At 34.8% G+C, this 222,196-nt stretch overlaps 9 protein-coding genes and 1 long non-coding RNA gene across 21 annotated transcripts; 4 read left to right on the top strand and 6 right to left on the bottom strand.

Annotated features, from left to right (window-relative positions):
- Window positions 1-1,489: 1,489 nt before the first annotated feature.
- LOC129804079 (glycerol-3-phosphate dehydrogenase, mitochondrial) lies at window positions 1,490-24,451 on the bottom strand. Of its 2 annotated transcripts, none has more exons than XM_055851110.1 (10): window positions 24,251-24,451; window positions 23,250-23,392; window positions 18,876-19,142; window positions 18,568-18,680; window positions 18,195-18,507; window positions 17,585-18,131; window positions 10,953-11,365; window positions 10,699-10,887; window positions 10,448-10,546; window positions 1,490-1,831 (listed from the first exon to the last, which is right to left on the bottom strand). In XM_055851110.1, the coding sequence occupies exons 2-10, from the start codon at window positions 23,352-23,354 to the stop codon at window positions 1,697-1,699; spliced, it is 2,181 nt and encodes a 726-aa protein (XP_055707085.1). In that variant the 5' UTR covers window positions 23,355-23,392; window positions 24,251-24,451; the 3' UTR covers window positions 1,490-1,696. The 2 variants fall into 2 exon arrangements, with proteins under 2 accessions (XP_055707085.1, XP_055707084.1); XM_055851109.1 differs by lacking the exon at window positions 10,448-10,546 and adding an exon at window positions 9,896-9,997 and having other exon boundaries at window positions 24,251-24,449.
- Window positions 24,452-34,446: 9,995 nt separating this feature from the next.
- On the bottom strand, window positions 34,447-35,951 carry LOC129804077 (translationally-controlled tumor protein homolog). Its single transcript, XM_055851108.1, has 3 exons — window positions 35,822-35,951; window positions 35,182-35,437; window positions 34,447-34,902 (listed from the first exon to the last, which is right to left on the bottom strand). Exons 1-3 carry the CDS (start codon window positions 35,847-35,849, stop codon window positions 34,671-34,673), a joined length of 516 nt encoding a protein of 171 aa, XP_055707083.1. The 5' UTR covers window positions 35,850-35,951; the 3' UTR covers window positions 34,447-34,670.
- Window positions 35,952-36,000: 49 nt separating this feature from the next.
- On the top strand, window positions 36,001-43,270 carry LOC129804076 (dolichyldiphosphatase 1-like). Its single transcript, XM_055851106.1, has 4 exons — window positions 36,001-36,280; window positions 36,349-36,527; window positions 36,624-36,851; window positions 42,449-43,270. Exons 1-4 carry the CDS (start codon window positions 36,092-36,094, stop codon window positions 42,576-42,578), a joined length of 726 nt encoding a protein of 241 aa, XP_055707081.1. The 5' UTR covers window positions 36,001-36,091; the 3' UTR covers window positions 42,579-43,270.
- Window positions 43,271-45,014: 1,744 nt separating this feature from the next.
- On the bottom strand, window positions 45,015-45,817 carry LOC129804078 (uncharacterized). The gene is made up of 2 exons (XR_008751935.1): window positions 45,694-45,817; window positions 45,015-45,635 (listed from the first exon to the last, which is right to left on the bottom strand). It is a non-coding gene; the product is annotated as an uncharacterized LOC129804078 (long non-coding RNA).
- Window positions 45,818-49,594: 3,777 nt separating this feature from the next.
- Window positions 49,595-62,678, bottom strand: LOC129804075 (vacuolar protein sorting-associated protein 11 homolog). The gene is made up of 7 exons (XM_055851105.1): window positions 62,489-62,678; window positions 61,722-62,417; window positions 56,480-56,613; window positions 54,793-56,406; window positions 50,569-50,794; window positions 50,340-50,484; window positions 49,595-50,258 (listed from the first exon to the last, which is right to left on the bottom strand). The coding sequence occupies exons 1-7, from the start codon at window positions 62,501-62,503 to the stop codon at window positions 49,915-49,917; spliced, it is 3,174 nt and encodes a 1,057-aa protein (XP_055707080.1). The 5' UTR covers window positions 62,504-62,678; the 3' UTR covers window positions 49,595-49,914.
- A 58-nt stretch (window positions 62,679-62,736) lies between these two features.
- On the top strand, window positions 62,737-83,464 carry LOC129804074 (uncharacterized). The gene is made up of 6 exons (XM_055851104.1): window positions 62,737-63,054; window positions 63,469-63,610; window positions 68,319-68,523; window positions 68,603-68,798; window positions 72,324-73,278; window positions 78,128-83,464. The coding sequence occupies exons 2-6, from the start codon at window positions 63,481-63,483 to the stop codon at window positions 79,915-79,917; spliced, it is 3,276 nt and encodes a 1,091-aa protein (XP_055707079.1). The 5' UTR covers window positions 62,737-63,054; window positions 63,469-63,480; the 3' UTR covers window positions 79,918-83,464.
- An 11,260-nt stretch (window positions 83,465-94,724) lies between these two features.
- Window positions 94,725-102,313, top strand: LOC129804073 (choline transporter-like protein 1). The gene is made up of 8 exons (XM_055851103.1): window positions 94,725-94,841; window positions 94,926-94,956; window positions 95,024-95,067; window positions 95,138-95,289; window positions 95,353-95,507; window positions 95,589-95,697; window positions 96,591-97,306; window positions 100,594-102,313. Exons 4-8 carry the CDS (start codon window positions 95,156-95,158, stop codon window positions 101,022-101,024), a joined length of 1,545 nt encoding a protein of 514 aa, XP_055707078.1. The 5' UTR covers window positions 94,725-94,841; window positions 94,926-94,956; window positions 95,024-95,067; window positions 95,138-95,155; the 3' UTR covers window positions 101,025-102,313.
- Window positions 102,314-110,612: 8,299 nt separating this feature from the next.
- On the bottom strand, window positions 110,613-141,439 carry LOC129804071 (SNF-related serine/threonine-protein kinase). The gene is made up of 9 exons (XM_055851101.1): window positions 140,852-141,439; window positions 129,440-129,672; window positions 128,878-129,272; window positions 125,663-125,804; window positions 125,354-125,563; window positions 125,118-125,255; window positions 121,372-121,513; window positions 119,827-121,302; window positions 110,613-111,280 (listed from the first exon to the last, which is right to left on the bottom strand). Exons 2-9 carry the CDS (start codon window positions 129,643-129,645, stop codon window positions 110,894-110,896), a joined length of 3,096 nt encoding a protein of 1,031 aa, XP_055707076.1. The 5' UTR covers window positions 129,646-129,672; window positions 140,852-141,439; the 3' UTR covers window positions 110,613-110,893.
- Window positions 141,440-141,541: 102 nt separating this feature from the next.
- On the bottom strand, window positions 141,542-142,331 carry LOC129804072 (ATPase inhibitor mai-2, mitochondrial). The gene is made up of 4 exons (XM_055851102.1): window positions 142,173-142,331; window positions 141,945-142,031; window positions 141,801-141,852; window positions 141,542-141,740 (listed from the first exon to the last, which is right to left on the bottom strand). Exons 1-4 carry the CDS (start codon window positions 142,220-142,222, stop codon window positions 141,612-141,614), a joined length of 318 nt encoding a protein of 105 aa, XP_055707077.1. The 5' UTR covers window positions 142,223-142,331; the 3' UTR covers window positions 141,542-141,611.
- Window positions 142,332-145,695: 3,364 nt separating this feature from the next.
- Window positions 145,696-221,774, top strand: LOC129804070 (histone-lysine N-methyltransferase 2C). 11 transcript variants are annotated; one of them, XM_055851095.1, is made up of 25 exons: window positions 145,696-146,169; window positions 146,287-146,539; window positions 159,444-160,414; window positions 160,507-160,796; window positions 164,169-164,359; window positions 164,432-164,696; window positions 164,763-166,922; window positions 170,898-171,259; window positions 176,168-176,355; window positions 176,435-176,637; window positions 181,715-181,987; window positions 187,066-187,201; window positions 187,262-187,632; window positions 189,735-191,540; window positions 191,619-191,749; window positions 191,824-192,097; window positions 195,703-195,801; window positions 200,549-200,677; window positions 200,767-201,216; window positions 201,288-201,446; window positions 201,519-201,659; window positions 204,260-207,860; window positions 212,108-216,663; window positions 220,434-220,616; window positions 220,685-221,774. In XM_055851095.1, exons 1-25 carry the CDS (start codon window positions 146,058-146,060, stop codon window positions 220,775-220,777), a joined length of 17,397 nt encoding a protein of 5,798 aa, XP_055707070.1. In that variant the 5' UTR covers window positions 145,696-146,057; the 3' UTR covers window positions 220,778-221,774. The 11 variants fall into 11 exon arrangements, with proteins under 11 accessions (XP_055707070.1, XP_055707069.1, XP_055707067.1 ...); XM_055851094.1 differs by having other exon boundaries at window positions 159,438-160,414; XM_055851093.1 differs by having other exon boundaries at window positions 145,713-146,169; window positions 159,438-160,414; window positions 164,748-166,922.
- The last annotated feature ends 422 nt before the right edge of the window (window positions 221,775-222,196 follow it).

The following is a 222,196-nucleotide window of genomic DNA, read 5'->3' as shown; positions in this document are numbered from 1 at the left end:
TTCTCCTATAAAGTGTATCGGTCACGGTTTTCACAGTTAACTAACTTAATTTCCTACCTACAAACCGAGATAGTTCATTTAAGAATCTCACTTTCCATAAGCTTCGTTGCTTACCTCTTGCTTTATATTGAATATACCACGCACCCATCTCTTTCCCACATCTTTACCAATCTATCTTTCTGTCTCAGTTGAAAGGCATTTCGTGGCGAGAGTAAGCGTCCCAAATGCCAGGAAACAAAAGTGTATGCTTGTTCACTACCCGCCTCACTTTTCGAAGGGGGAACCAAACGCTACGCATCTGCCAAGCCTGCTCTACCTCAGTTCACATCCCATGCTGCTATTTTCTCCCCCAGAATATTGCCGTATTGTACATGTGTGCGTGTCGTGTGACATAGTTTCGCAGGCCAAATACATTGCGGCCCTCTTTCTTGGAAGACAAGCTTCGCCTACTGTTGTAACAAACACACCCCAAGTCAATGCAATGTAACGGCTCGATGCTGCCGAGTTCAATAGCAGGCGGAAGAGGAGGCTACCACAAGCAGGACCATTTCTAGAATCTTGCCTCCTTCTGATATCGGACTCATTCGCTCAATGTATATGTGGCGTTGAATTTGTGACCGGTTTGGCTAGTTACTGGGAGGGTAGGTTGCTTCCCATCGGCGGTACATCAATGAAACTCCTACTACGCCTATTCGAATCGTGGAAATTCCCTCGCGGGGTGGTTTTTCAGCAACACGTGATTATCCACCCCCCTATAAAATCTATGCAAAATTTGTCCACTTCCACAATTTTAATACCTTTAACGTTGCTTTCTTATAAAACATTGGTATGTTCATGCAACTCTCTATTTCGTTGATAGTACGAAAAAAAAATTCAATAAGTATCCCTGAACAACTACTTGGTGTCATATATCCTCAAAATCGTTTTTCCCAGAGAGACCTCGTGAAAAATTTTCCAGGAATTAGGGGCGTGGCAGTCACTTGTCAGCTTATAGAACCTAAATAAATTGATTTATCTCAGCGTATACTGAGTGCAATATACAAAAGGATATTACTATATTTGACAATTTAGTAAAGTTCCCAGACATTGGGAGATGTCTGAGGAAAAATCGACTGATTGGATAAAGATTAGCTGATATCATGGTACAAATGGTAGTGTTTGTGGAAAATGTTCAGCCAGCCCACTTTGATGAGAAGCCCACGAAGGCTAGATACTCCATATAGTCGCGTGGCTCCCAATTGGGAGGCGGTGTGGTCTGTGATGACTGATGGGTGGAAAGTCAACCATCTACCCCAGTTCCAGGGTCGCCACCCAAAAAGAGGTGGATGGGCGTATTACGCAACTCCCCCTCTAAAGCCTCACTGGCAACGTTTGCCGACCGACCCCCTTGAAAATTGCACAAACCTCCTCATTTTCCTTTCCCCGTCACATCTTCCTCAAGTTCCACCTCCCTTAGGGGCTTTTCCGCAAAAGGTACCAAACACTCATCTTTTATAATAACCAAGAAAAACATTTTATTTTTCATCTGTTTCGAAATAAATATAATATTATTCTGCATTACCATATATTTGTCATAAAATACTAAAGAAAATAGTATTTATAAAAAATTGTCAATAAATAAATTTTACACAAAAATACAATCATCAAAACTTTTTTTTTATGATTCGATGTAGTATCTCAGGCAGATTTTCTCTGTTTAGAGACCACCTCCTGACCTCTCAACACTGATCTTCTTTTTGAGTTTCTCCTTTTCATGTTGTTCCTCCTCAAGTTCTGCCATTCTCGCAAATCTGGAGTAGGCTACATTTCCGGACTTGATTGCTGACATCATCTGGATATTTACATCATTTTATTTTAATTCACTTCAATATTGTTCAAAATATATCAAATTTACCAAATTTCCACAAATTAATTTTTTTTAAGCACACACAAGCAAAAAGCACAAGACAATGCAAATTAAGAGAGATACGATTGTTATTGAGGAGAATTATAAAGACAGTCACCCAGATGAATTAGTCCAATTAGTCACAGTTTTCTAATGATAGATTAGAAGAGAGATACATGCTCAACCGTATCCTTTGAACGTATTTACTAAATTTAAAAGGAAAAACAAAATAACCTCAAGCTGGAAAATTTTCACATTTCATAACACTGTGATTTTGTCCAGGAATCCTCATGGTATTCTTTCAATTTCTTAGATTTAATGATTTACGAAAATACGTATCATTTTGTTTTCATTTGGTAATTAAGATAGTGTCTATTTCCGATTCTGCTAAACCCGATAAACCGACTAAATTCTCTTGAACTAATGAAGTTCGTCAAACCAATAAAAGAGGAGCTGTATCCTCTTTACATTCTGATCAAGCAGATAAAGCACGCCAGAAATTTTAAATTTTTCGCTACTTTCACCAAACATTTCTCGAAAACCAAACCTATTCTTAAGAATCAAATTTGTGGGTTTGATAGAGAATATTATCAGCAACATTTCGTTAATATACAACTTTTTTGTCAAATTGTTTTTTAACCCTGAGATTAAGATTCAAACGAAAATCAAGCACTCAGCCAAATAGAAAAAAACCTTTACAATTTTTTATAAGGTAAAGTGCCCTCGAGTCGACCGGTTTCTCGACTCGAACGGTGGTCAATATTTGAATGTTTTAATGGTGAATTTATATAAAATTGTCACTGATTCGTATTAGTTATGGAATAATTGACCTATTAATGTTAGATCATACGCCAAATATTAGTGCAAATATAAATAAATTGAATAAATAACTCTACCGGTCGAATTGAGGAACCGGTCGACTTGAGGGCACTTTACCTTATTTGGGTCTTTTCTTTTTCTATTCAGACAAATTGTGTTTTTCATCTTTTATTGTTCAAATTCTGTGAGTGTAATAATTTTTATTGTTATTTAAAATGTTTAGAAATATTTAATAAAGTTAATGGTAGTTAATGAAATAAAACAAATTAGTAGGGTAAGATGGGATAATCTGGAATCATGTCTAATTTGGAACTTTGAGATTTCCTGACAATTTTAGATGGCAAAAGGAAAAAGCAACGCAGAAGTAGGGGAAAGTGCCCATGCTTTGCAAGATCCCAAGCTTTACAATGACATAATTTTTCCTATGTTTCTAAATAAATACGACTCCACAATATATTTTAAAAAGAAGAGACTTTCCCCTAGTTTTTAAAATATAGAAAAGATGATTCAGATTTATTGAAAAACATACGAAAAATTTAGTCATTGTAATGGTTGGGACTGTGTAAAGCATGAGCACTTTCCCCTACTTTTCAAATGTAAAGTCTTGTACTTCTTCGTGGTTTCATTTTTCTCTTTGACTATCTGAAACAATGAAAAATCTCAAAATCCCAAAATAAGTATGATTCCCATTTACCCCATCTTACCTTATAACTATATTTCAGTCTTGAAAGAGTTTCTCTACCTCTAAAAACCTATTATTAAACATAAAAATATCCTTTTACCATTAAACCAGTTAACTTTAAAAAACTTATGGAATATTTTTTTAAATTGGTTTTTCAGTCTATCCATGATACGGTTTATTGTTTTGAAGATTTTTGCTATTTTTTTTTTGTTTTTACGTCGTTACCCTGATTTTCGGTTTAATAACCTTTTAAGGACGATTGCGTCACCGGTGACACAAAAATAAAATTTTCCTACGCCCATCTAAAGTTAATATCTTGTTCTAAAAACTCAGAAAGAATGATTTTTTCTGACCCCTAATTCTGGACCATTTCGTCCCTAAAGGGTGAAATTTAAACAAATCTTTTAAATAAAACTAAAAGGAAATCGAAGACAATTTTTAAAGAGTCGAAAAAGTTCAATATTGTCACACAGTGTAATGCTAAAAAGTAATAAAGTGATAAATTTATTTCTTGAAAAATTAGAAATTTTTTGTGTTGAAGAAATTCACATTAGATTTTTGGTTTTCTCAGTCCATTAAACCTCTCTAAACAATCTTATCTACCGAAGCCACTTTCACGTAACGGTTATAGGAAATTTTAGACACTTAATATTAAGTTTAATCAAAACTTTAAAAAAATGTGAAATCAGTGAAATCACAATAATGACGATATAAATATAAGATAGTTTCGTTTAAATTTAAAGTTTAAAGAGTCTTCAGACCCATACCATCCAGAATAAGCTTAATCTGGTTTTAAGCAGATATAAATTGATATTTCAATTTAATATTTCCCAATTTAAGAATATTAAAATTTAATTTAATACTTTAACGTTATTATTGTAAATTTTCTAGGTTTTCTAAAAGGGATTTAAAAACCGGTTCAAATCGATTCATGAAGCCGTAAACATAGAAAAGTTCACTAAAAAAATACTAAATACTCAAATTCACACAAGGCTTTTGTGTTGACCGTGTTGAATCATTAAACAACTTAATTATTCTCAAAAAATAATGTGAAAGTATTTTTGGGATATTAAAACAAAATTTGAAAAAGTAATACTTGAGTGAAACCAAGTATTACTTTCATTATTTAACTCTTGGGGGAAAGTGGGCCATCTATGAAATTGGGATGTTTTCCCCTTTTAAATTGGAACTAGATATAATTAATATTAATCAAGATATAATTTAGATTCACAACAAACCTGTTGTGAAGCTAAATTAGAATAAGGCAGAGCTCAGTTCCGTTAAAAAAAGAATAGAGAAGAAAATCACAATTTCAAAGGTACCCCAATTCAAAGGTATCTCTCCGAATCTCCCAGAACTATCCAAAATTTTTGAAAGCTAATTAGGAGGAAGTTGAGTAGCTTTGAATTAAGACATCTTTAAAATAAAACTCTTTTCTCCTATTTTTAAATATAGGACTAAACGGACTAAACCTTTTCATAACTTAAAAAACTTCGCAAAAGCTTTTGAGGCTAAATTATAAATTTAATTGCAAATTTGCAAATTTGAGGCTAAATTACATCGCGATAAGGTCCAGTTCCATTAGAAAATAAGAAATAAAAATATCCTATTTCAAAGGTTCCCCAATTAAAAGATATCAAAGACCCTTTGAATCAAAATAAAAATTTGTTCACCAGAAATTTCTAATTGAGGACTTAAACATTTTGAAATAAAATAAAATAAAATTGTCTTGTTGGATATCTTACAAACTAACTCAGAAACCTTTTTTTTGTTTTTTTTTTTAATATTAAGGTGGAGTTATACCACTTTTGAATTGGGGTACCTTTGAAATATGTTTTTTTTCTCCTATTTTTAAATGAAGCCGAACTTTATCATGGTATAATTTAGCTCGACACACCAATTGTGAAACTAAATTACATTATGATGGGCCTCAATTTCTTTTAAAAATATGCTAAAAAGACTAATTTCAAAGATGCCCCAATTCAAAGGTGTCCCAATTTCCCCCACGCAAATTCTAACTCACTTATAGTTCACAACAATCAAGCAGACTTAATCTTTAACCGTAATAGGGTCTTCAGATCTAAGGCTTAGCCATAAGGCTTAATTTCTCTAATTTCTTATCAGTCGAAAAGTTTTGGAGAATTTTGACTTAGAAATGCATTATTAAGGAGAATTAATCTATTTGAATCAGAAGAACAAATTAAATTTGTTGCTATTTAAGATTTTGAGACCTTTGGAAACTAGGCTAAACCTCTAGTCTGAAGACGGTCTAAAAAGTCTTCACTTAACTCTTTCGTCTCCTTTGGGACTCTGGGTACCCATGGAAAAAATAATTTTTTTAGACTATTTAGAATCGATAAAATTCCGATTCTTGTGGATGATTACAAACTATAAGGATGTCCAAATCTAGGATATTTTTTGCAGGATCCCAATTAACTCCTGAGCTAAGATATTCTTGGTCAAAAATCGTGAATTTACGATTTTCCGCTTCCTTGCACATATTGTGACTTTTTTCATATTTCTAGACCCGAATAAGGAAAAACCTCTCGGGGCCAATAAGTATGATAACTATCAATTACAGATTACATAAATTCGAAAAACAATTTTTTCATAAATTTTCAAAAAACTTGTTCAAAGTTGATGGGTACTCTCGTCCCCAAAAATCTAGAGGTCAAATGTAAGGTTATCCCGCCAATGTCCGCCATTTGCTTTTTGACACCAACCTTGTAAGAAAATTCAAGCGGGAGCGAAATTTTTGCCAATATGGCCGATAATTTTGACATTTGACAGCGAAAAAGATTACTTTCGGGGAAGTTTTTCCTATTCTTCCAGATTTTGGTGAATTCTGATTGTCCAGGGAGTGTTTTTTTGGCTCTTGAGAAAGCTTAATGTGTCTGCAATAACATCCTGTTGAGAGAAATGTGTGTTAAAGTGTTATTCTGTGAAATATTTTGAGGAATCTGTTGGCAAGCAGGAGCTGGGTGTCCTTTTCAGCACTTCCTGGACATCCCACAAGATACTGGTCAATAATTCTTCTTGTTTTAGTGATCAACATTGTAAAGGAGTCATTTGACACGCAAAAATAATTCACAAAATTGATATTATTGGCTTTTGGAAAATTGAAGTTTGTCCGAGTTTCTATCTTTTGCGTTCGTTAGGGGACGAGAGTTCCCATGAGTTTTCCAATTTCCCAGAGGCGGAGAAAATTCTTTCTCTACAAAAGTATCATATTTGACCACTAAGACTTACAATAAAGTGAGTTTTACTGAAATTCGTTCGCTGGATATGTTGTGGTCCGGAAAGAGTTAATCCCAAATTAAAATAAATCTTTTTTAAATCATTCTCATGAAAAAAACGTGCAATTTTGTTGCCCATCTAAGGTATTCAATAGGTAAGTTATGGCTTTAAGATTCCCTACAAAAATAGAACGTAAAAGGAATCTTAATTAACACGAAACATTTGAAACTGTAATTAAAAAAATAATTATTTTTAATTAACTTTAACTTTACTTTTTTTAATTAAAACATTATACCTATCTATTTAGAATCCAAAGTACCAGAATTTAAATGAAATTATGCTATTCCAATGAAAAATGATCAAAAATGAATCTTTCTCCTGAACAATTTTTTAGTACACGACTATTCCCAAGTAATTTTGCATTATCGGCTGGTTCCTATCTCGACTGTTTTCCCCAATTCTTGTTGCGTTCCAAAACCACTAACTAAAGGGACAGATAATCCTAACCGGCTTATGTAGGTGAGATTCTTAACGTGAGCTAACTCGGAGTGCATGCAAATTCGATTTGGAGCTGAAATTGTGAGTCGCCATTCAGTTATCTTGAATCAAATTCGTGAAATTATACAAATTTTGTATTTAAACCAAAATATCAAGGATTTGGATGAACTGACAGAAAAGTGTTATATGGGTGAAATGTAGACCAGAATGTTCTCTATAATTTTGCCGTAGAACTTGAACTCATCGATTACTCAGAAGCCAAGATAAGCGAGGTTTTTTGTTTCTTAACTCGTTTTTTCATCCAGAGTGCCCTAAGTAGTCATTTGTTGAACTTCAACTATATCAAAGAATTGTTGTATTTTGTGGGACTTTCAATTTAAAACCCTATTTTAAGTGTCTTGGTGGAGTAGAGGCAGTCAAATTGGCATCTGAGTGATTTCAAAGCGTTATTATGGGAAAAATCAATTTTTTCACACTTAAACGGCAAAATCGGAGTGATAGCGTAGTCTGAGCGGAAAATGACGTATGGACGAAATATAGAGACAGATGTGCTCTACAATTATGTTGAAGTAATCATCAAAATCGGTTCAGCGACAGTCGAGATAATTGAGGTTATGTGATATTGAAATTGGTTTTTCGACTGTGGCGCCCCTGGTGTTGGTCCCACGAAGTTCAAATATTCTAGAAAGTTGTAGCATTTGGTGAGATCTTTCGTTTAAGCCCTCATTCATCAAAATCGGTCACATAGAACCGGAGATATGATTTTTTGAATTTTGTGAACTTTGACCCCTCATATCTCCGGTTCTATTGAAACCACAGCGCACATACGCACTATTTTGGAAAAGTCCTAGACTGGACTACAACATACTAAAATTTCATTAACTTGCACAATGCCGTTTTTGAGAAAAGTGACTTTGAATTTCGATGAATTTTGATGCTATCACAGCGCCACCTGTGGTGACTTTTTGAACTTCCATCTGAAAGTGCTCATCGAGACGAAACCAAAAAGGTAAAATTTAGGTCGCTATGTTAGTTAGAACCGGAGATAGAGGCCGGTCAATGTTCGAACTTTGACCCCTTATAGCTCGGGTCAGGGGTTATGGATCGACTTAAGGTTTTTTTTGTTTGATAGGTATAATCAACGGCTACAACATACTAAATTTTCAGCCCGATGCACAATGGAATTTTTGAGTTATTTAACTTTTAATATTTAAAAATTTTCTTTTTAATAATAGCGCCCCTAGCGGTAGTTTTATGAACTTGCGATGTTAGAAGGGGAAGTGGCATTTCACGAGAGCTTTCCAAAAAGCCCTCACTTTTTAAATTCTGACAATTAGAACCGGAGTTATGGCCATTTTAAGAAATTTTTTTTGGACCCTTATAGCTCGGGTCAGGGGGGTCGGGGGACCTTAAGTTTGGTATTGATGGAAAGCTCTAAGGCCCAGCTATAACATACTAAAATTTGAGCCCGCTCGATGCCATAGGGGCGGAGCTATTGAGAAAACAAAAAAGGGGGGTCTTCAAAATGGCGGAAGGAGAGGTGGGGGGTGGGGGGTCAATTCACCAAGTTGCAATTTTCACCCGATATATAACCTTTGCCGAAAACCGCAAGTCGATATCTTTTTTAGTTTAGGAGCTATTAAGCTCCAAAGAGCGGCCGTAAAATAGCCACATATATATTCGTGATCAGGAAGTGGCGAAACACATTTTGGCCAAGTTTGAGGTCGATCGGACGACATGAAATTTTGTTAGGATTATAGTAGGTGAGATTGTTAAGAATCTCACCTAATACTTGTAATTTTTCTCTTGTCTCTCTGAAACAGTGAGAAAATCTCAAAGTTTTTAGCTTCTGTTCAAAATTACCCCTATTCCATTCTATTTTAAAATATTTTTTGGAATTTTTATACTTTCAATTATAAACTACGACTAAGGGCAGAATCACATTGACAACAAAATGCTCGCCGTAGCCTCACCGTATTTCATTAATTTACGCATTTTCATTGCAATTGTTACGCAAATTGTACATTATCGTATTACCTTATCTCATACCCGGTGGCACTAGGTATAAATAATAAAGAAAATTTAAGAAATAAAACAAAAATTCGATAAACGGTGAGCAAAAAAAACTGTAAGACAAATTAATCGTAGTTTTTTTTGGATCACCGTTTATCGAATTTTCGTTTTATTTCTTCAATTTTCTTATATTATTTTCACCTAGTGCCACCGAGTATGAGATAAGGTAATACGGTAATTAAAAAATTGCGTAATAATTGCATTGAAAATGCGTAAATTAACGAAATACGGTGAGCATTTTACTGTCAATGTGATTCTACCCTAAGTTTTAAATCCAATCGTATTTCTCAGTTTGCAAATAGTTTATATTGTTATGCACTCCACAAAATCGAAAATCAAGCATGATATGTGCAAAATGTGTAATTATTATACGAGCAAAGCATAAAAAAAATTGTGTTTTTGTATGTATCAACTAAGTGCATGCAATTGTTATTTACAATTAAATGAAGGAATAAGATGTGAAAATGGTTCTTAAAAAGAATATTCGTGAGTTGCTTTGAATGAAAGGAATTTTAGAAATGAGTTTTAGCATATTTTTGTCTCGACGTAATTTCTGGACAATTTTTTTCATACCAGAGTGTTGTTTATATACAAATTTTTGAAATATAAAAAATAAAACATTGGAAAATGTTTAGAAAGTAACAACAAAAAAGGAAGATAGTGTTTTTGGGTTTTAAAAAAGGGTCTTGAAACATTCGAACCTGTAAGTATTCGTCCAGTTCCACTTGACCATTCATATTTGTATCAATTTCACGCAGAATTTCATGCAATTCTTCACCAGAAATATCAGCTTCCCCAAAGTGCTGTCCATATGTACGAAATTCGAGGAAAATAAATGCATTTGAGGAGAAATTAAATAGAAGAAAATTTTAGGTTTATAGTTAGGTCTTTTAGGTCAGTTGATTTATGCGCAGTGATTTCCTGAAAGAAGTCCTGCTTCCACAAAATCTTTCAGGACTTTTCTGAAGTTGATTTTTCCGAAGGAGGGAAGTAACCGAATTTTTATTTCACATCGAATTTAGTAGCATGTCACAAAGAACTACAGCCCTATAATGTGATTTCTAGATAAAATTAATTATATTACTGGTAGAGTTGATGCACCTTCAGGCAGTTTTGTTAATACTTTTTTTTTTTGCTTAAATACTGCAAATTGGCAACATAGAAATTGATCTAAACATGACGCAGTTTGCAGATGATTCAAAATGCCGATGATTTGCTCTTTGCACAAATAATAATTTTTATCTTTAAATTACCTGAAGGTAATCCGATAATTCCAATCGTCCATTGTATGCCAGATCAAGTTCACCTAATATATTGTGCATATCATCGGAGCTCAACTTGGTACCTGCTTTCTATTAATTCAATACAATTCTTTTTCAGTAAATAGATCAAACGCAAAAAAAATACTTCTCCTCCAACAGATTTTTTTCTTGCTAACATTTTTACCATCCAACTGATGATGAATTTCCGTATGGGCTGAAAAATTAACAAATGAATTACTTACCTTGAGTCCTCTTCTTATATCATTAATTGACACGTATCCCTTATTTTCCTTGTCAATAATTTGGAATCGTTTGATGTACATCTGAATTTCTTCTTTAGTCAAGTTAATTGGAATCTTATCCCTTGATGCCCTATTGACCAACATTCCCATCTCATTAGACAAGAAATCTGTAGCCATTTTCAGTTGTTTCTGTTTGATAGAAAAAAATTAATAAATAAATTCTGAAATAATAAGCTTTTAACAGAGCAGCATACTTCTTTTTCGTCTTTGGACCACTTGAGTTCTTCTGCCATAATATCCACAATTGCAGGAAGAGCCTCCTGGGCTGCCTGTACATTAAGGAAGGCCAAGCGCAAACGCCTAGCAATCATATCAATTGTTGTGCAAGCATACTCTCGAACACCATAACGAATTTCCGCATCAATGTAAGGAAATTCAGGATGAATTTTTTTCCCAATAATCGGCCATCGTTTACCAGTGAGTGTAGCCAATTTGGCCACAGCAAATGCACGATCCCCATATGATTTAGCCAAATGTTGGGCCACTTCACAGTCCAATCCGAAATCCTGCACCAGACGAATATACATTGTTGGGGTCCAACCATGAGCACCCTCAATAAGTAATCCATCTGTCTGACATTCTACACTTTCAGGCTTTAAGCCACAAGCTAGAAAAATAGTGTATTTTAGGATTTATACAAATTGATAACTTGATATTTTGTCAGAAACAGGCATGTTAAACTCCTCTTTGCGATTCTATGTTTCAAATTTTCCACAAATTTCTGTAATTGGTATTTTGTATCTTCGGTAGATTACTGACGGCAATTCGTATAAGAAGGTCAAGGAGATGAACTCCCTCAGGATGCGTCAGGGGGTGCAATCCTATCAGGACAGGAAAACACAAAATTCTTTGCCAAAGCTTTCGACGCTTCAACGCGTCTTCCTCAGTAGTGGTCAAATCTGTGATTTGTCTCTGAAATTTTGTCCGCACTGTCTGTCTACAACTCCAAATGAGGATTTACAGGGAAAATCGGGAATTCGTCGCGGGTACTCCTTCTTCGACATTGATCTGAGGCCAACTCTGTATTTTGTATCATTTTATGTATACCTAAAAAGCCCAAAAATGTATAGCAGTCGCTCATATAGAAGAACTGTGCTAAATTTCGGACAGCTTGCAATATCGGACACTTCTCAAATTTCCATAAATTCTAAGTTTCTTTTTCAATTTCCAAAAATTGTAAAATGCTTTAAAAAATGCTGAAAAACTTGTTCCGCCTCTACGAACGAGATACTGTAAAAAATTTTTGGAAGAATTCCATGAGGGCAAATTCTTCAAGAAACTTGATGTCCGATTATTATTATTAATCGTATCGAGATATTGTATTACAAGGTAATAATTTTTTTACAATGTCAATTCTAGTAGTGGAAGAATCTGCTAAGTCCATTGTAGACCGCCCAGGAGCGCCTTCCCCTGATGTGAATACTTCTGCTATACTCCCAAAATTGTTGGGCGATTGCAGTACATTATATTACGTCTATTACATTATTATTACATGTGTGAAAATTGTCTAAATCAGACATTCAGATCTTTGCACCGGGCGGAACTCTGAGAGTCGAGTCAGAGATCTCATCCGCCTAAGAGCCAACGGTCTTGCCTATTACGCCACTGAGATCTCCAAGTCCGATATTGATGTCCGATATTGCACACAGAACAATATTTATATTTTTATTCAATTTTAAATGTATTGAGAATAATTTTAGAACAATTAACGAACTATTTTTAAAGGGTTTCTATTTTTAAATCTGTTTTGAAGAATTAATAACAAAAACTTTCATTTTTTTATTAAAAATATTGCAACTTTGGGGCATTATATATAACATGTCTGAAAGTTAGAATAGTTCTCCTAATGATATTTTAAAAAAAAATATTGTTGGCTCAAATTAAAGACTACAGAGAGAGCACTCGAACAAAAAAATCTAAAGCTTTTCACATAAAGATAATTTTATTCAAATAGAATAAAATATGTGTGCATGATACCAAGTTTTTCGAGCGTTGCAAGCAGTTCTCTTAAAGGTTGTAATACATTTAGCAGTATTTGAGTAAAAATGGTCAGTAAATACAAAAATTGAAAAAAAATGTAACCGTGTAAACAGACGGAATTCCCACGGGAATTCCCATGAGATTTTCCATTCCGGATGGGAATTCCGGATGGAAATTCCCATATTGAACTGTCAAATTTTTACCATCTGCTCTATGCGCCTCTGGTGGACTTCAAGCGCAACACAAAAATGCTCCGAAGATTTGAATTTCAAATTTTGTTTTTTCCGAATATAAATAACGGAATGTGTATTTAGAAGATATTTTACGTACTTTATTTTATTAAAGTGGCTTTATTATACCACAAGGATATTAGTAATATTATCTATTTATACATTTCATGGAAAATCTTTTAAAATTTCTCGAGAAATGATTAGAAACGTTGTTATAGCGTAAATATCTTGTCAAAAACCCCCAATTAAAGTGGATAAATCAACGACAGGCTTTGGATATCTTTGCTGATAGGACCTATTGATTAATTTTCGTTTAATTGTAGTGCTGATAATTTAAAATTTTATAAAGTGTTGGAAGAAAATGTATAAAATATCCCTGGGTGACCAAGCAGTCAATTCATTCGGAACAGAGATGTTTACAAAAATTAGTTAATTGTATAATAATTGAATACAAATTGTTTTAAAAAACAAGAAGACTGTAAAATATTTTAAAATTTTATTTCCAAAAAAAAGTAAACAATAAAAAATATTGAAGTAATATTTTATATCCGAAAAGGCAGTTTATTTGGTTTCTGGCTATAATTTTCATCAGTGAACTTCGATAGTTCTTACTATTCTTTGTATTTCCTTATCTACATTATTATATTCTTTACATTTTTAATAATGAGATTTATTGAAAAAGATAAATTTTGAATCTGCCTTTCCAATCATTTAAACCTCTTCTGAAATGTTATTGATGAATATTTAATTTAATCCAGAAACACTAATCCTTTCAAAATTATTATAGTATTATTATTCGATTTCAAATTTGCTTTTAAAATCAATGTTTTGATCACTACAGGAGATTTTACATGTTTTTTCATATATTATTTGCTTAAAAACACTCCAAATTAAATTTTCGGAATTCTCCGGAAGCAAAAAGCTATCTCGAGCGAGATAGCTTTTTTCCATATTAGAAAATTGAATATTTCACCCTCCAACGGAAAATTTCCATTTGAAATTCAAAATATTTCAAGACATTCGGGCAGTTTCGTGCACTTTTGCAGAGGGCGCTTGTATAGCAAATTTACCATTTGCTCGTGGGAATTCCCGTGGAAATTCCGTCTGTTTACACGGAAAAAGTCGGGATATACACATAACAGTTAGTGACGCACCACACGTTTACATTGGTCACCGAAAACAAGGCAACTCACAAACAAAAAAACCTCCCTCTCATGCACCGACATTGGAGGTGACCTCGTGATCAATTTTCCCGAGGCCATGATCGCCCATCGCAGTTCATGAATTGGTGATAGATTTCTATGGATCTACGAAGGGCTATTATTGAGACAGTGGTTTCGAGCCTTTTAGTGTATATTTTTAGGCGCCTGAGGCTCTCCACTGTCTCTTTGGGGATCTCTCTACGAGTGCCAACTACGATTGGCAGCACTGCACTCGAGGTAGCTGTGCTGTACAGCTCCCGGACAGTGTCTAGGAGGGGCGTATATTTGGAGACTTTGTCCCTGTTCCCGGTGGTTAGGCCATCTCTGTCCTCGTGGCGGACTGTTATGTCGACCACGAAGACCCCTTACTGGTTCATCACTACCAAGTCAGATTTGGGATTTCCGCCACCAGGAAGAGACATTGTCTGCTCCTTTAGGAGCTCCGCCCCATGATCGCGACTAGCGATTTCATCCACGACAAAGTCGCGGATTTCATCATGTCGTCGCATCCTTCTGCCTTTGGTATGTATGCAGATGCCCACAATGTGCCCCAGTGTTTCTGGCATGGCGCCGCACTTTCGACAATTAATGTCATTACATTATGCTGGATAAACTGGTTGGTCGCCACCTTGTTCCATAACGTGTTAGTACTTTGAGTTAGTATTAGTATTTAGTTAGTATTAAGGTACTTAATAAATACACAATGTGTAAGCAGCCTGGCTATCTCGATTATGTATCTATAGCACTGAATATTACATGTATGAATACATGAGTGACTATTATAGTCTATTACCTAATCCTTTCTAAAGTTTTTGAGGCTTTACTTCTTGAACAGATCACTGCTTATTTAGACTCTCCGCGTCTTCTTGTCTTGTTAGTCAGGATTTCGCACTGGGCACAGTACTACTTCTGCGCTACTGCGTGTCCAACATGATATTGCCCAATCTCTGTATAATCGTGAAGTTGTCGTTCTACTTATTCTAGATTTTTCCAAGGCTTTCGATAGCATCTCTTATGACCTCCTCTGCTTCAAACTGTGCGGTAAATTCAATTTCTCTTCTTCCGTCGTGTCTATAATTGGGTCCTACCTTGGTGGACGCACTCAGAGAGTCAGAGCGAGTGGCCGCCCGTCTGAGTTTGCAAGTTTGCTTTGTGGCGTAGCTCAGGGGTCGCTATTGGGTCCACTTCTCTTGTCCTTGGTTATCAGTGACAGTGACCTTCCATCGTTCTTACTCGGTTGCTTTTACCACCTATATGAAAATGACCTGGAAGTGTTTTCTGATGGTGATCCAGGTAATCCAACAGAGACCCTTGATCACATAAACATGGTTTTAGTTCGCATTGAGTCTTAGGCAAATTTGGAATGACCTTCATTTAATAAACCCTAAAAAGACACTTATAATATCTAAAAGACCGTTGAATAGTCCGTTTATCCGTCTCACACGGAGAATCCATTCCGTTTGTTGAGAAAGCACGCAGTCTCGGCCGCATCTTCAATTCGTTCTTCTCCTGGTTAGACTACATTTCACATATTAACGAAAGAGTTTACTATACTCTGCGAACGCTTCGTAGGTATCGTGAGCTAAGCTCATGCCAAAAAATACTTGACTACTCTTGGTTAAGGCGTTGCTCATACCCATAATAATCTATGGGACTGAACTGTTCTTTGCAGCAAATTGTGAGACGCTGCCGAAGCATTCCGTGACTCCCCGCGGCTGTGTCAGGTATGTTTGTGGCCTCGGCTCCCGTGATCACATCTCTGAGCATCGTAAGATCTCAGTGGGTTGTGATCTCCTATCATTTCTCCGTCTGAGAGCGGTGTCATTCCCTTTCCTTTTGAAAATCTCTGGGAGGCCGCATACTTAGCCTCACTCCTGATTCCTGGAGCCTCTGCCAGGGTCCGTGGACTCTTGGTTTCTAGAGCTAGCTCGAATCAGTTGTCTCATATAATTCTATTCTCCTGTAAGCCAGACTATCCGTTGATGGAATAATAGGCTACTTCCTTAATTACTTACTTAGGTGCCGCTACGTCCCATTGAGGGACATGGCCTCTTGCACCATCCCTCGTCATTCTCCGCGATTCAAAGCGATAACCCTCCAGCGCTTTAGCACACCCAGTCGTTTAAGGACCTCATCCACTACATCCTGCCATCTCCTTCGGGGGCATCCTCTAGATCGAACTACTTCCGGCTTCGCATTCAGTAGCTTCTTGGGAATTCTATCATCTGGCATCCGGTGCACATGACCGAGCCAGTTCAGTTGTTTCGCCCGAATGGAGGCAGCAATGTCGGGCTGTCCATAGAGTTGCTCTAGTTCGTGGTTCATTCTAGTACGAAATTCCCCGGTCGAAACATCCCAGAGAGCTCCAAAAAATATCCGTCGGAGAATTCGTCTCTCAAAGATCAGTAGCGTACTTTCTTCGACGCGTGTCAGTGCTTCTTCTTCTTCTTCTATTTTATGTAAGGCTGTCGGACTCACTCGGGTCTATTCCAGCAACGATAAAGTTCCCTGTTCGACATGCCGCGACTGTGGCGGCCTCCCAAATGTTCAGAAAGTCGTGGTCATCAAAGAAAACTATTGCTTCAACCGCGTTCGCTTTTTCCCAGCCCGTAAGGATTTACATTGGACCGAACCCTGTTCCGAACGCGTTTGCTGAACGATGTTTAAACAGGGAACTTTCGTTGCTGGGATATAGCCAGTGTCAGTGCTACTACCTCCAAACCATAGGTAAGGATGGGCTTAACCATGGTGGTGTATATTTTGATCTTTGAAGACCTTGAGACGTTCCTCGCTCGGAAAATTGATGATAGAGCATAGAAGCGTCTACTTCCCGCCGCGAGCCTCTCATTAACCTCCATTCTGACGTCATTGTCCGTTATCAATACCGACCCGAGGTACCTGAAGTTCCTTACAACCTCAAAATTCCACTGGTCAATAGTGACATAGTAGGCTACTTCCAGTCTTAATCATCTACTTTTATTTTTTTCTCATTTACCTTTGAATTATATCCACTTACTTTTAATTCTAGTTTTTTTCGTTATTCTTTTACCAAACCTTGTAAGAGGGGCGAACCCTATTTGCTTAAGAAATAAATAAATAATATTATATCGGTTGAGAAGATATAGAAGATATAAAGCCTTTTTTGTATACTAGTTTCATTAATACACTGAACGAATTTAAGCCTGTTATAACACCAGAACTGAAATTAATTGGCCTTGAACCCGAGACCTCAAGTCATAGATAGAGTGTTCTATCTATTAATTCATTGAGGACCCTAATAGTTTTTTTTATTAAACCATGATGTCTCTTCTGAGCATTTTTGCGATACTTAGAATCGCTACTGGCCATCAAATGAAAGTCGCAAGTCCTAGGTTTGACATGCCTGTTCTTGAACCAATTACCAACAATACTAACCTGCAATAGCGGCGTCCATGGTATGACACGCCATAGCACGATACGTTGTCCACTTGCCACCTGCAATTGTGACTAAATTGGACGGACTAACGTGTACAATGTGATTACGTGCAAGTGATTGTGTGTCTTCTTTGTTTGGGTCTGAGACAAGTGGACGAATACCGCTCCAGGCGCTCAGTACATCACCACGACGAACCTCAACGTCCTTATTCAGATAATTTTTAATCTCAGTGAGAATGAATTGAATCTCATCTTCAGTTGGTTTTGGATTGTGCGTAACATCGCATGGCAAATCCGTTGTACCAGCAATTGTTTGCCTTTGCCATGGCAGGAAAAAGATTACACGCCCATCAGATGTTGATGGATCAAGTAAACCCATTTGTTCAGGACTATAATATCCAGGCAGTACAATATGAACACCAGAACTGGGACAGCAAATACTTTTTACATTGGGATCATCCATCTTTCGGATGTGATCTGTGAAGGGCCCAGTAGCATTGATTATGCATTTGGCTTTAATGGTCCATTCTTTGTTCGAAATACAATCCTGTTGAAATCAAAAATTACGAAATAGAAAAAACCTAAAGTTGACTAGGAATCCTTAGTTTACCTTAACATTGGCACCGCAGAGGACTTCCTTTCCGGATGAATCTTTTTTCTTAATAAGTCCGGTAACTTGAACATGATTGCAGACAGCAGCTCCATGTCTAGCTGCTGTCAATGCAATGGCTAAATTCATACGGGCATCGTCTTGTTGGCCATCATAGTAAACAATGGCACCACATAATTTTTCACCCTTTAACATAGGGAAAAGTTCCAGGGCATCTTTCTTCGACAAATAATACGAAGATTTAACATTTCGATCACCAGCTACAAAATCATACGCCTTAATGCCCACCCAATAGTATGGCACTTGCCACCATCTACGCCAAGTAAAAGCAATTTTAGGCATTTTGTATTTGCAATCATAAAATATTACTCACTTATAAACTGGAAGCATAATAGGCAACGGGTGAGTCAAATGAGGCGCTGATTGTAGCATTGATGCCCGCTCATGCAAAGCCTCTTTAACCATTCTATATTGCTCAAAATCCAGCTGAAAAATTAATGCAAACATAAGATCAATAATCATATTCAGTAAACTTAAATGTAACGCAAAAAATTCCAAGACAAACATTTACTAAAGCTGCACGTTGAGCAACTACTACAAAAACATTAAAAATAAATTATTCTTATGTGAATAGAAGACAACAATGAACACAAATTAAAGAAATTTTCAAAAGATCATTACCCCCAAAATAGCCTTTTGCAGATATCTCACGCCACCATGAATAAGTTTGGTGGATCGGGATGATGTTCCACTGGCAAAATCATCTGCTTCGACAAGAGCTGTCTTTAACCCTCGTGTAACAGCATCAAGAGCACATCCGGCTCCCGTAGCTCCTCCACCAATAATCAATACATCGAATTCTTCACCACTTTGTAACTTTGTGACTTGCTCATTCCTCAACGGAAGCGGTCTCTTTGCCCTCTTCATTGGCTTTGCGGCCATTTGAACCTTCAAAGAATTGAAAGATCTTGTGAAAATCCTAGTAAAACTATAAAATAAAAGTAATTGCTAACGAAAATATAGCAATAAATGCTCTGCTAATAAAACCCGAACTATTCGATACGCAATATCTCCTTTCGAGGCCAACACCTTTGGGGATGGTGAAGGCGACTGTTCTGCATTATTGGTTTAGTCGATCGTATAGTATCAGAGAGTACGGACGGGAGTCCGTATTGAGCCGTACAAGTAGTAGGACGTAGTGCAGAGAGCTCGCAACAGTCTGGAGCCCACGCCAGGCGATTGCACAAGCAGGTCACCTCCTTAATATGGTGATGCAAATTAATTAATTTCAGGTGGCATTTACAATTAGGAAAGAATAATACAACCAATTGTCGGTCTTGGCCTGAACTTAGTTTGCTGTTTTATTACCAAAAAGTTCGCTTCTGGAGACTTTTCACGTTGCATGGATCCTTATACGTTTCCACTGCACGTAGCTAATACATCAGAGGCGTACTATGTATTATAATCATTTTAATTTGTCTCAGCATAAAAGGTGTAGAATATATATAACAAGAACAATTCAGTATGCTGTAACTGTTTATGAATTTCAGGAAATCTTGTACTTAAATGGCTAAATCGTTAAATCATTAAATATTTCGTAGATGGAGGTACCAAGCTATGGGGATACTTTTATAATAACCTCGTCGCCAAGTGTGTAGGTCTCGGTACTGATCTGGGTAATGCTTATCGTTAATATTGTCGCTAAGTTCTCCTCTAGGATCAAATGCATTCGTAAGCCTGGAATTCTTCATTGCTAAATGTATTCCTTTATTCTACTTTCGCCTCATGGTTTATCCTAGTTTCGCTAATTTCGCTGATATGAATAATCCGTGCTGTACAAACGTTGTATATGCCAATTTAATGACAACGTTGGGCAGTATCCCAGAAGGTGCTTTACTGTTTCGTAAGCAACTTTGCACCATCTGCATGCCGGGCTGTCACCAAGTCGCAACCCAAATTAAATAGTTGGGCATTTAGCCAATGTTCAGTGTGCAACCACATGAGAATTCTTGTAGAGTTACTAGGGAAGTCTGGTGATACTTTGGTGAATATGTTCATAGGAAGTCCTTGTAGACCCACTGACGCAGTAATGCTTTCCTTTTTTGTATTACTTATTTACTTAATTGGTGTCAATATCTCTTCAAGGAATTGGGTCTCACGCTATCATGCTACAGTCATGACAACATTCCGCCGACAACCTATAATAACTTAGCATTCCCAGCTGGTTTAAGACTCTTGCTCGGAAAACATATTGGTAAATGACTTCCCGCTCATAGTTCGTCTGGATGCGATATACAATACTCCCCGTTAGTTGGTTCTCTTACAGGGTCATAGGTTCATTTTAAAGTTTATCTCCCGAAGATCAGTAGCGATTATTATTCAGCTTCGGTTATTTGCAGTACTTCTAAACTATTAGTGACAATAAGCTTCACTGGTTTTGTATTACAGCGATCTCAGTGGCGCAATAGGCAAGACCGTTGGTTTTTGGGCGGATAGATTTCCGGCTTGATTCACAGTTGTGAGTTCGAGTTCGAGTCCCAAAGAAGAAAAAAGACATTCTCGCTGTGATATTACGTAATAAAACGCACCGCCTCTACCCAAAAACTGCGAGAGCATAGAAAAAGCATCCACATTGCGAAGAAGGTGCTCCTGATCGATCTATGATCAGTAAATTCTTTCAACACGGGATACACGACAACATGATTGAATTGTAACAAATATATCCCAACCCGATACGATTAATAATACCTGGTTTTATATATCATCATCATCGATGACCAAAAGATGTTGTGGAGACTCCAAATGGGGTCGTCCTGTGACTCTGGTTTCAGATCACTTTTTTTTCAATTACAATACTGACTTTTTGGTTGCTTTGCTTTAATTTCGGAAGCTAGTACCGGTGGCCTTGCTTAAAGTTTCCATCGTGACTGAACTATCTTATTTAATTTAGCTCCCTTTCTAATTCCAGGAATTCCTCATTAGGAATTCAGGATGAATATCAAGATAACGATCTTCTGGAGACAATCGTTTAAATCTACTAATAAATTTCACCATTATTATATCCTTGTTATAATGTTGAAATTTGAGAGTAGAATTAAACGATTGTCTCCAGAAGATCGTTATATTGAAATTTATCTTGAATTCCTAATGAGTAATTCCTGGAATTAGAAGGGGAGTTAAATTAAAGAAGATAGTTCAGTCACAGTGGAAACTTTTTTCTTGGGTACCTGAAGATAATACACGCGTATCTCTTTGATCTAGGGAATCCAGACTTTTTTATTTCTAGACGTGTATCCTAATTTTGTAGTCTTCCCAAGAGGTAGTTAACTTTTCGGACTTATCAACATAGATCACTAGTTTATGAGTGTCTCTGGAGATAAAGGGGCGCTTTTGTTTATAGGCTTTTAGAAAATACACACCCTACGTGTGTTTGGGTCACCGGTGCTCTCGCCTATCTTATTTTCATGATCTTTAGGAATCATTTGCTACTAATCGAATGTTACCCTTAATGGGTAACACAGTTATTGAAGCCTTACATCCACCTTCTAAATCAAGGGGAGATGAATAGTTCCACTTGATCTTGAAAGTTGCGTCCTCTATGAGTTTGCACCATCGGCATTCCCTCAACAAAAGACCACAATAAACATGCATGTGAGCAAGTATCAAGTAGTAGTAAGATCATTAATATTTGAAAACCAAGTTGTAATGCACAAAATTCGTCACAACAATATTTCTTTAGCGCCACACCGCTCTACAAACTTTTTTTTTATTTTTTTTGGAAACACTTAGACATCTCTTGGAATTAAATCCAAAGTTATTAAGCAGTCATCAATTTTTTAATTTTTTTTTTTTGGAAACACTTAGATATCTCTTGCAATTAAATCCAAAGTTATTAAGCAGGCATAATTTTTTTTTTAATTTTTTTTGGAAACACTTAGATATCTCTTGGAATTAAATCCAAAGTTATTAAGTAGGCATCAATTTTTTAATTTTTTTTTGAAACACTTAGATATCTCTTGGAATTAAATCCAAAGTTATTAAGTAGGCATCAATTTTTTAATTTTTTTGGAAACACTTAGATATCTCTTGGAATTAAATCCAAAGTTATTAAGCAGGCATCATTTTTTTAATTTTTTTTGGAAACACTTAGATATCTCTTGGAATTAAATCCAAAGTTATTAAGCAGTCATCAATTTTTTAATTTTTTGGAAACACTTAGATATCTCTTGGAATTAAATCCAAAGTTATTAAGCAGGCATCATTTTTTTAATTTTTTTTGGAAACACTTAGATATCTCTTGGAATTAAATCCAAAGTTATTAAGCAGTCATCAATTTCTTAATTTTTTTGGAAACACTTAGGTATCTCTTGGAATTAAATCCAAAGTTATTAAGTAGGCATCAATTTTTTTTAATTTTTTTTTTGGAAACACTTAGATATCTCTTGGAATTAAATCCAAAGTTATTAATCTGGCATCATTTTTTTTAAATTTTTTTTGGAAACACTTAGATATCTCTTGGAATTAAATTCAAAGTTATTAAGCAGGCATCAATTTTTTAAAATTTTTTTTTGGAAACACTTAGATATCTCTTGGAATTAAATTCAAAGTTATTAAGCAGGCATCATTTTTTTTAAAATTTTTTTGGAAACATTTAGATATCTCTTGGAATTAAATCCAAAGTTATTAAGCAGGCATCAATTTCTACAAGCTTATCTAAGCTTATCACTGATTTTTAACAACTTCAATCTTGAATATCCACTTTTAACAACTATCTTCAAGACTTAAGAAAACTTTCACTATCATAGAACACTCACATAAAAATACTACTCTTCACTAAAATCAGTCCAAATTGATCACTATATTACTAATTTTCACTATATTATCACCATTATCACTAACCATGTGAACATTCTATGTATTCCTTTCCGGATTTTTGGAATAATAGTATGTTAACACGATGTAAACAAATATTCTCGAATGCGAGACACAACAACTTTAGTAGATTGCGTCACACAATTTCGTCAGTTCCAAATATCCAAAAGTCCATCATCTCACCTTGTAGGGTGAATCATTTTGATTGTTGAATGCCCAGGCAGCTAAAGCAGTACCAGCGCACAATCCTACAGTTGTTATACCAAATTTACGAAATCGCGATGCCATTTTCTTCCTTATTCACAAGAACCCCAGATAATGATGGTCTGCAAAAAAAATTGAGGAAACATAAAAAAATCAGTGGTGAGTTTAATCACACGAGAAAATTTAAAATTAAACATCAACACTTGTATGATAAAATAGCGTGGGAGAAGAAGTCACTGCACGAGATTCTTGAATCAGCGAAACAATACGTGTTCAGCATTTTTTTTCCTGAATACCCAAATGAATTGAAGAAGTGAAAAAGCAAGAGAGACAGCTCTACTAATTATAGACCTTCAGCAGCAGACAGATACTCTTGACCCATCAAGGTGAATGGATTTTCTCCTAATCAAAAGTAGGAACTACACATTCTGTTATCGCGACTTACGATAACTCAGCTGAATATTAGATCGGAACACGCATGTACAACATGTTTATGTATTTATTGTATACACGACAAATGTGTGTGATTGAAAGTGGGGGAATTTATTTAAAGAAAATTTGGCACAGAACAACCCGAAAGTGCATCCCAAATCAACGAGTATACTATCATGAAGAACTGATTCAGAATAATACCCTTGTCTTATCGGCTGAAATTCTTTCCCAATCTTAACTTAATTGTATGATGATGTCATTTTTCTATTCATGAGGCGCTTATTAATCATATGTTTCCGCGAAATATTCTGCTGATCACTGATTTATCACTTGAGTGGTCTTTTTGATAAAACTGCAGAAACTTTGCTATGCCAATCAATTGAGAAATCACTTGCATTATGTAATTGAATGCAGCAGGTGAGATTGAGAGAAGGTCACATATTTTTTTTTAAAGAATTTAGAGCAAAATTGTATCTTTAAAACAATTTAGCTTGTATCTAAATCCATAAAATCACTCCTATTCCAGTAATTTTACATATAATCTATACCTGAGACAGTAATTTTCTTATTTTTCACTATCGAAGAAATCTATAATCACTACTCGATCGAGAGATTCAATTGAAGTTCGATTGCACAATTAATACATTTGCTAATTGTCACTACAATTTTCAGCCAACACCAGACTGAAAATCGTCTTGATCGAGCGAAATACTCTCGTACAACTGCCAAAGATTTTCCCGCAACAACTCGCGAGAGATCGTGCGGCCGCTCAATATAAACGTCGATAGTTTTCGCAAAATACTCGGGCACGCGATTTGAAAAAAGTTGTATTGACAGAGAAATACTAAACGAATCTAATCTTATTGATAAAGATTTGATACAACTATTTGATCAGTAATCCAAACATAACAATGCTTATCTTATCAAAAATCAGCATTCAACTCTATAACACAATAATTTTGGATATCGATTTTTATTTAGTGTTGATTTAATTATTTAATGTCTCAATCTTAAGTTTTTTATCAAAATTTTAGTAATGGTACTTTACTGTGAAATAAAGAGTGGTGAAAAGGACCCCTAAGTTAGTTATAAGTTAGGGATTTGTTTAGTAACGAATTTTATTGAGCAGTTTGTTCATTTTTACACACTGTTATCCAACGATATTATGCACAAGTGAGAATTATCATCTAGTGAGCACCTGTCATATTTTTTTTATTCGATCCTTTAAGCTTGTTATCGGATTAGAGGCCAAACTGTAAGAGATATCAACTACGGGTCTTCAGGGACCCCCCGCAAGTCAGTATTATATGTCTAGAGGTGTTTTTCTCTTTCCCTTCCCTTCCAAAATCATGTCTAATAATTAAGATGAACATTTCACCCACCTGACAAAAAAAAACTCCATTTAGAATTTCTCAAGATCAAAGTTCGACTATTCTTGAGGGCTTATTTCTCAACCGATTTTATCAAATTTCAATTTTATGGAAAGGTCTTGAAATTTCCAATCAGCCTGATTTGGTTTCAATCAGTAATAAATCGGTGTAAAGTACCTCTAAATAATCTATCTCTGTTGAATGTTTCTTTTTCATTTGTATGTAACCTTATTCTAATCTAATGTAAAACAATTTAAAACACGCATTGTTTAACCTATTTTCGATTTTGGAATAGTTTCCTGATTTGTGAATCGAATTTATTGCTAGTACATTGTTACACACTCAAAAATCATGGGGAAAGATAATTCAGAGAAAGATATCGAGCAGTTTGCAAAACTGGCACACTTTCGATCTTTCATTCCTTTTATTCATTAGAATCAAATATAAAACGTTTTACTGCTCATTTGTAAAATGACTCTGGGATTTATTTTAAAATGTCGATATTTCTAAAAATGTATAAACAGGATAATGAATCGAGAAAGAAAATTTATCTAAGATTTTCTTTTATTAAAAGGATTGAATATAAAAAAAGGGACAGATAATCCTAACCGGCTTATGTAGGTGAGATTCTTAACGTGAGCTAACTCGGAGTGCATGCAAATTCGATTTAGAGCTGAAATTGTGAGTCGCCATTCAGTTATCTTGAATCAAATTCGTGAAATTATACAAATTTTGTATTTAAACCAAAATATCAAGGATTTGGATGAACTGGCACAAAAGTGATATATGGGTGAAATGTAGACCAGAATGTACTCTATAATTTTGCCGTAGAACTTGATCTCATCGATTAATTAGAAGCCGAGATAATCGAGGTTGTTTGTTTCTGAGCTCGTTTTTTTGACCAGAGCGCCCCAAGTGTTCATTTGATGAACTTCAACTATATCAAAGAATTGTTGTATTTTGTGGGACTTTCCATTTAAAACCATATTTTAAGTGTCTTGGTGGAGTAGAGGCAATCAAATTGGCATCTGAGTGATTTCAAAGCGTTATTATGGGAAAAATCAATTTTTTCACACTTAAACGGCTAAATCGGAGTGATAGCGTAGTCTGAGCGGAAAATGATGTATGCACGAAATGTAGAGACAAATGTGCTCTACAATTATGTCGAAGTAATCATCAAAATCGGTTCAGCGACAGTCGAGATAATTGAGGTTATGTGATATTGAAAATGGTTTTTCGACTGTGGCGCCCCTGGTGTTGGTCCCACGAAGTTCAAATATTCTAGAAAGTTGTAGCATTTGGTGAGATCTTTCGTTTAAGCCCTTATTCATCAAAATCGGTCACATAGAACCGGAGATATGATTTTTTGAATTTTGTGAACTTTGACCCCTCATATCTCCGGTTCTATTGAAACCACAGCGCACATACGCACCATTTTGGAAACGTCCTAGACTGGACTACAACATACTAAAATTTCATTAACTTGCACAATGCCGTTTTTTAGAAAAGTGACTTTGAATTTCGATGAATTTTGACGCTATCACAGCGCCACCTGTGGTGACTTTTTGAACTTCCATCTGAAAGTGCTCATCGAGACGAAACCAAAAAGGTAAAATTTATGTCGCTATGTTAGTTAGAACCGGAGATAGTGGCCGGTCAATGTTCGAACTTTGACCCCTTATAGCTCGGGTCAGGGGTTTTAGATCGACTTAAGGTTTTTTTTGTTTGATAGGTATAATCAACGGCTACAACATACTAAAATTTCAGCCCGATGCACAATGGAATTTTTGAGTTATTTAACTTATAAGATTTAAAAATTTTCTTTTTAAAAAAAGCGCCCCTAGCGGTGGTTTTATGAACTTGCGATGTTAGAAGGGAAAGTGGCATTTCACGAGAGCTTTCCAAAAAGCCCTCACTTTTTAAATTCTTACAATTAGAACCGGAGTTATGGCCATTTTAAGAAATTTTTTTTGGACCCTTATAGCTCGGGTCAGGGGTTTTAGATCGACTTAAGGTTTTTTTTGTTTGATAGGTATAATCAACGGCTACAACATACTAAAATTTCAGCCCGATGCACAATGGAATTTTTGAGTTATTTAACTTATAAGATTTAAAAATTTTCTTTTTAAAAAAAGCGCCCCTAGCGGTGGTTTTATAAACTTCCGATGTTAGAAGGGGAAGTGGCATTTCACGAGAGCTTTCCAAAAAGCCCTCACTTTTTAAATTATGACAATTAGAACCGGAGTTATGGCCATTTTAAGAAGTTTTTTTTGGACCCTTATGGCTCGGGTCAGGGGGGTCGGGGGACCTTAAGTTTAGTATTGATGGAAAGCTCTAAGGCCCAGCTATAACATACTAAAATTTGAGCCCGCTCGATGCCATAGGGGCGGAGCTATTGAGAAAACAAAAAAGGGGGGTCTTCAAAATGGCGGAAGGAGGGGTGGGGGGTGGGGGGTCAATGCACCAAGTTGCAATTTTCACCCGATATATAACCTTTGCCGAAAACCGCAAGTCGATATCTTTTTTAGTTTAGGAGCTATTAAGCTCCAAAGAGCGGCCGGCCGGCCGGCCGGCCGGCCGGGAACGTAAATTAGCCACATATATATTCGTGATCAGGAAGTGCTGAAACACGTTTTGGCCAAGTTTGAGCTCGATCGGACGACATGAAATTTTGTTAGGATTATAGTAGGTGAGATTGTTAAGAATCTAACCTAATATGGGTGCGCTCGAAATTTATCAATTTGCACAGTCCGCTAATTTCCAACATAAACTGTAGCCGACAAATCATAGATAAGAAAAATTGTAAAATACATATTAAAAGACAACGTGGAATGGAAAAGAGGTGCTTATGACTGTGAAGTAAAATGTTTTATCAAGGTATTAGCTGTTTCAGTATTAATTTTGCGATAAACTACAATGTAGAAAGGAGAATGGTCAAAACTATATGGGCGCTGGTCCCGGAATCGCCACAAACGAGAGTAGGCGCATTTTGTAGGTACTAATATAAGATTGAAAAATTGCCGGGACCCAGGACCATAAACGCTGGGAGTCCTTGTAAAAATGCCTTTATCCTTTCGATAAATCGCTGTTTTGACAACGAATTACGCAAGAACGGCTAAATTGATCTTGATGAAATTCGGTATAGGGTCATTGTATGACTTAAAGTTTTTATCCATGCATACCACCCCCTCCCCCCACCCTCCATTCTGATAGCCCCCATACAAAATGGGGGCACTTTACCTTATAACTCCTTTCTAAGAGGAGGTAGAAAGCTGAAATTCGACAAGGGAACAAAGCTTAGGGAAGACTTTTAAACCATGTATAATATCTCCCTCCTCTGTCCCCCTTTCTGGTAGCCCTCATATAAAATGAGAGCATTTTACCTTATAACTCCTTTCTGAGAAAAGATAGAAAGTTGAAATACAGCATGGTAACAAGGCTTAAAGAAGACTTTTTAACCATACTGCCCAAACTCTTCGTCCATTACCCCTTCTGGTAGCCCCCATACAAAATAAGACTATTTTACCTTATAACTCCTTTCTAAGAGGAGGCAGAAAGCTGTAATTCGACTAGATGTCTATAAATGCATATATAATCTAGAAAATTATTGTTAACGTTATTAGTTATTCATTTTTTTCATTCTTTTACAAACAAACTACTTCTTCTCAGAAAAGAGGTCAAAATGTTCTCATTTTGTATAGGATTACTAGAAGGGGTGGTGGAAGAGGGGATTAACATGCATAGTTGAAGTGTCTTCCATAAGCTTTGTTCCCTTGTCGAATTTCAGCTTTTTACATCCTCTTAGAAAGGAGTTATAAGGTAAAGTGCCCCCATTTTGTATGAGGGCTACCAGAACGGAGGGTGGAGGGAGGGGGTGGTATGAATAAATAAAAAGTTTAAAACATACACTGACCCTATACCGAATTTCATCAAGATCATTTTAGCGGTTCTTGTATAATTCGTAGTCAAAACAACAATTTTTCGGAAGGATAAAGGCCTTTTTACAAGGACTCCCAGAATTTATCGTCCTGGGTCCCGGCATTTTTCTCAACCTTATATCAATATCTTCAAAATGCGTCTACTCTAATCTTTGTATGAAGATGAACCAGCGCCCATATACTTTTCATCATTCTGCATCATTCTAAAAAATAGTTTTTATGCTCTAGAACTGTTCCTCCATAGTTTAGAACATTGATCCCAGAACAAAAGTTGTTACCTATACTAATGTCTATCCAATGACATAGGTCCCGTTCGTGGCGATTCCGGGACCGGATTTGACCATTCTCCTTTGAGTTAGAGATCAATTTTTTTTAATTTTATTTCCGGAACTCAAGAGAGAAAGAAACTCACACCTGCTATTTCTTTTCTATCGAACGAGTATCGCAAAAAATTAGAAGAGATGAAGCATTAGGAGACAAGTCCAGTGTCCATCAAGGGGCCTAAAAGTCCGCAAAAATTTCCATCGCATTTTTACTGTTGCACTTGGGGTTGGGGCATAAAATCATGTGAGTAAAATTTATAGAGATAATGAGATAATTTAGAATTTCTGTGTAAGGACGGTAAGGACGCTGTAAGTGAAGTGTTTGGACTTTGGACGTATTTTGAATAGATCAGTGAGACTTTGTTAAAATCATAAATATAATAATAACGCATTTTCAGAGCTATTCCAACCATTCTAACATTTTTTTCGAATATATAATATATCATCCTAAAATATTTTTTCCCAATTTGGTGAATCATTAACTTTCCCTTTTGAATCATTCACAATTGTTAAAGAATCCCATGATCAATCTTTCTGATTGGCAATGAAAAAAAGGAAGACTATGGTTAAGTCTTAGGTCTGAAGCCCGTATAATATGAACTTGAGAAGAAGACTTAAGTAGGGGAGACCGGGGAGGTTTGGGACACTTTTTCATGTTTTGACTTTGAGACAGTATTCCATAAAATCACGATAGTGTATTCAAGGGGTCTCGGTAGCTCAATAGGCAAAGTGTTGGCTTTGTGACGCAGAGGCCCTCGGTTCGATCCTTGATCGAAGCGCGTCCGGTGAATAATTGGAAAACAATTTTTCACCGTCCTTAAAAGCTCCAAATTGAACGCAAAAATATCAAGAAGGAAGTATGATAAAAGATAAGGGAGCAAAAAATAGGATTTGTGATGGAGCAAAAAGAAAAATGATAAGGAGAGATGAGTAAATAAAATAAGAGTGAGCGAAATGGCTAATATGGACCTGATTGAGTCTGACAGCCAAAAACATAAAAAGAAGAGAGAGAGAGAGATAGTGTATTAGAATTTTATGCGGTCTATAGGATACTTATGGGTATTGACTTTATAAAAAGTACTCGATAGAACTTGGAAAACAACTGAGTTTTCTTGGAGAAGATAAAACATTTTACTTGACGCTTTGTCCCAAACCTCCCCGATGTGGGGCAGTATGGGACGCAAAAGGGGATATTTGGGACGCGTTTTTTCTCGCATAATTTGTATTACTGGAACACGTTAATTAATTTTAAATACCAGATTAAAAATATTTCTGATAGAAATAAAAATGTTTCATCTTTTATTTACACTTGGAAATTAATATCAATTTTATTTGTACAGTAGAGTCATTTATTGTCAATCAATTATTTAAAGTATTTTCTTCTTATTTACCATCTACCTTTCTTTGCTTTTTTTTTGTTCTAAATATTGCAATCATGATTATCAAATTTCTCAGCCGAGTAGATTTTCTTGCAACTCTTAGTTTTGAACTCATTGATGGATTCCTGTTTGATTTTACGACAACTGCATTGTACCTGTTTTCTCATTATTTCTCTGAATTAGCTCTCGCTTTCCTTTTCTGGAGAACTTGTTCGAGAAATTTTCGAAAAAATAGTTTTTAACTAAAATGGGCAAAGATCGAATATCCTCTGAGAAGTAATTATTGATTCCCAAGACTTTGATGGTTTAATTGTCATTGTACTTAGAGAAATCTGTTCCACTGATAAACTTTGCACAAGAGGGAGATTTCCAGTAGAAACTAGGAATTACTCTTCATTTCGACAATAAACAATTGCATACCACCTACAATCTTGTCGAAAATCAACGTCCCATTCATCCCCTTTCAGGTGTCCCAAACATCCCTACGTGTACATTTGGTATTTAAAACCTATATGTAAAAAACAAGAGCGTATAATCTCTGAAACTTTTATAAAAATATGTTCCCAGATTACACTGCTACATAAAGATATAAAAAAGTTTTGATTATTTATTGCTGATATAAAATACAAGGAGGAAAACTGAGACGTCAAAATATACGATTTTTATTAATTTTTAAAAAAATGTTCATAGAATTTAAACAATAAAACTGAGGATATCCATTCTTTTAGTCAAGATACATCTTAATATTGCCTACGATACAGTAATGGTTAAATCCCATTTATTTCAAAAATTAATTGAAAAAATCGCCTTGTCCCACACTACCCCTGTCCCAAACCTCCCCGGTCTCCCCTATTGGCATACGGGCTTCAAAGCGAAGGTCTATCCATAGGGCTTAAGTTCTCAAATTTTTAATTAGTCAAGACTCTGGGAAACTGTGATTTAAAACTGAATATTGAGGGTAACGATCCATTATTATGGCTTTTAGACATAAGGCTTAACTCGCTTAACTTCTCTAGATTTTTATCAATCGAAAATTTTTGGAAAAATTTGACTTAGTAATGGACTTAAGGGGAATTAATCTATTCGAATTAGAAGAACAAATTAAATTGGTTGCTGTTTAGGATTTTGAGACCTTCGAAAACTAGGTTAAACCTCTAGTCTGAAGCCGGTCTTAGACTCTAAATACAGTAGACTCTCACTCAATCGGCTCTTTTTCATTCGGGTGAAAAATTTTGTTCATTTTCACGTTTAATTATGAAGCTAATTCGCTCAAATTCAAAGGCTTTGACGCCCAAATCTATTGATAAACCGGATGAAATTTTTCCCCAAATGCCCAATTGAGAGAGTCTACTGTAAGAACTAAGAACAGTGAAAATTCTTGTTATTTAGGATTTCAAGATTTTCAGGAACTGGATTAAGCCGGCTAAACCTGAAGACCGCTATGTGGCTTAACTTCTTTAATTACCTTTCAATCGAGATTTTTTGCAAAATTTTGACTCAAAATTAGATTATGGACAGATGATCCAATTAAAATATGAAAATTAAACAAAATATTGCAGGATTTTGATACCTTCTCAGGAACTGAACTACACCTCTAGTAGGGAAAACTACTCTCCCTTCGAACGTTCATGCCTTCGAATAATGTAAATTTTCTTAGAGACTTACACATTTCTATTAGAGATTAGGTAGCTTATCATCAATTATTTATAATTACGTGGTAATTATGTGTAAAGTCTCTTATGGCCTCTACACAATACTTTCCCCTAATATTGCTATAAAAATATGTTACCAATTTGTTCCTGACAGTGGGAACAAAACTGCCGAGTGCAATAAATTCTATCCCAACTTTCAGGAACAAATTTGTATAAAACGTAATCAACTCAAATTAGTAGACATTCCACCATATCAAAACGGTTCCAAAAGAAAACTCTAACAGAATTGTTACTACATTTCGTAACAAAACTGTAAAGAAAAAAAAACTTTTTTGAACAAACAAATATCATCTCTACACTGAGTGAGAGAAATCCGAAAAAGTTAAAATAACATTCCGGAAATGTTAATTTTACCCTACAGTATTGATTCAAAATCAGTGTAAATATGACCCTTTTAGGTGTATTAGGGGTTAAAATTAACCTTTTTCATGTTAATTTTACCGTTAAAAAGGTGTAAAATTAACATTAAAAAATGTTGATATATTTTTACACCTAAAAAGTGTAAAAGTTATGAGAAAAAAAAGTTAATCGCACCCTCTTTTTTTCTCAGTGTAGGTACAAATTGATTCCAAAAAAAATTGTTCCAAGGAAAACTTTTCCAATATTTTGGTCAGTGTCCAAATTTTTTACCATAGAGTCTAGTGTGAAAGCTTCTCTTCTCAAGTCAAACTGCATGGGGTTATTAATGATGAACTCACTAGAAGTCTTTGGGTAATAAAAGAAACCGGGGAAGTTAAAGAATTTGAGGAACCCTCAAGGACTCCTCTGGGAAGTCGCGAAATCCACCGGGAGCCCTATAGGAGGAACTCGTGAGAAACCCTCTGAGACCTATATTTTTGGGGAGCCGGGGGCTCAGACCATATTCAGGATTCATAAGGTGATCCCCGATCCCAAAGTCTAGGTTTTTTTTTTTAACTCTTTCGTCTCTTTTGGGACTCTGAGTACCCAAAGCAGCATATGAATGTTCTGTGAAAAATAATGTATTTTAATTATTCAGAACTGATAAAAATCCTATTCTTGTGGATGATTACAAACTACAAACTATAAGGATATTCAAATGTGAGATATTTTTTGTAAGATCTCAATTAATTCCTGAGCTTAGATATTTTTGATTAAAAAATTGTGAAATTGGTTTGCAGCATATGCTGCGGTCCGGAAAGAGTTAAAATTAATTTTAAAAGACAATCATGAGAACCGCTCTCAAGAAGGAAAGATCTTCAGATCCTGCGGACTTAAACTCTGAAGTCGCCTTCATTGCATTTCTATAGCTTTCCCTGTCTTACTAAAAGGTTGCAGATTAGGATTTGGGTGGAGTGTAGACCACGTGAGGCTTCCACTGAAGTTTGCACTTCCTGAGGCGACTCATTAGAATCCCTCTCATACTAATCCTGTATCAAAACGACCAAAACCAATTATATTATGGAAGGTCACTCTGAACCTGGTGCAATAGTGAAATCTTTGGTTCTTATATTCCCTATCTCAAGAGAGAATGTACTTTTTCTTTCTATTACTTGACTAAAATCTTCCTGAACTTTATGAATTAACCAGAAAATTGAAATTTGCGTAGGAAGCCATGAGAAAAATGATAACAAAGTTCATACCAATCTATGAAGAGGCTTCTCTCGTCTCCAGAGTTGATTATGTTATCACTCTCAAGTTCATGGATGTTTAGAGACAGCAGCTTTAAAACTTGCAATCACTTTTCACGGGCAAAATGTGCTTTTACTGCGAGAGAAAACTCCCATTCGACCTTGGTGCACGAACATTTTTTTGACGTGTGAAGTCAGCGCGCCTGCGATTGCGTGGGCGAAAACAGGACCAAAAAGAAAATCAAAATAACGCATTTTCTCCACCTTCCAAATGATTAACGAAAGGATGCAAAAATGTGTATTTCCGGAGAAAAAATTATTTACATTCTGAGATAATTTTTCGCAACTTTAGCTTTTTTTCATTCTCTAAAAAATATATAATTTACAAATTAGCCTATAAAAAAAAGTGTATGATTTTTTTTTTCTAAAGAAAAGTGTTTTGATAATTTTTGTTTCTCTTTTTAAATTATTGTAGATTGTTTAAAAATAAAGCATATTTTATGTATTTATAGTTTAGATGTCTCTCGGCGCTTTTTTGCTTATTTTTTTTTCTTTTGTCAATTATATTGGTTCTTGCGTGTAATCTCAAAACGGTCAAAAAAACAAATCTCCGAGGAATGGAGGCTGTATGAATTTTTCTGCTGTAAATTTTTTCTTTTAGAATTTCTCCTCTTCCAGTCCATGTTTGAAAAACATCAAAATTGGAACTGATTGACCATCAATTTCACGGTATTCCATAAGTGCCACCATTCCGTCGCAGTCCATTGATTCTCCTGTGAAAAATTGCAACTCCTTAAATCGCCCAATAATATCCTTCATGGCTTTGTTGATGTTATTTTTGAAGACATCCACCTGATCCGGATTCTTCTCTTGCAATTTTTCAATCAATCTAGAAACGGTGAAAAAATTAATTTAATTAATTAGATAATTAGGTGATCGAAAATGAGATATTTTAAGTGAATTGGAAAAGAAATTGTCTGAATTTCAGGTAATGAGGGAAGCATGGCAAGAGCTTCAATCATCGTTTTACAAAACATTTTACTTTAGCACGCTTATTTGGTTACTCGAACACTTAGCCAGGACTTTTTCCCTTGTATCAGTGTTGGAGGCGTAGGTCGTGCTATAAAATCAAGAGGGAAATGGTGAGGATTACCCCGAAGCTACTTACTTCTTCATGTAATCCTTGAGGTAGGCTGTGTAGGATTTCTTGTCACTGAAGCCAGTTTCGCACAAGCGATGATTCAGCACCACGTCGACGCCACTCTCAACAGCTTCATCTGTACCCTCATCAGCCTCCTCGGCGGAAGGATTGGCTCCGTCGAGTTGGATATCTCCTGCTTTTCTCTGGATGAGGGTACCAGTCACCTCATAAATCACCTCATCCACCAGTTTCATTCTGTATGTGTCCGAGAACATCTCGTCACCTGCAACAGACGCATTATTCTCAATACAATCACCCCTGGAAATCATCCCAAAAATGCCACATATGTGATTCATCAAGTGACGTTGCTCCCGGACAAACATAACCTCACTTTCGCACTGAAATCCCCAAAATCACCAATAAATCACATTTATTCCCATTGCTAACCATCCCATGAGCTCACTTTCACTGAAAACACACCGCAATTGTGAGAAATCTCCCGGGAAATTGAGAAAAAGAGGTAGACTTGAAAAATATGCAACCCAAACGTCAGACCTCAAACTTGACCCACTAAAATTTTCCATCGATTTCTCACACTATTCCCCACAATTTATCACCACAAATTCTATTTTAATCAAATCACTGGATATATAAGCAAAGATTTTACCTGTAATGATATCCTTATAAATCCTCATTTTGGAAGATGGAGCTAAAATCTAATCCACGCGTTCAGCCTGCACGGAGTGTGAAATGAAAAGAACGACAATGGCCGCCGGAAGTTACACTGACATTTCTCTGACACGCCAAAGATAATCCCACCAGCGCCACCTACCAGAAATTTTAGGCAAATTCTCAAAGAGTGTTCAGTAGGAATTTAGAGTCTGCTCGAGGTGGATAGAGAGACAATTTTTAGGCAGAATTTCTGTGTTGTGAAACAATGTCCCGATCATCTCCTCACAATTATGGGGAATATAGTAAGTTGGATTGGGTACCAATCACCATGACCCTGGTGGAATACCCAAAAGGTGATATAATAGGTGAATTGCTTGCGTGGTTGAGTTTAGCACCGATGGCAATTCTGGCTGGTTTTGTAACGTTAATCCTCTTCCGGAGGGATTTGCACACAGTTAGTATACCACCCTCTAGTCATCATCCCAAAACACTGCAATATTTACCCGTCTTCCTCTATTTCAGATATCGTTCTTCCTGGGAATTGTGCAAAATGAATTTCTCAACAAGGTCCTAAAACACACAATCCAAGAACCTCGTCCACTCCTAAGACCACATCCGTACACAGAATACGGAATGCCATCGAGTCACTCCCAGTTTATGTGCTTCTTCTCAACCTATATACTATTATTTGTTTTAATAAGGTAAGCACTAGCGGGGAAGATTCGACGAGCACAACATAACCTCACATTTTCTAGCCGGATCGAAATTTGAGATTTCCCTTTTTTTGTAAATTGCAGACTGCATCACATGAACAACAATTCTCCAATGGAGAGAGCAATGCGAATACTTGTTCTTGCCGTCTGTTGGTTAGCAACAGTTCTAGTCTGCTTCGGTCGCATTTACTTGCAATACCATTCGGCAGCACAAGTGTACGTGGGTGCCGCTGTTGGCATTTGCACAGGAGCCCTCTGGTTCACACTGATACATTTCTTCCTGTCACCCTACTTCCCACGCATTGTATCATGGTAAGTACGACTAGTGAAAGTGAAATAACTTTATGGAATGCTTGAACTTGTAAAATCAGTGGTATCTATGCCCTGAAAAATGGTTTTGGTATAAAGAAAAGGGTCACGGTCCAAATCCCGGAAAGGCTAAAATCCTGAAAGAACCCTAAAATCCAAAACAAAAGGTCAAAATTCCGAAAAATCATAATCCGGAATGGGTTCTTGAAATCCCGAGCGCCAAAATTAAGAAAAACCAAAATCCGGAATATTCAAAATCACGGAAAGTCGATATCATGAAAAATCAAAATTAAGAATGAGTCAAAATTCTGAAAAGTTCAAATCGAGGTTCATCCTGAACATACCAAAATCCCAAAAGCCAAAATTCTGAAAAGAAAAAAATCCTGAATGGGTCATAATCCGTACGCCAAAATCCCAAATGGGTTGAAATCCCGAATAGCCAAAATTTCAAATGCCTCAATATTCCGAAAAGATCAAATCGTGGAAATACCAAATTGAAAAATCCCGAATGGGTCTTAATTACGAAAGCCAAAGTCCTTAAAGCCGAAATCCGAGCGTCAAAATTAAGGAAAACCAAAATCCCGAATGTTCAAAATCACGGAAAGTCGAAATCACGAAAAATCAAAAATTTCGATTCGGTCAAAATCCCGAAAAGTTCAAATCGAAGTTCAAATCCTGAAAATACCAAAGTCCTGAACGCCAAAATTAAGGAAAACCAAAATCCGGAATGTTCAAAATCACGGAAAGTCAATATCATGAAAAATCAAAATTAAGAATGGGTCACAATCCGGAAAAGTTCAAATCGAGGTTCATTCTGAAAATACCAAAGTCCCGAACGTCAAAATTCCGAGAAGAAAAAAATCCCGAGTGGGTCATAATCCCAACGCCAAAAACCCAAAATGGGTTGAAATCCCGAATAGCCAAATTTTCAAATGCGTCAATATTCCGAAAAGATCAAATCGTGGAAATACCAAATTGAAAAATCCCGAATGGGTCTTAATTACGAAAGCCAAAGTCCTTAAAGCCGAAATCCGAGCGTCAAAATTAAGGAAAACCAAAATCCCGAATGTTCAAAATCACGGAAACTCGAAATCACGAAAAATCAAAAATTTCGATTCGGTCAAAATCCCGAAAAGTTCAAATCGAAGTTCAAATCCTGAAAATACCAAAGTCCTGAACGCCAAAATTCCGAAAAGAAAAAATCATGAATGGGTCATAATTCCGAAAGCCAGAGTCCTCAAAACCAAAATTCCGAACACCAAAGTCCCAAATGGGTCGAAATCCTAAATCCTGAAAAGGTCAAAATTTTGAACGCCAAATTTTCGAAAAGTCCAAATCCCGAATAGGTCGAAATATTGAAAAGTCAAAATTCCGAAAGGCCAAAATCCCGAAAGCCAAGTAGGTCGGAATCTTCGAGATTTTGGCCGGTACCAGAAGAAGGTTATCAGCCATACAACCAGTTTTTCCGATAATCGGAATCTTTTGTGACCGATAAGGCAAGATTGAACGGACAGTTGTGGTATACCTACGGACGAAAGGTCCAGTAAGACACCTTCTGTGCCTTATCCGGAAAGGGAAAATATCTTATAATTGCAGTATTTAATTGAGAGTCTCACTTATGAAATTGTAAGACCCCTGTATTCGTGTTTGATCTATGCAAATTCAAAAGTTCAGGATTTTTTTTAAAAACGAATACTTATAGCTCTGGCACACCTTTTAGATCACGAAAATTTCACGCAGTCGAAATTCGAATCCCAGTCTTTCTCACATGCTTTGCATATGTCTATCTCATTCTTTCACTTTCTTCTCCTTCTTTTAAACATCCAAACTAATTCAATTTAACTCAGTCGAATTTGGAGCGCGAAAGAATAAAATAGACACATGCAAACATGCAGAGCGTATTAGAAAGAGAAGGATGCGAATTTTGATTTCGTGAAATTTTCCTGACCTAAAAGGTGTGTCGGAGTCATTAGGGCTCCGGCACACCTTTTAAACCAAGAAAATTTCATGAAATCAAAATTCACATCACTTTTTTTCTCACAGGTTTTGCATACTATCTCATTCTTTCGAACTCAAATTTAGATTGAACTAAATTTAAATTGGTCTGATGTTTAAATGAAGAAGAAGAATCCGCAAGAGCGGGATAGACATTATGCAAAACGTTTGAGAAAGAAAGATGTGTGAATTTCGATTACATGAAATTTTCCTGATCTAAAAGTTGTGCCGGAATCATTAGTTCCAGTTCCAATTGAGGGGTTAGTGTTTTTATGAACTCTAACTAATAGCTTCCGAGAACGATTGTGTTTGAGAATGCATCCTGGAGATGCTTGGGATACTGGCTGAGGTATTCTAGAAAAGTCGTAAAGATTTTTTGAGGATCGCTAATTCATCATTTTGATTTCCTTTTGATTTATTTAAAGTTTTCTTTTTTATCATCGTCCAATGTTTATTAAAGAAATGCAACAAATTGAGCACTATTTTGATTAAAATGATTAGTAAAAATGAAATTTGGTAAGTATAATGCCTATTTAAAACGGAAATCATAAATCGTAAATGCCTAGAAATAATGAAATATTCTTGGTTAAAGAAAAATTTAAAAAAGTCATTTTAACAAAACTTCGGTTTTGTTTAATTGTTTTAATGAAATCAAAATTCACATCCTTTTCTTTCTCAAACATTTTACATACAGTTTATCTCATTCTTTTGCTCTCTAAATTCGATTGAGCTAAATTGAATTTGTCTTGACGTTTAAAAGAAGAAGATCAGTACCAAAGCGTGAGATAAACATACGCAAACCGTGTGAGAAAGGTATTCGAATTTCGACTTCATGAAATTTTCCTGATCTAAAAAGGTGTACCGAAGCCATTACAGACCATTTTGAATTATTTATGAGTCTATCAGTTTAGATTTGAAAAATTTCATACAGTCGAAATTCACATCTATTTCTTTCTCAAACGTTTTGTATATTTCTGTTTAATTCTTTCTAACTCTTCTTCTGCTTTTGAATATTGCAAAAAAATTGATTTAGTTCAATCGAATTTCAAGTGCAAAAGATGCATATAAAAACATTTGAGAAAGTGATGCGCATTTTGATTTTATGACATTTTCTTGATCTGAAAGTCGTGTCAGAGGCTGTACAGTACAGACCAATTTGATTTTTTACTGGCCAATTTAATAAATTACTGACCAAAAAACTTTATACCGTTTTTTTTTGTTTTTTTTTTAATTTCTAAAAGGTGTCATATTTTTTTAATCTAGGTTTAGCGTCTATAAGTGTAATATTTTCTGAATCGTTTAATCTACTTCTACAAATTTTCGTGACATCCGAATCAGAAATTACTGAGTGGACCAAAATTTACACATATTCAGCGAGAATGAGGTACTTTGACCAGAGACATTGGTATTGTCTGTCATCCTAGAATTTCTTCCAGATTTAAGAAAATAAAATAAAATGATACAAAAGTATTTTGCTAAGAGCATTTTTTCTTTTTTTTATCTACATGCAATTAAATATTTTTTGCCATGAAATATTTTAGTGCTATCGCTTTTTCTGATTCGTTAAAACCCTTTAATGCTTTCAAGGTCTAGCCAATCAGAGAAGACCATGGGCCCTAAATATTTAATGGGATTTAACATTATTTGATTACATGTAATTAAAGATAACGTTAAAGATTTTTCTCAATGTAATAAACAAACATTTCCGTTATAAATCGGAGTTTTTTTTCGATTTTTATTACTCATTATGTTTTTAATGCTATATATTTTCTATAAATAATTGGTATTTGATTTTTTATTTACCCTTGCCAAGGTTTTATTTAGACGTGGCTTATTAATGACACAAGCAAGAATACTTATTTTTATATCCTGTATTAATTTTTTGCTAATGCGTTTTTTTTTTTAAATTTCTCTGAATATACGTGAATCTTAAGTACACTGAGAAAAAAGAGGGTGCGATTAACTTTTTTTCCTCATAACTTTAACACTTTTTAGGTGTAAAAATATATCAACTTTTTTAATGTTAATTTTTCACCTTTTTAAGGGTAAAATTAACATGAAAAAGGGTAACCAAAACCCCCAATACACCTAAAAAGGGTAATATTTACACCAATTTTGAATCAATACTGTAGGGTAAAATTAATATTTCCGGAATGTTATTTTAACTTTTTCGGATTTCTCTCAGTATTAAATTGCAATTGGTTATATTTTGCTCGTTTTTTTTTTAATTTTTAGATATTTATTAATTAATAAAAAAAAGAAAATATTCTCTATAAACATAATTGTATGAAACTGCTCAACCAAGCCTCTCCTCCGATCTTACGTATTTCCAGTAATTTGGTCAGTAATTCGGTCTAGGCTCCAGATATAGGTATATAACTATTAATCTAAAACTGGTCAGAAAATAATTCAAAATATTCAATATTGCCTCCGGCACATCTTTTAGATCGGTAAAGATTAATAAAATCAAAATTCGCGTCCCTGTCTCAAAAGATTCTCGCTTAAGTCTATAACACTCTTATCAAAGAGAAGAAGAAGAGTGCGAAAAACTAGAATAGACGTATTCAGAACCTTTGAGAAAGAAAGGGATGTAAATTTTGACTTTATGAAATTTTCCTGATCTAAAAGGTATGCCGGAGCCATACAAAATTAAATATTGATAATGACAAGATTTATAACTTCCACATTTTTATTTTGCCAATAATATTCGCTACAGATCGGAAGTCGATATTTCTTACCAATTGGGTTCTACTACTTAGTTCAATATTGATTTTTTTTAATTCCTTATATTTTAAGTATTTACTTGAGTTTAGGTATAATTGAAATAAGGATTTATGATCAATATTATAAATTTTTAGTAATTTTTACTAAACATTTTGACTGACTTGACTTGAGAAACAATAATGAGAACAGTTTCCAGCGCCACTCGTGGGAGAAAAGCATGCCCTCTTGCGGAGAAAAGATTGTTCGTGTTTTTGAAATATATCGATATTTGTTTGTTTTCAGTTGACAATGAAAATATTTGTGTGTAAAAAAAGCCAATAAAATAAAAAATTACAGTGTAAACATTAAAAATTTATCAATCAATATCTCATTCATTGCAAACGACTACGCAGCCATGCGGCGTGTGCAACAAATGCAGATAGTCTACTTGTTGACCTAACAGATGAAATATCAGCAAAATATATAATATTTAAACTTAATTTTAAAATAAACTTTGCGAGTTATTGGGGGTCACCTAGGGGAAGGCTTTCAAGCTACGTACACTTCATATTTTTCTCCACTGAGAGAAAAAAGGGGGTGCGATTAACTTTTTTCCTTCGTAACTTTAACACTTTTTAGGTGTAAAAATATATCAACATTTTTTAATGTTATTTTACACCTTTTCAAGTGTAAAATTAACATGAAAGAAGGGTAACTTTAACCCCTAATACACATAAAAAGCATAATATTTACACCGATTTCAGATCAATAATGCAGGGTAAAATTAACATTTCCGGAATGTTATTTTAACTTTTTCGCATTTCTCTCAGTGTCGGAATTGCATCTAGATCCTGAATATCAGAAATCCTTGATTATTTTTTTTATTGTGTTTTCTGTTGCAGGAAACTCTCTGAATTCCTTCTGCTGAGAGACACAACACTCATACCCAATGTACTCTGGTTTGAGTACACAGTCACAAGGCAAGAAGCACGTGCGAGGTCTCGAAAGTTAATCAGCATGAAATCACAGTGACATCGTTGGCTCTATCGATAATGGAGAGTGAGTAGCAATTTCTTTCCCTAAATATTCTGGCTGTTTTTTTTTTGTTTTGGGATTAAGCAACACAAATAACTGATATGACACAGTAATAAATAAAAAAGAATAAGTTAGATAAGGTTTTATCAGGTTAGGAAAAAAACAATACTAATGTACTCAACATCGCAATTGTTTTCATAATTTTCTTTTTTTATATAATGAAATAGTAAGAAATAATAATAATGTAATAAGAATTTTTCTTAAGGAATATTTAACACTTGTCAGTTTTTTTTTAATGTAAATTTTAGCTATTTATTGAGATAGAAAAAAAATTAGAAGAAGGAACAAAAGGCATATATAGTAAGTTAAAAATTAACATTTGTGCACAAAGCGTTCACACCGAAAGAGTCTGACTTTTAAATACATCGCGAAATAGTTTATCTTCAAAATAAAAAGAATATATTTCGTAATTTATTTCTTTAAATATAAAAAGAGGAAAAAATTAGCTTTTTACAATTAAACGGAAACACAATAAAATTAAATAGATTGAAATGAGGTCTAGTAATTATATATTCAAATTAAATCTTAAATATTTCGCAATTTGCAGGCATGTTTAACTATTAGGATCTTATTTTATAAACAAAAAAAATGTGATGGAGTTTCAGATATTATTTAATAAATTAACAAAATACTTAGATGATTAATTGTTTAATGCTTTGTAAATTGTTTAATTTACACCGGGGCTAAAACACTATTGAATTTGAAAAAAAAAGAAAATTTTTAGCCAAGACACACACCAATCACTCCAAGAATTGTAGCAAATTTTTAATTTCTTTCAATGCATTTTTTATTTAGTTTTTAATGTTTTGGTTGGTGTAGGGTAAATGTCCTAATTCAAAACCATTTCCAAACGCTTTAACTTTGACAGAAGATTCAACACATTAAGTTCATATTTTTTCTGAAGAGAATTACATAAATTTGCTCCTTGACTCTTCTAGAATGTTACTGTTTAGTGAAAATTCTTTAGATATCATTTGAAAACTTCTTAAATACAAGAAAAATACACGAGTGTAAAATGCTTCTATTGGAAACAAATTAATTCAAATGGGGACAAGGGCAAGTTTCTAATTGGAGACAAACAGTGTAAGTGAAACCGCAACGAAAGGCTTCCAAAACCTTGTTGAGTTGCTTTTGAGTGCAGTCTTTTCTCATTTACCATCCAAAACAATAAGAAAATCTCTCCAAAAAATCATATTCAAACTTCAGAAAAAAAACCCTTTTCGTTCACGAAATAGGTAATTATTTCATTTGAAAACTTCACGTACCGTTAACAATAAAGATTAGCACAAAATTTAACTAAAATTAGCCAGAAATAAGACATAAATGTTAAACAAAACGAATAAGCAAAGTCACCTCATTGTATTGAAAAACATGGTCGATCGATGAAAAATTCGATGGTGAAAAGGTACACTTTTAATTTTTCTGAGAAATTAACAAATTAAAATTTGTGAATATGAATGGATTTTTGTTTTATTTGGAGCAAAATTAACTAAATAATGAAACTGAGGTATAGAAAATATATAAATATAATAATTTAGTCCTGTATTTATCGTGAAAACAATGACGTTTCCATTTGGAGTAGCGAAAAATTTCCATTTGGAGCAGGTTTTGAATTAGCTTAATTTACCCTAGTCCTGTATGTAAAGCGTATATTTTTTCTATTGAATCGTATTAGATTTGCTTTTGTGTCTTTGCTAATTGTAAAAAAAAAATAAAAAAAAATAAAAAAAAATACAAATCCTTTTTTTGACGCCATACTGTTTTAGAATATCAAAAATATTTTGAGAATTAATGTGTTTTAAATCTTACATTAGTTTTTTTGCTATTTTTCCACGGTGTGTGTATTGGCTTAATAGGTTTAGGGGGTTTAGGTACTCAGTTCGACTTTTAGTTAATAAATTAGAAGAAATTTTAAAGGTTGTTCTGGTCACTTTTTAATTGTTAGTGACCAATTTTAAATTTTTGCTAGCCGTTTTAATTTATTTACTGAGATATTTGCTTTTTACTCAAAAATCTGAATTTACGTACTTTACCATGAAAAATATTTGTTCCCAAATGTAAGCAAACGTGGGGTAATTTGTGACATATTGGTTAATTTTAAATTTTTAATTCCTATGAAAGATAAATGTCCGGTTATGAAAAATTTTTATATAAAATTTATTCCCCTATAACTTTATTCTGGATTACTTTACTCCACTTTAAAGAAAAACCTGCTCTTCAAGTCATTTTTCAAAAGCTATTTTTCGCAAAAAAAATTTCTTGCTTTGTTTATAATAAACCAAATAAGATGAACCGATGAACTAAGTGGGCGGACCGAATAAACGTCATTTTTACGCAGATTTAATAGCCAAAAAAAGAAGAATAGACAAAAAAACTTCAATTATTTATTAAAAACAGTAAAGATAATTACGATATTTTTAAAAATATTTTATGTGTTGTCTTTGGCGGAAGTTCCTTCTTTTTTGGTCTTTCTTTAGATGCTTTTATTTCAGACTTTTTGATCGTTTTAAGAGTTCTCTGCTCAGATACCAAAGAGTTTTTGTTCTTTTTGGAAACTCTTTGCTCAGCTGCTAAAAAGTCTGGATGTCGTTTCCGGAAACCATAAAACCATTCAATTCCAGCCATTTTTCTGTCATTCCAAGACGGCGTGGATACTCCTAATTCTTGCGCAAAGTCAAATGCCATTGTTCTGATATCTTTTACAGTAAAATCAATGTTGCAATCTATGCAACTCAACAAATACTTTTTTAAAGCTTCTTCCTGTTCTTCACTGAACACGGTCGGACGACCAGATTTTGCGGGATCTGTGGGTTTTGCTTCTTCTATATTTCCTTTTCTTGCCTTCCAATATCGTCGGAGGGTTTCATGATTGATTCCGTAGAATTTGGCAACTGTTCTTACCGGTGAACCACTCTTTACCATATTCAGGGCCACCCAGAGATTTTTGGGGTCGAGAGCCTCATTTTTTCTTTGATATTGTCGAACCATGCTTCTCTGCAGCAATTAAAATAACAAATTTATTTATGCACCAAAAATATTTAGTTATGCTAACATTTAAGTTTCCTCATGTGCAGAATGAATATAACCTGGAACTTCTTGACTTGGAAAAACGGGAAAAGTTGATAAAATTGAAAAACAAACTCAAAAAATGCTCTTGGAAATTACGCTATGCTTCTTCTTCTATTTAGTGTTTTGTTGGACGTCACTTGATTGACATCCACACAACTACACAGAAATTATAGGGTAGAGTGAGTACCTTTTGGCAAGTAAACAGTTTTGGCCTCCTTAAATTCACATACACTACGGGAGACTGGGGCAAAAAGTCACAAATTGAAGATTTCATAATTCAATATCTTCCAAGATAAAAAAGATAGCGGTATAAATTCTTACCTACTTACTTTCAAAATTGATACACTGCACTGGTGAATATTTCCTAAATTATCTGGAGTCTTTGAATATGAATCCGCTATCTATTTTAGAATTTTACAAAGATTCTTTTCTCCAGAAATCCTTTTATCAAAAACGACCACTTGGGGTAAAAAGTAACAAAAGATATGGAGCAGAAAGTAACAAAAACCGATGGTCACAATATTACCGTTTAGAAAACGGCTCGATTTCCTGACAAAATAGAAGAAAATGACTTTCACAGAGTTGTAGAGCGATAAATTTCCTATAAAACTGCACTAATTAGAAATTTCTGAGGTGCTCGGGTAGCTTGTAAAAATAAAATATCCGTTTTGTGACTTTTTACCCCAGTCTCTCCTACTGCCAGTTTTGAGTGATTCCTTTTAACTTTAAAGAATTGAAACTTCGAAAAATCCTAAAACGAATTCGCACTTTACTACAGATTCAGGTGATTCCGAAAACAGAGTGAACGTTAAGAGATATCAACTTGCGAACTTCGGTGATTGCTATCTAGAACGATCTTTTTCCGTTTTTCCTCTTACTGGCTCCCCTTTTCAAAGTCATGTTTCTCATGCCTTTGATTCATGAAAATGGTTAATTAAAGTACTTTGGAAAAGATCAGTTCTCAAGCACCAATTTGGTTAAATTTAGATTTAATTGAAAGGTCTTGAAATTTCCAAACCGATTGTGTCAGTTCCAAACCAGTTTTCAATTCCACCAATTCCAGTTTTCACAGTATTGAGCGAAACGGTTAAAATCGGCTGTTAGCGCTTGAGATATTTTATTTGGATTTTTAGAGGACACGAAGATGCAGGCACGACGCCCTTATATTCAAAATGGTTAAACTCAAGTTTCCCTTTTATATTATTAAGACCGTTAAATCTTTTCTCTCCAATAGAAAATTTTACGTGAAATTTAAAAAGTCCAATATTTTAATATTTTCACCTACGATGTCAAGAATTCCTTCTCCAAATGCTCACTGGCGATATATACCGATGATTAATTTCTTTTACAGTTTTTTTCTGTTCACCGCTTATCGCATTTTCTTTTTATTTCTTCAATTTTCTTATATTATTTTCACCTAGTGCCATCGAGTATGAGATAAGGTAATACGGTAATGGAAAATTTGCGTAAGAATTGCTATGAAAATGCGCAAATTAACGAAATACGGTGAGGCTACGGCGAGCATTTCATTGTTAATGTGATTCTGCCTTTACTTCCTAAAGAGTTTTATTTTGGTAGAATTTTGGAATCTGAAGTTTCGATTATTTTCACGACACGCCAAACGGTTAGAGACAGACTTGGGAGCTTCGGGTAACCCTCTATAAATCGAGTTAACCCTGGGACCATTAATATGCCCCTCATTTTCCCAGCTTAAAATATTTTGTGGGATATTTTGAGTGATTCAATCAGTTCAATAAATCGGTTGTGAACTGGTAAACGGTAAACATTGCGAAAGTGCTTTTGAGGTACACACAGAAAATGGAAAATTCTTAAACAGAAACACTCAGGAATTTGCAATTTGCAAATCTCAAGATATTTTTCATTTTTCAGCTAATGCTGAACTTAAACTTCCGATATCTTAGCGTCAAAAGGATAGGAATTGTATTTAAACGTCTCGGTGATTCACGTCCAATTTAAGTTCCCGGAGTCTTATATATTCTTAAATTTAGAGTCAAAATTTTTCTGTGTGTAGCATCTAAGAAGTCATGAGTTCGAGCACTTGGCAAAGCCTGCGACTCTTGACCACTCCTTTTTGACTTATTTTGATTAATGATTATTTTTTATTGGGGTCGCGGACCCATGACATCCAGTTTATCAACCCACGCCTGTCGATCCTCCGCCACTTCAGGAAGATGTTCGGGTTCTATCCCAAGGCGCTAAAAAGCAAAATCCTGAAATTGATTCAGCCACGTTGTTCTAGGTCTACCTCGTGGTCGGCGCCTCTTCGCAATGACTTGCATAGCTTTTCTGGGGATTTTTTTTCTATTCATGCGCTAAACATGTCCATACCATCGAAGTTGTGATCTCTCAACACGAAGAAGCAACTCCTAGACTCTTTCTTATGCCCTAGACACACTTACGACTAAAGTCCAGAGACGACTAAGCTCGTTCATAGCCAAGTCAGTTCCTGACACACTACAAACGAAGCTTAACATTCACTGGTATCCACAAGGGGTTTTATTCAGATATTTTTATTGTAATGTACAGTACATGTACTAGATTTAAAATGAGACTATTTGTAAAGTTGTATATCTGAGTTCACTACAATAATTCTTGTTGTTATGCGCGAATTGTGCAGTAAATTTACAAGTAATTTCATTTTCAAAGGAGATTAGTGCATTTAAGTAGAAATATCTGCATAAAAACCCCCAAAAGTTATGTTTTGTGAGTCGCAGTGAATGTTAAGTCTCGTTTGTAGTGTGTCAGAAACTGAATTGGCTATGAACGAGCTTAATCGTCTCTGAACTTTAGTCGCAAGTGTGTCTAGGGCATTAGTTCCTCACAAAAGGCTACGTTCCCCATTCGATCTCGGCGAGTGATTTCCTAAGCGCCCGGAGGTTACCTCATCTCGGCAGCTTCCACTCGCGATCTTATATTTTCGCTCATTACCCAAACCTCATTACCATATGTGAGAATAGGAGTAAACATAGCTTTGAAAACCGATAATTTGTGTGAACGGTGAAATGCTTGTCTCCTTTAAAATTATTTCACAACCAACACGGATTAAGGTTACTCCAAAGTAAAAAGTTAAAACTTTTGAAAACGCCCACTTTAGAATTTTCAATTTTGGGATGATTTTATGGTAATTTGTGAACCAAATGAATTAGTAAACCGGTATTGATGGACCCTAAAACCCACCCAATAGGATAGTTCAGTGAAAGTTCTGCCTCGTGAGTTCGAACACACTGGCAAAGCCAGGACGCTTTGCCATCTCTTTCTTATTTTGGGGAATAGTGATTTTTTTCAATTTCCGCTCGACATTTAAAAAAATAAGACAAATTATCTAAAACCTAAAGCGGTCTTCAGACTAGAGACTAGAGGCTCAGCCCAGTTTCTCAAGATCTTAATATCCCAAATAGTAAAAAAATTTATTGGTTTTTAAGAATCTAATTCTAATAGATTTGCCCGAAATAATCCAATTCTAAATTAATATATATTTTTTAAATTGACTAATAAGCAATTAGACCAGTTAAGCCATATGGCTAAGCCGTAAGTCTGAAGCCCGTATAATTTTAGCCCTTTTTCGTTACCTTTCAAGTACAACATTGATTTTCCAAACCTGCTTTAAGCTTTCTTTAGGTTTTATCAAAATAAATAAAATAAGATAATAAAAGTTAAACATGCTTGTTATTTTATTTAATTAAGTATGGAAAGCAAAAAAAAGGAAATGAAATAGCAGAATCTCAAGTGGAAAAATTACGATATTTCGGAGATCAATTAAAAAAAACTGGTAAAAAGTTGGCAAAAGGAACATTTTAAAAATTTTCCTCTATTTTCCTTTTCAAAAAAAAATGGCGCATTTTTTACAAAAGAAAAATACGTGATTAGAAATTTATCTGGATGTAGTTTTTACTGACAACATTTCTAAATTAACATTGAATGTGGGAATATATTTATTATACAAACTTTTCACAATAGTCTGAAGTATTTGAGTAAATATTTCAATAATTACATTAATAATAGTTTTTAAATCTGTATAATTGTGAGAGGATTATAGTATTTAAAAAAAAGGATATATATATGTCGATAATTTTTTTTGTATATACCATAGTTTAAAAGCGATTCTTTTTTTAACTGAATAATATTAAATACCTTTCAAACTAAACAATGCTATTTTTTTTTAATTTATTCGGAATTTGCAATCCTATTCAAATGGATTCAAATTACTGTCATAGTCATCGAAAGGATTTGTTGATGCTTCCTTAGCCACAGCTGGCACCTCATCTTCATCCTCAGCAAATGGATTCTTACTCTCATCATATTCAATTTCATCCTCAAAGGGATTCTTTGATTTTGTTGGAGCTAGATTTTTCGAAATGGCATTTGTAGCAGGAGGTCTTCTAGGACTTCCAACTGGTGGTGTTTTTGTTTTTGTCTCATTTCGCCACGTCATATTTGCCTCTAAACTCGATGAATACACATTATCACGATGCTTCTGGCGTTCTTGGGTTCTCATACGACCCTCAGCTATTGGAATGTCCACTTTGCCTATTTTTCCAATACACAGAAAAATCACAAAAAAAAGATTGATAAGAAAACATGCTTTATCAATTATGAATGAACACTCACTCGATTGAACTTCATTCAGTCTCATACGAGCTTCAGCACCAGTCCCATATGAATTGTAAGCTGAAGGGGATGGTTGAGTTACTTTCACTCTCATATCGCTCAATTTGGCGCTTCCACTATTATTACCAATTGTTTTTCTATTGGTCTGCAATACAAAGTACATTGAGCAAAAAAAAAACCAATGCGATAAGAAATTGATTTGTCAATAACATTGCCGCGTATGAATTACCTCAGAATTGGTATTTTCTTCTACAATAACAATTTTATTGAACAATCCACGGCCAAAATATTCCGCAACAACTGAAAATGGCTCAGGAGATCGATCCAGAAGATTATGGAAGGCCTCATGTTGCCCACGTGATTCACTTTGAGCTTTGAGAGCATCCAAAATTTGCATATTCTTAGTGTGACACGCTGGACAATCCTTATCATTCTCCGAATAGCCCTTAACACAGCTAAAATAAAATATTTCTTTCATGTGTACAATGCTTATTATTTGATATAAAAATTGCGAAAAGAAAATCTGGCAAAAAGTTTTACTAAAACGTTTGAGCTCCTGATCTCCCGATGCCCGAACTCGTAACTTAAATTACGATAAAAAATAGCTTAGTGGTCTAACTTTTAAAATAAAGCCTCATCATGAATTTGAACTTTTCATAATGTTTTTCTTCCACTAACGCCTTGCCCCTATTTTAAAGCTGATCGGTTTACAATCGATCTAAACTGTAATAGAATTTCGGATAAAAAATAGTTATCGGTTTATAACTCATGGAAACCGGTTCAGACTTGTCCGGGATCCCAAGACCTTATTATTATTATTATGGAAGGGAAAGCAAAATGCAAGTAATGTATATGAAGCAGTGAATTTACAAGAAAGGAGGTTTTTAAAAACTCCAAATCGCTATTTTAGTAGCCGTTTGGCTACTAGAACTAGTACAGTCCGGATAGACGACGCATGGGCAGGAGAACCAAAGTTATCTGAGTTAGAAATTCTATGTTGGAAATTGTGTTCGGCCAATACAGCTTTGTATCAGTAAGAAGAAAGGCAGATCAAGCAACATAGCTTAAAAAAATAGTGACAAACTGTATAAGTAAGGTCTCTGTAGCATTGAAGGTAACAGATATGAAGAGAAATCTCTCTGGGGATCTCAGTGGCGTAATAGGCAAGACCGTTGAGTCTTGGGCAGATGAGATCTCTGACGCGACTATCAAAGTTGTGAGTTCGCGTCTCGGCCGGTACAAACAACAAAAGCAACAAAAATGTTGGAAGAACTCTCAAGGCTATAGGGGAAGGTTTTTTGAAGGTTAGTCCAAAATTTAAGATTTTTTACTGAATGCCACACACCGAAACAATTATATCACTATATCAAAAAAATCTTTTACTTATTAGGTTTATAATTCTGCCTTACAAAATCCCTGGAAGTCCTTGGATTTTCCTCTACAAGAAAATGAAAATGTAGCGGCACTTTTTACGAAGGTGCCCTGGTTAATTCAGCTTCGTACCACTTTTTCGCACCTTTGTAGGCCTCATTTTCCCCGAAAACATTACACCGGACACAAAAATTTGGGCATCACTACTTAGATGGAACTTTCATCTACTTGTTTTTACCATTTGTAGGAGGTCTCATGCATTAAAAATCAATTTTAAGCTATTTTCCTAAGACTGCATTCTGACAGTCAGTTAAGAGCTTGGTTAAGTATGATTCTCTCATAATCACACCTATTGTAATCCTCTGATTATCTCCAACATCTCCAATCTGTCTTACAGAACACATTTCGGACATAACTGAGTTCAAAAATGGCCAGCTACCAATTTAAAGTAAAATGTGAGAAATTCCACTTTAAAACAAGGAAAATTGAATTAGAAATACTCAAAATACATCGAAGTGGCAATTAAAGAATAACATCTACAATAAGCAGTCTAGTTTCATCACTGCACAAATCAGAAAGTAGTAATCACACCTATTGTAATCCTCGTATTTCCTCTAATACTTCGAATCTGTCTTACAGACCATTTTTTGAACATCAGTGATTCTTAGAATTACCAGTGATTAATTTAAAGTAAAATGTGAACAATTCCGCTTGAAAACCAAGCAAATTGGATGAAAAATTCTCAAAACGCACCGCTTGGGCAAAGAAAGAATCACGCCTACCATAAGCAGACTCAGGCTTAATGTTTAATTTGACAGAAGTGAAATAAAAACATCTGATGAAGTCTCATTTTGATGGGGAAGTGCGTGTTTTCCTTCAAGATTTTAGTGAAAATTGTTTAATATCCCGAATTTCTTGTGAATTTATTCAGTGTAATCTCTGATGAGTCAAATATCCCGAGCGGCGTGCACAGTGTGATCCAAAACAGTGAGGAATTCTCAAATTCGGTGGTCAATAATTTTGACAAATGTTTTTACGAAGCTGCAAAATTCAATTTTCCTGAGCTGCAAGGGTGGCAATTTTTATGAATTTTCCTCCACCCACAAAAACGACGCCCTTCGAGCAAAAGATTTTCACGGTAAATATTAACCCTAATAAACCCTCTATATCTTGGAGTAGTTAATTTTTCGAAAAGACACTTGCAGTGTGCAAAAATGCATAAAATATTACACATCAGAATTACGATTTTAGGCACATTTTTTATTTTTGCCTTTTGGAACTAGGAAAAAGGCCTAGGCTTCCAAGTTTGTCAGGAAATGTGAGATGTAGGACTAGCTTTTAGATTATAATGTCCATGGATGAAATTCATTTAGTAACTTTGAAAAAAATCAACTTTTACGAAGCTGCAACATTACGAAGGTGCAAAACCTTACCCTAGACAAACAAAGTTTCTAGTTTGTGATCCTTTATCGATTTATAAGCAAGTTTCTTTTGGAATTGAATATTGACTTGTGATGGTTATCGCTACATGGCACTCTCTGAACTTGTATATTACTTAGGGGATGCGTTACGGTATTCTGTACAGCGAGGAGTTTCGTTTCTTAAGGAATTTCCATTTACCCGTATACTTCATGCGAGCAACACAACCAAGTCGTTGTGTATACTCTCACCAAGCGCAGTTCTGAACTTGGATATAGGGCTATGGCGGTCTTCCAACAAGAGGTTTAGTGCAGCTTTCAAAGGTCCCAAAATCCTTAATTTATGCTTAATATCCAATCCTAAATCAAAAATTTCAACAAAAAAAATCCTGATTGAGAAGAATTTAAAGAAGTTAAGCCCTACGGCTAAGCCTTAGATCTGAAGCCCGTTTATGTACTGCGAACAATTCCTCTGTACGCTTTTATAGCTAGCTCTAAATTCTAAAAACATCTCGTTTTCTAGTGAAAAAAATCGATTGACGAGAAACACTTTGTGCCTGATTTTGTTGCAAAATCTCCAGCTCGTTTTATCACTTTAACAGAAATGCACATATTTTTTCGGTGTGGAAAAGGCATTTTTACAATTGATAACTTGGTTAAATTCACAAACTTTATAATAGAACACGAGGAATTTTAGTACGTTTTTAGATGATCCACTGAGAGAAATCCGAAAAAGTTAAAATAAAATTCCGGAAATGTTTATTTTACCCTGCAGTATTGATCGGAAATCGGTGTAAATATTTCCCTTTTTAGGTGTATTAGGGGTTAATGTTACCCTTTTTGATGTTAATTTTACCCTTAAAAAGGTGTCAAATTAACATTAAAAAATGTTGATATATTTTTACACCTAAAAAGTGTTAAAGTTACGAGGAAAAAAAGTTAATCGCACCCTCTTTTTTTCTCAGTGTCATGAGATCTTTTGATCAAAAAATCAAAATCATTATGGCTTTTTAGATGTTGTATTTCCCAACCGATTTTGATCACAAGAAGCGTTAAGGAAAGGTCTTGGAAAACACTCCAACTTTTAGAACGTCTCAAGTTCTTAAGATTAACACTAGTTAAGATTAACGGTGAAAGATATCGACTCCTGCCTAATCACTGAGGAAAAAACGGGGGTGCGATTAACTTTTTTTTCCTCAGAACTTTAACACTTTTTAGGTGTAAAAATATATCAACATTTTTTAGTGTTAATTTTACACTTTTTTAAGGGTAAAATTAACATAAAAAGGGTAACATTAACCCCTAATACACCTAAAAAGTGTAATATTTACACCGATTTAGGATCAATACTGCAACACTGAGAAAAAAAGAGGGTGCGATTAACTTTTTTTTCTCAGAACTTTAACACTTTTTAGGTGCAAAGATATATCAACATTTTTTAATGTTAATTTTACACCTTTTGAAGGGTAAAATTAACATGAAAAAAGGTAACTTTAACCCCTAATACACCTAAAAAGGGCAATATTTACACCGATTTTGGATCAATACTGCAGGGCAAAATTAATATTTCCGGAATGTTATTTTAACTTTTCCGGATTTCTCTCACTCAGTGCTGTAATATCACTTCTAATTAAAGAAAAAAGTTATAAGAAACAAGTACTCACTCTAGATGATAAGAATGTTGACAGAGGAAATAGATGGCAGGAATACTGAGTGGTTGATGACAATTGTTGCAGATTGTTCCACGAAATTCAATTGGATCTTCTTGCAAACTCTTAATGTGTTTCTTAAGTGCCACTGAATCCCTTCTGTACTTCTCCACAAGTTGATCCTCCTGGCGAAAACTATCATTCTCCTTCTGGAACACCTGCAAAAAGTACTCCCGGACAGACGATAAACTCGGTCCATTTTCCACAGCCAAACAATTGAGTATTTGCAGAGGAGACTGCAACTTCTCCTGCGCAATCACATGGAGGATTTGCGAGAGAAGATTGGACGGTGCTGTTTTGTCACTCCTCAGACCCGCCAAGGCCTGTAGCCATAGCGATGGCTGCAGTGTCCCGAGACGCTTACACGTATCCAAAAGACGATTGTAATCCCGATTTTTCAGATGATGCCTCACAATTAGATGATACAGTTGCTCCTCTTCGTAGATAAACATGACACCTGGCCAGAATTCATAAGTCCTGCAGAGGATTACAATGTGATTTCTATCGTACGATCCTTGGAATTTCTGCAGAATCTCCATTAGTCGACTTTCTGCTGCCGAATCTTTGGTCCACATTGTTAGATAGCTCTCAATGAGAGTATTGAACACCAGGCAACTGCAATTGGAAACATTGCTAGCCAGATGTTCAAGAAATTCCACCAGGTGAACTGTATCCTGGCCAAAGAGATGTATAAAGTCCTCCGGACTTCCTCGATCAATGTGCCAATTGGTATCAATTAAATCATGACCATAGAAAGAATCTTTCTTCTCCTGGGCACTGTAATCTGTGCAGAGTTTCTTCAACAGAGCCGTCGTCTCGACTGGACACTGTTCCATCAGCAAATGCCCATACTTCTTCAAACTCTTGTCTGCATCGTCAAATGACAGATGCGAAATATATTCCAAAGCTTCTGTAAAAGCTTCCTTATCCTCCGTGAGGATACTAATGGCAAAATCATGCTTTCTATTCCTCTTCGCCAGTGACAGAGCCTGATCAACCGAAGCTGTTCTGCATACCTTAATAGCCACATCCAGATCAAACATCAAATCCGGATTGGCATCATTACTGAGGAATTCCCTCAAATTGTCCGTCTGATCTAATCTCGTGAAACAATTGAGTAAGAGGGTAGTATGATCAGCCGTAGCATGACCAAGTTTATGCAATTGCTGCAAATAATCCGTAAGGCAATGGATATGGCGTGAATCGAGAAATTTTCTAATAACATAGGACGGTTCTAGAAAACCAATTGTCCTCGTATATTGATCCACAGATCCCGGAAAATCACCCTTACTGTACAAATGATCACCATATTGACGAAAAATTTCGGCTAAACCCTCAGAATCATATTGACTACTTTTGGCTATTCTCACAGCAATATCATAAAGATTCTTCTTGAAGAGTAAATTCAATTTACTCTGCAAATCCTTTTCATCCAAGTGAAATACCTCTTTGGCTTTTGTCACAATATAACATGTTCCAAATTCAACAACAATTGCTGCAACTGGGTCAATTGGTGTTGAAAAGACAATAAACTTATTTTGTATATCAATTACAGTCAACACTGAATCCCTGAAAATTTTAATTATGTTTTTTTTATGAAGAAAAACTATTATTTAATTTAATTATTATCGAGTTGACTTACTTCTGTGATGCCATTGAATTCTTCGTGGGTTTCGATACAGTCAACAAATTGGAACGGAACCACTGCAAGATGGACTTTTGCCCATCGAGAGCATAGCAAGATGCACGATCTTCAGATGTATAGCAATAAACGGCCTAAAAATTACATTATTCATCAATCTTTTGCAAAAGTCGCATTTTTTGATTAAATATATTTCTTTTTTAGTAAAATTCCTAACGCGGTATGAGTTATAATGTCCAGCGTACAATAACTTTTGTTTGTAAACATGTTTTCAAAATTTCCTATGAGTATGAGCGAGATGATTAGATCTAAATCTAGATCTCACTCACTCTCATTAAAATGTCAAAAACATGTTTATAAAATAAAAGTTAATGTACTTTATGTCTAACGCACAATAAAATTTGTTTTGTAAACATATTTTTGATATTTTACTAATGCCCAACGCACAATAACTTTTATTTAGTAAATGTTTTTAACATTTCGATGAGAGTGAGTGAGATCTAGATCTAGTCATCTCGCTCATTCTCATGGGAAATTTTGAAAACATGTTTACAAACAAAAATTATTGTGCGCTGGACATTATGCCTGACACACAATAACCTTTGTTTTATAAATATGTTTTCTAAACTGCCCTTTAGAGTGAGCGAGATGACTAGATTTAGATCTCTTTCACTTTCACAGAAAAATCAAAAGCATGTTTACAAAACAAAAGTTATTGTGCGTTGGGCATTATGACCAGCGCACAATAACTTTTGTTTTGTAAACATGCTTTTGACATTTCAATAAGGGTGAATGGAACAGAGATCTAGTCATCTCCCTCTCTCATAGAAAATGTTGAAAACATATTTACAAACAAAAGTTATTGTGCGTTGGGCATTATGACCAGCGCATAATAACTTTTGTTTGTAAACATGTTTTCAAAATTTGGCATGAGAATGAGCGAGATGACTAGATCTAGTCATCTCACTCACTCTCATTGAAATGTCAAAAACATGTTTACAAAACAGAAGTCATTGTGCGTTGGGCATTATGACCAGCGCATAATAACTTTTGTTTTTAAACATGTTTTCAAAATTTCCTATGAGAGTGAACGAGATGACTATATCTAGGTTTCACTCACTCACTCTCATTGAAATGTCAAAAACATGTCAAAAACGCACAATAATTTTTGTTTTAGTAAACATGTTTTTGACATTTCAATGAGAGTGAATGAGATGTATATATAGTCATCTCGCTCACTCTTATAGAAAATTTTGAAAATATGTTTACATATGAAAGTTATTGCGCGCTGGAGATAACGGCCAACGCACAACTTTTGTTTGTAAACATGTTTTTGACATTTCAATGAGAGTGAATGAAATGTAGATCTAGTCATATCACTCACTCTCATACGAAATTTTGAAAACAGGTTTACAAACAAAAGTTATTGTGCGCTGGGCATCACTCACTCTAATAAGCAGTTTCGAAAACATTTTTACTAAACAAAAATTATTGTATTCTAGGCATGAGACATAATCTCATATCTAGGCATTAGACATCTTAGTGAGAGTAAATGAAAGCTAGCTATAGTCATTTCGCTCACTCTCATAGACAGTTTAGAAAACATGTTTACAAAACAAATGTTATTGCGTGCTGGGCATTTTGCCTAGCACACAATAACTTTTGTTTTGTAAATATGTTTTTGACATTTCAATAAGTGCAAGTGAGATCTAAATCTAGTCTTCTCACTTACTCTTATAAAAGATTTTGAAAACATGTTTACAAATAAAAGTTATTGCGCGCTGAAGATACAGTAGAGCCCCGCTATAGGCCATCGCTCTATAGTCCATAATAATTTATCGACCGTTGATTTCAAAACACTGATTTTCAGTTAGGTTATGTTTTTTAGTAAGCGACATGAAATGTTGTCATAATTGTTTTAATATTTTGGCAAACTTTACTGAGTAAAATAATTGTGATAATTGTGATCTATAATGAAGAGAGCGAGGACAAGTACTACAGTCGCAGAGAAAGTGGAAGCCGACGAGCAATTTCAATACTAAAATTCGTTGATAATTTTAAAAAATGACATGGACTATAGTCCATGTGTCAAATCTGGAACCAAATATGGACTATAGCGAGACTCTACTGTAATGCTCAGCGCACATTAATTTTTGTTTGCAAACATGTTTTCAAAATTTTCTATGAGAGTGAGCGAGATGACTAGATTTAGTTCTCTTTCACTCTCACTGAAATGTCAAAAACATATTTACAAAACAAAAGTTATTGTGCGCTGGTCATAATGGTCAACGCACAACTTTTGTTTGTAAATATGATTTTAACATTTTCAATGAAAAAAGTGAGATGACTAGATCTACTTTTCATTCACTCTCAATGAGATTTCTAAAACATATTTACAAAACAAAAGTAATTGTGTAATTGTTTTGCACTTGAAGTTAAATAAAAAAGCTAAGACGGCGATGGACTCTATGGACACAATAAGCAAACCATTGCTAAATTTGTAAAATATTTCGCTTGTGATGCATTTTTCGATAAATAAACTATCCGTCTAAACTATTTTTTGGTACTATGCCCTCTATGCCCTACTCATTGAAGCAAGGACCGTGTTTATAAATTCAAACATTTCGCCAATTATTTCAATAATTATTTCATCACTTTTTATGCTTACCGCTTTATGCTTACTTAGTGTGTTTAATTAACCCATTCCTTACCATGATATTATACATCATACGCAAATTGAGTGATTTTAGATGATTTATCCCTGGGCAACTGATATTCGAATTGCTATCGGGAATAGAATTTTAGTTACCTTGTCCTTCGATTACTTGGGAAAAATAGTCTGACAGAGATGGAAATACATTTTGTTGCTCTTTTCTTGGTTCGCGGAAATTCATGCAAAATTTTTGCTCAAAATAACGGACGGAAAACGACATCCCGTCGAATTTGTTAAAATTGGCCTTAATTCTTTTTACTGATTTGAATTCTGATTGCCAATATGTTTTCTCGGATAGTTACTTTGTTTTAATCAATAGTGTTTGGAATGAATTTTAAGTTTAGTGGCCATTAAGATGTGTGTTTGATAGCGGCTCCCCGCGCACCCATTATATAGATATTTTTTTCTTTTCAAAAAAAAAAAAAATTATAGTTTAATATGAACATTCTACCTCAAGTATTTCAAGTACATTCACTGAATGGGTTAATTTATAGTAATAACCTCAAAAACTGTTCAAAATTTCATATGCGGCATAAGAGTCTTTTTATTTTGAAAAAAATCCTTTAAGATTTGAGGTTATGCATAACTTAACCTAAAAAATAATGAAGGAAATAAATAGTGTGAAGGGAATATATTACAGAAAAGATTGGAAGTAAACGAACGCTCCAGGAACATAATTTCTAAGGACTCTTTATGTTTTTAAGGTTAGAACGGAAAATAATTATAAAATTGAAGGAACTTGGATTAGTTTTTTTGTTGTTGAAATTTATTAATGATCGAAAATTTCTGTCAATGGCAAATTAGAAGATTTTTCAATTTTTTTTAAAATTCTTTGAGGTTATTCTAAACATAACCTGAAATTTTTCTAATTAACGTATTGCTTTAAATAAGAAAAACGGATTTCAAAATGACAAAAACTACAGTAGAGTCTCGCTATAGGCCATCGCTCTATAGTCCACAATTTATCGACCGTTGATTTCAAAACACTGATTTTAAGTTAGGTTATGTTGTTTAGTATGCGAAATTCATAATTATTTTAATATTTTTGGCAAACTTTATTAAGTAGTTGTGATAATTGTGATCCACAATGAAGAGAGCAAGGACAAGTACCACAATCGTAAAGAAAGTGGAAGCCGTCGAGCAATTTCAATACTAAAAATCGTTGATAATTTTAAAAAATTACATGGACTATAGTGCGACCCAAGTGTCAAATTTGAAACCAAATATGGACTATAGCGAGACTCTACTGTACTAAAATTTTTGTCTGTCTAATAAATAATTTTTGTCTGTCTCTAAAAAAAAAATAAAAAATAAAAATAACTAAATAAATAAAATGAGAAATTGGGATTTCTAATTTTACTAGTTTTATTTAGCTATATATTTGAAAGACAAATCAATGTTAATATAGAAATAATTTCTACCTCAAATGATTCCGCAATCTAACCTCAATTTTTTTTTTTAAATAAATCTCATCGTTTTTTCTTAAATAAAGTATAGTTTATGTTTCTAGTGATTTTCGCTTAAGTTGGTGTCAATGTTTTTTTTTACTTTTTTGTAATTAATAAGTATCCTGTAGGGCAGTTTTTTTTTAATTCTAAAAAACCTAAATAAGAAATATTTTTAGGTTATGTCCTATTCTGAAAAAAATGTTTTGTCAAATTAACAAGACAAGTTTGTAAAAAGGATGTTCTTCCATACAGAATATCGAAAATTTTTGTCAAATCGGCGGCCAACTAGATCTTGTTAAAAGTGTGTCAAAAGGATGTTTTTCCATATAAAATGCAAAAAAAAAGTTTTGTCAAATTATTAAATAATATCCTTTTGACAAAATTTCAACAAAATCCATTTGTTCGTTTATCAAAACATTTTTTTTCAGAGTATGTAATAGAATCACTAGAGCAAATAGTCGCTGTGTGGGACGAAATTCATAGAATATTAAAATTTTTAAAAAAGAAAGCTTCTATTATTTACTCTTGTGATTAATCGCGAAAAAACGCCAAATAAACAATTAAAAAGTTTCGAAATATTTTTGAAAATCTGATAAATTTTGTAATTAGAAATCTTTTTGATAAATTAGATTGCGATGAAATGGGCAAATGGGGTAAGCCCTTAGTTCTATTTAAAATATTTAATAAAAGGTTCACAAACAGAAAAGAGATTGTAAAGAATCCGGCTTAAATGAAATTTCCAATTTACTAAATGTCCCCTGCGAAATTGAAACAAAAAATTACACTTTTTTTCTTAAAGAGGATTAGATATTGTACTTTCTCTTCCTTATCATGTTTATATCGTTCGTCATATTTCCAAATTTGTTAAATATTTTGGCTATTTAGGTTTCAAAACGCAATATTTGATTGACTATTTTAGCCGAGACACACTTGGGGGATTATAACTTGGCACAGTGGAGTTTTATTTCAAAATGTCTTGATTTGAACCTGCCTTTATTTTCAATTTTCAACCTTATCTTAAAAACTAAGAAAGCGGCGAGTTTTAGATTAATTGAAAACAAAATTCAAAGATTCAACTCACATCATCCTTTCCAACCATGAAATGTCCATCGCCGACATTCTGCCCAGTTTGCAGGACGCAGCATCTTATGGGAGCTGGCATGGAGTCCAGCACAACTTTAATCTCCTTGTCTCGACTATGGAGATTGTACAGAATCACTCCAGAGTCCGAACAGACGTACATTTGGGCAATTTTTGAGACCATCTTGAAAGCAATTCCTGCAATGGCTGATGTGCCCCCGGAAAGGGTTTTCATCGTCTTGCTGCGATCTCGGGCAATGTCACCCCGGTACAGCGAGATGCTGCCCCTGTCGAAGCCAATAGCCATGTACTGACCTCCATCAGACACTCCCAGAGCTGTTGGCTTCTGCAGGGCAATCTTCATTGTCCGGACGCATGTCGGAAGGCCCTCTTTGGACACTTTCCCCGTTAAACTCCAGACTTTCAAGTCTGGCACTGGGCTATTGTCATCTGTGCCTACTGTGACGAGCAGATTGCTCTGTCGAGACCATTTGCACAGCAAAACTGCCCCTTCGTGCGCCTTGAATGTCATGGCGCTCCATGTTCGCCCGAAGATGTGCACATTTCCAGCTGAATCACACAGAAATACCTGATTATTGCCATTTGTGGTGGATGTTATTTCAGCATCTTGGACAGCCTTTGACACATTTCCACCATCTACGTTGGCTTTGAGGTCGAAAAAATTGAATTTACGCCACTGAAAGTGCAAAGGAAATGTTTGTTTTGCTTTTGGCATGACAATGAGAGTGAATATTTTGGGTGTTTTACCTCGAAAATTGCCATTTCAACTGTATTAAATTCAATTTAGCACATTAGAAAATCATTTCACTATAAGTAAAATTAGCTGCAAGGTGTTTTTTAGGAGGAAAATATAAAATTTTCCGATTTTTTCTGGTGTTTAGGATTTTTGATAATTTTCACTGTCAATTTAGTTGCCTGGATTTCCGGTAGGTGGACTGACGGGGTTTTGCTAGCGGCAGCCGCAAGGAGCGCTGTTGGCAGCAAAGATTAATCGAAAAGGAGGGCGATTAATTTCTCGATTAATCGTCGTGTAAGTTGGATGGATTGCAGCTAAAAAGTTTTTAGCTAAATCCATTTTGTCAGCAATTTTCTGGAATTTACATCATAATTCTGTGTGAAAATCTTTCAGTATAGTTTTATGCATGTAGTCTGTGATACATTGCATAGGAATTGCTGGGTGAGGCAGTGAAAAGTGCTCGTGTGAAAAGTGATGGCTGAAGGGAATTGCGTTGTATAATTTTTCTTTGGTGATTTTGCTACTTGAAAATTCGCCAATTTTCTGAAAAAATCATAGTGTGCATTGAGAAACAGAGGTAAATTTTCCTTCGTAATGCATTGGAATATGCATGGGGCTTGGATTGTGGGGTATTTGGGGGATTTTTGTGTTTTGGACGCTTAGGGTTTGTCCGCCTATCGCGGGGGCAAGAGACTCTCTCAAAGCAAAATCGGCCTGAAGGAAAATTTTTGTAAAACGTCACCTTCAAGCCACACGCCAGAGAGCTGCAATATAAGTGCCTAAAATGGGTGTCGCAATTTTCTAATAATAATATTTTTAACATAACGCGGATTCACGGGATGGGCAGAGCGGTGAAAGGGGTTGGTGATATTGCGAAGAGAATATAATAAGCATTTTATCAGTGACGTTGATAAAATGGGGAACAATAAAAAATTTCCACGACAGTCTCAGTTTTATTGGATGCCTAATTTTCCATTGAAATCGTTCCCAGGGTAAAAAAAAAATGTTGACACCACAGTCTACGCCTCAATACGACATCATTGTGGAGACTCTGACGGGGTCAGAGTTGAAAGTGACCGTAACTGAGAAGGATACCATCGGCTACATCAAGTCCCGGATACAGAAGTATGAAGGTAAGCAAAGTACAAAATCATCCGGCAATATTACACCGTCTCCTGGACACGGTTATTGTTGAACCCACATCCCAGGATTTCCAAGTAATATTAACCTTCGTGTTGTCATCGTAACGAAGAGATCCTCAACCGTATCTACGCCAGAAAACCAGAGCTAAAAGATTTTTCTTTGCAAAGAAGAAGAAAAAACAGTCTAATTTTAGAAATATGTCATAGCACTTGATACGTGCAAAATTTCATTTTTTCTCTCTCCTCCTGAGAGTCTAGACGTAGCAAAAAAATTGCCATACCCTCTCAGAATGTCAGTGATAAAGCAGGTCATAAACCCAGATAAGCTTGTGGTAGGTGAGATTCTGAATGAGCAAATTCAATTGGGAGTATCGTATTTGACAGTTCCAAATTTTGGAAGAGTTAGGGTAAGTGTGCCAAATTCCGGCCAGCTTCCAATTCCGGCCACATTTTTTGTTCTTCGTATTACCATGAATTTTTAGTATTTGCATACTCTAGAGATTATACAATGAAAAAGAATAACAAAAAATGTAGCTTCGACAAACGAGATGACGTGAAAAAGATATTGGAAGAATTCCCAAAGGGCAAGGAACTATGAGAATGAAGATGGCCGAAATAGGGCACCAAAGCTATGTCTATATTTTTATTCATTTTAAAATGTATTAAGAATTATTTTAAAGTAAATTAAGACGGTAAACTCTTTACAAGTTTCCAAGCAACACTCTTACAAAAGAAAGAATAAAAAAAAAACCATTTTGAATTTAAAATATTACATTTCAAACTTGAGACTTTAACGCTTGCATGCAACTATGCCGAAATTTGGCACACTTACCCTATGTCCTAAACACACTTACGGCTTAAGCCAAGAGACGGCTTAACCTAATTAAAATCAAAATATTGATCAGACTACATTTCCATCAGTTTATGATTAATTCGTCTCTTGGCATAAGCCGAGAAATGGCTTAGTAAGTGAGAAAGTGAAGGAAATTTAGTCAAAGCATTATTTGATTATCTCTAAACACTAGAAGTGCTAGGAGTAATTAAAAAAAATACTTTTTAAAGAAAATTTCCTCTGTAATTCCGGGTAGAAACGTCAAAATTTTTTAAAAGAAGAAGGCCATTTTTGACGAAAATTCCTTCGAGTGGGTGGACGCCTTTAGGAATAAAATCAATCCTCACATTAATGTTCCCATTAATACCTTCCTATAACACATATTCAGTTGGAATTTAAAGTAAGATTTTTACTTTAAATTTAGTAAAGAGAAAGGTAATTTTAGTCAAAAATTGCCTTTAAAAAAAAATCTGACGTTTCTGCCTACAAGGATAGGGGAAACATTCTTTAAAAAGGCATTTTTAAAGAAATTTCTCATAGTGTGTAGAGGCCAGGCAGAAAGTCAGAATTTAAAAAAAAGGGTGGCAAAGCTTCCCAGGCTTTGCAAAATGCTCGAACTCGTCACTTAAGATGCTATACCGCAAAAGTATTTTCGCATAATTTATCGTTTATTGGTTCTCAACCGATTTGAACCGATTCATCACTCAAAAGATCCCCCAAACTAGTTTTAAAAGTAATAGGATTGATTTTCAGATAAAATTTTTTTATCGGTTATGAACCGGTTCATTACCGATGCAAAACTGATTGGAACCGGTTCATTTTTGTCGGAAATTCCAAGACCTTTCCAACGACCCCAAACATGACCCCATTTGCTTGATAAGTACGCTCTCTATTAACTTTTTAACTTTTGACCTTGAAAAACCGTTATTAGGAATGATTCAACCGTATTTTCGAATATTACGAAATGTTCGCCTGGGTAATTTCTAAAACATATCTAAAAATGAAAGAATCCCACGACACGTTTTCGAGCAATCCCAAAAAAACATAGTTCTGGTGGGAAAAGGGGAGTGGCGGGGGGAAAATGAAGGGCATGTCAACGATCATTGGGTCGACTTATGGGGGGTCCCCCGAAAGTCCGAAGTCTCTATCTCTAACCGTTTGGGCTCTAGAGCTGATGACGGCCGGACGGACAAACGAACAAACAGCGTGACGACATTTCTCAGAAATCGTCTAAAACGTGAAGATTTGTTGAGAAAAGTGATCTCCGGGGGATGGGAGGTGGAAATTTTGGGGGTGAAAAAATCTAGGAATTATACATAACTGCTCTCTCCGTGGAGTTCGAGCAGTAAAAGGCAATTTTTGACGAAAACAGCTTCTAGTGTGTAGACACCATTAAGGAAAAGAACGCTTTCCAAAATATGTTTATGCGTTTCCGGTACAACGAAAACCGGTCGAAAAAAATTCTGTCAGATTATCAGATTTGGCAAAGTATTCTCAAAAACTCAGGCATAGAGGCATAATGTAAAATGTGATTAAAGGGACGCAAATTAAAAATATATCGTAATACAATTATTAAAAACGACCTTCGTGTAAAATCAGAAAATGTGAAAATTAATTCATTCTGGAAACCTCAAATCATCAGAGGGATAATGATTGAAATCCCAGTTGCATCCGTCAGCTGGCTGAAACAAATCCACTGGCGTACCCCGCAGATTCTTGAGCACGTGCAAAGATTATTTTAAGTTATAAAGGATTCGTTACAAAAGGTTCTGAATTTGCGGGGTGAGGAAGTGGATTTCTCTCTGCCACTAAAGAACTCACAAGTGCGACTGCGATTTCAATAATTTATCCTCAGATTACTAAGATTTTTTCACGTAAATCCAAGACAAAACCAGTTCAAAGGTACCTCATTTTCAAAGGTGCCCCACATCCTCCTATTTGAAAAAGGCGAATTCCTATGATGTCATGAAACTTAGTCCTTTTTATTTCATTTCTAACGGAAAATACCTGTTCTCTTAAATCAAAATAAAATCGTATAAATGTGAAAAAATCTTACTCCAACGCCTCGCACTTTCAAATCAAGAACGATTTTCGAGGAAAGAAAAAAATTATTGAAAAACAAAAAAAAGCAACATCGGATTTAGAACTGTCTCAATGGCTTGGAAAGAAGAAAGAGATTTTATGCGACGAAAGATTAGCAAAATCTCACTGGACTAAAATTCTGGGGAGGGAGGGGACTTTAATTGGAGGTTTCTAATCAAAATCTCCCCATTTACGTGCTTTCTAATGACCTCTACACATTAGAGAAATTTATGTCCATATTGAAGAGTTTCTCATGCACAAGCTTAGCTAATTTGCTTCAATATGGACATAATTTTTTCTAGTTTGTAGATGTCATAGGGGTCCGGTGTGGTTTTGTCTAATGAAATATTTTAAAAAGGGATTTTACGCACCGTGTGTTTCAATTCGAAACGTTTCGATATGATATAGAAAATCCGTCATACTTTCTGTTTTAGCCGAGGCGCACTTGGGAATATTATGACAGTTATAACAGAACGTGGAGAAAAGTTATGACAGGCACGAACCACTAAGAGAAATTTCGTAAGACTCATCGGTGTATAGAGTAGTCCACTGGGGTGCACTTCGAAACAAACCCATTTAGAAGCAGTCTAAGAGCCCCAAATAGATTCATTCTGATCCTCGGAATTATTTAGCCAGTAAAATTAGGCGATAAAGGATCAAATAGAAAAAAATTGTATAAAGGGCCTCTTTCCGTGATACTATACTGAGAAAAAAACGGCGGTGCCTATCTTTTTTTCCTCATAACTTTAACACTTTTTAGGTGTAAAAATATATCAACATTTTTTAATGTTAATTTTACACCTTTTTAAGGGTAAAATTAACATGAAAAAGGGTCACTTTAACCCCTAATACACCAAAAAAGGGTAATATTTACACCGATTTCGGTTCAATATTGCAGGGTAAAATAATCATTTCCGGAATGTTATTTTAACTTTTTCGGATTTCCCTTAGTGCAAGATTTCAGTGTATAATAGTTTGGGCTAAACCATTGCTGCCATTACAGGTTAAATATTCCCAAGGATTAGCCTAAGTCTATTTAGGGCTTAAGGAACTAAACCTAAAATATGAATATTCTATCACCAGTATTTCCAATATTAATATGTTTAAAAATAATGACCAAAGCGGTAGTTACATTTCATCACTGAGAGAAATCCGAATATATTATTGATCCGAAATCGGTGTAAATATGACTCTTTTTAGGTGTATTATGGGTTAAAGTTACCCTTCTTTCATGTTGATTTTACCCTTAAAAGGTGTAAAATTAACATGAAAAAATGGTGATATATTTTTACACCGAAAAAGTGTTAGTTATGACGAAAAAATGTTAATCGCAGGCTCTTTTTTTTCTCAGTGATGATATTAGTTAGTTACATTTTTCGTGATCAGAGAGGTGTGAATAATACTTTGATAAGGTTTCAGTTCGATCCAACGACATGAAATTTCATGACAATAATAAGACGTGCTATTATTAATAAATATTTCACGCTGTATTATCAGTAAAATCCGCACATTCTCTTTGCTTTCCCAATAAGCACCCGGAGATATATTTTAGAATAATTATGTGGATGAATAAAATGAGAGAGCGTCAGTTGGAGAAATTGAATTAGGAATGTCTTCAGTCAGTGGTAGAAATTAACGCGTAGATTTGGAATTATGCAATAAATTAAAACTTGGAACATTCTGAGCTGAATGAATGAGCAAAGCGGGAGAAGCCACGGTCTTTATTATAAAACTTAACTAGCATTTGCATACAATTTCATTGTTAAATGCTGTTGTCACTTGTAGGTATTCCAGTTGGGCATCAGCACTTGCTCTACAATCACAATGAATTGAGCGACACGACGGAAATGAAGGATATACCGTTGGTAAAGGGGTCTCGGTTAAAATTGGTTCTTGGCCTCAAAGGTGGACCTGTTTCTGCACGTCGTGTCGTCACTCTTCCTGACTATGAGAATTGGTTTGATTTAAGTGACGTCCTCAATACATCTAGGCAAGTGTCTACTTGTTCATTTACAATTTCTTATCAATTTTATAATTAACTTTGCAATAAATAATATATTTTTCTGCAGGCAAGAACCTCTCACAATTTCAACGCCTGGTGTTAAGGTTCTGGTTTATAAGGATTGCAAGAAGAATATTCATCGTTTGATGAAATTTCGCACAGGAAAGAATTTACTAACAAAAGGTTCGGAAGAACATACAGAAGCTGCTACAAATGAGTCACAAAATGACCAATGGCTGAATGATAATATTAATACTCTGGAGGTAAGTGAATTATTAATTACAAATTTCTGATAAGATTATTTAGGCTTTCCTTGGGATTAAAGTAAGGGGGGTTTATTGAACTGGGAAAAGGTTCTATAGGTTAAATTTATTGATTAAGCACTGATAAATTTGTGGTAGCTGTGATCTAGTCTCTTGCTTTATTCGATTGAATATTAAATTGAAAGATTTGGTGGCCATAAGTTGTAGAATGTTGATAAGATTCGTTAAAAAAATCGACGCCCAATTTGTGCAAAATCTTAGAAAATAAATGCAAGAAAGTAAGTTTAGTAAAAAGAAAAGAAAAAATATTAAATATTAAATCATTGTAGTGTAGAACTCAAATATTCAACATCATAATAGAAGTTTTACAAAGGGAAAAATAAAGATGATTAATTTTTTCCACTACTAAGATTTTTAATTAACAAAAATAATTTACTGTCAAATTCGTATTTATTAACTTTTAAGCACAAATAATTATTTAATATTATAAAATATTTTAATATTTCATCGTATTCTGTGATTTGATTAAACCTTGAAAAAATTTAATAATATTTAAAGAGCTCTAACCAATTGAAGAACGCCATAACACTAAAATATATTGTGAAAATTAAAAATAACATGTTATTTTTTAAATATTTTCCACGCGGAATTAATATATTTCATTAAATTTTATTGGTTCTATCGCTTACACTGCTTGACTAGAGCTTTGAAAACTTTAAATACTTCGAAAGCTTTTAAGTTCAAGCAAGTCAATTAGGAAACGCAATGGGACTAACCGTATTATAAGGCCCTGTAGGGGGAATTCTGTAATTTTCGTGGCACTGTCAGGCGTGAGTTCGATACCTGACAATGCCATTCGAGCTTTTCTTGTCATATCATATGAGTTCGAAAATGCAATTCATTGATTTTTTAATGAAATACATTTACTTGATAATTTTATGAAAATACAGTACGTCTTTGTTGATTTGTTTAACTAAATTTATTGTCATTTGAATTGCCAGAAATCTCAAATATGTAACTTCTGACAATGCCACGTGATCTGAAATGGCAATTTCACGGCTACAGAATCGCATTTTCGAAAAAGCTCTCCTAAGATTCGAACCCAATTTGTCAAATGGCATTGCTAGAGCGTTACAGAATTGCCTTTCTGGAGGGGAATTCTGTAACGCTCTGTATGGTTTGTCTGTATTTGTCATATGGCAATGCCATATGACAAATTGGGTTTGAATCTCAGGAGAGCTTTTTCGAAAATGCGATTCTGTAGCCATGGCATTGCCATTTCAGCTTACGTAACATTATCAGAAGTCACATATTTGAGATTTCTGGCAATTCAAATGACAATAAATGTTGTTCAACAAATCAACTTCATCAAATTTTTAATGAAAGGCATTTCATTAAAAAATCAGTGAATTGCATTTTCGAACTCATATGATATGACAAAAAAAGCTCGATTGGCATTGTCAGATTTCGAACTCACGCGTGACAATGCCACGAAAATTACAGAATTCCCTTTCTGGACACACTTATTATTTAAGCTGAGAGACGGCTTAACCTAATTAATCAAAATAATCATTAGATTACATTTCCATCAGTTTCTTGATTAAGCCGTCTCTCGGTTCATGATCAGAACCTATCGGACTACCTTTAAAACATATTCCAAAAAAAAATTTTAAAAAAAATCTAGGAGCCGTTTTACATCAATTACGAGTACTCAATTGATGTCAGTCAATTGATGTAATAGGGTGAAGGCTCATAATTTGGTCCAGTCTGCTTATAAGCATCGATGTTCCAAGTTTGAAGTGCGATATTTTCGATACTAATTGACTTTTTTGTTAGTCTCTTTTCAGAAGGATTGTTTAGAAACTTAGCAAGCTATTTATCGTCTTATTTTTGCTAAAATTAGTTTTAATACGTTTAAAAATTAATTGATATGTAGAGGTGAATTTGACTCTTATTTTGGACAACTTGGCTGTAAATATGGACAGCTAATCCGCCTCAAAAGGATGCCCATTATTCTTCATTTCATGAACCAATCTTACCAAGTCCTCTTCCTGTTCATGTAAGGGAAACGTAGAATGTCACAAGAAGTCCGGAAACTTTCCATATCATTCATTAAAGTGAATTGACTTCGGTACTCCAAGTACGTGCGGATTCGCTCATTCCCTGGCCTTTCCGGGAGCCTTTCAAGGCATTTCTCGCTATATCTCTTTCGTAGAGATGATGCTCCTATGTTTCTCCAGGCATTTGTCCAACCTAGTCATCACAAAAGCTAAAACTTCACGCAATTTCGAGAGAAAAACACCTGTCCAAAATAAGGAATATCACCTCACTGGTAAATGTCTTAAAAAATTTCCCATTTTTCACACGGGGAATCAGTGGCGCAATAGGCAAGACCGTTGGCTCTTGGGCGGATCGATTCCCTGGCTCGATTCACTGTTGTGAGTTCGAGTCCCGCCCGGTGCAAAGATCTGAATGTTAAGAAAAAGACATTTTCACTGTGATATAACGTAATAAAAATGCACCGCCTCGCCCAACAACTCCGGGAGCATGGAAGAAGCATTCACCACACTACGGGAAGGCGCTCCTGGGCGGTCTACAATGGACTTCGCAAATTCTTCCAACACGGGATATGACATTGTAAAAATGATTACCTTGTAATAAATATCTCGATACGATTAATAATAATACACGAAAAATCTAATTCACAAGGCAAATCTCACTTCAGGTCAAATTTACAAATCACCACTAACGTGAATCAACACAATATTCAATGGATATTTAATAATATCACTCAAAAAAAAACGAAGAAACATTGTTAGTATAGTAGACTCTCTCAAATTCGGGCATTTGGGACCGAAATGTCACCCGAATTAGAGAGAAATTCGGGCGTCAAACTATTTGAAATGCAACGATTTTTTGTTCATTTGCATAGTCACATTAAGTTTACGTACTCGAATTTATTGTAAATATCATGAAAACCCCTTAATAATGCAAAAACACATCAGAACTAAGACAAACCATGGCAAATTTGAGCATATTTGCTTCTTTAGATAATCTTAATCAAACTCGAAAAATGTCAACAAACCTTTTTCAAATTTAACTGCTGGCCGAATTAAAAAGTAGCCCGATCTTAAAAGAGCCGAATTAGCGAGAGTCTACCGTACTTCACCACAACTAAATAAGACTGAAGTAAACACAAAGTTGTCATATTTCTCGTAAGCAATTGCTCACACTGAATTTTCAACAAAGCAATTTCAACTCAAATCATATTCAAAATTTAACGTATTTAGTGTTAAAATCATCCAAAAAGAACAAATATTTAGATAGAATTCATTATTCATTATTTTAATCAATTAATTTTTAGTGTCCAATTTTATCCTCAAAGTGTCCAAAATAAGAAACTGGACAAAATTATGAGCCTATCTCCTAGGTCTTAAATTTAGCTTTAAGGGGAAACAACCATATCAAAAGAGAGTGATATTTTAAGGTATTTCCATAGTAAAAAAAAATGTAAATACTTTGCAGAAAATGCATCAATTGCGTACGAAGTTGGAATGGAAGAAGCGCAATAAAACACCAAAATCCTCTGGCACAAATCATAGTAAAAGCACTGAGAGTCGGTCGATGGAGATGATTTCATGTTCGCATTCAAAATGCAACATTGAGACGGAAATTGGTAGGAAACTCCGTCGTTTGGGATTTATGTCAAAGGCAAGAGCACCAGTTGTCACTGATATTGTTACCACAATGGAAAACTCTCTAAAGGCTGATAGTAGTGGCGGTAGTAGTCGCATGGGAAATAAAATGGATGGCGATGGAGGAAAGAATTGGTGTCAAAGTAATGAAAAGATAAACAACAATAATTCTTATTTTTTCAATCATCGACACTCACAAGGGTCACTAAAAGTGGCTCAGCCACTGGTGAATGTCAATTATTTCAATGTTGGTGGCAGAAGCAAAAGTGCCAAACCACCTACAACAGCCATTGGGGAATTTAGTAAGATGAAAATTCGTGAGAATATTCGGAGAAATCGATCATTCAAAACTATTAATACGGAAAGTGACATGGTAATTGAGGAAAATCAAGTTCATGGCAGTTCTAAGTGCTTGGATAGTGTACTACGACGACCGAGTAATGCGAGGAGTCGAGAGGAGCAGCAAATAGCTGAACAGACAAAGGTGCAGGAATTTGAAAAATTTATTGAGCAATTTAGCAAATCACGCATAACATCGCTGTCGGATCCGTGTGGAGAGCGTGGTGTTGGGAAGTGTGAGAAGGAGAAGAAGCTCAATAAGAGGAGTATATTATCAAAACATTTATCAACAGCTAGTTTCGAAAATAAGCTTTTTGTTGAGCATCAACATACATTTGCCATAAATAATCATGGTGAATCCAGAGCTTCATGTTCAAGTGACTTTCAACTTGACACAACCAATGCAGATACAGCATATCGAGTTTTTAAGCTACCCTCGGAAAATGGTAAGTTTCAATGATTTTCTTTTTTTGTATCTAAAGTTTTTCTTTAAGTAGATTGTTCGTTCAATCTAGTTCAGAGCCATTAAGAATTGAAAATTCTTTCAAAGAAATGTAATAATAGATGGAACTTTTTTTTTAATTGAAACACTTCAAATTTGAGAAAGAATTGCACAAAAGTAGGACACCCTGGAATCGAAAGCAAAATAAATCCAGGGATTTTTCTTTACATATGCTTTACAAAGTGCTCAAACCCATTACATTCATTTTACGTTCTAAGAATGAGTTACACGACTATTGTTTTCATTACCGGTTCACGACCGATTTGTGTAAAAGTAGTATCGATTTACGTCAAAAAAATCGAAATGATACATTTGAATTTCGCATAAAAAATACCGATAATATACAGGTTCATTAACGGTTTATAACAAAGTTTTATCGATTCTGGCTTCCAGGTATTCCAATACCTTTCAAAAAAAAATCCATAATTACTTTAATCGGCTGAGAAATAGGCTAACTAGGGCTAATTAGTCTTTACGTTTAAAAATCCACCAAAAGAAATTATTCAAGGTTATTTTCGTATTTGACTTTGGCAACTTTTAAAACGTATCCAGATTTTCGGATAAAAATGAGTTATTGGTTTATAATCGATTCATTTCCAGTTGAAGAAAAAAAATTGAATACCGATCCTGATTTATCAGGGTTTCCTGGACCCTTCCAACGAATGAACCCAAAATTTCCTAAATCGATTGAAAAGTAAGTCAATACAATTGATTTTTGGATTAAAAATCAATTTATCGGCCAATTGCCAAAATTCAAGACTTTTTTAAATCAATGCTATTTTTTTGAAAATTACTTTTCATTTAATTTTAATGAATTTAATTTAATTTAATTAGAATATTGAATCTGAAATCAAAATTTTGCCAAAAATATTGCCTGATAAGAAAGAAATTATAGAAAAATTACCCCATCTGACTAAGCTTTAGATCTCGGGTTCAAAATCCTGAAAGCCAAAATCATGAAAAGGACAAAATCATGACAGCAAAACTTCCGAAAGTTAAAATTCTGAAAAGATCAAACTCCAGAAATGCCAAAATTCCGAGACCAAAATCCGGATAACTAAAATCCCAAAAACGAATTTTCGAAACGGTCAAAATCCTAAAACGCCAAGAATCCCGAACGCAAAAATCCGGAAAAGGCCCAAAATCATTTTAAAAAAATCCCGAAAGCTAAATTTCCGAAAGGTCAAAACCCCGAACGCAAATATTCGATAAACCAAAATCCCTAATGGGCCAACATCCGGAATGGGTCAAAATCTTGAAAAGTCAAAATCCCACAAGTGAAAATCCCAGAAAGCTGAATTTTGCATGTTACAGCTGGGGCTAAGAGGTTTCGATAAAAAAAATTAAGCCAGTCTAACTCTCCTAAGCTTGACCTAAGGTAGAAATGGTCAAAAAATGGATTTTTAAAATGACTGCCTCGTATTCTAATTCTTAAAATATAATTTCACTTTGTGTTTAGTAAAGTTCTCGTTAAATGCTACAACTCTTCTGAATACTCCAACTTTATTTGATTTAATCAAATATTTCGAAACCTAAATGGTGCTTTTCCACCAAAGTGTCCAAATTAACAACCAAGTTGTCCAAAATTCGAGTTAAATTCACCTCTTTATATCAATTAATTGTTCAACGTATTAAGTCTAATTTTAGTAAAAACAAAGACAATAAACCCTTGCCAAGATTCTAAACAATCCTTCTGAAGAGAGAGTAACAAAAAAAGTCAATTATTATTGAAAATATCGCATTTCAAAGTTGGAACATTGATGCTTATATGCACCCTGCCTAGATCAGCTTATAGAGGTGCGATTCCTTCATTGCAAATTTGGATTGTGGCAAACTCAAACGATATTTATACATAAATAATGAAAATTTCATTATATAATTCTTAAAGGAATGAAAAAAAAATTGAATGAGAAATCTCAATATTTCATCGTGATAGAATCTCCATATTATCCCTGAACATGGAGGATAGTTCATACACAAGATACTTGCAAATAACAAAAACATTCTCTGAAACCATTCCTTAATCCCTAGTTTTTCCCCAAACGTACGACTTATTTCGGAACGGAGGGAGTAATTAATTTTATTTCATATCAAAAATAATGGTTTTCCAAAAGTTGGTCATTTTTGAAAAATCAAAGTTTGTTGCCTCATTTAAAAAACTAATTCAAAATAGTCAAAACATGCAACCAACTTTATGTAAACCGGTTACATTTTGAGTTTATGTCATTTGAGAGGTAAATGGTGGATTTGTACATTTTTAAAGTTAACTCTTTCGTCTCTTTTGGGACTGTAGTACCCAAAGAAGCATATGAATATTCTATGAAAACAATGTTTTTTAATTATTCAGAACTGATAAAAATCCGATTCTTGTGGATGATTACAAACTATAAGGATGTCCAAATGTAAGATATTTTTTATAAGACCTCAATTAATTCCTGAAAAATTGTGAAATTGGCTTGCAGCATATGCTGCGGTCCGGAAAGAGTTAAGCGACGCCGATTCATTCCAACAGTATCTCTGGACAATTTCCCACCTTTTACCTTTTTGTAATTTGCCATTTGTAATCTAAATTATAATTATCAAAATTAGATTATTTCTTATTATTTATCATCATTTTTATATACATATATTTACCATTCTCAACTTTAGAAATGTACAAATCCACCATTTGACTCTCAAATGACATAAACTCAAAATGTAACCGGTTTACATAAAGTTGGTTGTAAGTTTTGACCATTTTGAATTACTTTTTAAAAGAGGCAACAAACTTTTGATTTTTCAAAAATGACCAACTTTTGGAAAACAATTATTTTTGATATGAAATAAAACTATTTAATTTTTTTGGAAAATATAAATAATATCTACGGATTACAGGGAACTCATCTGCAAAAAGAAAAATTTGAAAAAGTATTTTTTTTTCTATCAGTTTTTTCACTTGTTTACTCAAACATGCATTGGGCAACAAACTATTGACACCCACTGTATATATTTCGACTCCTTACCCTCCAACGAGTCGTATTTTGGAAATCTGAAGTTTCGAATTTTTTGGCATCACGCTGTTTGTCCGCGTGTCCGTCCAACTGTCATCATCTCTAGAGGCCAAACGGTTAGAGATAGCGACTTGGGACCTTCGGGGGACCCCTCTATAAGTCGATTATTCCCCTACCCCTCCCCTTCCCCACCAAAACCATATTTTATGGGATTGCTCGAAAACGCGTCGTGCGAATTTTTTTTATTTTTGGATATGTTTTATAGACTACCCAGGCGAATATGTCGTCCTTAGACGAAAATACCGTTGAATCATTCCTAATAACGGGTTTTCAAGGTCAAAGGTTAAAAAGTCCCTAGAGAGCGCATTTATCAAGCAAATGGGGTCATGTTTGGGGTCGTTTGAAAGGTCTTGGAATTTCCGACAAAACTGAACCTGTTCCAATCGGTTTTGAATCGGTAATGAGCTAGTTCATAACCGATAAATAATTTTTATACGAAATTCATTTTAATTACTTCTGAGGTGTATTTTGGGAAATATTTTGAGTGGTTTATGAATCGATTCAAATCGGTTGTGAACCGGTAATGAACCGGTTATTTTACCGATAAGTAATTTTTGTTAGAATATAATTTTTATTGTCCTTTAAACTATTTTGTGGAATTGAGTGATTTATGAATCGATTCAAATCGGTTGAGTACCTGTAAATGGTAAATGATGCAAAAGTACTTTTGAGGTATAGCATCTAAGTCACGAGTTTGAGCATTTCGCAAAGCCTGGGACGCCTGGGACGATTTGCCACCCCTTTTATATACATATGGCAATTTGCCGCTGCATTATTAATAATAATTATTATTTATTAGGGTAAGTGTGCCAAATTTCGGCATAGCTCAAATTTGAAATGTAATATCTTTAATAGAAATTGATTTTATTCATTCCTTCTACTTTAGGAGTGTTGCCTATAACCTTGTAGACAGTTTATCGTGCTTATTTACTCTAAAATCATTTTTAATACATTTTAAAATGAATAAAATTGTAGACATAGCTTTGGTGCCTTATTTCGGCCACCTTCATTCTCATAGTTCCTTGCCCTTCGGGAATTCTTCCAATGTCTTTTTCACGTCAATTTGTTTGTCGAAGCTACATTTTTTGTTATTCTTTTGCATTGTATAATCTCTAGAGTATGTAAAAACTAAAAAATCATAGAAATTCGAGGAACAAAAAAGGTTGTCGGAATTGCAAGCTGGCCGGAATTTGGCACACTTACAGCGTTATCACACTTGCACATTAAAATTTTAATGTGATTCACATTAATTGTCGCTTGTGAGCGTCCAAATATGTTATTTGTGTCTTTGAGTCACTTTATATTTGGAGTTTTTCTATTTATTGATAAAGAAGTAGACTTGGCCTGCAAAAATAAGTCTAAATTTACCTAAATCATAAATATTTTTCACATTAAAAAATTAATGAGAAAATCGCATTAATTTTTCGCATTAATGCTATAAATCAATTTATATCAAATTTTGCGGGCCAAGTCTTCCTTTTTATCAACAAATAGATTAAATTTTGAATATAAAATGATTCAAACACACAAATTACACATTTGGACTCTCACCAGCGACAATTAATGTGAATCATATTAAAATTTTAATGTGCAAGTGTGATAGCACAGTTACCCTATCCCTAAAATTCAACTCAATTGAATTTGCCTGCATACATTCAAATGTCGTCTAAAAAGAATCTTAGCAAAAGATAAGCAGGAAATACCTCATACTTCTTTCTTTTTTTTTTGTGTGTGTCCCACCAGGAAATAATTATGAACTACCTAAATTGCTTATACGTGAGGATTCCCCGGTGGAATCATTTCACTCATCTGATTCCCAATTGGAGACTCTGGCTCTGCGTGGTGAATCCCCCAAGACTGTTTTGGATTCTTTTGCAAAGATTGAGAGTGACGATGGCAGTGGGGCTGATCCCAAGGTGTCATCATCAACTGAATCAATACTGCAATTGTATGATTCACCATCAAGTACGAAGAATTCACGACAGGAATTACTGAATGTGTTGGATAGTGGTGGCGGTGGCGGAGGTGGTGGCGGTGGTGGTGGTGATGTAGGTGGTAAAGGTGCCGTTTGCAAAAAGTCATCGAGTGATATAGGACTGAGTAATTTAGAATTGAATTTTTTGAATGATGATCCAGCCGATGGAGCTGAATGTGATGGTGCTGCTGGTGCGTGTTTGCAAATTGGGAGGAAGGATTTGGATGATGATGATGGGTTGATGAAGATGGGGGGAGGAGGAGGAGGAGGAGATTGCTGGAAGACAGGATCACCATTGGATTTTGACAAACAATCTCCACAGTCGAGTACATCGTTTAATTTTATGAGTAGTGGTGATATATCACCAAATGACGATGATGATGATGTTTTCAATAGTTGCGAAATGTTGCATCATGGTGGAACGGGTGGGAAGTCAAAGTCTGTGGAGATGAATGAGTTCAGGATGATGTTTGGGAGTAGTCCGACATTGCTCAATAATTACAGTGGCGGCGGCGGCGGCGGCGGGGGTATTGGTGGGGTGACGTCAAGTGGGACGGCTGGTTCGCGTTTGAATGGGATATCGGCAGCGTCACCCTTTATGTACCGTCGACATCCAGCTGATACTTGCCTGTCGAGCAGTACGTCGGATTTGGAATGTCTGCCGGGCAGGGTGAAGGGAGAAAGTGTAACGGGTGGTGCTAAGGGTGGAAGGGAATTGCCGTCTCTGCTGAGGCATCGAAATAATGAACATTTGGATTATATGAGGAGCTATGAGAACCTCGATCGAACAAAGATTGTACGATTGAGGAATGACAAAGTGACAGCTGTCAATGGTGGCGGGGGTGGTGAGAGGGATTGGAGGGTGTTTGATGGTAGCAATAGTGATCATATGTCCCATGAACATCTCCCTGGGCAAGATCCAACGGATGATTTTTCTGCCTTTGCCCGATTAAACTACCATCATCATCATCATCATCATGATCATCATCATCATCATCATGGTATTGGTGGTAGTGGTAGTAGTAGTAATGGTGATTTCCCAGTTTCCTTTCCGTCCAATGAAAGTCTTTTCAATATCAATTTTGACACATTTGAGGATGATGTGATAGAAATTGATACACTTGGGATGTTTGATGGTGCACAAGGCAATAATAATGGACTGATTTTGCCAGAAATTAATGATGCTCAAGTGAAATTTGCCACATCAACGGCAACAGCATCATCATCATCAACAACAACAATTTCCGGTAAAAAGTGCCACAGTAATAATGTTGATTGTATTGTGGGGACCATGGCAAAGACCACGGAAATTGATGATGTTGATGATGCTGCCATAGTAGGAGGTGTTGTGAAGAAGGGCAAAAAATTGCGTTGTGCTGAGTGTAAGAAGAAATTGGGACTGATAATGGTGATGAGGTGTCACTGTGAAAAGGTATTTTGTCCGCAGCATCGCTATGCTGAAGCTCACAATTGTTCGTACAATTTTAAGCAGGAAGGACGAAAGATTCTTGCACGAGAAAATCCACTTGTTGTGGCACAAAAGTTACCTAAAATTTAAAAAAAAAATACAAGAAAGCAAAAAAAATATTGCCTATTGTTGATTTCTCGCTTTTTTTCTTATTTACTCTTTTATTTTTTTTTTATCATGTACATTATATAAAACTATTATTTTTTATTGCCTTTTAGAGCATTGAATTTTTTTTTGGTGATTATTCTTACAAAAAAAAAACAAACATTTAGGATTGAAAATCCTTTTACATAATATTTTATTAATGTTCTTTTTCTCGTTTTTTTTACAATATTCACTACAATGATTATAAAAAGAAAAGTATACAGGGGAAAGTAATCTCTCTTCGAACATTCATGCCTTCGAATAATGTGATTTTTTTTTTTATTTTTCTTAACCCTTTAAGGACTAGAAGCTTTCCGCTCAGCGAAATTCAACGAAATCAAGTTTCCCTCGATATTTTAGCCTAAATAAGAGATTTACGGTTCAAAAGAAATTTTCCCATCCCTAGGAGTCCTGGAAAACTATGGGTCATATATGACCCAATCGTCCTTAAAGGTAAAAAAACAGAAAATTTTCCAGACGACTAGTTTACTCGTTTGCTCTGTTATTTTTGAAAGATAAATAACTTGAATATATTTGTAATAATAAAAGCAATATTTAGAGTACAAGTAAAAATTAAAACGATCAAAAATTTATTTTAAAAAATCTCATTCAATTTTTGGTCTCAAAGACTCTTGAAGACTTGTACGCAAAAACAATAATTTTTATGAAAAAATGTATTATTGTTTACTTCATTTTTAATTTTTTGATATTCATCGAAACAATTGCGAGTACTGGTAACACGGAGATAAATGTCGCATGCCTCACAAATACAATTGGTCTTATAATCCTTTTTTCTGATAGCACCATGTGCACCTCAGTTTTCTTTGAAACATGTTTGATGGTAATGGGTAGGTGCAATGTTGCTTGTCTCTGGGAATTTCAGACGTACAGTTGCACATTGCTGTGGATCTGGGAGTTCTTCCGGAGTTGATGCTTTTTCGATGAAGACTTTAAAGTCCACTTCATCCACGTCTTGTTCCAAATATATTATGTCGCTTTCGTTCAAGACAAGATTGTCGGGATCATCGCTATCTTCCGGGCATAATATGTGGATGATTTCGGGTTTATTGATCATGAAATTTTTTTTCTCCATTTTTGAAATCATCTACAAGAGTAAAAAGTTATGAATTTACAACATATACGCAGAATTATCTTATAAATTATCAAAATATTACCTTTTTTTGTCAGTATTGCACTGGGAAATTTCAGCTAATTGATATATCACACAATATTACACGAATAATTAACTATTTTGCGCACCCTTACACAAAAACATGAAACATTCTAACCTCAAATCTTGGAAAATCCACTAGTGACAGATTCAGTGTTTTTTTACCTTTATGGACGATTGGGTCATATATGACCCATGAAAATTATGAAGCTTTCCTGAAAATATTAATAAACTATAATTTTTACTTTGTTGAGAAATATTATCTATAGTTATTATAGTTTCTAGTCCTAAGAGTTCTGACGGAGTTCCTAGTGCCGGGTCCTTCTGTTAGGTCTTCGTGCCTCGCCGTGCTGAGATCGGGGAGCCGCATTCTTCACAATTCCCTCTTTGTTGAGGGAGTTATTCTCTGGAATGAACTTCCTAGAGAAGAGAAACGGCAGCTTATCCAAACCTTTTTGGCGCCGTAGTCTTGCTTTCTTAATTTGATTTTTTTCTCGTTTTCTGGTCAGGAAGAATTTTTTCTCTTTAATGATGCAGATCGCTTATACAACCTGAGAATTAGTTTTCCACCGTTTTACTCTGGAGTAGGTTGGTCACCAACACTTAGACGCCGGTGGGCGCAAAAGAATACTTCCTGACCACATTTATTTATTTGTTTATTATTTATATGTATCTCTGGAATTTTTTTTGTGTATTAAGCTTTCAAGAGTGCAAGCTCAAAAGCTTTGAATAAATTGAAATTGAAAAAATTGAATTAAGAGGTTTTTGCTTAAAAAAATTAGAAATATTAAAAATATTAAAATTCAAGCATCAACGTAAAAAATTGAAAATTCGTTATTTTTGAGCTCAAATATTTTTTATATAGCAAATAGCTGGAGATTTGCAAAAAATATCCTAGATTCCTACATCTTTCTACTTTGTGATTATGTACAAACATTAGAAAGAAATAACTTTAGGTAGTCAGGAAAAATTATTTTCTTTATGGGTCACAGGTGACCCAATCGTCCTTAAAGGGTTAAAAGAGTTATGCCCCAGACACACTTACGACTTAAGTCGAGAGACGACTTAGTAGAAAATCATGGAAATGATGTCTAACCGTTATTTCGAATATAATTACGCTAAGCTGTCTCTCGGCTAATCCTCAGGTATGTCAAGGCCCTTACTGTGTTATCACACTTGCACATTAAAATTTTAATATGATTCACATTAATTGTCTCTGGTGAGAGTCTAAATGTGTAATTTGTGTGTTTGAATCATTTTATATTCAAAAATTGATCTATTTGTTGATAAAAAGGTAGACTTGGCCCGCAAAATTTGATATAAATTGATTTATAGCATTAATGCGAAAAATTAATGGAATTTTCTCATTAATTTTTCAATGTGAAAAATATTTATGCTTTATGTAAATTTAAACTTATTTTTGCAGGCCAAGTCCACTTCTTTATCAATAAATAGAAAAACCCCAAATATTAAGTGACTCAAAGACACAAATAACATATTTGGACGCTCACAAGCGACAATTAATGTGAATTACATTAAAATTTTAATGTGCAAAGGTGATAACGCCGTACACATTTCTATTAACTATTAGCTTATCATTAATTATTGATAACTACCTGATGATTATGTGTAAATCTCTTACAAAAAATAAAAGAAATTCACATTATTCGAAGGCATGAACGTTCGAAAGGAAAGCACTTTCCCCTTATATATTTTTAATGAAGAAGAAAAAAATGCTCTTGTAGTCAAAATGAGAGATTTACTGAAGAAAAACAAATATATATATAATTATGGGATAGAAAGGTGAAGAAAAAAAAATTGATATCCTATTAACACTGAATAGAGCAAGATAAAAAAAAGAAGAATTATGTAGAGAATATTGCAATATACCTATATATTTATAGTTAGTTGAAAACTATCAAATTATTAAATAACAAAAAAAGAATGGTGTATTTTTTAAAGAGACAAGTGGGTGGATAAAAAAAAAGAAATATGGATATTTTTTTCTCTAGAATTTTGGAGAAATGGTTGAAATTAGCAAAGAGGAAAATAAAGAATAAAAAAAGATTGTAATTTCCGTTTTAATTCGCATCAAATACAATTTGCATATGCTTCTTTCAAGATAATATTTAATACTTCTTTTTTTGTGTTACATATATTTTATTTTTACATTTCAAAGGAAAAAAAAAGGAAATGTCTTCAGCTAATGTAATATGATCTTTGTGTGTAACTAAAAACAAAAGTATCTTCTGCATATTGGTGAAAAGTATGTACTACAAGGAAATTATTGAAAAAAATACATTAAAAAAATAATTTTGAAACTAATCAGTCTTTTAATTTGTCCTCGAAAATTTTAGGTTTTTTTATGGATGCTTTGACGAAGATTTTGGTAGACTTATAGCATCTACACACTAGAGAAATTTAGGTCCATATTGAAGTAAATTCCCTACACTTGTGTAGGAAAAACTCTTCAATATGGACATAAATTTCTCAAGTGTGTAGAGGCCATTAGTCATGGAAAGTCCGAATTGGTAAGTGATGATTGAAAAGAAAATAAAAAATTTTCAATTAAAAAAAAATAGTGAAATATTAACGAAAAAGAAAAAATCAAGAGGGAGATGATACGGGAAATGCTCATAATTTTGTCCAGTTTCTTATTTTGGACACTTTGAGGATAACATTGGACACTAAAAATAAATTGATTAAAATGATGGATTTTTATTCCAATATTTGATGAACAATGAATTCTATCTAAATATTTGTTCTTTTTGGAAGATTTTAACACTAAATACGTTAAAATTTGAATATGATTTGAGTTGAAATTGCTTTGTTGAAAATTCAGTGTGAGCGATTGCTTACGAGAAATATGACAGAACTTCGTGGCTTACTTCAGTCTTATTTAGTTTTGGTGAAGTACTAACAAAGTTTGTTCGCTGTTTTTGAGTGATATTATTGAATATTCATTGAATATTGTGTTGATTCACGTTACTGATGATTTGTACATTTGACCTGAAGTGAGATTTGCCTTGTGAATTATATTTTTCGTGTGAAAAATGGGAAATTTTTTAAGACATTCACCAGTGAGGTGATGATTCTTATTTTGGACAGGTGTTTTTCTCACGAAATTTCGTGAAGTTTTAGCTTTTGTGATGACTAGGTTGTATAAATGCCTGGAGAAACAAAGGAGCATCATCTCTACGAAAGAGATGTAGCGAGAAATGCCTTGAAAGTTCCCGGAAAGGCCAAGGAATGAGCGAATCCGCGCGTACTTGGAGTACCGAAGTCAACTCACTTTAATGAATGATATGGAAAGTTTCCGGGCTTCTTGTGACATTCTACGTTTCCCTTACATGAACAGGAAGAGGACTTGGTAAGATTGGTTCATCAAATGAAGAACAATGGGCATCCTATTGAGGCGGATTATCTGTCCAAATTTACAGACAAGTTGTAAAAATTAATAACCAAGTTGTCCAAAATAAGAGTCAAATTCACCTCTACATATCAATTCATTTTTAAACGTATTAAAACTAATTTTAGTAAAAATTAGATGATAAATAGCTTGCCAAGTTTCTAAACAATCCTTCTGAAAAGAGAGTAACAAAAAGAGTTAATTAGTATTGAAAATATCGCACTTCAAACTTAGGATATCGATGCTTATATGCAGACTGTCCAAAATTATGAGCACTTCCCCTAATGGTTTGAAGTGGTAAGTTTATAGGTCCCGGCAGATACAAAGGAATTGTCCTTGTTTTGAAGTAAGAGCTTCGTCCAAATGCATAAAATAAGTAATTATTAAGTCCTTAATTAAGCGAAAATAGTGACATCTGGCGGCAAAAAGTGGAACTTGAATAAAAAAGGTGATGGACAGTTCGTCAGTTAACCCATTCCTTACCATGGTATTATACATCATACGCAAATTAAGTGATTTTAGATGATTTATTCCTGGCCAATTTTATCCGAATTGGTGTCGGGAATGTATTTTTAGTAACTTTAGTTTTTACTTGAGAAAAGTAATCCGACAGAGATGATAATACATTTTGTTATTGTTTTATTGCTTCGCGGAAGGTCATGCAAAATTTTTGCTCAAAATGGCGGACGAAAAATACGACATCTCGTCGAATTTGTTAAAATTGGCCTCTTTTCTCTTTCCTGCTTTGAATTCTAGTTGCCAGTTTGTTGTTTTGGACAGTTACTCTATCTAATGGCGTTATCACACTTGCACATTAAAATTTTAATGTGATTCAAATTTATTGTCGCTTGTGAGCGTCCAAATATGTTATTTGTGTCTTTGAGTCACTTAATATTTGGGGTTTTTCTATTTATTGATAAAGAAGTGGACTTGGCCTGCAGATATAAGTTTAAATTTACCTAAAGCATAAATATTTTTCACATTAAAAAATTAAAGAAAAAATCGCATTAATTTTTCCCATTAATGCTATAAATCAATTTATATCAAATTTTGCAGGCCAAGTCTACCTTTTTATCAAAAAATAGAACAAATTTTGAATATAAAATGATTCAAACACACAAATTACACATTTGGACTCTCACCAGCGACAATTAATGTGAATCATATTAAAATTTTAATGTGTAAGTGTGATAACACAATAAGTAAAACTGAAAGCTTTTTGTTAAATTCAAGTCTGAACTTATCGCTTTAAGAATTTGCCCTTAATAATAAAATTATCCATTTTATAATACGACAATAGTATTATTATTAGATTGTTATTTCTAACAGTTTAACTAAATTTACAATCTGTTGGCAAATCGTACACTTCAATATTTTATAAAATATATTACTTGTCAATTTTGAAAATAAACTTTAAAACAATCTTTAAAATTCAATTTATCAATTAGTTTTCCGCAATAACGATATACATTAAATTTTCATTTCTTTAAGCATTTAAATTAATCATCCAAAAACCTCACCAATTGTATCAAAATAGAAGTGATTAACGTAAAATTTTCATTTTCAATTTAAATAAAGAACTTTTTAATTTTTAATTGAAAAAAATTAAGGAAATGTGAGGACCTTTTAAACCTTTAGCGGCGAGACAGTTTTCGCTGACCAAAAATCAGTAATAAAAATGATTAACTGTTAAACAAAATTAGTGAAACGTCTTATATCTAACCTTCGAAAAGCCAGCAGAGTATGATTTGGTGTATTTTTTGCCTCTATGAACGATAGGGACAAAAGCCCAAAAATTTAAATCATTTTTCTGACGATACAAATGACTCATAATTTTCACTCTAATAAAAAATATTATGTCTGAGTATTATGCCCAGCGCACAATAACTTGTATTTTGTATAAACATGTTTTTGACTTTCCTATGAGAGTGAATGAAACCTAAATCTAGTTATCTCGCTCACTCTCATAAGAAATTTTGAAAACCAATTTACAAACAAAAGTTATTGTGCGCTGGGCATTATAGTTTTTTTCCTAAACGGTTTTGCTTAAAACAAAATAGAAGTATAAAAAATAATTAAAATCAATTTTCAATATGAAAATTTAAAAATTCGTCATTTTTTAGCTTAAACATTTACTATATAGCAAATTGCTAGAGACTTGCAAAAAATATCCTAGATTCCTTTAACCTTTTATTTTGCAATTACGTATAAACATAAGAAAAAAATAACTTTAGGTAGTCAGGAAAAATTATTTTCTTTATGGGACACCGGTGTTCCAATCGTCCTTAAAGGGTTAAATCTTAGAAAAAATAATGAAAACTAAGGTAGGATTTGTAAAACATGCAATGTCTGCATTCTTTAAATTTTAATCATAATTTTTAAATTTGAAACTAAATATTTAAGCTATTCCATATGAAATCTTGAGCGAATATTTTATGAATACCAAACTACAAATTCTGAATCACACAAAGTTCTCAAATGAAAATAGATTTTTATTAGGCGCGACCATTTGTTTGAGGCTATCAATTAATAGGTACTGTCCCTCAATTTATGTTTATTTGTGGTACAGGAGGTGCTACCTGCAAAGCTATGTACTTTCAACATTACACTGTATAAAAGACGTAAAGCACGAAAATAGACAATTTATTGGAAAACATAATTTACTTAACACATGTATGGATTTATATAGTGTTTACTTCATATAAACATCCGTTAATGCACATATATGTTATCATTTTCATCAATATATTGTCACGTACATAAATATTAGAAAAAACTCATTATATTGTATAGTAAAACAAAAGCAAAAGGACTTTTCAGGAAGCACGACTAAGGTCTTAAATATTAAAAATCTTTGTTTTAATAATTTTCACAAAAGAATTTATAATTTTTTGTAGAATTAAAAAAAATGGTCAATTTAATAAATTCTTCCTGGCGATATTAATTATTTAAATTTAAATTTTAATTAATAACTTTCAAGAAATAAAATTATTGAAATTAACTTGTAACACCAATACTATCTACGCGATATTGAAGTTATTAATTAAAAAATAAATATATGGAAAGAAAGTATTTTCCTAATAATTGTACAAAGAAATTAAATATTTAACTACAGTGCCCATACATGATAGTGAAAGCGAGATTAAACAATATTATGCCCTATGTAGCACCCATTCGGAAAAGGACTCTACAACTTTCGAATTAGTTGCATTCTTTCACGTGCACGTCCCTCATGACTTTAGCTATTTGCTCCTTTTTTTTAACTCAAATATGCACAGAGTCAGTGAAAAATGGGATTCAGTTTGAGTTGTTGCGATAATTTGACCAAAGTTGAGCCCACTGAGGATAACGAGGATGCAACAACGGTAAGTTATTTCACAAAAATGAGCCCAAAAAATAGCAATATACATAGTGGAATCAATATACGGTTTATTTGAATATATGTGTTCCATATGAATCACAGACATTTATTTTGTTGCTAAAGGCGAATCAGGTTTAGCCAGAAATAAAGGATATTGATTTTCATTCCCTCTTTCGATAAAAGCTTATGGAGAAATTATTGAGCTCATGTCAGTATTTATCTGTATCATTGTGCCTTATTAACTTTACATGTCTGTAATTGAGTTAATGCATAACTTACAAAAAACAAATTTGAAATTCTAATAGTTTTCTGTAATTCATGAACTAAATAAGTCGTATTAATTTAAAGACACATTAATACTGCCATTTATTAAGGAATCATCACTTACATCAGTAATTTATTCTCTCTGAAAAGTGTTTTAATCGCCTTCAATTAAGTGTGATGTTTAAGAGTTAATTGGCACTAAAAAAATACATTTTAAAGTTTTATCTTTCAAAAAGAAATACAAGTCTTAAAACCGTTAAAACACTCAAACGTTGATAGGGGGAAGTAGGGCACCTTTGAAAGCAGGGAACCTTTGAAATTGGGATTTTTCTCCTATTTTTAAATAAAATTGAGCCTTATCGTGATATAATTTAGGTGCGCAAATAGATTGAGAAGATAAAGATATGGCTCAGTTACACATAGGAGAAAAATCCGAATTTCAAAGGTGCCCGACTTCCCCCTAGCTCTGGTGAAGTTTGCGACTGAATATGTAAATGATCTTATAGGGGAAAGGCTCATAATTCTGTCCAGTTTCTTATTTTGGACACTTTGAGGATAAAATTGGACACTAAAAATAAATTGATTGAAATCATGGATTTTTATTCCAATATTTGATGAATAATGAATTCTATCTAAATATTTGTTCTTTTTGGAAGATTTTAACACTAAATACGTTAAATTTTGAATATGATTTGAGTTAAAATTGCTTTGTTGAAAATTCAGTGTGAGCAAGTGCTTACGAGAAATATGACAGAACTTTGTGTTTACTTCAGTCTTATTTAGCTGTGGTGAAGTACTAACAATGTTTCTTCGATTTTTTTTAGTGATATTATTGAATATTCCTTGAATATTATGTTGATTCACATTAATGGTGATTTGTACATTTGACCTGAAGTGAGATTTACCTTGTGAATTATATTTTTCGTGTGAAAAATGGGAAATTTTTTAAGACATTCACCAGTGAGGTGATACTCCTTATTTTGGACAGGTGTTTTTCTCACGAAATTTCGTGAAGTTTTAGCTTTTGTGATGACTAGGTTGGACAAATGCCTGGGGAAAGAAAGGAGCATCATCTCTACGAAAGATATGATGCGAGAAATGCCTTGAAATGCTCCCGGAAAGGCCAGGGAATGAGCGAATCCGCATGTACTTGGAGTACCGAAGTCAACTCACTTTAATGAATGATATGGAAAGTTTCCGGGCTTCTTCTACGTTTACCTTACATGAACAGGAAGAGGACTTGGTTAGATTGGTTCTTGAAATGAAGAACAATGGGCATCCTGTTGAGGCGGATTAGCTATCCATATTTACAGCCAAGTTGTCCAAATTAATAACTAAGTTGTCTAAAATAAGAGTCAAATTCACCTCTACATATCAATTCATTTTTAAACGTATTAAAACTAATTTTAGTAAAAATAAGACGATAAATAGATTGCTAAATTTCTAAACAACCTTTCTGAAAAAAGAGTAACAAAAAAAGTCAATTAGTATCGAAAATATCGCACTTCAAACTTGGAACATCGATGCTTATAAGCAGACTGGGCAAAAATATGAGCCCTTACCCTAATGCATTTAAAGAACACATTTTTTTCAAAAAAAAAAGAATTAAAAGAACATGTTCTTTAATCTAAATCGTAGATCTTTTTACATTTACAAAACTTACAAAGAATATTATGCACATTTTTTAAGGTTCAAATAATTTAAAAATTGGTAATATTAAAAACGGATATAAAACATTTTTGGATTTTGGAAAACATATTAATAATACTTTAGGGTAAATTAAGCTAATTCAAAACCTGCTCCAAATGGAAACGTCACTGTCTTCATGATAAATACAGTACTAAATTACTATATTTATATATTATCTTTATCACAGTTTCATTATATAGTTAATTTTGCTCCAAATAAAGCGAAAGTCCATTCATATTCACAAATTTTAATTTGTTAATTTCTCAGAAAAATTAAAAGTGTACCTTTTCACCATCGAATTTTTCATCGATCGACCGTGTTTTCCAATGAAAAACACAATAAAGTGACTGTTGTTTATTCGTTTTGTTTAACATTTATGTCATATTTCTGGATAATTTTAGTTAAATTGAGTGTTAATCTTTATTGTTAACGGTACGTGAAGTTTTCAAATGAAATAATTACATATTTCGTGAACAAAAAGGGTTTTTCTGAAGTGTCTGCAAATGCTTCAATAGGAAACCCCGGAAATATGATTTTTTGGAGAGATTTTCTTATTGTTTTAGATGGGAAAGGTGAAAAGACCAGGAATAAGAACAAATCCTGCACTCAGGAGCAACTCAACAAGGTTTTGGAAGCCTTTCGTCGCGGTTTCACTTATATATAGTGTTTATCTCCAATTAGAAACTTTCCCTTGTCTCCATTTGGATTAATTTGTTTCCAATAGAAGGATTTTACACTCGCATATTTCTCTTGTATTTAAGAAGTTTTCAAGTTATATCTAAAGAATTTTCACTAAACAGTAGGGGAGACTGAGGCAAAAAATCACAAGTCGAAAAATTTAAAATTCAATATCTTCCAAGGTAAAAAAGATAGCGGCTCAAATTTTTATTCAATTGATAGCCTCCATAGACCTTCTTCAATGTCGTAAGTTTCTTACACACAGAAAAATGGAAAATTCTTAACCGTGTAAACAGACGGAATTCCCACGGGAATTCCCATGTGATTTTCCATTCCGGATGGGAATTCCGGATGGAAATTCCCATATTGAACTGTCAAATTTTTACCATCCGCTCTATGCGCCTCTGGTGGACTTCAAGCGCAACACAAAAATCCCGTCTGACACAGGGTAAGGGAGCCCAGCGTTGAGCCATTAAATTAACACCCATCTATAGGAACTATTTTAGCCCTCATCGGCAAGATCCGAGTGGTAGGCACAAATTAAGGACTGAATCTTGCCACGGATATCAATGGCGGTGGAATGAAACTGTCAATTTCACATCCTGATTTCACCTTCAAATTTTATATAAATGATAGAAGCTACAAATATAGGGATATGTTTTATTTAACCAGGATGAACGATTTAACACTTTAGAAAAGCAAAAACTATTCTGAAAAAAATTGTCTTCTAAAAAATACTCCCGAAAGGAAATAAAAACACGTATTTCAACATTGGAAATTTGTTTATATTTACCACGACACTTTTCTCTAGACGAAACGCACCCACGCACATTTATTATTATAAAAAAACACTAAAATCACTGAGAATCTTTGCGAGAATTTTAAAAACAAATAAAATGATTGGAAAATATTCCATCTTGTCACTGACAGCTGAGCAACAAGGCCGGCAACATAATTTTCGTAGTTGCGCTGCTCACCACCATGAACGCAAAACAGTGTCCTTCACATATATTTAGTAAGGGGTATTTTGTATGGAAGCTTCTTAAAAGTAAGGTATGAAAGATAGGGGTTAATTGAGGCTATAATCTACGCTTACCTGGTCAGACGGGATGCTCCGAAGATTTGAATTTCAAATTTTGTTTTTTCCGAATATAAATAACGGAATGTGTATTTAGAAGATATTTTACGTACTTTATTTTATTAAAGTGGCTTTATTATACCACAAGGATATTAGTAATATTATCTATTAATACATTTCATGGAAAATCTTTTAAAATTTCTCGAGAAATGATTAGAAACGTTGTTATAGCGTAAATATCTTGTCAAAAACCCCCAATTAAAGTGGATAAATCAACGACAGGCTTTGGATATCTTTGCTGATAGGACCTATTGATTAATTTTCGTTTAATTGTAGTGCTGATAATTTAAAATTTTATAAAGTGTTGGAAGAAAATGTATAAAATATCCTTGGGTGACCAAGCAGTCAATTCATTCGGAACAGAGATGTTTACAAAAATTAGTTAATTGTATAATAATTGAATACAAATTGTTTTAAAAAACAAGAAGACTGTAAAATATTTTAAAATTTTATTTCCAAAAAAAAGTAAACAATAAAAAATATTGAAGTAATATTTTATATCCGAAAAGGCAGTTTATATGGTTTCTGGCTATAATTTTCATCAGTGAACTTCGATAGTTCTTACTATTCTTTGTATTTCCTTATCTACATTATTATATTCTTTACATTTTTTAATAACGGGACTTATTGAAAAAGTTAAATTTTGAATCTGCCTTTCCAATCATTTAAACCTCTTCTGAAATGTTATTGCTGAATATTTAATTTAATCCAGAAACACTAATCCTTTCAAAATTATTATAAGTATTATTATTCGATTTCAAATTTGCTTTTAAAATCAATGTTTTGATCACTACAGGAGATTTTACATGTTTTTCATATATTATTTGCTTAAAAACACTCCAAATTAAATTTTCGGAATTCTCCGGAAGCAAAAAGCTATCTCGAGCGAGATAGCTTTTTTCCATTTTAGAAAATTGAATATTTCACCCTCCAACGGAAAATGTCCATTTGAAATTCAAAATATTTCAAGACATTCGGGCAGTTTCGTGCACTTTTGCAGAGGGCGCTTGTATAGCAAATTTACCATTTGCTCGTGGGAATTCCCGTGGAAATTCCGTCTGTTTACACGGTAAACAGAAACACTTAGGAATTTAATTTCAAATCCCATCCAATGAATGCCAATGCCCTAATTCTAAATCCTCGATCATTTAGTTTTAGTTGCAATTTGCAAATCTGTAGACATATTTCATTTTCCAGCTAATGCAGAACTTAAGTTCCCGATCTCTTAACTTGAAAGAGATAGGGATTCTAGCCCATTTCTTTCGCTCAGAGCTTCTAAACTTAAACGCCCCGGGGATTCACATCCAATTTAAGTTCCTACGATCTTATATATTCTTAAATTTAGAGTCAAAATTTTTCTGTGTGTAGAATTCGAAAAAGGAATTTAGAAAATAAAAAATATCGAAATTTTTAGCCCTATTTTCGAAGAAGAAATAGAAGATTTCAGATAGACTTGCAGAAGATAACAATTATTACCTACTTATTTTCCAAAATTGATGCACTGGTGAATATTTTCTAAATAATTTGAATTATTTGAATACGAATCCGCTATCTGTTTTAGAATTTCACAAAGGTTCTTTTCTCCAGAAATCCTTTTATTAAAAATGGCCACTTGGGGTAAAAAGTAACAAAAAAGCGAAGCAATTTCTGATGTCTCACGGCGAAAAGAAACGTCATTATCATGTCTCGCCGCTTGTTTTTTGCATTGGTCAAACGATTTGCAGTCTTTTGTGTGTTTATTTCTAAAATAGCTTGAAAAGCGCTTTTCTCGTTTCCTCACTTTCCTCGTAGAGAAAACGGTGTTTTACAAAGGTGTAGATGAATAAATTTTCTATGAAAATATATCCTCTAGGTATTTTTTCAAATTGCAATAGGATGAAGATGGTAAGAGAATGCTGTAGATTCTAAAGAAATTTCTGGCGACCAAGGATCCTATTCGTATGCAATTAGCTCGATCGGATCTAACCGTTTCAGATTAATTCAATCTTGACCAAATCCCCCGAAAGTAAAAATTAATAACTTTGTAAGAGAGACCTATGCAAGGGAATATTTGAGGCGCTCAGAGCAAAAAAAAACTCTAAAAGTCGTATTCATTTCCCTATTAAAATAGCGTTTTTCTTGCTCCGAGCTCCTCATTTCATCTCGTAAACTAATTTTATTCTTATTGAATTTTATGATTGGCTAAAGCCTAAAAGCATTTAAAGCTCTAGCCACAACCAATCAGATAAAAATAAATTTTAGGGGAATAAATATTTAATGAAGTGTGAATAACTCTTTACCAGAGTACAAGTGATTTTAGGATTAGTTATTTAGAAAAACACATTGCGCAGGGCGGTATTAATGGCGTTCTGAGAATTTGAGTATATTGAGATAGAAGATCTCAAACATTAAATTATAGCTTTCCTTATGTTTATGAAATAATCGAGGAAATCTTAAATGGATTACTAATAACGCCGCTATGGGACATTAGGTCAATTACCTTGGTATGACACTTGCTCATTAAAATGTGTATGAGACTTATACATTAATTCTCGCTAATGTGCGTTTAAATGCACTATTATTTGCCTCCTTGAATCAACTAATATTGTATTTAGAAAGCAAACTAAATTTTATTTAGAGCAATTAACTCCCTCTCTATTTATTGGAATATATACCGTGTATAATTTCAATCATGTTTTTTACAAAATATAGGCATCGAAAAACTCCATTTGCTGGCTAAATCTGTCCCGGTCTCCCCTAGCTATAAAAAAATTCTTTAACCTTTTCTGTTATCCTTAATAATACAGAGTAGAAATGTGCCATTTTAATACGGAAAGGAATTTATAAAAGACTCCTCTTGCTATTAACCCTAAGGACGATTGGGTCACCCGTGACCCAAAAATGAAATTTTACGTACGGCCTTCTAAAGCTGTATTTTGCTCTAAAAAGTTAGAAAAAAAGATTTTTTCTGACCCTCGATTTTTGACCTTCTCGTCCTTAAAGGGTTAAAGCCACTTGAGTATACTCAAAAGTGGCAGTTAAAAGTCGTTATTACAGTTTTGCTGATCATTCTTAACAGGAAAATTTAGAAGATGACCAGGAAACTTCTGTTATTAATGAACATCGAACATGCACAGATGTCTTCTTCCTTGGGCTCTTAATTGCTTTTATTGTAGTTCTGGTGAGTCAGCTTTATAAATTGATAGTAGTCAATTTGTATTTAGTGAGTAAAATATCATAGTGATTTTTTTTCTATTTTTTTTAGATTGGTCTTCTCGGTTACTGCATTGAAAAAGGTCTGACATATAAATACAGAGATTTTTAACAATTTAATTGACTATCAATAAATTCGTCTTCTTACAGGAGATATCGACAGGATTATATACGGATATGACAATTGTCTCAATGTAAGACCATTAAATTAATTTAATAAAGTACTTACTTAGAAATGCTTATTTTTAAATATTTTACTAAAAGATTTGTGGCAAAGAAAATATGGTAGATTATAAATTGGCTTGCAAAGGAGAAGATATGACATCTCTTAAGTATTTAGTCTTGGAATCAGCAACTGATTCTTCGTCATCAATTATTAACAGAAAATGTGTCGCATCTTGTGAAGAATTGGACATGTAAGTTTAAAAAAACCTGTTAATATTTAGTTAATAATTCTTTTATTTCCCTGTTTCCAACAGGAAATCTTTACTGAATCGATGTGTTCCACAAAATTTCTCAAATTATACCAAGAAGTTCTTATCCAAAGCTGGGATTAGAAATTTTTTTCAAGAAGTTTCAGAAGATTTACATATATGCTGGAAGGAAATTCTTTGTCTCTTTGTTATGGCTTTTGGTAAGAACAATAATTAAATTTTAATAATACGAGAAAATAATTAACTTAAATCCATTTTTTTCTTTTTAATCTTTTTAATAGTATTCTCGTTTATAATGGTATTTTTGCTGCAATATCTTGTGAAAATTTTAGTATGGCTTGTACTAATTGGTGTAGTTACCGCCAGTATCGTTGGAACTATTTGGTTGTGGTAAGTTTAATTAAAACCCTTTCAGGATGATAAGTATAATCTAACGAGTGCAAACACTCATACAAATTTTCGTCAGTTGGATTAGCAATTGTCGTTACTTCCCAGCGAACACAGTTAGCTAAAAAAGGCAGCGTTTTCAGGATATTTTTGCTAACCGTGCTCGCTGGGTTCCTTATCACCTCGTCAGCAGTTCTTGTATAGTATGTGTATTTCCATATTGTTAAGAAGCGTTGATGATGAAGAAGTTATACGACAATTGCTTATGTCACTGACGAATTCTGCAACAAAATTAAATTAGGTGCGTAACGGCGTTATCACACTTGCACATTAAAATTTTAATGTGATTCACATTAATTGCTGCTTGTGAGCGTCCAAATATGTTATTTGTGTTGAGTCACTTAATATTTGGGGTTTTTCTATTTATTGATAAAGAAGTGGACTTGGCCTGCAAAAATAAGTTTAAATTTACATAAAGCATAAATATTTTTCACATTGAAAAATTAATGAGAAAATTCCATTAATTTTTCGCATTAATGCTATAAATCAATTTATATCAAATTTTGCGGGCCAAGTCTACCTTTTTATCAACAAATAGATCAATTTTTGAATATAAAATGATTCAAACACACAAATTACACATTTAGACTCTCACCAGAGACAATTAATGTGAATCATATTAAAATTTTAATGTCCAAGTGTGATAACACAGTAAATTTACTAATTTTTAGTCCCTTTAATATTAGTAAAATTGGTAAAATTACTATTTACAATTTGATTTTCTTACAAAAATTTTTTAGATGATCTTATGACTTATTCATCGTGAAAGGGTTCAAATAGATATACTTTTTGCAAAAAAATTTTTTTGTTATTTGCTTTTAATAAAATAATTGCAGGGTAAAGTACGACTTAATAAGAAGAAACACTCCTGAAGATTCAGAAGTAGGGCTCCAAAGGAAACATTCCTGGTTAGCATATGCAATCGTCGCAACAGTAATTACAATCTGTATCTGCTTGGTTATCTTTGTGATGCGAAAAAGGGTTCAATTAGTAATTCAGTTATTTCGAGAAGCTGGAAAGGCAATTTCAAACATCCCACTCCTACTATTCGAGCCATTTTTAACATTCCTAGCACTCTCTGGAATAGTTGCCCTTTGGTTCTACTTTGCACTGTGGATTGAGAGTTCTGGACATTTCACGGTGGAGACAAATGAGAGTGCTAGAATTGTTAAGGATTCAACAATTCGCGTCTCCCGATGGTACAATTTACTAGCTTTATTCTGGTTCACACAATTCATCATGGGATGCCAGCACTGCATAATAGCCGGAGCAGTCGCCACGTGGTTCTTCACAAGGGACAAGAATCATCTCAACGGACCAATTTTGCAGAGCTTCAAGAGACTTACTTGCTATCATCTAGGAACAGTTGCTTGTGGATCTCTGATCATATCCCTTGTGCAAATTCTCCGAGTTATTCTCAAGGCAGTGGAATATTGGCTCAGAGATCCACAGAATAAGGCATTGGTCTTCATAGCAACGTGCTGCCACTGTTGCCTTGGACTCTTCGAGAATGTCCTCCAATATTTGTCAAGGAATGCATATATTGAAACGGGTAAGTGTCGAAGGTTTATTTTTTAGTCATTAGGGTAAAGTGGTACAAGTTGGACAGTAGTGGTACAAGTTGAACAATCAATGGTACAATTTGGACAGGGTTTTTTGTCCTGATAAATTTGGTACTTAATTTTTATTTATATATTTTTAATGCTTTAGTTTTATAATTTGGTTCTTTGTGCTTAAAAACAAATTTTGTACTGTATTTATCAAGAAAAAAGCCATGTCCAACTTGTACCGGCGAATTGTCCAACTTGTAACACTAATTCCAAATTATATCACTTTACCCTATTTCTTATTGCTCAAACTCAAAGATAGAGCAGTTATGGTAAGTGTGCCAAATTCCGGCCAGCTTGCAATTCCGGCCACCTTTTTTTGTTCCTCGAATTTCCATGAATTTTTAGGTTTTACATACTCTAAAGATTATACAATGCAAAAGAATAACAAAAAATGTAGCTTCAACAAACGAGATGACGTGAAAAATACATTGGAGGAATTTTCGAAGGGCAAGGAACTATGAGAATGAAGGTGGCCGAAATAGGGCACTAAAGCTCTGCCTATATTTTTATTCATTTTAAAATGTATTAAAAATGATTTTAGAGTAAATAAAGACGGTAAACTCTTTACAAGGTTCCAAGCAACACTCTTACAAAAGAAAGAATAAAAAAAACAATTTGTATTTAAAATATTACATTTTGAACTTGAGACTTTGACGCTTGCATGCAACTATGCCGAAATTTGGCACACTTACCCTATAAATAATCGACTTTTTTTTAACTTGTCACGTTCTTTGAGCTTAAACGGTGAAAGATATCAAGTTCTGGTCTTCGGTGACCTCCAATAAAAAAAAACAATATCTCCAAACGTTTTTTTTTCTTTTTCTCCCCCTCCCCCTCCTCCCTCCAAATCCATATTTTTGTGTTTTTCAAAAACGGTTTCTACGATTTTTTCTATTTTTGGATCTACCTAAGAGGGTCTATTTTTCAACCGATTTAGTTAAATTTGGATTTTTTGGAAAGGTCTTGAAATTTTCAATTATTTTTTTCCTTGTGAAAAAGCCTCGCTTTGGTGCTCGATCGTAACTTTTAATAATTGTATTCGTGTCATATTTTCACTTTGTCCTTACGATCATGTCTCTGAATACTATAATGTAGTATTGGGGCAACCTCTCCCACTCTTCAGCCTAGTTATCTGGCTGAGCTGCTGCAGCCGGGCTCGTCAACCAGGTCTTCCTGTCTCGTCGTCCCCAGGTCGGCAAGCCGCATTCTTGATTGCTCACTCTTAGTCATGGGGGTGACTCTCTGGAATGAGCTACCCAGAGAGAAGAAGCAGCGGCTTATTCGATCCTTCCTGTCGTCTTGACTACTTGTCTTTTGCTTTTTCTCTTTCTTTTGTATTTACTTTCAATATTGTACAGTCTATACTTCCGGGTTTTTGGTTGGCTCAGACGGCATATACGCGAAGGAGCATTTCCATTGTTTGGCTCTGGAGGTTGGTCACCAAGGCTAAGACGGCGGTGGACGCTAACACTATCTTAAACCACTTATAACTTATTTGTGCTTTCAAGAGTTTCTCAATAGTACTCATTTTATTAATAATAAAGAAAGAAAGAATAATAGAGATTGCATCGGTCGCAATCGGTAATTAATCGGTTAAGTATCCGTAAATGATCAATCCTTTTTAAATGTTCTTTTTTTCTATCCGGAAACTTGTTACCCATCTAGAGGCGATACGAACTTAGGATCTTCGGAGACTCCTCCCCCCATAAGTTGACCCAAGGAACATTAATTATGATTTTTATTTTCTCCACCTTGAATTTACGAAAGTCATAGTTTAACTATGGTCTTGAAATCAGTGAATATCCGAGAGTAACTTAGGATAGGTGTGCCAAATTTCGGCATAGTTGCATATAAGCACCGAAATCCTAAGTTTGAAATGCAATAGTTTTAATTCATATTGATATTTTTTGTTACTTCCTTTTCGGGAGGGTTGTGTGGAACCTTCATGACTAATTTATCATTTTTGTTTTCTTTAAATCACTTTCTAAAATATTGAAAAATTAATAATAATATGGACATTGCTTTGGGTAGTATTCCGGCCACTTTGAGTGAAATTCCGGCCACCTTTTTTCTGACCACCTTTTGTGGCGCAAAGGATAGAAAATTTGAAAACGCCAAACGCAACGAGTTTAATATTTAGTTTAATACGTTTATATGACGCACAAGCCCTGAGATCTTCCGTGTAATTTGTCCTGAAAACCTGAAGAGTAGCATCTCAAATTTACCCGCAGATTCCCGTAGTAATTTGCCCTTCCTGAACTCTTCCAAGGCCTTTTCCACATCATCTTTTTCATCGATCTGTCACATTTTGTGTAAAGACTCTTTCCACACTGAGTTTTTACAACGCAATTTAAATTCAAATTATACCTTCAAATTATATATATTCAAATTAAGCAAAATGAATTCATTGACTATTCGAAGATTGCATACATAATTTTAACTAATTTATTTCCATGGCCGAAATTACACTCAAAGTGGCCGAAATTAGAAGCTGGCCGAAATTTGGCACACTTCCCCTATATTTCTCGTGTTTACGCACAATAACTTTTGTTTGTAAACATGTTTTCAAAATTACCCATGAGAATGAGCGAGATGACTAGATCCACATCTTGCTCAGTCTCATTGAAACATCAAAAGCATGTTTATAAAACAAAAGTTATTATGCGTTGGGCATAACTCGTGCCAAAACATTTTAAAATGATCATTTCTTTACCAATATTTGATTTTAAAATGGTTTTGTGATTTATGCAGCAATTGAATCTCTAGTAAGCATCAAAAGATCATGCGAAAATCTAATTCACAGTGATCTCTATCTCGTGAGTTCGAGTATTCGGCAAAGCTGGGATGCTTTGCCAACTCTTCCATTAATCATAGTGTTCTTTTTATAAACATTTGTTCGTAAAATTTTGTTTGTTAAAATTTTAAGAACAAATGATAAAATTTTACGAACATCTTTCTGTGTTTACAAACATTTACGAAGAAAAAAATCGTAAAAGAATAAAGTTTGCGAAAAAGTACAAACTTTTACGAACTTTCAGTGGGTTTTATGATTTACGAGCATATAGTTCTCAGTAAAAAATCACCAACATTTGCGAACAATTTTACGAAATATTCTTTTCTGTGTAGAATTGTGGAGCCATATTATCGGTCCTGTAAACTTTAATCAGTCTAATGTAGAGCTTCATCTATGCTTTGTGTTCGATTTAATTAATTTTCTAAATAATTTCAGCAATATTTGGGCATCCATTCTGCGTGGCCGGAAGGAAGGCATTCAACCTGTTATCGAGCAACGCTCTCCGAGTATTTATGATAAATTCTGTTGGAGATTTTGTACTATTCCTGGGCAAGGCTTTTGTGGTTCTCTGCACAGTTCTCGTGGGAATGGAAATCATTCAGCAGAAGAACGGTGTTCAACACAATTGGGTGTTACTTATTCTAGTAGGATTATTTGCTTACCTTGTGTCCCACTGCTTTATCACGGTATACGAAATGACCATTGATACCATTTTCATCTGTTTCTGCGAAGATTGTGAACGCAATGATGGAATTTCCAAGCCCTACTACATGTCCCGTGGTCTCATGGAATTTGTGCAGAATTCCAAAAAAGCACTAGAAATAGAGAGTAATTCTGGAAATGCATGGTCAAATAGAGAAAAATAGTGTTGCAAACAAATGGGTACAATTTTTTTCTTCAATATTTATTAGTAATTCTCATTTACATTACCAATGAAAATTTCACAAAATTCTTATTTATATTTTAGTGTTTGATGTGATTATAAATTTTGTCATTAAACAAAATTAATCTGGGTGATTCTTTTTTTTTTTAATTTAAATTACGCTAGCAAAATTAATATACATTTATTCTTCTTCTTTTTTATTACTCTTCAAAAAACAAGACCAGCTTGTTGAAAAAAAATAAATATTATTCGATCATTTTAATACCATCCACAATATAAGTTTATAAATAATTTATTTGGTTCATATACTTATTATATTTGTTGTATAATTTAACTATAAGTATTTTTTTTAAATTAAAAGAATCGGCGAGAGAGCAAATTTTTTATACATTAAAAAACGTCCACTACATTTTTTTTCTTCAAAATATTTTCTATACCTCAAAATAATTTTATTTCTAAACTTAAAAGTTGCAACACAAAATAGTTTGGAATAAAAATTCGGAATTTATATTGAACTATAAGTGATTGATTTTTATTTCTTCAATCTACTGTGTCTATTAGTTTATGATGAGTTATTATTAGATTATGATGATGTTTTGCTCAATTCTAAGATAGAAGGACATTTACATATAAAACTTAAAGAAAGATAATATTTATTTTCAAAAGAAAACCTTAGATAAATACAAAAAACAAACATAATAAGCTACAATTTTTACTTATGTTCACATTTAACCAAATATTTAAGTTCAAAAAATATTTTAAACTCATTGCGCCTTCTGATTGGTTAATGTTTTGAATCCTGTCAAATTCCATCCAATGAGCGCAATGGAACTGTAATATTTTATGGTATTAAATACTCATTTAAATAAAATCATGACCATGACTTTACATTTTATTCGCAAGAAAACTGTTTATTTTTTTTTTACAGAAAATGATTCCTATAAATTTTAAGGATCGTCTTCAAACAAAGGCTCGGAATTTAGTAATAGTCTATATTTGTTGCTTGTTTAAGTGATTGACATAAACATTTGTAAAAGGTATACAATATATCAGCCCAAAAGCTTGTGATAAAGTCTTAAACACCTGAAAAAATTATTGAATTTACTAAATATTCTAATAATATTTATTTCAAAAATCAATTAAAAAATGTTTAAATAACTAAAGTCCTTCTATTTTATCTATTTTACACTTCCAAGCAGGGTAAAACAAATTGCTTTTGAAAATAACCATTTTTGTTTAAACAAATAAAACTATATTTAAGATGGATTCACCTTAATGTTATTCACATTAATGTATACAATATAAAATTTATTATTCTACTCAAACTGACGGTAAATGATCTACTGAACTTTTGTTTATAAACAAGTTTTCAAAAATCTCTATGAGAGAGAGCGAGATGACTAGGATTTACATTTCATTCACTCTCATAGGAAATACTGAAAATCTGTTTACAAACAAAAGTTATTGTGCAATGGGTATAATGCCTAGCGCACAATAACTTTTGTTAAGTAAACATGTTTTTGACGTATGAATGACAGTGACATCTGGATCTAGTCATCTCGCTCACTCTTATAGGAAATTTTGAAAACATGTTTATAAATAAAAGTTATTGTGCGCTGAACATAATACCCAACGCACAATAACTTTTATTTTGTAAACATGTTTTTAACATTTCAATGAGAATGAGTGAGATCTAGATCTAGTCATCTCGCTCACTCTCATAGGAAATTTCGAAAACATATTTACAAACAAAAGTTATTGTGCGCTGAGCATAATGCCCAAGCGCACAATAGCTTTTGTTTGTAAACATGTTTTTGACATTTCAATGAGAGTGAATGAAATCTCGATCTAATCATCTCGCTCACTCACATAGGCAACTTTAAAAACATGTTTACAAAACAAAATTTATTGTGCGTTGGGCATAATGCCCAACGCACAATAACTTTAGTTTGTAAACATGTTTTCGGAACTGCCTACGAGTGAGCGAGATGACTAGATTTAGATATCTCACTCACTCTCACTGAATTGTCAAAAACATGTTCACAAAATAAATATTACTGTGTTTTCTATATAAAGCCGGACGCATAATGACTTTTGTTTGATAACACGTTTCTAACATTTCAATGAGAGCGAGTGAGACCTAGTTCTAGCCATCTCTCTCACTCTCATGGACAATTTCGAAGACATTTTAATAAACAAAATTTATTGTGCGCTAGACATAAAGATCTTTGTGGCAAATATAAACAATAAACAACTGACAGTTGCGGAAACAGTTTATTTAGCAATTATAAATTCATCAAATTGAAATTGTTTGTTTCCAATATTATTGACAAAAATATTGCAGCCTTGGAAAAAATTAGTGAATCCATCTCGTACCTGAATTTAAACAATTTAAATTATAATGCCGCATTTATTACAAAAATAACAATGATGAGAAAAAAAACCTCTGGATGAATTTGATATTGGATATTTCATGAAAACATTTACCCAACAATGTTCTACATAGTTTTATGGGCTCTTTTGATGGTTTCCTGCACGAGATAGCATTTCCTTTTTTTTAAATGAAAAAAAAAACAACTCGTTCAGTTCTCAAACTTAATCGTCATATTTAATTACAAAAAAATTCATAAAAAGTATTTTTTTCCAAAATTTACTCACTTATCGAAAGAACCTGACACATTAAACGCATAAACACTATTTTAGTGTGTTTCAATATTTTTCTCTGCTCGTATTTCGAAGCTACAATATATCATATTCAACCATTAATTTATTTGTGACACATTTATTGTAACATTTCGTTCAACGATTTTAGATTTTTTTTCTTTTAAAGTCTTGTTCTTAGATTTTGTTCTAATGCATGAGTTTTTTTTTTGTTTTTTTGGATTAGCTTATTTCTCAAATGTTACGATACTATCTATTATTTCTGCAGATTCATTTTAACTTTTGGGTCGCAAGTTCTGGCATTATTAGTAAATAAATTTTTACGACTTTAGGACGTTAGTTCAAAATTTCCAAATGGAATTTACTATTTTTCTTCTTCTGTATTTATTCTTGATAAATTTGTTTACCATTATCTTTAACATTCTACACAGCTAAACTGTAAGTTATTTCAGAGAAATTAACAGGATAGGATGAATGGATAAACGAATATCAAAAAGCAAAATTCTATAGTCACGGTTTTTATTTGTAAGAATACAATCAAAGAAAAACTTTGGAAATTGAGAATCTCAACAGCTCCACACAAAACTATTTTATGTAAAAATAAATGTTGTGGACGCGAATTTAAGAGCTATTATTTTTTCTAAATATTTTACAGGATGATACGTTGAATAAACTCCGCTCAAAAGTAAGCCACGCCCATTTTAGGAATCACGACCAACTAAAGTTATTTTTTTTTACTTTTCAATGTTCAATAAGAGAATATTAAGGTAACCCTAGCACTATCCATTGCTACAAAAATAATTTTGAGCGTAGAAGTAAATTGTAACTTTATAAAATAAGCCACGCCCCCTTTAAAACTTGTATTGAAAAATTGAATGAAAATTTTAGGAATTGTAGGATAAGGAAATTCCTGGTTATTGGTAGTGAAAGTGTTGCTCCCACAACTCCTTGGAATACACGCCCATTTGAGTGATCTAAAGAGACTGATCAATTGAAGTGCTCAAAGCAATTCGTCAAGGTCGGTGACATAGTCAGGAAAAGCGTGAAGCCCATATACTTCAAGTGATAGAAAACTCTTCTAATAGCAGAAGGCTTCCTATCAAATCCTGGATAGAGACGGAATTATTTTTTTGTCGCATAATAAAAATAATTTTATTCACTACATTTTTACACAAAATAGCTGAGTGTGTTGTCGCTTATTGAAATACTCATGAAAATTGCGCAGTTTAGGCAATTGAAGACATTTTAGCTAAACAAACATAAACGTCAATTTACAATGAAAAAACACAAAATTTTTAGTAAAGGGTGATTATGTGTGCAAAATCGCTTTATAGTACGATTTCTATGTAAAAATCGCACGATTTTTGAGCAAGAATCGCGCGATCTTACGATTCTCGTGTAAAATCGCGCAGACAATTGCGATTACAATGTGCAAATCGTACGATATTGCAATTTATGTGCAAGGCATTACGTGATTTCTGTTGTAAAATTGCTCAATTTTGCCACTTCTGTACAAATATCACGCTATTTGACGATTTGTATGCAAAAATTGTGCGATTTCCTAATTTTTTACCATGATTTCGCGATTTTTGAGTGAGAAGCGCACGATATTACGATTTCTGTCCAAATATCGCACTAAATGTCGCTTTTAATATGAAATTTCTTACGATTTCTGTGTAAGTAAATACACAATTTTAAGATTTCCGTTAAAAATCGCGCAATTTTGCTATTTCTGTGCAAAGATTGTGTGATTTTGCAATTTATGTTTAAAAAAATGTTTTAGTTATTTCCGTGCAATAGTCTCACCATTTCTTAATTTACGATTCAATATCGCATGTTTTCACAATTTCTGAGTAAGAATCGCACGATATTGAGATTTCTGTATGATAATCGCCGTATCTGACGATTACAACGGGCAAAACATGTGATCTTGCGACTTCATTGCCATAAATTTCTCAATTGTGAATTTTTCTGTCAAAAAATCGTGCGATTTGGCTATTGTAATGCGAAAAAAAATGTCTTTATCTTGCGATCTCTGCGCAATAAATCGCGCGTTTTGTCGATTTTAGCAAATAATCTCCTTAATCACCCCTTATTATTCAATTTAAAACATTTAAATATTGTGCTAACAGTAATGCAATTTATTAGTTCATTACGTGACAACAACTTCGAAAACTAATATGATTACAAAGAACTTTGCATTTGTTTTTCTGTGCACGGCACATACAAAAATAAACAATTATACTGCACTTCTATAAATTATTAACTCTTTACAATTTTCTTATAGTCGTCTATAAGATATTCGCACAATTTCTTTTTTCCAACTAACTCTTTAATATTTTTATGTTAAATTTAGTTTTTATTCTGAATTTTGCATTGTTTCTGATATTATAAGTTTTTTTCTCTTTTAGTTCTACGCCATAAAGTCAAACAAGAATTTCTTTCATCACTAAGTGATTGATGTATACAGTATGATTAAATTTCATGGAAATATGGTAAAAAGTGGAGTAAAAAGACCTTTTTTCCTTAAAAAAATTATTGAATTCACGTTGATGTTGCTTAGAATAATATAAAAGAAACAAACATTATGAAAATAAGACTCTGATTTCATTCCTTAACAGATTCCCTGTCCGTATTACATTAAAAAAAAAATAATAATAAAAAGAAAATTATAAGAAATAGATCCATAAATTTCGTATAAACGAATAAAAGAGGAGTTGCCAAATCCAAATTTGTAGGAAATTTAGTATAGTCATGTGTATCCCTAATTCCAAACCAAAATAGAACAAAACCAAAGGCTCTGTGCAACGTTTACACAAACACAAATTCCAAATTTAACTAATGATACTTTGGACATGTATATTTCGAAAAGCGACTTTGAGACTCTTTCGCTTTACTGGAACTTTTTCCTATTTTTTGTATTTAAATGAGAGCTTAGTTTAACCTTCTGAGGCAGCTCAGCATATAAATAAATTTGGACCACGCCCATTTTAGGATCTATATAGTGCATTCAATATTATAGCAAAAATATACCGCAAGAAAATCCCTCCCATGATTACAATCTTTAAGGGTACTAAATATAAAAAACTGTTAAAAAAAACAGGCCACGCCTCTTTTAAAAATTCTACTTGAAAAAAAAACCAAAAAAAACTAAGTTCAGTTTCCAAAAATGCTCTACAGAAAGATTAGATTAAAAAAAAAAGTTTTGCAAAAGCGTAGCTCCCACCCAAATTTTAATTTTATCCATTGAACCGAAGAAAAGAATTGAAGAAAAAAGGATAATGTTGTGATAAGGGGAATCTGGGGTAAAACGTGACAAGTAGAAATTTTAAAACTCGATATTTTCCAACACGAAAGAATTATTTTTTTTTATTAATAATGGATCATTATAATAATGGTGGTACAACGTGTTCCATACAGGACCCTGATCTTCTCGCATACGAGATTTTCGGGACTTCCATTGTTATTGCTCCTTATACAACAACAGAACAACAAAATTTCCCTTTGCTCCAAAGGACGAAACCAAAAACTTCCCAAAACACAGAAAATTTCCCCTTTTCTTAAAGGACGAAACTAAAAACTTCAAAAAACATCGATGTATTTTCATTATTTTATTTAATAAAATATACTTGTTTAAAATATGAAAGACAAGATTTCCAAAAAACAAAAATAAACGAAGACAAAGATTCCAAAGATAAACTGGGAAAAACGAAATGGAAAAAACAAAGATTCCGCAAACCGTCAATCCCATGCTCCGTGGAATCAATTGCAATTCCTGATCACCTAAATGGGATTTGGTCTCGAGACACTTGCATCATAGAGCGAGTACTCTACCACTTGTCCCATTGAGTGCTTCTTTTCAGAATGTTTTAGGTTACCTGTAGGGGAATTCTGTAACAATATGACAATGTCATATGACAAATTTTCTTGGTAAATTCGAGCGCAGAATAACATTAAAACCAAGTGTTCACTGAATGACCATTAGTAAGGGCTCTATGAAGCTCTTAGTAACTCATACGGAACGGATATTCGATTACTTCTTCGAAATTTACTATTTGAAAAGTTTTAAATTTTCCATGTGACATTGTCATACTGTTACAGAATTTCCCTACTGGGCCGACTTTAGCTCTGTTCACTAATAACTTTTTGAAGACACGAAGCCACTGCAAAACCAAGTCAAATGTATTCAAAAATTGACCGGAAGTCTAAAGTCCTACTTCACATATTCGCCGCTATAGCGTTGGATGTTCTTTCATTTTGAATTTTCGATGTTCCTGACCTCCCTAATCGGGAAGGTTATTAGTGAACGTAAGGATTTCGTCTATGTACGAATATATCCTTGAATCATTCCTAATAACAGTTTTTCAAGGTCAAAGGTTTAAAAAGCTCCAGAGAGCGTATTTCTCAACCAAATAAGGTCATGTTTGGGCTTGTTGGAAAGGTCTTGAAATTTCTGACAAGATTGAATCGGTTCTGAATCTGTAATAAACCAATAAGCAATTTTTGTCCGAAAATTAATTGTATTACTAAGGTATTTTGGACTATCTTTTTGGATGATTTATAAATCTATTCAAATTTTTTGTGAACAGGTAAACGGTAAATGACGCGAAAGTAATTTTGATGTACACCATTGAAGTCACGAATTCCCGCATTTCGTGAAGCAGGAGGAACTCTTTGATATCCCTTTTAATAATTATTTAAAACAGGGAGGTAGCCAGTTTAATAAAAAGTGAAGCTATTTTTATTTTACCCTGTTAATATTTTGCAGATTTTGCACCTCTATTCAAACAATTTGCTCGTAATTGTTGTTGCGGATTATAAATCATGTATTTTTGAACAACTTCTAAAGGCGTCTACACATTTGGAGCAATTTTCATCAAAAATTGTGTTTTTGACAGAAATTTGACGTTTCCCCCTACAACGCTGCAGGGAATTTCCTTCAAAAAAGCAATTTTTGACAAAAATTGCTCCCAATGTGTAGAGGCCATAATGCATAATTTCGAAATATATCAAAGTGATAAGTCAATTCTCTTTGGGGAAAAACTTGTCATTAGGTTCATTTTATTTCTGTAAAAATGTATGGAAAAATGAATGTGGTTACCCCCCCTGATTTAAAATGAGGCCTGCGTAATGCCCGGCGCACAATAACTTGTGTTTTGTAAACATGTTTTTGACATTTCAATGAGAGTGAGTGAGATCTAGATCTAGATATCTCGCTCATTCTTATAGGAAATTTTAAAAAACATGTTTACAAACAAAAGTTATTGTGCGTTGGGCATAATGACTAGCGCACAATAACTTTTGTTTGTAAACATGTTTTCAAAATTTCCCATGAGAATGAGCGAGATGACTAGATCTACATCTCATTCACTCGCATTGAAATGTCAAAAACATATTTACTAAACAAATGTTATTGTTCGTTAGGCATAATGCCCAACGCACAATAACTTTTGTTTGGAAACGTGTTTTCAAAATTTCCTATGAGAGAGAGAGAGCGAGTTGACTAGATCTAGATCTCACTCACTCTCATTGAAATGTCAAAAACATGTTTACAAACAAAAGTTATTGTGCGTTGGGCATAAGTCCCAATGGGGTTCATCTAAATAAAATTACAAAATTAAAATGAGAATTGAAGAACTGAAGCTGCCACCCTTATTTCAACTTCCTGAGTGAACTGTCCATGGTGACTGATGCTCACTCACTGAAGCATTAGTGTTAATTGCCATGAGCAACAAGAGCACCATATAACAATCTGCAGCACTCTTAAGGATGGCAGGGATTGTGCGTGTCAAAAGAATAAAGGAATTCGCAGGAGGGGTGACATTAGCTCTGAAAAATGCAACCGGTTTTAGTGTAATTTTTTTCATGTTTTCGTGCACATTTCACGAGATATCTCCAAAACTACGTAACTTGCCAATTTAGGGTTTTTGGTTGCCTCTTCGTTATTAAATTGGCTTTTATTTTGTATTAGTAGTTTTTGCTAATTCATTCTACAATGACAAAAAACAGTTAATAAACTCAAAAGTTTTTTCGGCTCGCTAGAAACATATGGGAAACATAGGAAATATCATGTCTCTGGGATTAGGTTTGGTAGGATACGGCCGTCAACCGGGTTAACATGTGTCGAATAGGCCGTACGCTTTACATCTGGATTATTTTCTATAAGTAAACTGGAATAGTTCACTCTGGGAATATTAGTAAATTTCTTTATTAAATACGTATTAAAATTTTAAAAATATCTATATTAGTAAGCTTTAGAACTTAAAGAAGGCGTGGCCTAAATTTATTTAAGGGCGAGGCTTAAAAATCAAAAATTACTTTGCAAAAAGTAAGAGCTTTAAGAAAAAGTCCAATAAAGTGAACTATTGTCTCATTTCTTTAAACCATTAAAAATATACCTTGTAAACTATGTGAATCAACTGTATTGAAGAGATAAGTTTCACTCAAAGTAAAGTATTGCAACACTTAGTCACTTATGAATTAAGGAAAAATATATTCTAATAATACTTAGATTAGTTACATCTGAGATTTTTTATTTTTTTAAGAATTCGGTTCCAGTTTTCATGTCAATTTGGAATTGCACTTTTACTTGAGCTTGCAAAAAAAATTAAGTTTTGCTGTGAAGTCAACTAAAAAAATATAAATGTAACTGAATAAAACATTTAAAAAAAAGCATTTTTTTCATTTTTGTATGCGCTGCATTTTCCAAATTGTTACCATAATTTTTAGTTAGGTATTTCTTTTGGATAACATTTTCAAAATCTTTGGTAAAAAGATGTATTGTATACATGGACATCCACTTTTTCTGTGTATTCATACTAAGAATTTGATTTTTTTGTTTTTCAAATAAATTACTAACGTAGTATATTTTATAATCTAGTTAATGTGTAAATTGACATAAAAATATATATACGTATTTTCATTTAATTTAATAAAAATACCCAAAAAAGATTTCATTTTACATAGAATCAGTGAAAAAAAAAGGATAATAGGACGTTTACCTTACAATAATAAGGGATAATATACATTTTCTATAGTTCATCAAAATGAGATTTAAGATGTTCATTGACTTACGTGTTTGTGTCCTCTTTCATGAAGAATTATTTTTCCATATTTTATGTGATTTTCTTTTCTTATGTTTTTTTTCTTTGTGGTTTACAAAGTCATCTGCAGAACGAATATTTATCCCTATCAACATTGACTACTGCACAATGAAGCATCCGTTACAAGATGAATTTGTTGATGAGAAATTGGATTTGGAGATGTACTAGTTTCTGTCTTTGTTGTTGGTAGGGAAAATACTACAGGATTTGTGGGTGTTTTAGCATTTTGATTAATGTCACCATCACTGCCCAAAAGTCTCGATGCTCCTAAACAATTTCGCAATATTCTGCCTCTATCAGAAAAAAGGGCCGAATGTCTGACATTGCTCTCACTACCTCGTGCACTTCTAGAGCTACATCCACCATTTGGAGCTTGATTCACCTTGTCACGCACGAGGGATCCGCACGATTGTGCTTTGTATAAACGTCCCCGTTGAAACAGATTTGGCAATGGAATGCACAATTTCTTGTGCACCTACAACAGAAGATATTGGACTTTAAGTATCTTCTTACCCATTTATAAAAAAAAACCCTAAACAATTATATACATATTTGATAAAGTAAATAAAGTGAATATTTGTGCAGGAAAATATTCATATGATTTTATATCGACGAATGATTTAAGTACGTTTATAATACGTTTAATGAGAAGTATGATACCGGGGTATTTCATTGAAACATAGAAATTATAATTTCTATTTTGGGAATGAGACTTGTAGCAGTTGAACTAAAAGATAAAATCTCTTACTAAATAATCCATCGACGAAAAATTACTTAAAAAATATTAAACCAAAAAAAAAAAGGAATATGACTTCTAACTTTGAAATTACCATTTTTTCATCGTGAAATATTTTAATAGTTTTGCAGAAAATAAAACTTTTATCTCAAGCATCTTCACTAAGGGTGCGAAATGAGAATTTCATGAATTATTTAAACAATTCTAACAAACTTTTAAACACTTGAAATAATTTAAATAAATACACTGCTAGTACTGGATAACATTTAACATCTGGCTCTTTTAACTACACATGAATAAATAATTTATAAACAGTCACTAAGGTGGTTCGCACTGAGTTTCTTTGCGTAAGAATAAAAAACTTTTATGAATGGTGGAATTCAACTAAGAAACTGAAAACCATAAAATTATGTAGTACAAGTTGAGACCTTTCGTTTAAGCTTAAATCGATCAAGATCGGTTGATAAATGCCGGAAATATGAGGTTTTTAAAATATTAAATTTCCGGTATTATCTAGAATCTACACAATTCTTAAGCAAAAAAGTATTAAGTAAAACTGGGGAAATTGTAAACATGAAAGCAGCATGAACTCATGTTGACCATTTATTCAATTTACAAAGATTCCCATAGTATCTATTTATATAAGTGGAGATCTCAGTGGCGCAATAGGCAAGATCATGGGGTCTTGGGAGGATGACATCTCTGACTCGACTCTCAAAGTTGTGAATTCGAGTCCCGCCCGGTGCAATCAACTGAATGTCTCGAGAAAAAGACATTTTTCACTGTGATAAAACGTAATAATATCCACGGCCTCTGCCCACAAACCTTCAGGAGCACGTAAGAAGCATTCACTACGGGAAAGGTGTTCCTGGGCGATCTACAATCAGCAGATTCTTCCAATACGAGGCACCTTATAATGATTACATTTGTAATATAGTCTAGTCATTCGAGGAGAGATGGAACACCTTTTTTATATTCAATATTGCGGATGCGTTTTGAATGCGAGACAAAAACGAATTTCACTGGTTTATGATTTGAAGACTCTAAATTTAAGATACAGTAGACTCTCTCAAATTCGGGCATATGGGACCGAAATGTCAGCCGAATTAGACAGAAATTCGGGCGACATGTACATTATAGATATTGAGTTTACACACTGATATATATCGTAAATTGCATGCAAATCCCTCAATAATGCAAAATTACATCAAAACTAAGACAAACCATGACAAATTTGAGCATATTTTGGTTCATTTGATAATCATAATCAAACTTGAAAAATGACAACAAACTTTTTTCAAATGTCACCGCTGCCCGAATTAAAAAGTAGCCCGATCTTAAAAGAGCCGAATTTGCGAGAGTCTATTGTATCAATATTAGAAATGCCTAGATGAAAATACCCACTTCGAAAAATAGGATTTAAAAAAAGTTGTATTTTGAGGCACTCAAAAAAGTGCGGGTGAGATGGAACACCCCTAATTTTAGTAAAATATTAGGTGAGATTCTTAACAATCTCACCTACTATAATCCTAACAAAATTTCATGTCGTCCGATCGACCTCAAACTTGGCCAAAATGTGTTTCAGCACTTCCTGATCACGAATATATATGTGGCTAATTTACGTTCCCGGCCGGCCGGCCGGCCGCTCTTTGGAGCTTAATAGCTCCTAAACTAAAAGAGATATCGACTTGCGGTTTTCGGCAAAGGTTATATATCGGGTGAAAATTGCAACTTGGTGCATTGACCCCCCACCCCCCACCCCTCCTTCCGCCATTTTGAAGACCCCCCTTTTTTGTTTTCTCAATAGTTCCGCCCCTATGGCATCGAGCGGGCCCAAATTTTAGTATGTTATAGCTAGGCCTTAGAGCTTTCCATCAATACCAAACTTAAGGTCCCCCGACCCCCCTGACCCGAGCTATAAGGGTCCAAAAAAAATTTCTTAAAATGGCCATAACTCCGGTTCTAATTGTCAGAATTTAAAAAGTGAGGGCTTTTTGGAAAGCTCTCGTGAAATGCCACTTCCCCTTCTAACATCGCAAGTTCATAAAACCACCGCTAGGGGCGCTATTATTAAAAAGAAAATTTTTAAATCTTAAAAGTTAAATAGCTCAAAAATTCCTTATGCAATCGGGCTGAAATTTTAGTATGTTGTAGCCGTTGATTATACCTATCAAACAAAAAAAAACCTTAAGTCGATCCATAACCCCTGACCCAAGCTATAAGGGGTCAAAGTTCGAACATTGACCGGCCTCTATCTCCGGTTCTAACTAACATAGCGACCTAAATTTTACCTTTTTGGTTTCGTCTCGATGAGAACTTTCAGATGGAAGTTCAAAAAGTCACCACAGGTGGCGCTGTGATAGCGTCAAAATTCATCGAAATTCAAAGTCACTTTTCTCAAAAACGGCATTGTGCAAGTTAATGAAATTTTAGTATGTTGTAGTCCAGTCTAGGACGTTTCCAAAATGGTGCGTATGCGCGCTGTGGTTTCAATAGAACCGGAGATATGAGGGGTCAAAGTTCACGAAATTCAAAATATCATATCTCCGGTTCTATGTGACCGATTTTGATGAATGAGGGCTTAAACAAAAGATCTCACCAAATGCTACAACTTTCTAGAATATTTGAACTTCGTGGGACCAACACCAGGGGCGCCACAGTCGAAAAACCAATTTCAATATCACATAACCTCAATTATCTCGACTGTCGCTAAACCGATTTTGATGATTACTTCGACATAATTGTAGAGCACATTTGTCTCTACATTTCGTCCATACATCATTTTCCACTCAGACTACGCTATCACTCCGATTTTGCCGTTTAAGTGTGAAAAAATTGATTTTTCCAATAATAACGCTTTGAAATCACTCAGATGCCAATTTGACTGCCTCTACTCCACCAAGACACTTAAAATAGGGTTTTAAATGGAAAGTCCCGCAAAATACAACAATTCTTTGATATAGTTGAAGTTCAACAAATGACTACTTTGGGAACTCTGGATGAAAAAACGAGTTAAGAAACAAAAAACCTCGCTTATCTTGGCTTCTGAGTAATCGATGAGTTCAAGTTCTACGGCAAAATTATAGAGAACATTCTGGTCTACATTTCACCCATATAACACTTTTGTGCCAGTTCATCCAAATCCTTGATATTTTGGTTTAAATACAAAACTTGTATAATTTCACGAATTTGATTCAAAATAACTGAATGGCGTCTCCCAACTTCAGCTCCAAATCGAATTTGCATGCACTCCGAGTTAGCTCACGTTAAGAATCTCACCTACATAAGCCGGTTAGGATTATCTGTCCCTTTGTAGTTTATTTTATTAATTTAGAATAGTTAGGAGGGAAGTGATTTTAGGCATGAACACTTTCAATGAATAAATGATTTATTTTGTGGAATATGTGGCTCATATACTTCGATGGCAATTTCGCTGAGTGTATCAAGTCAGTCTTACCAGAAATTTAGGGAAAATAATTTCTAAGATTTACTTGAAAAGATTTTGAAAAACATTGACCAAAATTCACACCGGAAGTGTTGCCAAAACCATTAAGTTCCATCTCTCCTCAACCCCCAAATACACGTATTCTTATGACGAAATAAAAATTTTTGGCATTTTTCAGATATCCAAAAAATTCAATTTCAATTTTCTCGTACAATTTTAAAAGTAGAAAGCTGTAACTTGGGGGTTTTCATTAGAATGTTGAAGGGCACAAATAGACCAAATGAGGTGGAGATCGTGCATAGGGTGTAGGCAGGAGGCGAAGTGGTCCATCTCTCCCACTGTTCCAACTCTCCCCGAATGACTATACCAAATGAAGTGTCTCGATACGATTAATAATAATATATTTTTTCGATCTAGAAGCTAAATGGTAAGAGATATTGACTTCTGGTCTTCAATGACCCCCCCTCTCTCATAAGTTTTTATTGTCTAGGGGAATCTTTGCTCCTTTTTACCTGCACCCCCCAACAAATCCTCCAAAACAATGATTAATTGATTTTTCTCGAACACGGCTTCAACGATAATTTTTATTTTCGGATACATTCCAAAGGAAATAATGCGAACATCGAACTGGAAAAATTTTCTACAGCGAATTTTCGAAGGTCAAAGTTTAACCATTTTCGAGGGCCTATTTCTCAACCGATTTGCTTAAATTTGGAAAATAAACGAAAAGTAAAACTGAAGTAAATTTTTATAAACAAAAAGAAACGCGAGAAAGGATCATACACGAAGAGCACTATCTTGTGAGTTCGAGTACTCCGTAAAGCTGGGAAACTTTGCTATCTCTATGTAAGAGGGAGAAGCAGGTAACAAAATTTACATGAAACTTTCTAGACAAATACAGTAGACTCTCTCAAATTCGGGCATATGGGACCGAAATGTCAGCCGAATTAGACAGAAATTCGGGCGACAAACTTTTTGAAATGCAACGATTTTTGTTCATTTGCATACATTTATATTAAATTTACTTGCATATATTTATTGTAAATTTCATGAAAACCCCTCAATAATGCAAAAACACATCAAAACTAAGACAAACCATGTTAAATTTGAGCATATTTGATTCATTTGATAATCATAATCAAACTTGAAAAATGACAACAAACTTTTTTCAAATGTAACCGCTGCCCGAATTAAAAAGTAGCCCGATCTTAAAAGAGCCGAATTTGCGAGAGTCTACTGTATTGTCAGAACTTGCCTGCTGTTTAGACATCGGCGCCGATTCCCCCATTCCCCCTAAGAGCGTTCTCAGTGTTCGACAAGTGTTAGATTGTCTACGATCGTCTTCTTAAAGAGTTGGTAATGTTAGTCTAATTCACATTTGATCGCGATAGGACGTAATTATGTCAGGAGGAACGCTGAAGGTTCTAGTGGAATCTCTCGTAAGTGTGTCCAGCGCATTAGATTCTTTATCATCGTCTTCTTAAGGAGTTAGAAATGTTAATTTACTTTCATTTGAACGCGATGGGACGTAAATGTGGGAGGAAGAACGTTGATGGTTCTGAGGGAATCCGTGTCAGCAAAGATGCTCATTTTTAAGTGAGTGTTTTTTGAACAGAATTCTGCTCGCTTGGTACGTAAGCCCAAGAGTATTTGTATTTTTGCACAGAGAGGCGACCATCATAACCGGTTATTCCCAACTTAACCAATTACACCCGATAGAAACAGGAAAAAAATCCTATCTCCACCCAAGCTTGAACTGGGGCCTTTCGCGTCGGTCGAGGCGAATACTCTGCCAACTGAGCTATGGGGCACAGGCTCTGATTGTCTTTGCAACTGGATCTCAACCAATTGACATGTGCACATCAACTCGTTCTGACTCATATCGAACTTAAGAAACGGTATCATGCGTATGCGTACAAGTTTGCGGAATCTTTGTTTTTTTTTTCATTTTGTTTTTTACACTTTTGTTTTTCCCAGGTTGTCTTTGGTATCTTTGTCTTCGGTAATCTTTGTTTTTTTAGAAACTTTGTCTTTGGAAATTTTGTCTTTCATATATTTTAAACAAGTATATTTTATTAAATAATGAAATTACAACAGTGTTTTGGGAAGTTTTTGGTTTTGTCCTTTGGGGCATAGGGAAATTTTCTGTGTTTTGGGAAGTTTTTAGTTTCGTCCTTTGGGGCAAAGGGAAATTTTCTGTATGATAGACAAAATTTCCGATACTTGTACAAAATGTATGAAAGACAAGATTTCCAAAGACAAAGTTTCCGAAAAACAAAAATTACCGAAGATAAAGATTCCAAAGACAAACTGGGAAAAACAAAACAAAGATTCCCGATCCCATGCGTACAATCTTCTTAAGGACTAGTCCTCATATTGCCCGGTTAAGATTCCAATAATATTAAAATTTTTATGACAATAACTTGATTATCTCGTTCAATTACCTCAATGATTGAGTTTCAGTAAATAAAATGGATTTAGTGCTCCCGCGTCCAGTGAACACAAAAAAAACATAATCTGTCATTAAAAATTGTGCAAAATCAAAGAAAGTTTGTAAAGAGATCACGGAAATGAGAAAAAAAGAAATACACAAAATCTGGTTATGAATAATAATTCGTAATGATAATATTCTGCAAAATTTTTACGCTAAAAATCTCAGTGCGAAATTATTTATAAATGATATTTTATTGTTATTACCGTATGAAGTGCGTGATTTGGATTTATAAAATAGCGTAAATAATGTTTATTGCCCATTTAACTAACAGTGAAAAAATATATTTAAAGCACATACAAATGCAAAAATTATGATTTTAATATGAAATTTATATTGTATGTGAAATATGAAATGACCAACAAAAAATCATCTTAGGGGAAGGCTTTTAGGCTGCGCACATACTCTGGCTTCGCAAATTTTATATTTTTCGGTAGGCACGTTTCATTAACTCTTTAGTCTCCTTTGGGACACTGGGTACCCATGGAAAAAAGAATTTTTTTAGACTATTTAGAATAGATAAAAATTCGATTCTTGTGGATGATTACAAACTATAAGGGTGTCCAAATCTAGGATATTTTTTGCAGGATCCCAATTAACTCCTGAGCTTAGATATTTTTGGTCAAAAATCGTGAATTTTCGATTTTCTGCTTTCTTGCAGATATTGTGACTTTTTTGATATTTCTAGACCAGAATAAGGAAAAACCTCTCGGGGCCAATAAGTATGATAACTAACAATTACAGATTACATAAATTCGAAAAACATTTTTTTCTTAAATTTTCAAAAAACTTGTTCAAACTTTATGGGTACTCTCGTCCCCAAAAATCTAGAGGTCAAATGTAAGGTTATCCCGCCAATGCCCGCCATTTGCTTTTTAACATCAACCTTGTAAGAAAATTCCAAGCGGGAGCGACATTTTTGCCAATATGGCCGATAATTTTGTCATTTGGCAGCGAGGGGGATTGCTTTCGGGGAAGTTTTTCCTATTCTTCCAGATTTTGGTGAATTCTGATTGTCCAGGAAGTGTTTTTTTGGCTCTTGAGAAAGCTTAATGTGTCTGCAATAACATCGTGTTGAGATAAATGTGTTTTAAAGTGTTTTTGTGTGAAATATTTTAAGGAATCTGTTGGCAAGCAGGAATTTGGTGTCTTCTTGACCACTTCCTGGACATCCCACAAGATACTGGTCAATAATTCTTCTTGTTTTAGTGATCAACATTGTAAAGGAGTCATTTGACATGCAAAAATAATTCACAAAATTGATATTATTGGCTTTTGGAAAATTGAAGTTTGTCTCCTTTTCGTTCTTTTGGAAAACTCATGAGTTTTCCAATTTCCCAGAGGCGGAAAAAATTCTTTCTCTACAAAAGTATCATATTTGACCACTAAAACTTACAATAAAGTGAGTTTTACTGAAATTCGTTCGCTGGATATGTTGTGGTCCGGAAAGAGTTAAAGGAATCTGCGAAAAGTATAAAGTGTTCGAAGCCACAATATGTGCGAAGCTTGAAACCCTTCCCCTATGTATGCAACTATTTGTGATTCTAGTGACTTTTCTTTGAAATACAAAAGAAAAAAGAAATAATAAAAATAAAATTTGTTATCTTTCAATTACCTGTATGTAGAACAAAGAATTTGCTTTAGAGTCACATTCTCATAAATTAACGTAAATATTCTCATTACACCACAAAAAGCCACGCAAAAGACCCTAAATTGCTTTGTTTTTTTTTTCTTAAATTCTATTGTGGACTGCACAAATCACCTAAACACAAAAGTTAATAACTTTGATTAAAAAAATTTTTGCTTTTTCTTTTGTTATTTAAAAATATATAAATGCATTTTGTTCTGAACCAAAAAAAATTTAAAAAAAAGAAGAAATTATTCGATTTAGGACAGAATCACATTGACAATAAAATGCTCGCCACAGCTTCACCGTATTTCGTTAATTTGCGCATTTTTATTGCAATTCTTAGTCAAATTTTCCATTACCGTATTACCTTATCTCATACTTGGTGACACTATGTGAAAATAATATAAGAAAATTAAAGAAATAAAACGAAAATTCGATAAACGGTGAGCCGGGTGAGCAATGAATACTGTAAGAGAAATTAATCGTACAGCTTTTTTTGCTCATCGTTTATCGAATTTTCGTTGTATTTTTTTTAATTTTCTTATATTATTTTCACCTAGTGCTATCGAGTATGAGATATGGTAATACGGTAATGGAAAATTTGCATAAGAATTGCAATGGTAATGCGTAGATTAACGAAATACGATGAGAATTTTACTGTCAATGTGACTCTGCCCTTAAAGAGAAAGGAGAAATGTTTATAGCAATTTTGCACGCACCTGAAAATATTTTCCTAACATTTTGAGTTTTTTTGTGGTTGATGATGGTTTTGTATCTGTACTATTTGACACTTTGAGTGCTTTCACCAATTCCACTCCCAACACCATCTCCACGTCATTATCATTGGGATCCTGTTGGGTACTGCTGCTGCTACTGGACATTGGTGCAGTTGCTTCTGATTTGCGAAAATTCTGCAGGAATCTTGCACTGAATCCCTTTGGTTTTTGCCCACTCGTGGGCGTTGTAGCCGGTGGTTGAGTTGCTGTTGCTAGCAGAATTGGTGGTACATGATGAATTGGTGGTTCAGATTCCTGCACTTCTGTTATCCTATTGAGACTCTGACTTTCCCTCAAACGTGTCTCACTGGCTCTTCGACGGCCAGCTCGATGACGCCTAAAACCAACAGATTGACCATTTCCTGCCTTTTGCTGTCCCCCACTTGGGGCCGTTGATGATGATGATCCACCACCTCCCGTGGAATTTTGCCCATTTGCCGCTGTATTTGTCGGAGCTGTCACTTTGACCATCGGATGGGTACCATTGTGAGCACTTCCACCCGATGCTGGTGTATTTCCCGGATCTTGCGAATCACTGGAATCATCATGAGAATCACGCCGTTGCTGTGTTGACTTTGTCACACTATCGACAATTTTATGGGCACGTTTTTTGCGATTCTCCGAATCATCATCGGATGCATCTGAACTACTACACGATGCCGTTCGTGTTTTATTGAATTTCGATCGACGTTGCGTAGCACTACTACCACCCTGACTCTGAGTCCGGACATTGGTAAATTGATTGTGACGCTGTATTGGTCTTGGTGTTGTTGTACCACTTGTATCTGATCCAACATCCGTAGCCTCTTCAAAAATCTCATTGAGACCCCCAGCCCCAGCCCCACCACGTGTCGGTGATGGCATTGTCTTGTACTTTGGCACATTGGTGAGTTCAACATGTTGCCCAGACCCCTGACTAGATATTGGAATAGTGATTGTTGATGAATCTGTAATGACTTTCATTGCAGGTATCTCCTGATCAGTCCTATTGTAATTCTGTTGGTCCACGGAATTTGATCTGGCATCCTTAATTCCACTGCCACTTTTGGCTGTATGTGGCCTATTACTACTACTACTACTACTACTGCTACTACAACTAAAATCAGTTGGACGTCTCTGACGATCAACGGCAGACACTCCCAATCTAGCCATTGGATTGCTACTGTCACTCGTAACAACCTTCACCCCAGCAATTCCATCAATCTTCTTCACTTGCTGCACCCCAGTCGCACCCATATCCTTCTTCAAACGCTCACTCTCAGCCGCAATACGATCCTGAATTGCAATATTAATACGACCTTCTGACCGTGAACCACGTCTATTTAGTGGCACAGACAATTCTTCACGGCCCGAACATGCAGATATCTCATCTTCCTCATCATCCTCCTGAACAATACTACACTTTCTGGCACGACCAGTCTGAAATTACGTATCAGGTTTGACCCATACGACAATAAAAACACAAAATTTTTCCCTTTTTTTCCTCACCTGACTACCTTCAACTCCCGGTGTTCTTGGTATACTCAAATGTGTAGCATTAACTGAAGGCACTAGCAAATGCTGATGAGAATTATCATTGTCTTCCTGTGATTCTCTCTTTACACCTTGACCCCTTGATCTTGGAGAAAGTCTGTTGAAGTTGTGAAGGGGATTTTTTTTGTTTGTTTAATTTCCAATAATTTCTTCCAACAGGGATTTTTTTAATTTCTTTTTCTTCACTCAATTAAAAAAAAATAAAGAAGAAAAAAAGAACAACCCAACAATATTTCCTACAACACCACATTAATATACATTGTCTAAAATATCGTTTAGAGAAAAAAAATTAACACTTTATAAATTTACAAGATTAGATCATTCGCATTTGATGAGGAAAACACCAAATGTATTTTATGTACACACAAAAAAATACATCATTTTATCTTGCATGAATAACTTGTATATAGTGAAAGGTTGTTGCAAAAGTTCGTTCTGCTTCTCCAGAAAAAAAATTTGACTATACATTACAGGGGGCGCTGGAATTACACATATAGGGATAATGCGGGACAGTTTCACACATTTAAACCTTTTTCAGGACTCATTTTCTAAACGAATATGATATGTACCATACACAAATTACACTATTATGCAACAAATTCACAACTTTTTTTGCTAACGGAGATCTCACATGGTACGTTTGATAGAGTCAAGTCCCCTGATTCAGAATCTGACCTTGGTTTTGCTCCATCACGTGACAATGTTTTTTTATTAATACTTTTATATTTTCTCTGTTTTGCCTTACATTATCCGTTATATCTCAGGTTCTAGTGAACAGAACTTAAAAAGTGTGGGTCCGTTAGAAAGCTCATTAGCTATGCTTCAATTTTGATAATTACAAAAAAACTTTGTAAAACCACTCCTTCAGGGTGTAAAATTGAAGTTTCTCCAAGAATTACAAAAAAAGTGGTCTTAAAATGAGGTTTTAAAAATTTATATAAAATAAACTAAATAAAATATTAAAAATTCATTGACACCGGACGATAGGCACCACTTAGGAGTACAATTTTGCTCATCAAACGCTCCGATCACTCTAAATGCCTCATTTTTTGGTTTTTGTCATTTCCCAAAAATATGAAGTAGGGGAGACCGGGGTACTTTTAGCCAGCAAATGAAGCTTTTTTTCGCGCATGATTTGTGCTGGTCCAAAAACTCTAACATCAAAATTACAATTTTATACACATTTTATAAAAATGCTTCTAAATTGTAGGTTAACTGGATCAGACTTATAAATATTTCTGGCAATATGGGGATGTGTTCCTACTTTCATTAAAAAATACTTTGCTCGATGTACATTTAAAGAAAAACGAGAAAAATCCACTGACTAATTCTACCCCTGGCTATAGGTACCCCGGTCTCCTCTACCTATTTTAGAGCAAATTTCCTAAATATTTCTAAGAAAATAGCTTTAAAAACTTGTGTGAAACATACATAACTGTTGAGATTCTTCTTTAAATCGATCGGGGGACCATCAACATAATTTTCATTTACATTCCAAATCAATATTCAACCGCGAGAAGAAACCCCTCCGTTAGCAAAACCGTGTTGCATAGTGTTATCAAACAATTGACTAATCTAAAAATATACAGGACAATTTATTAATAAATTATTTTTCGCCGTAAAGATCTTCATTATCGAAAGTAATGCATACACTGAGAAATCCGAAAAAGTTAAAACAACATTCCGGAAATGTTAATTTTACCCTGCATTATTGATTTGAAATCGGTGTAAATATTACCCTTTTTAGGTGTATTAGGGGTTAAATGAACCCTTTTACATGTTAATTTTACCCTTAAAAAGGTGTAAAATTAACATTAAAAAATGTTGATATATTTTTACAGTTAAAAAGTGTTAAAGTTACGAGGAGAAAAAGATAATCGCACCCCCGTTTTTTTCTCAGTGTACGTAAAACTACCCCACCTTTCCTTAATGGGATTACGCAAATTTATTTATGCATCTTTGCCTACCATTGAGAGCTAACTAGGTAGCAAGGTGCACCATGCTTTGCGAAATGTTTGAACTTGTGATTTAGATAAGTAAAATTTAACGTTTTCGTATCAATTCCCGTTTACTGGTTCAAAACCAATTGAAACTGATTCATAAATAACTCAAAAGATTGCCCAAAATATCCAAGAAATAATACAATTAATTTTCGGATAGAAATTGCTTATCGGTTCATAACCCATTTTATACGATGTTTCATGTAAATAGGAATGCGATGTAATTACTTTTTCGGGACATCAGTGTATTTTGCATGACCATTTCCGGGATTAATCACTTTTAGAACCTAAATGAAAATATTTTTAGACCAAAACCCACTTATATACAAACAATGAGCCCGATCACAAGTAGATTTTGATTCTCCAATAGTGTCTTAGATGAAAAGTAAATGGAACTCTATTTGCACAAAAAGTCGTTGAAGTTCGAAGAATTCAAATCCAATTTCGAATTTCCATACTAAATTTTCGAACAAGTTGGGGAAAATTCTGAAAAGCCAAAATTCCCAAAGGATCGAAACCCTGAAAAGCCAAAGCTGAACATATTGACGTCGATATGCGTTGATACCTATCACCAGAAAGATCGCCATCTTGGATTATTCAAAGTTAAAGTTCAATCACTTTTTAATATCATCTCGTAGTCAGTTGAGAAGATCAAATTATCCAATTAAGCCCCAAGCTCCTATACTGTTTTAAGGCTTTTCAAATAAATACTATATAAAAGAGTATCACTAAAAACTGAGACGAACTTTTGCGACAACCCATCATATAAAAAATATTCCGGTATAATTTTTGAACAAACAGTTTAGAAGAAATAATTAATGCAAAATGAGCATAACAAGTGCTTTTCTTTTAATATAAATAATTCATCATATTTAATGTATAATGACTTTATAATTTTATTTAACGGTGAAGTGAGTGTACAAAAAATTTTCAGCACTATTAAGCAGAATATTTTTCGTTAAATTGATGGCACTAAAAACAGCATTTAAAAGACAATGATAATCTAATCTAGAGGTCATACATAAATTAAGATTCTTTTTGTCCTTTTTCATAAAAGAACTTTCTCTTTTAATATTTATCCTTAGAATTAAATTTTAATTATATATTAAAGTGCATTGTTATTAGTCATTTTTCTAAATCCTCTACTACAACTTTATACCATTTAATAAATTATTCAGTTGAAAGAATAAATTTAAAATTATTTCACATTATTTCATTAATGCTATTGTACAAACATGCTTTAACCATGCAGCAACATAAATATGTTGCAGTTATTTATTTTAATACATTAATTTATTGTTTAAAATCTAAGATATTTGTAAGATCTCTACCCTAACTTAAGCACCCTAAAATTAACTAAGTGCATGCAAAATTGCCATATTTTTTTATTTTTTTTTTGTTTAATATTTTCTTTTTATCATTATTTCACCACAGTGTTTCTCTCTTTCTCACTTTTATCCACTACTTAAAATGTGTGTGTTCCATTTACGACCATCCAATGTTATATAAAGCTTGCAGAACCAATATAGTCCAATAAATAGTAAATAAACCTCATCATTCATAAGCACGCCAAAAAGATACATGCATTAAACTAAAAATATGCCACAGAAAAGTTGTTCATTTTGGTGAAAAATCCATTTTGAGAAAAATAAATTTAAAGAAAAATATTTGGATAAATGAACAGGAAAAAAGTGAACTCACCGTCCAGCTCCTGAAACAGGGAGCGTAAGTTCCGGTTTACGCTTTTGAGCTTGCTCTTGTCGATGAGCTCTTAGTTTTCGTTCCGCCAAGAGAAAGTATGTTGCCGTAATGTGATTATATTCATTTTTGTCAAGTGCTCTGCAATGCAAAATAAAAATAAATAAATAAATAAAAATAAAAGTAATTTCAAAATATATTTCACATGTCGCAAAGTCATAAACTTAAATAGAACTCACTCAAGTATTTCATCCTTGGTTGCAATCTTGCCATTGACAATTTTTTGTATTATCAAAGTGTGATCATCCTCGCTCACTTGCTCTCGACTGACGAGCGGTAGATATTCTGGTCCATGATCCGGCCCACCTTCCATTAACCACGTATCCAATGATATCTCATGGAGAGTGGCTCTCTTATCTGGCTCTCTCACCAACATCTTTGATATCAGGCTGAAATATTTTCAACAAACAACAAGAAATTTATTAATTTAAAAAAATATTCACCTAATTAAAGACTTTTTCTTTTATCAACAATTTCTTTTTTTTTACCTTCTGCAACCCATTGACACATGATTTGGCATTGTGTATTTGCAATCCATTATCATTGTGAGAGTTTCTGAATCATTTGCCTCTTGGAATGGTGGTTGGCCACACACCAACATGTACAGGATGACACCCAAGGACCAAATATCTAGAAAAATGTATACAAATCGAATTTTCAGATGTCGTCAGTTTTTTTTAATCAAGAAATATCCCAGAAGTCCTTTGCATACACCTTATGAATCTTTACGATCTTGAGAGAATTATTCAACTTGCGATTTTGTACAAGAAGGAGCCTTCCGACGAATATACGAACAAGTGGGAGAAAAAGCGTTCTAATGTTTTACGAAATGTTCGCTAAGGATCTCAAAAGATCGCCCAAAATAGCTTAGGATTAAAAAAAAAATTCAGAAAAAATTAGTTATTGGTTTATAACCGGTTCATTACCGGTTCCTAACCAATTAGAACTAGTTCAGACTTATCATAAATTCCAAGACCTTTCCAACGAACCCAAACTTAACCCCATTTGGTTGTGAAATATGGTCTCTAGAGGTTTTTTAACTTGTGACCTTGAAAATCCCTTATTACGAATGATTTAACTGTATTTTCGTATCGGGACGAAATGTCGCCCTCGGCAACCTCTAAAACATATCCAAAATGAAAAAATCCGCAACATGGTTCGAAGGCCCCAAGTCTCTATCTCTAATTCCGAAAATAGACACAGGCTGATCCTCAGCTCGAAAAATTTGGCGGTAAAGGATCAGCCCAAACTATCATACACTGACGATTTAAGATCAAGGATTAGCATTTTCAGCGTAAATTTCTATTAAATCTCCACACTTTGAGTTCTGAAAGACTTTAAGTGCAATATCAAAGAATTTTTCGTACAGATAGGAGCACTCTGACCTTCCCATTACTCCAATCTTAATGCATTTTAAGATTTTGCGACATTGCGTACCATTACTCTCCATGTTTTTCACCCAATTTACATTTCGAAAAGCACCCGAAAACCCCCAAAGTGAAACTTTTTATTTTTAGCACTGGCGCTGATGTCGTCTAATCCTCGTAATATCACTAAACCTCATGAATCTAGAAGATCAGCCTGATATTTTCCTTCTGGATTTCACAAAGAAAAACAATGTCCCAACTGTCCCAACTACATTGTTGGCACGAAAATCTGTCATAAACCTTTACCCTTGCCGACAATAGGGTCATATATGACCCGGAAAATTCTACGCGCTTTTCTAGAAAATTGAGAGTAGTTTATTATATCAAAATATGCAATATACAATCTTTGGATATTCTATTTTGTGTTTCTAAAAAACTTTTTACTGAAAAAATAAATGAATAGGGTAAAGGCTCATAATTTGGTCCAGTCTGCTTATAAGTATTGATGTTCCAAGTTTGAAGTGCGATATTTCCAATACTAATTGACTTTTTTGTTACTCTCTTTTCAGAAGGGTTGTTTAGAAACTTGGCAAGCTATTTATCATCTTATTTTAACTAAAATTAGTCTTAATACGTTTAACAATGAATTGGTATGTATAGGTGAATTTGACTCTAATCTTCAAATTCTTTTTGTATGAAACCTTATTATTCAATTAAAATATTCTTAACACTTTTCAGACCGTATCCAACAAGCCATTTTTGTTTAACTTTACTGTGCTCTAAGGGCTTGGGTCGTCAATAAGCAATTTATGATGGAAAAGAATTATTCCAATCCAAAATATTTAAATAATGAGCCTTCAAAACTTTTGAACGGTTTCTAAGGAATCAAAAAACGTATATCTAGATTTTGATTCCAAGTATGTTATATACCCAATATATTTCGTATAGATTTGTGGAATGCGGTGCCAGTCAAAATCCGGAGAGCCGAAATCCCTAAAACCAAAATTCCGAAAGGCAAAATTCCAAAAGTCAAAATTCCAAATGTGTCGAAATCCCTAAAAGCGAAAATCTTGAATAGTTAAACTCGTCAAAGGGACAGCTTTACACGGAATATTATGTGTAAAATAATTTCCCAAAATAAGGATTCGGAGTTTATTATCCCTTTCGGGATTATGCCGTTCGGGATCAAGGCGTTTGGGATTTTGGTTTTCGAAATTAATTTCGGCTTTTCGAGATTTTGGCCCATTTAAGATTATGGCGTTCGGGATTTTGGTTTTTAGAATTTCAGATATTCGGAATATTGGCCCATTCGGGATATCGACCAATTCGAGATTTTATCTATCCGGAATTTAAGCTTTTTGGACTTTTGACTTTTCGGGATTTTGACTATTATGGCTCCTCCACACCTTTTAGATCGGGAAAATTTCATAAAGTCGAAATTCGAATCTCTTTCTTTCTCAAAAGATTTGCATAAGTCTGTTTCACTATTTTGGTCTCAAAATTAGACTGAACTAAATTAAATTTGGTTTGATGTTCAAAAGAAGAAGAAGAAGAAGACGAAAGAATAGGATAGACTTATGCAAACAATTTGAGATGGAAAAGGATGCGAATTTCGATTTCATGCAATTTTCCTGATCGAAAAGGTGTGCCGGAGCCATTAGGATTTTAACCGGGACCCATGAAAAAATATATATATACTTGAACGGTTTGAAAAATTTACTTATAAAATATAGATTAAAAGCATTTGAAAATTTTAATCAGATAGAACTATAGGACTCTTTTAAAATTAAAAAAATATGTTTCTCCGAAAAAAAAAAGTTTTTGAAAAGGTTTAGCTAGATATTTCCAAAAAAATTTCTTGGATTTGGATGTCCTTCTACTTGAAAATTACTGATACGAACTATTTTTTTTTCAAAATATTTTAAATCACGGAGAAAAAAAGAGGGTGCGATTAACATTTTTTCCTCATAACTTTAACACTTTTTAGGTGTAAAAATATATCAACATTTTTTAATCTTAATTTTACACCTTTTTAATGGTAAAATTAACATGAAAAAGGGTAACTTTATCCCCAAATACACATAAAAAGGGTAATATTTACACCGATTTTGGATCAATACTGCAAGGTAAAATTAACATTTTCGGAATGTTATTTTAACTTTTTCGGATTTCTCTATAAATGTAAGTGTAAGTAAGTGTACTCTATAAATTGTTTTCTTTGATATACAGAGTCATGAAAGCGGCGAGAGTGTTAAAGAGTTGAATAATAATAAGATCATAAAGTTACATAATACCCTTGAACATTTTCATTCTAGTGATAATTAAATTGTACTAACCTACAGCTGGAGCATCGTAGGAATCTCCAAGTAGTATTTCTGGTGCTGAATACGCCAAACTTCCACAAGATGTTTCCAACTTTTGTCCTGGACAGAATTTATTGCTAAATCCAAAATCAGTCAATTTCACTACACCAAGCTTCTCAAAGAACACCACATTCTCGGGCTTAAGATCTCGGTGTACTACATGAAGCTGATGGCAATAGCTAATGGCTCTTACAATTTGGCGAAAATAGTCACGAGCAAGTGATTCTGACAAACCACCCTCATGTTTCATGATATAGTCATAGAGATCACCTCCATCTCCCAATTCAAGTATTAAATACAATTTAGTCTGTGTATCAATTACTTCATACAGTCGTACAACATTTGGATGCTGAACGAGTTTCATGCATCTGAAATTTTAAAATTGCACACAAATAACTTAATTGATGATAATTGTTAATAATATCGTCAGCTAGATCAGCAAATGCATTTAGCACAATTGCTGATTCAACCGACGACATGACGATATAATAAGCACTATTGACATTATTTTGTCAGGAGGTGTTAATTTCCTTACCGCACTTCTTGAAATAGATGAGCACGAGAAACTTCATCTAATTTAGTCTTATCAATTACTTTTACAGCCACCTTCTCTCCTGTAAAAACATGCCTTGCCAGTTTTACAACAGCAAAGTGGCCGGATCCAAGTGTCTCCTCCAAGTCGTACAAACCAGCAATTTTACCATCATAAACACCCACACGATTGGTCGCCATTCCATGCATTCTCAAGTTATGTGATATTCGCGCTATCTACGAGTAAAAAACAAATAAAAGAAATGTTCTCTATAATATCAGAAATAGCCGCTTAAAATTTTTCCCATCCCAATTTAATTATGGAATATTACTCATTTATAATTTTATTTTTGTCTGATAACTAATATAGGATTCGGTTTTCCTCAAATTTGATTAAAAACATTATAATATATTTTTAGAATTCCCCCTTACAAAAACATAATGTAAATGTTGATATTCCATCAATAAAGATAGCAAAAGATATTGAATGGAAATTGTCAACTTTTGGTTGCCACTGTATAAAAAAACACAAGAATGAGTGACTTTATTTCATTCAGATTTATAATTTTAGATTTATAACGTTTTAGTGACGTCGTTTTTTTCTAACACGATGAGTGTCAAATTATAAATATGTGCGAAGGTGGATAATTCATTGCGTGTTATGCTTTTCTTCGCTTTCGTTTCTTTCCTTGAGAGTTCTCTCTTTTTTTTCTTTCTTTATATATACTAATATTCACAAAAATTGTCTCCTCATGCAAATCTAATAATATTATAAATAATACAATTTAGGATTATATTTAGCAAGACCTTGTCAAAGAAAATCATTCAAGAGCTCATATGCCTAAAGTTTTACATTTCTCATAGAAATTTCTATACTTATTACTTATTTCACTTAATTTAAGTATCGTATATTCTTTATTTCTCTGTTAGAAATTAATGAGATATAAAATACATTCTTCAAGGATAAAAGTAAAAATTATTTTTTACCTAACTTTTAGTTGCATAAAAAAATTAAAGAGAATTCGTTTTATTGATCTATTTTAAATAACTTTAACAATGAATAATGACTGGCATAATTCCAAGCAAAAGAGATAAAATTATTCCATGTTAATCCCCAAATGAACTCAATTACGTTTTTCCAACTGCCAATTATCTGATTCTGGTTTTGGAAACTAACATCCTTCTCTCTATATAGCGATGAGAAAACTCTATTGTGGGTGTATTGATTAAGAAATTGGGGACAAGAGGAACTGTGAGTAGAATAAAAATTATTCATTTTATCAAAAACTCTTTTTTTATTAATCGTGTCAAGGTTCATTCTATCATGAGATTTCTTTTTCTCGTATTGTAAGAATTATCTAGTTTATTAGCCCAAGAGTGCCACAATCATAATAGAAATGCGTCTTCCGTGTTCCCTTTTCTAACATCGTTCTAGCTATTTTGAACATTAAGATAGAGAAAATATTTCGCTTAAAGTAATAGGGGAGACCGGGGAGGTTTGGGACAGGGGTAGTGTGGGACAAGGTGGTTTTTTCATTAATTTTTTTTTTTAAATAAATGGGTTTTAACCACTATTCAATCGTAAACAATATTAAGATGTATCTCGACTAAAAGCATGGATATCCTCAGTTTTATTGTTTTAATTCTATGAACACTTTCTTAAAAATTGATAAAAATCGTATTTTTTTGATTTCTCAGTTTTGTTCTTTGTATTTTATATCAGCGATATATAATCAAAACTTTTTATCTCATTAGCTAGCAGTATAATCTGGGAACATATTTTTATAAAAGTTTCAGAGATTACACGCTCTTGTTTTTTACTTAACGGTTTTAAATACCAAAATTACCTGCGGGGATGTTTGGGACACCTGAAAGGGATGAATGGGACTTTGATTTTCGACAAGATTGTAGGTGGCGTGCAGTTTTTTATTGTCAAAATGGAGAGTAATGCCCAGTTTCTACTGGAAATCTACCTCTTGTGCAAACTTTACCAGTTGAGCAGTTATTTACAGGGACAATTAAACCATCAATGTCTTGGGAAACAATAATTTACTCTCCAGTGTATATTCGACCTTTGCTCAATCTCGTTAAAAACTATTTTCTCGAAAATTTCTCGAGCAATATCCTCTACAATTCTCACAAATTCTCCAGAAAGGGCAAGACGAGAGCTTTTTCAGAGAAATAAGGAAAAAACAGGTAACATGCAATTGTCGTAAAATCAAACAGGAATCCGTCAATGAGTTCAAAACTTACAGTTGCAAAAAAATCTACTCGCGTGAGGAATTTGATAATCATTCCATAAAACGCAAAAAAGGTAGATGGAAAATAAGCAGAAAATACTTTAAATAATTGATTGACCATAAATAACTCTACTGTACAAATTAAATTGATATTAATTTCTAAGTATGAAAAAAAAAGATTAAACATTTTTATATCTATTAGAAATATTTTTTATCTAGTACTTAAAATAATTAACGTACTCCAATAATGTAAATTATGCTAGAAAAAACGCGTCCCAAACATCCCCTTTTGCGTCCCATACTGCCCCACATCGGGGAGGTTTGGGACAAAGCGTCAAGTTAAATGTTTTATCTTCTCCAAGAAAACACAGTTGTTGTCCAAGTTCTATCGAGTACGTTTTATAAAGTAAATACTCATAAGTATCCGATAGACTGCATAAAGACTATAGACTGTAAAGTCAAAACATGAAAGTGTCCCAAAATTCCCCAGTCTCCCCTACACAAATAATTGTATGGGGCAAAAAGTCACAAATCGAAAAATTCAAAATTCAATATCTTCCAAGGTAAAAAAGATAGCGGCTCAAATTTTTTTTCTATAGATAGCCTCCATAGACCTTCTTCAATGTCGTAAGTTTCTCAGAATTCGATCAAGGAATTTAGAAAATAAAAAATATCGAAATTTTTAGCCCTATTTTTGAAATATTTTCCTTGCAGAAGATAACAATTATTACCTACTTATTTTCCAAAATTGATGCATTGGTGAATATTTCCTAAATAATTTGGATTTTTTGAATACGAATCCGCTATCTATTTTAGAATTTCACAAAATTTCTTTTCTCCAGAAATCCTTTTATTAAAAATGGCCACTTGGGGTAAAAAGTAACAAAAGATATAGAGCAAAAAGTAACAAAAAAGCGAAGCAATTTCTGATGCCTCACTGCGAAAAGAAACGTCATTATCATGTCTCGCTGCTTGTTGTTGCATTGGTCAAACGATTTGCAGTCTTTTGTGTGTGTTTTTTTTCTAAAATAGCTTGAAAAGCACTTTTCTCGTTTTCTCATTTTTCTCGCAGAGAAAACGGTGTTTTACAAAGGTGTAGATGAATAAACTTTCTATGAAAATATGTTCTCTAGGTACTTTTTCAAATTTACGAAAGCCCGTAATGAAGCGAATCAAAATATGATAATACCCAATGTCTGGTAATATTTGCCCCAGCATTTTTGAGAATAGTCATAAAATTACCTTTTAGAAATCGGCTCGATAAACGTTTTTCCTTACAAAATAGAGGAAAATTACTCTCACAAAGTTGTAGAGCGGTAAATTTCCTATAAAACTGCGCTAATTAGAAATTTTTGAAGTGCTCGAGTAGCTTGTAAAAAAAATAAATATCCATTTTGTGACTTTTTGCCCCAGTGTTCCCTAACACTAAATTTACTTCGACTTTTCAATTAGCTCAGGTCTGATGTATAACCTCATAATGTATTATTTATGTACAAGGACATGAATTAAATAAATAAATAACAGTTTAAATTTGTTGAAAATTCCAAAACCTTTCCAATGAGCGCAAATGTAATGTAATACCATTTGGTTGAGAAATACGTTCTCTAGAGATTTTTAAACCTTTGAGCTTAAAAAAAATCGTAATTAGAAATTATTCAACTGGATTTTCGTTTATCTACCTATGTTATTCGATTAAGAATACGTATCTAAAGCCTTTTTTAACTTTCGGTCTTAAAAATCCGTATTGAGAATGATTCAAAGGTATATTCGAATGTAAGTTTAGGTAATATCTAAAACGGGACCCGGTCAAAATCCCGAAAGCTAAAATCCCGAAAGCCAAAACCTCGAAAGCCAAAAACCCGGATGGGCCAAAATCCCAAATTCTTTAAAAGTGCCATATAGCTACTCCCACGATTCCACCCGCGTTTGCTGGAGGCAAAGGGAAATTTTCTGTGCCTTGGGAAATTATTCTATACATAATTCTCCATATACAGTGCCCGCTCTGTAATCCGAATGATTGGGAGACAATCTGACAGATGTCCGCTTCGTATTCCGGATAGATTTTTTGAACTTGTTCAACGTCTCGAAAATATAATACAAGATTTTTTTGTAGAATTAGAATAAAAGTTTTAAAGAAGATTAAAAAGACATAATTAGAGAATTCTATGCTATTATACTTCATTTATTAAACAAAATCATCACAGGATAATTCATTTTCATTGCTGAACACACATGCATACATGATCTCAAAATTATTTAAAATGTAACCTTCGATAACTCGACCGGATTACGCCGATCCGGATTAGAGAGCGGGCACTGTAATTTCATCCCCTTCCGGATTTTGAACATTCGGGATATTGGCTTTCGGGATTTTGACTGCCTCCGATCGAAAACATATGCAAAAGCGAAAATAAAAATCGAACGACGCGTTCGATTACTGGAGTCTCACTGTATCATAAGCTATAACGTGATCATTCATACACATTTACTAAATAAACTTGAATCTTTCTTTCTAAAGATGGTCAAAAATTAAGGAGTTCTGGCCAAAGTGCCTATCAAGCAGACCTTCTCAAATTTATAAGGAATAGTACTTCTTTGATCTTAGATTACTAAAACAAATTTACTTAAGAAATTGTACTATTCATTTAATTTCAATTCCTTTAATGGAAATAAAACTACATTTTTTGTGTATTTCTCATAAGATCATTTTATGGAAAACCGAAAAGGTTTTCGAACTTTAAACTAAAATCATTAGAGGGCTGTTAAGTGTACAAATTAACTACAATACTAACAGATGGAATAGGCATATCTTCGTACTCTGTGAAGAAATAATTGTTTATTTTACAATCGCTTAATTGCAATTTCCCAAAGAAATTACTTTTACCAACACTAATTAATTGATAAGCTCAAGTGCCAGACAAGTTGGCTACAAACAAATATTGCTTTTGAGTATATACGTAGAAAGCGATTTTTACTGATTATACTTTCAGATAAATAATGTCGGTATTTGGTTTTCATATTTTGACATCACATTTGTTTCACAATTCATAGGATAAGATATCTCTTCTTTATACATTTCATCATGAAGATATCAACTATGGATCAACTGTATTAAATTCAACAACAAAGGTTTAGTGACGGAGTTAGTGACGTACTTAAGTGGTTTTATTCTCTGGTATCTTTTGAGTTATTGTAAGGCGATATGAATCTCTCTATCTCGAACAGTGGTGATTACATACTAAAACGTCTACAGATGCCCTCAGTACAAATTGAAGTGCAATTTCTGCATTGATAATTCAATTCTGCGGTATATAGATACTACCACTATAGTATCAAGTAATATTTCACTTACGTAAAAGACATTATTAGTAAGGCGACATTCGATGAGAGAATAATTAATGAACAAGAACACAACAACATCTCGTTGATAATAATTGAATGACAAAAAGCTCATTTTAAAACAAATACATTTTCTTTTAGGAAATTGATTTTCTATATTTGCAATTGGCAATTTGAACCAACATTATCTCAAAATTGACGACAAATTACGAACAAGAGCAATTATTTGGTTAATCGATTAAAATTATTAAATTTTCAATTGAGGTCACAAAGAGGTAAAGAAAGGTGCCAAATTGTTTCAGAACAACACAATACGGAAGAAATTTAAGTCTAAATTGACTGGGAGGGTATGCCAAAGCACATATTTGCTCTACCTTTGTACATTAGATGCTTGTATTATTAGTTTATACATTTTTAGGCTAGCAATTCATTTGCAAAAATAAAGTGGCACTGTACTTTTGTCAATGAGCCAAGGAAGACTTCACAGCTTTTGTGAATGAGCTAGAAAGTTCAAGCAGGTGCTTTGACCCAGTATAATACGCAAATGATCTGACGTCTATCCTTTAATCATACTAATCAAATTTACAGTGGACTACTTAAACCAATCGGAAACGAGTATTTGGAGTACTGGGGAGGGGGGGTATGGATCGATCAATTAAAAAAAAACCGACAGTAAGCATCAGAAGTGAAGAACTCGAACACCCCGGATGCGCAAAGGCTACTAGACGCTTATGCCCTAGATGTCTAGGGTAAGTCGTAAGTGTGCACACTTACGACTTAAGCCGAGAGACGACTTAGTGGAAAATGATGACAATCATGTCTAACCATTATTTCGAATATAATTACGCTAAGCCGTCTCTCGGTTAATCCTTAGGTCTGTCAAGGCCCTTACCGCTTCTTTCATTTCAGTTATTAAGCTCTTTCTATTCTATTTTCTGTAACTTTAACTCTAAATGCATAATTTTGGAAATCAAAATCTTAAAATTTGATATTTCACAATTGATTATATTCTTTTTGTGTAAAATAATTTTTAACAGTAAAAAAAAGTTTTATTTTTGGCAATAAAATTATTAAAATAGACTGAATATTTTTTTACCGTTTAAGCATGAGAAAAATTACCGATTTTACGTTAAAGAAAGTGTCTATAAGATTTTAAAAGGTTTAAGTTTGGGATATTGAAAATTTTCTTATTTTCTAGCAATTATAACAAATTATTATCAAGAATTAACCTTTCTCCAAAGAAGTGCTAAAGTCCTAACTATCATTCCATTTATAAACTTTTAATGTTTTTTTTTCTAATTTTTATGATTTTCGGTCGTTCAGGTGGTTTTTAAAATTTTGCTTGGACTTTTTTCTTATGGCATTTTTTCTTTAATTCTTAATATTTCACTCTGAAAGAAAAGTTTTTTTTATATCGTGTTCATATATTCTAGTGATTCTTGTTGAGAAATTTATTAAAAGGATTAAAATTCTCAATTCGACAAATTTTTTTTTCATATTTTGTATGACAGAATATCTTTTGATAAACTTAAAGGCGTCTACACATTGGAAGCAATTTTTGAAGGAAATTATCTGCAGAATAAGGTCAATTGGGTTGAACTTTTTCATTGGGTTGAAAATGTCCCTCTATTGCGGATACGTCAGTTATTTTTCTTGCTAGAAGTTAGTATTTGGCTTTATGAGTAAAATCTCCTCATAGAAATTTAGGCCACGCCTTTTAAATAGTCTTTACGTCAATGAAAAGAGAACTATAACACTTTCCAAGTAACCTTTACTGATCATCAATTTAGGGAATGGGGCACTCAATGGGTCAAATGGTAGAGCACTCGCTCTATGATGTAAGTGTCCTGAGTTCGAAACCCCTTTAAGTCATCAGGAATTTTTCTGGCGTTAAAGGGTTTCGAACTGCATCCAGTGAGCTTCACTGCACTTGATTCCACGGGGCATTAGACTGACAACCCTATGCCTGTATAAGAAAAAATAATAATGGATGTCCCGAACTCCCCTTGTGGGAAGGCCTAGTTTCTCTACGGAACGTTGTACCAGAATTATTATTATTATTACTATTGCGGATACGACATGCCCAGAACTCTGATTTACGGTAAAGGTTGGGCAAAGTGTTAGAAGTGTGTCAGAAAACAGTAATGTTGCTGTTTTAAAGTGGTAATGGTTTCAATTACCCCTTATTATCTCTTTTCCTGCATCAATTTGCATACCAAACGATAAAGGATATCCTTAAAAAGTGATTTTATGAATTTTTCGGTTGTTTTTTTATCTAGAAGCTAAATCAAAACTAGCAAATGTCAACGAGATTGGCCGAAATATGGCATTGGATAAATGAGCAGTAACAAAAAATTGAAACAGTGATATTATCGTTCAAGTTTTGGCAAAGGGAAAATAAAGAGCTTTTCATTCCATCTGCAACAATTTTGAATGTTAAATATATACATTAGACCCATTTTTGTAAAGATTTAAGTTTTTTACTGACTATAAATTTATATTTTACTGCTCATTTTTAATTTTTTACTGCTCGTTTGTTTTTTTTTGCCGCCGAAATATTGACGAAGGGAAAGGTGCGGCTACCTTCAGACGACTCAAGCTTCAAATAACTCATTTTTTCTATGTTCTTAAGATATTTTACCCATGAGCCTTTTTGAGAAATTTGAGGAATTGGACGTTATTAAAATAAATTATTTATAACACAGTGCAACAAAATGAAACTTTTTTCCTTGGGATGGAAAATAATGAGTAGTTTCTTGTTCCTTGATGTATCCTGAACATTTCTCCCGAAGAAACTTGTGGTCCATCACGTCAAGTTTCTGAGATATCTTAAGAAAAAGATCTTTAAGAAATTTTTCGAAATATTTGAAAAAAATTGTTTATAATCAATTACGGTACATCCTAGGATGCTGGTATCAAAGGATATCTCAAGGATGTGTAGAGGAGGATTCAAGGACAATCTTCCTTGAATCCTCCTCTACACATCCTTGAGATATCCTTTGATACCAACATCTTAGGATGTACCGTTATTGATTATAATATAAACAACTTTATTTCAAATATTCACATCCACTTTTTTAAATGCTGAAAAAAAGATTCTTAAAGAATTGCATTTTTCTTAAAATATCACAGATGTCAACTTGAGGTGATGGACCACAAGTTTCTTTTACAATTCCCAATTTTATGTGGAGAAATGTTCAGGACATACCAAAGAACAAGAAAATGTTATCGATCGACTTAAGCTTTTTTTTTGTTTGATAGGGATAATCTGCAGCTATAACATACTAACCATACTAAAATTTCCGCCCGCTGCACAAAGGTATTTTTGAGTTATTTTATTTAGTGAATTGAAAAACCTTCATTTTGATAATACCGCCACTAGCGGTAGTTTTATGATCTTGGGACGTTAGAATGGGAAGTGGCATTTCCAAAACGCCTTCATTTTTTAAATTCTGACAATTAGGACCGGAGTTATGGCCATTTTAAGAATTTTTTGGACCCTTATAGTTCGGGTCAGGGGGGTCGGGGGACCTTAAGTTTGGAAATGATCGAAAGCCCTAAGGTCCAGCTATAACATACTAAAATTTGAGAGTGATCGATGCCATATCGAAGTCTTATTGGTTTATAGTGCATGTTGTTAATATATGAAATAAAATAATGAATTTTTGAGAGAAAATTCTGTGGTTCATAAGTCATTCAAATACGTAATTTCTGGATAACGGTATATTTTACGTCCCTATGATATTTAGGAGACAATTTTTGTTTCAAGTCGTCCCACACATCCTTTTCATGGATTTGGAGGATATTTAGGAGTTTATGAAACCAAAAAATGAAGGGATAGGGATATGCGATGTTCAAGGAAGATTGTCCTTGAATCCTCCTCTACACATCCTTGAGATATCCTTTGATACCAACATCTTAGGATGTACCGTTATTGATTATAATATAAACAACTTTATTTCAAATTTTTCTTAAAGGCTGTTGCACAGTGTAATGGGTCAAAGGTGTAAAAGTTATTAAAATCATATTGAAAATATGACTTGCTTAACCCATGCAATAAATGTACTAGAAATACTTGAGATAGAATGTTCATATTTTGGAATTAGTTTCTTACAGATTAATTTAGATGATTTTTTTTGAAAAGAATTTTTTTTATCTATTTATGGGAAGCCCCTGTCAAACACACGTCTTAACGATCACTGAATTTAAATTATGCGCATTAATTTATTACAAACTCCTTGTAGGGCTATCTTTTCCAAGTAATTGAAGGCCTAAAGTTACTAAAAATCCATTCGCGACAAAAATTAAAATGTCAATTGCCCAGGAATAAATTATCTAAAATCAGTCAATTTGCGTATGATGTATAATACCATTGTAAGGAATGGGTTAACCCTTTAAGGACGATTGGAACACCGCTGTCCCATAAAGAAAATAATTTTTCCTGACTATCTAAAGTTATGTTTTTCTTATGTTTGTACATAATTGTAAAGTAGAAGGCTGAAGGAATCTAGGATATTTTTTGCAAGTCTCCACCTATTTGCTATATGATAAATATTTAAGTTAAAAAATGACGAATATTAAAATTTTCATATAAAATTTTTTTTATTTATTTTTTAAACTTCCAGTTTTTTTTTTTCAAGCAAAACCGTTTTGGAAAAAGAAACTACTATACTCAAACATAATATTTTTCATTAGAGTGAAAATTATCAGTCATTGGTATCATCAGAAAAATTACTTAAATTTTTGGGCTATTTTTGTCCCTATCGTTCATAGAGACAAATAATACACCAAATCATTTGCTTAACGAAGGTTAAATAAGGTTAAAAGAAGGTTAAAATTTTATAAGTTTTGTTTATCGATTTCATTTTTACTGCTGATTGTCGGTCAGCGAAAACGTCGTTAAAGGGTTAAAGCTTGAGTTGTCAGAAGACAGCGCACTTTCCCCTATAGTGTATAAAGAGACATCTAGCGACCAAAGCAACTAAATTTAAAGATTTTCATCTGAATTATTTCAACAATTTGGGTAAGAATACAAAACTTAAAAAATAATTAGCTTCTCATGGTGATGCCATTATTTTGGCCGTCACTGTATATACAAATTTTGCCAATTTGCTTTTTTTAATTCAGATTTTAATAGTCAATTAATGAATTAGTTTATCATTAGTGATTTGGATTATTTTTCTTTGCCTTCTTTATTTGAAAAATATCATATTAGGAGAGTTTAATAAAAGACAAGGAATTTTTTCGTAGATAATTTAACAATATATGACAGAGCGCTGTATGACGATTGTATTGAAGCAATAACAACATTGTATCATACGGCAATGATTAAAATGATTCTATGCCAATTTTGAGTTATTGGCTGACTAATACAAGATTTATTGATTTTTAATGATTCAACTTCAAATGGTAATGTACTATTCAAAAATTCTTGTGGTTCGTTTTACCTTCTGATCTCTTTCTTTATTATTGTGAATATATTATTTATAAATAGTAATTGGATTTAAAAATAACCAGATGGTTGTCAAAAGAATCACAGTTTCTCTAAGTCCGTTGTGATCCACGCTAATACTGTTATTTATCTGAAACATTCGATTATCACATCAATATCTCAAAATACTCAATACGGCAAATGCATTAGATATTGGGATTAGAATTAAGGCGAGAAATATAACTCGCCATATCTAATCGGAAATTCCAATAAGCCGCCCCCTGACTTTGTTTTTTGTGCTGAAATATTGCAGTAGGTCTTGTCTTGGTGGCAAAGATTTCTGCCCAGAAACAAAACCAGGGCATTCTTCCAGCACAGATTGGACAATTATGTGGTTGCGACTTACATTCTAACAATGAGGTTCAGCTAATATTCCGTGGAGATTATTCACTGGAGATCCATGAAGAGAGAAAAGGTGCCTGGGGGATGCGTGAGACTCCTTGGTCGCGGACTTGTTGTTTTTTGACCCGATGTGGCGATTGTTCCGCAACACAGGAAGTTACCACTGGCTATTTCTTTTCTTTCAAACACTACACCCACTGCGTATCACTGTTATGTAACAATAATTGACGAAATGTGTCACGAAATACATGTTTTTTTGAGCACAAATTATTGCTGAGATTTTGTGACGAACAATTTTTTCACACAGTAATCCAAAAGCTTTAAAATCGCAACTTCACCCGGATACTCCCTTTTCTTTACCTCTCTACATCAAAATCCACAAACACTTTCATCCTTTTGTCTATGCAGATACTTGGGGCACACTCTGGAGAGATTTATACCATTGAGAAAATGCACTACAAGATCTAATTTTGCCTGAAAATTGAGTAAAATTTTCAGGAGCTTGCACGAAAAACCAAAATGCCTGTCAAGTGAATTTCGCGAAGGTGCACCGAATGCCGATGTTTATACTCGGAATCGGGTATTTTCCGAAAAGTCGATAAGGTATCCGAAACTGATCGACATGTTGACAGCTAATCTTCGAAAATTATCTATTCAATTTTTAACTGAAAAAATAATCAAAATAAACACAAAATAAAGCGCAGAAAACAATTTATTTTCTCTTAAGTATGCTGCAGAGTGTACATAATTCACCGCAGTTTGTTCTATTTCTTAAGATTCTTCAAATACTCTTTGTGACGCTGGAGAGCTTCCTCATGTTCTTTGATTTGTTCTTCGTGAAACTTGACCTGATCAATCTGATTTTCCTTCAGTTTTTGCAGCTGCGCTTGTTGCTAAAAATAACAAAAAAAAAGTCATAATATGATTTACAGATACGCAGTAAATAAACAAACCTTCTTGTAAAAGAATTCCTCCTCACGAGCTGCTTCCATTTTCCCAAAAGATCTGCAGAAGATAACAAAACATTTCAGAATGGAAATCACCTTGTATAGAGGTGAAAGATAAACTCCCGGGCCCGGTTTTTTCTCGATATTTACCCTCCAGCCTCTCTGATGCTGCCACCACCGCCACCGCCTTTACCAGCACCACTGCCTAAATCCCCCAGTTGGCTCATCTTGGCCACTCTGTAAGGGAAAACAGCACAAAAGGAAAATAAGAATTTACAAGAAAAATTACGTAATAAACCAAAAAAATTTGAGGAATTCACAAAATTTTCTGCTTTTGGGAAACTACGCAATTTGCCACAAAACAGGATTTTCACACACCTCATGCAACTTGGATACAATCTATTGGTGACACGATTGAGGGAAAACATATCTGTACACAAATATCACTGGAAAAGTGATGAAAATTATCCAAAATAAACTTTCTGCGGTCCGGAAGGAATTTCTCGATTTGTGACAGATTCACATCAGAGTGTTGCCAGATGATGTTCGAATTCGATAATTCCCTGTAGCTTTTTTCACTTTGTTTCCTAGGATATTATTTTTGGATACGTCCTACTTTATTCTGAGGAAGTAACTATAACGCAGTGATACCTTTTCCGCGTAATTTAAGAACATTTTAAAATTTAAAAAAATATTTAATTACATAACATAATTTTATCTAAAAAAAATTAAAATTTAGTAGATAAAAGAAACAGAAACCATGAACAATAATAGGTGATAGGTGGCCTCAGAAATAAAATCATTAATGTTAATCAAATTATCGAAAATATAAGCAAGTGAAAATGGATATTTTAGAGCCCACATCATAAGGTAAAGTATCCTCGAGTCGACCGCCTCTCGAGTCGACCACCCTGGGTTCCTCAAGTCGACCGGTGGAAATATTTATTCAATTTATTTACATTTACAATAATATTTATTGAATAGTTTAACATCATAGGGTCAATTATTTCATAATTAATTCAAATCAGTGAAAATATCATAGAAATTGACCACAAAACACTGAAAAAAACATAAAAAGACGGAGCGTTAAGGTATTTCTTAAATAAAAATTCGCAATTTTTCATCAAATTATGACATACTTTTTGATATTTTTGACTTTTTTCTTAAGGAATTAATACAATTATTACCCTTACAGAGCTTACAGATTGCTCGAGAATTCAAATTTTAAGTCTAATCGCAAGCTGAGCACTTAGTCCTTATTATTTGTGCAAAAATTATAGTATCATGACAAAGTTAGAGATTAATTTTATATATTAAAATTGAAAGTGCATTTCAAATAAATTGTTCCTCAATTCGACCGGTTGACGAATCATAGCAAAAGTGAAGCTTTTTTTCACTTGAATGTTGTTCTATACTTCTGAATTAATTCATAAAAGTGAGTTTCCCTATTTATTTTAATGATTAACTAAATTTTAAAGGCTACTCATGATGTGTTAAACAAGCCAAAGTTAAATCCGTGACTTTTTAGTTTTGTGATTTGTTTAATTTTAAGAAAAAATGTGTGGTCGAGTAGAGGTACACTGATATTGAAGTGGTCGAGTAGAGGAACACTTCGCATTTTTGAAACATTTTAATTTTTTTATAACTTAAAATAATATTATGACTAAATGAAGTTCACAATTATATAGATAAGGATCTATTCTATAGTTTTAGGCAAAAATCCTATCAAAAACACAAATTATAACTGTTTTTTCATAAGTTTTTCACAAAATCTATCCTTAACTGTTCGACATAGGATACTTTACCTTAAGTAAGTAAAAACCTAATTAACCGCATTTTCACCTGAGAATTACATTGTTTAACGGTTTAAAGAGTTTAAACATCAAAACTGATGCGACGAAAAAGAACAAATTTTTGAAGATACGATGTCGTTAGCAGATCAAACGGGGATCAAGAGGACCAAGACAGAACTGCCAACAAGAATCTTTGAACTAGGGGTCCAGGAATTAATCATATTTTCGCGACCGAAAAAACCGCGATAAATGGTTTTATTTTATGCAAACAGAAAAATTACATACCCTCAGGAAATATCTTTGGAATATTATTAAAGAAATTTCGTGAAGTATATGCAAAACATTTTCGATGCCAATTTCTTCGGCCTTTTTTCGATGCAAACTGTTCAAAAGGAAAACACTTGAAATTTACCGCCTCAAAAAACTTTTCATATATTTAGGCGTATTTCAAAAATGATTCCACAAATTAGCTGCAATATGGTTAGGAAAATATGCATAAAAAGTGTATAATCTCAATATATGCATAATACCATTATATGCTTTAGCCCTATATGCATAATACCGCGGCCCCGTCTATTTACGCCAAATGGTGACAAAATGGGTTTGTCAATCTTAATGAAAGGCTGCACTGTAGTATAGTGGAGTGGAATTTAAAGGCATTTCGAATTGATTAATCCGGATTCCTCTCCTTCACTTAAAACAAAAACTCTCGGTGAGAGTGATTGAAAACATATTTTTCAGTTAATGTACATCTTGCGTATAAAAAAATTGACCTACTCATTTTCTCAAGATTACACCCCTTTTATAATTTCTCCCAAAAGATTAATAAATTGACAATGTTATGATGGTTACTATTTTCGAAGATCCACTCTAATCATATCACTTTAATCTTGGTGCCTAAAGCCCAAAATATGTTCTTTTCATCTTTCGCGATGTACAGACTCCACACAAAGAGTTTCTGATAATCCATTTTCGAGTGACGCTTCTATTTAATTAAATTTTACGCCCTAGGCGTCATAAACACTTTCTCTTTAATTATATTTTTTTTAAATAAATTATATAGAATTCTTTTTCAACTTTGTATTTATGGAATAATACCAAGATAATGAATTCAAATTATTCACTACCTCACTTATATGTGTTGAGAGTCGCTAGTCTTTATTTCAAGGATACAGGAAGCAACTCACTTCTCTTTAGGCAGAACACCCGCTCCACGCGGAGAAGTGAAATTCTCGAAGTTCCTAAGCCCTCAACTGCAGCATTCACAAGGTCACTAATCTATCTTGCTCCAATAGTGATCAATAATCTCCGTGACCACGTCCCAGAATTTACATGGAGCAATATCGAGTTATTTCTGTCCAGCGCTTCTGGAGACATTATCAGGAGTCATCTCAAATCGAGATATTCTGATTTGCTCTATTTATATTTTCTTCTACATTTTATTACATAAAACAGCCTGAATGGCTCACCATGTAGTACACTATTTCTGAACTGTATGTTCCTAAAGATTGAATAAATTGAATTGAATTGAATTGAATATACACAAGGGAATATAAATGTAATGAAAATATAAATCTTTGAAGGAGTTGTAGGATTTTAAAAGATGAATATAGAATATAATGGTGAATATCTTACTACTTTTAAGCCTTGAAGTTCTATATTCTATAGGCTTTGGCACTTAAGAATTTGTTCAATATCTTAGTTTTGCATACTACAGTTCGTCAAAACATCACACCACAGATTTTAAGGTAAAAAATAATTTTGAAGAAAAATTTAAAAAAATATATATTTCGTTTAATTCGGTTAAGAATAATACTAGGATAAGATTCTAACAAATTTCTTTGTTAAGTAATTATGTTTTTTTATATTTGCATAATATATTTATTAAAAAGGAACATTTTTTAAATCGCCAAATGAATCAAATAATTTAAGTTCAAAAATTTGTTTCTGAAAAATTTGTTCAGTAATCGCAGATTCCCATTTTTCTTCGCTTTCCATTTATTTGTCTTTTTCTACGGAACATTCCTCAGACATTTCCTAGCAACAGGACGGATAAGTGGATGGGCGCGGGAGAAGAATTAGTTATTGGGTGAGCCTGTGAAAATAGTAGTACCAGATGGGATCGGATTGTGGCAATACATCGGTCGGATTTTGCCATTAGTTTTTAATTGATTTTCCTACTTTTAATTGAAAATTTCGCTTGAAAAATAGTGTAAGTGGATAAAACTAGGTGAATGCTGTACAATAAGCTATAAATTGTGTTTGTACAGAAGATTTAAATGACCAAAAAAGTGATTTGAGTTTCTTGCTTATAACAATGGCGGCGACTTGATTGGGAAGGAAAAAATTGAGAACATGATGGATTGGATTGAGCGAAAAGTGTGATTTTCCCATTAGACTGAAAGTTTTTCCGCAACCTCTGATGCGATTTGTTTGGTGAAAAAGTTAGAGTAGTGCTGGTGCAGTGAGTATGGATGCGGAAGATGTTATCTTGGATGAGGATTTTGAGGAGGGCTCCGAGGAAGACGGTGACCCTGAATATGAGTACATGAACGACCCGCCGTCCACCCAAGCTTCCTCTGGTAAGCCCACATTCTTCTTCCGCCCCAACCTTATCAGTTTCGGGGATTTTCTCTCTGGACAAGTCAGAATGGATCGAATGAAAAGTTATAACCTCAATTTGTCCTCTACCTTCGCAGGGCCTGCTTCGACGCCAACTTCTTGCACCTCATCCCCACCTATTTTGGGCGAAGATCCAGCCTCGCCCAATCGGGGAGTCTTCCTTTCCACATCCAGCCAGTCAGTGCACTTGCACCAATTCCCCGGCAATGCTCTGGCAGGTGGAAGTGTCAGTGGAGGGAAGCCTCCGGCCATTCGTCGGGGTCCTGGAAGGCCCCGGAAGGAGTGTCCTGCAAATTTTCGTCTTACCAAGGACAATCGCATGATTAAGCGGTAAGTTTCATTTCTTTCTTTATCGATTCTGGGGGTTTATCGCAAATTCTTAGAATACAGTATTGCGCACTAAAAGATATCGCAGTGCAGCATTCGATCTATTGCAAGATCCAGGAACTGTAATTAGAGAATTGCGATGATTCAATCAGTTCAATTTCACAATTTTGTTCGAGTATTTTCGAAGTATTTTCGATCGACTTTTTAAAAACGTTTTGTTTTAAAATTTTCATCATTCCAAGACTGGTTTTTGTGTTTATTTTAGTTCATAAGAGATTTTATCAAATACAAAAATTATCACGAAATATTTAACAGTGCAAAATTGGGTAATATATTTTTTGAAAAAAAAAAAATTTCAAAACTGTAGGGGAAAGTGGGGCAACTTTGAATTTTGGCAGCTTTGAAATTGTCGTATTTCTTCAAATTTTAAATGAAACTTGTGATATTTATACCTCCACAAACCAATTTGTGAAGTTAAAATACATCATGCTCATTTTAACCCATTCAGTCAATATACCAGAAATACTTGAGATAGAATGTTCATATTTTGGGATTAGTTTCCTACAGGTTAATAGATGAATTTTTGTAAAGAAAAATTTTTTATCTATTATGGGGGCGCGGGGATTCGCCCTCAAACACACGTCTTAACGGTCACTGAATTTAAATTCTGTGCATTAATTCATTACAAACTCTATTGCTTTAGATAGAGCAACTATCCAAGAAAACAAATTGGCAACCAGAATTCAAATCAGGAAAGAGGAAAGAGGCCAATTTTAATAAATTCGACGGGATGTCGAATTTTCCGTCCGCCATTTTGAGCAAAAATTTTGCATGACCTTCCGCGAAGCAAGAAAACAATAACAAAATGTATTTTCATCTCTGTCGGACTATTTTTCCCAAGTAATTGCAGAACTAAAGTTACTAAAAATCCATTCCCGACAGCAATTCGAGAATCAGTTGCCCAGGAATAAATCATCTAAAATCACTCAATTTGCGTATGATATATAATACCATGGTAAGGAATGGGTAAATTTAAAAATAGGATAAAAATGCCCAGTTTCAAAGCTGTCCCAATTCAAAGGCACCCCACATCCGCCCATTGAAGTATCTTAAATTGAAACTCAATTAAATTTAATTTTAATCCTGATGCGTTCTTAAAAAGAATTATATTGGGTTTATTGGTCACTGAAACATGCTTTCCAGATAATCCGATATAACAATTTTACTAAGTTGGAATAAGTTAATAATAGAATAAGTTAGAAGTTCAGAATAGGTTAAATGTACCACGGATTGGAATTTCAAGGGAAAGGCCTCATTGATAGTTGAAAATTTTAGCCCCAAAGCACTATTTAGTACTTTCGTATAAGCCAATTAGTAATCTATTCAACTATTTAATGTTTATTTGCATTTTTCAATATTTATTAAAAGCGTACCATGATTTGCGGAACTATAAATCTTTTCGTATCAATAACCATTTACCACCGATTCACAAATCATTCAAAAGATGGCTTGAAAAAGCTTAAAAGAGACACATTCAAATCAAATTTTGAATAAATATTTATAGGGGGCAAGCAATATCTACTCTTAAATCTTATATACTTAGGAGGTGACCTGCTTATGCAATCGACTGGTGTGGGCTCCAGACTGTCGCGAGCTCTCCGCACTATGTCCTATCACTTGTACGATTCATGACGAACTCACTTCCGTACTCACTGAGATCGTACGATCGACTAAACTATTACAGTCGTCTCCACCATCACCAGAGGCGCTGGCCTAGAAAGGAGACATTGCGTCTCGAATATTTAGGGTTGCCTCAGCAGAGCATTTATTGCTATAAGGCGGGAAATTTAAGCTCTACATCTCGGCCGTCCTGACCTTACCAATGTCCTCATTGGAGTACTTGACTAATCCGAAGATTCAGGGTTTATCTTGAGGAAAGGTAACAGTCCTTGACTTACCGAATTCCTAACACTTTTCATGATCCTCTTAGTTAAATCTCATCTAATCCTCTCTACAAATCTAGGGAATTCTTTATTTGCTCGCTTCTTTTGTCACCAAGACAACATGTCGGATGTATGCTACCAAAAGCAATTCCGAATCTTCTAATAATTGTCACAAAGACTTGAGGATTAGACTATCAAAAGTCATTCCTTCTACTGCATCAGATAATACTATCTTCTAGTGGTATCCTTATCAACTGCTGTTATTATTCCTCGTAGTCAATCCATTTCTTTCTGTCGTCGTCGGCTAGCCGTTCTCTTCCAATTGTCACTTAGACTGACTTAGACTGTCACAGAGACTAATTTGTCACAAAGACTCAACAAATGATTTTCCTTTTAAAGAGTATGCAAATGATCCCATATGTATTGACCAGACACCCAGGAAACAAATTCCATAACCATGAATATAACAGATTCCCAGTCAACTTATGACTTTATGACTCAGTCTGCCTAAATTCCAAATGAGAAACAGACATGTTATTTTGTATTCCTTTAATTCAGTTCGCAATAAATGCCATAATATTTCAAATCAAATCATCTAACAAATAGATATTTCAGTTTATTATCACAAGCAATCCAAATTAATTCAACATCAACTTATCAACTTGTAATCCATCAACTAAGTTTTAACAAAATAAAGAAATTCAATCCATTGATAGTTCTTCTGCAACTTCATCACTTGCTGGGTCTTCACTAAGTAACCCACTGTACTCCTCTAAATCCTTCTCGGTTACCCAGCCCTTCAACTTCTCAGCTGGATAGATTCCTTTGAACGGTTTCTGAGTAACTTGTGTGATCGGAGTATCCACAACAATGTATCTATCTGCACCTAGGACAGTTTCCACTACATATGGTCCTCTGTAACGTGGAAGCATTTTCCGGGAACTTCCAAATGCAGCAACATTGTGTCGCACCAACACAAGGTCGCCTTCCTTGTAAACCTTTGGGGCTATGTGCTTCTGATTGTATTTTTCAGCTTGCTTCTGTTGTTGCTGACACATCCTGTCATATGCCTTTGTCCTCAAGTCTTCTACTGATGTGCGTACTTCTTCGTGATCCACTATAAGTGAGTTGTACAGCTGATCACCGAATGTAGTCTTTGGAGAATATCCCAACAGCATTTTCTGGGGAGACTCGCCGGTAGTTCTATTCACCATTGAGTTCAACATCCACTGCACTTTGGCTAACTTCTTGTCCCAATCACGTCCTTCATTGTCCTCGGAAAGTGTCTTGAGTGCATCTTTGACTCCTCGAAATATTCTCTCGACAATACCATTAGCTCTGGGTGTAGCAACAGAGACTAATGCATGCTTGATACTGTTTTCATCACAATACTTCTGGAATTCTTTTGATGTAAACGCAGCTCCATTATCACTCACCAATACTTGCGGCATTCCGAAATATTGAGCCACTTCGTCGAGAATCTTGGTAGTGATTTTTGTAGTGGGTCCAGCAACTGCTCTCAAAGTCACAAATCTGGTGAATGCATCAACCACAGCAAATACATGTTCTTTCTTTCCTGTGGTCTTTGGGAAGGGTCCACAGAAGTCTATGTGCACTGTATGGAAAGGGACAGGTGCTTTCTTATGCACGTAAATATGATGATGATTTTCGTCTTTCCCAATCTTATGCACCGCACATGGAATGCAAAATTGGACAAATTTTTCCACGGCTTGTCTCATTTTTGGGAACCAATATTCTCGCTGCAGATGTTCTAAAGTTCTTTTGGGTCCAGGATGTCCCATCCCATAATGACCACTCATCAACACATGGAATCGAACTGCCTTGGGTACCATGAATCTCAATCCTTTTGATGTTCGAGCATACACTCTGCCATTCACCAATTGGAATTTATTCTGCACATCTTTCTCATCCGGTTCCTTCTTTAAAGTTCCGTCAAGGATTTGTCGAATTCGGGAAGTTGTAGGATCCTTGAGTTGTAAAGCCACAACCCAATCCTCCTCCATCTGGATTAACATCACTTCCTGGTGTTCTTCTTCTGGTGGATCCTCATAAGCCATTCTGCTCATACAATCTACGTGTTTCATCTGAGATTCTTTCCGGTGTTCCATTGTAAAATCGAACTCCATTATATTCAACCACCATCTGGCAACACGTGGAACTAAATGTTGTGTATCCTGACTCTGTTGTAAAGCTTTGCAGTCAGTTACAATCTTGAAATGTTTTCCAAGAAGATAGTACCGGAATCTGAGAAGACTTTCTTTCACCGCTAGGGTTTCCCATTCGTAGCTATGGTACTTTTGCTCCAATTTTGTGGTCTTCCTGCTGAAGTATGAGACTGGTTTCAAGTGGTTGGTACTGTCAGCCTGAAGAAGAATGCCTGCAAGTCCAAGTTTTGATGCATCACAATGTAATTCATGTCTCTTGTTGGGATCGTACAAAGCCAAAACGGGCTGCTCACATAACTTGGCCTTCAGGGTTTCAAATGCTTTTGTCTGTTCTTCCGTGAGTACCACATGATCCTTTTCTTGAGCTTTCACCTCATTTAGTGGTGCAGCAATATGTGCATAATTTGGCACAAAACGCCTGAAGTACCCTGTCAAACCCAAAAATCTCTTCACTTCCTTAAAACTTGTTGGACATTGGAACTCAGATATGGCCCGGGTCTTGATGTTACCTGGGGACACTCCCTCTTCTGTAATCTCATGTCCCAAGTAAGAAATTTGACTCTTCATGAACTGACATTTTTCAATATTGAGTGTGAGATTATACTTCCTGAGTTCAGTGAACAAATCACCCAATGTCTTGAGATGTGCTTCTTCATCAGTTGTAGAGATTAGTATGTCATCCATAAAACAGGTTACATCATTTTTGTTCAGAGACTGTAGTGCATGAGCAATCACCCTCATGAAGATCGCTGGGGAATTTGCAAGACCAAAAGGCACTCGTCGATATTGATACAGACCCTCCGGTGTTATAAAGGCTGTATATTTCCGGGATTCCTCGGCAACACTGATTTGGTGGTATCCCATATACAAATCAAGACAACTAAAAAGTTTCTTACCCGCCAAATCATTTAGCTTTTCCTCGATGTTTGGCATCGGGAAGTGCTCCTTCCTCACTATCGCATTAATTTTCCGGTAGTCGATGCATATCCTTATTCCTCCGTTCTTCTTCCGGAGAACCACCATTGGACTGGCAAACTCTGAAGTTGACGGCTCAATTATCTGATACTTGAGAAGTTCCTCAATTTTCATCCGGACTTCCTCCTTGAGAGCATATGGAATTCTATAGGGCCCATACTTAATAATTTTGTCGGAAATAACTTGGATCTTCATCTCCTCTATTGTGGTATGCCCCAGTTCTGATGTGTCTAAGGAAAAACATTGACGATTTTCCTTAACAAGATCCTTTAGCCTTACCTTTATCGAGTCACTGACACCCTCTCCCACTGAAATCATATAATCAGAAATTTCAATCGGTGTTTTATTTTCATCTTCCATCTCAACTTCCACTTCCATAACATCGACATCTTTTTTGGCACTATCGGTGATTATCAGATCATTCCAGGTACGCAATGACACCACAAAGGGATCATTGAAAAAATCACGTCCAACTATCATCTCGTGATTTTGCATCTCGTCCGGGACAATATGTAAAACAACCTCTCTCTCAACACCATCTAAATTCACCTTAACTCGGGCGCTACCTTTTGTTTTATTTTTCACTCCCCCAAAACCCGTCAAAGAAATTGTCCCTTTTTGCCATTTTATTTTCAACCGTTTAGCTACCGATTCTTGAACAATAGTACAGTCACTTCCGAAATCCACAAAGGCTTTCACCTTCTGACCCTGTACTTCAGCCTCCTTGATCAACCCCTTTTTATTTGGCAGGGTGGGGAGTTGCTCGACCACCCTTATCTGAAAATCCTTGGGCTTTTTCGGACAATTTGCGATCAAATGTCCAGGTTGCTTACAATGATAGCATTTCCGGTTGTCTCGAAATTCAGTCTTTCCGGAAAACTTCTCACCTTTGACTCTATCTCTGTCCAAGTTCTCATCTGGGCTCTCCTTCCTGTCCCGTTGATATCTTCCTGCATTGTCAGACACTCGTGAACCTCCACGTGAACTTGAGGAATAGGGATGATACCTGTCTGTCTGTTTTGAACCACTATTGTACCCTCGTGACGATCCGGCCTTGTGACGGTCACTTTTCTCATCCTTTTTCTCTGAATTATACTTCTCTTCAGTTTCCAGTAGAGCATGGAGTAGCTTGGTCAAGGAAGGATATGACCGGTTCCTCAATGTAGCCCTTCGGCTCTCTGGTGAGATCCCCCCAATGATGTATTCCTTCATTGTCTGGTCGTCAAGAGAAATTTTTCTTCCCAAAGCGCACATCTGGTGAAAATAGGCTATTATCGTCTCATTCTTGGACTTCTGGGATTTCCTCAGCTGTTCATGGATCCCAGGGATGCTGACTTTCACAGGGAAATTGTCGATGAAATCCCTCTTGAACATTTCCCATGTCTGTAGCTGCCCCTTGGCGGCATGATACCACACTTTCGCGGTACCCCTCATCCTCATGGAACTGTACAGGATTGCAGCATTGTCACTCCATCCATACATCTCCTTGGCAGTACTGCAATCATCAATCCAGAGCTCGCAATCCATGCAACTGGGATCATCCGGATCGAATCTGGGGATGATGGTGGCAATTTCTTGGGGCCCAATCCTTGGAGCACCATCGTGACTTGAGCTCTGTCCCGTGGGTGACTCTCTGGGCACTGGTGGGTCAGTTCCTGTCCTCCTAAGACGAGGCATTCTGAAATTTTCACAAAAATATTCCATTTTTCAAGCTGTCGGCTTCCGTGTGCAAATTGCGTCCTCTCCTTTTCGAGTCATTTTCACGGAATATTCCTTACCTGCGTGACAAACACACAACACAACACCTTCTACAATCGCGTCTGAACACTTTTGTATGAAAATTTGTAAATAATTTCCTTTATTTTCCACGAAAAATAGCAACTTTTTTGACAATGCAATTACCTCAGCCTGCTTTTCGTCAACGACTAATACATTTTTCCTCCGTCAGTCGCGCCACTGTTGTAATTTCGACAATTTTCGAACAAGTTTCCCTTCCTTTCCGCTAGGGGAGATCGCTTGATATTTTATGGCACAATTTGAACCAATAGGAAATTTTCTGACGCAATTTCCAATATGATGCGCAATTACCATCTTTTTCCCGAAATATCGCATTTCTTACGGAAATTCAGCTTCTAATCACGGCGAGGATCATCCCTCAAGATCAACAATATATCCCAATTAATTAATTCTTTGCTTTTGAATAAAATTTCCCTTATTGCGCAACATTGTTTTTTTTCTCTTTCTAAAATTCCAATAAAACGCAATTTTCCCCAAGTTGGGTCACTTATCTGAATTCCTGTGTACGACAGGAATTTTCCTGTTGCCCCATGATGCTTAATGCCCCCCTTACTCGTACCTTCCAACTTATTGCGACCAATTTCGTCATGATGGCTACTCTGCAATCCTCACAAACTCTTTCAGGGATTCAGGGGATTTTTGCCCCATCATCCCACTTCTGAAAAAGATATAGGGGGCAAGCAATATCTACTCTTAAATCTTATATACTTAGGAGGTGACCTGCTTATGCAATCGACTGGTGTGGGCTCCAGACTGTCGCGAGCTCTCCGCACTATGTCCTATCACTTGTACGATTCATGACGAACTCACTTCCGTACTCACTGAGATCGTACGATCGACTAAACTATTACAGTCGTCTCCACCATCACCAGAGGCGCTGGCCTAGAAAGGAGACATTGCGTCTCGAATATTTAGGGTTGCCTCAGCAGAGCATTTATTGCTATAAGGCGGGAAATTTAAGCTCTACATATTATCGGTTCATAACACGTGAAAATTGGTTCATAACCGAGTGGGACTACTCCAGTTTTATCAGAAATTCCAAGACCTTTCCAACGAGGTCAAATGTGACTCCATACGTTTGAGAAATATGCTCTCTAGCACCTTTTTAAATTTTGACTTTGAAAAATCGTTATTAGGAAAGATTCAGCGTTGCTTTTGTATAGGGACGATTATATATGTATATTTCTCTCTCTGTGGATTTCGAGCAGGAAAAGGGGGCAGTAAAAATTGCTTCTGCTTCTAATAAAAAGTTTGAATGGAAATTGGAGACTGCTTAAAATATTTAAATCTTTGAGGAAGATGAACTATACTCCAACTTCTGCCAAGCCAACAGACTGAAGAGTTTCGGAATGCCCCATTAGGGGAAAGTACCCATGCTTTACAGGGTCCTAAGCTTCATATTGACTAGATATTTCCTATGTTTTTCAATAAATGTGACTCATCGCACATATATTTTAAAAACTACGAGACAGTGTATTGTTTTTAAAATATATTGCGGAGTCATATTTACTCACTGAAAAAAAGAGGAGGCGATCAACATCTTTCCTCAGAACTTTAATGCTTTTTAGGTGTAAAAATATATAACATTTTTTAATGTTAATTTTACACCCTTTTAAGGGTAAAATTAACATGAAAATGGGTACCTTTAACCCCTAATACACCTAAAAAGGGTAATATTTACACCGATTTTGGATCAATACTGCAGGGTAAAATAACATTTCCGGAATGTTATTTTAACTTTTTCGGATTTCTCTCAGTATTCAGAAACACCAGGAAAAATTTAGTCATTATAAAGCTTGGGACCGTGCAAAGCATGGGCGCTTTCCCCTACTGCTTGCAATTGTTAAATAAGCTTACATTGTATATAGAATTTAGATTACTAGGTGCTGGACACGCCTACGGCTTAACGTAATTATAATTAAATAATGATTAGACTACATTCCCATCAGTTTCCCACTAAGCCGTCTCTCGGTTTAAACCGTAAAGGCCTTTACACACTAGGAGCAATTAAAAATTCTTTTTTTATGGCCCCTACACACTAGAGAATCTTATGTCCATATTGAAGCATATTCCCTTCGCTTGTGTAGGAAAAACTCTTCAATATGGACATAAATTTCTCTAGTGTGTAGAGGCCATAAGAGGCCATTAAAGAAAATTAATCCTATAATTTTGGACAAGAAATGTCAAAAGGCAATTTTTAATGAAAATTATTTCTAGTGTGTAGATGCCATAAGACACAAGTTTCCCTTAAAGGTGTGAAAGTACTAATAAAGGACTAATAAGACTAAAAGTGGAAAATGTGAACAAAATGGGATATCCATGCAGCGAAGAGTTGTATTTTCCAAAACATGTGGTCAACTCCACAAAAACGACTTATTTGCGCAAAGAAGAGAATTAAGGCATCATAAAGAGCAGTATCCATATGGGCTAGAAGCCGTTAATGTAAAAATATCTCAGGTGTCACTCTGCAGAATGCATTTGGTATATTTGGGTGTCGTACGTACTCTTGGGGTGCTATAGATGACAGCTAAAAGCAAAAACTTGTACATTAAGCTCTCAAAAGAGGCAGGAATTTGACAAAATACATAGGTTAGATCGGGGCAAAATTAGCCACGATTAACAGGGGGATGTGGGGCATCTTTGAAAGTGGGGCACCTTTGAAATTGGAATTTTTCACCTATTTTTAAATAAAATTGGGCCTTATCGTGATATAACTTAGCAACACGAACAGATTGAGAAGCTAACTTATATCACGATAAGGCTTAATTTTATTTAAAAATAGGTGGAAAATCCCAATTTCAAAGGTGCCCCACTTTCCCTATTAGTTAGTGGGATGTTACAGCGTACCTTAGAAATATTAGTGAGAAATCAACTATTTATCCTGAGTAAACCTTTCTCGTTCTTTCAATATTTATCAGCCTGATACAAAATATCTGTAAATTGTACCCAATTACAGTAGACTCTCTCTCAAATGGGCATTTGGGGCAGAATGTCATCCGGTTTAGCGATAGAATTGAGCGTCAAAGCCTTTGTAAATTCCACAAAAAGCGCTCAATTATAAAGAATCACGATAAAATAGGAAGAACTACAGCGAATTTGAGCGAATTAGCTTCATAATTAAACGTGAAAATTGTCAACAAAATCTGTCGCCCGATTGAAAAAGAGCCGATTGAGTGAGAGTCTACTGTAAAAATATCATTTGCTGGCTAATTCTGCCCCAATCTCCCCTATGTCTCATACTCTTTTCTTGCCTACCGAATTTTCAAGAAAACCTGATAGCGTGTGTTTTGTACACAAATGGAAGACAACTCAGTGTCGCCAGTTTCAACTGTACACTGGTCCAGTCGTGGTCAAAAATATACTACCAAAATCCCAATACCACCACTTCTTACTACTCTCTACAGCAATTAAATTAATTATTTTCTTATTAACTTTTAATTGGCGTTGTAAATGTTTTACATGTCGAAATATATTTTTCACGCCTATGTTATAATTGATAACCTGCATGATTTTCTGTCCAGACAATTTGCTCAATCTCTGGATTCCCTGTATTTGCTAAAAAAAACTACAGAAGCACAATACCAATATCAATCAGAGGGTTTCCAATATGGGATTAGAAATCCCGAAATATCTACTCTTAGGACCGAGAACAATACTGGGATTAAGGAACTGAAAAATCTGATTTAGAGTGCCAAGATCCCGAAATACTGCAATCACAAAATCTCGGAATTTGTCTAGTAGTTTTGGGATCCCGGGATATTCAGGGTCTCGAGTAAAAATCGGAACCAAAGATTTTTTGGCGGCTGTAGGGTTCTGAAAAAAAAATTACGTAGTTTTCCGGAAAGCGAGAAAAATGTAATGAAATGTATTTATATCTCTGTCAAGCTATTGTTCCCAGGTCATTCTAATTAAAAAAAAAAGAGTATCTAAGAACTTAGACACTCTTACGACTTAAGAGTGTCAGTCGGCTTACTGGGTAACTGATCTTAATGCAGTTTAATAATTATTTTGATTATAATTATGTTAAGGTCAAAATTCCGCCATATATCCGATTCTATTTGACCGATTTTGACGAGTGAGTCGAAAAACCAATTTTTGTATTACATAAACTCAATTATCTCGACTCTTGCTCAACAGATTTTGATGATTACTCCAGTATAATGCAAATTTTTGCTCAGATTACGCCATCCGTCCGATTTTGTCGATTTAAAATAAAGGTTTAAAAGAAAATTCCTACAAAATTCAACCATTCTTTGATATTGTCGTAGTTCGTCACATGAACAAGATGTGGGCAAAAAACGTGTTCCAAAACAAATAAAATGAATTATCTCAGTTATCGAGCTACCGATAAGATCAAGTTTTGGGACAAAATTATAGAGAACATTCTAGTCCTAGTCTATATTCCACTATCGTCTTTCTATCAGTTCATTTACCTCTTAGATATTTTGATTTAAATAACAAGTTTGCAATTTTTCAGAAATTTGATTCCAAATTGCTGTGTAATATCTCTCATCTTTAGTTGAAAATCTAATTTCCATGGAAACCGAGTTTGCTCACGTTAAGAATCTCATCTACAATAAGCTGATCTAGGTTTCATGACTAGCTTTCCCGTTTCCTCCTTTTAAAAGTCATTTGCGTCAATTTATTAAGGTGTAATGCGAAATTTGTTTCGCGATATGTCGTATCTAAAGGCCCAAATAGACTCAGGATGATCCTCGAGAATATTTAGCGTATAAAATTTGGTAGTAAAGGGTTAGGTAAAGGAAATCTATGCAAAGGATCTCTAATCGAGAATTCTAAGCCTTCAGTGTATGACAGTTTAGGATAAATCTTTACTACAAAATTTTACAAGCTAAATATTCTGGAAGATCAGCTTGAGTCTATTTGGGCCCTAAGGCTGTTTTCGCAAAACTTAGCAAAATTTAAAAAAAAAATGTGTCTAAAATTTTCTTGGGTAAAGGCTCATAATTTTGGACAGTCTGCTTATAAGCTTCGATGTTCCAAGTTTGAAGTGCGGTATTTTCATTAAATCATTCCTTAAAGTGAGTTGACTTCGTTACTCCAAGTACTCGCGAATTGGCGCATTCCCTGGCCTTTCCGGGAACTTTTCAAGGCATTTCTCGCTACATCTCTTTCGTAGAGATGATGCTCCTTTGTTTCTCCAGGCATTTGTCCAACCTAGTCATCGCAAAAGCTAAAACTTCACGAAATTTCGTGAGAAAAAACACCTGTCCAAAATAAGGAGTATCACCTCACTGGTGAATATCTTTGAAAATTTCCCATTTTTCACATGAAAAATCTAATTCATAAGGCAAATGTCATTTCAGGTAAAATGTACAAATCACCATTAATGTGAATCAACACAATATTCAATAAATATTTAATAATATCACTGAAAAACAGTGAGGAAAAATTGTTAGTAGTGCACCACAGCTAAATAGGACTAAAGTAAACACAAAATTCTGTCATATTTCTCGTAAGCAATTGCTCATACTGAATTTTCAACAAAGTAATTTCAACTCAAATCATATTCAAAATTTAATGTATTTAGTGTTAAAATCTTCCAAAAAGAACAAATATTTAGATAGAATTCATTATTCATCAAATATTGGAATAAAAATCCATGATTTCAGTCAATTTATTTTTTGTGTCCAATTTTATCCTCAAAGTGTCCAAAATAAGAAACTGGACGAAATTATGAGCCTTTCCCTATGAATTCAATATTCTTCAATCATAATGGTTTAATTTGTCTATATGGAATAACTAATTTAATCATAATTGCGTGTTTACTGAAAAGACTGAAAGTAAAGGGGGCAACATTTATTATATCAATTGAAGCTATTAAAATTTTTATTGCTATATTCACTAATAGAATTCAAGTATTTACTTTTATAATTTTCACCAGGCTAATGACGGGTTAATTCTTAGCTTGAATAGCAAGTTTCATAAATTTCGTCAAAAATGTTGATATATTTTTTTCGTCTTGTGATCTTTCTGAAGATACAGAGGAAGTGGTGGCGTACGTGGTGGTATTACAAAGAGGAAGTACTTTCAATCAGGATCTGCTGTGGATATATTAGCACAGCTGGGAATTCATCAGGCTTCAGATGGTAGTGTAAATTTTGTAAATACAAGTAGCCTTCTGCAGCAGCAGCAACAACAACAACAACAACAACCAGGGTCTTCAACTGCTGCAACTCCAACAACTCCATCAGTGCCCACGACACCAACACAGGAGGAGACCACTTCAGCTCCCTCAACAGCAGCCACAACACCAACGAGCAATCCACCAACGCTCGATCCTGAGGCTGGAATTGTTCTCAGTGGGAGTGATAAGTTGATGCAACCACCTGAGGAGCCACCGTATTTCCCGGAAAAATGGCCGGGAAAATTTTGTGCCTTGTGCAATTTGGGTGAACGGAGTCAGTTGGGACAGGGTGAGATGTTGCGTTTGGAATTGCGTCCGGATGAAACGGAAAAGGTGCCAATGGCAACAACACCAACATCCGATGACAAAGATTCGTCATCATCATCAGCGGTGGATGATAAGAGTCCAAGGGGAAGTGGTCCAGTGCCTCAATTGAGCAATAGACGTCAGAAGGGGCTCAATAAGTGCAAAAATCCAGTCATGACATCGGAATATGTTGATGAACTGGAGAAAATTGGACATATTGATCAAGTGGAATTTTCCAGTCTCTTCGATGGTGCATGCTTCTACGTCCATCGTTCATGTGCAATCTGGTCATTTGGGGTTGCACGTGAATCTACGGGAACTTTGAGCAATGTTGGCACTGTCATTGCACAGAGTCTCAGCCGAAAGTGCTCATTTTGTCAGCGCTTTGGTGCCAGTGTTATATGTAAAATGTCATGTCCAAAAGTCTTTCACTTCCCCTGCGTTGCTGCATCCGGAGGCTTCCAAATTATCCAAACCTACATTTCCTTTTGCAAGGAACACTTGGGACAAGTGCCTCTAGTCTGTGAGTTTCTTCTTTACCAGTTTCTTTTTAGGGAATTTTTCTTTAATGAATATTCCTTTTCTTTTGACTTCCCCCAAAAAAAAATACAAAAGGTACTGAAGACATTAACTGCAGATCGTGTTCAGGCTTGGGCGATGTATCGAATTTGATGATGTGCTCCATGTGTGGAGATCACTACCATGGCACTTGCATTGGTGTAGCTCAGCTACCGGGTGTACGCGCCGGGTGGCAATGTCACTCATGTCGCCATTGTCAAATTTGCCGATTGCCTGATGCAACGGAAGGGCGTTCGTTGGCATGTGAACAATGTGACAAAATCTACCATGCTCAATGCTTGCGACCCGTTATGACGTCCATTCCTAAATACGGTTGGAAATGTCGAGTAAGTAAATTATTTATTATATTTTTATAATTATTATTGTCAAATAGAAAGTTTGGGAAAAATCTGAGATCAACAACTAGGAATTGGAAGAAGTTTTTAGAATAGTAAAGAAAAAGAAAACAACAAGAAATTTAAAAAAAGACAGTATAAATCGCATCTGATGTCCAATCAAAAGTTGAAAATCGCTGCTCTTCACTGAGATTTGAAATTTGGACACTTTTAAAGCGAAATGAAAAAAGAATACGGGTTTTAATACTTTCGTCGAGGTTGCGACTGCCGCCGACTTAACAATAGCGGCCTGTTCATTGAATTCTTCATTGAAACAACATTTGCAAAAAATATTTTGTTTCCTATGATTAATTATTCTTTTTTAAATCATGGTTTTTAAAATATTGGATTGTTTGATTATGACTTGCCGCTTTTACATTATTTTCTGGTTTGGTAGCAAAACGTACAGCGTTTTCGTGTATCTGGTTGTTTTCAAATGGCAGTGAATTGATTCAGGGATTAGTTGAAATAAACCCAGGGAATGTTCATAGGCTCTTGACAGTAGATGAGTACACGACAAGCATGGATGAATGGGTTTCGGTGCCCTACAATCCGTTGGGTTTCAGTTTACGCGAAGGAAAATTTGAAGAATGAAACACGGGATTTAGATCTTTTTCTCGTCTTTTCTTTCCTTGCAAAAGATTTTCTGTCTGACTATCGTCACGTCAAAGCCTCAGTGGATCAGTTGGTAGAGTAGTGTATCTATAACTTTTTAGCAGTCGTATCGAACTAGTCCAGTGTGAATGAATGAAAAGTAATGCCAATGCATTGACAATGAACCTCCGAAAAAAGAGAGGCTGGTGCAGAAAGAAGTTTGACATGACGATATCTGTCGAGACACATCCACATTCACTGCCACTGATCCAATTAAGGCTGGTCTGATGCAATATAGAATAGAAACGGTACTATGTGTGTACCTCAGGCACACAGAAGCCGATATCCGAGTACACTCAGTCCCGGCATTAAGTCCTTCGGGATTATGCACCTGACGTTATGCAAGTTTACTTACTTTAGGGAGTCAATTTATGAAATCATTTTTGAAATACTCCTGAATATATACTATGTTGTGACGCGAGAAATTTGAAAACACTGTGCTTCTTTTGTAGAATAAAATTTAATTTCTTTTTTTAACCTAAATTTTTTAAATATTCTAACCATTTATTGAAGAACTCTGGTCAAAAAGTACTGTTTGTTAATGAATTTCCATTAAACAATGGAATCCTTTTGTTTTGACTACTTTTACTCCGCGCGAAATCTACGGACGATTCATTCAAAAGAAATCACCTGCGGGTATGAAAATTTTCTCGATGCATAATGCCATTTCGCGCGTTCGTTCGTGGTCTTTTTTTCTTTTCGTCTATCTGAAATAGAGCGAGGAAGACGCGATCAAGACACGAAATAACTTGCGCTATCATTTTCTGTAGCAGAGTATGGAGCTAAGGTATGGGCGAGATCCGCACACGCTACGCAAGTTGACGTTGCTCTTAACGATACCGCCCGTATTATAACAGAATGCTTAAAAAAGCACTTCGGTGGACAAATTCTATCCCTTAGCAGGAATTGCTCCACCACGGATGAGGAGACAAATCATTTCCAGTAGAGAGATGTCCAAGGTTCTTTCTGAACCGAGGCATCTTCTCCGTGGTCACAGAAAACCAAGAGTAAGGCTCAAGTCTCGTAAGAGCTTTTGGCACTATGTCAAACCACTTGACAAATCTCCAGAAATCGCTAGACTTAATCTGTGGAAGGAAGTCTTTCTACCAGATTTTGTCGAACTAAGGGAAAGCCTTCCTCCTGGTGGTGACTTAAACTGGAAAACGTGAAAGTCTCTCAATCGTTTGAGAAGCGGCGTTTGAGAAGCGGAGAATCGTTCGAGAGACAACAGGTAACAATGGGGTTTCTCCAATTGTGACGTATTATGTGACGTATTATTGTGTAGAGGAAGGGAATGGATGGGAGGAAAATGAGGGGCATGTTAATTGTCCCAGGGTCAACTTATGAGGGGTCCCTCGCAGGCCCAAAGTCTCTATCTCTAACCGTTTGAGCTCTAGGCATGGTAGCGGCTGGATGGATCAGATGGGATGACAGACAGACAGCCAGACGTAATTTTTCAGAAATCATCTGAAACGCGAAAATATGTTGAGAAAAGTGGTTCCCGAGATGTGTAAGGTGGAAATTTTGGATGGAGGGTTAAAATTCAAGGGATTACTGTTTTCTCTGTGAAGTTCAAGCAGTAAAATGGGAAAAATGAAGGCTTGAGTAAAGTTATGGAGGGAGTTCCTAATACGAGCTTCAGACCTAAGGCTTATTTATATGGTTTAACTACTTTAATTTGTTATCATTCACGACTCTTTGGAAAAATTTAACTGAGAATTGGATTATTAAAGATCTTCTTCTTCTACTTTAATTAGGCAAATGCCTGTTTTTTCCACAGTAGGGCTACGGATTATTTATTTTGTTTGAAGGTGCCATGGTACTGAGCATCAGCCGGAGTTGTGATTCCGATGTCAAAGACTCGTACCATCTTTTCGGTGGTCTACCTCTTGGTCTCGTAGTCGATGCTGAAGATTTTTTTGGACTCTTTTCGTAAGTCTAGTGTCGTCCATTCGATTCACATGATCTCTCCAGTATCGCCTTCTTGACCTTGACCATCGCACAATGTCCTGGACTTCACACTCCTCGCGAATATCTGAACTCCTCTTTTTATCGCGTAATGAGTAGCCGCATAATGTTATTAGAGTTTTCATTTCGGTTATTAAAGATAAGTAACCTATAAGATTTTCAAACACCAATACAATTGTTCGTTATTTAGGACTTTGAGACCTTCGGGGACTGGGCTAAACCTCTAGTCTGAAGACCGTTTAGGGCTTCATATCACTGTCTTGAACTGATAATACCCATGTGGACACACTGACGTTAAAACACTCGAAATTCCTAGTTTTCAAGTTGCTAGAAAATACGATTCCTTGGAATCTCTTTCGATTATTATATTTCTTATTCCGCGAAGTTTGAGCAATAAAAATAGAAGTAAAGACCATTACTTCCATACCTGCGGAAGGAGTCATCAAGCCCCAAAACGTCTGCACGGACATGAAAGACAGGAAGTACGATGTCATAAACCTGTTTTTGACATCGTACATACGCGTTTTACAGCTTTTACATGCTGTGTGATACTATAAAACTCCTCTTATAGTGAAAAAGCGGCAAGTCATTATTAAAACGCCAAATATCATTATCCAGAACTTTACACTTATAATCTCTTAATAATTATGTCAAATTAGCATCCACTTTGAAGAATTTGACTAAGTAAAGATCCTATTATAGTGTTGCCGTGTGTGTTCTGATTGTGGATCACGAACACCCGGAGCGGGTACATCTTCTCGATGGCATTCACACTACACCGTTTGTGATTCATGCTATCAGCAGCGCAATAAAGGATTTAGCTGTCCAATTTGCCATCGTGCCTACAGGGCAGCGGCATATCGTGAAATGGTGAAGTGCAGCTTGTGCAATAAGTAAGAGAAGCATTTGTTTTTTTTTTAAACTAGAAAGGGTTGTTTTACACACTTTAACTTTGTTGCAACTAGGTTTGTCCATAACACATGCGATTCAGACGCTGAGTTATCGTCTTACCATACAAAGAAGGAAAGTAATCCAGATTATGAATATGTGTGTCCGCCATGTAAGCAATTGGCACAGAATGGTCGTATGGTGGCAGCCATGAGAAGGGCTAGTAGTATCGATGAGGATAGTATGTCGGCATCGCAGGAGAGTTTGTACACGGATGATGTGGAAATGAGTGGTGATGGTGGTGGAAATGGTGGTGCTGGTGGTACGAGTGGTGGTGAGAAGGTAGTGGCAGCAACAAAAGCAAGTCCTGTGGGTGATGTGAGTGGTTACCAGAAGTATTTTTTTCAGTTGAATGCTGATTATGGCTTGGGCAAGGGAAAACCATATGCTGCCACTAAGATAGCTAAGAAGCGTCTTGGATTGTCGGGTTTTACACAGATGGGTCGTCCAAAGGGTGGTGGAAAATTTGGTTTGCAGAAACGTCTTCGGTACAATGAATTGTCACGCAAGAGGGGACCAAAGTCAAAGATGAGAGGTATATTTGGGGTACCTGGTTTGGGATTGCAGAGACCAACATCAGATGTAACTAGTAAGACAGATGAGGAACCAGGGATTGAGAATCGATTGGTATTGTGTTCGGCAAAGGATAAATTTGTTCTGACGCAAGACATCTGTGTGATGTGCGGTGCCATTGGAACAGATCAAGAAGGTTGTTTGATTGCATGCACTCAGTGTGGCCAATGCTATCATCCATATTGTGTCAATGTAAAAGTGACCAAAGTTATATTGCAAAAGGGCTGGAGATGTCTGGATTGTACCGTTTGCGAAGGCTGTGGTCAGCGCAATGATGAGGCCAGACTGATTTTGTGCGATGAATGTGATATATCATATCATATTTACTGCATGGATCCACCACTCGATATCGTCCCGCATGGCAATTGGAAGTGCCGTTGGTGTGCCATTTGTCAGAAATGTGGCACCAACGATCCAGGTTTCAACTGCTCGTGGATGAATAGTTATTCAGAGTGTGGTCCATGTGCTAGTCAATCAAATTGCCCATCGTGCGGTGATGCATATGCCGAGGGTGAATTGATAATTCAATGTACACAATGTGAGCGTTGGCTTCACTGCAGTTGTGATGCAATACGTACGGAAGAGGAGGCCGAGAGGTGCTCCGAAGAGGGTTACACGTGCGTTCTATGCCGTCCGCGGGATATACCACCGCCACATTTACAGCCAAAAGTTCAGCCACAGCAGGCTGTATTCAATAGAAGTATGTCTGGGTCACTAACGACCAAAAGTCCCGATGATAGTGATCTTGGACCAATATTGGCTCTCGATGGCAATCACTATGTGGACGGTGTGTGTTTGAGTGAGCATGGACTTGCTCAGATAAAATCCCTACAATTGGACAGTGCTAGAAAGCGTCGTCCGAAGCACAAAGTCAATGCCGATCCCACAATTGCTGACAAAGAAGCTGGCATCTTGGCAGCAATTGAATCAGTTGTTGCTGGTAGTAGTCATGATAATTCCCTTGAAGATGTCAAAGTGGAACCACTTGATCCCAAGGAAGAGGCTGAAATATACAAAGATGGCATGGTGTGGGATCGAGCAGATGCTAGTCCACCAGAAGGTTTTACACTCTACACCACTGAGCAGGGTACGGTGGTGTTGAGGAAGAAACGTCAGAGAAACCTCCAGAAACTCGGTATTGGGGGTTTCAATGTACGTAACCGAACATTGAAGAGTCTCAGCAATAAAGAAACCTTCGATGGCGATGACATAACAGATGGCATGGTACCACAATGGACCAGTTCTAATGCAGTCAGTGAGACAACTGACAAAAAGAAGAAGACAATAAGGCGAAAGCAAAAGAACAAGTTGATAGAAACCTATCCGAGTTACCTTCAGGAAGCATTTTTTGGAAAAAGCCTCCTGGATACCAGTAAAACAAAATTTGAGTCAAGTAGTAGTGATGATGAGGCAAAGAGTACAGTTTCTGATGACAAGACCATCAAACTGTCAATGGAGGAATTGAAAATGATTGAAGCGATGCGAGCAAAGCAGCAGCAACAACAACAAATGATCGATGATCAAAAGACCAGGCAAATCAATGCATTGAATACTTCACAGCAATCTCAGGATGGTACAACTGCTCTCCAGGCAGTGGGTACCGCAGCAAATGTTCCAAAGCACACTCAAATTGTTCCATCAGTCACCAATCCGCAACAGCCACAGCCAGCAACGGCAAATGTGAAGATGGAAATAATGCAGACAGCACCGAGTGCTGATGCTGCAAATAGTGGTGATGCTCTCAAGGATATCCTTCGACGGGAACTCCTTGATTCCGATCTCGTCAATACCATTATGAATGAGGAGAGGGATCTAAACAAGAATTCAGACAATCTCGATGAGATAACGGAAAATGTAGGAGAAATGCTACCATCCCCCTTCAATTTGGACTACGTTGAGGAAATCTTCAAGGGTGTTTTAACAGATGAATCTCAGGTAAGTTCAGAAACAAATTACATCAAATTTATTCTTGCTTACTACAAAATGCAAATGCAAATCAACTTTAACGCTCAGTATCTAACAAGTTTTACTGCAAAAAAGAAAAATCATGATTAAATGAAAAAAGAAACTGATTCCAACTTTAATGGAACAAAACTTTATTTAGTTTTAGTACATGAATGTTCTAAAAAAATGCCAAATGCAAACCGATCTTGCAGTAAAAAGGAAATATATCCAAAGTTATTTCGAATAATTGCATGAAAATATATTGCAACTTTTATAAGATTGGATTAAATTTAGTACATGAAGGTACTAAAAGCTGCAAAATACTAATGAATTTTGTAATTCACATTTTTACTCACTTTTTCACAAATTTTGCAGTACACAGTGTACACAGTAAATAAATCCGAAGTATTTCCGAACGATTCCATGTGGAAATTAATTAGAATTTTTAAGATACAACTTAGTACATGAATGTTCTAAAAAAAAAAAACTGTCAAATGCAAACCGATCTTGCAGTAGAAAGGAAATATATCCGAAGTTATTCCGAATAATTGTTTGAAAATATATTACAATTTTTATAAGATTGGACTAAATTTAGTACATGACGGTACTAAAAACTGCAAAATACTAATGAATTTTGTAGTTGACATTTTTACTCACTTTTTCACAAATTTTGCAGTACACAGTGTACACAGTAAATAAATCCGAAGTATTTCCGAACGATTCCATGTGGAAATTATTTAGAATTTTTAAGATACAACTTAGTACATGAATGTTCTAAAATCTGCGGAATACTGATAAATTTTGCAGTAAACATTTTAATCACTATCTAATAAATTTTACAGTAAACAGCGAATAAATCTGAAGTCCTTTTGAACGCTTCCTTAAAAGAATTATTTGAATAATTAGAATATAATTTAGTACACTATAATGTTCTAAAAACTGCAAAAGACCAATTAATTCTGTTTCCTGTAATTGTCTAAAAAAAATCACATGATTTTTCAAACCCTCACATAAAGAAAATAAACTTCATAGGACGAAACTTCATTTAGTACATGAATGCTCTCAAAAGTGCAAATTGCAAGTCAGTTTTTTTTAGTACACTCAGAAAAATAATCGAGTAAAACTTACTCGAATTGATGCTCAATTGACTCTTTTTCGTTGTGATTTTCGATTAACTATATTTTAGAATTGATTTTACATCTATTTAGGTGTAATATTCGGAAGAGTTGTTTTAACTTTTTTTTCCTAAAATTTTCATGACAAAAGAGTGTAAATAACCCTTTTTAAGTCTGAAAATAACTCGTTTTAAGAGTTAAATTAACTCGTTCCAAGAGTTAAAAAAATCTTTTTTGGAGTTAAAATAACTCATTCAAATCCAAAAATGGATAGATTTTGCAATTTTATGTTTTTTATATTAGAATTTTTCTTATTCATATTTTCTTGATCTCAAGTTCTCTATATTCCGAGCGAAATATCACGTATGATGTCCGCATATGTCTTCATGAAATACTGTTAGGCATATTTCTAGTTGATGTTCCATATGAACTTTGTCACATGAAAATCTTCTTGACTGAAGTATATTCTTAAAACGAAAACACTTGAGCATATACTTCAGTCGAGATGAAATTTTATATCGAAAAAGAGTAATAATTACATCGATATCCGACGAATTAATTCAACTCGCACCAAGAGTTGTTTCAACTCTTATTTACTAAATTTTACAACGAAAAACATTAGCAATTACATCGATATTCTTCGAGTTAATTCAACTCGACGATAGAGTTGTTTTAACTTTTTAGGTTTTTTCTTAGTGTAAATATTTTTTTCTTCCTGTCTAACAAATTTTCCAATAAAAAATGAATTCTAATTCTAACGATTACATCCGAAAAAACTTCATTTAGTATAGAAATGTTCTAAAAAATTTTAAAGTCAAGTTTATAGTTTACATTCTTACTCATTATTAAAATTGTTTTGCAGCAAAAGAGAACAAGTCCAAACTTCTTTAGGCCGATTTCATTCAAAAAGCAAAAATTTTTTTTTTAAAGACAATTATGGAGAAAATTCTTTCATTGTACTAAATCAAATATGTAAAATTTTTATGTAATAGTAAATATTCAAAGAAAAGTAATAAGGCGATATATCATTGCGATTTCTAGACTTCTTGAAACATAGAAGTGGCATTTAATTATAGATTTTAGGAATCGGAGTAAATTAATTAAACTCTGACTTCGTGAAATAAGGACCTTCCCTCGGTTCGATCATTGATCCATTTATATTTTGTTAAAAAAAATAGAAAACGAATTTTCATTGTTTATAAAACTACAAAAATAAAGAAAGATGTTATTTAAAGCAATGGCAAAAGATAAGAGGAAAAGGAATAGAGAAAAGAGAAGTTTCATAACCTAATTTTTTCATGAATTTTTAGCATTTTTCTTCATTTGTATTTTTTTTAGAACAAATGCGGAAACATTGATTAGAAATATTCAATAAATAATTTAAATCCTGTTCAAATATTTTCCCACAGCAAAATTTCTCTAATCTAAAAGTTCCCCTTATATTCCGCAATATTTATTAGTTACTAAATGTAAATTATAAAAAAAAACACTTTAAAAAAATCGAAACTCTTCCTAAGCAAGAAAATTTCTGATTTGAAAGTATTGTGAAATTTTTGATTCTTTTCAACGATTTTCCCGATTCTTTGAAAATGTAAAATAAAAGGACTTTTAGTACTTTACGAATTTTCTAAAGAAATGTTTTTAGGGGTTATTTGTTAGTTTAGTACAAGAGATTTTCATTACTTTTACTGACTTTTTTCAGCATGGATATTAAGTGTGTCAAGATTTTTTTAGATGTTTCTTTTTTTTGATACTTTTTCAAAAAGATGAATTCACTGTGTCATTATAATATTCATTGCCTCTTGTTCTAAAAGCATTTTTGCGTGAGTTATAATATTATGTTAGCGCGAAAAGCATAGCATGTCATGTTTTTAATATCTTTTTATTAAATTTTTGCTTAATTTTTATTAATTTTCAAAAGAAAAATTCTTGATATTTAATATAAGTTCATTCTGAAAAATAATGTGCTAAATGACTGAAAGTTAATTTAAATTTATAAAAGTAGTCAGACGTAAGTTTTAGCCATATGGTTTAACCTAGGGGAAGTGTGCCAAATTTCGGCCACTTTGAGTGTAATTTCGGCCATGCAAATAAATTAATTAAAATTATGTATATTATCTTCGAATAGTCAATGAATTCATTTTGCTTTTGAGTATTTATTCATTTTAGGATGTACTAACACAAAGACCGTTAAATTTTAGGTATAATTTGTATTTAAATTGCGTTATAAAAACTCAGTGTGGAAAGAGTCTTACAAAACATGTGACAGATCGATTGTGTTTCTAGCAGTCTTCTGATTTGTGGTGAAGTGCAAAAGGCTTTCCTTCGGTGTTTTTCATGAAAATTGATTAGTTTTCGTTAAAGATTGTTTCTGTTTAAAAAAAAATAAAATTATGAATGTAATCTTCGAACATTCATAATTTTAATTATTTTATTTGCATGGCCGAAATTACGCTCAAAGTGACCGAAATTAGAAGCTGGCCGAAATTTGGCACACTTTCCCTAAATGTTTAACCGTTTTTCGTTTTCATATTGTAATATTTTTTTAGGGGTTTCGGCCGAAATTCCGAAAACTAAATTTCCAAAGAGTATTCTACTCATTTTATTCTCCGTAAGATTTTGATCATTCTGGATTTTGGTTTTCTGAATTTTTACCGACAGCGTTCTTTTAAAATAAATTTAAATCGACATGGTGGATTTCATAATATGCCATGGAAATGCTTCATATCTTCAAAATCTAAATGTTTTGTTGCGTTGCTTTGCTTTTTTGTGCTTCAATCAGTTTGTGATTAGTCTTTTACGACTGAGCAATAAATAAATAAAAATGAATGTTGTGCGTGAAATTGCATAGGAATCCCAGGAGTCACTGTTGACAACAACGGGCACAGCAACGTACTCATCAACAATTACACAACATTCATCAATGCAACAACAATCTCAGATCCATGGCAACAGCATTCCACAGGGTCAGCAGCAGCAAGTGCCAATGCCAATGGGCATGAATATGATGGGTGGACAGGTGGATGCTGCAGCATCCCAGCAACTGCAACAAACAATGCACATTCAGCAATCTCAGAGTCTGGTGCAGCAGCAACAGCCGCAGTCGACAATGACGATGACTATGCTCAATCAGCCGGGAAGTGGGCAGCAGCAGAGTCAGCCAATTCAACAGAATGTCATAGTGCGTTCTGCAGGAAATCAACAACACATGGGGTATCCAAATCTATCATATAATCATTACAGCTATCGAAGGTAGGGAATGGTCTTTTGGTTGTGTAATAATTTCGCACCAGCCTCGAATATTTTTGATGACCACCAAAAATAGTGTGTAGAGCACCTCAATTACCATGCCATCAATACTGTAGTGAGAATATTATATGTGGCAGATAAACAATTATTATTTTTTTTTAGTTTCAAGGCAATTTTATTTGTTTTTTTTATGTTTTAATCCAAAAAAATATTACTACTATATTAATAGGTAGTAGGTTATTTATGTTTTGTTTTTAATTTATCATTTAAATTTTATTTGTTTTTCACTTGTGCAATTTAATTTTTCTGAGTTAACTTTACTGGAAGGTTTTTTAATTGGACTTTTTTGTGGAAGAAAGTAGAATTTTAATGGTTGAAAAATTTTCCTATGAATAATTTAGGCCACGCCCCTTTCAGAAAATATAAAACGTCGGTTGCATCAACCGTAATCGTATCTGCTTTTCTTTTATATATTTTCGTATCAGCATTTGACTCAAGAGACGACGCGACGTTTGTATCGTAGCTTGTATCAAATTCAGATACAACAACGGTTGATGCAACCGACAACAAATCAACTGTAGTTGATTTATGTTTAATTTTCAGTAGTAGACGAATTCTACAACACTGTGAGTTACGAAGAGTAGATGAGTTTTTTTTCAGTGAGAAAATTTAATTTAGTTTTTGAGTGAATCTATATAGGAGGAATTTGAGTCTAATGAAATGGAATAGGAAGCGAACGGAGAAATACAGAAGACTCTTGCTAATTCGGCTCTTTCAAGACCGGGCTACTTTTTAATTCGGACAGCAGTTAAATTAGAAAAAAGTTTATTAACATTTTTCAAGTTTAGATTATGATTATCAAATGAAGTAAATATTCTTAAATTTGCCATGGTTTGTCTTATGATGTAATTTTATATTTTTAAGTGGTTTTCATGAAATTTACAGTAAATATGTGGTGTATGCAGATGAACAAAAAATCGTTGCATTCCAAAAAGTTTGTCGCCCGAATTTCTCTAATTCGGATGACATTTCGGTCCCAAATGCCCGAATTTGAGAGAGTCTACTGTAGACATTTTCGATTCTTAATTTCTTTAACTTTACTCAACGTTTCAACGATTAATAACTTCAATAGGTATGGAATTGGTCACACAGGGCCGTACTTCATTACTGACGCAGACCTGTGCTCGTTAAAAGTCGTGTAATATCGGAAATTTTGTGCTGATACAGTGCCCGCTTTCTAATCCGGATCGCCGTAATCCGGACAACTCACGACGGTTACATTTAAAATAATTTTGAGGTTATGTAAGAATGCGTGTTCAGAAATAAAAATGAACTATCCTGTGATGTTTTTGTTTAATAAATGAAGTATAATAGAATAGACTTCTCCAATTATGTCTTTTTAATCTTCTTTAAAAGTTTTATTCTAATTCTACAAAAAAAATTTTGTATTATATTTTCGAGACGTTGAACAAATTCAAAAAATCCATCCGGATTACGAAGCGGACATCTGTCATTTTGTCCCCCAATCATCCGGATTACAAAGCGGTCACTGTAATTTTAATGGAAATGACAGATAGCCATACTGGTAACACTAATCCCGCCCATTCACGTTGCCATGATAAATATTTTTGCGCCAAAAAGACATAACAGACATAAAAACTCATATAGAAAGAAATTGTCTTCTTGATATCTTTGGCGGAAGACGGATAGTGCACTACACATCCTTTTACTTGAATCAAGTAAACTTGAGAAATTATCAAGTTTTAAAAGAGGAAATTTACCCAGAAAATTTAATTTTCGAGAATTAAAAAATTAAAATGTTTTTTCTCGCATTTTTTGCATTTATTTGTAAAATACGTGAATATTGGCCACGCCTCTTATTCCGTTTTCTTTAATAAATCGGTATTTTTTGAATTTAATAAAGTCACAAATTTTTGCTTTGCGTAACTATTTCCAGTTCCAGTATAATGGAGATTAATGGATAAAAAATGTTACTTCAAGAAGAGGAGAAGGTATTTAAGAAATAGGTATGGTTTCCAAGTAGGCGTGGCCTTAATAAAATGTGCTTCCTCCACGTACTTTTCTCACTTTTCAGGAAAACGCATTAAAACTGTGGTTTATATTTACCTTCATAGGCGTCACAAAAGATCTTTCAGGAAAGGTTTCGTTAGGTAGAATATTTTTTTAAACTGATGTCATTATTTTAGGCCCCTCCCCAATTTAGTATGTGAGAAATACGGGGACTGAATTCCATGGATGTCAACGAGGAAACTGCGAATGGCATATTGGCTGTGTCACGGTGATCAGTCATACTCTGATAGACAAATTAAGCAGCAACATACAATAGAGAAACTTGGCTTCCTCGTTATCTAACCTAACCTTTACAATCAGAATATTTTAGCTGAGATTCTTTGCAACCGCAGCATTTGTGATCCTAGGTGAACTCCGATCTCGTCAGATTGGGCCCAAATTTTGGATTTACACGTTTCAACACTAATACATCACGAATATCATGTGTGCTAAAAATCGATTTTCGTGGACGTCGTGTCCCGCTCCGTCTAGAGCCCGCTCTAGCTCTAGGGTCCCGTCCTGAGTTTTTAAATGGCCATATCTCCGGTTCTAATTGTCAGAACTTGAAAAATTTTGGTATTTTGGAAAGCTCTCGTGAAGTACAGTAGACTCTCGCTAATTCGGCTCTTTTAAGATCGGGCTACTTTTTAATTCGGGCAGCGGTTACATTTGAAAAAAGTTTGTTGTCATTTTTCAAGTTTGATTATGATTATCAAATGAATCAAATAGGTTCAAATTTGGCATGGTTTGTCTTAGTTTTGATGTGATTTTGCATTATTGAGGGATTTTCATGCAATTTACGTTATATATGAGTGTGAAAACTCAATATCTATATGCACATGAATAAAAAATCGTTGCATTTCAAAAAGTTTGTCGCCCGAATTTCTCTCTAATTCGGCTGACATTTCGGTCCCATATGCCCGAATTTGAGAGAGTCTACTGTACTTAACCCTTCTGAATGACACTTCAATTTCATCCGATTTAATCGAAGGTCCGATTAATCGAAAAATCGATTTTCGAAATTTCGATTTCGAATATTTCGAAAACTAGACGATACTTTTTCTTTAAATTTCAGTATGTTGTAGCTGAGGTCGAGACCTTTTCAACGGTGGATCGCACTCCTCCCTCGATCTTCCCTGACCTGAGCTATAACCAAAAATGTCTTGACCGGACCATATTTTCGTTGTTTATGAAGCGATTTCGATGAAAATTTAGTATATATTGTATCTGAGATCGATATCTTTCTAATGATGGGTCCCATCCGTCTCTACACAAACCCACTGTACCCCGACCGACCCTTACTATATCCATAATGACCGGACTCTATCTCTAATATTTATTAACCGATTTCAATGAACTTTTTTTTCTTTCGTTGGTCTTCTGCACTCAAACTATTTAACCCATTCCTTACCATGATATTATACTTCATACACAAATTGAGTAATTTTAGATGATTTATTCCTCGGCAACTGCTGTCCGAATTTCTGTCGGAAATGGATTTTTAGTAACTTTAAGTCTTTTAATTACTTGGGAAAAATAGTCCGACAGAGATGAAAATACATTTTGTTTGTAGTGAATTAATGCACAGAATTTAAATTCAGTGACCGTTAAGACGTGTGTTTGACAGGGGCTCCCCGCGCCCCCATAATAGACAAAAAAGTGTCTTTTCAAAAAAATCATCTATTAATCTGTAACAAACTAATCCCAAAATATGAATATTCTATCTCAAGTATTTCTGGTACATTGACTGAATGGGTTAAAATAAAAAATAACCAGTGATAAGCCCAGATAAACTTATGGTAGCTGAGATTCTTTACAGGTGACCTCGGAATACGTGCAACTCGGGGTGCTTGCAACTCGGAATCTTTGAAAATTCGATTCTGATTTGAATTTTGGGGGTAGGGAATCGCGTCGAGCCAATTTTATCCATTTCAACCGACAAGAACAGTTTGCTCGACGCGATAATTTACCCCTAAAATTCTACTCAAAATCGAATTTTCAAGCGCTCCGAGTTGCACGCATTTCGAGGTCACACTTGCACATTAAAATTTTAATAAGATTCACATTAATTGTCGCTGGTGAGAGTCCAAATGTGTAATTTGTGTGTTTGAATCATTTTATATTCAAAATTTGATTTATTTGTTGATAAAAAGGTATACTTGGCCCGCAAAATTTGATATAAATTGATTTATAGCATTAATGCGAAAAATTAATGCGATTTTCTCTTTAATTTTTTAATGTGAAAAATATTTATGCTTTAGGTAAATTTAAACATATTTTTGCAGGCCAAGTCCACTTCTTTATCAACAAATAGAAAAACCCCAAATATTAAGTGACTCAAAGACACAAATAACATATTTGGATGCTCACAAGCGACAATTAATGTGAATCACATTAAAATTTTAATGTGCAAGTGTGATAACGCCGTAAAGAAGATTCGAACCCAGAGTATTTGCATGATAGAGCAAGTGCTTTGCCTCTTTATCTATTGCATTCCCTAGATTAATGATCAGTAAAGGTTACTTGAAAAGTGTCGTAGTTGCCTTTCTATTAACGCAGAGCTCTTGAAAAGGCGTGGCCTAAATTTCCGTGAAAAGAATTTACTCATAAAGTCAAATACTACCTCCTAGCAACAAAAATAACTGAAATTTATAAAAAAGTGTCCAGTAAAGTAAATTTATTATTTACGTGTGAAATTCCAACCAAAATCCATCCTGCATAATACACTTTGTGTTTTAATTAATATTTAATTTTTTTTTAGATTAATTGTTTTTAATTTGAATATTTTTATTTGTTATGTAGCAATCAATTTGGCCCCGTGTACACAGAAACTATGCAACAGCAGCCCCAATGGGGACAACCTATTCAGTCTGGTATACCGAGTATTGATTCAACGATGGGAATGTCTGTGGCAGATGATTCACTGTCAATTGCGGCAACTCCTGCCACAAACAATCAAAAGACATCCGATCGCATGAGACAAGATGAAAGTGAGTTAATCAAGAGAATAATCTCCTAAAGCTTTTTGTTTTCTTTGCAAAAAAAAATATCAATTGTTTTTTTTTCTAGTTCTTGGGGAAATGGCAACAATATCAGCTGTATTGTATGCTAATATGAATCATCCAGAATTAAAATCCGAATATCCAAATTGGACGGATCGTTTTAAGCAGATACTGAAGAAATGGAGAGCCCTGTCAACGGAAAATAAACAACCATTTCTGCAGAAGGCGCGCGACAATCGTTCAGCTTTGCGCATGAAAAAGGCACAACAAGTAAGTTTAACATATTTTTTTGTGAATTATTTTGTCTATGAAAAGCTTCCCCATCCAATACTAAGTATTCGAATATTCCACTTGTAAATCCCTTTCGTATTTTATCAAAATATTCCTCTATGCTTATCATTTTGTCATCACTTAGTATTGGAAAATTTGATTCCGTATCACATTAGAGATGCAATAATGAAGCTATCAATGAAGCTTTTTACTGAAAAAGGAACGTCATAATTCTAGTTACAATAATAAAATATTTAATTTTTTTTTAAAAGTTAACGTACAAAAGTTTTTTCCGCACTAAAAAAAAAAGAAAACTTCTACAGAAAAATAAATAAATAAAACCAAATAACTCGCTGAAAATTAAGTTTCATTTTTTTTTCAAATTAATCTTTTGAATGAGAATGCGAATATTCATTTTCAAAGAAAATCTAACAAACTCAGAAATATCTTTATATTTTATTTATTTTTTTTAATAACAGCATCCTCCATGTTTTAACATTATGTTTTTTCATGTCTTTATGTTATCTTCTTTCAAATGTATGCGTAACTAACAAATTTATTAAAAAAAAAAAAACACGGGATCACATTAAGAAGGAACATATTTAAAAATTGAACTTAATATCAGCACAATCACTAAAGAAGTTTTTTTAATATTTATTTTGTTTTGATGTTTTTCTTTTTCTTCAAATTACCATGCAATTTTCTTTTCCGTTAAAAGTTAAAATGTCCCAAATGCAAAATCGAAAAATTAAATTTGTCCAGTGCACGAACATTTGTTTTTTTTTATTTTAGTGATAAAGTGAATTAACATTTTCACCCTTCATAAATCGATTTTATTAACCGATTGACACAGCTGTACTCATCGCTTTTGTTCATTAATGGTTATTTAAAATATAGGGGAAAGCGAACTACTTTCGGACGACTTAAGCTTCGGACAAATCATTTTTTCCTAAATATGTTTTTAATGGAATTGACCCAATGGTTCTTTTTAAGGAAATTTGAGGAACTGGAATAGTTATTAAATTATAACTTTATAATGAATTAAATTCATTAAAAACGTGTTTAAAATAAAATAAATTTTTCGAAGTTCAAGTCGTTTGAAGTTAGTTTGCTTTCCCCTACGTTTGTCCAGTCACTGCCAAAACAAGCTAAATTAGTTGATATATTTTTTTGAAGAGTTCTTGTTCTTTGGAAATTTTCTTTTTAATCTTCAATCTTTTATAAAACTGAATAAGAAGGATACAGTACACTTCTCTAATTTAAAGGATACTATATAAATGTATTTGCAATATTGTGACACTCTCGAACACTTCGTCTTTGAAATCACTTTCACTTCACTATATATTTTTTTCTTTTCGTGCAAAAATGGAATTTTTTTACATTGAGGTTTAATACATGCATGTATTGAACTGCGCCGCATTTGAATGCAATAGCTCCATAAAACGGACACTGGATATAATTTATTTATCGATTGATGCTATTACTTATCTAAAGATTTTTATGCAGTTCCATAACTAAATATTTTAAGCAAATATTATGCAAGGAGATAGTATTAACACTCTATAAGGGGTCTAGGTCAAAACCCGAATAGCGAAAAACTCGGACGTCAAAATTCAAAACAAAAAAATTCCCGAAAGCCAAAATCGCGAATGGGTTGAAATTTGGAATGCCTGAATGGCCTGAATGGGACGAAATCCCGAAAAGCCAAAATCCCAAATGAGTCGAAATTCCGAATAGGCAAAATCTATACTGAATCAAAATCGCAAAAAGCCAAGATCCCGAACACTAAAGTCTGGGTCCAGACGTCAAAATCCCGAATAGCCAATATCCCGAAAAGGCCAACCCGAACGCCAAATTCCCGATTGTCAGTCCCTAATAGTTCGAAATTCCGAATAGTCAAAATCTTGACTGAATCAAAACCTCGAAAAGCCAAGATCCCAGACACCAATGTCAGTAACGCCAAAATCTCGAATCCTCTCATTCAATAATAACCTTCCCGATTTGAGAGCTCTCTCCGGTTGAGGTTTTTTCTTTACTGATTCGAAGGTAAATCAGAGAGAACTTAGCTAAAAACCCGTTGAAAGTTCGAACGTTTAAACCGAAGAGTTACACAAAAGTGAGCAAGTTCCTGAAAGGGCATATATCTTAATAAAATTGCAATTCAAACATTCTGCCCTCTTGAAAATTCATAATACTTCACTAAAATTCACTTTTAGCAGCAAACATTTGCACACTGTTTGTTGACATTGTTGACGATTGAAGTGCCAAGAATATCGATATTCGAAATGGCAGAACAATCAGCGCTAAAGCGGCGGGTATATGAACTTGCACTTTAGGCTTCCGGTAGATTTTCGAATAGGTGTGGCTTGGGTTTGGAGTTGCTTTGTCTCTTCGAAAGGTTATTACTGAACGGAGCCAATAGGTCGAAATTCGAAATCTAGAATAGACAAAATTTCAAAAGACCAAAATTTCGAATGGGTGGAAATCCTGAATAGCCAAAGTCCTAAATCCTCTCGTTCAGTAATAACCTTCCCGATTTGAGAGCTCTCTCCGGTTGACGGTTTTCCTTTGCCGATTCGAAGGTATATCAATGAGAACTTACCTAAAAACCCGTTGGAAGTTCGAACGTTTAAACACCGTTTAAACCGACGAGTTACATATGAGTGAGCAATTTCATAAAAAGAACATTCATTTTAATACAAACGTTCTGTCATTCTGAAATTCCACAAAACTACACAAAAATTCACTTTTTGAAGTGTCAAAAATATCGAAATGCGAAATGGCAGAACAATCAGCGCTAAAGCGGCGGGGTATATCAACTTGCACTTTAGGCTTCCGGTAGATTTTCGAATAGGTTTGGCTTGGCTTTGGAGTGGCTTTGTCTCTTCGAAAGATTATTACTGAACGGAGCCAATTAGTCGAAATTCCGATTTGCTATCTTTTTAAAAACTTTACAGTCAAGTGTGCTAATCCGGGCGCTTCGCTATCTGGATCGTTTATGACTAATCCACTTACAATATTATTTTTATTTTTATTTCCGTAATATAGTCACTACAGTAACATAATATAACTATTCAAGTTTGAGAAAAAGCAAAAAGTAATATTTTTATCCATTAAATAAGTGAGTGTAATCGACTCATTTCAATTTTGTGCCAGCTGGGTTCTTCACTAAAAATTTTCTAGCAGTGATATTTTCGCTAATGACAACTGGTTGATTGAAAACATTTATTGTTTTTTTTTCCTTATGAAAATAAGAATTTTAAATCCAAAGGTTTAATTAAAAGTGAATTAGCGAAAATGCGACCCAGTTAGTGCAGGCTGATTTATTTCAGTATTATCATTATTTTATAAATTTTTTTTAAACATTTTTGATAATTTTTTTTATATTATGTTTCTGAATGAAACAGTGAATAATTCTATGGATTTAAAAGGAGAAAAAAATAATTTCGTCAGTCCAAAAACAAGCGTTTAAGTAGCACTCTTGGGAAAACGATCCAGTTACCCCACCTTACCATATTAAAGTCTTTTTCCTCGTAATGACACGTTTCATTTGAGACAACGTATTTTTTTTACCTTCCTATATCCTAGGTCATTAGCAAAATATTGCCATGTATGACCGCCAATAACGACTGTCTGGTGTATGAATTGTTCTGACCCTTCTGAGCCAATACCGTCAATTTTTGACTGTAATCCCGGAATATGGTTTTTAGTATAGTGTTCAAAGAAATGTTTTGTAAAAATGTTAATAACTTCTGTGGAGGAGTGGTATTTTTTTTATAGACGAGAGTCCTTGTAACTGTTCCCGTGATTGGTTGATTTTAGTTGGAAGTTTTGATTTATTTCAAAATATTTCGTATTTTACTATTTCCTTGCAATATATATGTTTCCGTTTTAGTTATGGAATCTCAAAATAATTTCAATTTGAATGTAAGAGAAATGTTTCCAGACGACCATTATTGTTACATGTTATACAATGTTTAATAATACATGTGTTATGACTGATGTCTGTGTCCCACCGTAAATACCGTCATTTTTATATCCCTTTTAAGTAACTGCCACGAAGAGCCTTTGTATTATTCGCAATCCTAAGAGAGGGTCGCTGTAAAAATTAAGATTTGCATCTATTGTCGTTGTAACTTTACGTGTTATATCCCTTGTTCAAGAAAAGTTTTACATATATCAAAGAAAAATATATTCTGGAATATTTCTCCTCAAAATGTCCCTGATTATAACTGAAATTTTAATTTTTGAATTACACAGAAAAAAATATATTTTGTAAAAATGTTCGCCAATATTTGTGAATTCCTATGGGGGACTTACGAAATGCTCGTGAATCATATAACCCACAAATAAGTTCGTGAAAGTTTGTACTTTTTTTCACAAACATTTTTTGTAACATCATCACTTGACGAGCATTTTTGTACTCTTATGCCCAGCGCACAATAACTTTTGTTTTGTAAACATGTTTTTGATATTTCAATGAGAGTAAGTGAGATCTGAATCTAGTCATCTCGCTCACTCTCATAAGAAAATTTGAAAACATGTTTACAAACAAAAGTTATTGTGCGTTGCGCATTACAAACATTTGTTTGTAAATGTTAGTAAACACGCAAAAAATGTTCGTAAAATTTTGTCATTTGTTCGTAAATGTTTGTTTTCCTGCCCAACAATTTACGAACATTTACGAACAAATGACAAAATTTTACGAACATTTACGAACAAATGTTTGTAAGAGTACAAAAAATGCTCGTCAAGTGATGATGTTACAAAAAATGTTTGTGAAAAAGTACAAACTTTTCCGAACTTGTTTATGGGTTATACAATTCACGAGTATTTTGTAACTCCCCCATAGGAATTCAAAAAGATTTACGAACATTTTTACAACATTGTTTTTTTCTGTCTAGAAAAAAAGAAAAGAATTGAGAATAGTGTGGATAGTTTTGTTTGTTTTTCTTTTTGCTTTTGGAGATGCAAAATTTTCAATAGCCATCATTATAAAAAACAAAAATTGGTTATGGTTCTTTGTGTTACACATGACATCAATTTGAAAAAAAAAAAACCAAACAAAACTCCCTAGGTTCCCTCAATGTCACCCAAGGACACTGTCCATCAAACGAGCAGCACTGGAAGTGCAACGATGCTAAGTGCTATAGCATCAGATGGTAGTTCAGAGGCATCATCTGGTGGGGATTTGTTGGTGCAACAGCAACAGCAAATGCAGCCAAGACTTGGTGGCAGCCAGACACAGCCACAGGTTGGTGGAGGGCTACCACCGCATCAGGGGGCGACGGTATCACAGCAACAGCCGTCGCAGCAGCCACAGCATATGCATCATCATCAATTATTAGAGGTGCACGGAAATTGTGGGGATGGAAAAAATGAATTAGATGAATTAACCGCATCTACTACACAAACTAATACCAATATTCATAGTGCATCAAATAACACAAATAATAATAATAATAATAATTCCTCTTCCTCTAACAATGTCATACCACCTAATGTCACATCCTCAGAGACACCCCCACCATGTTTGTCAAAGAGCACATCCACAATACCAACATTCACATCAACAGATTCCCCATCCACAACAAATTCCACATCCTGTGCTACGTATAGCAATTACAGTAATTCCCAAAATAATTTCCAGCAACATGTAAATTCGGTAGAGCCACAATTTGATAGTAGTGTTCAAAGTAGCAATAGTAATAGTCAAGTAGAAGAACTGACAACAGTACCAACAACATCTGGTTCAAGTCCAGCAAGTACAATGGATATTGATTTGGGATCAACAACATCATCCATTTCATCATTAAATGATCATGGTATGATGGATGATGAGTCAATTAAGTATGAAAAGGCACCTACACCGACTAGTCAGGGTGCTGTAGCAACTGCTACGACAACCGCAAATGTTGTCAATCAATCAACAACTGTTGGTAGTAGCACAACATCAACAATTGTTCATTCATTTGCAAATGCCGCAAATATTGCCAATAGTTTTATCAATATTTCCAATTTGTCATCAAGTAGTAATTTGAATATTACACCAATGGCAGCAGCTGTTCTGCCAGTTGCCCAAAATACCGTTCCTGTGATGGCTAGTGTGACAAAACAGTCATTTAGTACGAATTTAATTGTATCACAACCTGTGACACATTTTATGAAGGCCCTAACATTGAGTAGTGGTGGAGCTAAGAGTGGAATTTTTGTGCCAAATGTCATTGCAACAAATATTTCACCACAATTTACGGTGCATCATCATCATGCACAACATCATACGTATGGGTTGCATCATCATCATCATGGTAGTAGTGGACCTGCTCCGAATGTAACGGTCAATCCTAATGGGAATTTCAATACAAATCCAAATTCTGCCCTAAGACCGGGTACATTTCATGGGCAATTTCGACCATTTCTCCAACACAATACATTCAGTATTACGGGAAATTTGCATCATCCCGTTTCGGGGTCCATACAGTCCCCTATTCTAGCGGCACAACTGCAGACAATCAACCAAATTGCTACGAATCAAGCACAACAACATCATGCTGTGAATTTGCATGAACACGGAAATGGTGCACATTCTGCACAAACCGTTCAAACATCTGGAACTAATACCATAATTCACTATCCTGCATCGAATGTTGTGATGCAACAACAACAACAACAGCAACAACAACAACTACAACATTCTGGTCAATTTGCACAACAAATTGAAAGAGCACCATCTAGATCACAGAGTCCATCAACATTTAGTCCACAGTCTAGTAAAATGGAAAATACTCGATCAGGTGGTACACAACAGCAATATTTCAATATCAACAATGATCAACAAATTCGGGTGTTGACACCATCGGAAATTATGAGAACACTACCATCATTGCCAAATCAGGATTTATCAACAAGTTATGATACAACACCAGCTATTTCACATCAAATTTCTGTAAATACAGCCGTTGTTACGATGACAAGTTCGGTGATAGCTAAAGAAACAACACATAATTTGTTGCCAAGTGATAAAAATTCCAATGGTACATATACAAGATCGAGTCACTATCATAGTTCTTCTTCTTCCACTATTACTACAACTGATAATGCTACTTTGACAACAACTTGCTCTACACCAAACACATTAACTTCTTGCTCATCCCCAATTATCTCAGCTTTCTCTGCTAAAAATTCACAAACACCACCCTCGACTCCGAACACCACGTCTTCTACGACTACGTCAATTTTGCATCAAACGGTGAGAAACACGAAAAAGCGAAAATGTGTTCTTGTTTCTGAACTATTTTTTTTTTAATTTGAATCTTCTTTTTTTCATACTCTTTTTCCGTTTTTTTCTTATTGATATGAAATTGATTGAAAAAAAATTAAAGACAGGATTACACAGAAAAAATTATTTTGTAAAATTGTTCGTAAATGTTTGTGAAATCCTATAGCAGACTTACGAAATGCTCGTGTATAATATAACCCACAAACAAGTTCGTAAAAGTTTGTAATTTTTTCACAAACATTGTTCGTAAAATGATCATTTGACGAACATTTTTTGTACTTTTACAAACATTTTTTCGTAAATGTTCGTAACACAGTAAAAAATGTTCGTAAAATTTTGTCATTTATTCGTATTTGTTCGTAAATTTTTGTTTGTCTGGCAAAAATTTACAAACAAATACGAACAAATGACAAAATTTTACGAACATTTTTTAGTTCGTAAACACGTAAAAAAATGTTCATAAAATTTTGTCATTTGTTCTTAAACACGCAAAAAATGTTCGCAAAATTTTGTCATTTATTCGTATTTGTTCGTTAATTTTTGCCACGCAAACAAAAATTTACGAACAAATGACAAAATTTTACGAACATTTTTTTAGTTCGTAAACACGTAAAAAATGTTCGTAAAATTTTGTCATTTGTTCGTATTTGTTCGTAAATTTTTGTTTGTCTGGCAAAAATTTACCAACAAATGACAAAATTATACGTACATTTTTTTGTGTGTTTACGAACATTTACGAACAAATGTTTGTAAAAGTACAAAAAATGTTCGTCAAATGATCATTTTACGAACAATGTTTGTGAAAAATGTACAAACTTTTACGAACTTATTTGTGGATTATACGATTCACGAGCATTTCGTAAGTCTGCCATAGAATTTCACAAACATTTACGAACAATTTTACAAAATATTTTTTTTCTGTGTAGAAAATGTAATTTGTTCTATATTCGTAAAAAATATTTTATTTTTGTTGAAAATTTAGTTTTATTTTTCTACAAGCTTTTTTGCATTTTTTTCTCAAATTATTTTGAGCTGGATATTTTTTATTGGTTACATCATTGAACCTTAAATGAAGGAAAAATAAAGAGAGATTAATTATTAAATTTAATTTTTTTTAACTTTATGGGTTTTTTGAATAATAAATGGGTTCTTAAACAAATTATTTTTGCATAATAGAAAATAAATAATAGAAGATATATTTTTGTTAAATGGAATTTTTGCCATCTCTTTTGAAATTGTTATCTTCCTTTTTTTGATTGAATGAATATATATCGTTTTTTTTATCTTTTAACTCAAAAATTTAGATTTATTTATTTACAAAAAAAAAAGAAATTGTGATTTTTGCGTCTTGCTGTATCGCATGTCTCTTGAGATAATTTTGTTTATGCATCATAAATGCTCTTGTTTTTCGAGGCGAAAAAAAAGAATCGATCCTCTTTGCAAATTCAGAAGATAAAAGAAACTCTTTCCCCCCTATTTTTGTTTTAGACATTGCTGGAAAATTCTATTTGGAAAGTTTTCCCATCAATACCCCAACACACAATCCTATTCATAAAATTCCCTCAAATTGTGTCTCGCATTAATGTGAATTTCATTTAGGTGATATGTTTAGAGAAAGTATTTTAGTAGGAATTTATTAGTTTTGTAGTGCTTTGCATGATATCTCATTATTCTTTCTAATTAGATCAAATGCATTTTGAAAGTCTGTTTTTTTAACAACAAAAATATCTAAATTTACTTTACACGACTGACTTCAGAGGCTGGAGAGAGATGTGACTAAAGGGAAGAACTGATAAAAGAAGTTTAAGCCCGTGGCGCCATCTAGTAGGCGCCTATGTGAATATTTTGACATTTATATTTGTTTTTTGGTTCAAAGTGACTAGTTATACAGTAGATTCTCTCTCAAATGGGCATTTGGGGCGAAATATCATCCGGGTTTATCGATAGATTTGGGCGTCAAAGCCTTTGTAAATTCCACAAAAAGCGCTCAATTATAAAGAATTACGATAAAATAGGAAGAACTACAGCGAATTTGAGCAAATTAGCTTTATAATTAAATGTGAAAATTGTCAACAACATTTTTCGCCCGATTGAAAAAGAGCCGATTGAGCGAGAGTCTACTGTACGTAAAGTTCTACGAAATCAACACAAATTCAGTAAAAGCAATCTTTTTCACTCTATACTCCCTGGCAAGTGGCCTTCAAAGTTGAAGCCACTTTCTCACATTTACATACAGATTCGTATGAAAATTTTTCTGCATTCGTGACCGTTACACGATATATGTCACAATTGAGATGTGCCTTGTATACAGGGCTGTGTGCCTTGTAGAGAGGGATAAATATTCTATATTTCCATCTAAAAAGTTTTTCGAAACTCGAAGTATAAGCTGAGTTTGGAAGCAATTTATGAGTTGGCTTCAAACAGCTCCATATATAAAAAAAACCTTTTGCCAGGGGGTAGTTTTCACTGTTTTGAACATTAAAAAAATCCGCGAGATGGCGCTGATGTCAGTTCTAAAATTAGCCACGCCTCTTTTCAGCCTATGAATATCAGGCAAAAAAAAAACTATTTCAATTCGTATATAATTTGACATTATTTAATTTCTAATACTCATTTCTATATTTCATTTAATTTCATTAAAAAGAAAAGAATTTCTTGAGATTATTTTTCTTCTTTAACTTGACTGAAAAAAAGCCATTTACTATAATTCTCATTCAATTAGATTTCTAATAATTTTGCGCAGTTTTTTTTCCTTTGAATTATAAATAATTTGGTCACATAGCACATTCAAGAAATTTGTAAAAAGAAAAAAATGTACAGAAATCAATAAATTTCACTTTCAAAAAGTCTCTCTCGATAGAGACTCTGCAAGTGCATTGTGCTCAAATATTTTATTATAATTTAATGAATTTATTTACTTTTTTAAAACAAAAACACAATTCAAGTAATTTGCATGTCTCTTGAAGAAAATAAAATTAATAGTGTATTTATATTTTTTTTCACTAATTCTCAATTGAAACAGAAATTAGTGTAGTTAAAGTAGAAAGAAGCATTAGATATTCTTTTAGAAGAAATAGAAATGTATATTAATGGTGTGGTATTGATAATAAAAAAAAACTTTACAACGTGACATAATGATTTATTTGCAGGATCAGGAAAAGATCAATGCACAGCAGAAGACAATGCGAGAGCAAGAGCAAGAACGTCAGTGGAAGCAATTGCAGGCAAATAGAGCTAGAGAACAACAAATGCAACAACTTGTTATTCACAATCAAGGTGGTCAAGGTAAGGTCATTAAAAAAAGGGAAAAATAGTGGAAGAATTATGGTAAAATATTCTTATTAGCAGATTCGTCAATTCAACTACAAGTATCAACACACAATGATGGAAATACAATTGGTCCAATGGCCAGTCCATCGCCAAATTCTCGTCAAATGACGAACTTTGTGACACCATCGGCAAAGGGTAGACCTGGTGTTCTGCCTACCAATGTAAATACTTCAGGTTATCCTCATGCAGCAATGACACGTCCAGTTTCAGTACAAATTCCACGAGCACCGCAGCAACAGGCTCGCATGACACAGAGTCCATTTTCACCTCAATCTCAGGCATCACAGTCACCACATGATCAATTTCCCGGATCACCCATTCCCCAAGGAATGGACACATTTTCTCGTCCACCATCAGAAGGTTCCCAGCAGGATCAGTTTATACTGGTGAGTTTATTTAAATTTTTCAGGAATTCTACTTACGAAAGAAAATTCACCAGAATTGAAATTCACGAGTTCGAGCATTCTATGAAAGTTCGTTTTTTTTGTGTTGGAACGTCCACTCTTTCTCATGAAATTTTTTGTATGTCTACGGCTTCACACGACAACCAGAACGACAACCAATTGTTCATCTTGGCTTGTTTTGAGACCCATTGCTACTGTTTCCATTTCCTCTGTCGTCTCTGTTCTCTGTCGTCCCGGCCTTCGCCGTCGCTCCATCTGAGACTATCAAGTCTGAAGTCTGCTCTGTCCATAAAAATTTCTTAGCGTCGTCGGTCAACGTCATCATTGCGAACCAGGTGACCAGCTTAGTGCTCATACACCTCATGGTTGAACAGGGTCCGGAATCGTTCCTCCTCAAATACTTACTTACTTATCCGGCGCTACAACCAGTAACTGGTCTTGGCCTGACTCAGGACCCGTTGCCACTCGAGCCTGTTACGCGTCACTGTTCTCCAATTCCGCACCCCTAATGAGCTGGCGTCCTGGTCTACGCCGTCGGTCCATCTGAGGCTGTGTCGGCCTCGCCTCCTCGTAGCATAGAGTCCGCCCCTAAAGATTTTCCAGGCTGGGTCGTCCTCATCCTTGCGAACCAGATGACCAGTCCACCGGAGCCTATTGAGGCGTATTTGCTTGACGACAGTTACCTCTCGGTAGCGTTCATACACCTCATGGTTGTATAGACTCCGGAATCTTCCCTCCTCACATATGGGGCCAAAAATCCGTCATAGGATCCTCCTCTCAACCGCGGCCAAGAGTTCGCAATTCTGTTTGCTGAGGACCCACGTCTCAGACGAATACGTGAGAACTGGCAGGATCATAGTCCTATACAGCAGTAGCTTAGTCTTTATGCTTAAGTTTCTGGACCGGAAAACTCTTGATAGACTGAAATAGGCCTTGTTGGCTTTCAGCAGCCGTGCGCGGACTTCTGTTGAGATGTTGTTGTCGGCTGTGATTGTTGACCCAAGGTACACGAAGGAGTTGACAACTTCAAAGTTGTAGTCCACCATCGGGAGCCCTGTTTGACCGATGCTCTCCGTAGATGTTGTCGGAGTTGCTGCTGACGAGGCCACCATGTACTTCGTTTTGCCTTCATTTATCTGTAGCCCCAGATTTCGTGCCGCATGTTCACTCTGGATTAAGGCCTCTTGTACAGCTCTGGGATTGCGTCCCATAATATCAATATCGTCAGCATAGGCTAGGAGCTGCGTGGACTTATTGAATATGACCCCCCTCATGCTCACGCCGGAGTCACGGATCGCTTTCTCCAGTGCCAGGTTAAAGAGGACGCACGATAGTCCGTCTCCCTGTCTGAGTCCGTTGTTTACGCAAAACTCTCGTGACAGTGATACGTTCGCCTTTACTTTGCTCCTCACATCGGTCATGGTCATCCTAGTCAGTCTAATCAATTTGTTCGGGATGCCGAATTCTCCTATGGCTTCGTACAGTTTTACCCTGACTATGCTATCGTAGGCTGCTTTGAAATCGATGAAGAGATGGTGAAGTGCTTGGTCATGCTCTCTCATCTGCTCCATAGACAGCCGGAGGGAAAAGATCTGGTCTGTTGTTGATTTGCCTGGAGTGAAACCACATTGGTATGGACCAATAATGGTCTGAGCGAATAGGGCTATTCGGCCAAGCAGAATAGAGGAGAATATCTTATAAGCGGTACTCTACAACGTAATACCCTATAATGGCTCTTCCTCAAATACGGAACTATAAATTCTTCGTAGAATCCTCCCCTAAAACGCAGCAAAAATCCACAGTTTTGATTGTAGAAGGATCATAGTCCTATCTTCTTTTGCTTGGCCGTCGTCGTTGCCTCCTTTCGTTTTTCTGGACAGTTCTGGTTGTCAGATCTTCGTCAAATCTTCTCTAGACGGATCAGATCCCTATTTCGTCTGCCTCAACTTTGTGGCTTCTCTCTGCGGTTCATTACACAAACCTCCGTCACGCATTTGTATGTGTCAGGGTCTACCAGGCATCTAGCCCTTTGATTTGAGTCAAATTCTTACTTATGGTTTTCATTTGTACTTTTTTCCAAACAGTCACCTCAGGCTAATCGATCTTTCGGACATCAGAGTCCAAATCCCGCACCCAATCGTAGTCCTGCATATGTAGGTCAACAACCAAGTGTTCAAGTTCCAGCAAAACAGATTCGCCTTAATATTGACAATACAGGATATGCGCATGCTCCGGGTACACCACGTCCGTCGGTCAGTACGGGCATTATGAGATCAACTGTCTATGCGACAAGACCCCTTTTCAGTGGCAATCAAACTTCCCCATTCACATCACCGCGCTCAGATACATTCCAAGGGCCACAACCACAGCAACAGTCACAGGCTCATCCACAACAGCAGCAACCTGAGGGGAATAGGCAGTTGCGTGATTTGCTGCAGAGGCAGCAAATGGTGACGCCTAGTCCTACGGGTATGGTATCACCACAGCAGCAGCATGCTCAATCACCTCAGGCACAAAATCCCGGACAATCTCCACGGTGGGGCATGGAGAATGTTGATGAACAGTCGCTGAATGCAGGACAACAGCAGCAACATCAACAGGCGCCTGATAACATCACCTTCCGACAGCCACTTCCGCCTGGTCTGACATCACGGCCGCAGCGAATGCAACTAACAACGGGACCAGTTTTGGTACGACCGGGGCAGCAACAACTACAACCCCAAGTGTCCATCAACAATCAACAAATCATCAATACGCGTTTGGCTCAAATTCCAGCTGAAATGCGCCAAAGAATGATAAGGCCGCAAGTTGTCACGAGTGTTATAGCATCAAATCAACAATCGCAGATGATTATGACACAGCAATCCAGCATAATACAACAGAGTAATATTATGCAGCAGACACAGGCACAACAGCATCAACAACAATTTGGTGTGCGGAAAATTGATCAATATGGACAATTGATTGGCAATCAAGGAGCTGGTCAAAATCCAATACAGCAGCAGCAGCAACAGCAGTTGCAGCAAAATCAACAAGATCAACAAAATGTGGCCCTTCTAGCGCAGAAACTGGATAGAATTCAGCCTGGAAATATCAATACAAGTGGCAACATTATTGATGTACGTCAAACAACAACTGACTCAACGCACATGCCAAGTGGAAATGAATCGGAAGCACCGGAAATTCCGGACAATGTTACGGCTGAATTGGAGAAGTTGGAGCAAGAGGAAAGTGGTGGAATGGGCGAAGTTGAGGGTGTTGGTGATATTCTTGGTGGTCTTGGGGATGACGATGAGGAACTCTTAGTGTCCCTGACAGCAGAAATGGGTGCAGATTTCAATATTTTAGAATATGCTGATCCAGAGTTGGACACATTGAACGATGGTGAAAAGGCGAATTTATTGGATAGTTTGGAGTTGGATGAGGATACGGAGAAGGATGATAAGCCAGGAAAGAAGGAATTGCCCGAGAAGGAAGATATTCAGGGACAAGTAAGATCGACTACAGGAGATGATGCATCAACAACAAATATAATGTCACAGGCAGATTCAATTCATACAATGACCACTAATCAGAATATCTCAATGACTACAACAATGCAAATGCAAGCAATGCATCAGACTACAACACAAACAACTGGACATAGTTCAACTATGAGCAGCACTACAATGATTCAACCGTCTCAAGTATCGCAAACACAGCAGATTCCACAGCAAAATATTGTACTGGACAGCAATCAACAGTTGCATCAACAGCAGCAGCAACAACAACAACAGAGGATTCATCAACTTAAGATCCTACAACAGCAACAACATCAGCAACAAACTCAAGTAACACATCAAATAATACCAGCCAATTTGCAGCAGATTCAGCAACAAATGTTGCAAAGGGTAAGAAGTAGTTTTATTGATGTTTGTTGTAGTTGTGATCTAAACAAACAAAAAAATGTTGTTGGCTTTGTAAAACAGGTACAACAAGCTGCAGCAATGGGAAAACCAATGCAAGTTGGAACACAGTTGATGTCAAATGGAGCTATTGGAATAGTTACAGCCAACAACAATGTCCAAGTTAGTTTTCCAGGACTAATGAATCGCAATGGGTGAGAGAATTTGTTGGTTTCTGCTTGTTCTACAGAACATGATTTATTTTACATCTTCATTTTCCTCTGTACAGTCAACAACTAGTCACGCAGCACAGATTGCAAGCTCTAAGGATGCCTAATCCTGGACAGGACCATCAGGCACAACAACAACAGAATCCAGGACCGCGAATGATACTACAACAGCAATTGCAACAACAGTCACCACAAGTGAATAGAATTGCAATTGCAAATACACAACAAGCACAGGCACCAATCAATCAACCACCTCCACCACCCTATCCGGGTCCACCGCCTCCCTATCCAGGGAATACGCAAGTGCCTGTGCAACAGTCATCAACAAATCAGGTAAGCAAATATTGTTTTTCAATTGCATCATCAGAGTGGCGGGTAATCTTAATTGGAATGGTTTAGAATACAATTTTGAGACTGAAGGAGAGACCGTAAATTATTATTTAACCAAGATAATCAACTGGACGTCAATTGACGTTGGAGTTAATGTGGTAGTATTTGGCCATTTTAATAATTGCCTAACAGGAGTAATTTTAGGTCACGCCCATTTTAGTAGATATGATCAACATAATTATTTTTATTTTATTTTTTTGTTTCGAATGTGGGATCCAAGCCTTATGCTTAAGAAAACTACCTACTGAGATACTTGAACTTCTCCGCCTGTTTCAATGAGACTCCACTAAAATGTAGAGTGCATTGTACAAGCTGTAGGGAAATTACCATTACTTCCGACTTAACCCTGTTCACCAAAGCGTGTCCATGATAAAATTGTTCCCAAGAATAATACTTTTAAAATGAAAGTCTACATATTATTAAAAAAAAGAAAAATATTTTTTGAAACTTTAATTCATTGTAGATTTATTAGATATCTTAATTTTTTTATTCAAATATTTGTTTGGCGAAATCTCGAATCTTCTTCTTGAGTCCTCCCATCAAGGTCTGTACAAGATCATCACCGCTATTCTTGGTTGTTCCATTCAATTTTTTCTTGAAGTCCTCGATGTTCGTCTCGACGCGTTTAGCCTGCTTCTTCAGATCGTTTTTGATAATAGCCCAATATGTTTCAACTGGATGGAGATTTGGAGTGTTTGGCGGATTCATCTCCTTTTGGATACTTAACGAACGTCGTTCTCCTCGTACCATTCTTTGGTTGCTTTTGAGTAATGGCACGATGCAAAATCTGGCCAGAAGATCGGGAGTATGTCGTGGCATCTGTACAGAGGCAACAAGCGTTTTTGGAGGCACTTCGTGATGTAAATTGACGAGTTCATGTTGCCCTGCATGAAGAACGCCTTGCTCTGACGTCCACATGAGCAGATCGCCATCCAAACCATGTATTTTTTTTGGAAATTTTTCATAATTTTTGTACCTGTACTTTTTCTTACATCCTGTGCGAGACTTTGCGGTGTAATATTGCTGTCCTGGTAATTGTTTACTGCGATCGGGAATCTTCGTTTTTTCCCTTTTTCTTTTTTACACTTTTGTTTTTCCCAGTTTGTCTTTGGAATCTTTGTCTTCGGTAATTTTTGTTTTTTGGAAACTTTGTCTTTGGAAATCTTGTCCTTTATGCATTTTGCACAATTATCGGAAATTTTGTCTGTGACACATTTTGCACAAATATATTTTATAATTTTCCAAAAATTTCCCTTTTCTCACAAAATTTCTCTTTGCCCCTAAGGACGAAAATAAAACTTCCCAAAACACAGAAAATTTCCCCTTGTCCCGACAGATGATACTGATAACTTCCCAAGACACAGAAAATTTCCCTTTGCCCTAAAGAACGAAACTAAAAACATACCCAAAACACAGAAAATTTCCCTTTGCCCCAAAGGACGAAACTAAAAATTTCCCAAAACACAGAAAATTTCCCTTTGCTCCGACAGGAGATGCTGATAACTTCCCAAAACACGGAAAATTTCCCTTTGCCCCGACAGGCGATACTGATAACTTCCCAAAACATAGAAAATTTCCCTTTGTCCCAAAGGACGAAACGAAAAATTTCCCAAAATACAGAAAATTTCCCTTTGCCCTAAAGGACGAAAATAAAAACATTCTCAAGACACAGAAAATTTCCCTTTGTCCTAAGAGACGAAACTAAAAACATTCCCAAGACACAGAAAATTTCCCTTTGCACCGACAGGCGATACTGATAACTTCCCAAAACATAGAAAATTTCCCTTTGCACCGACAGGCGATACTGATAACTTCCCAAAACATAGAAAATTTCCCTTTTGCTCCGACAGGAGATACTGATAACTTCCCAAAACACGGAAAATTTCCCTTGCACCGACAGGAGATACTGATGACTTCCCAAAACACAAAAAATTTCGCCTTGTCCAAAAGGGCGAAGTCGACTTAGAATAGTATGGAATGGAGCCGTCGATTTACATTACAGGCCAAACGGTTAGATATAGGGACTTGAATCCTTTAGGACCTCCCTATAAGTGAACCCTGGAACCATCAACATGCCCATTATTTTTCTCCTACCCTTCTACTTCCCATCCAAAACTATGCTTTTTGAGGATTGCTCGAAAATGTGTGGTGCGAGTTTTTCCACATGTATTTTTAATACAACAAAAACACCGTTTAATCATTCCTAATAACGGTTCTTCAAGGTCAAAGGTAAAAAAAGGTCTCTGGGTTCTTTAGAACGGTCTTGAAATTTTCTGGCAAGTTTGAATCGGTTTCAAGCGGTTATGAACCGGTAATGAACCGGTTTTAAGCGATTATAAACCGGTTTATAACCGCTAAACAGTTTTTATCCGAAAACTAATTTCAATAATTAGTCTTAAACTATTTTGGGAGTATCTTTCGAGTGATTTCTGAATCGGTTCAAATCGGTTGTGACTTGATAAATGATAAATGATGTAAAAGTATTTTTGAAGTATCATAGAAACATCACAAAGAAAAACTGAGCAATTTACTATTAAAATTCAGAAATTTTGAATTTATTTGACACATATCTCCTAAATCGAGTGTGATTTAAAATTATTTTAGTGTGAAACTTGTTCACAATGGTCAATATTACCTGAGTAATAATTAAAAAATAAGAGGATTCCTAAATTTTCAATTGGTTCTAAGTGATTTGTCTATTGTTGTTTTTTTAACTCTATTCTTAAACTCTGGCTTTACGGTCTCTGCAAAAATCAGTTAATTTTTTAATTAATTAAATTTAATCAAGAAATTTCGTGTCTTATCACAAAAGTGCTTCAAAATACACACAAAAAAAATACAATTAGACTTTGTTCTGGGTTTATATACATATTCTTCTTGAAAATGGTTCTGTATTTTTAAGCACTAACATGAAAGATTTTCAAATCTAACAAATATTGCTGATAATAGTGATCTCTTGGCGTTACTATTCTTTTTCATTTTAGTTTTTTTTCTCTCTCTCTATATTCAATGAGTAATGATTTTGAATGATGTTCTTTCTTAATTGTTAATTTGTTTTTTTCAATCTTATATTTTTTTAGTTAACTTCTCTCTTTGATTAAAAAAAAACTCTATATGAAAAAAAATCAAATATTCTTATCTGCATGTCTGTGCGTTTGATAATTGTTAACAAGATAAATGCAGATCCTTCTGTTGATGGATCAGAGATTGTTGTGTGTTTGAACTATACATTGTTTTGTTTTTCAAATGACTTTTCTTTTTTTGTTTTTTGAAAGAAAAAAATTAAATTTTATTTATCGCAATTATCATTGTGCAAAATGACAGACCATTTAGGTGAAAAAGAAATTGTACTGTTTTCTTTTCTGTTTGTTATTTTTTTTGTTTCATTTCCACTCCCACAAACCTATATGAAATGTGCAAAGAAAATTAATAGGTTTTGAGTTTTATTAATCCAAACAAAAATGTCATTCATATTTCGGTTAATACACCTTTTTTTTAAAAAAAAAAGAAAGATATAAAAGAAATTTAAATATACACATGCGAAACAGTTTTATCCTCCGTATCAATCGATGCCATCACCGGGATTAATGCCAAGCACCGGGTATCATCAGCATAGTGTCGCACATCGTCGATCTTTGCTGCTACAGGTGAGAGTGATATAACCAAAGAAATCCCACAACTGATTATGAGTATGTGAAATTTTTCAAGAAATATCAAATCAAAAATCAAAATTTAGGACATCCGTGATAATAAAAAAAAAATCCTACCTTTTTTTTCTCTGTCTCTATTTTGTCCTTGATCAATTCAAATGAAAAGAAATCACACAAAAAAATGAAGAATTTTATTTTGTGTAAATTCATCCTCTAGTGTGAGGAATGCTTTGTAATAAAGAAAAAAACCAATATTATTAGATTCAAATAAATTGACAAAAAAAAAGAATCCATGCACAATTAACAGAAATAGTTTGCTTGGTTTGAGAATCTGCAATTTTTTTTAGAAGCTTCCTTTTTTTCCTGTTTTTGGTGAACTTTTTGAGTTTGTTTGCTTTGCTTTTCTATCAATTATTTAAAATTTTCCCTCTAACTTACATCAATTTAGCAATTAACTTAGAAAATAGGCATAAATGTTACGTGCTTTGTGATTTTGAGTGCATCAGCATCTTTTTGTGTGTTTCATTTCCAGCATGGCATGCCATTATACCTAGACACTGTTATTGAAGAAGCTTCAATAGAATAATATTCTGAAATGTATACAATTTCCTATTAGAATTTTGTGTATATATATATTTAAATTTTAAGTAAAGTGTAAAATGGGGTGCGCGCAATTCCTTTTGTTTTGTAAACATGTTGTACACTTATAAATTTTGTAAGTGAACAAAACGACTTTCAAAATTTGCTAATCTTCACTGAAATCAGAAACAATCTTCGCTTTCATCAATCATTGTTGTGTAAATGGTTTAGGAGATTTTTTTTCAGTTTCGGAGCTGTTGCCATTCAACCACACGAAAGAAATATTTTCGTAAAATTGTTCGTAATTGTTTGTGAATTCCTATGGGGGACTTACGAAATGCTCGTAACACATATAACCCACTAAAAAGTTCGTAAAAGTTTGTAATTCATCACAAATATTGTTCGTAATATAATCACTTGATGAGGTTTTTTGATCTTTTAGAAATATGTGTTCGTACATTTTTGTTTGTCTGACAAAACTTTACGAACAAATAACACAATATTACAGACATTTTTTGTGAGTTTACGAATGAGGTAAGTGATCATTTTAAGGACAAAGTTTGTAAAAAAGTACAAAAAATACAAACTTGTAGTGGATTTTACGATTTATGAGCATTTTGTAAGTCTTCAGTAAAAATTCACAAACATTTACGAACAATTTTACGAAATATTTTCTGTGTGTATGCGTTGAACTACCGAAACTACCGAATACGGAGACCTTTGGTACGATCTATGTTCGAGTAAGCGCAAGGATTAACCCTTTAAGGACGAGAAAGTCAAAAATTGAGGGTCAGAAAAAATCATTTTTTCTAAGTTTTTAGGGCAAAATACAACTTTAGAAGGCCGTAGGACCAGTTCCATTTTTGGATCACCGGTGACCCAATCGTCCTTAAAGGGTTAAAAGTATAATAAATCACTAATTTGAATCGTAAATAGAGTGAAGAACACGGCAAAACTCAAATTTAACTTAAAGTATCTTGATATTTACCAATCTGTGGCAGCCAAAATCCCGAAAGACAATATCCTGTAGGGTAAATATACCAAATTTCGGTGAGCTTGCAATTTCGGCCACTTCTTTTGTTCTTCAAATTTCTATAAATTTTCAGTTTTTGCATACTTTAGAGATCATGCAATGCAAAAAAAAAGATCAAAAATGTTGCCTCGACGAACGAGATGATGTGAAAAACATTTAGGAAGAATTCCTTAAGAGCAAGGAACTATATGGAAATGAAGGTGGCCGAAATAAGCCACTAAGGCTATGTATATACTTTTATTATTTTAAAAATCTATTAAGAATAATTTTAGACGATTAACTATCTATAAGGTTCTAAGCAACACTCCTTAAAAATAAGTATTAAAGAAATTCAATTTGTATTAAAAATATTACATTTCAAACTTAGGACTTTGGTGTTTGCATGCAACTATGCCGAAATTTGGTACACTTATCCTAAACCAAAAACTCGAATTGTAGAAATCCTGAAACGATTGAAATTTCCCAAAACACAGAAAATTTCCTTTTGCCTCCAGCAAGCGAGAGTTTAATCCTGAAAGTAAATCTTCCTAAAATTCGAGATTTTGATTTTCAGGATTTTGGCCCTTACGGGATCTTACGGGATAGCGTTTCGGATTTTGGCCTTCGGGATTTTGACTGGGACCCTTATCAATATAAAAGAACAAATATTTAATTATAGTTCTTCCTATTTTTCTTAATAACCTCGGCACATCTTTTAGATTTAAGATAAGAGATAAGATTTTGCGGGGGGTCAGTTCTCCATTTCGGATTACCGATTCATCCAAGCCATAATTTTGGCCCTTATGCTTCCCCACTCCTATTCTATTTTATCCCCCGATACCGGTAGTCGCTACTATATCACAGATCTGTGGGCAACCAGTACCACTACTATAATATATCACAGCAGTCCATATCGGTGGGTGTTTAGGATCAGTGACAGTGATTATTTGTATCGACTGAAGTACCGCTTTTATGTCGAAACTCGTTCTCGTACCAGCCTCTACTGTTTAGGCGTTTCACTTTTTTGCCAATATGCACCATTTGGCATTACTATTCATTCATTCACTGAACGATTTCAAAGCCGACATGGCATGAGAAATCTTTTTCTGCTGCTGCTCAGCTTTGAACCCGAGACCTCACAATCATAGAGCCACTACTCTATCCACTGACCCACTGGAGGCTCATCTTTTGGATTTAGATCATGGAAATTTTATGAAATCGAAATTCACACCTCTTACATTCTCAAACGTTTTGCGTATGTCTGTTCCATTCTTTTACATTCTCATTCTCACAAACATGAAAACCATTTCAGATTTGTTTAATTCAATTTTGAGTGCGAAAGTGTGATATAAACATCTCCAATTGATTTGAGAATGAAAGGTACCTATTGAACTTTCGATCTTATTAATTTTTTCTAATTTAAAAAGTGTTCTAGTGGCATAAGGCATTAACTTAGAATTGGATATTCACTTCGAGGGGTATCTTTCCGGACTTCCAGAGGACAGAAACAACTCGTAATATTTGTCTGAGAAGAAAACATTAAAAAAAAACAATTTTCATTAGTGTATTTTATAGTTAAACTAACAAAACCCTAAAAAAAATCGTGAAATCAGAAATTTTTTACGGTTTAAAAAAAAAAACATGCGTTTTTGGGACAAAAATTTGACTTTAACATGCTGTAAAAAATACAACTATAAATTTTCAATTATTTTTGGAGCTCAACTATAATTTAATGCTGAAGAGAATAATAAGCCTTTATTCACTGCGATCGATCCGTCAGTTTTTTTTTTTATTTTTCCCGCAAAATCGAAAAAATTATAAAAATGAGAAGTGGAGAAAACGCGCTTCAAAGTTTTGGATGTTCGCCCGAATACTTGGATGTATTTTTGGAAATACTTCGAGTTGGCATTTGAAATTTTCATTGTATATTCTTAGATTGTTTATTAATAAATTCAAAGAATAAAAAAACACAAAATTATTTTGACCTCCTAATTGACACTCACCCCTTAATGTTAGGTTGGAATCAATAACTTTTGTAACAAATGGAAAATCATGTACCAATGTTTATCTATAAAGCCAGTCACGAAGCATTTCCGCCATTTGACTTTGCTGGCTGGTATCAACGCTAAGACGATGGCAGACGCATGATACGGGGGGTTATTCCTAAGCCATACTTACGAATTATGGCGAGAGGGCTTAATTTAATTATAATCAAAATAATGATTTGATTAAATTCCCATCTGTTTCCCACTAACTAAGCCGTTTCTCAGCTTAAGCCGAAAGCCGGATTCGTTAATGTTCGTTAACGTTAACGAATATTTACGTTAAACCATCTTTTAGCTTAAGTCGTAAGGATGTCTAGGGCATTATGCGAAGTTGAATAAGTCGTATTTATTAAATTGTAGGACTAATAGTGGCTCCACGGCAGAGATCTAGGGGAAAATGGGGTAATTTGGAACCATTTAGAATTTGGGACATTTGAGATTTTCTCACCGTTTTAGAGATTCAAAAGGAAGAAGAGCTGTTTCCGTTCTTCTTAATCGTCTTTTTCTTCTATTTCGTGGTCTTTATTTTCACTTTGCTCATCTGAAACAGTGAGAAAGTCTCAAATGTCCCAAATTAATGGTTCCAAATTACCTCATTTTACCCTAAATGTCAAGATATTTAATTGAGATGTGACATATTATCTTCCTAAGATGCACTACCCCCTAGCGTAGGTACTACAAATGTTTACACTTATCGGTAAAAATTCGTATCTTTTTCATCCTGTCCATGATTAAAGACGGATAGTGCAATCGAATGGGGAGTCTCTGCACTTGTTCTGATGCAAAATCTTCGGTTGATTGTTTCGTCTATCTTAATTCCTTACAAAAATAGGACATTTTTTCAAAATAAAACCATATTATCGATCTCAAAAACGAATAGGTTAAACTCTATTGTTTTTTACTCTTCCCACAAACTTGTTAAAAATAAGGTTCTTTAGTTTCAAATAATAACGACCAAAATGTCTTTAATACTTTGTTGAACATTGGATGATGAAAGCGGTGACATGTTTACAAAATAAAAGTCGTTGTGTGTTGCTCATAATAAGTGTTGTTAGATGGAAGAAAAAGTGTATTGCTAAAGTAAATAAAATACTGTATTTTTGGCTAGGAACAGCCACTCCTGTTGGAAGATTTATTGGAGCAAGAGAAACGCGAACAGGAGAGACAGCAAATAACATCCACTATAGCGAATGTACAATCTAATACACAAATTAATCAAGGAATTATTGAAGATCAAGTAAAAAAAATCCTCAAAACCTCATTTTTTCGTACAATTAGCTCATGATCTTTTTTTGTTGTGTTTTTTTTTGAATAATTTCTTTGCAGAATTATCAAAGAGTAACTGGTGATATTTTTGCTGGGAATACACAAACGTCAACGGGTCAGGGACTCTTGTCTCTTCAGCAGACATCTCAGCAGCAACAACTTGTTGGTGGTACGTCGGGAATAAAGCCACAATTTCTTCCAAGAGGTCTCAATCATGCTCAATGGCGTCCAGGTAATCCTGCCCAGCAGCAACAGCAACTTCCAAGTCCCGGAACACCAGCTTCGGTTACTGATACATCGGGTGTACGACGAGATGGAAATGGGGCTATTCAATTGTTTACAGCCAATCTCCAGCCACCGCCGCCATTGCCACCTGAAACCATTGTAACTGAGCAAGATCGACAAATTCAGGTGACTTATGAGCAATGGTTGACCCAGCAGCACAATGTCCTGGGTGAACAGTTGAAGTATTACGAGACTGAAGTAACCAAGTTACGAAAAGTTAAAAAGGTAAGTCACATTTTGAAACATTTTTCTTGTTATTACAATCGTCATATTGGGTTTCCGGAAAACTTTTGCAGAGCTTGAATAGCAAACAGAGGCAAATGAGAAAATTGGGATCAGAGCTGAGTGAGAGTGATGCCAGGGATTTGGCTAAAGTTACCTCAGAGCAGAATATTGTGCAGAAACAATTGGAGAGTGCCAGAAAGCAATCGAGGCAGCATTCTCAAGTGATTCATGTAAGTTTATTTTTCTTGGGAAACTGTTAAGATTTTTTTAAGATTAAAATATGCAATTCCACACTTTTCCAGGACTACAAAGCAAAGCAAATGTCAAAGATGCAAAATCAAATGATATCGCCAATTGGAACACTTCCGGGTTCTTCACCAGCTCATATAGCACCTCAATCACCAATTACATCACCATCTCCGGGCGCACAACAAATTCTGCAGGTAAACTATTATTTTTTCATAATTTAAAATTTTCAACAATTTTTACAGTTTTTAAATTTTTCATACAATGTTATTTAAAATTTGCGAAAAAAAACATATTCCGAGGATTTTCCGTAATGGTGTCTACACACTAGAGAAATTTAAGTCCATATTGAAAAGATTTTTCTACATAAGCATAGGGAATTTGCTTAAATACAGGGAATTCCGGTTTGAGTGAAAACGGATTGAAAGAATTTGATATAAATTGCCTACTATTGGGAGCTCATTTATAAAATAATTTTTGAAATACCCCTAAGTGTATGCAAAAATTTTTAAATGCCGAAAATGCTTTGTGAGTTGCATACATCACGGCGTTTCCGTAACTTGTTCCAAAGACCTCCTGTGGGTATGCAATTTTTCTGTGTCACTGTTTGTTGTATACTTTACTCAGTTCTTCCCATAAATTCATCTTGGCCAGGACTTTTCTCCTGTTTCCTCTAGAAAATCCTAGATTTTTTGTGTATATTTGGATAAATCTCTGAGAAATTCTGGGCAGCATAAAAAAATCTGGAATTTTCTCGAGGTAGCAGGAGAGAAGACCTAACCAAGTTGGCTTTCTGGGAAGGATTGAGTAAAATAAATGTACAATTCCAAAAATATGGTTTTTTTTTGAAAGACAAAAAAATCCTGGTCTGGGTCTGGGTGATGTTATTGAATATGTTCGGTCGAGTAAAGGCGGTCATATCAGTATTTATGTACTTTCACAGCGTTATTATGGGAAGAAAATCTGTATTTTTATGTTGTTTTAGAACAGGAGCTTAAGCCATTTTAAGAAAAGAAAATGACCCCTTGTAGTTTGAGTCGGGGAGGTCGGAACGACTTTTTCGAAAGCTTAAAGGTCCAGCTATAATATGCTAAAATTTAAGCCCGATCGAAGCTATACGTGCTGAGCTATTAAGAAAACAAATAAGAGGATTTTCAAAACGGCATTTTTTAACCCTTTAAGGGGTTACATGAGTCTATCAGGTGAAGTAATAGGGATTTTTTCTGATAATAATTTATTGTGTAGAAAATATTTTAGAAATTCCAACTTTTGGGATATGAAAGAGTAACTTTAGAACACAATTAAAAAGAATTCTTTTTGAAAAATTTTGAAAATTCGACCGTTGGTAGCTAATTTTCGAAGCCATTCCTCAAAAAATAGACCTTGCGGTAGGCAGGATTTCTCCCAGTAGGTTCATCTGAAATCAAAAAACCAAATATACTCTGTTAGAGGATTAGTTAGACCCCTAGATGAACGAAGGATTTCTGAAAAAAAAAAGAAATTTGAATTTTTGTCAAAAGTTTTTGTAAAACAGTATCAATTTTACCCTATTTTTCAACACATTTTGTATTGTAAAAATGGTTCTGATTAAAGAAAGTGCAAATCCTTCGTTCAAACAGTAGATAACACTTATTATCAAAACAAGTATGCAAAATTTCAGAATGATCGGTTCAGTAGACTCTGAGTAATCTTGGACTACCGCATTGTAAAACGGTGTTTTGAGAAAAACGCGTTTAAAGTTTTACAACAATATGCGCGCGCGGGCAAAATGCATAACTAAAACTGCTCTGCCTCCGAAAGTTTTACTCCGATTGACTTGACATTTTCAGAAAATATTTTTCAAATGCTATATTACTATAAAATAAAAAAAAATGAAAAATTTATTTTTTCGACCTGAGAGACCCATGTAACCCCTTATGGCCTCTACACACTATGAGAAATTTCTTTAATAAATGCCTTTTTAAAAGAAAATTTCCCTATCCTTGTAGGCACTGTAGGCAATGTTAATTTTACACCTTTTGAAGTGTAAAATTAACATGAAAGAAGGGTAACTTTAACCCATAATACATCTAAAAAGGGTAATATTTACATCGATTTAGGATCAATACTGCAGGGTAAAATTAACATTTCCAGAATGTTATTTTAACTTTTTCGGATTTCTCTCACTCAGTGCAGAATGTTGTTTTAGCATTTTTGGATTTCTCGCATTTTTTTTAAGAGAAGAGGTTTTTAAATTGAAGCTTTTTTCATACACTGAGAGAAATCCGAAAAAATCAAAATAACATTCCGGAAATGTTTATTTTACCCTGCAGTATTGATCCGAAAACGGTGTAAATATTACACTTTTTAGGTGTATTAGGGGTTAAAGGTACCCTTTTTCATATTAATTTTACCCTTAAAAAGGTGTAAAATTAACATTAAAAAATGTTGATATATTTTTACACCTAAAATGTGTTAACTCTTTCGTCTCTTTTGGGACTCTGAGTACCCAAAGCAGCATATGAATGTTCTGTGAAAAACAATGTTTTTTAATTATTCAGAATTTATAAAAATCCGATTCTTGTGGATGATTACAAACTGTAAGGATGTCCAAATGTAAGATTTTTTTGTAGGACCTAAATTAATTCCTGGGTTTAGATATTTTTGATTAAAAAATTGTGAAATTGGCTTGATGCTGCGGTCCGGAAAGAGTTAAAGTTCTGAGGAAAAAATGTTAATCGTACCCTCTTTTATTCTCAGTGTATGACAGAGGAATTATGAGAAGTCCACTCATGATGATCTCTTTTGTTGTTTACAGTCCACGGGACAATCACCGTTGAGCAATCAAATGGTGGCAAGTCATCAGAGTCCCCTGCATTCCCCAAGTCCTTTGATGTCATCACAATCTCCCGGACCGACAAGTGTCAATTCAATCATGCAGAGTCCAAGTAATCAACAGAGTTCCATGTCACCGTACAACACCATGCAACCATCACCGAGAATTGGTACTCCTCTGTCGCAGGGCGATGAATGTCCTTTTAGTCCCAATAATCCTGGACCATCGCCAACTCCGGCAATTCCGGGGCGTTTGACGTCACCGCAGCATAGAATGGGAGCACCAAGTATGCCACCTGGAAGTAGAATTGTAACGAGTCCTGGAGTGCCGTATCAGCAGCAACAGACAATGTTGGGACAGAGTCTGCCGGCGGGACAACAGCAGCAGCAGCCGAATCGTTTTGTACGTCCGCAAATAATGACAATGCAATCTGATGGGACAATAAGGCCGAGAATTGTATTTAGTCAGCAGCAGCAGCAGCAGCAACAGCAGCAACAGATGATGAGACAAAATTCAACTGGATACAATTCACCATTGGGTAGTCCTCAGCCGACATTGGGACAGGGTGGTGGTGGTGCAGGCAGTCAGGGACAGCATTCAATGGTGGATATGCACAATCAACGTACGATGCAGCTTGTGCAGCAGAGGCATTTGATACAGCGTCAGCAGATGCTGCAGCAGCAACAGCAGCAGCAGCAGCAGCAGCAGCAGCAGTATGTGAAGCAGGGAAGTGCTCAGCAACAGCAGCAACCACCATCACCAATGCTCAATAATCAAGCTATAAATCCACCATCACCGATGGCCAGGAGTACCATTGGACAATTTAGTAATGCAAATCAATCGATGCAATCACCGATTATGAGACGTCCACCGAGTACAGGAGGAGTGGTCACGGGAAATTCCCCAGCTGCCCCGGAAAGGCCACAGAGTGTTGAAAATTCCCCAAGGCATATGCAGTATATGCAGCAACATAGTGACAGTGGGGGGAATTTGGATGGGGGAGGAAATGCAGGAGGAGCAGGAGGAGGAGGAGGAGGAAGTAGTCATAGTATGCACAATCCAATTCCACTTCCGCCATCTTTTGGACGTTTTGGGTACATAAAGCTGGGATTGCGCGGTGGAGCACCAATGTGGAGCTATGGATCAAAGAGAATGCCAGCACCATCAGCCACGACTGGACAGAATGCATCAGCAGGGGATAATAAGCAGCAAATGGCATCGACATCGGGAGGAGGACAGCAGCAGAGTGTGATGCGAAAGGATAGTCATATCAATAGAATTTCAATTTTGAAGAAGAAAAAGGTTGTGCCACATGATGTGCAGATGCTTAAGAGCAAAGTAGGCCATTTGACAGCTGTTGAATATGGTGATTTGGAAGATAGTTCAAATACACCACCCGAGAGTCCGTTACATGGGTCAGCTAGGGGAGAAAATAAGGGAAAAATGCAGATATTGGTGCAGAATCAATCGGGTTCCAGTGAAGGTAGTAGAAAGGGTCAGGATGACATTGTTGTCATTGATAGTAGTCCGGATGAAAAGCAGAGAATAATGGATTATGATGATGATAATGATAAAGCTGTAGTAGCAACGGAAGTATCATTGAGTTCAGCAGCTCAATCAGTTCCAGATACCGATGATATTTCTGTCATTGAATCCCTAGCGCCAACGGAATTTGATGCAATTGTATCTAGTCCATTGGAATCGGAAGTAACGGAGGAATATGTTTTATTTGCACCGGATATGGTGGTTGATTATGCTGATAGTGATGATTCAATGAAACAAACGTCCATGGCACATAAAACTGCAATTTCCGATGAAGATAAAACACTTGATCTCATAAACAGTGATGATTTTGTCCGTGGCGATGACAGTGATGATGATGATGATGATCCTGAAAAGGACAAAGGTGATCAATTCGCCGAGGAGCATTTTACAACTGGTGATGAAGATATGATGTCAATGGGTTCGGAAATTGTGATAATTGGCTCTGATATGAAGAGTCCGGATGAACAAATGGTGTCAAGTGACGTTTTAGATGTCATACTGGGTCAGTCAAATGCCCAAAAAGATGTCAAGGAGGCAGCAACGGCACAAGAATCATCCCATGTTGAGGTATCAACATCAACTTCAAGCAATGAAATGGAGAAAAATATCATTGGACTAACAGTATCATCATCAGCAACAGGAGCAGCAACAGTCAGTGGAGGATCAAAGAAAAGTTCTCCAGTTTTGACATATTCCTCACGTTTGCCCGTAACGCCTACTTTGATCACAACAAGGGCCAGCAATCAAATGTCACCGTCAACAATGACAGCGGTATCAGTGCACAAAAAATTGATGAAAGACGTAACACAAACAACTGCAATTGTATCAATTGGCAATACAACAATATCTGTACCGGTTTTGAAGAATGTACCATTATCACATAGTAAAACAACCGTTGGTGATTCGGCTGCAGCACAATCGTCAACGACCAAAGGGAGACTTTTGGCAAAATCACCAATTAGTGTTAAATTGCCAAAATCAGTGATAACAATGAGTGGACATAAAGTTCTAAGTCCAGCATCAATTGTGACAATTTCATCATTGAATATTGGACAACAAAATGCCGGCGCAGGACAACACAATAAAATACCATCATCAGCACAAATAACCCAAATTTCCACATCATCCATCACAGCAACAACAACACAATCTGTATCGGAAAAAATGCTAGAACGTCTTGCAACAAAATCTTCATCATCCAGTTTGGTCTATTCAAAACTCTCATCACTAACTGTCAATCAAGATGCTTCGTTGCCAAATAAAATCTTCGAAGATGAATCTGTATCACCAGATAGTTCAATTGAACATGATGACCCTGATTTAGCATCACCAGATCACAAGATGGAATTCCACACAGATGCAGTAGCAATTGATGAAGAAATCAAAGAAATTAATCAAGATAGAAAATCAGACAATGCAGATGCAAAAGATTCCGAAATGAATGATACAACAAAAAATTCCCACGAAGATATCAAAGAGGACACAACAGATGAAGCAAAAGATCCCAAAAACACTGATCTTTCAAAGATTTCTGATGCAAAACAAAAACAAAATGTCATTCCTTTTCACGTTATTGTGAAATCACGTGATTCCCCACGAAGTCCCAAACTTTCAACGGCACATCAGAGAAATATATCAAGTATGCCACAATTGTCACCATTGTCACAGCCTACTGAAATGGCAACAAATATGCAGAATGTATCACAAGAAGTTCGTTCAATTTTGTCATCAATCAGTTCATCGAGTCCTTCAGTGACAACACTGTCACTCAAAGTCGATGGCAATGGGGAAAAACCACCAACAATGGGCACAGAGACAACGGGATGTGATGCAGCAACAAGTCAAATGGTCACAGAATCCACAAATATTAACTACGAAAATTTGCTGCCATCGACAAAAGTGGAGTTAGCAAAGAGTGATTCAGTGACACCGGTGATTGTGAAGACAACAACTGTAACTTCAACCCCAACAACATTTTCGGAGATAAATAAACTCACATCTGATCGAAGTTCTCCGGTTGTCACAAATCCTACAGCTAGTAAGTTTGTTTTCTTCTCCTCCTTACATTTTTTTAATTAAATTATTTGGAATACGTATCAAATTTTTAATATAATATTTTTATTTTCTATATTAATTCTTTTAGTTAATATATTTAGGGTAAGTGTGCGAAATTTCGGTATAGTTGCATATAAGCAACGAAGTCCTAAATTTGAAATGCAATATTTTTAATTCATATTGATATTTTTTGTTACTTCCTTTTCGGGAAAGTTGTGTGGAACCTTTAAAACTAGTTTATCGTCTTTGTTTTCTTTAAATCACTTCCTAAAATATTGAAAAATTAATAATAACATGGGCATTGCTTTGGGTAGTATTCCGGCCACTTTGAGTGAAATTCCGGCCACCTTTTTTCTGGCCACCTTTTGTGACGCAACGGATAGAAAATTTCATAACGTCAAACGGAACGAGTTTAATATTTAGTTTATTTTGTTTATAAGCCCCATAAGCCTTAATATCTTCCGTGTAATTTGTCCTGAAGGCCTGAAGAGTAGCATCTCAAATTTACGCGCAGATTCCCGTAGCAATTTGTCCTTCCTGAACTCTTCCAATGACTTTTCCACATCATCATTTTCATACAAGCGATGGTTTTTTTCTCTGGGCATTGTAGATATCAGAAATTGAAAAGGAAAACATAAAATGAATAAGAAATTTAGGAAAGCAAAAGATGTTGCTGGAATATGCAACACTACCTCACCGGAGAGAAGCTCACAAAGTATATACTTTTTTACGCGAAATACAGGATCCAGCTGGGAAATTTTACCCGAAATTTAAAGATTGATTCACTATTAACATAAACAGAAAGAATCTTTAATGAAAACTAATCAATTTTCATGAAAAACACCGAAGGAAAACCTTCTGTACTTCACCACAAATCGTAAGACTGCTAGAAACACAATCGATCTGTCACATTTTTTATAAGACTCCTTGGAAACTGAGTTTTTACAACGCAATTTAAATTCAAATTATACCTACAATTTAACGATCTTTGTGTTAATACATCCTAAAATGAATAAATATTTAAAAGCAACATGAATTCATTGATTATTCGAAGATTACATACATAATTTTAATTAATTTATTTGCATGACCGAAATTACACTCAAAGCGGCCGAAATTAGAAGCTGGCAGAAATTTGGCACACTTCTCCTAAATTAAATTATTTGGAATACGTATCAAATTTTTAATATTTTTATTTTCTTTATTAATCCTTTTAGTTAAGATATTTACATTTTTTAACAAGGATACGATGAATTTCTTTTTCAAAAATGCAAACTAAAAAGAATAATTTTTATATTTTTATCGTTATTATTAATAGTATTGAGATATTGTTATTCATATTATACGAATCTCGGGCAATATCCCGAACGTCAACATCCCGAAAAGGCCAAAATCTCGAATTCTAAAGTCCCGAAAACCATAATTCCAGCTAGGTCAAAATACCGAAAACCCAAGATTCTGAAAACCAAAATCCGGAACGTCAAAATGGCGAAAGGGGCAAAATTCCAAAACCCTAAAATCCTGGAATCCACAATCCCGAAAGGGTCGAAATCTCGAAAAAGCCAAAATACTGACTGGGTCAAAATCCCGAAAAGCCAAATTCCGACTGGTTCAAATCCTGAAAAGCTAAAATCCCAAATGAGTCAAAATCTCGAATAGCTAAAATCCCAAAAAGGCCAAAATCCGGATCGCCAAATTCTCGAAAGACAAAGTCCCAAATGGGTCGAAATTCTGAATAGGCACAATATCGACTGAGTCAAAATCCCGAAAAGCCAAGATCCCGGATGCTAAAGTCCGGGTCCGGAACGCCAAAATCCCGAATGGGTCAAAATCCTTAACAGCCAAAGTCCTGATTGAGTCGAAAATTCGAATAGCCAAAATACTAAAAGCTAAAATTTCGAAACGGCCAAAATCCCTAAAACCAAAGTCTCGATTGGCTTATAATTTCGAATATCCAAAATCCCGAATGAGTTACAATTTCGAAAATCCAAAATCTGGAATTCTTAAAATCGTCATAGTTAACTCCCACGACTACACCTGCGCTTCCTAAAGGCAAAGGGAAATTTACTGTTTTTGGAAAATTATTCCACACATTATCTTAAATCCTTAAATGTGATTTCGACCTTTTTGAAATTTTGTCTTTTCGAGACTTTGACCCATCTGGAATTTTGGCCTTTTCGTAATTTTGCGTATTCGGATCTTCGTCGTATTCGGGATTTTGACCGACACAGTATAATACAATATCATCTTTCGCGTTGGAAGCTGATCGTAGACGGCCTACGAACCAAGAGCACCTTTCTCGCGGTGAGGGTGCTTGTCCTTTCAGGACCTTTTCTGGACAAAAGTGGTAAATTTTATTACATTCTTGTCACATATATCTAAAAATGTATCCTTCCAGATATTTAGTTCTTTGTACCGGGCAGGACTCGCACTCAGTAATGTGAGACGAACCAAAGATCTCCGTCAAAAATCTAACTGCTCTTACCCATTGTACCATCAGATCCCTATTTCAAATTAATTTATTTAAAAAAGACATCCTTCAATTTTGAGTTAAATTTTAAAGTATCTAAACCTTAAATCAACTTTTAAAGACTGATTTTTACTTTGTATTTAAGATCTTCAGAGTGCTTATGTGTTTTAAGACTCTTTAGGTCTTTAACGATGAAACCTAATGGAAGTCTTAGCTTTGTTTCTGACGGGAACAGGCAGTTCCGGTTTGAGTGACACAGAAAAATTGCATACCCGCAGCAGGAATATAAGTTACAGAAACGTTGTGATGTATACAAAACAATTATAGAGTATGCAAGATTATAGTTTTGCAATTGACCAGAATATGACATTTTATTGCTCTAATCCAATGAGTGAATAGCATATACAATCCGCTTTGTTTTGAACTCTTAACCGTTTCGGAACTTAAACGATAAGAGATATGAACTTCCGCTTTGCGACGACCCTCCATAAAATGGATTATCTCTACGTTTTTTTCTTTCTTTTTCCTCGTTGTCTCGAATAGCCATGTCAAACTGTCTTGTTAATCCCGATTGTTTCGTGATCACCAAAATTGAAATCCAACCAAAATTGCACGTTTAGCTGCTTTTTCTACACTAAGAAAAAAACTGTAGAGTTGAAACAACTCTATCGTCGAGATGAATTAACTCGAGAAATATCGATGTAATCGTTACTCTTTTTTGTTGTAAATTTTAGTAAATAAAGTTAAAGCTATTCTACGTGCGAGTTGAATTAGCTCATCGGATATCGATGTAATTATTACTCTTTTTTATGTAAAATATCATCTCAACTGAAATATATGCTTAAATGTTTTCGTTTCAAAAATATACTTCAGTCAAGAAGATTTTCGCGTGACGAAGTTCATATAAAACATCAACTAGAAATATGCCTAAACACTGTTTCATGAAGACATGTGCAGTGCATCATATGTGATATCTCAAAACATGGGGATCCTGAGATCAAGATAAAAATAATAAAGGAAATGATAACATAAAAAAACATAAAATTGCACAATCTATCCATTTTGAAAGTTGAGAGTTATTTTAATTCTAAAAACGAGTTATTTTCACTCTTAAAAAGAGTTATTTGCATTATTTTGTCATGTAAATTTATGGCCAAAAAAGTTAAAACAACTCTTTTGAATATTACACCTAAATAGAGGTAAAATTAACTCTAAAATATAAGTAATCGAAAATCACAACGAAAGAGAGTTAATTTAACATCGATGTGAGTAAGTTTTACTCGTTTACTTTTCTAAGTTCAGTATTCCTCTTGCTGCATGTTGCTGTAAAGATCTATTAAATAAAATTAAAAATGAAATTGATATTGTAAAGAATCATAGCTAAATCTTTATCGGGGAATATGAATCAGCTATTAAAGACTGATTTAAAGATTTGAAGCATAAGGATTTATTCAAGAATTTAGAGAGTTGCGTTCAATATGCAATTTCAGAATTAATAAATGCTTATATGTGCTATTTTTCGAGTGTTTATTGATTTAAAAAAATATAAGGTCACGATCAGCTTTAAAATAAAAGAAAAAAACAAAACGAACTCAAAAATATTTGAAGAACTTATAGCTGAAAGTTTTGGGGTTACCATACCAATGTCACTTTTTTACAATAAATTTGACGTTTTTGACAGGTCGTATTCCATCGACGCATCACAACGTTTTTGCTATTAACTTTTCAAGTCATTTGATTTTCTTTTTTTTTGCTTTAAGCTGGTGGATCCATTCTTGTGGTGAAGCAACTTTTGGCAAGCAATCAAATTACTACATCACCAAAAGCGCAATTGACAACAAAATCAACGGGAAATTCCCCTGTTTCGCAAGTTCCCGGTGGTACACAGTCTGTAATAATTGCTGGTGGACAGCAAATGATACCGAATTTAACTAAAATTCAGGCTGAGAGTCAGCAACAAAAAGACAGAGCAAAATCTCCGGGTGTCGTGAGCATTCTCAGTAATCAATTGACCGGGCAACATACTCGTATTATTAATTATTCTGACTTGCAGTACAGTTCTACACAGCCTCCGGCTCTTGTCATGACATCCAGGCAGGGTGTCATCTCAGGAACTGTCGTACCAATAACAACATCAGCCGGAATGGCTGGACCACCGACGAGTACGGCAATTCAGTTTTCTGGTAGTATTCTTGGTGCTACATTGTCACAGCCGAGTTTCAAGGCAACAACACAGGCTGGTCAAATTGGTGGAACGACGTTGTTGCATACACAACTGACTAGTGCTCCATTTAGACGGTCAAAGTCAACAGAAGAGCAACCAGCTGCACCAACACCAGCTCTAATCCACGGTACAAAGAGGCACAGTGTTGAGTTGACGAATGTTGTAAAGACTGAGCCAATGGATACGACCGAAGAGGTACCAGCTACATCATCAAGTGCCTCGAATATGGCAACACCACCAAAAGTTTCGGACAGTCTTGGAAGTGGATGCAAATTTTCCACAATGTCCGTGCCGACGGTGAAGTCGGAGGATTCGCAGAATGTGCTGCTGAAGCAGTTACTTCAGAATTCTGGTAGTACGAGTACACCATCACCGACACCACCGGCCATTGCATCGCGTACTGTACCGGGACTGAGAGCACCAAGTTTGGGTCTTGTAAGTTCATTGGAGGCACAATTGGCTCGTCCGGCATTGCCGCCAGTGCCATCGAATGCCAGTCAGATTATGCCTCCGTCTCAAGCATCAACCAATTCACCAACATCAACAACAACTCAGGTAACGTCGTCGAGTAGTGAAGTAAATGTAACTAAGTCAACAGTGAGGACGCATATCTTTATGCAAAGGGAAACGTCATTTGTGTCAAAACCGCCAAAATCACCAAATCAGCTGCAGCAGCAATCCCAATCGCAAACCATACCAACTCCAACATCAACATCAAACTTTGTTACAGCAACGGGAACATTGACAACTGACACGAAGATTGTCACAGTGAAACAGGAAGAAGTCGATGTTAAAGCTGTAAGAGTTATTCCTACGGAGCCTCCACCACCGTACCCTTCACTGTCGTCATCTTTGGATGCGATTGCACCGCCAAATGTGGTGATAAACAAAGATATGCCCCTGCCGGTACATACAACAACGACAACACAGTCTTTTGTGAAGCAATCAACATCACCAGCTCCAGTTGTCACCAGTGTTGCTGGACCACCGAGTTTGGCAGCAATTGACGTTAAGAAGGAGATTGTGGAAGATACTGGATCAATTGTACCCGTTTCGCAATCATCAGGTACTCCTGTTGTGGATAAAATGCAACAGAAGACACCCGACGGTGGAGGATTTATGGTGCCCAAGACGGAATTTGTAGATGGAATGGAACAAACGCCAACGGAGGTGAATGTTGCAAAGACAGCTCAAGAAACTGCCTTGGAGATCAAAAAGCGAAAGAGGCGAGAGTATCAGAAGAGTCGACGTCAAATGCAGATACTAAGTAAGGAGGCCATGAGTTCCAGCAGTAAAAAGAGACCGAGAAAATTTTCCAAAGTTGAAGAGGACTATGATACTTTCATTGATAACTTGATGGTGCAACTTCGTCAATTGCCACATATGCAGATTCTCGAACCGACGCTATGTCGAAATTTTGGCGTTGGACCGGTATATGGGACGGGTGATTTGTCAAAAATGGGCTCAGTCAAGGACTACTCGATTACAGAAGGTGACCTCGAGGGTGAATATGGTTCGGCTGAATTGCCAAATATCGGTGATTTTTACAATACAAAACCATTTGGAATCAAGTCACCATTAAATGACAACGGATCATCAACATCAACTCACTATGGTTTCTACGATCAAGAATTCCCACCGATGAGTTTTGACGTGGAGGAAGATAATCGGTATAAGTATGAGACATTGATGAAGGAACGTGACAATGAGACACCGGATACAGTTATTAGTAGTTCAAGTCCTGAGTGTACAGTCTGGGAACCACTATACTTGTATCCGGGTCTGAAGCTCATCAATGAAGATCGTGAAGATGATGAAGATGTGGTGTATAGGAGTATGTCACCGCAGATTCCTCTCGTAGCACCAATTCCAATACGCTTGAAACCAGGAATGTCGGCATTTAGTCGAACACTGGATCTTTGCTGCAATAAGGAGAATGAAGGATCAAAGGATATTTTCGGTGTGAAATCACGCTTTGGTTCACCAACGCCATTGAAGGACAACAGTAATGTCACAGTTACACTGACACTTACATCATCAGCAGCAGAAGATATAATGGGCGTACTGAGAAATCTTGCCAATATTCTTCATATTCCACCACCGACAGCATATCAGATTGTTGAACGAACAACAACACCACCAAGTCAGAAGTTGGGATTGTACAGGACAAAAGGGAAGGATGGCAAGGAAGGTGCACCAATTGATATTCAAACTATTCTCAATGGTGCTGCTAAATTCTGTCGTCACTGTGATGTTGTCATTCTCAATAGTATGATCAGGGCAAAGGCATCAGAATTTCCATTGTTGACAACACTCAACAATACAGCCGAACTCATCAATGACATGGATGATCTGTACTTCTGCAGTCGATCGTGCTACAAACAATTTCAATGGCGTCCAACGAGTATTCTCGAAGAGAATAGACAAGATTCCGCCACCAAAGGTGCATCTCAGGATGAGAAAAATGTCAAAGTTGATGAAAAGAATGCCACTGATGTCATCATGACAACATCAACAACGTGCGATCTCAATGATGATGATCTAAAGATGGAGGTAGATCTCGATGAGACGGACATCAAAGAGGCAACGAGTGGTATTGATCTCAAGGAATTGGACATCAAGCAAGAACTCCGGGATGAGGTGTCCGTAGATGGAGATGAAGAGAAACAACCGAAATTCAGAGGGGTCCGCTACAAAATGTTCTCAACCAGTTGCTTTGCCATTGCACAACAAAAGTACAAAAAACCAACGGAGAAAGAGATCACAGAGACACTCTTTCGCATGAATATCACAGTAACAGCCAGTAAAGTACCAGAGGATACACGCAAGTGTATCTTTTGCTATCAAATAGGCGATGGTGTTGCCGATGGTCCGTCACGTTTGCTGAATTTTGACGTTGACAAGTGGGTGCATCTGAATTGTGCATTGTGGTCGGATGGCGTGTATGAAACAGTCAATGGGGCACTTATGAATCTCGAGAATGCTCTACAAGCCAGTCTTGTGCAGACTTGTATTGTATGTGGCAATCTCGGTGCAACCATTAAGTGCTTTAAGACACGCTGTACGAATGTTTACCACCTCAATTGTGCCCTCAAGGACAATTGTGTGTTTTACAAGAATAAAACCACAATGTGCTCATCACATGCACCAAAAACCGAAAAAGACAATGAATTGACAACATTGAGTGTACAACGGAGGGTGTATGTCGAGAGGGATGAAAGTCGTCAAGTGGCCAGTGTAATGCATCATTCAGAATTGAGCAATTTGATGCGTGTTGGCAGTTTGATATTCCTCAATGTTGGTCAATTGCTTCCACATCAATTGATTGCCTTCCATACGCCCAACTACATCTATCCCATTGGTTACAAAATTATTCGCTTCTACTGGTCAATGCGTCAACCAAATAGACGCTGTCGCTATATCTGTAGTATTGCCGATGTGTCTGGTCGACCAGAATTCCGGGTACTTGTGCAGGAACCCCAAAAGGATGACATTGAATTGCGTGATTCAAGTCCACGTGCTGTATGGCAACGTATCCTTGAGCCATTGGCTCAAATGCGTAAAGAAAACCAACTGATTCAGGTGTTTCCCAAGTACGTCACCGGAGAAGATCTATTTGGACTGACAGAACCAGCTGTGGTGCGAATCCTTGAGAGTTTGCCCGGTATTGAAACACTCACAGACTATCGCTTCAAGTATGGTCGAAATCCACTTTTAGAACTTCCATTGGCCATCAATCCTTCCGGTGCAGCAAGAACGGAACCGAAATTGAAACAAAGTGTAGGATGGAAGAAGCCACACACTCAACGAACAGGTTCAACAAGTCAGCGTCCGACTTTCGTTCCGACATCATCAATTGCAGGTGAAGTAGCTTGTCCGTACAGCAAGCAATTTGTCCACTCCAAGAGTTCGCAGTACAAGAAGATGAAGCAGGAATGGAGGAATAATGTCTACCTCGCACGGTCCAAGATTCAAGGCTTGGGTCTCTATGCTGCAAGGGACTTGGAGAAGCACACGATGGTGATTGAGTACATTGGTGAAGTTATCAGAACGGAATTGTCGGAGAGTCGAGAGAAGCAGTATGAATCAAAGGTAAGCAGTAAAATTAGTTCGAAATGTTGTGTACTCCCATGAATACTCGTCAGCTTCTTGTGAGAGCTTTGATCCTCATCGGTCCTCATCTTCCTCTCGGCCCCCATCGTTTCGTCTGATCATATTCGGAAGGCCGCGACATTTTCCTGACTTTCCATTACGGAACCTTGATTGAGTACGGAAATATTTGGTTCCAAGTTTCTCGTACTGTTTGTTGTCCTACTCTAAATATGATAGCTTAAGTGAACAGCAATGAAAACACTAACAATCTTGATCTAGTTAACTTTACTGAAATATTCGTTTTGTAGCAGGAAATAGACGGAGACACTGAACCTTTCGTGATTTTCACAATTTTATTCTCTACGACGTTTCGAGGACGGATGTACTCTTCATCAGGTCTACAATTCAATTGAACAATTTTTCAGAAAAACATTTCTATCAAAAATATTTCTTATGAATTTTCTTACATCGAATATGGCTGTTAAAATCACGTACAGGTGCGAGTTGTTACACTGCACTTGGGCTTTGATCACAACTTGATCCGTGACTTATGCCAGATGAAATGCAACACCGGTTTTAGTTTGATTCAGCTGAAATTCTGGACAAGTGCGAGCACAACAGAAGACCTGAATATTTAGAGATGCTCCACATTCACATGCACAAATCACACACGGTCAACAGAAAAGCTAATACAGAAGGGATCAACACCACCTACACCTCGCTCTTACAACGAGTAAAAATGAGACAGCAGCACACTAATACAACAAAGAGAGATGGATTTCATAGCTGCGATGAAAATTGATCTCAAAGGGGAGTTCATTCTGTGTCAGTCAGTCGAATGGTGAACATCACGGATCAAGTTGTGATCAAAGTCCAAGTGCAGTGTAACAACTCGCACCTGTACGTGATTTTAACAGCCATATTGGATGTAAGAAAATTCATAAGAAATATTTTTGATAGAAATGTTTTTCTGAAAAATTTTTCAATTGAATTGTAGACCTGATGAAGAGGACATCCACCCTCGAAACGTCGTAGAGAATAAAATTGTGAGAATCAAGAAAGGTTCAGTTCTTCCGCCTATTTCCTGGTACATTCTGTCGAACCGAAATTCTTCTGAAACATCTATTCGTTTTGTTCCAAAAACAGTTTTCAGTTCAATCGGTATGAGATATCGAACTCCGTTATTCGAGAACCCCCCCCCTCCCCCTTCCCCGCCATAATATGCTTGTTTTCCTTTTCGTTCCCTCGCTTCTTCGAAACTATTGCTTTGGTTTATTTCGAAAATGGCTCGAATAATATCTTTTATTCTTATGACCAACAAAAATCGCCATATTGTATTTGTTCAAAGTGAAATTTAAATAGCTTCATAAGGCTTATTTTTCAACTATTTTGGGGAAGATTGTATTTAAGTGAAAGGTCTTAAAACTTCTTATACGACTGCATTAGTCCCAAACTTTAATGAATCGGTAATGGTCCTGAAAGTTGTCGCTTTTTCGATTTTCTTTTTTTATATCGTATATTTTTTTCAGTTTACTAGGGACCAAACTGTAATATGAGGCGCTCAGAGCAAAAAAAAAACTAAGTTGTATGCATTTTCGTATTAAAATAGAGTTTTTTTGCTCTGAGCTCCTCATATATCGTCGGTTGGTTCGGCAAACCATGCTAAGAGAATTTGCTTTGTGTCTACATTCGTCGTCGATGCTTCGGTTTACAACGAATGCAGATACAAAGCAAATGCAATTAGCAAAGTTGCTGATCCAAGCGACCATATACCGACTTTCGGTTTATAATGATCCCCTTAAGTTGATCAAGGTGCTTTTTTTATGTTTTCTACCAGCCTGCGCCTTTTACTGCTCAAACTCCACAGAGAGAACAGTATACATAGTCCATCGATTTTTTTCGGCCCCCAACATTTTCAACTTCGACCCCTCGGAGACCACTTTTGTCAACAAATCTTCGCGTTTTAGACGAATTCTGAGAAATGTTGTCACGCTGTTTGTCCGTCTGTCCGATCGGCTGTCGTTAGCTCTAGAGGCCAAATTGCAAGAGATAGCAACTTGGGACCTTCGGAGGAACCCCACCATAAGCCAACCCAAGGATCTCTAACTTGCCCCTCATTCCTCCCCGCCTTTCCCAGCAAAAGTATATTTTTTGGAATTGTTCGAAAACGCGTGGTGCATTTTTTTTTTTTAAATTTTGGATACGTTTTTGTGGTTATCTAGGCGCACATTTTGTCCTCCTCATAGGAAAATACCATTCAATCATTCCTAATAATGAGTTTCCAAGGTCAAAAGTTAAAAAGTCCCTAAAGAGTGAATTTCCTATCCAAATGGTATCATGTTTCTGCTGGTCGGAAAGGTTTTGAAATTTCTGACAACACTGAACCGGATCCAATCGGTTATGAACCAATTCATAACCGGTAAGTAAATTTTATCGGAAAATCAATTGTTATACCCCTAAGCTATTTTGAGTGATTCATGAATCGGTTTTAATCGGTTATAGGAACCGACAATGAACTGGTTAAGAACCGATAAGTAATTTTCGTCTTAAAATCAATTCTATTTTTTGGTATAAACTTATACCAAAAATATCACGAAGTTTGGTCTTGTCCTTCACTTTTGAAGATTATCGCGTGGCTTAGCCATCTAGCTTAACTCCTCTAATTCCCAATCAGGCACGATTTTTTAGGAAATTGTTTTTTAGAATTGGATATCCGGGATCAGGGCAAATGCTCCATTAGATTTTGAAAAATCATTAAAATTGCTCGCTAATTAGGATTTTGAAACCTTCGGGAACTGGGTTAAACCTGTAGTCTGAAGGCGGCGTAAAGCAGCTGATTAGTTTAGGCTGCCTCCCTAAGAGGCAATCTTAGTGGAGTCTCTTTTGAAATCCCGCAAGCCAACATCCCGAAATCCAAAATTCCCAATGCCAAGAATTCTTAAAGGGCCAAAATTATGAAAGTAAAAATTCCAAATTATTAAAAGTGTCTTAGCTACTTCCACGATCCACCCACGCTTGGTAGACGCAAAAGGAATCAGCCTACAAAGATAGGGGAAATTTTCTTTAAAAAGAATTTTTTTATTGCTCCGTACAATTTCGTCCCTTTCAATATTTTGACCGATCTTGGAGTAACAAAGACTCATGCAGATTCAATTTTTGTCCACACCAGAAAAAGAATTTTGTAAAATTGTTCGTAAATGTTTATGAATTCTTACGGACTGAGGATTTAGAAATGCTCGTAAATCGTATAATCCACTGAAAAGTTTGTAATATTTTGTACTTTTTTCACAAACATTGTTGGTAACTTGATCACTCGGCGAGTATTTTTTGTTTTTTATAAATATTTGTTCGTAAATATTCGTAAAATTTTGTCATTTGTTCGCAAAGTTTGGCCCCACAAACTAAAGAGTACGGACAAGTTTTTGTAAATGAACAAAAAATGTTCGTCAAGGGATCATGTTACGAACAATGTTTGTGAAAAAAGTACAAACATTTGCGATTTTTTTAATGAAATATTTTTACTGTGAATTTTATATTATAGAAATGAGTTTGATACGAGCAGTTCTTTATCCATTTCAAAATTTAACCTGCGCTTTTCACCCTCTATGCGTCCATTGTCGCCTTAATGATTTCTCCAGCCTCCGGGAGGAAATGATATAAAAGTACCTTCATGTTGCGTCCTGCGAGTATTAGAATTGGGAACATTGTAATTTATTAATTTTTCGTTAGTCAAACCTAATGAAATTCAATTTTTATTGTGTCTTTGATAGAATCGTGGCATTTACATGTTCCGTCTGGATGAAGATCGTGTGGTTGATGCTACGCTATGTGGTGGTTTGGCCAGGTACATAAATCACTCTTGCAACCCGAATTGTGTTACAGAAATCGTCGAAGTTGACCGTGAATATCGCATTATAATATTTGCAAAGAGGAGAATCAATCGTGGTGAAGAGGTAGGTTTATTAACTATATATTTTTTTTAATTCGGGGGTTATAATATTTTTAATTAATTTTGAAATAGCTATCTTATGACTACAAATTCGATATTGAGGACGATGCACACAAGATTTCTTGCATGTGTGGAGCACCGAATTGTCGAAAGTGGATGAATTAAGGGGTATACGGGCATCATCATCATCATTTAAAAAGAAAAACGTTAGTACATTTTTATTATCGACATTCCTTCAAAGACAAAATAATAAATTCTTTGAATGTGTAAAGCAAGATCTAAAGTGAAATTGACAAAAGGAGCATGGCTATTTTTTTATTGTGAATATGAAACAGCAAAAGCCATACTGGAAAATATAATATCAAAAAAAGTGATTTTTATTGTGCTCACATTAATAAATGATTGCATTACATGAAATGTACAGTGAAGAAATTAAACTATAAAAAGCGAAATAGAGAAAAGAAAATTTTTATATTGATAGTGTCTATAAATCTTGAGAAGTTATATTTGTATACTAAATACATTACACATCTCAGAGACCTTTAAAAAGAAATTGAAAAAAAATAAGAAAGAAAGAAAACTTTGTATACATTATAAGTAGTTTTTAAGACATTTAAAATGAAGATTTTATCTAATAAGGATGAAAAAAGAAATATTTTCTAAAGGCGTATATTGCAATTTCAACATTTCTTTTGTTTTCAAAATAAATGTTTTTATAATTAAGATCTTTCTAATAATATAAATACTATCGTGAAAAAATGAGTGAAAAACGAATGAATGGAAGCGAATGGTGGTAATAAATTAGATTTTTATTTTTCGTATTCTTACAGATAGAAAAGATATGAATTCTACTTTTTTTTTTAGATATTTCAAGCGATTTATTTAAGTTTCCTTTTAGGATAATATGCACAAAAGTGTTTTGTGAAATTTATAGCGATGCTAGTTTATGTTAGAAAATAATGTGAAGAAAGAATGTAATTCATTGAGTTTGCAATTTGAGTTACCTCAATGTTTCTTCGTGTTCAAATTTTGAAGATTTAAGGAGTGTATATAGGGCATAGCACTATACTAAAGTCCATGTTAATAGTCCAGAAGTTGTTAATTAATGTGGATTTATTTAAAAAGAAATACACAATAGTCATTAACAATTAATAATGAAAAATGTAAATGTCTTTCGAAAGTTTATCTCAGACTGTGGACTTTTACGACTGATCAGCAACTACAACTTTTCTGTTCTACAAAAAAAAATAAAACAGCTTTTCGGTTTTTTTTTATAGGAACGTCATAGGAGCCGGAAAAAATCTTCAATCAACAAAAAAGAATTGATGCAAAAAAAGTGTTTTTGTTAAGTGTCACTATTGTGAGTGAAAAATTCAGTATTTAGTTATATTTGGGTTAATTTAAATTAATTTCTATTCCTACAAAGGGTAGGAAATTTAATAGTGAAGTGAAAAGTGTTAATAATTTTTCTTATTAAAAATGAAATAGTGACTTTAAAAAAATAATTTATATCGTGCTTGATCTTCTCAATTGGGTGAAATAATAACTTCGAGCCGAGCACAGCGCAAAATGCTGATAAGGTAA

This window comes from Phlebotomus papatasi, chromosome 2, assembly GCF_024763615.1.
Source record: "Phlebotomus papatasi isolate M1 chromosome 2, Ppap_2.1, whole genome shotgun sequence".
NCBI lineage: Eukaryota > Metazoa > Arthropoda > Insecta > Diptera > Psychodidae > Phlebotomus > Phlebotomus papatasi.
The sequence above is the reverse complement of the archived record's forward strand: the minus strand, read 5'-3'. Positions and strand labels throughout refer to the sequence as shown.

Excerpts from the sequence above, each read along its gene's own strand:
- LOC129804079 (XM_055851109.1), bottom strand. The coding sequence starts at position 23,354 with ATGGCATCGCGATTTCGTAAATTTGGTATAACAACTGTAGGATTGTGC. Across the intron at positions 19,143-23,249 it reads AAAATGATTCACCCTACAAG|GTTCAAATGGCCGCAAAGCC; the intron begins GTGAGATGATGG and ends AATTCTTTGAAG. Across the intron at positions 10,888-10,952 it reads GGTCCAAAGACGAAAAAGAA|AAACAACTGAAAATGGCTAC; the intron begins GTATGCTGCTCT and ends TCTATCAAACAG.
- LOC129804077 (XM_055851108.1), bottom strand. The coding sequence starts at position 35,849 with ATGAGGATTTATAAGGATATCATTACAG. Across the intron at positions 35,438-35,821 it reads TTATAAGGATATCATTACAG|GTGACGAGATGTTCTCGGAC; the intron begins GTAAAATCTTTG and ends CGTCTGTTGCAG. Across the intron at positions 34,903-35,181 it reads CTCAAGGATTACATGAAGAA|ATTGATTGAAAAATTGCAAG; the intron begins GTAAGTAGCTTC and ends CACCGTTTCTAG.
- LOC129804076 (XM_055851106.1), top strand. The coding sequence starts at position 36,092 with ATGTCCCGATCATCTCCTCACAATTATGGGGAATATAGTAAGTTGGAT. Across the intron at positions 36,281-36,348 it reads TCCGGAGGGATTTGCACACA|ATATCGTTCTTCCTGGGAAT; the intron begins GTTAGTATACCA and ends CCTCTATTTCAG. Across the intron at positions 36,852-42,448 it reads TTCCCACGCATTGTATCATG|GAAACTCTCTGAATTCCTTC; the intron begins GTAAGTACGACT and ends TTTCTGTTGCAG.
- LOC129804075 (XM_055851105.1), bottom strand. Across the intron at positions 56,407-56,479 it reads AATTCAATGGCATCACAGAA|GGATTCAGTGTTGACTGTAA; the intron begins GTAAGTCAACTC and ends TAAAATTTTCAG. Across the intron at positions 50,259-50,339 it reads ACTGAATGAAGTTCAATCGA|GCAAAGTGGACATTCCAATA; the intron begins GTGAGTGTTCAT and ends TTGGAAAAATAG.
- LOC129804074 (XM_055851104.1), top strand. The coding sequence starts at position 63,481 with ATGTTGACACCACAGTCTACGCCTCAATACGACATCATTGTGGAGACT. Across the intron at positions 63,611-68,318 it reads CCGGATACAGAAGTATGAAG|GTATTCCAGTTGGGCATCAG; the intron begins GTAAGCAAAGTA and ends TGTCACTTGTAG. Across the intron at positions 73,279-78,127 it reads TAAGCTACCCTCGGAAAATG|GAAATAATTATGAACTACCT; the intron begins GTAAGTTTCAAT and ends GTGTCCCACCAG.
- LOC129804073 (XM_055851103.1), top strand. The coding sequence starts at position 95,156 with ATGGTAGATTATAAATTGGCTTGCAAAGGAGAAGATATGACATCTCTT. Across the intron at positions 95,508-95,588 it reads TCTCTTTGTTATGGCTTTTG|TATTCTCGTTTATAATGGTA; the intron begins GTAAGAACAATA and ends TCTTTTTAATAG. Across the intron at positions 95,698-96,590 it reads GTTGGAACTATTTGGTTGTG|GGTAAAGTACGACTTAATAA; the intron begins GTAAGTTTAATT and ends AAATAATTGCAG.
- LOC129804071 (XM_055851101.1), bottom strand. The coding sequence starts at position 129,645 with ATGCATGGAATGGCGACCAATCGTGTGGGTGTTTATGATGGTAAAATT. Across the intron at positions 125,805-128,877 it reads CTACGATGCTCCAGCTGTAG|ATATTTGGTCCTTGGGTGTC; the intron begins GTTAGTACAATT and ends ACATTTTTCTAG. Across the intron at positions 111,281-119,826 it reads TGTTAGGAAAATATTTTCAG|GTGCACAAGAAATTGTGCAT; the intron begins GTGCGTGCAAAA and ends CTTCTGTTGTAG.
- LOC129804072 (XM_055851102.1), bottom strand. The coding sequence starts at position 142,222 with ATGTTTTCCCTCAATCGTGTCACCAATAGATTGTATCCAAGTTGCATG. Across the intron at positions 142,032-142,172 it reads TTGTATCCAAGTTGCATGAG|AGTGGCCAAGATGAGCCAAC; the intron begins GTGTGTGAAAAT and ends TTTCCCTTACAG. Across the intron at positions 141,741-141,800 it reads AGGAATTCTTTTACAAGAAG|CAACAAGCGCAGCTGCAAAA; the intron begins GTTTGTTTATTT and ends TGTTATTTTTAG.
- LOC129804070 (XM_055851089.1), top strand. The coding sequence starts at position 146,058 with ATGGATGCGGAAGATGTTATCTTGGATGAGGATTTTGAGGAGGGCTCC. Across the intron at positions 166,923-170,897 it reads TTTTAACAGATGAATCTCAG|GAATCCCAGGAGTCACTGTT; the intron begins GTAAGTTCAGAA and ends GAAATTGCATAG. Across the intron at positions 191,750-191,823 it reads GGACTAATGAATCGCAATGG|TCAACAACTAGTCACGCAGC; the intron begins GTGAGAGAATTT and ends TCCTCTGTACAG.